Source organism: Mustela erminea, chromosome 18 (assembly GCF_009829155.1).
Source record: "Mustela erminea isolate mMusErm1 chromosome 18, mMusErm1.Pri, whole genome shotgun sequence".
Lineage (NCBI taxonomy): Eukaryota > Metazoa > Chordata > Mammalia > Carnivora > Mustelidae > Mustela > Mustela erminea.
In genome coordinates, this window is record NC_045631.1 from 20,348,415 (window position 1) to 20,632,575 (window position 284,161).

At 51.9% G+C, this 284,161-nt stretch overlaps 3 protein-coding genes across 15 annotated transcripts; 1 reads left to right on the plus strand and 2 right to left on the minus strand.

Annotated features, from left to right (window-relative positions):
• Positions 1-11,664: 11,664 nt before the first annotated feature.
• On the plus strand, positions 11,665-45,477 carry NOS2 (nitric oxide synthase 2). Of its 2 annotated transcripts, XM_032322279.1 has the most exons (26): positions 11,665-11,848; positions 15,260-15,344; positions 16,122-16,244; positions 17,719-17,867; positions 21,351-21,513; positions 22,232-22,323; positions 23,249-23,390; positions 23,489-23,628; positions 24,969-25,143; positions 25,237-25,338; positions 28,507-28,701; positions 29,944-30,026; positions 30,602-30,746; positions 31,615-31,719; positions 32,659-32,708; positions 33,085-33,259; positions 35,035-35,167; positions 36,039-36,117; positions 36,907-37,088; positions 39,250-39,413; positions 40,335-40,542; positions 42,130-42,217; positions 42,647-42,768; positions 43,044-43,192; positions 44,121-44,315; positions 44,876-45,477. In XM_032322279.1, the coding sequence occupies exons 1-26, from the start codon at positions 11,742-11,744 to the stop codon at positions 44,993-44,995; spliced, it is 3,471 nt and encodes a 1,156-aa protein (XP_032178170.1). In that variant the 5' UTR covers positions 11,665-11,741; the 3' UTR covers positions 44,996-45,477. The 2 variants fall into 2 exon arrangements, with proteins under 2 accessions (XP_032178170.1, XP_032178172.1); XM_032322281.1 differs by lacking the exons at positions 11,665-11,848; positions 15,260-15,344 and adding an exon at positions 15,356-15,461.
• A 4,724-nt stretch (positions 45,478-50,201) lies between these two features.
• LGALS9 (galectin 9) lies at positions 50,202-64,876 on the minus strand. Of its 3 annotated transcripts, XM_032322292.1 has the most exons (11): positions 64,716-64,871; positions 60,817-60,908; positions 58,374-58,575; positions 56,867-56,977; positions 55,577-55,672; positions 53,889-53,924; positions 53,250-53,300; positions 52,643-52,684; positions 51,935-52,023; positions 51,630-51,792; positions 50,202-50,549 (listed from the first exon to the last, which is right to left on the minus strand). In XM_032322292.1, exons 1-11 carry the CDS (start codon positions 64,752-64,754, stop codon positions 50,403-50,405), a joined length of 1,068 nt encoding a protein of 355 aa, XP_032178183.1. In that variant the 5' UTR covers positions 64,755-64,871; the 3' UTR covers positions 50,202-50,402. The 3 variants fall into 3 exon arrangements, with proteins under 3 accessions (XP_032178183.1, XP_032178184.1, XP_032178185.1); XM_032322293.1 differs by lacking the exon at positions 55,577-55,672 and having other exon boundaries at positions 64,716-64,869; XM_032322294.1 differs by lacking the exons at positions 51,630-51,792; positions 55,577-55,672 and having other exon boundaries at positions 50,471-50,549; positions 64,716-64,876.
• Positions 64,877-77,357: 12,481 nt separating this feature from the next.
• On the minus strand, positions 77,358-225,658 carry KSR1 (kinase suppressor of ras 1). 10 transcript variants are annotated; one of them, XM_032322286.1, is made up of 21 exons: positions 225,014-225,658; positions 146,452-146,592; positions 122,644-122,791; positions 118,347-118,806; positions 115,686-115,690; positions 112,916-112,976; positions 109,344-109,427; positions 107,479-107,540; positions 107,273-107,379; positions 104,082-104,250; positions 102,110-102,151; positions 99,810-99,864; positions 98,936-98,984; positions 97,783-98,162; positions 95,723-95,819; positions 92,783-92,916; positions 92,020-92,151; positions 90,833-90,968; positions 84,956-85,089; positions 82,172-82,252; positions 77,358-80,331 (listed from the first exon to the last, which is right to left on the minus strand). In XM_032322286.1, exons 1-21 carry the CDS (start codon positions 225,242-225,244, stop codon positions 80,253-80,255), a joined length of 2,787 nt encoding a protein of 928 aa, XP_032178177.1. In that variant the 5' UTR covers positions 225,245-225,658; the 3' UTR covers positions 77,358-80,252. The 10 variants fall into 10 exon arrangements, 9 of the variants coding, with proteins under 9 accessions (XP_032178177.1, XP_032178173.1, XP_032178180.1 ...); XM_032322282.1 differs by lacking the exon at positions 225,014-225,658 and adding an exon at positions 171,860-172,330; XR_004280776.1 differs by lacking the exons at positions 82,172-82,252; positions 225,014-225,658 and adding exons at positions 81,462-81,552; positions 171,860-172,243 and having other exon boundaries at positions 80,242-80,331.
• Between the last annotated feature and the right edge of the window lie 58,503 nt (positions 225,659-284,161).

The following is a 284,161-nucleotide window of genomic DNA, read 5'->3' on the forward strand; positions in this document are numbered from 1 at the left end:
CTCCAAGTCATTCAAGGTGGTACACAGCCACGGAGCCCTCGTCAGAGGCTGGAATTGGTGTGACTGACGCCCTCCAGTGGTCAGTCGACAAATAGCATGGGGCTCTGGGGCTGGGGGCCTATTTGAGACTTGATGCCGTAGGGTATCAAGGTTAGGAGCAGGGAGCTATGCTAGGACACATGACTTGCAGTGAGTCGCGCACGCGCGCGCGCGCGTGTGCGCACACACACACACACACACACACACACAATTGCTGAGAAGTCGAACTTGCAATGCCTTCTGGTATATTTTCCTTGTAGTTGTGTTCTACCTTCATCGTTCTTGTCACACCTGCATACCATCTATACTATTCTTTGCTTAAATATTTTTTCTTAAAATGACTCATTTTTTAACTTTAAAAAAATGTATTTCTAAAATAACTTTTTATTATATTCCACAAGTAGAAAACCAGTAAATGGTCGCAGACAGTAATCACATCAATAAAAACTATTAACAGAAAAAAGCATTATTCCAGGTACCACCCCGAATTGCCTTAGGTACCTTGACCACAGCTGGGGAGACCTGTCATTGGACTCAAGTTTACCCAGATGTGGACCTTGCCTTTAACATAATCAGCAAGGACATCTACTGAGCACCTACTGTGTACAGAGTGCTGAGGTTATAAGACACTCAAGGGAGCTACGTCACCATCTGAAAGGGGGCTGGTACCAGCAAACCTGGTGAGGAGGAGGACGAGGAGAAGGGCCTAGAGGAGAGCAAAGGAGGTCGGGAGGCTTCTGGACTGGAAGAAGGTGTGAGTCAGGACTAACTTCTGTGAGACTCGGGAATGAGATATTCTTGGCCTCAGCTTCCCCATCTGCTAGGAAGGGAACTATGTGTCTCTTGGGTGCCTGGCATTTTGAAGACAGGATCTCATTATACCCTCAGGAAAAACCGTACAAAGAAGCTCTCACTGCAGCCAAAGAACCTGAGGCTGGGAGCTTGGCCAAGTTCACCTTGCTGAGCCAGGAGCGGAAAAAGAGTCCAGTCTGGCCTCACAGCCACATGTGCACAGCACAGGGACAGGAAGCCCGACTGCCGCAGGGCTGCAGAAACATCATCCCCCACACTTGCCCGAGGCAGCCTGGTCCCTCTGAAGCTGGGGGTGCTGCTTACAAATCGTCCTGGCCACCTGGACAGCAGGTGACATGACCTCCCTTTCAAGCACTCTTCCTCACCATGACAATCACGCGCTGACAGTCAGCTACTTGCTTTATTCCTGCTGGTGTCCCAGGGAGCTGGAGCTTCCTGGACATGGTAGGCATTGCCTGGGTCTGGAGAGGTACAGCATCTCCACTGAGGGAACAGACGTCATCGCTCTTGCTTAGAAGCAATGGAGGTTGAGGCTTTTCCTCTGGCCTGGGATGCCCTCCTCTGTCCCCTCACCCCATCTCAGGCCTTCGTCCTTCCAACACCTTCCTGCCTGAAGGATGACAGCCCTGTTGAACCCCCACTGCCCCTGGAGGCCCCGTACCCTCAGCATCTGAGCAGCACAGCCCAGTGCTCTGTGCATTACTGGGGTTAGCAGAGCGTCCCCCAAGGGATGGCTCCCTGGCTCCAGCGCAGGGAGGATGCAGGACTGCATTTCTGGCTCTCCAGTTTGGCTGGAGTGGGGGGCCTGGAGGGGAGGGGCAATAGGAAAGGAAGAGAGGGAGAATCTTAAGCAGGTTCTACGCCCAATGTGGAGTCTGGCTACCCAGTTTTGATCCATGGTCCCTGAGACAGTGGGCCACCTCTTTGAGCCTCAGTGCCCCACCTGTAAAATGGGAACAATGACATTTTCATTGCCGGGTTGCCACAAGGCTGGGTCGGACACTGTGCACACAGACCACAAATTCTCCATGCAAGTCAATGTTGGGCCACCTACTATACACCACAGATATTCAGAGATAAGCGAGACAGAGTCCTCCAGTCCCAGTAGTGCTTAGGGCAAGAGAAGGAAGAGAGAGCCCTCCATCTCTTATTATTACACATATTCTAGGAGAGAGAAGGACAAGGGCCATGTCTTTGGGATCACAGCTTTGCTCACTATCATGCTGAGTCCTACCCAAAGGCACCCCGTAAGTATATAGCATAGGAAGAACGTGCCTTGTGACAGTTCCGGGTTCAAATCCCAGCTCTGCCCCTTCCTCCCCGGGTAACTCAGGCCAGTCACTTTCCCTCGTTAAACTGCAGATTCTTCCTTTGTAAATCGGAGATACAAGTAACTCCCTCAAAGATCTGTTGGGAGGATTCCCTGGGGCTTCTGTGAAGCAGGGACATGTGGCAGGGACTCCTCCACCCCTTCCTGGGGGCCCCGGCACCTGCCTTGTAATGCACAGAGCTGGAAGCAGATGCCACTATGTGGGGAGAGCACTCAACGCCCGGTAATCCTCAGTTCTTACCTTGGCCTCAGTTTCCCTTACCAAAACTGAGTTTCCTCAGTTTCTCCTTGCCCCTGGGGTGGGCCCACAGGCAGCCACGAGGGCAGGTAGAGAGGGGCACACACAAGGTGGGGAGTCATCTGGACTCAGCAAGACCTTGGTGTCAGGCCTAGGCCCAGCCTGAACTCTGCCTTTTACAAGCTGAGTGACACTGGGCTGGTGGCTCAACCTTTCTGTGCTTCTGTTTCCTTCCTTGTCAGGGAGGCTTGGGGAAGGTACCTGCTTTGCAGAGGGCTGTTGGAGCTGTTGACTGAGATGATGATGAGTGGAACGCTTGGGGCCTGGCTAGAGTTGCATAGTCTGTGGTAGCCAGATGCTTATCCTGGGAGCGCTTATGGGTGTGTGTGTCGGGGGGAGGAGATGTCAACAGAGGCAGTGGGGTGTGATGCACGAGCCTTGCTCCCTCCGAGCTCTGTTTTTCCTGGTTCTGCCCTTTGCAGGGACTCACATCTGGAGAAGGTACAGAGGGGGACCCCGGCCTGCGAGCTGGAACTCCAGGGTTTTAGCCTCACCACTCGCCTACCTGTGCAACCACTCAACTTCGCTGGGCCTCAATTTCCCCATCTACAAAATGGGGCTAGTCATAACAGTCACCTCTGTGGGCTGTGGTCTGGATTAAACGGTTGACGCATGGAAGCACCTTGCTTAGGAAGTGTGCTCTCTGAATATTATTTTTGTAGAAAGAGCTTCAAGGTGGCTGCCTCCCAAGGCCCAGCTGAAGCTGACCCAGCTCCACAACCTGGCCCGGGACCAGACTTCCGTGGATGGGAACTCGGTCCTGGGATGATGAGGCCAAGAAATTCCAGGGCTGGTTGCTGTAGGCCTGGTGCCTGAGACAATGTGCTGGTAATGAGGGGACGGGGGTGTTGCTCAGCAGGGGCCTCAGGACCTCCACCCCCACCCTCCTCGGGGCCCACCTGGCCTCACCTGCCCTTCAGGTGCTCTTTGATTTCCCCTCAGCAGCCTTCACCTGCATCGTCCATCATCAGAAGAGGACCAGGAATGTGGCCTGATGGGTGAACAGGGCCAAGGGCAGGCCCCGAAAGCCATCGGATATGCAGAGAGGGAAATCCATGACACCTTCAGTCCCGGGGCCAGCCCTGGACCCCACGTGCAGACGGGAGCTCTGGGGTGGGCATCAGGGCCCACCGTGTGGTCCAGCTCAGAGGCTCCTCGCTGTGTGACCCTGCTGAATCTCTTAACCTCTCTGTGCGTCACCAACCTGACTGCTATTTTTTTAAAAGATATTTATTTATTTATTCGACAGACAGAGATCACAAGTAGGCAGAGAGGCGGGCAGAGAGAGAGGAGGAAGCAGGCTCCCTGCTGAGCAGAGAGCCTGATGCGGGGCTCTATCCCAGGACCCTGGGATCACGACCTGAGCCAAAGGCAGAGGCTTTAACCGACTGAGCCACCCAGGTGCCCCCACCTGACTGCTACTTTTGATTCCCTTCCTTGCTGTTGAACTAAGAGAGTATTGGGATAATGGTGATGGTGCATATATGAAGCATTAGGAATATACTACAAACCACTGACATGTATGCTTGAAAATAGTGGAAAGGGTGATTCCCCCAACCCCCAGGGTGAGTTTTATCCCAATAAAAATTAAATGAATTCAATGTTACAGAGAGAAAGAGAACTGGGAATTTATGATGGGGGCGGGTGCTGACCCTCTGAGGAAGGGCACTCTGGAAGAGAGATCAGGTCACCTGCTTGCTCTTTGTCAAAAGGCAAATTGTTACTCTCTGACCCACAGATTTTTGTTTGGCTGCCTTTTTGTTCCCTAGCGCAGAGCGTTTTCTTGGTTCTCATCCCCTCACGTTACTCTTGGCCGCCGTTGGTGGTGTGAGAAATCAGGCCTGAATAGGCGAGGTGGCTTTTCTGAGGTCACATACCTGCTCAATCATGGGGCTGTCACTGGAACCCAGGACCTTTCAGACCCATCACAGCCACCTCCTCAAAGCCCCTGCTTGGGTCGAACAGTGAGTGATTGCTGGCCCAAGCCCTGCCATGGGCCAAGGACATCATGGGCTTGCACCTGCTGGATGAGAGCAGGCCCCAAGGTGACATGGTAGCCTCGACACTCAGGCTGGTAACAGGAGCAGGATGCAAAGGGACGGGGGACAAATGGCTCCTGTTCTCACCCTGCACCAGGACCTCCAGAGGCCACTCATAGCCTCAGTTAGAGGGAATAGAGCTTAGAGTGAGGCAAACTCCTAATCATCCCTCAAAACCCTGTCCTGGTGTCCTCTCCCCTGCAAACCTTCTCTCAGCAATGTAGACTCAGCTACTTCAACCATGCCATCCCTCTATCACTGCAGGCATCACACTCTACCAGAATTATCCATCATTCTCTCTAAGCTTTGCATTCCTTGAGACCAAGGACTTAGGGTCTTTCCTCAAGCAGATTGGTTTCCCTGAACAGAACCAGCTAAAGCGTGAAAGAAAGATGGCTTTGATATGCTGAAACTCACGGCAGTCTAGTCCTATTTTCCATTCACTCACTCACTCCTGCATTCATTCATTCAACAACGATCTTTGAGCTTCTCTTCATGTCTTTTTTGTGACTCAGTTTATCTTACACAAATTTGATCCATTATAATGCTGCATTTAAGTTGGCATGGGCGGGAAAGAGATGGACAGCTGGCCACAGTGACATGTTAGGATGGTGAGATCGTGGTGAGTGATTCATACCATGCGGGAATACTGTCTTTGAAGTACTTTAATAAGTGGAATTATAAGAAAGGATAATTTTCCATAGAATAAATTATAAAAGAATTGATTCTACCTGCCGTCCTCCTGTAGCTGAAGGGTGAGACCTCAGCAACACCAACATCTGAGCGGTGTCCCTTTGCCAGCAGCTTTCCCTCCCCTCCCCAAACCACAAGCTGAATATTTCAGTGACCTGACTGGAACACTGGCATCACCCAGCCCCACCGGACTTCTGTAACCTGGGCATTTTCCAGCATGTTCCATGCTGTCAGTACTCCCCAGCTTCCTGGACTCCTGCCACCAACTGGAAAACTGAGAGGCTGGACAGGAATTAACCAGAGAATTCCCTGCTGAGGGATAAGAGGACCCAGATGCTGAAAGCCAGGCGAATGTGGCTTAGCTAAATGAAACCTGATTCCATGATGACTCCTGTATCAGACCCCCCGCTCCCCCCGCCCCCCCCGCCCCCCACCCCGGACAAGCTGCTGCCATGAACCTGAAACCAGGAAGCAGTGGGTTTACCAAGGATGCCCTGCACGGAGTGTTGTAACCGTGGGGTCAGGTCACCCACAGGCCAGGAGCCCCAACCATAAATTAGCTAACTGTACACTCAGCCGGGGACACTCCCTTTGGAAACAACAAAAAGGGACCTTTATGCAAAAACGGCTCCCTGGATGACACGGGGTGGGTATAAATACATCTGAGCTGCCAGTGTGCTCATAACTTTGCTGTCAGTTGAGTCTGGGACTCTCAGGCCTCAGAGGACTCAGCATCGCTGGTCTGAGACCTCTCAGCCACCGTTGGTGAGAGGACCGGCTTGGAGGTGGTTCCAAAGGCATCAAGGTCCAAGTCTCTCCTGTGGGCTTGTCCACCCTCTGGTAGAGACAGAGCAGTCAACTGCAGGGTAAGTTGTCTTCATTCTGGGGAATCTTCTGCTTCGAGAGGGTTTTGCTTCTTCCTGTTTGGGAAGGCCCTGAAAACCATGGGAATTTTCTGCCTGCAGAGATAAACGGGCGGAAAGTCTAAGAAATGCCCATGGGAGGTTGGGCCGTTTGAAAAGAGCATCTGGGTCAGATATCTTTCCTGCAAACTTTGCTACATTGCAAGGAAAACCTTTTTGGAAAATTCAGACTGGAGAATGGGGAGGAATCCACTAAGAATTTTTATCCGGATTATCCTTATAAGGGGCACCTCTCCCCTGGCAAACAAATTGTGTGAAGGTGAATATTAATAAGTCCATTTTACAGATGAAGGAATGAGTCTCAGATAAATAAGTTGATCCAGGTCATGTAACTAGTAGAGCCAGGACTTGAACCCAGGTTTGGGGGGCCTCTAAGATTCTTCTATGGGCCACATCACACACTGCCTCCCAGGGCAGAGGGTTTTGCCATTGGGAAGACATGCTGGAGGCAAGCCCAGACCAGCCTGGGCCTCTACTTTGATGTCCCTTTATCGCCTTGTTTAAAGAAGATGGTCTCAAATGTTGAGAGTTGAGTGCATTTTTTTCACAAACAATTCCACAAACAATCTCACAAACAAATACCCTTCTCCCCACCCACCCACCGGATTAAAAAGGCAGCAGACCGTATGGTGGACAACAGTTGTAAAATCTTAAAAGAAAGGCAGCTACAACTTGAGTGTGCTCTCCAATGACAGGTGTAACATGACAGTTGCTAATTAGACTGCTGGGAATGACCTTGCAGGACCAGGCAAAGACATCCACATTTCAACGCAAGTGGGATCCTCTCCAGTCGCCCAGGGTCTCATTAAGGAGGCTCAAAGTGTACATGCTTTGTCCTCATTCAGCTATGGGGTTCTTTCCTTTAGATTGTTACGTGGCTTTGTATTAAAAACTATGTCCATGGACCCCCAAATCCAACCTCCAGATAGGAGCAGAGGTTGTCAGCAGGGATGAAGTGGGTGTGTAAGACTGTGTATGTCAGCTTTTGTACTGATTCTGTAGTAAACTACGCATATGGAGGAGGCTGGCTTCCGCAAACTCTTCTCAACCTTCTGATCCATCTCCTTCCCCTTGGTCAGCCCCACCGGGAAGAACCTCAGAGTTTAAATCCAGACAAGTGGCCAGCTTTGCAAAGCCATAGAGATGGCCTGTCCCTGGCAGTTTCTGTTCAAGGCCAAATCCTTCCGGTTCAACTTGACGGAGGAAACAGACATCAACAACAATGTGGGGAAAGCCAGCCGGGGCCCCTCCAGGTAAGCTTTGGCCTCCTGCCACCTGCTGCTTGTCCACCACGTGCCCCCTCACCCACCTACAGGTTCCCATTCCCTGCTCTGCGCCGCCCACTCAGAATTCCTCTCCCTGCCCTGGCTTCTCACTGGAGATCCGTTCTCACAAGTGACTTCTTGGATGTCCCTTGGAATTTAGTGCAGCCACTCTTTCATGGACACCTCATTGTGCCTCACACTATGTGGAGAAGGAAGGGACATGGTAGAGTCTTGCCCCTCAAGGATTCTGGAGTCTCGTTGTTGGGGGAATTGGGGAGATAGGAAGGGAATACGGACTATCTGACTTGAGAATGGGAGGCAGTGGCGCTCAGTGATTAGAACCAGGGCGGCCTGGCTGACGTTCCTTCTGATTCACTGGTGTGTATGCCTCACAAAGGGTTTGATAATTTGAATATCCATCTGGTGTAGAGTACCAGGGTGTTAGGCGAGGCTTGTGCCGGCTGCAGGAGCTGGCCCTGGGCTTTCACTAGTTGTGTGACCTAAGGCCAGTTAACCCCTCTGATGCTCAGACACATGAGGAGAGCCACGGGACCCTCCTCATAACATGTTGAGGATGAACCGATAATGTGTGTAGAGTGTCCTTAGCAGGGTTGCCCATACATAGCATAACTCAATTAATATGGTCTCTTGTTGTTGACCGGCTGCCCTGAGTTACTGAGTAACTCTGTGCCAAGGTTGTACGGGGCACTTGACCTACATTGCTTCTAACCTGATGCCCACAGCAGCTCTGTGAAGTGCGAGTTATTGTCTCATTTTACACATGTGGAAATAGAACCTCTAGGAGGGGAGTGACTTCCCTCGGGTCACATGATTGGTCATTGATTTCTCACCCACGCCTGCACCCCACCCCCAATCAACCGGCAATAACATGATCCTATGAATCAGAACAAAGCCCCAGTACGCACAGGGCTGCCCCCCAGCCCCACAGCCCCAGAGAAGCTTTTCCTTGGACTCCCGTGGGTAGTAGGGCCACCCTGAGCACACCTGCCAGAAAAGCAGCAAGGTTAAGAGCTCAGGCTTGGAGATAAGTAGGTGGCTTTGCCACTTATTAGCCCTGCGACCTTTGGCAATTCCCCTAGCCGCCGAGCCTCTATTTCCTCATCTGCAAGAAGGGGGTAGGAATGCCTCTTTCCCGGGGTCATAGCAAGAGTTAAATGGGTTTTCACATGTAAGCAACTTTGCCCCGTGCCTGGCAGAGAGGAAATGCTTGATAAATGGCATTGGTTGCAGCTGTTGCTGATCTTGGTGAGCACAGCTTGGGCAAGGATGAGCAATGTGAAAGAGGGTCCCCTCTAAGGGCTTCTCAGAAGTAAGATGGGCTCCGTGGACTTGAAGAGAGGGTAGAATGTTGGGGGTAGGGGGCGTGAAGACAAGTAGCAAAGACATTCCAGGAAGAGGGCTGGGCAAAGACTCAGAGACAGAAGCAAGCGTGACTGCTTGGGGGCCCTCCATAGGAGAGACGAGGCAGGGAGCCACTGCAGATTCTTGAGCAAGGCAGTCCCCGTTTCGGGTATGGCTGGAACTACCAGGCATTCTGCGCTGTGGTGGCCAAGAGACCAAGAAGCGAGAGGGCAGGGTTGGAGAGCCTCTAGGTGTCCCTCTGGCACTTCAGACAACTGCTACACACTCACAGCAGCTTCTTCACTCCTCCCAGGGTCTCAGGAGGTCACCAAATCATGAGTCCTTTCCTTTTCTTCACCTCCCGGCTGCAGCCCTTCACACTGGCTCTGACCTCTCTTACTCCGACTTGACTTCTAGCAAGCCAAGCTCCTGCTCTAGAGTCCACAGTGGCTCCCCATGGCCTGTCACCACACTAAGGCTTGACCGCGGCATTCTGTAGGATCACCCCTCCCAGACGGGGAACCCATCCCACCTGCCCAATTCCCCAGTGCCCGTACACACAGCACATTCTTACCTCCACTCATCCAGACCCACTCAACCCACCTCCCCAACTTTTGAGATCACCCTGAATCCCCCCCACCCCTTTTCTAGCCCCTGCAGTGTGGTTTACAGCCTTTGGCCCTGAATTCCACACTCCTGATAGCGCTGACATTGATTCCTGTCTTGTGGTTTTGGACCATTCAGGAAATCTGAGCTGTAGGTTGACTTGAGGCAAACAGCTGACTTATCTTCTTAAGCTGGGGGGAGCTAGTGGGAGGACTCACACAGGTATTAGAGGTGATAGAGAGAAAATAGCGCACCTTAATTCATTTATCCCTCCAAACAGATCATGAGGAATGAGTTTTTGTTATCCTCTTATGATAGCCAGGAGGACACTGGAGTCTAGAAGATTTAAGTAATTTTCAGGATCTCACAGTTGGCAAATGACAGAGCCAGGAGCCAAACCCAGCATGCTGGCTCATAACAACTATACCAAGCTGCCACTTCGTGGTCCTGGGCATGTCCCAATCCATGAACAATCACTCGCCAAGGGCTACTTACCTGGCAGGGTGCAGGGGCTTTTGGAGATGGCTGTGAGCCCTTCTGCTTAGCAATTAAACAAACAATAAGTTAAGTCATTTACTAACAGTATACACAGCAGCTAAAAATAACAGGGCTTATAAAGTCCTTATTATGGTATCGGTGTTGAGGCAGGAACTATTATTATCCTTACTTTACAAGTTTGAGTGACTTACTTACTCAAGGTGGGCATTCGGGGAGTGGTAGAGCTAAGTAAGGTTTGAACCAAGCCCCAAATCGTAACCTCTATGCTCAGCAGGCTCTCCCTGAGGGCCTACTAAGGGCTGAGGAAGGGAACCAAGAAAAGAGATAGAGTTCCTGCAGTCAAGGAGGGGATGGATGTGGGAAAGGCTTCCTTCCTCTGCTTCCGGCAGGAGTATAGGCAGAACGGGATGTTAAAAGAACTTTCTATATTGGCGCAGAGGAGGGGCAGGCAGAGAGAGAGACACGAGGTTAGAGGACAATGTGGGCGCCCCAGAATCTCTTCTGCAGAGACCGCGGGGGGCCTGGCCTGGCCATAGTGTGGGGAGGAGTCAGGTGGGAGAAGGCCTTGGGGACCAGAGAGGCCCAGCTGGACTGCGATCACACAGTGAGGGGGTGGGGTGGGCTGGGAAGGATGTTCCTGGAAGAGGAAGTAGCAGTACAAAGGGGATTTTATCCTGAAGGCAATGAAGCCAATTAATATATTTTTTTTTTTAAAAAAAGAATTTTCAAATCTGTTCAGATGTCATAAGACCAAGAACCTATTATATGGGACTCATGATTCTCTCTTTTATGTAAACAAATGATTAGGAAGTGAGCATGGTGGGTGTGTGTTTTAGAGACGAAGGCAACTGTGGGAACATCCAGGTGGAGATACATAGCATTCGCAGCAAAGTTGAGCTGAGTGTTGCTAGCTGGGCTGCAACTGCCTCTCTCATTCCATTTTAATTTGGGTTTGGGATTAAATATTTTGGAGTCCTTGCAGAAGACCCCCCCCCCCCCGTACTTTGAGGTTGAGGGCTGCTGCTCTGTCCCTGCCTGGACCCTAGAAGTTATCCTAGACCTAACTAGGTCTAGTTATCCTAGACCTAGAAGTTATCCTGGACCCTAGAAGTGTTGGGAACACCTCACAGGTGGAGTAAGGTCAGGAGGAACGGCTCCTTTAGGTAGCAAAGACCAGGACCCCAGAGGGGTCCACCACCACCAGCAGCCCACAATGCCTCCCACTAAACGTCAGCCCCAGCCGTGCTTCCTTTGGCTACCTTCCTGGAATTACATTGAACACTAAGAAGAGAAATAGCACGCTCTTGGGGGCAGCCCTGTGAGATAAGAGAGCTTGAGCTGTGGCCTGGGGGGGCTGCTGTGTGGTCTCAGGCAAGATCCTTAACCTCTCTGGGACCCCAGCTGGCTTCTCAATCAGGAGGAAATAATACAGAACTGCCTTTTGGACTGGAATTCATAAAGGGTGGATGAGATAACAAGAAAGTTTGCTTTCTAAACTCGAAGCGCCGTAGAGTGGGAATCATTATGATAAACCCTGCTGTTGTTTCACGAGGAATAAAGAAAGCGGAGGCTGGCCGCGCAGGCCCGTGATCTTGGCCCAGAGAGGCCAGGGGCGTCCTGAACGCCGACCTCCTTGAGGACGCCGGCGGGTGTAGTGGGCCGGGGACACAGCCGGGAAAGTGGAGGCGCGGGCCAACTATCCGGCCCTGGACCAAGCGCCGGGTAAAGCCGGGAGTCGCCACACCCGCCCCCCGCCCCCGCCCCCCCCCCCAGTCCGCTCCGCCCCCGGGCTGGGGCTGCGGGGTTCCCGCCGTGATAAAGGAGCCCCGGCGGCGCTGGGCAAGGCGGTTTGCGAGCTGCGCCCGTGCTGGGGCCATGCGCGAGGGGCTGGGCGCTGCGTGCGAGGCCGTCCGGCCCGGGCTCTGCCGGCTTCTCCGCCGGATCCTGCGGCCGCAGCCCGCCTGCGGGACCCGCCGAGCCAGGTACTCCCGCCGGGCCGGGTTCGCCCAGGGAGGGTGGCGGGCGGCTCCGCGCCGGGACCTGTCTCGAACCCGGGCGCTCGGCCCAGACCCGCTGCGTGCCTCGGGTTTCCGTCCAAGTATGAGGGTTGGAATGTTCGCCCCCGTAAGATTCCGATGCGGATTTACTTAAATCAAGTGTTTTCCTCGTTTAGAACGCTTTGGAGGTTGCAGTTCAGTAGCCACAAACGACCCAGGGAAGCTCCGCGTGCTCCCCAGAGAGGCGTCTACGCGGGCAGGAGTAGGAATTGGGGATGTTTCAGCGTTTGGGAACTTTCTGGATGTTTCAGCACTAGGGACTGCTGCATGCTTTAGGACAGATAGGATGAAGAGAGCAAAGAGGTTCTTGTTTTACGAATTAGACCCATTTCACAGAGTGGCCCACCCCCCACCCCGTGTATGCAGTGGCGGTCGCCAGGAGTGGAAACTGCAAGGGAAGTCAGGACCCCCGTTACCCCAAACGACCCACAGAAGGCAGCGTCGACCTTAACCATTCTCAGTCACTCGGAGGATTCCTGCTGATGGCAGATTCTTAACGGTCCGTGGCTCCCTCGAAGGATCTAACAGGGCTGAGCATAGCTGTGGGTTTAACCAAATTGCAGGAGCACGTGGATAGACTGCGCAGTAATTCGGCTACAAGTACTCAGATCTTTAGTACGCTCACCTGGCTTCCAGCTACCCGGTCTCCCAACAGCAAGCCCAAAGAAATTAGCTACCTTTAGTGGGGAGGGGGAGGACGGTGACTTGGCATAGTTTTGTTTATTAGTTTTGCAAATTAAAAAAAAAAAAAAAAGATTCCTAGTTATGAAGGAATGCATGGTTATAGTTAAAGTTGGAAAATGCAGAAAACTATAAAGGAAAATTCAGATCGATGCTGTCATTTAATGCTAGTCACTGTTAATTAATATTTACTGGCATCTTCCCCAGGTGTTTTTCTATGCTTGGGCGCGCACAGACACACACACCGAGCATCAGACCATATACACAGTTTGAGGCATTATTTATAATAGTGGAGAAGCTGGGCACAACCTAAATTATGCAGCCATAGGCAATGTGAACAGGTGGACTATGGACCCCTCCGTAGAGTGGATTTTTTAAAATTTTTATTTATTTATTTGAGAGCGAGAGATCACAAGTAGGCAGGGAGGCAGGCTTCCTGCTGAGCAGAGAGTCCGATGCAGGTCTCGATCCCAGGACCCTGAGATCATGACCTGGGCCAAAGGCAGAGGCTTAGCCCACTGAGCCACCCAGGCGCCCCTAGAGTGGATTTTCAGGTAGTTTTTCGATATTTGGGAGCAGCAGTTAGGTGAAGTATAGAAAGAGAGCGTTTCCCCGTCTAAACGTTACTGTGGACCAGTACGCTTCTCAAATTCTCCAGTCCTGTGGCCACAAGTAAGTAGAAGGAAGCAAGAACGAGCAGGGGAGAGAAGGGGGTGAGCAGTGATGGCAAAAGATCGAGAAGAGCAGGGAGGCATTGCCTCATTGAGGACCCCAGGCTCAAAGTGTCTTCTGATTTAAGGAGCCTGGTGACGATCGCTCAGCCGTGGCTTACCTGTTCTGACTGTACAGACTACCCTATTTTGGATTTTTTTTCTGGTGGGGCCCCCAGTTTGGATCAGTAGCTTGATGGTAGTGGGTCGCATGGAAGGCTCTTTATAAGGCTGTTGAATCAATCACTCCATTCAGGTAGAAGTTGTGTTCTGATACATACTTACGTTCTCTTAAAGAGACACTCTCTCTTTATAGCTATAAATCACGTGGTGCTACTATCTAATGTATGTATATTATAACATTATATAATGTTAATTGAAATATACAGTCATTACTTTTCCCAATAATTAAAGTAATACATACTCATTCTTCATATTCCAACACATTACAAATAGGTATAAAGTGGAAAAATGAGAGGGTGCCTGGGTGGCTCAATGGGTTAAGCTCAGTCGGTTAAGCTGTCTTTAGCTCAGGTCATGATCCCGGGGTCCTGGAATTGAGCCCCGCATCCGGCTCCTTGCTCGACAGGGAGCCTGCTTCTCCCTCTGCCTGCTTCTCCCCCATGCTTGTGCGAACTCTCTCTCACTTTCTGACATAATAATTTTTAAAAGTGGAAAATGAGAGATCCTTATAATACTTTCTGACTTCCTTTCCCCTTGGACATGTGCACACACATATGCCCACCCCGGAAAATAGCCAAAAGGACACAGAACACAGTAAGATTTCATCCTGTGCCCCCAGAGTGTGATTCACCCCAGGAGGAGGCGTGTGTGGGGTGCGACTCTTGGGTGCTCACATGTAAGGGGCCCAGAGAGGTCACATGCCTTCTGTTCCCTGCAGCATTTGCCAGGAGAGCAAACCTGGAATTCCAAACCAGAGACAGTGGTTTCTGAGTGATTTCAGACTCCTAGGGCCTTTTCATCTTCCAAGAACAGCCAAAGTTCTTTGTATCTGTCATTTTAAGGGGCGCCTGGGTGGCTCAGTTGGTTAAGTGTCTGCCTTTGGCTCAGGTCATGATCCCAGAGATCAAACCCCACGTTGGGCTTCTCAGTGGGAAGCCTGCTTCTCCCTCTCCCTCTGCTGCTCCCCCTGCTTGTGTTCTCTCTTCTCTGTCAAATAAATAAAATCTTTAAAAAAGAAAAGAAAAGAAAAACAAGCAACATATTTTTTAAAAGAGTCCTTGACGTCCAGATACCCTTACTGAGACATCTTTGGATGACATGATGTCTCAGGTTGGCTTTGAAATGATAGCAGACACCGGGAGAGTAGAGTTCAAACAAGATTGGCAACTGGGTGGGGTTGAATCTGGGTGAAGGGCTCCTGGGGATTTATTGCATTTTTTTCTTCTTATGTATGCTTAACATTTACCATAAATGCTTAACATTTACCATAAAATAAAATTATGTTACCATAATAACAACTTAGGATAAATAAATAAACCCAGATAAATCAGGGGCTTTACATTAAAAAAGCCCAATTCCCACCCCCCCCCCCCGACAAGTGGGTCGTGGCAGTGCTGCTGGCCTGGGAGGACAGGGTGGAAAGGAGCCATTCCCTGGACACTCCGTGTCATCCCACATTGGTACTCAGAGCTTCTGTGGGTCACCATTCGGGCAGGCAGCTTTGGCTTAGCTCCCTGCTTTATAGCGGGAAGGCAAGAGAAGAGGAGGGGCAGGGAGGTTGATGATGACGGGGAGACTGGGTCTGACCAGCTGCCTCCCCCACCACGTGCTCTCCTCTTCCTGACCAGCAGCTGAGAAATTCACTCCCACCCTCTGAGCCTCGGTTCCCCCATCCGTCAAATGAGGGCTTAGCAGTGGGGGCCTCCAAGATCCCTCTCTGCCCTTAGTATCCCTATCTCATGCTGGCTGTTTCCTTTTACAGTCTAGTGACACAGGATGACCCCAAGTGTCACAGCCTCGGCAAGCACCGGAATGAGTCCCCCCAGTCCCTCACAGGGACAGTAAAGGTCAGTGAGTCACACGGGTGTGGGAAGCCTCTTCCTCCCTCGCCCAGACGGATGCAGGTTGAGCAGCCTGGTGGATGCTGGGATCTGGGCAGTGAGGAGGGACCCGCAGGGGCACAGGTAGGGGTGAGGAAGGGCCTTGGGAGAGTGGGATGATCCCTGGTGGGCAGGAATAGTGGCCCCCATGGTGCTCTGGCCCCGGATCACTTGCCAGTGTGGGCCGACAGGCATGGATGGAAGGCGACCATTCATGGAGCCAGCAGTGGGACACCCCAGTGTGATTCCAGACTCAGCGGCTGAGCCCCAGTCCCAGCCTCTAGCCCACAGGGTCCATCTTTCCGAAGAGCTTTGGACCTTAGCCTAACAGACAGGTGGGCAGAGAAATGGGTGAAGATATTTTCCATATTCTTAAATAACTCCAGGGAAGGCAGTGGTATATTCTTCCTTGCCTCCATTTCTGTTCTCTGCAGTACTGGCTGGGACAGTCGTCTCCCTTGCATCTAACCTCAGTCCCTCCTGTTGCAATTCCACCGAGGGAGCATTTGGCAGGGTCTTGGGTGAGGAGAGAAGCCTGGCCCGCAGCCCAGGCACCTGGAACTCTTAGCAGGCACTGGCCCAGATGGCCAGGCTGCCGGGAAAGGAGGAGGGACACAGACCCACATCCTGACCCGGGTCCTCACCCATAGGCCCCCACCCCAAGCCAAAGTAGGGCCCAGGGGAGACCTGTGGGGCCCCGGGGTAAAGGCATTTGTAAATTGTTGGTGTTTTCCCCCACCTTAGACGTCTCCAGAAACCCTGGTCAAGCCGGATAGGCCCCCGTCGGCCTGCCCTCCGCATGTGAGGATCAAAAACTGGGGCAGCGGAATGACTTTCCAAGACACACTCCACCACAAGGCCAAAGGGGTGAGAAGTCCGGGGCTCAGAGAGAACCACCCTTGTCCCAAGGTGGGGAACCCATTTGGGCCTTTGGTAGATCAAGTGGATGTTCCCCTGGGCAAACCAGACAATTATCTGGTTGATCACAGGGTGCTGGGAACAGAGGCCAGTGGTATGTACAAATCACAGGACATAGATGATGCCAGCCACCTGGTAGTCCCCTGATAGATGCTGGATTGTCCAGGAGATGGGATAAAGGGTCACAGGAAGAAATTCAGTCTTTTGTAGAGGTACCGCATAGTAACAGGGAGGGTTTTTCCTTCCTTCCTTCCTTCCTTCCTCCCTCTTGTTTTTTTCTTTCTTAAGATTTTATATATTCATTTGACAGAGAGAGCAAGCACACAAACGGGTGCAACAGAGGGAGAGGTAGAAGCAGACTCCCCACTGAGCAGGGAGCCCCATGCTGGGCTCCATCCCAGGACCCTGGGATCATGACCTGTGCTGAAGGCAGATGCCTAACCGACTGAGCCACCTGGGCACCCCCCGGGGAGAATTTTCTAACAGAACTGCCCAGGGGTTCCTGGGTGTCTCAATGGGTTAAAGCCTCTGCCTTCAGCTCAGGTCATGACCTCGGGGTCCTGGGATCGAGCCCCGCATCGGGCTCTCTGCTCAGCAGGGAGCCTGCTTCCTCCTCTTTCTCTGCCTGCCTCTCTGCCTACTTGTGATCTCTCTCTGTCAAATAAATAAATAAAATTTAAAAAAAAAAAAAAGAACTGCCCAAAGCTGGACTGAGCTACATCAGAAGATAGTGAGTTCCCTGTCATTAGAAGGATTCAAGTGCTTTTTGATAGGGAGATTGGAGAAGAATTCAAGCAGTTAGTGAGTACTTGGAGTAAGTGTTCAAGGCTCCTTCTCCTAAGTTTCTTATTCTAACTATAGAATGCATTCTGATTGTAAAAAAGAAAGTCATTGTAAATTTCAAGACCTTGAAAGTGGAAAGATTTCCCATACCTTCCAGAAATTACTACAGTTAACCTTAGGGTGTACCTCCTTCCAGCATTTTTTCTGTGCCCTCCTCGGACTTCAGGATTTGTATCCTCTCCTTTTGGTTCATTTTGGCTGAATACCAAGTGTGTTCCCAGGAGCCACATCAGCCTCTCTAAATGAGAAGATAGTTGAGATATTCCCAGGGATCAAGCCGTTGACTTGGCCCTGGGTCTGCGTCTGGCCGGGGGAGCAGGGTCAGAGACTGAGCCCAAGGTGGTAGGAATCACCCCAGCTTACACCTACTTGGTCAGCCAGTAGAGGAAAGGAGATGTGTGTGGCAAGAAAGCTTGGTGGACCCCAAGGAGGAGGTGCCACAGGGGTGGAGAAGGGCAGCAGGAAGCTGGAGAAGCTGGAGTGGGAGGTGGCCAGGAGAGTGGGTCTGGAAGGAGGACCCTTGTCAACACCTTCCTGAGGGGCCAAGCAACCCCCTCACCATCTACCTCTCTCTTTCCAGGAGCTTGCTTGCAAGTCCAAGTCTTGTCTGGGAGCCATCATGAACCCCAAAAGCTTAACCAGAGGACCCAGGGACAAGCCTACCCCCCCAGATGAGCTTCTACCTCAAGCTATTGAATTTGTCAACCAGTATTACAATTCCTTCAAAGAGTAAGTCTCACCTGGGCTGGATCGCTACAGACCTCTTTCCCCAAGCTCTCCCGTGTTCAGTCATTTCCCTCTGACTCCAGGTCCTTTCCCTTTCCAGAGTCATAGGGGAGCCAGGGCTCAAGCACAGTTTTCCAAGGGGAAAGACCCCAGAGTCGGTTCTTGTAATCGTAAGCAAGAGAGGCATAGCAATGGTGGTTAAAGTGTGGGCCAGGAGAGTAACTGTTTGACCTTGAATCCTGGCTGTGCCGGTAACCAGCCCTGGATCCTTGAGGAAGCCAGTTCACCCTCTCTACACATCAACTTCCTCATCTGTAAAAATGGGGTGAGAGTAGAGCCCAGCTTTGAACAGGGTAACTTTGACGATGAGCTGATACACGCTCTTCTAATAGGAAATGTTGGAGAGAGAAAGGACTTTTGGGATCACTTGGTCAGACCTTCGCCAGGGGTGAACAGGGAAGCCCAGTCCCAGCTAGAAGCCATATGCCATCTGACCTGGAGAGGGCAAGTCCTACTCTTTGCACTGAACTCTGTGGGGGTCTATATTTCTAGGTTTCATAGAATACATGATTATTAATGTAAAGCCCACTAATAACTTTAGTATAAAAATATATAAAGGGATTGTAAGACAGAATGGCTGAGGGAATGCATTTGCTGTTTTATGGGCCAGGAGGGGAGTATGGTTTTTACGGTGTAGGCCACACAGCTCTTTACTGCATGAAATGAATCACAGAAATGCACCTGGGCCCACTCGCACCCTATGGTGGAAAGAGTGGGTCCTGGTAATACCATGTCTCCTCTTCTATGATCCTGCAATGTCTGAGCAGGTAAGGGGCCTTGAGCTTCTGAAAAGTGCCCTAATCTTCCAGGGCCGCCGATTTCAACCCTGGCTGTGCCTAGAGTCACCTGAGGACTTTGCAAAATGCTCATGCAGGGTACCCTGGTCCAAGGACATCAGGATCTCAAGAATCGGGGACAAAGCAGAGCTCTGTGTTTTCTAAAAGCTCGTTCGGCGATTCACCTACAGAGCTGGGTTGAGTAACCCATTGAGGGTTGTCTACCATGTGTGCTGAGAAGCCACAAACTTTATAGGAGTGCTTTGTGCCTTGGAGGTTCAAGATCCTCGGGCTGTCGGCTCTGCCAATAACCAGTGAGCCTCTCAGGGTCTAGGAGGTCTCCTGATGGGCCTCACTGGGCCAGCGTATCAGCACTGACATTCACTGGGCACTAAGTGTGTTCTGTTCCCTGCGTAAGTGTTTTATAAGCAATGCTCACCACAACTCTGAAAGGAGTACCCCCCCTCCCATTTTATAGACACCAGTAGGAATTTCCATTTTATAGGAACGAAAGCCCACGGAGGAAATAATTTGCTTGAAGTCAGATGTTTCAGAGTCCCACAGCTGGGATGTAAACCCAGGCCAATTGGCACCAGAGCCCCTGCTTTTAACATGTGTTCTGGCATCCAGCTCTTTGACCTTAAAGGTTCCAACTTCATGCTGGACCTGGGAGGTCCTGCTGGCGTTTAGAAGGCACTGGGTAGGTGCTAGCCCTGGGAAGCCACCGGGTTGCTCCTGGAGGTTTCAAAGAAACCCACTTGTTTCTCACAGACTGAAGGTCTGTTTCTCAGTCTCAAGTCCATACCTCGAACCTGTTAAGAGGTCCTGGGGGGTGTGACAGACCAATGGCAGTCCATTCCCACGATCACACAAGCAGCCAGGGTCACAGACAGCTGGCAGGTTCGGTCTTTAGCAAATGAAGGATTGTATAGTTAGAAACTGTAACTTGCTCAATGTTCTGTTCAGATCTATTCACTGATGTCAAAAGCTACACTCTTTTTTTTTTCAGAACTCATAGGCATCATAGCATCTGAAATGCAACTCTATATGAAAACAGTAGTAAAATGCAAAACTCTAAAGGAATAGGGGGGAAATGTAAAAAAGAACCCTTTCTTACCTAGTCACATACTAACACCAGGGAGTGGGCTCAAGGTGTCCGTGATTTGGTGATTGCTACACTCTCCGTGCCCAGACGCCGAGCAGGGAGTCTTGCTAGAAGCTTTGTGTGGGGAGGGGGGCTCCCAGTGTGACCACCTCAACCTCACCCAGCACGTCCTGATGCCAGGGGTGTTCTTGCCGATAAGGAACCCCAAATGTTTTGTGTCTGAGCTTTCTTCTTTGGTCAAGGAAGAGCTGTCAAGACACTCTTCATCCATAGAAAAGGCCATTCTGTTCTGAGTTATCCTCTCTCTAAATCAGGAGTTCATTCCTTAAATCGTTCTGTTTGTTGCCATTTCAAATTGTCTTTGGTGTTGATTGGAAAGTTCAAGGTTGCTGTGTGTGTGTGGTTTTTTTTTTTTTTTAAAGATTTTATTTATTTGACAGAGAGAAATCACAAGTAGACGGAGAGGCAGGCAGAGAGAGAGAGAGAGGGAAGCAGGCTCCCTGCTGAGCAGAGAGCCCGATGCGGGACTCGATCCCAAGACCCTGAGATCATGACCTGAGCGGAGGGCAGCGGCTTAACCCAATGAGCCACCCAGGCGCCCATAGAAATCGCCCCCGGGAGTGCTGGCTGAGGAGGCCGGAGGTTGAGAAACAGTACATTCAAGGGTTGCCTGCGAGGTTGGACCATTCCGTGGAGGGTTCCTGCCTGAGTCGGCCCTGGGGCCCTGCAGGCTGGGTCCTGAGCCCCCGTCCCTGTTCAGAGAAGCGTAGGCAGGCCCTCAACCTCTCCTCAATTGCAATCCCCCCAGGGGCAGAAGGTGGAAGGTTAAGAGCCAGGGCTTGGCATCAGGGCAATGGGAACCTGAGCCCTACCTGCTCTTTATCACACTTACGTTCTGGGGCCTGTCCTTCACCTGCCCTGCAGGGCCTTCCTACACCGGACTATAAAGTGGACAAAAAAACCACCTCCCTCACAGACTCAGTGAGACCCCAACTGTGAGCTGCATCGCCCAGTACCTGGCTCAGAATGAGTTCTCGGTACACAGGAGCCGACATGGGAGGGACAGCTCATCTCTGGACCACGGGAGGTGGCCAGGAGGAGGGAGGTGGCTGTGACTTGACTTGATGGGTCCTTCTCCAGTCTTGCAAGTGTCTGAGGCTTGTACTCCTTGCTGATGCTTGCCAAGCTGAGATGAATGGGATTGGAGGAAAAGCGCCCGACAACAAGGGTGTCCGTGGGATCAAGAGCATCGGGTAACCAGCAGGAGCCAGTGGAGAAATGAAAATAATGTTCCCTGTTCCAAAATGAGGACGAATCTCAAGACAGGGACAGCAGAGCTTTAAGCCAAGCCTGGGGCCCTTCTGAGGCCAGGTTCCGGGGTCCCACACCTGTGAAGCTGGCCCCAGAGGGGGATGGTCTCCCTGAGGGACATCTTGCCCTCCTGGTCCCCAAGCTCAGTTCCTGCTTCTGTGGATTGAATGAACCCCCCACCCCCATCTAAGGCCATCTCATTGTTGATCTTCCTGCTGTCTTCCTGTCCCCCAGGGCAAAAATAGAGGAACATCTGGCCAGGGTGGAAGCAGTAACAAAGGAGATAGAAACAACAGGAACCTATCAGCTGACGGGGGATGAGCTCATCTTCGCTGCCAAGCAGGCCTGGCGCAACGCTCCCCGCTGCATCGGGAGGATCCAGTGGTCCAACCTGCAGGTGGGCTTCCCCAGGCCCGGGCAGGGGCGGAAACTGGGAGGCGTTGTGCACAGCAGCCGGGCGAGGCTCCCCCGTTCTCTCTTCACGTTGGTGAACATGAAATGGGGACTCATAGGGCTCCCCCTGGAAGTCTAGGATCTGATGGCAGGACAGGATTTCTAGCGGGTCTTTGGTTTCCTGTTAAACCCAGACGTAAAACCGAATGAGCTGTTGAGACCCTGGTGCTGCGAGAGAGGGCTGTTTGAGTCCTCGGCTCCCAGGAGACGCTGTCTTTATCCTGGCCTCCTTCATTGCTGGATAATATGGAAATTGCTTGGACAGGGAAATGGATGAGAAATGCCAGTGAAACCAACACGGGTTGAAAGAAAATGCTGGGAGCCCAGTGTGCTGATGTTCTAAAGGGAGTAGGCTCAGGCTGTGGCAGTCCCCATTCACATGCCCAAAAGTCTGGTTTTCTTGGGATTTGGGTTTTGATAGGGTCTTCCGAGAGGAGTTGCCTGGGCTCCCCCAGGAAAGCAGGAGAAAGGCGGGATGGGGCAGCCCTGAGATGGAAGGTGTTGATGCAGAGAAAGAAGAGAATGTTCGTCTTTGTTTGGTGCTTGGGTGGTGGTGGGGTGTGCGGGCCACTCCCCCGTTCCCTCATAACTTCGCTTCTGATCAACCCCGGACCTCTGTCCTCATGGTCCTTGATGGTGTGTGCTGGGTGGGCCAAACGCAGGTCTTTGACGCCCGGAGCTGTTCCACTGCCAAGGAAATGTTCGAGCACATCTGCAGACACCTGCGTTATGCCACCAACAATGGCAACATCAGGTGAGTTCCCTTTCCTGGGGCTGCAGCTGGGGCCCACCCTGCCCCAGAGTCTGAGCCAAAGGATGCGGACAGGTTTAGGGAAGGCTTCTCCAGGAGAAGCCAGGGAGAAAGAGAAAGGAGCAAGATGCAGGCTTCTTGGGCAAGCCTCCGTGAACTTAACCCCTCTTCCTAGCCCATGCCCTTGACTTCTTTCTGACTTGGAACCATTTGGAGGGGGCGGGGGACCTTTGAGAAGCAACATTATCACTGCTCAAGGTCAGGCTCCCCACTTTTTAGAAGGGATGAGAGGTTGGTTTTGCAGCTCAAGGCTCCAATGTGTCATTTTTCCCAAGACTGGGAGTCACCCTTCATCAGTACGCGTTCCCCTCTCCTAACCTTACCTTCTCCTACCCTCAGCCAAAGAGGTCCAGGGCTGATGGACTGAACAGCCTGTTCGGCCATTCATTCATTTTTCTGTTTGGCAAACAGCGCCCTTATAATGGGGACCTAACCCGTGACTAGGCATGGCAGTGGGGTGGGGACAGTGCAGAGGTGACTAAGGCCAAGGACCCTGCCCCAGCCCACTGTGCACCTGTTCCCGGTGCTAGACAAGCGTCCCACTCATCGGACTGCGCCAGAGAAAGGTGCAGCGAGGGCAAAGGCTGGGATGGCTGACCCCACCCGAGGGATGGCGAATATCCTGGAGGGGGTGGCCCCTGTATTGGTCTTAAAGGAAGAGGAGGCGCCGGAAGCAGAAGAAGGAGAGGGAAGGCATGTCAGGAAGAGGGCTGTCAGACCAGTGAGTGGCATGTTGTGTTGCTGCAAGAGTTTAGGTGCAGAAGGATGGGGAGCTGGAAGACAGGAGGTAGAGGGGGACCTGGGGAGGCTGGCTGGGAGCCCCCACCAAAGCCGAGGAGTCACTGGCACTGTCCTTGTCTTGGGGAAGGTCGGCCATCACCGTGTTCCCGCAGCGGAGCGACGGGAAGCATGACTTCCGGGTCTGGAACGCTCAGCTCATCCGGTATGCGGGCTACCAGATGCCTGACGGCACCATCCTGGGGGACCCCGCCAGCGTGGAGTTCACCCAGGTATGGGGTCTGGCCTTGGTGGCTGACAGAGGGGAGCCAGAGGGGTCAAGGGGCCTCATTTGGGCCAGTGGACTCATTTGGGCCCGTCTTGCCCCCAGCTGTGCATCGACCTTGGCTGGGAGCCCAAGTACGGCCGCTTCGACGTGGTGCCTCTGGTGCTGCAGGCGGATGGCCGTGACCCTGAGTTCTTTGAAATCCCGCCCGACCTTGTGCTCGAGGTGCCAATGGAACATCCCAGGTAAGCAGGCGGGACTGCTGGGGTATGCCTGTTCCATCCCTTCCTTGGGGAGATCTCTGGCCTCAGGCCTCTCTTTGCCCCAAAGCCCAGCCAGCATCAGGCAGTGGCCTGAGGGCTGGCTCTCGAGTCTTGCTTTGTCAGCACTTGCACAGCAACCCCATACCTGGGACGTAGGCCTTAGACTTGGAAGGATATGTTGATGATGAGGGGGAGGCAGGGACTTTGACAGATGGGGCCCTAGGAACTTAGACACAGTGACCTTGGGGGAGAAACCCTCAAATGGCTCTATCATTCTCACACTGAGCATCCTAGCCCTCTTGTCTTCCTGCCAACTCTCTCAGCTGCCCCCTTCTGATTGTGGTGAAAGTATAAGGCCATAGTGACTTCTGGAGCTCACCTGGTTCAGCCCCTGCTCTGGGCAGCAATCATCTTCACAAAATACTTCCATATATAGAGACTCACTGTGTAGCAGGTATTGAGCTGGACTCTTCTTTTTGTCCCTTGCATACACTGAACTCACTCCCACCACAGGGCCTTTGCACTTACTGTTCCCTCTACCTGCCATGCCTTTTCCTCAGAAATTTAAAGGATTCATTTCTTCTCTACAATGAGGTATTTCCTGAATGTCACCCCCTCTGAGAAACCTATCCTGATCACTTAGTCTAGAGCAAATACTCTTATCTATTACTACATCACCTTATTTTTCAATTCATCTGTTTACTTGTTTAGAGTCTAAACTCTAGTCCATAAGCTCCTTCAGTATAGGGATCTTGGCTTTCTTGTTCAGCTATATATAGCTAACACCTGAAGAGTACCTGGCACATAGTAGGTGCTCAATTATAAGCTCAATTATAAGCATATAAATTATATGAATTTACAAACGAGTGACACCATCAACTTTATTAGTAAACCTATGAGTTTGATTCTAGTATCTCTATTTTACTGGTGGGGTTACTAAGGCTCAGTGAGGCTAACTCACATGCCAAGGTCACACAGCTGGTAAGTGGTAAGGCAGAACTTGAACCTGGGCTTTCTGACACTAGAGTCCTTAACTACTATGTTGTGTTGGGTTCTCTGCATGTGCCTGTCACATGCTTGTTGCTTAACGTACGTTTGCATCAACGAGCAGGTAAATGAATGCGTAATTAATGAATGATACCTACTGTGCCCAGTTTACCTCTCCAGGCTGGATGAATTTAGAGAATAACACTTGGAAAGAAGTCTTCTTGGCTGATTCTTTTTCTGAAGACTTTTTTGTCTTTTTGTCGGTGGGGATGGGGGATGAGGGTGGGCAATAATAGTACAGGTCCTGTTGAGCGCTGGCTCTGCCTCCCTGCCAGGTATGAGTGGTTCCGTGAGCTGCAGCTGAAGTGGTATGCCCTGCCTGCAGTGGCCAACATGCTCCTTGAAGTGGGTGGCCTTGAGTTCCCAGGGTGCCCCTTCAGTGGCTGGTACATGGGCACGGAGATCGGGGTCCGGGACTTCTGTGATGTTCAGCGCTACAACATTCTAGAGGTAATAGGGCCCATCTGATGGGGCCGGCTTCAGGTGTGGGTCTGTCTGGGGGGGGCTCTCAAGGACCAACTCACCCTATCACTGCCTCTGCAGGAAGTGGGGAGAAGGATGGGCCTAGAAACACACAAGCTGGCCTCACTCTGGAAAGACCGGGCTGTCATTGAGATCAATGTTGCTGTGCTCCACAGTTTCCAGGTATGTTGTGTTCTGTGGATCCAGAGACTTTCTGGTCAGAAGGTTCTCTCGTCTAGTCACTCATATCATGCTTGGTTCTCCCCTGACAACATTGTCCATTTTTTCATGTATCACACCAGTACTGAGCATCTTGTTTGTGCTAGGCGCTAGGGATGCAGACAGATAAGCTCTCCTTCCCACACTGGGTCTTCTAGTGTAAACTTGAATGCTTCTAGCAACAGGCTACTCCTTACCTTTCAAGACTTGTCCGTCCCCGAGCTTCAGCACAGAATCCTCTTCCCTCTCCATTTCTCAAGGACTTTATTCCTAAAAATGCCTCCCTGCTTCTTCTGTGTCATCAGTGTCTTCCTCTCTGCTGGATCACTTTCAGCAGTGACTAATAGGCTGTAACATTTCCTATTTCCAAGAAATAAACAACCAGCTACCCAAATAAGAACCACAGCGACTACCTTGTTTTCCTGTTTCCCTTTGCAACTAACCCACTGCAAGATCTCATACACCTCCTTGTCCTCCAGCCACTCCAGTCAGATTTCTGTCCTCTACCACTCTTCCGGTCACTTTGGGAATTCTTGCTGTTTTCTAGACTCACCTAGATGGTCCCACCTCAGGGCCTTTGCACTTGCTTTCCCTCCTCTGCCTAGAACACCCTTCTCACAAATCATCCCGTGACCCCCTCCTTCCCTTCATCCAGGTCTCTATTGTCTCCTCGTTAGAGTCATCTTCCTGACCACACCTTGGAAGCCGGCACCCTTACCCTGACTCTATCCCAGGCCTCTCTCTTCTTCCTTTAACTCTGTCTTTATTTCTCTTTGTAATTCTTACTAGTTCCTACATCACATAGTACATCTACTTCTTGCCTTTCCGTTAGGGCTGGACCTTGTCTCTCTTGTTCATTACTCCAGAGGGTAGGAGAATGTCTGGCCATACCGAATGAGTGAATGAGAGCCCATGTCCCCACGAGCAGGGGCTGCTCATTCCTTCCCTCAGCTGAGCGAATGTGCCCACCCTATGGTCCCAAACACGGTTTAGTTGCTTGTGTGGGACTGAGCCTTCTCCTCTGTGTGCTTCTCTTACTCATATGAACGCCCCCTCCCTTCCTTTTGGGAAGGAGGGAGCGGATGTATGAAGATATTACTTTAGAGGCTGAAACCATCTCCCCAAAGCCATCAGAGGCCCTGGAGGCCAGACTGCTAGGAAGACAGTCCTTTATACTTTCAGCAAAATACACTGAGTGTTTTGCATGCACTGAGCACGAGGCTTGGCCAAGGATGTGAGTGGTGAACAAAGTAGACAAAAACCCTTTCCTTGCGGAGTGGAATGGGGAGTTGACATGAAACAAACATCCAGTAAATATTTACAATCGCACAGTTTCCCAAGGCTGCTCACCCCATAGGCAGCTCAAGCCTGTCCTTGATTGTTGGGGTGGGGGGGTTGGTCTGAGGCGGAACAGGAAGAGCCCCCTGGGGCTGGCCCGGCTCAGAAGGACCCCACTGCCCGTGGACCACACATCCTGACTTCCGTGGGCTCTGTGCACCAGCCCTGTCACTGCAGGAGGCAGATATGTCCCAGAAAATCTGCTGATCTTCAACTGTCTCCTGATCGCTGAGGACTGCATCCCCTCATGGCTAGAGTGTCTCCAGGACTTCCTCGTCACTCTCCTTCAGGATAAACTTCCTCATCTCTAAAACGGGAATAAATTGTAGGACCTCCCTCGCCAGGTTATTGTAGGAATTAAATGAAAATGTATGCAAAACACTCAACTGTGCTGTCTGGCCCCTAGCAAACCCTCAGTAGGCCTTAGTTTCACGGTTCTTATTTATTACCACCATCATCATCTTCTGAGCTTACAGCTGGCCCTGCACCCAGGACCTGCTCGTACAGGTGTAAGATGGCAGAAGACCCCTGAGCCCTCCCTCAGCGGGCTGCTTTGGTACTTCTGCCCTTGACTCGGGCAGTGTCCTCCTCTAGGAAGGCCCCTTCCCTGCCTAACTTGTGCCCATCCCTTAGGACTTGCCTCTGCTTAGGGGACCCCTGGGTGGATCATTCATCTAAGCATCTGCCTTTAGTTCAGGTCATATTTCAGGATCCTGAGATTGAGCCCCATGTTGGGCTCTCAGCTCAGGGAGGAGCCCATTTCTCTCTCTCCCTCTGCATGCCCCCGACCCAGCCCCCACCTGCTTGTGCTTTCTCTCTGTCAAATAAATAAATAAAATAAAAAATATATATACTTGCTTCCTCTTAGAAGCAGCTTCTGGAATCCCTTCCTCCTCCAGGTCTGTGTCTGCACTCAGCCCCCCACGTCCCCCAGCAGCCCCTGCACTTTCCTCTATTATATCTCATAGCAGACCACTTGCGTGGCCAACTTCCTCTGTGTCCTCGCCTTAGAATATAACCTAATGCAGAAAAGGGGCCTTGTGTTCACCTCTGTAATGCCTGTGCCTGATGTGCTGCCCAGCAGATGCAAGTAAGGATGGCAATGAATGCTTACTGAGCATGTTCTGTGCTTCAAAGGCTTAGTGAGTTTCAGCAGCTAATAGCTCAAGGTCACGTGGCCAGTAAGAGGCCACGGTTTGAATCATGACATTAAACAAATGTCTTGACTCAGTGAGTTGCCCCAGACAGGGGTGTGGCTGCCTCTGTTGGATCATTCCAGGAAGGCTCAGACCCCTTGGCTTCTAATTTTAGGATGTGGGACATTGTGGTGACTTGTCTTCCAAAGGCTACGGTTCCCCCCAACACTCAGTCCTCTCCGGAGATGTCTAGTTCCTTCTTGCCTGAAGGAACTCCTAGAACTCTCTACTAACCAGTGGCAAGAAGGCTCCGTGGTTGGATTTATCAGCATCCAGAGGGAGCCATTTGTTGGGAGTTGTAGGTGTGGCCTGAGAACGGGATACTGCCTCTAGAGGGCCGAGGTGGGGGGCCACCACATGACCTGTAGGCCCACCATGACTATGGTGACTTCTGGGGGTCCTTAATGCTCCAAAAGTGTCTTCGACTTGAGTATTTATTTTTAGCTGCAACAAAGTGGCCACGGGCAATGGCTGTCCCATTTTGCTGATTACCTGGCCTTTCCACAGTCCATCTTGGGAGCCCCGCAGCCGACTGACCACACTTGTGACTCCCTCATCCCTCTCCTCAATGCCCCCTCTTTGCCTCCTTCTCATTCAGAAGCAGAATGTGACCATCATGGACCACCACTCAGCTGCAGAGTCCTTCATGAAGTACATGCAGAGCGAGTACCGCTCCCGAGGGGGTTGCCCGGCTGACTGGATTTGGCTGGTCCCCCCAATTTCTGGGAGCATCACTCCTGTGTTCCACCAGGAGATGTTAAACTATGTCCTGTCCCCTTTCTACTACTACCAGGTAAGGGGGGGCTTTCCTCTCCTCTGTATCTTGGGAGCTCAAGGGTGGAGAAAGAAAGAGAGAGAGAGAGAGAGAGAGAGAGTGTGTGTGTGTGTGTGTGTGTGTGTGCGCGCGCGCACATGCGCTCACCTGTGGGGGACCCATGGGGGAGGGTCGGGGACCCAGAGACCTGTGCTTTTCAGGCTGCACTCCTGGGAGGCTGAGCAGCGTTTGTCCATTTCCACAGAGATTGGGACTTCAGGAAATAACTTATTCTACCTTCAGGGGCCCATTGCTCCACCGGGGCTTACGCTTCTGAGGCTGACCGCCATTACCCTTCTACCCCCACCCCCCATAGACAGTTGTAGCCCCTGATGCCGAAGAGCTTGGCTCCTGGGTCAGACGCGCCTGCAGGCAACTCTGCTGCCTCCTGACTGTAGGATCTTGGGTGGGTCTTTGCACCCACGTGAGCCCTGCTGTTCTCATCTCTAAAAGTGATGGACGTTAGCTCCCCAAATGAACTGGTGGATGCCCAGCCCAGAACGCATTCTATCACCGCTACCTGTTGAAACCAGTTCGTATTTTAAAAAGTCCAAAAGTGGGGCACCTGGGTGGCTCAGTGGGTTAAAGCCTCTGCTCTGCTCGGCTTGGGTCATGATTCTAGGGTCCTGGGATCAAGCCCCGCATTGGACTCTCTGCTCAGCAGGAAGCCTGCTTCCCTTCCTCTCTCTCTGGCTGCCTCTCTATCTACTTGTGATATCTGTCTGTCAAATAAATAAATAAAATCTTTAATATATATATATATATATATATATATATTTTTTTTAATAATAAAAAGTCCAGAAGCACTTTGGTTAGATTTGGGGAAGAGCTTCCTTACATTCAGATGCTAACTAGCAAATCAGGGTGACTGATGGCTGGGGTAGTTTGTACCTGCTGTCCTAACACCTTCCTTTACTCTCAGAAGAGGTACCTGGTTTGAACTCGACATTGTAGGACCTGCCTAGTGATTAGACACTAAAGATGAAAGCGAAGTGGGGCATCTTCCTTCTGGGGAGAAACTAATGGAGAATAAGCCAGAGGACCCCACAGTGTGGGCAGGAGCTGCAGCTCTGAGGGAGACAGAACCCCCGTCCTCCCCAGTGTGGGCTTCAGGGACCCCCAGCTCACAAAGGGCACGACGCGTCCTCTGTCTCCCTCGTGCCCCGACGCCAGAGCCGAGTCAGGGCCCACCCACCCTCACATGTGCTTTCTTTTCTGAAGGTGGAGGCCTGGAAAACCCACGCCTGGCAAGATGAGAAGAAGAGACCCCAGAGAAGAAAGATTCCATTCAAAGTCTTGGTTAAGTAAGCGCAAGCAGCCAGTGCTGAGATCTGAGCCATAGCCGTTCCTCCCAGGCGGCTGCCCTTCTTGGCCTCAACAGGCAGGGAGCAGAGAGACATGATGATCTTTATGGAGCGGTCCAGACGCCAAGGGGGAATCACTTGCCACCATTGGCCTCACCCTCCCTGTCCTCCATTTTCCCCAGGGGCTGAGTAGTGGGTTGAGCGGGTGAAGGGAAGAAAAGGGCCATGGGTCAGGGTCAGTAGCTGGTAAGAAACATGCATTCCGGGGCGCCTGGGTGGCTCAGTGGATTAAGCTTCCGCCTTCGGCTCAGGTCATGATCCCAGGGTCCTGGGATCGAGCCCCGCATCAGGGTCTCTGCTCAGCAGGAAGCCTGCTTCCCCCTCTCTCTGCCTGCCTCTCTGCCGACTGTGATCTCTCTCTCTCTCTGTCTAATAAATAAATAAAATCTTAGAAAAAAGAAACGTGCATTCCTTTCCCTCATCCTGCCTCACTTTAAACACCACCCCTCCCCCGTTCTCCTGGGCCCCCCGTGTTCCTCTGGAAGGCTGAGTCAGCACAGTGTCTGTCCACGCAGGGCTGTGCTCTTCTCCTCCATGCTAATGCGCAAGACCATGGCATCCCGAGTCAGAGCCACCATCCTCTTTGCGACAGAGACAGGAAAGTCGGAAACACTGGCCCAGGACCTGGGGGCCTTGTTCAGCTGTGCCTTCAACCCCAAGGTAACCAGTTCAGCAGGACACAGGCCTTTTTCTCTGCCTGTGTACAGACAAATTGGTGTAAGTTCAAACGGTTGCCCTGCTCCTGAATGTTCCAGGGCCTTGGATATGCTGAACGTATGTTGTAAATCTGTGACAGAAGGATAGGTGTGTGTCCAGGGATTCCCAAAGTTACACAGAATGTAAGTTCTCCATGGTGTGCCGGGGAACACAGTTTGAGAAAATCTTTCCTAATCCAAGTCTCAATATCTGTGAGTTCCTGCAGATAAATTTTATTTCTATTTACTCAACACCTTCACTATAGGGTGCCATGCTAAAAGTGAAGGGGACAAAGGATTGAATAGGAAAATGAAACCCCAGAGGGGGACCCATTCATGCCATCAGTGTTGAATTTCCTCCTGTGTTGGGAGACGTCCCATTTCACGTGGGTGTGGGTCAAACAGGGAGGCGGTGACAGGTGTCACCTGTCACCTGAGATTTGCTTCAGGCAAAGCGTTCGGGTTCCTGGGGGGTGAAAGAATGGTTGTTTTTGTAACCTCACCTCATTTTTGTGGAAAATACATCTGCACACTAAGAATTCAAAATGGCAGCAGGAGTGTTTTGATTTGGGGCCTGCAGTGTTTGGGAGGTGATTCCTCCCTGGCTTGTGGAAGGATCGCAATGGGGCTTGCTTGGGGCAGGATGGGGAGCAAAGTGTTCATGTGGGTCTGTTCGACAGAGATTCAGGAAGCACCTGCCTCTGTGCCCAGTTTGGGCTCGGTGTGGGTGGGGCCTGGTGGAAAAAGATGATTGGGAGGGAGGTGTCTGGCCTGGGTGGGGGAAGGGAAGCACAGGGTGTCTGGGATTGATGTCCACCCTCGGGGCTCTGCAGGTTCTGTGCATGGACAAGTACAGGCTGAGCCATCTGGAGGAGGAGAAGCTGCTGGTGGTGGTGACCAGCACGTTTGGGAATGGAGACTCCCCCAGCAACGGAGAGGTGTGTGGCCTGGGTCCCAGTGTTCTGGGGGTGGTGGTGCCAGGGCCCGAGGGGGCCAAAGAAAGGATCTGGGTGATTCAGCATGTCCTATGGAAGACATTTGGAAGTGAGTGCTCCGATCGCTCTGGGCTGCCTTAGCTTCAGCATTTGACTGCCTTCTTTGTAATTATCACCTTATGTAGGCGACCCCTTTCCTAGGACATACTATATATTTTCAAGTAAATTGACTTACCTTTTTTAACTAAAAAATTCACGTGTAAAGGAAACTTCGTATCATTCCCACAAATGGAAAGCCGACAAAAAACCCAATGAGAGCCCTAAGTTCTTGAATTTTCACTAGATACCGTTGCCTGACGTGGCTTGCTTTGTTTTTTTAAAATGAGCAATGGGCAAGTATTAGAGGTCTTTGGGCTCCAGTAGCTCCAGCTGAGACTCTCCCTAGTTTCCATAAAGATGATAATAATAATAGAAACAGGAATAACTAAAAAAAAAAAAAATTACAGAAAAGAGAATACTCTTACCAGATGATTTGACAATATTTTGCATTGCACCTAAAATTATCTTGAGATCCTTGGAAATGAGGGTTATCTTAGAGAGTATGGGACCAGCTGTCATTCTTACCAGGTTCCAAACAGGAAAAGAGGCTCACGCCCCATGAGGAGACCGTCTGGAGATGCCAGGCCCTCTCTCTACCAGACGTGGATGGGGCTGGGCTATTCAGGGCTACACCAGGGGTCAGGCCCACATGAGGTACTAAAGCTGACCTTGTCCTCAAGCCCTGGCCAGTTAGCCCCATACATAAACTGACTTCCATTTATGAATTTTGAACCTTCTTCTGCCAGATATGGCCAGTTTTGAAGTGGGCCACCAGAAGAAAAGTAAAAAGCAGTGCTTTTATGAATCTTGTCCTGAGAACTCAGTGGTTCTCTCTCTTTCTAGAAACTGAAAAAATCTCTCTTCATGCTGAAAGAGCTTACCAACAAGTTCAGGTAAGACTTTTCCTCACTCCCACTTGTCTAAGCCCTGCCTTGTGGACCTAAGTGTTCTGGGACCCAGGTATCAGGGAGGGTACTGGTTGTGTATAAGGGGGTCTCATCCAAGATGTCCAGGCAGAGAGAGTGTGTCAAGGGTCAAGCCAGGAAAACCAAGTCCTTCCCACAGGTCTGCAGGCTGAGCGTGCATTGGTCACAGGAGTTGGTGACAAGGCTTGGGAGCTGGAGAGGACCCAAAGATGGCATCCACTGGCTGGTTCTGTGCCCAGCTGGAGTAGGAGTGCCTGAGGCTGGCTTATAGGCAGGTTGTGCTATGTGATGCTTGCATGAGTAGGGTCACTCCAGTTTCTGTGTGTGTGTCTTCCTCGGGCAGGTATGCTGTGTTCGGCCTTGGCTCTAGCATGTACCCGCAGTTCTGTGCCTTTGCTCATGACATCGACCAGAAGTTGTCCCATCTGGGGGCCTCCCAGCTCGTCCTGACAGGGGAAGGGGATGAGCTCAGTGGACAGGAGGAAGCCTTCCGCAGCTGGGCTGTGCAAACCTTCAAGGTCAGTTCTTAGCCAGAGTTGCCCCCACAGCAGGGACTGGGAGGCCACAGCCCCCTCCTGCCCAGGACATCTGTGTCAGGTTGCCTGGGTGGCATGACCCCCGCCTGGTCCTACAGGTGTGGCCTGAGGGCTCAGGTCCCTGCTGCCTTCCCTCAGCCCCCCAAGGACTCCACTTGAAGCATGTGTCTCTGGGTGGGAGAAGAAGGCTGAGACACTTCCTGTCCTCTGGGAGCTTCGGTTTAAGATCTTTCCCCCTCTAATTATCCAGACCACCTGTGGGAGGCCACAGTAAGGCTTAAGACAAGGACCAAACCAGGCCCTGACTTGTGCCTCCTTTAAAGTCCGAATAACCTATCAAAAGGTTTAGGATGGGAAAAGTTGAGTAGCACTGAGAAAGGGTCTGTGCTGTGTTGTGTGCTCGCCTACGTGACTTCCCACACACTTGCTAAACAAATGAGAACAATTCGGTTGGGGTCATAAGTTCATGGTTGGTCCTTGCTGCCCTAGTACAGCCCATAAATTACTTTCAGGTTTGTTGTATCAATACAGAACATTTGTACTGGCATCAGTCATTTGGCATCACGAGGTCTGCTTATAGTTAATTGTGAAACTTATTATGGGAACTCGTGGTTGTTTAACTAGACACAGATGTATTGCTTCTCCTATTGTAATATCACTACATATATGGCCTTAATGCTTTGAATAAACTTAGCGCTGTTGGACATCCTCCTCAGTGCTCCTCCTGCCCCCATCTCTCTGCTTCTCGAGTTCTTTTCTTCATCCTCTTACCCTCACATTCCTGGTCTATTTGTCGCGCCAGCCACGACAACCACCTCTTGATGAATTAGCCTTATTTTAGTCTCCCAGCCACAGAAAGCCTGGGGACAGAGTCCATGCAGTGGAGTCTTTTGGACCTGTGTCAGAATCTTAGCAAGGTTTTGCTGCCTGTGGCCCGACACCCCTGATTTAAAGAACTCTTCATTGGGTGACTCTGTTGGTTAGGTGTCCAACTCTTGGTGTCAGCTAAGGTCATGATCTCAGGGTCATGAGATCAAGCCGTGTGTTGTTCTCTGTGCTCAGTAGGGAATCTTTTTTTTTTTTTAATATTTTATTTACTTATTTGACAGAGATCACAAGTAGGCAGAGAGGCAGGGAGAGAGAGAGAGGAGGAAGCAGGCTCCCTGCTGAGCAGAGAGCCCAGTGCGGGGCTTGATCCCAGGACCTGGGATCATGACCTGATCCGAAGGCGGAGGCTTTAACGCCATCCAGGCACCCTATGTGCTCAGTAGGGAATCTTCTTGGGATTCTCTCCATCCCTCCCTCTCCCCCTCCCTGCACTTTCTCTCTCTCAAATAAGTAAATAAATCTTAAAAACACAGCTCCTCTTGTAAGCAGAGCATTTTAGTCAGCCGTGGTATTTAGAGCACCAGCTTGAGTCAGGGCAGACCTTGTTCCTAGGCCCTCACTGCCTCCACGTGACTCCATACCAGGAGCACGGGAGTCACCCTCTCTCAGGGGGTGGGCATGTGGGTAAAGTGAGATATTAACTAGTGCAGTGTTAGCATCCACTCGGAGAGCAGTAGCAACTGTGTGCCAAGCCCGGTCACCTCTCTGAGTCCTCCCAGTGGCCCGATCCAATCCACGTGCTGAGTAATGATCAGAAGCACTTAACCGATCTGTAAGCACCTACAAAGTGGTGGCCCCGTTGTTGGCGATGATGTCATTGAGGATGACGGTGACCATGGTTAACACCAGTCTGCTCCACCTTCTTGCAGGCAGCCTGCGAGGCATTCGATGTGCGAGGCAAACACGGGATTCAGATCCCTAAGCGCTACACCTGCAGTATGACCTGGGACCCACAGCACTACCGGCTCGTGCAGGACTCGCAGCCTCTGGACCTCAACAAAGGTACCTGCTTCATTGCCCAGCTGGGGATCATTGCCCTGCCTGCTGGGGTGGAGGGCTCTGCACCTAGAGTCGGTGATCAAGGAGATCACGGGACCCTCTGAAAAGAGGCAGCTGGCCTCGGGCTGCCAGGCCTTGGTCTCTTGTTGGACCTGAGAGACTGCTGGGGGGTGAGGCTGGAGAGCTTGCTTCATTTCCAAAGGAGGCTCCTCACCTGCCATGCTAAGTGAGTCCTGACATTCATCTTGCAAGAAGGGCCCAAGGACCAGGGTGCCTGGCTGGCTCAGCTGATAAGGGCATCCAACTCTTGATCTCTGGGTCGTGAGTTCGAGCCCCATGTTGGGTGCCGAGATTACATTAAAAAAAAGCAGGGGTGGGGGCGGCATAAAGAAGCTAAAGTTCAGGGAGGTGAAGCAGGTTGCTAGCATGTGGCCTGGCTGGGATTTGAGCAGGCTGACGCCGTGACCTCTCGATGGTAGCTTCTGGATGCTGGGCCCCCTTGATTCCTCTTTTCTTGTACCTTGAATGCAGTAGTCCTGTTGGTTTCTGCATGTTGAGGATAGCCCCAAGATCAACTATGCTCTCCTGCAGGTGCCAGGCCATGGGGATGGCCTAGAAATTCACCCATTTGGGCACCTCATGCATCCCCTCCCCCACACCTAGCAACAGCACAAACACCCATGTCTGACCAAGCATCTTTATTTGTGATTCAGAAACATGGCAGGGAAAGAGAAAAAGAAAACCCCACCCCTGTCACAGTGGGATACCCCATGGGTAGTGTCCAGGCATAGCTGATTTAGACCCGGAAGCCTCCCTACCCCCCAGCCAATGCTTAAGAGCCACTCTGCCACATCATCCTCTCTGTCCCCCACAGCCCTCAGCAGTATGCACGCCAAGAACGTGTTCACCCTACGGCTCAAATCACAGCGGAATCTACAGAGTCCCCAGTCCAGGTAGGGGAGACTACGGTGCTGCTTAGATGACATTCCACAGGTTTAATATAATGGAAGAAAGACCAGAGTGAGTCCATCTTTGAAAGGAGAGAAGTGTGCCCTGGCATTAGCCACAACATCATGGGTAGGATCAGTAGGACAAGCTTGGCCAGTAACCCCTGTGACCTCTGGTGCCTTTAGCTCTGGTCTCCATTAACCATGGGCCGGTTTTCCAGCTTGAGAACTATGTACCTGTTTTACCACGGGTCCTTTGTCACTAAACCCTTTCACCAGAGGTGGAGGGCAAGAGGAACTCAAACCATTTGACTCTGTCTTAAGAACTTTCAGGAAAATTTTTGGCAGGGAAGGACATTTCCCTTTCAGGAAAAACGGGTGTTACGGATTCACTGAAGCTTTTGTTCATCTGCGCTATCTTCCACCATTTGTTAGGAAAACTGGGCTTTGTTCTAATAAGAACCAGATTTGTTCTGGGGACAAGGAAGGGTTTGTCCTAATGCCCACAGATATCCTGGGTGGGGGGGTGCTTTCTTAGGCAGAGGGTATAGTCAAGCCCAGTCAAGAATGGGCTGCCCACCCTCTCCCCACAGAGAAGCCCCAGGCCTGGTGAACCCCAGGCCCTCTTGAGCACCCAGCTCCAGGGGATGCCAGCAACCCAACCCCGCCCGTGCTCCCTGAACTGAGCAGGAAAATGAAAGAGGGCCCATTTCCTGGGGAAGTTGGCCCACCCGTCAGGGAGCACTGGAGGAAATCCTGGTGGCGTCACCAGAGGCTTCTTTTTCCCTTCTCCAGCCGTACCACCCTCCTGGTGGAGCTCTCCTGTGAGGACAGCCTTGGGCTGAGCTACCTGCCTGGAGAGCACCTCGGGATTTGCCCGGGCAACCAGCCGGCCCTGGTGCAAGGCATCTTGGAGCGAGTGGTAGACAGCCCTGCGCCCCACCAGCCTGTGCACCTGGAGACCCTCAGCGAGAGCGGTAAGACTTTTACACAGTGGCCCCAGCATCCCCCACCCCCAGCAGCCCCTCAGCTCTGCTTATGGGTTGGTCCTGCACCTGGGCTGTGGGCACCTAACCCTTCCCTTCCTGCTGAGTGGATGGGCCCTCCAAGCCCACACTAATGCCGCTTTGGAACAGAAGGGATGTTTCTTTGGAGCTCTCTGCCCAATCCCAGAGGCTGGGGAGTCTCTCTCCATTCTTTTGCTCACCCAGACACTTGTTTGTTAATGGATGGATTCACTTGTTTTTGCATCAAAATTTTAACCAGTTGGTCACATCTATATACTAGGTAGGTCCTGGGCTACTAAAATGAATGAGACTCAGTATCCACACTCAGAAAGCTCACTACCTCATACAAGAGGCAGATAGGCGAGAATCTTCTTCTTCTTCTTCTTCATCCTCCTCCTCATCATCACCATCGCAGTAGCAACGGGCACTATTTGAGTAATTACCAGCATTTTCTATGCCCTGACTCTTCAGGCCCCACAATAAACATGTGTGTGAAGTTTGCCTGATGACATGATGGAGAAATGTGGGAACATTGCAAAAAGGCTGAGCCTTGGAAGTTCGAATCCTTGAGCCATCACTTACTAGCTACATGACCTTGGGCCTGCGCGTCAACCTCTCAAGGTTTTCTTTCTTTGTCTCTATGGAGACAAAGAGATAAATGGAGATAAGAAACATCTATTTCTGTCTCTCTATGGAGATAATAAATGGAGATAAGAGATCCTTCCTTATGAGATTGTAGTAAAGACCAAAAGAGCAGTCTTGACCACAGTTCCTGGCACCAGATAGACACAGGAATGGAGGAATGTCCATTTCCTACAGGCTTGGAAACATTTGTTCAGAAACTCAGAGAGGGGGTTTAATATGCCCCGAGAGTCTCCTTGGATCCCAAAGTGTGTAAACCACTTGCATGCTCATGGCATTCTAAACTCCTACTGCTCACCCACCGAGGTCTCATTTGTTCCCACATCACTTGGCTTGTGGGCAGGGGCAGACTGTGGGTGACCAGGAGAGTGAGACTCCTCTCTCCATTTTCACCTGGGAGAAGACACTGTCCTAGGGAGGACCTGGAGCACCTGCTTCCCATGCTATGGTGAGGCCTCATCTATGTGGGGAGCACAGCATGGGGGCGACAGGTACTAGGAGAGATAAGCGCAAGAAATCAACCATCACGAGCCTCCCAGCCCATAGGAAGAGCTCTCTGGCTAATGATAGTCTTGCCTTTAAAGAATGTGTACCCCTAAAGAGAGTGGCCACAATAGGAAAGTGGGGGTCAGAGAAGCAAAGGGTGGTGTAGTCTCCCACTGTCCAGGAGAAATATGAGCAAGGGGACAGAGATGTTCTTGTGATTGTAGGAAAACTGATGTGGCACATTCAGGCCTTGGGTCTGAATGAAATAACATAATACTGATATTTTTACCTAATATTTGTTGAGCAGGTGTGTGCCAGACACTGTACTATTATACATACACCATTCCGTTCAGTGCTCATACAAACCCAGTGAGACAAGTTTTGTTATCACATCCATTTTAGAGCTAGAACCCAAGGCTCAGAGGGTTTAATCACTTAGCTAATGGTGAGGAGCCAGAGTTCAAACCTGTCTGCTGGCTCCAGGGTCCGCACTGTGACTACCCAGCCTAAAGCCTCTTGTGACTCCTTGGGACTTGACACTTTGGGCTGACTTGCTGCTTACTCAGTACTTCTTGGTATAGCCCCAGGGGACGGTAGTCCAGGGCTTTTCTCTAAACGAACATAACTGGCCTCTGGGGTGTACATCGGTCTTTGGAAAATTTAGTCATTGTGAGTCTATAGTTCACCTATGGATGTTTTGCTGAAGTTCAGGTCTGAACCAGAGAGACACTGAACTCTGGTGCAGACTTGACTTTTCAGGATCATGTCATCTTGGGTGCCCTTTGCAGGGCTGTTGGTCAGCCTTCCCTGGCAGCCGTGACTCTGGGCTCCACTTTCCTGCATGTGAATTGGGCACATGAACACTTTTGCAGTTCCTGGGACCAGAAATTCAGTGTCTCCCCTGCAGCTGTAGGATGGAGGGTGTCTCCAGAGGTCTCATCACCCTTCAGGAAACCTAACTGGGGCCCTTTTGCCATTCTGACTCCTCCTTTACCCTGCCCAGGAAGCTACTGGGTCAGAGACAAGCGGCTGCCCCCATGCTCACTCAGCCAGGCCCTCACCTACTTCCTGGACATCACCACCCCCCCAACCCAGCTGCTGCTCCGAAAGCTGGCACATCTGGCCACAGAAGAAGCTGAGAGGCAGAGGCTGGAGATCCTGTGCCAGGTAAAGGTTGGGCCAGTGGGTGAGGGAAGGGCAGGGTCCCAGAATCATGGGGAGCCAGAACCCAGAGCTGGCCTTTAACTGCCAAGGGGGAATCCGACCCAGCTTCCCAAAGTGAGACTTGTCAAAACCTGGTGGGAAGTCAGCATCTTCTCCCATCCTATCTCCAGGACGTAGTTGTGTCGAGTGAACTGAACTTTTCTGAGCATCTTCAGGAAGCTACCAAAGGATACTTTGTTAGAAATTAGTTAGAAAAGGAGAACCACTGTGTCTTTCTTTGTATGTTACCCAAACCTGGCATCAGCCTGGAACTTGGGAAGTGTTGGAGGATGGTTGGTGAGGATGAATGGAGAAGTGGACATGAGAGGTTGCATTAACCCACTTGCAACTTTCTAGGCCCATGCCTTTGTAAAAGGCACAAGATGGCACTATCGCCATCGTTTTTCTCACTAATTATCTTGATTCCAGCCATTATCCTGTGGCTGCAGTGTACTAACTCAGCACACATGTTCTTATTTCATTCTCACAATGTTCCCATGAGAGAGGTGATGCTATCCTCATGTCACAAAGGTTAAGTGGTTGGGACAAGATCCCACAACAAGCGGGGGCACCCAGTCAAGAGGGAACCCAGGTCTTTATGATTGCAAAGCCCTGTCCAAAATTAGATTATAATAAAGATTTGACTCCTGCTCACCAGTGGCTGATGGTGGAGTTCTAAGCACACGAATCGGAGAAACGCTTTCACTGACCTGAGTGCTTCCAGGAAAGGCACCATTTTCTCTCCAGCACCATGGACAGCGCCCAGTGCTTGGAGGTGTCCACCCAGGGAACGAAGGAGGGAATAAACCAACGCTGGATTGTGACAGCCTCCTGCCTCCGTGTGAGCAGGGGCCCTGAGTCACTCACCTTGCCCTTGGCTTTCAGGCCTCAGAATACAACAAGTGGAAGTTCACCAACAGCCCCACATTCCTGGAGGTGCTGCAGGAGTTCCCGTCCCTGCGGGTGTCTGCTGGCTTCCTGCTCTCCCAGCTCCCGATTCTGAAACCCCGGTACTACTCCATCAGCTCCTCCAGGGACTGCACACCCACGGAGGTCCACCTCACTGTGGCTGTGCTCACGTACCGTACCCGAGGTAAGGCTGGGCAGAGGCTTTGGTCCAGAGTCCAGCTCTGCTCCTGACTGGGCGGCGGTTCAGCAGCTCTGAGCTGTGTGGTCTGCTCGTCAGTTAAATACCCACTTTCCAGAGTGTTAATAGCCATAACAGGTATGCGGCAGAGATTGCTAGACACCAGGCACCAAGCGAACCCTCTCTATATATTTATTAGCGGTAAGCACATGAGATGGGTACAGTTTGCATTTTATAGGTGAGGAGACTGAGGCACAAAGAGGTTAAGCCCCAGAGTTGCACTGTGAGCAAGTAGAGAACAGGGATTCAAACCCACACAGTCTGACTTCTGGGTCCACCCTGCTTCTCTCTGCAGTCTCACTACTGCTGGGACAATGTAATGAGACCCTGTGGAAGAAGCACCCAGTACTTAGTGGGAGCCCAGCAATTCTTAGTATTCCTGATCGTCTGTCCTGGCTGCGGGGGTGATGATGTTTTGATTGCTCACTCGCTCCCTCACTCAATAATGGTTTGTTTCATATCTCTCTATTGCCACAGTGGTGGGTGTGGAAACACGGTACATGTAGCTTCTGCCCTCATGGAGCTTCCCGTCTAGAGGGGGCAGTGAAGAGAGACTCATCAAAATAGATGGTTGTCATGATATGGGTGCCAAGAAGCATAGGGTGCTCTGAGGGCAGAGGATAGGGGATGGGCTAACAGACTGGGAGATACAAAACCTTGTCTCCTTGGACTTGGCTCCTGCAGTGGTTGAACCGTGCCCTTGCCCTGCCCTGCCCTCTGTAACTGAGCATTGCATGGGTTGGCAAAGCTGGGTGAACAGCACACTCTTGCAGTTTCTAAACACTGGGCAGAGACTCTGTCTGCTCTGCTGGAGAACATCTGCCAGGTCAAGTCTCAGTGCTCAGACAGAGGGGCGGTGGGCACATCTTGTGAGAGCCAGATCCCATTCAGAGAGACAAAGGGACTTCTTCTCAGGTTGGTTGGGATAGATTTAAATGCTGGGCCCTTGGGAAAGGGAGGTAACCCGGAGAAAATGGGGGTTCCCACAGGCCCGGGAAGGGCCATTAGGGAGGCAGAGGTGTCAGAGCAGACCAGCATGCTTAGGAGGCTGTCCGTCACTCAGAGTTCCTGCCAGCAAGGGCTTTATCTCGTGAAGATGATGGCACGGTGACCGTGACCACCCTACAGGCCACTTTGGGTTGCTGCTGTTGGAGCAGAGTGGTGGGCTGGAAAGGTCCCCGGGGGGAGTCTTGGAAGGAGCATGGGAGTAGGGGTCGGGGAAATCGAGCTGTCATCTGATTTTACTGCTACCTGAGTGATCGTGTACGTGTTCCTTCTCTAAGACTGTTCCTGGAGGGGCAGAAGGAGAGGCTAGCATGCTCTCGACGTGCCTTTCAGCTTTCCCCAGCTTGGGCTGCACAGAGGGTGGACTGCAGAACCGGGAGAATTGCCCCCTCCCTAAAGCCCATAGAGCGCCTGAGCGGACACTCCCAGGAGGCTCATTGGTCCTGGGGGAGCCTCTGGGACAATTTACCCCTGGGGGTGTGGGGGGAGTGGAGGGTGATGTTGGTCAAGTCTGTGTTGTCCTTGCAGATGGCCAAGGTCCCTTGCACCATGGTGTCTGTAGCACGTGGCTCAGCAGCCTGAAGCCCCAAGACCCAGTACCCTGCTTCGTGAGAAGGCAAGCACCCCTTCTACTCTGTCCATTGTGGCACCACTGGCCCCGGGAGCTCTGGTTTGAAAGGGAGGGATCTAGGCCCTTGATGAAGGCATTGGAGTCACACTGGGCCTCTCCATTCTATCCTGTGGCAATAGAGCATGGCCAGGTCTCCAATAGGGACAGAGAGGACACAGTGGAGGGGGGCCCAGAGTACAGTGAGTTTCAGCCTTTTTTCAGAAGGCCAGGACGAGGTGAGGGTGTGCCTGGACAGGGAAATGAAGCGGCCTCCAGGACTTGGAAAATCAAATTTGAGCTCGTTGTCTTCTCCACTCCTACCACACTACCACCCCCCATCAGCTCTGCTGCACCCTCAGCTCCCCAGCCCCTGTCCAGCCTGTGCATCCATCCCTGGATGTCTGAGGACTGAGCTTCTTCATCTGTTCCCTTTAGTGCTGGCAACTTCCAGCTCCCCGAGGACCCCTCCCATCCTTGCATCCTCATCGGACCTGGCACAGGCATCGCCCCCTTCCGTGGTTTCTGGCAGCAGCGGCTACATGACACCAAGGGCAAAGGTACAGCTAGGGGCTTCCCGACAGGGAGGGAGGGGACACCAGGTGTTCTGGCGTCTCCCTGGGACCTCCCTGGCCCACTCTCCCATTTGCCTCAGCCTGTGTGGACAAGTGATCTGAGTGCCCTGGGCCTCAGTTTCCTCATCTGTAAAGTGGGGACAGGAGATTTGTGGGCATGAAATGATAATTCAAGTTGACTGTCCAGCTGAACGGGTCTTGAGCCATGGCCCGCCCCCTGGTGGCCACCCTGGTAACTGCATCCTGCTGGGTCTTAACAGGGTTCCAGGCCGGCCGCATGACCCTGGTGTTCGGGTGCCGCCGCCCAGATGAGGACCACCTGTATCGAGAGGAGATGTTGGAGATGGCCCAGAATGGGGTGCTGCACGAGGTGCACACAGCCTATTCTCGTCTGCCTGGCCAGCCCAAGGTAAATGAGGTGGCTGCCCAGGCCGTGGTTGGGGCACTTCAGCGCAGACTCGGGGGGTGGCCTGGTTCCCCACAAGCCGCTTGCTCTCTGAGCCTTCATCTGAGCTCTGAACTGGAAGCAGTTACACACCCGTCAGAGCAATGCACTCACTCTGCTGGGAGGAGGGACGGGCCCGACACACTGAGGACTAACCAGGATCACATGGTGGGTTAGTCCCCGTGCCCAAATGGCTAAAAGCCCTCCCCTGGGATACACACCTGCCCGGGATGACGGGATGACGTGGGCCAGGCTAGCTTTATGCTTAAACACCACGCTCCCCGCTGATGGTCCCTGCTGCCCTGGGGAGCTGGGACAGACCCTCGCCTCAGGCCTTGTGAATTCGTTCCATCTGGGCTCCTCCCAGGCCCAGTGTTTTGTGTCAGTGCTGGGGTTGTGGGGCATCTCGTGGGGAACAAGAGCGGAGGCTCCTAGACTTCTGTGTAACCGTGGACTCTCATGCTCTGTGTCCTTCTCTGAATTACACTAGAGGTTCCGTGGACAGTCTACACAGAGGGGCTCCAGTTCTGGGGTGTCTACAGGCGGGGCTTCAGAGCCCCGGGCAGGGGAAGCGGCTTGACTGATGCCTCTTTGAAGCATAGTGAATTCGATGTCCGAGGCAGGAGTCTCACTGAATGGTCAGCTCCTTGAGGGCAGGGCACGGCCAACGTTCCTCTCTGGAGCACCAACCCTAGGCCTGAGCTGGGCGGGGTGCCAGTGCCCCTCCTTATCCTGAGCCTGATCCTGGGGCAAGGTCCTGACTGGGAGGGTCCTCCCCCTCCAGCCGGTCGTGCCCCTCACTGCCTCCTCCTGGCCAGCAGGCCTGACTTCAGGCTTCACCCCTGACAGCAGGGACCTGGACGCACCATCTCCCCATCTCCTCTGGTTTCAGGTCTATGTTCAAGACCTCTTGCGGCAGCAGCTGGCCAGCGAGGTGCTCCGTGTGCTCCATGAGGAGCATGGCCACCTTTATGTCTGTGGGGATGTGCGTATGGCCCGGGATGTGGCCCGTACGCTGAAGGGCTTGGTGGCTGCTGAGCTGAGCCTGAGTGAGGAGCAGGTGGAGGACTACTTCTTCCAGCTGAAGGTAGGGCAGCTGGTGGGTCGGCTAGGGATACATCTCAAGGGCACAGGCAGGGGGGCACAAGGACCAGGAGAGTCCTGAAACCCAAAGGAACCCTGGAAGTGGCTGGAGGTCTGAGCTCAGTGGGCTCTTAGAAGGCCTGCCTGTCCCTTCTGGTCTGATTGCTCGGTTACACAAAGGCAACACGTTGCTTGATAACAAGACTCCTCAGAGCCTCTAACACACTACCATCCAACGTGACTCCTCAAGACAAGGAGAAAGTATGTGGCATTTGCCAAACGTATTTCTCTCAGAGCTCCCTGTCTTAGAGTGTTTTGGGGGACACATACGATGCAGGCGTGGGAGCTGTTCAGGCAGTTCACGGCAGGCTGGGTGCTGATGGGAGTTAGTCTAGTGGCATTCAGGTACACTCTCAGCGTGACAGTTGTGAAGGCAGATGGCTCATGAGTGTACATGGGACAGGGAAGCTGGGGGAGGCCCAGGGGCTCGTCCTGCCTGGACCTGATGAATGAGAGGTGGCTGGACCAGCAGAGCTGACACCCTGGTTCTGCTTTCCCTTAAAGAGCCAGAAGCGCTATCATGAAGATATCTTTGGTGCTGTGTTTACTTACGAGATGAAAAAAGATGGGGCAGCAAGGCAACCCAGCGATCCCAGAGTTCCAGCAGCCCACGGGAGAAGTTGAAGTTGCTGCCACAGAACTTACTGGTGGAGCCAACTCTCAATTATCTGCGGTCACAGGGCCTGGGGAGATGGAAGGAAATTATATCGCCAAGCCTTACAGCTCTTTCTCCACCAAGCCTGATACTTGACCTGCTACTGAGTAGCAGCCTGGACCGAGTAGAACCTCTTATCTCCCTTGAGTCCACCCTTCCTTGATAATGCAGAGTTGTGCTTTCCCAGGTCCCTTGAAGACTAAATCCGCAGTGCCAGACCCCTCAGCTGGTGGGCGAGAAGGATGGAACCTTCCTCTGACTACACCACTTGGAGTGACCAGCAGGGGGCGCTGTCATGCTACACTGTATTTAGCCGCCCTGTGTACAGTTATTTATAACTCTGTATTTAAAGAAAAGGAACCCCAAGTCTTCTCTCAAGGGCCACTTGGGATTTCCCCATATGACTCCTTGATGGAGATATTTATATGAAATGCATTTTATTTTAACCACATTGTATGTGTGTGGGAGTGTTCTGTAGGGAAAGCAGCTCCGTTCTACAGAGAGTTGGGGACTGGTGGGTGGTACAAACTGGACCCAAATCCCTCACAGAGGGACATACTAGTTTGGCCACACGGCTTCTCTAAAATAGCCACCAGGAGTGGGGCAGCCTGCGGAGTTTTGTGCAGACCTGCAGACCTGTAGTGGAGGTTAAGGAAACCAGGCTTGCCTATGGGGCCTGGGCTGTGCCTCACACAGGTTTGCCTCAAACGAGTTTACCTCACATGAGGCTCACCACACACGGGCCTCACCACACGTGGACTCTGGACACAAGGGGTGCACCTACAAGGTCTAAACTCACAGGGAAGACCTCATACAGGGCTCACCACACACGGGGCGCCCCTCATACAGGCTCACCACACACGGGCCTCATCTCACATGGGGTGCACCTCACACGGGGCTCACCACACATGGGGCGCCCCTCACATGTGGCTCACCTCACATGTGGCTCACCTCACAAGGGGCTAACCTCACAGGCGCTCACCTCACACAGGCACGGGAGACCTCACTTGGGGCTCACCTCACATGGGGCTCACCTTACATGGGAGCACCTCACTGTGGGGGTCTCCTCACAAGGGGGCTTACCTCACAGGGGTCACCACACACAGGGCTCAAATCACAGGGGGCTCAAATCACATGGGGCTTACCTCACAGGGAGCTTATCTCAAGGGGACGGCACTCATACGGGTCTCACCTCACACGGGCTCAACACATATGGGGCGAACCTCACAGGGGCTCTCGACACATGGGGTGCACCTATTAGGTCTCACCTCACATGGGAGACCTCACATGGGGTGCACCTCCCACGGGGCTCACCTCACAGGGGGCTCACCTCATGGGGTGCCCCTCACACAGAGCTCACCTCACACATGGGGCGCACCTCACATGCGGCGCACATCATGGGGACACACCTCATTCGGGGCTCACCTGACACGGGGCTCATCTCATAGGGGGTGCTTCTCACACGGGACTCACCTCACAGGACACTAACCTCACAGGGGATGCCTCTCACACGGGGCTCACCACAAACGGGGCTTACCTCACAACATCGGGCTCACCTCACACATGGTGCTCACCTCACTTTGGGCTCTCCACATGGGGTGACCCTCACATGGGGCTAAACTCATATGGGGCTCACCTCATGGGGGCACCCCTCACATGGGGCTCACCTCACACAGGTACACAACACATGGGGCACACCTACAGGGTCTCACTGCTCACAGGAGACCTCACTCAGGGCTCATCTCACACGGGGCTCATCTCACAAGGAACTAACTTCACAAGGGACTAACTTCACATGGTAGCACCTCACAGGTGCACCCTTCACACGGGCTTACCACGCACAGGGGTCACCACACAAGGGGCTCATCTCACACAGGCGAACCACACATGGGACACACCTACAAGGTCTCACCTCTCATGGGAGACCTCACTTGGGGCTCACCTCACCTGGGGCTCACCTGACATGGGGCTCATCTCACACGGGTGCCCCCGCACGGGGCTCACCTCACACGGGGTGCACCTCACACAGGGGGATCACCTCACACAGGGGCTTACCCCTCACACCAGGCGCCCCTGAGGGGTGCCCCTCACACGGATCTCACCCCACACAGGCTCACCACACACGGGGTGCCCCCACATGGGACTTACCTCACATAGGCCTCACCCCACACAGGACTCACCACACACGAGGCACTCCTCACAAGGGGCTCATCTCACAGGGGGTACACCTCATGGGTACACTTCACACAGAGCTCACCCCACATGGGCTCACCACACATGGGGCTCACCTCATACGGGAGCACCTCACAGGGGGTTCACCTCACGGGGGGTTACCTCACTTCACACAGAGCTCACCCCACATGGGCTCACCACACATGGGGCTCACCTCATACGGGAGCACCTCACGGGGGGTTCACCTCACGGGGGCTCAAATTACAGGGGGCTCACATCACGGGGGGGGTCACCTCACATGGGGTACACTTCACATGGGGCTCACCACACATGGGGCCCACCTCACGGAGCTTACCTCACACAGGGCTCAAATCACAGGGGACTCACCTCAAATGTGGCTCACCTCATGTGGGATCCCCTCACATGGACTCACCACACATTAGGCACACCTCACACGGGCTCTAGACACATGGCGCACACCTACAAGGTCTCACTTCACACAGGAGACCTCACACGGGTTCACCTCACATAGAGCTAACCTCACTTGGGGCTAACGTCACAGGGAGTGCCCCTCACACAGGGCTCACCTCACACACGGGGCACATCTCACAGGGGGCTCACTACAAACAGGACACCCCCACACAGGGCTCACCTCACAGGGGGCTTACCTCACACAGGACTCCCCTCACAGGGGGCTCACCCCAGCCAGCGCTAACCTCACATGGGGCTCATCTCACAGGGAGCGCCCCTCACACGGGGCTCACCTCACAGGGTGCTAACCTCGCAGGGGGCACCCCTCACACAGGGCTCACCACACACGGGGCTCTGCTCACACATGGGGCTCACCTCACATGGGGCACCCCTCACTGTGGGCTCACCTCACAAGGGTTTATCTCACACAGGGCTCAAATTACAGGGGGCTCACATCACACAGGGCTCACCCCACCTGGGCTCACCTCACAGGGCGCTAACCTCACAGGCCTCATCTCACAGGGGGCACCCCTCACATGTGCTCACCACACATGGGGCGCACCTACAAGGTCTCACCTCACACAGGGCTCACCTCATTCAGGGCTCACCTCACACAGGGCTCACCTCACACTCAGGGCTAACCTCACAGAGAGCTCACCTCACAGGGGCTCCAGTCACACGGGCTCACCTCACATTGGGCTCACCACATACGGGGCACACCTCCCACGCGGCACACCAACCACGCGGTGCACCTCATACTGCCTGTGATGCCAGCTCCTCAGGAAAGCCTTGACCAACAATCCCCTCGTAGAAAGTTGCCATGTTTGGCTCTGGGGCTTCCTGTTTCCTGAGAGTTGGGCCAATAATAATTTGGCACCTGGGTTTCAAAGCAGGTGAGGTCAGACCTTGTGTCGAAGACTTGGCAGTGAGTGAAGGACATGTATCTTCCATGGGGAAGACTTCTTAAGGGGCTGAGCCATGTTTCCTTTTCTTAGAATAAGGAAGGAACTCAGCCAGAAGCTAAGTGAGGGGTTTGGGAAAATTGGGCTCCCAGCTTGGGTTTGGCCTCTAATTCACTGGCTATCTGGCCCACTTCTTCCCTATGTAGACGGGGTGACAGGGGAGAAAGAAGCATCCCGGCCACCAGTGCCCCAGCTCTGCATCCAAACAATGTGGTCAAGATCATGGTCACCTAGGCCAGCGCCTCTCTCCTCTGAGATGCACACAAGCCCCCTTCTTGCCAGAAGGCAGATTGATTCGGGAGGCCTGCAGCAAGGCCTGGGATTCTGCCTTCCTGACAGGCTCCCAGGGGCTGCTGGTCTGAGGACGATGCTCAGAGCCCCAGCCTGGTTCCCAAGGTACTGGATTCTTGGTGGAGGTAGCAGGATGGGTTGGCATCATGTGGACACAGGACCGGCCCCCCAGCACTGGCCCAGGGGCTGGTAGAAGCCCACATGCTGAGTCACTCTCCCCATCACACCCGGGCCCAAACACCAGGACCCGCAGTGGGACAACACAAACGGGTCAGCTTGAGTCACTTCTCCTGACACCACACCTGCCACCTCCTCCCACTGGGACACAGGGTTCTGATAAGCCAGCCTTGCCATCTGGCCCGGACCCTGGCCCGTCTCAGAAGCGTGAGGCTATTTGCTGGGCTCACCTGTTAGCAATCTTTGTGCATCACAGATGCCTGCCCCGGAGGCCCGAGCCTGGCGTGCTTTCTCCCACCCATGTGGGGTTTGTGGGGAACACCGGGGAGCGGGTGTGATGTCAGGACTCGCCCCATCAAAGTGAGCCCATGCTCCCTGCCCCTCTGCCCTCACCCAGAACCTCCCCAATTCCAGAGACTCCAAAATGTTCCAAACACATTCAGTGACCACAATGACCCTGAATTTATGTGCCAACAAACGCCTGTCTTCTTTCTCTGAAAGACCCTAGGAAAGAGCAGAGCCCCCTGTCGAGACACGTCCAGTTAGTTGGTGGAGACCCGTGGAGTATCAGGCTGACTTCTGTGGAGCAGGGAGGGTAGGACCCAGTGTAAGGAAAGGTGGAAAGTAGGACGCAGGGGGAGGGCCCCGGAGATCGCCTCCCACGTGGAACGAACAGCTGGTGGCGTGGGGCTGAGATGGAGTTGATTGGCGGGGTGGACATGTGGCTGGGAGGCAGACGGGGTGTAGGCCTGGTCTGGGAGCTTGGGAAGGCCCAGGACCCTCCCTTTCTGCCAAGGGGACTGAACACAGGGCTTAGCCTGCAGGGACCACCCGCCGCTCCTCAGATGGGAGGATGTAGGCAGCCTGAGCCCTGGACGCCGCCCTGTCCGAGGAAGGCAGCTGCTGGCCAGCTGCTTCTCCCACGCCAGGCTGGCCGCCGCCGGAAGCAGAACCAGACCAACATGCCTTATTTTTTGTTTTTTTTTTCTTTTTTTAAAGATTTTGTTTATTTATTTGACAGAGACAGCAAGAGAGGGAATACAAGTAGGGGGAGTGGGACAGGGAGGAGAAGAAGGCCTCCTGCCGAGCAGAGAGCCCGATGCGGGGCTCCATCCCAGGACCCTCGGATCAGGGCCTGAGCCAAAGTCAGATACCTAATGACTGAGCCACCCAGGCACGACACACCTTCTTTCCAGAAAAGCCCCAGCTCCCCAGCAGGCTGGGAAAGCCTGAGGGTAGGGACGGGGAGCCCATGCGGTCAGCAGCACAGCCCCGCCCTCGGCCCCAGGGCCAGGGAGCCCAGCTATGCCTGCACGTGGGTCAGCTGGACATCGCCTCCCACTTCCAGGCTGTTGATGGCGGGCAGGTTCTTCAGGCGGTGGCTGTATTCCAGCAGGTGCTGACCGTCCACAGCCACCTTGAGGCCGTAGCCTTCGCATGTGATCCACACCTGGACAGAGGCCGCACCGTTTGCACTCCCCTCAGGAAGTCCTCCAACCCAAACGCAGGCTTCCTCAAGCATGATTCAAACAAGCCTCACGCCTCAGGCCCCCTCAGGCACCCTGGGAGAGTCACTCTCCCCTCCACATGACACCTGTGCCCTTATTGACTCTGTTCCCCCTTCCTCTGTGCCCCCATTCTGCACCCCTTGCCCACATGGGTAACTCTGATCGCCCTTCAGCCTCTCCCCAGCCAGCAAGCCTCCCCTGCCTCCCCCTGCCCTCCCGAGCCCTCCTTGTCAGGGACCCCCCGCACCCAGTCCTCACTCTCCCACCGACCCTGAGCCTCTAGGAGCAGGAACACAGGCCTGGGCCAACCATGTCCCCAGCGGCCCAGCCACGCCTGCATTCCTGCTGTGCAGCCTCTTAACTTGTCCTTCCCGCCCACCACATTCTCCGGGAGGTGGGGGTGCCCATGTCTGTTAAAACATCACCACGACAGTGGACACTCGCAGCACACTTACTGTGCCCCGGGCCCTGTCCTCAGCCTGTCACAGACATCATTTCATTTCATCCTTATACCTTGATGAGATGGAGATTCTTACTAGCCCCATTTTTTAGATAAGAAAACTGAGACACAGAGCAGTTAAGTCACTTGCTTAAAGTCCCACAGCTCTTTCTGAATCAAAGTCTACTCCTCTCTGGTTTGAAACACACCAACACAGCACACTGAAACCCAAACTTTTTTCCATGGCTCTCAGGGCCCCCCATCAGGAGCTGTCAGTGCTGGCTGAGGAGTATTAAGGTGTATGGAAAAATATGGACATTTGGGGTGGGGCCAGATTTCACTTTTTCTTTTTGCGGCTCCTCAGGTGATTTGCATGTGGAGTCGGAGTTGAGAACACCTGTTCTGTTATGTCAGACAGCATGAGGACAAGGACAGCTGCAATCTGGGGGCACTTTCTCTTCTGAGCCCAGCCCTCGCCCCAGAGGCATCAGTTCCTCTATGGCTCAAGGGGCTCCCTGACACCCTCCACCACCCCCCCACCTGCTCTGTTTGCCCCTCTGAGGTCCAGGCCGCAGCCTCTTACCGAGAAGCTCCGGCCTCGGGCAAAAGGCATTTGTCGGGACAGGCTTCGCTCCTCAGATCCCCAAGAGCTGTTGATCTGCGTGTTGCGGACCACGACGTTCTCATCAAAACGGGGGTTCAGGTGGAAGGCGATGTCACTCCCAGAGCGCAGGTTGATGTGGAACCTGGGGGGTGGTGGGCAGCTCACGTGGACCCTCCTGGCCCCCTACGAGCTCTGAGTCCCTACCCCTTCCAGTCTTCCCAGAGCCAGAGGGAATGACCAGAAGGAACTTGGGTTGTCTCTCCTCCTTGAGTGTCCTGGCTTACCTCTGGGCAGTGGGCAGGACGGTGCCTGACACGAAGATGCTCTTGGAGGGGTACAGCCCACCCGGGATGGAGGTGAAGAAAGGCACTGGCTGTCGGGGGTGGGGGGAAGAGGGGCAGGTCAGTTGTGGAGGGGAGCTTTGTGCCAATTGCCATGAATTTGGACTAATATATTTTCAAGAAAGCCCTCTTTTGTCTGGGTGACCCAGTGGGTTGAGCGCTCAGGTCAACCTCAGCGTCCTGCGATCAAGCCCCATGTCAGGCTCTCTGCTCAGCGGGGAGCCTGCTTCTCCCTCTCCCTCTGCCTGCCACTCTGCCTACTTGTGTGCTCACCCGCTCTCTATCTAATAAATAAATAAAATCTTAAAAAAAAAAGAAAAGAAAGAACTCCATGATACCATTACTTGGTCCAGTAAACACCAAAGGGAAACTTTCCAGCATTCCTCAAAGTAACGGGCTTCCACTGTCATGAAAAGAGCTTGGGCCAGACACATAAGGATACCTGGGCTGAGAGGGGAGGGCCCTCCAATAGGTTCATGGTAAAGGGACAGTTTTAAAGGTGACAGCTTCCTTCAACAGTCTTTTGATTCACTTGGATGTTTCTAGAACTTCAGCTTACTAAAGGATTGCTCTGATGTTGTCAGACCCCCACCACCTCCCACCCTGCCTGAAACAGACCAGGCCTCCACCCCTCCCAGAGAAATGACTTACATAGGTCAGGGTGGGGTACACCACAGGTGGGATGACAGGATTCTGTTGAAAGAGACCAGGAGTTTAGTCTGGGAGAGTGCACACCCACACAGGCCTCCCACATCCTTGAGGGGATGCCCTATCACAAGGCCCTTTTGCCTTCCTTCCCAAGCTAGCCTCGGTGGAACTTCTGTCCATGCCCCCTGAGCTCATCATGCCTGCCCCTCAACCCTTCCACAGGCAGCCCCACTAGATCTTGGCCTCCGACTGATTCACAGTGGAAGCCTGCAACCAGCAGGGCCTGTCCTCAGAATGCATGGCCTCAGACCTAGACACTGGAACCACTGCACTCCCCTTTCAGGATCAGAAGGACCCATTTTCTTGCTGGTCCCTAGGTGCACCTGGTTCTTAGGCCACTGGGCAAATCCACTCTGATCCAAAATCTCTGTTGGACCAAGGGGGATTTTACTCACATGTGTCTTGAGCAGAGGGCCTAACCCCAAACACCCCCATCCTCCTTGCCATACTGCTTTCTGCCTGCCTCTGGGACTACTGAGTTCAGTCCTTGTGAAGGGGGACGTTGGGGGAGCAGGGCGGGCTGTGATCTGACCAGAGCTTTCAGACTTACAGGGAACGGCTGTCCAGGGGTGCTGTGCACGGTGTGGATGACGGTTTGAGTCTGGAAGAAACAAACCCTGGTTTGAACCGGCTCTCACCAGTGCAAAGACCACCTCCTGCCACCAGAGGGCACCCTTGTGAGGTGCGGCCATCCTGAGCATGTAACCAGCCCAACCCCCTCCCACCCCACCAGCACCACCACATTCCCCCCCACCCTCCCACCCCCGCCCCAAAGCTTGTGGGCAGAGGCATTTCTTCTCCGCAGGGGATGAGGTAGGGGCAAAAGTTTCTTCTGCTTGGAGAAGAAACAGGCTGCCTTTGTGGCCTGTGGCCCATTTTTCTTCTCAGGGGACTTTTTCTAGCATAGCCTTGCTTTCCAGGAGGGAGTGAGAGAGTGTGGGGCCTCTGTCTCCTGTCGCTGCTCCCAGAAGGGCAGAAAGCCGCAATTCAAGCTGTTTCCCAATCCATGAGGGCCAGACAGTCCCCCCCACCCCAGCCCCACTTCCTCCCACCACCATGCAGATGGCCAGGGTTGGCCTTGGCTGCTGCCCTGCTCTGGGAGAGGCCCGGTGCCCAACCCTGCCTCCTCCTCCCAGCCCACAGGAAGAAGCAAAATGAAGACAATCCCGGGAGGACTCAAGAGACTTACAATGGGAGCCGAGTTGACGGGCCAAACGCCTGTAGACTGAGGGGGATAAGAAGATCAAAACAGTAGTTAACATTAGTGTTATATGCAGGGGAGACACTGGAAGAAACTGTCATAAGAAAGGCCTCCCCAGACTCATGCTCCCCTCCTTCCTGCTCCCAGGCAAACCTTCCAGAACCTCGGCCCCCCAACCCCATCCCAGGTATACACTGCACTGGGGCCGGTATGGGGGTGGGAACAGAGGCAGGAACATCTTCTATTGGCTCCTCCACAGGGAGAGGCCATAGAGCTCCCTCAGCTCCCAGGGGCAAAACCATTACTTCAGGTACCATATTTCATTCCTAAGGTGGAGCATTTATTGAAGGCCTACTGTGTGCCAGGCTCTGGCTTCAGGACATTCACAAGGGATGCATCTTCAGCTCCTGTTTTGCTAGCGAGGCAACGAGGCTCATAAAGGCTCATCAGCTTGCCCAAGCCCCTCGAGGTACCAAGGGATAAAATCCAAAACCCTACCCAGTTCCGGCTGATTCTATCTACGACATGATACCCTGTCCTCCCCCAGCACAGAGTCAAAGTCGGTCTGCCCTACAAAGACTCCCCAGAGCTTTCCCTGTCCTGAAGTCAGCACAGCAGGAGGCATAGGCCTTGTCAGGACCTCGAGAGGCCACAGAAAGGCTGGGCAGAGAGGCACCCGGTTTTTTAGCCAACCCCCTGCTCCAGTGGCCAAAGGAAGGGCCAGCCCCTGCCTTCCTTGTCCTAGACCCTGTTCCCAAGCAGCAAACTCTTCTTGCCCTGACTGGTCTCCCATTCCATGGTCTGTGCAAGCCACACTCCACATTCCTGGAGCCCCTAGGGCTCAATTAGGTGCCATGCGAAGTGCTGGGGGTCCGCAAATTAATAAGCCACAAGCCCTGCCCATAAGGGGCTTGCGAGTCAGAGGGTGGACACAGTGTCAGGGACAGACATGGAAGTACAGTTATAATAGGACATGGTGACTGGGATAGCACAAATACGTACGAAGTCCACGGGGACACAGGGGGCATCCTGTGATGTTCCAAGCAGTGAAGATGCCCCCTCAAAGTGACATTTAAGCAGAGCATTGAAGGACTGGTAAAAGGTCAGCTTCAAGGGTGGGGGGGGGTGCGGGGTGCTGTCAGCATGGGGTTGGCAGATGCCAAAAGCCTGGTGGCCCAAGAAAGCCTCAAGTGAGCAGTGGAGGCCGCCTGAGCATCCTGGGTAAGGGGGTATGGCCAGGAGGTGGGCTGGGGTAAGACTTCGGGGGTGAAGCTGGCTTCTGCACCCCCTGCTGGGGAATCCAGGCTTTATTTATAAGGACATGGAACCTTTGGGATGTTGAAGTAGGGAGAGGATGCAGATGCGATCAGATTTGGGTAGAGGAGGGCTCAAGGCCAAGGTGGGCAGGGTGAGCTGGGAACTAGACCTCGGTCCTTGTCGTCAGGGGTCAGATGGCCTGGCCCAAGGAAGGCTGTGGCTTTGGGAGGGAGAGGTGTGGGAGCTCTGCGGGGAGACTAAGGGGGGAAAGGAAGAGCCAAGGCCAACTCCAAGGTCCCCAGCTTGGGCCAGGGAAGCTTTGGGTGGGCATGATGGGGCCTGGCTGCTGGAACCAGCCTCTAGGACCCTCTGTCCTTCCTGCTAGTGCTCAGCTTCCAAGGCCTCCACATTGAACTCACTTTTGGGTTTCGGCCCTTGGGCTTGGGTGGGCCACGGGCAGTCTGGGAGAATTGCACCGTGGAGAAGGCAGGCTGGGTAAGGCTTACTCGGGTATTCTGTTAAAACAAAAGGCACCAGGATGTGAAGAGAAGCATTAATGGAGTTAAGGAAGCACAGAAAGGTAGTGGGGGGAGGGGATGGGCCAGAGGGAGGAAGCCAGGCAGGGAGGGAAGGGGAGGGGTGTTCAGGATCCTGTGCAAGGACAGAGGGGAAGACCAGGCTCCAGTGACAGACAGCAGCCAGAGAGCTCTCTCCTCACTCACCCCCAACTCCCCTCTATATCACCCCCCTTCCCCACCTGCTCTTCCCCCCTGCCCCGCTCTCTCCCCCAGGTCCGCAAGGGAGAAAGTTGGGTTGGAAGAAAATATGAGAGATTAGAACAAAAAAGATAAGAGCTTGTATCTGTTGTGGGCCTACTGTGTGCTTGTCTCATCTCCGGGAGTACGAAGACTGGAAGTGGTAACAGCAGCTCCAACCCAGCATCCTGGGGCTCTGGGGGACCGTGGGCCCAGCATACCCCATTCTCCCACTTCTCAAAAAAGCCAGAAATCCAGATTACCATATGATACCACCTCATCTTTTTTTTTTTTTAATTGCAGTCATAATAACATTAATATCATTTATTTGTAATAATATTTACTATCTCAACCCATTTTCAGCGGATGGCTCAGTGGCCTGAAGTACATTCACACTGTCACACAGCCAGCACCACCGTCCATCTCTAGGCTGCAAAACTTCTTTTATTTTCAATGTGGGCAACACATTCAAAAATGTCAAAACACAGAGAGGGTCCAATAAAGCCCAGCATGGGCCCATGCAGGCCATGTCATGACCTCTGACATGTGTTACCTCCTTGAATTCACATCGTAACTCATGGGGCAGCAGTGACTATGCCCCTTCCACAGATGGGGATACTGAGGACAGGGGAGGCCAAGTGGCTTATCTAAGATCCCACAGCTGATGACAATGTGCAGAGCTGAGCTAGATTCCGTTTGAGTCCCAAGTTCTTTCTGGAGCCACATGGTCTCCTAAGCATGACAGAAGTAGAGAATGACAGAGAGGAGTGGCCCGGGAGACTGAAGGAAGCGTTCTGGACAAAGACAGGAACACAGAAGGACAGGACAAGGGAGCTCGAGGGGTGTCCCCAGAATCACCTGGGGAGGAGATTGGCTGCTACCACTGGAGCCACTCAACAGGGCCCAGTGCAGCTAGGCGGGGTCCCGCACTCAGCCCCCGGGGGCCAGTCTGACCTGGAAGCCGATGAAGGAGAGCTGCACAGCCCCGGTGACGGACAGGGTGTCCACGCGGTGGAAAGGCACGCGGTGTGAGTACTGCACAAAATGGCTCCCGTTCACCGTCACCTGCCAAGATGAGGGGAAAGAGCTCTCAGGCCAAGGCGGGGGACCTGAGCCCCTGTTCCCGGGAATTGAGTTCCAAGTCTGGTATTCATGTCTGTCCCCTGGGGAGCAGGCGCACCACACTTCAGAGCTGTGCCAGCTCTAAGATCCAAACTACATCCGAACCCTGGCTCCACTTGGCTCTTTGGTTCTCACTGTTCTTTATTATAGTCAGTTGGTCTGTCTAACCTTAGCTCCCCTGAGGTGTTCTTTAAATATGCATAAACATGTTTGTTGGGGGGAGAGGAGAGGTGACCCTGGGTTGTACACGGAAGGGCTGGGCACATTCAGGCTCACACAAAGAAGGACAGACATGGGGATACTCACCCCTACCCCATCTCCCAGGCCCACAGACACTACTCTGCTTACTAATGCAATTTGCAACACCATATAACATTAAGCCATTAATAGAACCTGCGACAGAAGTACCAGAAAACCAATGTTATCGGGGACCTAGGCTGGAGGAAGGGCTACAGCAAAGGAATGGAATTAACTAGAACTTTAAAGACCCGCAGGGCCAAAAAGCACCATGGTGATGTATCTAGTTCTTATTTCCCAAGTAAAAGATGTACCAGGTGAGCCTGCAGACACAGGGGAAGGAGTGTGAGGACACTGTAGCCACTGTAGTGCGCCTACTGTAAGGTTTTGTAGGCGAGATAAACACGACACCAGGCGAGGTAGGCACAAGGCAAGATTTATTAAAGGCACTCTCCAACGAAGTTTCAGGGCTCAGGAGAAGGGGAGCCAGGAAAGTTGTGCCTGGAGGAGGTGGGCACCCTCAGGGCGAGGTTCCGGGACTCTGGAAAGCAGAGTGGGGGAAGTCGCACTGGGAGGGAGTTGGGGGGGGGGCGGTCTTTTATCTGTTTCCTGGAGAGTCAAGGGTGAAGGAAGAGGGGAGGAGGGGGCTGGAAGACCGCAGGACCTGCCGTCATTTCTATTGTTCCTCCTGCACTGCACTCCCGGAGCCCACCGACCTAACACCTACAAGGGAAAGGTCCCGCTCTCTGCCTAATGGCGTTGCACATGTGATAATGTAAACATTCATGTGCTTTACAGGGGTACCTGGGTGGCTCAGTCGGGTAAGCATCCAACTCTTGATTTCAGCTCAGGTCATGCTCTCAAGGGCCTGGGATCGAGCCCTGAGTCAGGTCCCGTGCTCAGTGCAGAGTGGGCTCAGGGTTCTTCTCTCCCTCTGCCCCTCCTCCTGCTTACTCTCTCAATACAGACACATACACATACATACAATCTTAAAAAAAAAACAAATGGCTCATGTGATTTATAAAGGCCATTTACGTACGTCTCACCTGGTGGGGCTGGGAGGTAGGCCACGGGAAGGGGGCCACAGAGAGTTGCTGCTCACCTTGAAATCCCCGCTGTCCACCAGGAAGCAGAGCTCAAAGGGATGCCCCATCTGGAAGGGCATGTGCATCTTCCTTTCCTCTGGCCCCCAGGTCCCATTCTGCTTCGTGTTGCAGACCACATAGCCACCCTCCTCGAACCGAGGGTTGAAGTGAAAGGCAATGTCTTTGTCACTGTAGCCACTGTGAAAGTTCACAGCAAACCTAGGCAGAGGGAAATCAGATGGCAATCTGTAGTCTGGCTGACTGCCGGCGGAGGGGGAGAGGGAGGCTCGTGTCTTTGACTGGCGGCTGTGAACTTGCTCACAGCTTGCACGGCAGGTCTGGACCCATCCTTAGCTGGTGGCTATCCTTTCTGTTCACGGCATCTGTACTTCGTGTGTTTTTGCGCAATGATGGCATTTTGCTCTTACCATGTGGTTTTCTAAAAACATGTAGGAAACGGATAAAGAAAAATTTTGACTTGAGGGACGCCTGGGTGGCTCAGTTGGTTGGACGACTGCTTTCGGCTCAGGTCATGATCCCGGAGTCCCGGGATCAAGTCCTGCATCGGGCTCCCAGCTCCATGGGGAGTCTGCTTCTCCCTCTGACCTTCTCCTCGCTCATGCTCTCTCTCACTGCCTCTCTCCAAATAAATAAATAAATAATATTTAAAAAAAAATTTTTTTTTTGACTTGAGCAACAAGAAGCACAGGGCTTGAAAATGGATTTGGATTTGTGTCCGAGAGGGAAGCCAAGAAATGTGCCTGGAAGCAAGAGCCAGTCCCCATCAGCTCGACTGGGAAATAAGGAAACAAATTTAAAGAATGTCTGACATAGATGGACCAAACTTACCTAACTAGCACTGGCCAAGAGCTAGTTACTATTAGAAAAAGCATCGAATAAATAACAGTAGCTCCCCAGGCATGAGAGCTTTCTATACGTACGTCTCTCACTGGAGGTTGGCGTGTGTCCCCCGTGTGACGTGCGGAGTGGTGGCCCTGAAGTCAGCAGGCCCGGACCCGGACTCCAGCTCTGTCCTACTGGTCATTTGCGATGATCCTGGACAACACGCTGTCCTCGGGTCACCATACCCCTAAGAGCTGAGTGACTTCCTTCCTCTGCGGATGCTTAGTGAGGGGGTGCTCAGGAAACCCCCACCTGAGTTTTCATTCCTGTCTCTGTCCTCGGAGGAAACCCCTCACCCCTTAAACTGCCTTTGGGTACAGCTATGGCTCTAAGGTGAGGAATTAAAACCAAGAACCTTCCAAAGGGCCTGGCTCACAAAAGGGCACAATAAATGTTTGTTCTGCCTTTTCCCAGACAGAGCAACCTCAGGTCCTAAAACCAAGGTCTGGTCTGAGGTTCTCCTCCGAGGTTCCTCTGTCTATCCTAGCCTTCCCTGAACTCAATGCGAGCCTGGCTCACTGCCTGCTTCTTGGGGTCATTCTGGTCTCCCCAGCTACACACAGTGCTCTCGGGTCATCCACAGACCTCAGAGGGTCATGCCCTGCACCCAGCCCAGAGGCGACCCTTGAGAGATATTCTAGTCAATTCCTTCAGAGCCTGCTTGACTTCTTACTGATGGAGCATGAGTTCTGGATGTTGTCCTCAACCCCAGGTCATTTCCAGAACCCTCAGTCAGCAAGGCCCATTGGAAACTGTCACGGCCCTGAGCCCAGCCAGCCCTCTCCCTGGGAAAGGAGGTTCCCAGGGACTCTGGAAGCAGCAAATCTAAGTCTGTATTCCTCTTAAAATGTAGAATATGTTTCTGAAATGTCTCTGGGTCTATTTTTCCCTTTGTGCCTCATCCAGCTTCATTCCTAGAGTCTTAGAAAATCCTGCCCTGGGGAAGGATGAGTGCACAAGCTTTGCAGGAAGGCGGGGGTGGGGGTGGGGTGGGGTGGGGAGGACAGGATGGGAGTAGAAAGCCATTGACGTGCCAGAGTAGAGTTCCGATGGGAGATCCCAGGGCCCCCTGCTGGCAGGGTTGAGGGGGATCCTGGTGCCTGGCTTCCCTCAGAGTCTCCTGTGGGCACTTGGGGCTCTTAGAGTTTCCCAGAAAAGACCTCAAAACTGAAAATGATCAAAATGCGTTCGATGACAAGTTTAGAATATTTCTAGATCAATGAAATGAGGGCTCCCGGCAGTGATAAGAAATAAAGCAATTGAGACTTTTGTAGCTGTGGGTTAGAGAGCGGAAAGCTCAATCCCAAAACATTATTATCTGCCTCAGGGCTGGCCCACTTCCCCCCTTAGACAGTGAGCTCCTATAAGCCCTAATTCGGGGGGTGGGGCGTCTATGTTCATGGCACCCGGACGCTCCTGGCAGACGGCAGTGGGGTCGCGCGGACCACCCGGGATCCCCCAGGCCAGGAGTGGGTGGCTCAGGGGGCGTTGGGTGAGTGGACGGGTGCCATTGTTGGCTGGGGGCTGAGTCTGGAGAGAAGAAACAGTTGCAGGTACCTGGTTCCATTGCAGTAAAGAACGGTCCCATTGATTGTGATCTTCAGTCCATCCTGGAGACCCCCCTGGATTTTCCCCGAGAAGGGGATGCCCTGCGGGGAGAAAATGCTGGTGGGTCAGGGGGCCCGCCTCCTTCTGCATGGGCCCCTCAGCACTGGCCAGCGGCGAACTGGGGGTGGGGGCCCGGTGTCTCAGCCTCACGAATCCTCCAGACCAGAGTCCAGCTAGTTCCACAGACATTCTGTGACTGCGCCCGGGGACACTTGTGGGCTGAGAGTGTCTAAGAGGAAGGGCCAGCTTCTAAGAGGAGGAAGTCATGTGTGCACGGCCACTCGGAACCCAAGGAAGCCCATCCTCGCCCAGGGGAGCGACGGGCACAGGGACAGCGCCGCTGCTGCCTGCCAGGACCTCATTCAGACTGACCGCGACAGGGCCTCTGGGAGAAGGGTCTTCTGTCGCTGCTCAGGTAAGTCCTGTGCTCGGCCATTAAATACCTTGGTGAACTTGAGCAAAGCACAGTGTCTCTGCCTCTCTAGGTTCCCTCTGTTGTGTCCGCCATGCCAGTCGTTTGAAGAAGTAGCTTAAGGCCCCGTGTGGCCTACTTCTCTGAAAACATAACTTCCCCTCATTTATCTGTTGAGGCCTAAAAATCTCTTAAGGGCCTTTCCCCCTGTCGCAAGACAGAATGCTTCAAAGGCGGGTACTCCCGGCAAGCACGGCAAGCACGCCGCCCTCCCCGAAGCCTATTCACGCTGAGGTGTTACCATCTATACAGTCAGAGTGTGAATGGGGGTGGGGTCCGTAAGCGCCTGGTGGGAAGGCAGGGATGGTGGCGGGAATTGTGCGGATCATGGGCACGGGTCGTACAGGTTACTTTCAAGCAACGATTTCCCCAGAAAGGTTTTGAGATTTCAGTATGTCTTAAACGGTGGGTGTCCTCAAACTGTGAAAAACAACATTATTTTAAATGGGTTTTTAAATTATTTTAAATGGATTATTATAATCTGGACAGCCTGGGTGGCTCAGTCGTTAAGCATCTGCCTTCAGCTCAGGTCATGATCCCAGGGTCTTGGGATCAAGCCCCACATCAGGCTCCCTGCTCGGCGGGAGGCCTGCTTCTCCCTCTGCCACTTCCCCTGCTTGGGTTCCCTCTCTTGCTGTCTCTCTCTCTCTCTCTGTCAAATAAATAAAATCTTTAAAAAGAAAGGAAGAAAGAAAGAAAGACGGAGGGTGGGACTTCTGGCTGAGGGAGGCCAGTGTCCTCTGGAAGCTGGAACAGGCAAGGAAAGATTCCCCCCCTGAAACCTTATTGATACTTTTAGATTTCCGACCTCTGGAACTGTAAGAAAACACATTTGTGTTGTTTTAAGCCTGGCAGGCAAGGCTGCTGTGGAATTTGGACCTCTGTGCACTCGCGCTCGTGTGTGTGTGTGTGTGTGTGTGTGTGTGTGTGTGTGTGTGTGCATGCGCGCGCGTGTGTGCAGGAGCATGTATGTTTGAGAGAGAGAGAACTTTTGCATTTATGGTCTCCTGGAGTGGGGTCATCTCCCAGCTCCTTGTACTAACAGCTCTCCCACTGGGCAAGTCACTTGACCTGTCAGCACCCCAGGGCCCTTCTCACAGCAGTGGGCCAACAGCAGCAGCCTGACAGTGTTCCTGAGAGGGTTCGATGAGAGGCCCCATAGCTGCATCAGGATGAATTAATGAGAACTTGCTCTCAGCTCCCGCCTGTTTCCGGAGGCTGAGGGCATTTCCCTCCTCTTCCTGTCCGGAAAAGCCAGGCTTTACAGGCGGGAGGCTGAGCAGCCTCCTCCTGAAGGCCCAGCGTGGGGTGTGGGTGGGGGACCACGGGGCAGCTGGCTGGAGGGGGCTCACCAGCAGGAGGCAGCAGCAGACTTTCAGCCGAAGGGTATGGCTGCCTCAGAGGTTCCAAGGCCCTTCTGGTGGCTAACCTGCCCTGTCTGTGACCTCATCACCCAACATGAGCGCCATTTTTACAGAGGAAACGGAGGCACACAAGATATGGTAGTTTGCCCACAGCCACTTAGCTGGTGCGTGATAGAACGGGGCTTGAACCCCAGCACCCATGCTTTTAATTAACACATAGGTGGCTTCTCACATCAAAGTACAGAAATCCTCGTCCCTGGCTCTTCCCCAGACCCTACATGGAGTCTTGTTCAGACTGTGGTTCCAGATTCCGTCCTGGACCTCTGAAAGGGCTGCCCGGTTGAGACGGGAGGCGCGTGGGCAAGGAAGGGGGCCCAGACTCCCAAGGCAGCCCGGCTGTGTGACCTTCCCACCGCACTTGGAGGAAGCAAGATTCCCATGGCTGGATGTCAGTGGGCCGCCAGGGAAAGGGCACCCACGGTGTTCCCGAAGCCTGGGGCGGGGGCTGCACCCTTCCGCCCTCTTGCCTGGACTCCAAGGCCCTGTTTTAACTCCCTGTAGCCCATAGAAGGATTTTTCTTGTGATTTGAACATTCTGAAGGCAAGGACTGGAAAGTAAAAACTAGGGAGCAGAATAATGAAGTGTCAAAGCCTAGAAGAATCTCCGGGATCCCCCATCTGATGGAGAATGAACGTAAGGTGACATGTTTTGACCCTGAGAGTCCCATGGAGGCCCAACAAACAGGGTCTGGTCCAGCTTCCTCCAGTGACCTGTCCCCCCCCCCCCCCCCCGCCCCCATCCCCAACCTTGCTGGCAATGGGGAGGAAACAGGCCAAGCCAGGCCCCCTGCTGAGTGTGGAATGTCCCCATACCCCACCAAAGGACTCTGTTGGCCTTTTGTCCTAGGCCCCTTGGGAAGCTCTTTGCCAAGACCCAGAGGGGCTCCTGCTAGAGGGCAGGGCCCAGGACACAAGCCTACTGGGGCACCTCACTCTCCTAGGGGTAAGGCAAGGCACCTCTCTTATCTGGCAACTACCATCTGGGCACATCAGGTAAGTAACTTCAGCCTCACTGAGACTCATGAAACATGAAACATGAAATCATAAAACATGAATTTCCCATGGATGAAGTGGGGATAGTAAGGCTCACAGGGTTTAGACAAGGCCACCAGTGGACAGAGCCTACACGGATGTGGCCAAAGGTACAACAGGCAGCCTTTGAGCTCCGCGCTGCAGGGACAGCCCACTTCCTTCTCCTTCCTGAGATGGCCCCTCTGTAGACACCCTTGGCCTGCCTCTGCCTGTCTACTCACCCCTCAGAGAGCAAACACTGCCTCAGGAGGGCTTCCTTGCTGCCTCCAGACTCTTAATAATCCAAAACACTTCAAAAGCACCCTCCCCACCCCGCAGCATGCCAGGCACTGTTCAGACACTCAAGATATGCCGCCTCGCACATCCTTACCACCCCTGGGAGGTGTGCTCATGGATGATCCCCATGTTACAGATGTGGAAACTGAGGCCCAGAAAGATAAAAGTAACTTGCCTGAGGCCACCCGGCTCGTAAATGGCTGGACCCCAGGGAGGCCGTCTCCAAAGTAAGTCCCCTCAAGTGCCATGCTAGCCTCCCCCGAAACCCTGTTTACTTCTCCATGCATACAAACAAGCCATCACTCACCTAGTTATCTCCCCTTCACCCTCGGCTGCCCTACCCCTTCCCCACTTCCCACACCTAGAACAGGCTCCTGGCTGGGAGCTCAGTGAACAGCAGGCAAAGGCACAATGATAGTGATGATCAGCCCGCCAGCCCTGAGAAGCAGGGGAGAGAGTTGAGTCAGGAGTCCCCCACTTGGCTTTCTGTCCCCCCTCCTGTGTCCTCTTTGGGACCCTTGCCCTCTTCCCCTGCTGCCACCCAGGGGTCATCTCCCCAGAGACCCAGAGCTGCCTCCTCCTGGCCAAGGCTGCCAGCACAGCCCCGGACCAGCACCACCGCTGCCCGCCGCCCCGGAACTCACTGGGTTCAGGTAGGGAGACTGGGAGCTGCAGAAGGCCATCTCTCCACCACCTCTGGGGCCTCCGTGGCTTGTCACCGCAGCCAGGCAGTCCTCTGCACAGGGAGGAGCTAGCCAGGAAACAGAAACCAAAGTGAACTGGCAATTACTCGATGGAGAGGAGGCTGGGGAGGAGCCAGGAGCAAGAGGAAGTAGTTCTAGAGAAAAAGAGAGAGTAGGGTGTTGAGGGAGGGCTGGGGGTATGACCCAGGGATAAGGAAGTAGACACTTTGCAGCCCAGTGACCTTTTCCCCTCTTTTCTCCTTCTGGGCTCCACCCCTGAGACAGAATCGTGTTTGGTTCATATAGATTCAAAGAGCCTGACCCCACGGGCTCAACATCAGGTTTCTGGATGACACCATGTGTCAGCGTATAGCTGCGTCCCTGGAGTGGGCTTGCTCCCAGGGCCCCGAAAACAGTGGGGCGGTGTGATGGGCATCGCCTGTGTGCGGGGTGGTGGTGGGAAGGCCCACTCTTACCTGTTTATACACAGAGAAACGGAGGCTCAGCATCTAAAGGACATGCCCACGGTCACCCAGGTCACTTAGGTTCTCAAAAAAAAAGCATTTCTCCCTTTCAACATTCTGTTCCTCACGTGAAGACCCCATCATGTGGAAACAAACGTTTTCCAACTAGAAAACACGGTAATGGGACTTGTTCTCCAAGAGGAGAGTGCCGCCCTGGGCCTTCCAGACCCCTCTCTAAGCATGGATCTTCTTCTCTTCTCCCCTGCCCCTTTTTTCCCAGGCCTTTAGAATGAGGAGAGGGGAAGTCTCAGACGGGATAGAACATGTCAAGTGACCTGGGGTCGGGAGGGACATATGAAATAAACAGCGTCGAAGTGACTTCAGCGTCTAGTTAAGGGAAGTGACAGGATGGGCTGTGTCAAGGGAGCGGCGACAAGCAACCTACCTGAAGTCAAGGAGTTGGAGAGGGGGGCCAGAGAGCCTACGGCCAGGCCAAGTGAGAGTGATGAAGTTCCCCAGAACCTAAGTCAGGTTCGGTGGGGTGAGGTTCGGAGCTGACGACTAAAGAAAGAATTCTTAAGACATCTTTGGTGCAAAGTGGTGGTTTATTAAAGCACGGGGACAGGACCCGTGGGCAGGAAGAGCTGCTCCCCAGGGCTTGTGGTTATATACACAGGAGTTGGGTAGGTGAGGACAAAGGGTTGTTCAGAAGGGCTATTGGGGTAAAGAAGACTGTCAGGATATTGAAGGCCTGGTTACTATCAAGCCAAGGCCACTTTCCCTCTAATGAGGCACTAACATAAAGACAATTGGGAGTCTCCTGGTGGAGTGTTACATTCCTGCTATCAAACGTCCTTGTTAGTGAGATTTAGGTTTTAAAAGAAATTTAACTTTATTTACTTTTCCTTCTACCTCCATCTCCTTTGGTTTTTTATGGAGGGGAGGGTGACGTTAGGGCTTGAGGAACTGAGTTATGTATCTTTGGAAATTGGGCTATTGATAAGGTAACTTCTTTGTTGTAAATCTCAAGGACATTTGTAAACCAAGAGAGACTCCTGCCTTGCATGACTGTGATCTCTGCAAGATAACCATTTGTTCTTCTTTTAGGGCAGTCAGGGGTGCCTGTGGAATGTCACACATATTACCAAGGGGAGTGGGTGGAGAGGGGGTGCAAGGTGCCAGCCCCTGCTCCGTTCTCAGCCAGCCTCCTGCTCCCTCATCAAGAGGAGAAGGGAAAGGTCTTCCAGGTATGGAGTGGGGAGAAGTCGCCCCGGAGCCATTCACGGCTCTGCATCTGCCTTCCACCTTGCGCCTTGCCTAGATGCCCCTGAATTTGCAAAGACTGATGTCTCTGAGAGGCCCCCCTAGACCGAGACCACGGGTCCCCTCTGCCCACCCTCTACCCCCACTATATCTGGATCAATCAGAATTTGACCAAATTTAAGGGGCAGACAGTAGTTGGAACAGAAAGGAGGGAAAAGAAAGGAAGGGAAGGTGTTTGGAGTCCTTGCAGAGGCGCCATGGACCCTGGGACAGTTTCACTGGGGATCATCACACAGGGAACAACTGTAACTCTCGTCCGTGCAGACTGGAATGTAAACTTTGGACAAGTGTTTGCTGGATGATCATAAAGTCAAATATCTACCTCTCCTCTGTCCTGGTTAGTCTCCTCCTGATATTTATGGCAAAGAAGTGAAAACACACGACAGCTTTCCTTACCCTTGCCCCAAACCAGAAACAACATAAATGTACACTGACTCGGAAGAGAAAAAACACATTGTGGACCAGCTCTCAGCAACAAAAGGGAGCCACGGATCCAGGAAACAATCTCACTGAACCCCCGGGGGCTGAGTGGAAGAAACCAGGTGCACTGGGACCGTTCCATTTACATCAAGTTCAGAGGCAGGTCAGAAAAGCAATGACCCCGGGGATAGCACTGACTGGGAGGGACATGGAGGAATCTTCTGGGCGCTGGAAGCCTTCTGGAACTTGGTATGGATGATTTACAGATGTAAAAAGCTCCCGATGCAGGGCTCGATCCCAGGACCCCGGGATCACAACCGGAGCCAAAGGCAGACACTTAACTGACTGATCCAGGTGCTCCCTGCCCAGGCATTTCAAGGGGGAAGCATAGACATGGTGTGTGGAGAACAACATCGCCAGCAGGCCTCCTGCCGCCACAGGGAAGTGCCTCCTCCAGCTTGGGCTTTCTCCTTGGGCTCTTCTCAGTGAAGTCTCAATGGCTCAAATGGGCTCTCCTGGCAGGGTTCCACAGGAGGCAAATGAAAGGCCACCAGACTTCCTTGGAGTGACTCTGGGACATCCTGGTGGTGACCTCCACCTGGACCCTGGGCCTGACCTTTCTCCACAGGGGGTGCTGAGTCACTCCTCCCCAGAGCAGGAATCAAAACTGAACACTGATTTAGAAGGAATGGGGAACAGGGGGGAAGGCTTATCTTGGAAGCATAAAGGGAAGGGGACAGGGACCCGTTCGTGAGGCAGGGCCGCGATGGTGGCAGGGCAGGATTGCAAGCTTCCCCCTGGCTTGGCCCCCTTCCCACTTCTGCCCCCGGGTTAACGCTCAGGGACAGATCCCAGGTCTTGGGCTGATAAAACGGAATCGAAACTTCTCAGAACTCAGGAAACTCCTCCTACTGGAATCCACCGCTTTCCAGCAAGAGGAGGGGAGAATACACCACGACAGGGACTCTCCTGGGAGCTCTGAATCCAATCCCCCAGCACCGCGGTAGGGTGGGAACCGAGAGCATAGCCATACTCAAATTTTGGTGAGCCGGGAATGTCTCCCAGGGCCTGGGATTGGGTAGTTTGGAGGTGAGTCTGTATATCTGCATTTCCAATAGGCACCTCATGCAGATCTGGGTTTTGCGGGACCCACATTACAAACCTGGGGGGGCACGTTAAAGGAAAAGAATACCAGGGCACCTGGGTGGCTCAGTCAGTTAAGCGTCTGCCTTTGGCTCTGGTCTTGATCCCAGAGTTCCAGGATCGAGCCCCATGTCTGGCTCCCCAGTGTCTGGGTGGAAAGCCTGCTTCTCCCTCTGCTCTGCTCGTTGCTCTCTCTCTCTCTCTCAAATAAATAAGTTAAAAAATCTAAAAAAAAAAAAAAAAAGAAAAAGAATACTTACTAAAACAGATGACCAAATAAACACACTGTAGGGCCCCGTCCACAAGCCTGCATGAGCGAGGGGCCCTGTGTCAGAGCCTCTTATGCTAATAATGGTGGGTCCACCACTGAGCCTAGAGGATGTCAGGGGAAGGTGGAACTCCGTTGAAGAAGCACAGACGGGCACTTCCTTTACAAGCATTTACTGAGCTCCCGTGGCACGCCCAGCAGCGCGCTTGGCTCTGGGGGCCATAGACCAAGAGGACATCGTGCCTTCCCTCCAGTGGCTCGCAAGTCATCAGGGTTGGTGGGGATGCAAGTTATGAAATGCACTAACGGGCTACAAAGGAAGTGAGTTCAGCCTTCAGTGGGGGCCCAGCAGCTGAGCGAGTCTGGGCAGGTTATTGGAACTCCGTGAGCCTCGGTTTCCTCGTCTGTAAGATGGAGCTCATCACGGGCCTTATTTCAGTAGTTTGTTGTAAGGGCTAAGGGAGCTAGAGCTGGGAAGGCACTGAGGTCCACGCCTGGCACAGAGCAGCCACGCCCCAGATTAGATCTGTTTGTTTGCAATTCCTACCTGCGGGTGGGGAGGCCATGTGGCTCCTGGGCTGAGTCTTGAAGGAGTGGTGATGTCCCTTCCCTGGACGGCGGGGATAAGGAGTGAAGAAAAGCCTGCCGCAACCCTGGCCTGCCACAACCTTGGAGTCAAGCACATTCAGTCACTCAGTGGGGAACCCATGTGAGCAGCCATGTAGCCCCAGATGTACAAAAGGTAGTGTCCTATCCGTTAATTAGCCAGACACACTGTTGTCTCTGCCTTTAGTCCTTGGGTGACTAGCCTGGGACTAGTCTTCCCAATTTCCTCTAAATGAACTTATATGCATTTATTTTAAAAGCAGGCTTTGAGGCACCTGGGTGGCTCAGTGGGTTAAGCCTCTGCTTTCAGCTCAAGTTGTGATCCAAGGGTCCAGGGATTGAACCCTGCGGCGGGCTCTCTGCTCAGCCGGGAGCCTGCTTCCTCCTCTCTCTCTGCCTGCTTCTCTGCCTACTTGTGATCTCTCTCTCCCTCTGTCAAATAATTTAAAAAATTTAAAAAAAAAAAAAGCAAACTTCAGGGGCGCCTGGGTGGCTCAGACGGTTAAGCGTCTGCCTTCAGCTCAGGTCATCATCCTGGGGTCCTGGGATTGAGCCCCACATTGGGCTCCCTGCTCAACAGGGAGTCTGCTTCCCCCTCTCTCTCTGCCCCTCACCCCCGCTATGCTTTCTCTCTCCCAAATAAATAAAATATTTTTAAAAAATTAATTTAAAAAATAAATAAAAGCAAATTTCATGTCATCACCATAAATGAAAACCACCACCATCTCTATAATAAAAACTCTTGGTGGGCAAAATGGGTGAAGGTGGTCATGCAATTTTGGGGGTGGGGGGACGGACACGTTTAAACCACTGCCGTTAACAAATACCCCAAACATCATAAGTTCTATAAAAATAACTTTTTTTCATTAATTCCTGGCACTATAATACTTTCCTACTTTTTTGGCTATACACTCTCTGCTTCTTTGTGTGAAGATTTGACGCATTTTCCATAAAAGAAGCAGAAAGGTCATTCTCTCTTTCCAATAACCTGCTTCTTGAACTCAACTGTGTACCCTGGGGACCAGGCAACATGGGACACATTCCTTTGGGATGCACTTCTGGCCCTGAATCTTTGTATCTGGACCAGGTGAGTTGGTACAATGGGTGGGAAGAGTGTTCCAGAAGCCATTCCTAAACTGGGACGGCTGGGAATAACCGAATTATCCATGGAAATGGCTGTGAACCACATGAATATATCCCACTAAACCTAGAAGAAACATATGCCCAGCTCAACAACTCTCTTAGTCTGATCCCCAAAGCACATACAGCCTCAATACTACCTAACTCAAGAAGCCATATGACAGAGAGGAGGTCTGGGAGAAGGAGACAGTAGTGTTCATCAGTTCATTCATGGGGCACTTGGCTGGCCCAGTCGGTTGGGCCGAAGGTGTCTGCCTTCAGCCGAGGTCATGATCTCAGGGGTCCTGGGATCGAACCCCCTGTCAGGTTCTCTGCTCAGTGGGAAGCCTGCTTCTCCCTTTGCCTTTCCCTCTGCCCCTTTCCTCCTCCCCCTCCCCTTGCTTGTATTCTTTTACTCTCTCAAATAAATAAAATCCTAAGAAATACCAAAACCAGTTCATTTAATACATCTTAGCTCTTCCAGATATTATGAACACCTGTGGAAACTCATTGCCTTATGCAGTGAAGCATCCTGAAGTTCAAGCTTCTTGGTGACCCCTGGGTTCTGTTCCTAAACCTGCGGGGAAGACAGATGATAGCCAGGCTGGTAGCCTTGCCACAGGGAGATGAAACCAGCTTTGGCTGTAGCTCCTGGCCCCAGCCCAGCCCTTTCCCTTCCCGGCTCCCTCTGCCTCCTTCCTTCCCTGCTCTGCTTTTAGGAGCTAAGCCCCTCTTCACAGACCAGGAACACTCCCCAGGAAAGGAAGCAGTGTCTACGGGCACCAGCATGCTGTCTGCCTGGCAGGGGGCCGAGGAGTTTACATGGTCGCTTCTGCTCCAGCTGGCAGGCCTGGCCCTGCTGAATCATCGAGGAATCTACAAATCGAAGAAGTGCCTCACTCCACACATGTCACAAGCAGCCAAACCCGGATAGAAACCAGGTCAGCCTGGCTCATAGGTCTGGGTGCCGCCCACAGCCGCCCCCGCAACCCCTCCCTCCATTTTGGGGCCGGGTGAGAAGATGGCCTGAGCAGCCAGCCCCCAGCTGCTGACCGGCTGAGCCTTGATGTCCCTCCCCCCTCGGGGCTGCTTCATCTAGTGGGTGACCTACGGCTGCAGGACATGACACAGAAACTTAGTAGCTACAGACAATGACAACATTTATCTGGCCCATAAAGCTGAACTCCAGCAGGGCTGGGTGGGCAGAGCTCAGCTATGCCCGAGAGTGGGAGTGAAGTTGTGTCTGTCAATAACCTAGCCCCAGAGCGCCACTTCCACCACATTCTACAGGTCGAGGCAACAACCCTCGAGTCCCACCCCGGTTCAGGGATTGGGGAGATGGCAAGCAGCAAGATTCTGGAAAAGCTTGGGGGCCAGAAATGTTTAGAAGATATAATAACGGCCACAGTCCATAAACGAGGGCTGGGCCCCTCCTGGGCCCTGGGGTGCAGGGAGGACTAGAGAGGCACAGAGGAGGGAGCACTCAGATGATTTTTAAGGAAACACTTGTATAGTGTTGATTATGTGCTAAGCATTATGCTGGGTACCTCACATTTAATCCTCCATCTGCTTTATGAAGTAGGCGCAATTAGTGAGGTCTGTTCTATGTGGGAAGAAATGAAGGCACAGAGAGGTGAAGCAACTTGCCCAAGGTCACACAGCTAGAAAGTATCACAGCTGGGATTCAGCCTGGGCAGTGCTGCAATGAAGCCTGGACCGCTAACCGCTGTTCCACCCTGCCTCACTTTTCAGATGCCTTTTCCTAGGATGGGCTTTCCTTCGTGGGACCCAGTGTCTGTTGTGGGGACACGGGCCCATGTGGCTCTGCATTTTATGCCCCCAAGGGTGAGGGAGCTCTAGAACCTATCTACTGGTTTCATTTTTTAAGATTTATTTGAGAGAGAGAGAGAGCAAGCAAGTGTGGGAGCAGGGAGAGGGAGAGAATCTCAAACAGACTCCCTGCTGAGCACGGAGCCCAACACGGGGCTAAACCCAGGACCCCGAGATCATGACCCAAGCCAAAATTGAGTTGTCCCACCCAACCGACTGAGCCACTCGGGTGCCTCTCCTGGTTTCATTTTTGATCAGGATTTTTTGCACCTGGGCAGTAAGAAGCCCAGAGCCATGAGCCGCCACCGCTTTGGGTCCTGTTGGCACCCTCTCGCCCCGGGCTTATTCCAGAGGGGCGGCAGGGAATGGGGGTGTGGAGACTGCTCTGCTGAACAGGAAGGAACAATGGATCCATTCTCTTTTGTATCTGGGGACACAGAACGTAATGTGGAATGAAGTGGTATTTCCCACACAGTGGAACATCATTTATAGGGGGACCCCAGGTGTCGAAGCAAGAGCCAGATGAATCAGTCAGACTTGCCTTCAAATCCGAGCTTCCTCCTTTGCTGGTTGGGTGACCCTGAGCAGGAGTGTGTCTCCTCAGTGGCCCTCAGTTACTCCTGTGGATGGGGGTAATTCGTAAACTTTGCCTGCTATGGAAGGAGAGGACACGTGCCACATGACAGGAACCCAGTGATGTTCTCCGGCTTTGCCTCAGCCTCCTGATGTGTGTCTAGACCTGCACCCCGCACCGCAAATCTCTGACCCCAAATCTTCACCTTTCTTGTTCCTAGACACTCTATTTCTAATAATATGGCCTCACATGATTTTTTTTTGGCAGCCCCATCACTCAAGGGTTCTCACCAACTAAAATCCTACAGTTCTTTCCAGATGTAACAGCTGCCTCTCAGCCTCTCCCAGCAACCATTGTATTGCACCGAGGTGCAGACAGTGATGGTGGTTCCAGAAATAGGGCAAACTCCAGGCTCCTTCCTCCATGACTCGGGCCTCTCTTCTACAGTCATGGAAGGCTCGTCCAATCCACCCAACAAAGGAGGGACGGGGTAAGATTCAGAAGCCAGGCCCCCTACACTGACCAACCTCCTTCCTGTGCCCAGGGGTGTTGGCCCAGCCACATTCTCGAGGGGGAAGGATAGCAGACATTCAGTTCTGACTTGGTGAGAAGGGGAACGAGTTTATGTGGGTATACTCCTCCAACGCGGCTCTGCCTCCCAGCCTTGAAATTTAGTGAAATGACTGACAATCTTTTTATTTTTTATTTAAAGGTGGGATGGGGGTGGGAAAAGGAAACCTGAGAGCGCCCTGGGCCAGCCCCATACACAAACATCGAAGCCATCTGACCTGCTGCTGGTGTCCACTTGGACTGGAGAGGAGTCCTGGCTGGGGTGGATGTGGGAGGCTCCCCTGCCGAGGGACAGGCCTGGTGTTCTGGGAAGTAGGGGTGCAGAACCAACAGATGAGGGGCAGCCACTGCACTGAGCATTCACTGGGAGCCAAGAACCTCAAGGGCTTCATTTACTGGGTCTTCCCAGTAAGTACGACAGGTGGCAAGATCCTATGTTCTCTACCCTCAAGGGTACCGATGTTTCAGGAGGTGCGGATACTCGTGCTGGGTCCCACAGCCAACAGTGGGGTGGGGGGAGTGGAGTCCTGCGCAGCGTCCCCAGATGTCCAGTCTCCCTTTCCCAGAGCGCTAGAAGCCCGAGTTCTAGCTGGGCATGGGGCCCCAATGCAAGACTGCACCTGCCACCTAAATGCCCTTTGCCCCACAAATTACCCTTCCGTATCTGTCTCTGGCCTCATCTGTAAGCCTGCGATGCTACTAGTTACCTTCCAGGTAGAGCAGGAGGAAGATTAAAGGAGTTAGTCATGTGCGCGGTGGTCAGAACAGGGCCTGGTGCCTAACACCTGCTGAGGGACAGCTGTGGACAGGCACCATGGACTTTTGGACCAGAGGGACAATAGAGGCTTTGTGTGTGGTCACGGGACTACCCTCACCAATCCCCTCCCATTCCAGGCAGCTCTGGGGAGAAACAGAGAGGGCCTGGCTTTTCCTTCCCAGAATTAATCCACACAGGAGACCTTGTTCCCACTAAAAGCTTCCATTCTAAGGGCCGGAGCACAAAGGATCTTGCAGGATTACTCCTCTTCTGATGGCCTGTGATAATGGCCCCCCAAAACTCACGCTTCCTGGTGTCCATGTGGCTCCCAATGTGACTCTGCTCTTCCTTCCATCAAGAGATGGGAGTCACGGGGCGCCTGGATGGCTCCGTCAGTGGGGCGTCTGCCTTCAACCCAGGTCATGGTCCCAGAGTCCTGGGATCGAGTCCCGCATCGGGCACCCTGCTCAGTGGGGAGTCTGCTTCTCCCTCTGCCCCTACCCCTTGCTGTGCTCTCACTCTCTCTCTCAAAATAAGTAAGTAAAATCTTAAAAAAAAAAAAAAAAAGGCGATGGAGTCTCCCTTCCTGCTCCTTGCTGTAGCTAGAAGAAGGAAGAAATGACATTGGGCAATTTTTAGGGTTGGGCCTTAAGGTACCATACAGTTAAATAGCTAAAATGATAATGTCAGACTCCCACCAACAACCCTGGGGTCTTGGGGAGGGGGGCTGTGGTTTACGGTGAGTCAGAGCACGTCCCCAGAGCCCACTGTGTGTAGCAGCAGGGAAAAGGCTGAGCGTGTGGCATTTCCCCCCGCTGGGCATTGTGGCGTTCCCGGTCCTCTGCTCCACCTGCCTCCTGCCAGCAGCCCGAGCTGGGCCAGAACGTGCAAATGTGTGTCTGCAAACTGGTCTCATCTGCCCTACACACAGAATTTAAAAAAAAAAAAAAAAAAAAAAAAAAAAAAAAGCGAGCCAACTTTTGGAAATTGGGCAAGTTCACATAAAAAGCCTGACTTCTAGCTCCTCTTAAAGATAAACACATGAGAAAAATGACAAGCACAAAGGAAGGTCTGGCAACACCGGGCTCTCTCGTTCCCAGGAGGCAACAAGTCTGCAGAGCTGGGAAGCCACCGTCGCAGAAGGCACACTCTCTGGTTCCCCACAGCCCTCACCACCCTCCCGAGAGCAAGCATGAACAAGCATGAATTCCAGGTGAGCCTCAGCCCCAGGCCACATTCTCCTCCTCAGGCAAGCTGCTCTCCTCTGTCATAGGCTGCCTGCCGTGCCCGCTTTTCTCCTGTAAACCCCTTGGTACTTGGCCCTTAGAGCACATTTTAGCTACTCTCCTCAACCACTGCTTTCAACTGGCCCCGTGGGGCTTCTGGCACAGGACAGGATTCCCTTTTGGGGTCACACACGCTTTCTGAGGGTCTCGCTGAAGACACAAAGCTCCTGTCCAAATTTTGAGATAGGCACTCGGAAAGACTGGATTATACTTGCATTCTTTTCCGGGTGGCAGTAGGGAGTGGGAAAGAGAGCTCATTCTTCCAATTACAAAGTCTCCTCCAAGGATACAACTTAAAACTCAATTCCCAAGGACCCGGAGGCACTGCCACCTTCTGTCATTCTGGCAGCTGGCGGTACCCTTCTGCCCTCCTCCATACACGAGCCTCTAGCGCCAGCCAGTGCTGCCCCTAACCCTCACTATGTCCCAGGGAAGTCCTCGCTCTCCTGTGCCCAAACCCAGAACCCTTCGAGGCCTGCTTGACTGGAATAGCATCCAAAAATCCACTTTCAGGGTACAAAGGTAAATAATGTTAAATACTGAATGATGTGCCAAAGAGCCATTGTGTGCAAATGCTCCCTCCCCCTTTCTCAGTCAACCAGGGCTCTTAAAGGGACTCCCACCAGAGCCTCACTGCCCTGGCTAACCTCTACCCTCACCCCTCCGAGGCCCTGGGGAAACAGATTTCCATTGCTTTTATTTTGCACTTCCTCAAAAAATAAAAACAGCCTATCAAGAAAGAAAAAGAAACCTAGCAGCTGGATGTCTTCTCAAAAATCACTAGGGAAAGCATGCTGGGTATGGCAGTTATAAAAAAGCACCCTCCCCAAGTCTCCGTAACTGGGGACCCTCCCTCAGTTTTACCACTAAGTCCTCAAGAATGAGGTCACGTTTTTAATGTTCCTAGTCTGCACCCTTACATTCATTTCCTCAGCAAGGTGTGTTGCTGGGCAACGTCCCTCTGCCTATGCGAAGCTCACTCCGGACGCTCCTGAGCTTGACCCTCCCCTGATCTTCAGCCACAGACTCACCTTTTTGGTGACTGACTCTACCAGCAGGAAAGCAGACATTTGGGGAGTTAAGCGAGACGCTCACCTCTCCCCCACATCCAATCAAAGCTCAGGTCACCAACCCTTTGCTTCTAGTTCAGCCCCGCTCCAGTCCCTCCTAGGTATCTAAGACATAAATGTAATTAGGACCCTCTCCTGCTCAAGAATCTTCCATGGCTCCCCAGGGCTGTTGTGTTTAAGCCTTAACTCCTTGGCTTAGCACCTACAGGATCCTCTCCGGCCCCAACCTAACCACCCCCTCCCCCACCAGTTCCATTGTACAACAGCTTGAATACTCATGATTTCCCCAAGCACACCATGTGTTCCCAGACCTCTGAGCCTTTGCATAAGCTGTTCCTCCAGGGGACAATGCCTTGCTCTTGTTTCTTTGCACCAGGCGTATTACTCACTGTCCAAGTCAGCTCCAAGGCCACCTCCTCCACGAAGCCTGCCAGGCAGACGGCGGGACCCCTTTGTTGGGCCACTCAGGGGCTCATAGCTGAAGGCAAGGGCACCACCACCTTTTTACATGTTCCAGTGCTTAGTGCCACCTTCAGAGCACAGATGCTCAGTAAATGTCCAACTGGTCAGTTCCTCGACTTTTGCTGAGGAAGTTCTGGAGTCAAAGCCTTGGGCTGCGTCCTGGACTAAACACCTTCTTGGGTATTTTAACCTCGCATGCCCCAGTTTCCTTGGTGGAAACACCACAATTCCTGCCTCATGGTGTGCTTGTGACGGATACACTGAGGTGGGGGATGGTGGATAGAAAGCCCTCCCTGGCTGAGGAGGGCCTTGCGAGTGTCAGCCCCCCTTCTCCTCCATCTGTACCGCCTACTTCAACCTTCAAAGCCTCTCTACAGGACTGGCAAGGAGAAACTCCGAGAAGTAAGAATCAGATAAATGAGCACTCCACTCCCCACCCCGACAGCTTCCACGAGGCGAAGACCACCCTAGCCCAGGTCTGGGTCTGCTCATGAGCTGTTGGTGCTGGAGCTGGATGACCGTTCTCTTGTCCAGCTGATGCCATTCTGTCTCCACTCCTCCATCTGACTTTCAGGTCCACGGACGCCTTCTCTGGAAGGAGCTCCTAGAGGGGGTCCGATTCTCCAGCCCCATTCCTGTTCCCTCAGGCCATCCATCCGAGCAGCTCCCCAGGCACATCTGGAACTGACCCAAGGAGACACAAGCCCCAGACACCTTGGTACAATTTTATTCACCAACTCCAGACACCCAGGCTAGGCCTGGCACAAAGGATGTGTTCTTGCCAGTGGCAAAAAAACGGATACAGCGCGTTCATTAATACTAACCATTTTAATTTAAATTAATAGCATTTCTGGAAGACAAATGCAGTTGATAGAAAATATAAAAACTTTTACTGTACAAATTTTACATCACATTCAAAAAAGCAAGTGTGTGCCTGTGGCCACGGAAGACGCTGGTTTTACACACACACACACACGAATGAAATCCGGGCTAACACTGTAGCATCACACAAGCTCCCGAAACAGCTTCACATTTATGTCTCCACCCGGCCCCCTCATCAACACGGAACAATAGCAATGCAGGCTTACAGGGCACATGGCTGCTCCCTGTGATGGATGACAAGGAAAATGCCACGAGAGGACAGGATTCCAGCGCTCTGCACTGATCTGGTGACACAGAGAGGTCAACGTTGCTACACTGCCCACAACCAACGGGGAACTTGCTAGGATTGAAGACCTCGAGTTGGATGGAGAGCCAGCGGCTGTGGCTCTGGGGGTTAAAGGCTGCAGGGACACCAAAACCTAGGAGGGTTTTGGAGGGCGTGCCTGGGACTGGAGGTGTGCTGCAAAGGACCAAAGCTTGGGCCCCATTCTCAGACCCCAGTGGGGACCTCTACAGCCCCCAGAGCTCTCGCTGGGGAGGCTGTCCCAGCTTCTGCCATCCCCTTCACAGTCGGCTGTGAGCACTGAATTCACAGTATCTGGCCGTCCTTCATGTGTTTCCATGGCAGACGGGAGAGCACACAGAAGGGCAAGCATGTCTTCCCAACCTCAATTCACAGTCACTTTGAGAGGGAGTAGGGGACCAAGTTTCTCTTAAATGGCAGGCAGCAGAGGCTAAGCCAAGAGCTGGCCAGCTGTCCAGGGTCCTGAAGATGAAGGGGCTGTCCTCCACACCTTCAGCTCCCCTTCAGGGTTCTTGGCAGTGTTAGTTCCTTAAGGGCAGGGACTGTCACTACTCCCATCACAGCATCCCCTGCACTTGGGCAAGACACCGTCGGTGTTCGATGAAAGCTTCTTTAACTGACCTGCAGATGTGACACTCATCGTGGAGGCCAAGGGATAAGCCCCAAAGAGGACGGAAGACCCACCAGGAGCTGAATCCACTTGGCTTACAGCTCTCGTCTTGCCCATACCCGCAACTGGGAAGAGTTAAGGAGCTCAGGTCTGGGGTGCTGATGGGCAGTGGGATCCTGGATACCTCACCCTGCTGCACAGCTGTGCTCTCCAGGCGTGGGTCAGCCGAGGGGCGTCGGACCTGGAGTCAGGAAGGCAGCCCCACCACTTCTTGTCAGAGGCCTGCTTCGTATGACCTTCTGGCCAGACTCCAGGGAAGGCTTTGAAGATTGGGAGCTCTGCTAGGTGGGTCTAAATGAAAGGGATGGGAGGGCCACATGCCCCCCACCCCCATCTTGGCTCAGAGCATGGACACAGGGTCTGGGTCTGAATCCAACTACATCGCCACCCTCATCACCCTTGGTCAGTTCTGGTTTGAGGCCTACCATGGCGTAACACCCACTGAAGGCTTCTTTGTCATCTGGAACTGTTCTCTTTAGGTGACAGCTTCTAATGAAGATAGGCAGAGTATGTTCATTTCACGGATTTCCCCAGTCAAGCCCCTCCTTCTGGTGCAAAATACACAGGCAGATGTCCTGACTCAGTTCAGGGGAGGCCCTGAGGACTGGTGGACTGGGTGGGTCTGCATGAACAGTGTGGAGGGGCACAGGCCTCCGTCTTAGCTAAGGGCTCAGAATAAGGACAGTGGAAGAGTCAAGAGTGGCTCCGGGCCTTCAACAGGACTGGAGGAGGGGTGGGCAATTCTAGAACCTTGGCATGACTAATGGGGCTTCTGAAGAGCCAGGTCCCCCTGTGGCTGGGAGGGTGAGCTCAGGAACCCGCTGCCTGCCACTTCTCCCACCTGCTCCCCTTTTTGTTCTCCTGGGTGCAAGCCCTCATGGTACACGCAGCTGTGGGGCTGGGCCTTAGCTCTGGGGTCAAATCTCAGCCAGGACTGGGATGTGTCTAAAAATCTGAAGCCCTGAGTACCATCTCCTTGGGCTTCCTAGAAGCTGTGTGAGATAAAGTTGTCTACAGGTGCTAGAAATCCTGGCCAGCAACCCCTGGATCAATCCAGACATTATTTGGGTTTAATCTGTCTTGACTTTTCCAGCAGGGACAGGCTGGATAATTGGGGTCAAAAGGGAACCCAAGCCCTCTGGGAACTCCTGACCCTCAAAATCCCACTTGGCTCCTAGCCAGAGTTTCCTCTGCCAGAAGAAAAAGGGACAGTGTCCCTTTGTTAGGATAGGGGGAGAACCCTACAGAGGGGCATTCTGGGGTTTGGGGCCAAAGCAGAGTCCAGGTCAAACCTTGCGGTCCCCATCCGACCCCAAGAACAGCCGCAAGGATGGTGCTTTTCTTCCTTTTCCTCACCGCCGCCATGGTCCTCCAGAGGGGAAGGCCACTTCCACCATCCCGGCCAGTGGTGCCAGTGTGCCTCTGCGGCCACCGTTTATTATTACCTATTGTGAAGCATCGAGTTCACACCCCAGAAACATCCATGTAAACTTTCGCTGCCTGTCGGGGCAAGTCTGGTTGGCGGTGATATATCACTTGAAGAAGAAACAGCAGGTGTGGCTCTAACGCTGGCCAGATGTTTCCCTGGATGGACAGGTCAGAGTCAAGGACTCACACTCCTGGTCTGCACCACTCAGGAGGGTAGACTGATGTTTCGAAGAGTGTTTTCATTTGTGGCATGGTGGTTGTTTGGACGCTTTAGAAACACATTTAAGAAGAAAAGAAATCGGCAGAAAAACCGCACGGCTGGCTACATCTTTGGATTACTGGACTCCAGGACACCCAAGCCAAACCTTTCAAACCGGGGTACAACTTTGCTGCTGTTAATGCTGCAAAGAGGAACAAAAACATGGGTTACGGCCCCACTGGCCTTGATCCGAAGTAGGATAATGTTAGCCAAGGAGCGGGCCTGTTTCACAAGCTCCACAGAGGAACTGCCCCCAGCGAGAAGCAAGGCTTAGCAGAGCTGCTCCTGGTCAGGCGCGGTCTCGGGGCTAAGACTTGGTCACATACCCTCCGGCGGGGCAGGAGCTTCTCAGTCTCGGAGTGCCTGGCACCTCGCCTGCTGTCACTGCCATGGCCTCGACTGAGCTACTGTCTCACATGCGGCCCAGGAGAGCTCTGCTCCAAGAGCAACTAGGGGAAAAAAGAAACCGGACCCCAAGTACCAAGAGAGCGGCCTCACACCATCTTTTCAGAAATGGTCCCCAAACATTGGGGGGCAATGCAGAAATGCAGACTCCTAGAGCCTGCCTCCAGGGACCTGGACTCAGTTTGGGCGAACCCCAGGAACCTGCATCTGGGAAGCAGCCCAGTGCTGCGTGTAGACTCTTAGCCACCCTCTGGATGAACGCTCACTTGGGGTCTGGTACTTTCTGTCTGTGGGGATTGGCAGCAGAAACTTTGCTCTCATCAGTGCAACTGTTTGGCGACAGGCCCCCTTTGTTTTTAGGACCACTTTCCGGAGGGCACTGCCGGGGACAAAGCCCTTCCCAGCCAGTGACTTTCACAGCAATGGGACCCAATGCCGCCAGATGGGACTGGCCTTGGGCAGCTCTGAAATCATCCCACTCCTTGCTGGACAAGACCTTGCAGGTTAACAGCCAAGCAAAAGGCCTCCCCTGCATTGTGGACCCAGTCAGGCCCCAGGGTCGGGGGCAGCGGTCAGGGGCAGTCAACCTCACGGAGGTGTTAGTGGGGAGACAGGACCGCCCAAACACACCGGCGCCACCCCACAGAGGCAGAGTTAGAGGATGAAGTCCCAGACAGGGGAGGCAGCTCTGCTGGGCGGGGTGCGGGGGCTGTTAGGGGGTCTTCGTGGATGGCAGTTATTCTGGGACACACGGGCCATGGAGAGGGGGAGGAGGCTGGTTTTAAAAAACAAACAAAGCAAAAGAAGAAGTCTCGGGAGAGAGGCCTGGAGCGGCAGAGATCGCATCCCCTGGGTTAGTGCGCGCACGTCAGTTGGCGCTTGAGCGGAAGTCACGGTGCCGAGTGTCGATTAGGAGAAGGAAAGCCCCAGGTGCATGCAAGGCAGCCAGGCCTACAACCTACGGGGAGAGAGAGAAGAGAGGAGAACAGAGTCAGAACCCGAGCCCACGGAGCGGCAGAGGCCTGGCCAGGGCAGAGGGGAGGGAGCCCACTTTCCCTGCAGAGAGGGAGAAAGGCGTCCCCACTCCATCCCAGGCTTGGCAGCGCAGAGGGCTCGGAAGGGACCCGGCGCAGAGTGCCTGTCCCATGCTCCCCAGGACAGTCAGAGGATGTTTAGACAGAGGTTGGCCAATGGACCCACGGCCCCTCAGCCTTTGACTATCAAACCAGACTTCCTGAAAGTTCACTCCTTCTGCTTACTGTGTTCCCTTCTTTAAGCTCTGGCTGAAGGGTGCCCTGGCCTTGGACCAAGTCTCCCGAGTTCTCTTCCACCCTGGGATAAGCCGACATCCGCCACAGTGGGTGGACAGAGGTCCTGCCACGTGCTGTGGGCCTCCTCTCAGCCCTGCGAGACACACACAAACCTGTAGGACCCTTATGGGGGGCCATTTTGCCTACAGGAACATCACTTTGGCTTAGGGGAACAGAACAGAGGAAACTGGGGAAGCCGGATGCAGACAGAGAACAGGAAGCGGGGTGCAAACAGGCAGAGAATGAGCGGAATAACGGAAGACACACTATTCCTCCAGAGCAGGACAGGAGTTCTGAAAGTCCAGCCGACCGTCACGCCCTTTCCCGTAGTAGCGGCTCCGCCAGCGACTGGGGGTGCCCGGCGACCGTGTGGCCAAGTGCGGGAAGAGCGCCGTCCCGCGGGTGACGGAGTCGGGCGCCGGGAGCAGACAGGTGGAGGGAGACGATGGAGTGGGGAGAGGACAGCACAGGCCAGCATGTCCACCACCCCCCCAAAATAAAAAAGCAACAAGACAGATGGGAAAGAAAAGAGAAAATGAGAATTAGAGGCGGGACGTGTTGAAATAGAAATCATGAACAGGAAGGAAGCGGTGAGAGGCTCATTCAGGAAGGCTGGCATTTTCCCCTTTAGCAGCTAACACAGATGGCTTTGGGCAGGGGACACCACCCAGCTGTGGCTTTGTCTCCCACCTGTGAAATGAGAAGCTGGGGCTCTACAGTCTTTAGGGAATCTGGAATCATCTCCTGAATGCTAGACCCGCCCAGTGCAGCCTTCTCTTCTGTGGATGACCAGACTCGGGCCCAGGATGTTTAACAAGCTGCCCAGAGTCCAGGGGAACCCCACTCTCCTCGTTTCTACCAGGATAGCTCCTGCTGGAAAGCCAGTTCCAATGCCCCTCCTTCTGGAGAACCCTTCCTCAAGCTCCCTAGGTGGGCAGAGAGGGCACTGAGTGTGGCTGAGCATCCCACCAAGGCTGTTCTTTGGCACAACACTTAGCATGTTGGCATCATTCCCTCATCCATTCACTGATTATACTGCAAGCTCCCGGATGGCCGAGGCCTGGCCTGGGCCTTCTGTCTCCCCAGGGGTGTGGCAGGTACTCAGCAATGGCTGGGTAGTACCCACACCTCCAGTGGCAACATTTTGTTGCCCCCATTTGCACTAGACTCTGACCCATCTTCAGAGCAAAATATGGACACTAACGTGGCATTCTAAGAGAAAGCGTTCCCAACCTCAAACTGTCATTCCTCTAGGCCGTCCCTGCACATGGCCTAAATCAGCGGTTTACCACATTTCCTCAGTGAGTTCTCTTACCGGCATCCCCTGGTCGGATGACTCATGCTGGGCTACCCCCCTTGCCTATAGCTTCAAACCCAGTTTGGTTTGTTTTCAAGATGGGCCAGCCAACCATACCTAAGCCAAATCCAGCCACAAAAAGATGGATCGTTTTAAAGATTAAAAACAAAACAAAACAGAAAAAAACAAGAACATATGATAGAGATCATATGAGCCACAAGCCTAAAATATTTACTAACTGGCCCTTTCTAGACTAGGATGGATGCTGTTGCCACCACACACCTGGGCAGCAGGTAGGAAATCCAGGAGCAGCTTCTCCAGGGGTAAGTGATGGGATGGCAGATGCTCCAGCAGCCATCTTGGGGGTGTGGACAGGCTCCTGCCCCTGCAACTAGCAAGAGCAGCTCCACTTTTTCTGGTTTATATACTGGGAGTCTGGGGTAGATCGCACTTTTATAAAGTGCCCTTTGTCTTAAAAAAGCTTAAAACCATTCCTATCGTTCAGGGGTCTTTTCACATATGGACTGCTCAACACTTTTCTGCACAATACATAAACTAAGAATGGTTTTTGCCTTTCTAAATGGGTTGGGGGGATCAAAAGAAGATTTCATAATATGTGTAAGTTGCATGAGAGACCCCTGGGTGGCTCAGTTGGTTAAGCGCCTGCCTTCAGCTCAGGTCATGACCACAGGGTTCCGGAATTGAGTGCCAGTGGGGAGTCTGCTCAGTGGGGTATCTGCGTCTCCTGCTCCCTCTGCTGCTCCTCCTGCTTGTGTGCGCCCTCTCTCATGCAAATGAAATAAAAATCTTAAAAAAAGAAAGTTGCATGAAATTCCAGTTGCCGCATCCATAAATAAAGCTTTCTTAGCACCCAGCCAGCCCCCTGGTTTAAGCACGGTCCCTGGTTACTCCTGCATTAAATGGCAGAGCTGAGTCCTTACCATAGAGACCGTGCTCAGGACTGTGGCGGTGCTGCTGGGCACACTACAAATCCTAGGGATGGGAGCTGTGGCTCCAATTTCCCTTCATGCCTGCAAAGTTTACACTCCCCACGCTATGAGGCCACCCCCCGATCTGGCCCCAGACTACTTTTTAAAGCTGTGAAAACTGAGGCCTAGAACGACGGACTTCCTCGGATTCCCACAAAGGGTTTGCGGCAGGGCAGAGGCCCACTTCTGAGGGTCAGGCAGAGCCAGAGCCAGAGGGACAGAGAGAAAGGGGAATGAGGCAGAATGGTCAGGAGGAGCACAGGCCACCTGGTACCAAGGGGTACCAAGGACTGTGTGATTAAACAGAAGGGGGGTGGCCTTCCCTCCTCAAAGCGGCACAGAAACGTGGACCACGTGGTCCTCAACCCAGGTGGCTGGTCTGGGGGGTTCCAAAGCCCTCTCGAGTCTATACCCTTTTAAGTAAGAGCAGCACTGCTGATGTTGGTGTTGCTCTAATACCCACACTGCTCTGGCCTCCAACAGGGGCCGTGTCTGGCCCCTTCTGAGGCAGATTCCTCTCGTCCAGGCCTGTCTGGGCCCAGCATCAGCACTGCTCTGGTAACAGGGATATGCAGGTTTTCACAGAAAAGGACTAGAGATGCTCGTGTCTCAAAAGGAGTCTCTGAAATAAACAAGATCCTAGTATCACTTGGGTAAGGGGGCAATCTGGTTTGTGTATTCCCCAGATCTAAGTCTTAGACAGAGTGGACAGTGCCCTTTAAGATACCAGGAGAGGCTGCGAAGGCCCACCGAGGGGCTACTTACTCAGCAGACTTCCAGAAGTGGCCGGGGTGGGAGAGCCGCCGGTTCAACTTGGGCAGCTTCTCCAGCATGTCCATGAGCAGGGGGAAGCTGGGCCTCTCCTGTAGGTCGAAAGCCCAGCAGGCAGACAGGATCTCCTGTGAACACAGCCGGCAGGGGTGGGGGGTGAGAGCTGGCGGGGAGGGAGGGAGGAGGGCGCAACTCGGGTACTCTGCACAGGGTCCCTTCGATGCTCTTAAGCCCCCTGCCTCCATCTGGTGGTCCCCCAACATCCTGCCCATGTTAAGAAGATTGGCCATGAATCTCAGAAGAGCTCTCAAGCTTTCCAGTGGAAAACAAAGTGCACGAGCTTGTCTCCCCTCTTTCCTTCTTACACCGCCCTGGAATAACAGGAGCAAAGCTGAACAAACAGCTAATAGGAAAAGAGATCAGAAATGGGGTTATGGGGCGCCTAGGTGGCTCAGTTGGTCAAGCGTCTGACTTCAGCTTAGGTCATGATCCTGGGATCGAGCCCTGCATTGGGCTCCCTGCTCAGGAGGAGCCTGTTTCTCCTTCTCCCTCTGCCTCTCTCCCTCTCTCTCTCTCAAATAAATAAAATCTTAAAAAAAAAAAAAAAAGAAAGAAAAGAAAGAAATGGGGTTGTAGAATTTTCAAACAGAAAGCAGAAGAGGGCGCCTGGGTGGCTCAGTGAGTTAAGCCCCTGCCTTCAGCTCAGGTCATGATCTCAGGGTCCTGGGATCGAGTCCTGCATCGGGCTCTCTGCTCAGCGGGGAGCCTTCGTCCCTCTCTCTCTCTCTGCCTGCCTCTCTGCCTACTTGTGATCTCTGTCTGTCAAATAAACAAATAAAATCTTAAAAGAAAAAAAAAAGGGCAGAAGAAATGCAAGATGCTCAGAATATATGTGGGGTAGAGCTGCGACAGGGGTGGGAGCCTCAGCGATACAGCAATGGAGGCTGGGAGTGGCCAGAAGGATGAAACGGAGGGGAGCGCTTGAGAGCCCGCAGAACACCTGTCCTGACTGCCCCTCAAGGGGCACCAGGGTGGCTCAGGTGGTTAAGTGTCCAATTCTTGATCTCAGCTCAGGTCCAATTCTTGATCTCAGCTCAGGTCTTGATCTCAGGGTCATGAGTTCAAGCTCTATGCTTGGTGTGGAGCCCACTTGGGGAAAAAAGAGAGAGAGTAAAGCTCCTCTCACTTGGGCAGTCTGCTGCCTGCTTTCCGGATCTGAGTGTTTACTGCACACTTTTCAGCCTTTCGGTTCAGGAGAGCCCCGGCAAGAAGACAGGCCTGCCTACACAGCCAGGCAGAAAGTGCTCACCCACATATGCTCAGGTTTTTGTTCTTGAGGGCAACTACACCTCGTGGGGTTGCCCACCAGGTTAGGAAAACAAGAAAGACCAAAGATACACTGACCAAAACACCAACTCTGGAGTAAAGTAAGTGTGTGTGTGTGTGTGTGTGTGTGTGTGTGTGTGCAGAAGCATAAAACAAGATCAATAAAAACATACCAACAAACAAGGAAGAGCTTGAGATTAATTACGGAACTTCTGCAATCCAATGCTCTACCCCTGAACTACACCCCCTAATCACAGAGCCTCTGAAACAAAACATTAGGTAGGAATACTGGCAGATAAAATCCAGGAAGCTCCCCAGATTGTGCCCCCGATTTTAGGTAGGAAGAAAAAACATCAAAGAAGGTAAAAGACACAGAAGCTCACTAAGGACCAAATTCTATCCAATGGGAGTTTCCACAAGAGAAAACAAAGGAACTATAGGGCAGGAAACTATGTAATACAGACATAATGAAAGAAAATATCCCAGGAACTTTTAAGGGAAGCTGAAATCTTGACCTGAAAAGGCCCAGTGAAGAGACTTCACTGAAAAAAAGAGTACCAAACCAAGAAAAATAAACTTATTCTAAGGCATATTTTAATGACATTTCAATGCAACAAGAATAAAGAGAAGATGTTCCCAGAGAGAATAAAATAGGGCATCTACAAAAGATTGAGACTTTTAAGATTAATATCTGACTTTTCAGCAATGCCCTGGACATGTGCTGTCTACTGACAGCACAGCTAAAATTTCATGTTCTTAGGGAAGATTATTGTGAACCTCTTGGTGTGAGAACAAAATCAAGACTTGCTCAGGCGCATATAAGGATTCCAAGATTATCTCCTATGCAACCACTGGGAGGAAGTTCTTTTAGGGTTCTCTTGCATTTTACTGGAAAGCAAATAACGATATGGGGAGACCTGCGATACATGAAGTTCTAGTACTGAGCCAAGGATGAACAAAGAGAAATGGAGTATGACAGCACTACAGCAGGCCTAAAATTCCATTATCCAGATCATGAGAAACCAATGGGCCCTAAGAAGAATGGAACAAATTCCATTCCATAAGCAGTACGTAGGAGCCGCAAAACCTCAGGAATACGGCAAAGGTGGTGCTTGTGACCATTCTCAGCAAGAAAAAAAGAAGACAATCAGAAACTACAGGAAAAACCTAAAACTGCACAAGAAAACCATGGTCCACGTGTGAAGCTAACAAAATTGTGGTGAGCCTTTGAGTAACTGAGAGAGAGAGAGAGAGAGAAAAAGAGAGAGAGAGACGCCCAAAGAGGAAAATGTCGTGAGCTGCTTAATCGGCAGCTCATGGCAACTAGAATCTATTACAATGGTGCACCCGTATTTCTTTTCTTTTTACTTTTGGCCTCCATCTGCAGACATAGCATAGACGATTCAATGATACTGACACAGAATCAGTCTTAATAAAAGGATAGAGGGAAAGCTGACGGGAGGCTGAGCAGAGAAGGGGCAGAGGAACAGGGAATGGAAAGCTGCTAGAACAAGCATTGGTCTTTTGGAGCTTGACCTGAGGTGGGGGACTGCCGGTTTTCATTAAGAAGCGTTCTGGGCACCTGGGTGGCTCAGTGGGTTGAGCCTCTGCCTTTAGCTCGGGTCATGATCCCAGGGTCCTGGGATCGAGCCCCGCATCGGGCTCTCTGCTCTGCGGAGGGTCTGCTTCCTCCTCTCTCTCTCTGCCTGCCTCTCTGCCTACTTGTGATCTCTGTCAAATGAATAAATAAAATCTTAAAAAAAAAAAAAAGAAGTGTTCTGGCCTTTTGACGTCAGCCTAGGTGCACTACTCACTGTGGCTGCCATGGCCAGAAACTTAGTGGTGAACTTACAGCACTGGCTGGAGGGGCAGAGAAAGGTGCTCCGCAGAGGGCACTCCCTGCTTCTGATTATGATTCAAAAATCACTTTTTATTGCCCCTGACTTATGCCCCCCTCTACCCACCAATGGTAATGTGTTTAAAAAAACAAAGAACAAAAAAACCCAGAAAACAAACAAACAAACAAACAAAAAAACCCAAAAAACCAAACAGGAAAGTCAACTTTCATGAACCAGGAGCTGACTGCTGGACCATTTTCTCTTTTCCCCACTCTCCTGCTCCCTAATCTATTCTTAAGGGGCTTCAAAAGACCCGCAACCCCACACTATAAGAAATCCTTCCAGAACGGAATATGAAAGATAAAATTAATTATGATCTTAGCCCCAACCCAGGCCAATTAAATCCTTCTCTCTGGTCGAGGCCCTGGGGTCCTGATATTTTCAAAAGCTCCCAGGTGATGCTGACTTGTGGTCAGTGTTGCACTCTGACTCACTTGCCTCTGATGGGCTCTACGCCTTCCCCATTCTGAAGACCGCACCCACCACTCTGTGCGCCGAGACTGCAAGTGCGCAGAGAGAGAACGGAGATTGCTACCAGGAAAGCAACTCGCTATTTTTTTCTTTCACATAAAACAAACATATAGGCACATTCTGGTTTATACAAAGGTGTCCTTCATGACTTTATTTTAACAGGTAAAAACTGGAAATAACCTAAATGTCCAACAACAGAGAAGTAGCCATATTAGGGTGTACGCCAGGGCAGACAGGTGTAAAAACAAGACTCTGTTTGTGATTTGAGTTAATAAGCACATCAAAACACCACGAGGAAAAAAGGTCATGATTTTAAAAACTGAGCTACATGTTATGATCCTGATTTTGTCAGATACTTAATTAAAAAAATTAAGGCGCTCCTGGGCGGCTCAGCCAGTTAAGCATCTGGCTCTTGATTTCGGCTCTGGTTGTGATCTAGGGGTCCTGGGATTGAGCCCCGTGTTGGTCTCTGCACTGAGTGGGGAATCTGTTTGGGATTCTCTCTCCCTCTGAATCCCCACCCCCCACCTCCAACCCCTTGCCCCATTCACAGTCTCTTCTCTCAAATAAAAATCTTAAAAAAAAAAAAAAAAAAAAAAGGACGGGGTACACCCAGGTGGCTCAGTGAGTCAAGCCTCTGCCTTCGGGGATTAAGCCCCGCATTGGGCTCTCTGCTCAGCAGGGAACCTGCTTCCCCCCCTCTCTGCCTACTTGTAATCTCTCTCTCTTTGTCAAATACATAAACAAAATTCTTTGAAAAAAAGAAAAAGAAGAAGATTAGAAGGTACCAGCTGCTTAAGTTGCAGTCTGAATGACTCAGTAGCCAGGAGCCTGAACCTCTCCTACCTCTAGTCCCCAGGGGTCCGGGGCTATGCCAGGGAAAGGCGGGTCTGCCCGGGAAGGAGTCCAAGAGCGTCGGGGACGCTCTCGTGATGCACCTGCCCTGCTCAACAGCCCAGAAGAGGTGCTATCAAGTGGCCAAAGAGCCTGGTGTTGGTGCTACAGATTAGCCTTTTGGTGTCCCTCTTGGAGGAGCACACATGTACAGAGAGTCTGCTCTTCAACCAGACGGCAGGTCCCCCCTTGGAATAAAGCACCCTGGGCACCATGTCCTAAACGAGCGTTCCAAAGATGCCCTAACAGCTAGCCACCAGTCAAAGGAGGAAAATATGAAGATCTGGTCAGGTCCTGAAGGAAAATCAGGAGGCTTTCTCCCTGGGCCTGTCTCCACTTGCAGACGGTGACTCTGCCAGCACCGTCCCTGGCGTCAGCCCAGTTAGAGCTCAATTGGACCCGCACTGGGGATCCCTCCAGGCAGGAACCCCCAGTGCTAGGCCCCCCAGATACCTCTTGGAGCGTGTTCACATCCGGGCTAGCACCCACTTCCGCCTGATTACCATGGGGATGCTGCCCGTACCGGAAACATCCAGCCCTGGCTTCCTTACACCACTGTGCCGGGGCGGGACACTTAAAAACCGCCATGCAGAGAAACCACCGGCCGTGTCCAGAAGCAGGAGGTCCGCACCTGTGTTATGATCTGGCTTTTTGACAAATACGCTGCGGAAACTTCGACTGGTTCTTGGGTGTTTGAGAAGAACATTCGGGGCGAGATTCATGTGATGCCACAGGAAACCCCTGTCTGTGTTCCGTGCAGGGAGATTTGATCATCTTCCTCCATATAAGGAACATACAGGGCTCTACTATCTTTTCCAACTCAAGAGTCAATTAAAACCAGGACCCGTGGGACGCCTGGGTGGCTCAGTTGGTTAAGCGGCTGCCTTCGGCTCAGGTCATGATCCCAGCATCCTGGGATCGAGTCCCACATCGGGCTCCTTGCTTGGCAGGGAGCCTGCTTCTCCCTCTGCCTCTGTCTGCCTGTGCTCGCTCTCACTTCTCTCTCTATGACAAATAAATAAATAAAATCTTTAAAAAAAAAAAAAAAAACCAGGACCAGTCTTTTTTCCTTTTTTTAAGACAATGGTTTTTCTAAAGAAACATAGTTGGGTAATAAAGGGCACAGGTGTTTTGGCGGGCAAGCAAAGAGGCCCGCTTAGGACACTTCTGCCTCCATGCCCCATTTCTCAGGTGAGTGAATGCAGAAGGGTGCACCTGTCGTGTGCCCCCCCCCCCCCAGCCCCAGCCCTTCCTCCCTTTCTGAGAACAGGTGGCTACTCACAGTGACTTCCTTCCCCAGGCTGACGGAGGCCAGGACACGCTTCATACCCTCTCCACTTCCAATCTGCCAGATCAAGGCCTCTGCCGCTTGGTTCTTAAAGGGCCAGTCTCTTGCTTGCAGTTCATACCAAACAGTCCTGCGGGGACCACCCGGGCAGCGTGAGCGGCTGAACCGCCCAGCCCAGCTCCCGCGCCCGTGCCCAGGACCTCCTGCTGCCACAGTGCCAGGAACCCAGCCAGCGCACCCAGGATCCTCCTCCCGCTTTCCCCACCCACCACGCTTCCAGAAATACTGCGACGGCAGCCTGGTGGCCTTCCCGTGGCCCAAAGGCCTTGCGGTGGGAAGTGTGAGGCTGGATAGGCTTGGAACAGAGTTCCTGATACAGAGATCTTCAGCAGGCTCATGCCTACATCCCAGGTCAGGACAGGAAGAGACTACCTCCCACGGGAAGGTACCCTGAAATTCCAGAGTGAGGCTCTCACCCAGCCTCTCCGAGCTGCCTTGCCTTTCTTGACTCATCTTGGCCTTCTCCCTCAACCACCCACGATCCAAGGCAGGGGCCACTAGCCACGTGGGACTACTGAGCAACGGACACGTGGAGAGTGAACCTGAGGGGTGCTTCAGGGGTAACATACTCATTAAATTCCTAGAAAACTGTGTGGGAGTAAAATAACTGCTTAATCTTTTGTTTTGATGACATGTTGCAATGACATTTTGGATCTAGAGTTAGATGCATGATTACAACGGTTTTCATCCGTTTTTCTTTTTTTAGAGTAGCTGGGAGCAACTTTAAATTCTGTATCTGGCTCACATTGTATACCTATTCTGTTTTTCTTTTGGTCACCTTTGTGGGGCACTAGAGATGGGCTGGCAGGACCCCCTGGTTCTCCCAGAGGGACAGTGTTGAGCTCTGGTCAGCATCCTCACAGGGCACTGGGTGAGACTGACGCCCAGAAATCACCTTAGTCTTCCCGAAGCAACCTCATAGGAGGCACCGTAATTCTCTGCATTTTACAGCAGAGGAAGAGGTCAAGGATGTGGTCCCTTAGCCAACAAGCGGCAGAACCAGGACTCAGCACATCACCGCCCCTGCCTCCTTACCGCTCCCTTGCAAGCCAGCAGGGCCCCTTCTTTTGGCCACACTTGGCCTCAGAGCCCCAGGATGGGGAAATCAGGGGCCTCCTCACCCAAAGGCATAGACGTCAGCAGCTTTGGAGAACGGCAGTTGGTCCTCATCCTTCCCGGGGGTCATCTCGCGCACAATCTCCGGGGCCAGGTAGCATAGCCAGTCATGGGACAGCTTCAGCTGGTTCTCACGCCTGGAGGCCAAGAAGCCAGGGCAAGGGCATGGGGCCTTTCAGCCAGCAGCGAAGAGGCTGCACCACCCAATGCACATCCCAGAAAACAGTTCACTGATCTGCATCTGCAGAGGCACCTAGAGAAGGGTGATAACCAGCTTCTTCCAGGAAAGCCGGCCAGTAACCAGTATCAGCAGGGAGCAGATTCTCCGTCCAGGAGACAATCAGTCTGCCTGTGTATCTTACAACCTGGCCCAGGGCTCAGTCTCCAGCCAGACTGCCACCCTCCTTCCCGGAGGTCCCCCAGATTCTTGGAGAGAGCCTTTCTCCCCAAACACCACCCTTCAAGATTTGGGGGACATAAAACCTGATGCTCTTCCTCATGGTGTCTCCCTCCCCGGGGTTGTGAACCCTGGGGACACAGCCTCCTATGGGCGTCAGCCTGAGAATGAAGTACTAAGTACAAGGGACCCAAACGTCACCCAAGCCTGATTCTGGACCAGAACTACAGAACAGGACCGCAGTAGAAGTTAGCCTTTCCTGCAGGGAGGGCTGCCCCTCTCACCAACAGACAGCAAAAACTGCATGTCGAGGCCTGGCTGGTACAGCCCAGGTCCTCCCTGTCCTGTACAGACACCCGAAGTCAACTCACCGGCCCTCTCGGACCACGCCCGAGATCCCAAACAGCCCAAAGTCTGTGATGACCACTTTGCCGTTGTCATAGAAGACGTTCTTGGATTTGAGATCTTTGTGCACGATGCCCTTGGCGTGGAGATAGCCCATACCCTGGGAGACAGAGAGCTTCAGGTCAGCGGGGCAGGACCCAGGCTGGGCCGGCAGCTGGAGGCCCTTCCCAAGTCAGCTCAAGCCATCTTCAGAACCCTACACGGCAGAATGGTCTCCATGGTACCGATGAGGAAACCAAGTCTCAGAGAGGGGAAGTCACTGGCCCCAGGCCACACAGCAGTTAAGGAGCATGGATGAGGTTTGGACCCAGGCCGGCCCACGTCACCATGGTGTCAAACAGATACTGTATACTTGGCTCAGGTGTGAAGTGTAGAGAGGGTGATGGGTGGGGAGCTGGGGGGATGGCCAGGAAGTGTATAAAGAGTGATGATAACCGCCCCCCTCACCCCGTGTTAGGTCATATGGGAATCGAGTGATCTACAGAGTCTCTTATCAGGCTTTGTACAACATGCCTCCCCTCAGACTAGGCAAGGGCTCAGGGTGGGGAGCAGAGAGGAACTCCCACAAAGGGAGCCCCTGAATACAGGTGGTCCCAGTAACTGTGCTGGGGTAGAGGGAGACCTTGACTACCACCCGTGTCCCCATGTTCCGTCTCGGCTCAGGTTCTAGGTCACCATGTAGACTTGGACGCTGCACTTCTGAACCTGTTTCCTCATCTACCTAGGGAAAGGACAGGGCTGGGGGACTTGTAACCACCGCTCGATCTGGAGGTGAACACCAGCCAGGTGTATGGGATACAGGTGACCTAACACAGGCACCATCTCACCCAAAGTCCAGCTGTCGTCTGACATGAAACCCAAGACTCTCATGTACCTTGATGCCCTTGGGATTGGGGGTGAGAGGCTACTGCGGGAACGGCCATCCCCACCCGCTCAGGAAGAGGCCCATTTAAGGCCACCTCCCAGCCTCCTGACCTCCCACACTGAGGTTACTTCCCACATTACGAAGAGTCCTTTGGTGGCTTTCAAACTCTCTCGGGGTGAGAAGTAAAACAGTAAACAAGAAACCACATTTAAGAAATAGAAAGAATGAACCGTGAGGCAGAATCAGACAGAAATCAGCTGAGGCCAGAGCTCGGTTCGAGGGAGTCTGAAGAGTGTTGGAGATAAATTAACACAAGGCACACGATGGTGATGGAGTGGGGTCCGCTGTCCCCATGCAGTGGAAGCCGAGAGTTCTAGGAGAGAGTGACTTACTCCTTGCCAATATTCCATCCTGAACGTAAGAAGGTCGTTCCTAGAATATCTACCATTTCCCAAACCAAACCAAGGCACAAGCCTTCCTCAGTGGCCTAAGACCAGCCTCGCCCCCCAAACATGGGCTGAACAGGAACCAGCTGTATGATGGAGGACAAGTTGCTGTCCCCCTCTGAGCTGCCTTGGAAGGGAGCTGCCTCAAAAAGCCAGCTTCAACAGACAAGACGTCAAATGCCCAAGTGTGGAGCATGGACTCCCTGCCCTTCCCACAATTTCCCAGTGTTCCCAGAGTGGCCCCCAAATCACAGGCCCAGCTCAAGTTCAGGACCCTGCTATTGTATTTTGAACCTCAAAACCACAGATGAGTACAAAAGGAAGTGGCTTAGAAGGTTCCAGCGGAAGGGGACAGGCAACCACTTTTCAGCAAGAGGAAAACCAAACAAGCCAACCAGCCAGCTTCAGGCTCTGCATCTCTAAAGTCTCTGAGCAGCTTTTCTTATCTGCCCCTAGAATCTTCCAGAGCTCATCCATCTGACCTCAGCAAAAGATACAGACTCCCCAGTGTTCTGACCATAAAGATAGAAGACAGTTTAGGGGAGGAGGACAGAGCAGGGGAGACGGAGGGGAGCAGGGCCTAGCAAGTTTGAGGGAACAAGTGTGACACCCAGCAGTTCCCTCCAACTCCTCTGAAATGTGACTTACTGCACATGAAGGCGTAAATGTGCTATTTTAATTTTGAGGCTTTAAAAGTTTAATTTTTTAATTCAGCCACATGGTTACGTGTCATGTGGAAATCTTGGTTTGCTCATGAAGGTCACTATGACTTTGGGATTTCTTTGGTAAAGACACACACAAGCGCATGCGTGCACCAGGAAGAGGGAGGGAGAAAAAGGAAAGGACACACACACACACACACACACACACACACACACACGCCAGGAAGAGAGAGGGAGAAAAAGGCAAGGCAGGGGTGGAGGCAGGGGACAGGGAGTTGGGGGGAGCTGGTCAGAGCAAGCTTTTCAACAGAAAGCAAGCAAGGAGGAACTCTGACCCAGCAGTAGTCTGGCTTTTATCTAGGCCGGCTTGGTGCTAAAGCCAGCAACTTACAGAAGCTTTTCTTTCATTTGTGTTTTATTACTTTTAAAAAACGATCAAAGAAAGAAAAAAGGCTGCCTGAGGGCCAGTCCTCACGCAGCTTGGATCTGGACACTTGAAGGCAGAAAGCCGGGGCCCACCCTTAATCCAGTTCTGGCAGATTCTCCCTGTGTGCCAGGGCCTGGGCCCAATGTGCTCTCAGCAGATGACCCTATTCTCCTCTTGTGCCAGTCCAATGGGGGAGGTTACACTGGAATTCCCATCTTACGGGGGGTCGGAAGCCAAGGCTCAGGGAGGCTAAATGACCTGACCAAAGTCACATAACTGGAGGGACCAGGATTTGAACTTAGGCCACGTGTCTTTAAACCCTACTGTGTTCCTCCCTGACCAATCCACCCATCATCACAGACTGGGCGTCCAGCTCCTGGCTTTAAGTGGGTGAGACATGGACCGAGGGAAGGCGCTGGGGTCCCACCCTTGAGGCAGCCCAGCTCAGAATAGAGACAGAGCAGGGGGTGGCCAGGAACCCTGGAGCCAGCTGGATAGTCCTTTACCTTGATGATCTCCTGAGCAATCTGTCTGGTCTTGTTGATGTCCAGAGACGTCTTGGGGTCCCTCACAAATGAGTGCAACGTCCGCCCTTTGCAGAAGCTGTCAAGAGTGGTGGGGTCAGGCTGAGGGGTGGGGCCAGTGCAGCTGAACCCCAGCCTTCAGGGAGCCTGAGAGTAGCCGTGGAGAGATCTGTGTCCCCAGCCACCGGAGGGCTTTCTCTGTCCCCTTGCCCGTGGGCACTGGAATCCTCGTTCTCCACCAAGCCCCTGACACCCATTCTTCTTGGGCGTGGCCTGAGTGTGCAAAATCACACACACACACACACACACACACGTGTACCCCGTTCCCTGTGGCTGTGGGCCTGTGCACCCCAGAACGGGAAACCCAGCTCAGCAAGGCTCCTGGCAACCTAGAGCAACCCAGCCTTGGAGGATTTGAGGCAGAAACATGTCCCTCAAACTCGGGGAAGAACCTGGTCTTTTAGGACTATAAGCAGACAACATTGGGGGCTCTCCATAATGATTCTCATGATCATTTTTACTGTTCTCTGATCACAGAGATTTCATTACAGTAAAGCCCTTGTAGGAGGGGGTTGGGTGGCATCACGGGGGTCAGAGTGATTCCTGGACAATGGGTTCAAGTTTTCGGGTCACTCCTTGCACGGACTCCTAAAGCCCGGGGTGGGCAAGGACCCACAGAGAACGCATGGCTCACTCCCCTGCTCCCAGAAGAAGTTCATGAAGGCATCTCATGAAGGGGCTAGTTTTAGGCAACCTCTCCTAAGAGACAGGATCCTTGGGGCCTCAGCAACTTTGAGAACCGGCTGAGGGGTTCTGGGATATTGGCTGATGGCTCCTTGTCTGCACTCGAATCCCCTCAGCATATCCTAAAATGTGAATTTTGGGGGCAATGAACGTTTTGCTATTTATTCCCTTTAAGTAGACTCAGGTTCTCACAGCCCCAGGTGGGTGAAGAGAGAAAAGACGGATGCATGGACGGACAGAGCTGGGGGCTGGGACCCTGGGTGCTGCCGAGATGATGTAAGCTAAAGCATCACGTTGATGTGCTTTGGGCTGGCATTCTGTCCCCTGGGTTACGTGGGCGGTACCACCCTGCTCAGGAATCCTAGTGGGTCTGCTTTATGTCTCTGATAAACAGGCAAATGGGAAATTAATTTTTACTTAGTAAATATAATCTGTTTGAGAGAAGAAAAAAGGTTCTTACAAACCATAGGGTCCAGCCACTGCAAATGTCGTCAGAATATTAATGAGGGGGCTCTTGGCAGATAGATTCAAGTGATTTCTACTGTCTTCTTGAAACCTCCATGTATATTCCAAAATACCTTCACTAGCCTCTTACTTCTGTTCCTGACTGTAAAAGTAAACACTCAGCAACAATTTTTGAAGGCCACAGGCCAAAATGTTTCAGCCTCACACTCTGGGTGCTGCGGGGGATGAAGAGTCACGCACCCAAGTTGCAGGGTCGGGGAGGGAGGACGGGTGGGCACTTTCTGCAGTAAAACAGACAGCTTAGGTCAGAACATCACATATGTATACTCTCGCCTAGCATGTGCCTCCTGGAGGGTCACGGACACGGGGAACCAAATACATTCATTACGGCAAAGCGCCCAGCCCAAGGAGACGGGCTAAATAAACTAGGGGTGACCAGGGATCAGCCAGAGAGAGAACCCAGACCCAGGCCACTCTCAGTGATTCGTGCTAGTAGCCTGAAATCAGCCACAGGGAGGGTATTTACACCACAGGAATGGAGAGATACCAAAACTAGGGCTGAAACCATGCTGGTTCCACAGTTACAAGAACACTGCTGGGGTCGCCGACGTGCCAGGAACGCTGGGTGAGCGGTAAAGACCGAGACTGGCCTCAGACCCGCACTCAGCCTGGGAAAAGCAGCTGCGAGCCCAGGAGACCCCTGCCGTTCTTAGAAAGGAATGGTTTAAAAAATGGGAGTATACACAAACCCTTTTAGTTTAACAACAGGCATGATAATGGGGCTGACAATGCCTCTGGTGCGGGGAGGGGGGCGGGGGGGGGGCCTCGGTTACCTGGTGATGATGGCCAGGTGGGGCGGGTTCATGCAGGCTCCCATGAAGAGCACGACGTTCTCGTGCCGCGTCTGCCGGTAGTTCATCACCTCCTTCTTGAACAGCTTCAGGTGGTCCTGGTTGTGGCCGTCCATCTCCAGCAGGCGGATGGCCACCTCGCCGTGCCAGCGGCCGCGGTGTACCCGGCCCCAGCGGCCCTGCCCGATGGGCTCGCCCAGCTCCACCTGCTCAAAGGGGATGTCCCACTCCTGCAGGTACACGCTGGTCTGGCTGGCCTTGCGAGAGATCGGGCCCCGCCAGGGCCGGCGGGAGCTGGGCAAGTCGTCCACCTCATCCTCGTCATCCTCTGCCTCTGACTTGCCGGCCTCTGGCTCCTCAGCCTAGAAGGAGGGGGAAGGCTTAGAGATGGGTGGCGGACCTGGGCTCGGACGACTCCACCCTACCCAGGGGCCCGGGAGAGACTCATGGCGGCTGGAGGCCTGGGGTCTCGTCACAGTTCTGCACTGGCCTGCTGTGGACAGTGGCCCGGTCACTTGGCACCACAGGGTGTTGATGTCGTCACTCACAAAATATGGTGTCTGGCTCAGGTGGGCCCTGAGGCCCTTCTTTCTGAGAGGGCTCCAAGGCCTACGGAGGACACCATCTAATTGCTAGGAAGGAACATTAACAACCTCCAGCACAGACGAATTTAACCCATTTATCCTTTCTGGGCATTCCTTTGTTTAAACCGAGTGTCTGACTGTCCCCCAGGCAGGAGTCAGTCAGTCAGTACAAGCCACGCTGCGTGGCTGGGTTAAGACAGCGGTTCTTGGGCCCGGCTAAGCTTTGGGGGCTCTGACATCATACAGATGCCTGGCCGCACCCCAGACAGATGGAACCAGAGCCTCCCACGCTAGGCCCCGGGCCTCAGGCTAGGGTTAGGAACCCTGAGACCTGAGAGCTTACTTTAGCTTCAAAGATTTAAAAAAAAAAAAAAAAAAAGAAGAAGAAGAAGCCTGTTTCGTTGTTCCTCATCATTCTTCCCACTATGCACATGCCTCAGTGGGTTCCTGAGGTAGTGGCACCCACGGACTCCCTACACCCCTGGGAGTGCTGAGACAAGGCGGAGAGGAGAGAAGGCAGGGTCTCCGGGCTGCATGTCACCCTCACTCACCTCCGCTTCGTGATCCTCCAACACGTCTGCTTTGGGCTGGTTGTCAAGCCTAAGAGTCAAACAGTTCGTCAGGGAGAACCCTGAGGGCAGGCCACTCTGCTCTCCGCCGGGCAGGGGACTCCCGTGGGAGGTCTGACAGAGGGCTCCTGGGCCCGCGTCCTTACTGTGACCCACCTGCCTGTGGGAAAGGCAGTCTGGATGCCGCAGAAACAGGAGGCCAAAGACCAAACCCCATTTCCCTTCTTTGGCCTCGGCCTTCTTCAGACTAACCTGAGGGTGGTGGGGACTGAGGGGAGGGCAGGAATCACCAAGGCCCTTTCAAATCTGATGCCTGGTGCACGGGGTTCTAAATACACACACACGGGATCTGAACTTCACCTTGAGAACCGGCTGTCACCTCCTATCTGTGTGACTTCATATAATTTCTTAACTTCTCTGTGGGGGCTTTCGCCTTTAGGGACGCCACCTACTTCGATACCTGCCTTCACCAGACAGGACTCGGTGAGGAGATGGGAGTCAAGGGCTCAGCAGAGCAGGACATTGGGATTGGGGCTCCCTAAACAGGAGCTATTTGTGGTAGGCATCTTTAACTCTGAGTGGCCTTCGCCCACCTCTCCTGGGTTATGAGACTGCCCCAGATTCGAAAATAGCCCTCCCCACACGGACTGCATACGCTGGAGGCTAATAAAACCCTGTGGCCGAGTTCACTGGTCCAGGGAGTGAATAAGCCCACGGAGAACCCCGGCCAGCCGGCTCAGCATCCAGAGCAGGCAGTCAGACACGCAAAGGCAGGGTGGGAGGCGGCCAGGGGTGCGGGTCTAGCTTTAACAAATCCCCACGGAAGAGAAAGAGGACACAACATTGCAAGGCCTACCGGGTGCTGTCCGCCGCATCAGGGGATGGCACTGCCTGTGGAAACGCCGAAATGTCTGGAGGAAACAAAAAGCCAATGCAAGGCCTGAGACCCCATTCCCCCGCCCCTTCCCCAGAAGGACACAGTGCAGGCGAAGCTGGCCCACCCAGAGGAATGGCTCCTCCCCGAGTGGCCAGCCCCTCGTGAGGCCACATCCGTGCTCTCCAGGCCATTGCCACTCCTCAAACGGGACACGGAGGCCACCTTCAGAGCACTTGGTTTTGCCCACAGAACTCGGTGCTGGGAAGGGACTCCAAGTAAGTGAAGAGACTGAGATTCTCCAGTGAACCCCATCCCCCTGTGGCCAAACTGACCCCTAGGAGCCAGTGGTAAGACCAAACTCGGTATTATAAACCGGACGTGGGGGGTCTGCTTAGAGGGGGCAGCTGGTTGCAAGGGCCCTTGAGAGCAGCATAGCCCAGGGCCTGGCTCGCAGGGGAGCTCAGTAGCGACACCTGGTGCCTGGCTCAGAGACTGGCACTGCTGGTGGGAGCCAGAAGCCACGCCCCCTTGGCTTCTGGGTTTGGGTGGCTGGTGGAGCAGCTCTCAGGGCAGAGGAAGAAATGCACGGTCCACACCTCCCGGGGCCTAAAAATTGGGCAGGTGGGTCTGACCCCAAGCCGCAGGCTTTCCTAGTTTTAGCACTGAAAGGCCCACATCCGGGGAACACCAAACAGAAGGGGAACCAAACCCCTCCCTCCCTCCTCTTTTGTAGGTGCTAGGGGCTCAAGCTATCAGCGGCCTCTCCCTGCCTTCTAGGGCAAAGACACCCCTAACTCAGCCACCAACCCCCCACCTCAAGCTCTAAGGCTTTATCTAAGGGCACCCCTGAAGATCATTGGATCTCAACATCCTGGGACCTCACAAGACTTGGAGAATCTGATAGAGGCTGTGGGCTTTTTATCTAGGAAATGTACACACACACTTTTCCTGTGGAGATCCTGGGCCCTGCAGCCTCTGCCAAGACCCCGGCCCCATCCCCAGATACCACTTCATTGTGTCCACAGACCCTGGGGGGCATCCTGACCTTTCTACCTATCCAATACAGCTCAAATATTTCTGCAGAAGAGAAGCACATGCACGGGGGTGGCAGTGGGGAGAACCAACAAGTCTCTGAGGCCTCGTGTGCTTTTCCTTAAACATTAGGAGCATATTTTGCGTTCTGCTCCAAAATATGTCCGTGTTTAACGAAGTTAAATTCCCTCTCCTCCCCCCTGACATATCTTCAGAGGAAAATGGACCCTCCTGGAAGGAAAGCCATGTTTTTAGAGGACTCCCCTGTATGCTGTCCTAGAGCTAGTAACCAGAGAGGCTCTTAGAGGGGCACCAAAACAAAAATGGGTATGACACCAAAGAGGCAGCTCAGAGAGCCTCCTTGGAGCCCCAGGCCCCTGACCCTGCCAGCCTGGCCACATGCGTGGCCAAAGCCATTCAGATAGTCCTATAAGAGCTCCAGATCACTCCCCTAACAGAGCTGCGTTGGGGAACGAAAATCCTGAACTGACCTAAATACTGTGACTTCAAGACAGGTCTGTTTAACCCAGGAGAAAAACAATTAGCTACAGTCTTTGTCTAAACACACCAAGACTTCATTTGGCTAAATTAAGAATTAATGTTGCTGATTAAGTACACAAACGCTTGTCATCCTCGGCTGGAGAAATAAGTACTAACCACATAAACTCCTTGGGGGCAGGAATACAGCCAAATGCAAAGGCAGTGCACATAGTGGATGTGCAAAACAATTTTTGTGGAAGAGAATCAATGAGATTGAAAGTTAAAGCTGCATTTCATCTCATTGCCAGCAGATGGCGCCAAGCAGCAACGCTCAGGAAAGTGAGACCTGCAGACTATTCTAAACTGGCTTCCCCTTCTATGATAGCTTCCTTGTCAGGATGTAAGGGGAAACACCCTAACAGATGCTCGTAAGGCATCGGCAGAAAGGTCTCTCTCTTCACGCTGCAAACTGGATTTCTGCCACCTCCCCAGCTGTGTGACCCTGGGTAAGTTGCCTGTAGTCTCTGGGCAAGAGGTTGAACAGAACGGATGTCATGGTCCCTCCCAGTAGATCACTACCCCTGTGAAGGGCCCACTCTCAAGGTGACCCATCCTGCTCCCTTTCCCAGCTGTCATATACAGTCAGCTCTCAAATAGGTGTATGTGAGACTCAGGCACTTAGAGGTGCCCTGGGAGAGGGTACCCAGGTGGGCAGGACAGAGGGCTCACGGCATGGGGCAGTTAGTGGGACCATGCAGAGGACTCACCTGGAAAGATAAACTGCTGTCTATGATGAATGAAGTAGGCAGCTTTAAACAGAAGAGGAGGTGAGTCACACACACAGAACAGCAAATGCAGGGGCTTGGCGAGGGGGGCTGGTTATAGGGTAGGGCTGAGCAGGGTGATCCATGCAGGAAGGAATGGAGCTGGAAGGAAGCAGGTGCTGGCGGAGCCCCCAGGAGGGAAGGGGCTGGCCCTGGAGGACTTGCCCATTCCCTTCGCCTCCCAGGCTCATTTCTCTGTGAAGTGTGCGTGAGCCCAGGAGGGCGAGACACAAAGGTGAGGAAATAGTGCTTGTGAAAGCTGGCCAGGCCGTGTGCAGAGAAGCGGCCCCCCTTTGGCCCCACATTCACCTCCAGAGGCTCTGAGCCTTCAGCGACCCGACCTCACCATCCAAAACAGAACAAAAAACCACCTCTCTTCAGGGGGACCAAAGGGGACGTGCTGGGGAGTCTGGATTCGGACACAGTTGTCATAGGGTAAAACCAGGGTTACAGACAGCCTTTCCCCAGGTTTATTCTTCATGATAAACAGAAACGCTCCCCCATGGTACAGGGTAGGTGCACAGTAGGCATCATTCCTTCCCCAGGTTCACCAGGCTGGGCCCCAGGCACAGTCATGACCAGCGAGATCACAGATCCTGGCCAGAGTGAGGGCTCTGGGCACAGGACAATGAGGGCCCAGCCCACGGATGTCAGAGAAAGCGGAGAGGCTCTGGCTGACATCACAAAATGGACCATTTCTGGGGCTGCTGTTTTTCAAACAAGGCCTTCCTTTTAGAAAAACCCAAACGAGAAGTTCGGCAAAAGACCCAGTTTCAGAAATTAGTGACAGAGCAGAATGCCAAGAGGGAGGTTACACCAATGGGCTCCATCTCTGCTGTGGGAAGGGGATGGGTGTGCAGGAGAGCCCCAGCCAGGTGCACGTGAAGGCGAAGGAACAGGTGCAAGAAAAGATTCCTACAAAATCTCAGTCTCCCAGCATCCCCGAAAGAAATCCCTGGAACCCTGGTAAAACGGGTCCAGAGAGGCTGCCTGGCCTCCGGCTAGCCACATGTGGCCCCAGCTGAGGGTTGCCCGGCACAGGAAAAGCTGTGGCTCTGTCCTCTGAGGCCTGGAGCCCCAAGGCTTGACCTGTTCGGGCCCAGAGTAAACCGGAGGGTCCCAGTGGCTGTGCCTGTCTCCTGGCCACCAACCGAAATACCTGGAGGGCTGAGACCAGCTACAAGGAGCTTCCAGGGAAGTCAAGGCCTGGTCTCATCCTGAAATAGGCAAGGGGGCCTTGTTCTGCACTTTGGAGAGGTGGGACACCCCCCGCCTGGCTGAGAGACAGGGGACCCTGGTCCTACAGAGCATACTGAGACTCTGTGTCCTCATCTGCCCAGTGGGAATAACCTAACCCCAACTTCACGGGGTCTCCTGTTTTATGGGAACAAAAGCTCCCCCTTAAGCAGCTTATTCAGATCAACTGAGCAGGTAAGCAACTGAGCAGGTAAGCAGCCGAGCCCCAGAGTCCCTCTCCCAGGCCTTGAGGGCCTGCCCCAGCTCCCTGTGCTACTGGCCATGCCTCCCAAGTGCTCAGAAGCTCTGAGTGAATGATGCCCTGACAAGCCACCCCATACACAGGATGGCAACACGGGGATTGTGTCAAGAATCAAGGCTTTATGTCAGACAGAGTTGGCTTTGATCCTGGCTCTATCCATTCCATGTTATACAGCTCAGGACAAGGCACTCCCCTTGAACCTCAGTGCTCCCATCTGTAAAATGGATGTGATAATGTCGTCTACCGCAGAGCTCTCATCAGGTATAAACAAGGTACTGTATTTGGGCTTGGCACAGCACTTGGCCACCAGCAAAGGCTCTTACTGGCCGCAGGGTTTCACCTTGAGCCTGCTGGAGTGTGCTGAGAAGGGGCATCCCACCCTATCCTGAAGGCACACAGAAGACCTGGGGGTGGTACCTGGGAAGTTGAACCTGCTGTCCCGTTGGCCCGGAGAGGGGTTGGGGGGCGTGGTGGCACTGGATGGATTGGATGATGTTGGGAACGGCGCCGGCGAGGAGGGCGTGGAGGACGTGGTGGAGGACGGGTTGCTGCTGGAGTCCAGATGGTTCATGGCTGGGGGGTGCTCCTGTGGGACCAGAGATGCCAGAAGTGGGCAGGGACCGTCACAGCCCCGCCCAGTGCTTAGACCCCTCCCCTCCCTGCTTGAAAACGGGGAAGTCTGCCCCGGGGCATGCTGACCATTTTATCCTCTAATATTCAAGGGGAGGATGGACAGAAAGGCCCTCACCTCAGTGCCCATCCCCTAGGGACTCCTGCTCAGCTTTCTTTAGCTCAAACATACTTTCCTCCCAGAAGCCCTTCTCAAGCCCAGCAGCGACCATGCTCTTCCTCCTTTTCCCCCTATAGCTAGCACTTTTCCTCAGGGTACTTGAACCTCAACTGGTCAAGTGCAGTTAGCTTGGGCAGTTTTCTGAAGAACGTCCCCCACCTCCAACTGTGTGTCCTGCAAGGGCAGAGACCACACGTGCTCATCACACCCATGCCTGGCTCTCGGCTGAGCACACAGCAGGGTTTTTTTTTTTAACAAATTCAGGCTCCGACAAGTGTTTAGTGTGTGGTATACAGTGGTATCTAATAAATGCTCCCTCCACTCTTTTGCAGACCTACTGGCTAGGACTGCCCAGGGGTTAGAGCCCTGAGAGAGGGCTATGGGAGGGGGGGACTCTGTGTTAGGTGAGCCTCCCGCCCTGACCCATTTCCCAGACCCAAACTCCCATCCCTCAGGGCAGGGCTGGACTTCCTTGGTCAAGAAGTTGGGGCCAGGGGCACCTGGCTGGCTCAGCAGAGCATGTGACTCCTGAGTTCAAGCCCCACACTGGGTATAGAGATTACTTAAAAATAAAATCTTTAAAACAAAAAGTTGGGCCCAAATTAGGTTAAATGCTGAGTTCTATGGGCTTCTTTTCTGCAGGCCCTAAAGGCTCTGAGCCTTTAGGAGGGGACCCTGGAACCCACCAAAGCCTCAGGGTCCAGGGATAGCCCCTGCCACTTGGGGCCACAGGCCGGTGAGGAGGGAGCTGGGTCCCCTGAGCCCTTCCTCTCCCTGCTCACCCTGCAGTGACCCCACATCCCACCCCTGCTCCTGGGGCTCAGGCCAGCCTAGGCAGGGGGAGTAGCTACGAGGCAGGTTGAATCCTCCCTCCTCCACTCAGCAGCCATGTGAATTGGTTCAAATCAGCCCACCTTTCTGAGCCACAGTGGTTCTGGATAAAATGGGGAGTATTGGCAGCTGCCTCACGCTCTATGCTCAATACCATGTCTAAGACCAACACGTCCTCGCTGCCCCACTGTGTGCTGGACTCCCAACACAGACACCAGGGACCAGGCAGGACCAGGCAGGAGCAAGAGAGTGAGGCCGCACCCTCCAGAGCCACCCCCCACTGGGGAGACAGGCCCTCAGCATCATGCAGCCGGGCTTCCAGAAACACCGGGAACGGCGTGGTGCAGCCAGAGACCCTGGTCCTCAACCTACCTCCTGGCAAGGCCCCCCGGAGGAGTGAGCATGTGAATGCTGAGAAGGGTATTTTAGGCAGAGGGAATGGTAGGCACCAAGGCCCTGAGGTAGGAGTGGGCAGAGGCGCTATGAGCAAGGGCAGCTGGAGAAGAGGCTGGAGAGACAGGCCAGCCCTTGAGATGACTGGGCCAAACGCGTAGCCCTCGGCGCGGCGCCTGGAACCTGGTGAGAACTCCATGACCGTTCGCTCGTGCTGTGAGCATGACCGTAAATCAGGGTGAAGGAAGGACGACCGCTAGTCAGTGCCCTCGGGGAGGTAAGAGAAGGCACCATCCAGAACTATGTCTGGTCAGGGCTGGCCACGTGCATGTAGGACGGGCCTCCTGGAGGAGGAGGAGGGGCCCCGAGTAGGTTCTGAAGAACTGATGGGGGCTGAGCAAGAGGGTGCGTGGGGGGGGGGGGGCGGATGGTGAAAATGGGGGTACATCTGTGGTTGCCAGATAGAACACAACGCTGGCTGGGTGGGAGTGGGGGATGGGGGTGCCCTAGCATCCCTGCCGAGGAAGTGTGTCTCTATCTGTGACAAGCTGGACAACACTGCTGGTCCTGACAAGCAAGTTCAAGAACGTCCCTTCGTTAGCCCTCCGACACCCTGTCAACAAAGCCTGATTATCCCCACTTTACACACCAGGGAGCCGAGGCTCAGAGAGGTGAAGGAACTCACCCAAGGTCCCAGAGGCAAGAAAGGGGACTAGTTGGGATGGGAGCTCAGCTGCGGTCCTACACCTCTCCACCCCACCTTTCTTCCTGGTGGGAATGCCACCATCAGGGGCAATGCAATGACAAGTGGAGAGAGGCTGAGAGAGGACATGGGCAGGCCCATAAGCGCAGACAGCTCTGGAAGGCCTCCCCTGTCGGGCAGTAAGACGTGCAGCAGCCCTCCAGGTTGCACTTTCTGGGTCCCTGGTGTAAATGAGCTGGGCCACTTGCCTCTCTCTTCTCCCTGCCCCAACCTCTACCCAGCCTGGCCCACACCACAGAGAAGCCAGCAGCGTGCCCCTCCGTAGTGAGGCAAGGGCGTGCTAAGCCCTGGTCTGGGCCTGGGGGGAGGCCACTGGCTGCGCGGTCACCAGAGGCTGTGATTCGAGGCCACCACAAGCACAGGCACCCTGCACACCTGTGCCTGGGGGCTGCAACAGGCCTCTTAGACTCTCCTTTCAAAAATCTGTGCGGTGGCAGAGGACCCCTACTCTGGGCCTGCCTTTCACTCACGGGGGACCCCTGTGAGTTCTTGCTTAGGTCCTCACCTAAAACGAAGCTAACAGCAATATGTGATTTTTAGAACTATAGTGAGGATCAAAAGGATCAATGGGAAAAGTTCCCGACTCAGAGTAAGTGCTCAGGAAACATCCGGCTGCACTGGGGAAGGAGGCCACAGGCACGTTAACTATGATTTGGACAAAATGTAACATCTACAAAAATGACAGGACCCCCAAAGGGCCACCCTCTCTGGCCTTGGGCTGCACGTCCCACTTCTCGGCTGACTGCCGCATTGCAAGAGGAGCCCCAGGGCAGGGGTGGCGGGGGCTTCTCCCGGCACAAGCAGCAGACGGGCAGGCGGCCGCCTGTGTACCTTCTTTGTCAGTGCTTTGGGGAGGGTTCCGAAGTGGGGCTCAGCTGCTCTGTCCACCGGGTTGTTGATGTCCGAGGGGACAGATTCCGTCCTCCGAAGCCTAGGTTCTGTTTCCAAAGGAAAAGGGGGACCCCATCAGCAGGGAGCAGATCAAGCTACAGAGAGGTCCACCCGGCCCCAGAGGGCAGAGAAGAGCGAACACTCACGTGGGAGGAAGGATATTCTACAGGCAGGGGCTTCCTTTGTACACTTGTTATGACACTTCAATCTGGAAAAGAAGGCGGCAGGGTCAGTGCACGGAGGGCCACTGGGGTCTCCCGAGGCATGCGGGGGAGGCTCCAGGCACCACCTGCAGCTCCAGGCAGCACTCACGCGCGACTGCCTCCATCTCCACGCATTCGTCAACAAACATTAGCCCCTAAGTCTGGAATATTCCACACCGATCGTCCTAGCAGCTGCCGTCTGTGGAGCGGGACATGTTTCCGTGGTTGTCTGCCTAACTTCACAGTAAAGCAGTTTTATTTATTTATTTATTTATTTATTTAAAGATTTTATTTATTTATTTGACAGAGAGAGAGATCACAAGTAGGCAGAGAGGCAGGCAGAGAGAGAGGAGGAAGCAGCTCCCTGCTAAGCAGAGAGCCCAATGCGGGACTCGATCCCAGGACCCTGAGATCATGACCTGAGCCGAAGGCAGCGGCCTAACCCACTGAGCCACCCAGGCGCCCCAGCAAAGCAGTTTTAATTGTATCCGTTTTATCTCGCCGGGGGGGGGGGTCACACGTCTATTTCTCTTCTCTAAAGAAAAGGACACCCTCCACTCACATTCAGAAAACTGGAGACAAAACCCTGAACTTACAAGAAAGATGAATCAGGAGAGTGTCTACGACCAAGGGATCCCAGGGGTACAAGGAGCGGCCCTGCCCGCTGTATTCCAACACGGGACACATGGTCTGAGGGTCAGCACGAGCCCAAATGGAAAGACCTAGGCCCTCCGTTTGGTCCTATCTTCTGCACCCTGTCTTGGGGTCCTTGACAATCAAATGGGTTGACACGGGGGCCTTACAACTCTCATACCACGATCGTCGGAGAGCATGGGGCTCAGGGGTCATGCTATGCTCTCCATGTGAAATGCGTTGCTTGAAAGGGAGCAGGAGGTTCCCCAATTTAAATACCAGGAGCCACAACAGATCTAGACTGGTGGAAAGCTCTGGCATCTCCCTGGTGGTCAGGGGAACTGTCAGGAAAACGCAATTTATCCAAAAACACGCAGAAGACTGTCACCTCTGGTCTGGTGGGAGCCTAAATGCTTTTCCTACACACACTAGCTCAGAATCTGGCAGCCTCATAGAGAAAGGACCTGGAATCACCCCCTCCCCCAATTGTGAAAATGAGGCCCAGGAAAGAGCAAGCAGCTTGCCCCAGGTCACAAAACAATGGAGGGGCAGTGATCTGGGAGCAGAAACTCCAGGTCCACCCTCTGTGAGCAACCGAGGATGCTCTGCCCCCACACTGTTCCCTTCCTCGTCCTTCTGCCCCACCAGAAAGCACCATGGCACAAAACAAGAAAGCTGCATTTGTAGAGAAGCAACATTCTCCCTGAACTTTCCTCTTCTGTGAACACCAAGAGCCATCTCTGTCTTCACCTCCGCCTGGCCCTTCTCCCCATCTCTGTGCTAACATATGAGGCTAAACTTCAGAATTCTGTATAGTTTCCAGAACGGTCCTCCCATTCCTCTTGGACTCTGTACAAGGCACAACACCTAGAACGCTCTTTCTTCCTTGGTCTCCCTGGTAAACTTCTACTCATCCCTCAAAGCCCACCTCTAATTTCCTCTTCTTCAGGGAGTGCCTGACTCGATGATGCTTCCTTCATCTCCCTAGAGAGGGCTGTGCATACCATGGCATGCCAAATGGGATTGTAAATAGTAGCCTCAAGAACTCTCAAAGGGGTTCCCATGAACTCTGACTTAACCTAAGGCCAAGGTGAATCACCGAGTAGGACTCCTACTAAACTACACATTTGCTATTCACTCGCCCCTCCCGTCCCTTCCACCCCTCCATGCGTCACCTGCAGTGCTTGCATTTCACTCCAAACATCATGCTCTTCTGGCACACGTGGCAGACCTGGGACAGCCAAGATTTGGTGGAGAACCTGTGGGAGGTGGACACAGGAAAACGCTCGTGTGGCCGGGAGACCAGAGCCTGGACAGGGGAGGGCCCCTGGGAAACCGGGCAACTAGGTCTCATCCCAGAGCCACTGGTGCCCTCTCCCAGGGCAGGGGAGGGACCCCCAGGCCCAGTGCATACCCCCGGGGATTCCGAGTTCCCAGCCACAATGTCATCCTTGCCAAAATCCCCAAGTCAGTGTGGTCACGGATGCCAGCCCTCCAGCAGCCGCCATAGAGATTACAAGTGCGCATACCGAGCAATTCCCGTTGTAGGAATCCATCCAACGGACACTCGGGGCACGCGGGGGAGGCACACGGGGGAGGCTCCAGGCACCACCCGCAGCTCCGGGCAGCACTCACTCACGACTGCCTCTATCTCCATGCATTCCTCAACAAACATTAGCCCCAAAGTCTGGAATATTCCACACCGATCGTCCTAGCAGCTACCGTCTGTGGAGCGGGACATGTTTCCGTGGCTGTCTGCCTAACTTCACAGCAAAGCAGTTTTAATTGTACCCGCGGGTGGCAAAGGAGGTACAGACACGGTTACCCCCTGCCGCGTGTCTGCAGCGGCAAAAGACTGCGAGCAGCCCGTGGTATTGAGATGTGCCGGCGGCGGACGATGCCAAGTACCGTTCAACTACACCCCTGGACACCGTGCGGCCAGAGAATAAAATAAGCAAGCTCATTCTGTGCAAATACGGGACAATCTCCACGTTACATTATCAGCGGGAAAAGTACGACGAGACTCCTTTTATATGAAGTTCAAATACAGGAAAAATTAACCAATGAGGACAGAAGTGAACAGGATCCCCTGGGAAGTAGTGCTATGCTCCCAGGGGGCCCGAAGATCAACTTTTTGGAGGGCTGGAATGTTCTGGAGCTTCCTCTGGGTGGAACACATGGGTGTATCCACATGTGAAAACGCACTTGTGCCCTCAGCTCTAAGTAATGATGCCTCCATCTTTACAAGAAAAGCAGCAGAGGACAGAACAGTGTGTATAATACATCCCCGTATTTGCTTGGATAGAAATAACTCAAGAAACGGCCAAGACCTGCCTACAGGGGGACCCAGAGGGCTGGGGCAGCAGCCGGAAGGGACCACACAGACACCCTCTATACCTCCTGAATTCTGAACATCTTTCAATCCAAACTAAATCAAAATTTTTTAAAAATTAAAAAAAAAAAAAACCCACAAAAGATAGATTGGAAGGAAGGACAAGGGTTGAGTGGGTGGTGTCCAGCAGAGAGAGTCTAAGGCAGTCCACAGGGTGGGGAGGCCAAAGGGCAGAAAGAACTCCCATTTTTTGGAAGGAACAGATCTTTGAAAGCAGAATCTATCATAGTAACAACAGAACAAATAGCAACAGTGTTTGGGGGAGGGTTTGTAATGTGTCCATCAGCATGAGCTCACTCGATGCTTACAAGCCCCAGAGAGTTAGGCAGGTCTGAGATTCCTAGTCCACAGGCAAGGGAACCAGAAAGGTTAGGTGACTTTCCTGAGGTCACACAGCTAGGATGCTGCATAGGGGGTCCGGACCCCGGATCCCTGAACTCAGAGCCGCACAGCTTCTTGCGGAGACCACTGGGGCAAAGCACAGGGAAAGAGCATGGGCTTTGGGGTCAGACCGCTCCGCTGTGAACCTGACCAGCTCCTCCTGGCTGTGGGATGCCTCAGAGCCTCTACAAACAAGGCCCACACGCTCCCCTCGCAGAGACCTGGGGAGCTCATGTATGCGAATGTGTAGTGCACACGAGCACTGTCTCTACCCACCCGACACCTATGTCTCCAGCGTGCCTTGCAAGGAGCCCTAATCCTGTCTCTCTGGGATCCACAGCACTCTCTGGGCTTTCATCTCCTCGTGCAAAGGGTGGGGATAAGGGGAGCAGTGCTGAGGTGTCTGACACAAGCCCCCCTTGGAAATCTTGAAAACAGGGCAAAACAGAAGTCAGATCTGGGCCTGAGAAGGGCCAGCCAGGGGTGTGGGGTGTGGAATAAAAGCATTCCCAGACCAGGGAAGGACCATGATTAGACGAAAACGCTAGGCCTTCCTGTTGAGAGAGAGAGAGAGAAGCCTGGAACCTGGGTTTAAAAAACCCAGCAGGTGTAGCCTAGGACCTGGGTGGGGAAAGGCAGGGCAGCCTGACAACACTGGACAAGAGGGGTGCTGCTACCCTGCTTGGGGGCAGCCTCTGGACCTTGCTGCTGCAGGGGAAGGGAGCAGTGGTCTGGGGAGCGCACGGGGGCGAGCGGCCACGGCCCCCCAGCCTCTGTGAAACCAGATGCACCCGAGACCGAACAAACAGTGGCCGGCCCATCCTGGTGTCCCTCACACACTGGATCTGGGGCTGGAGTCTGTGCTCACACACCAACACGCCCCAGGGCCCGAGCAGCACCTGAAGCTCGGCTGCGCCGCACTCCTTTTCATCCTCAGCACTGGACTGTGAGGAAGTCTCATTTGCAGAGGGGAAAATGGAGTCTCCGAGACTAGGATTCCTGTCTGCAGCCGGGCAAACCCAGGCTTCCCGTCCTGTGCCTAGCAGCCCTCTTGTGCCCTAGGACGATCCCACTGGGGGTGCTGCATACGGAGGGAGGCCCCTGGACCTTCCTGTGAAGGGCCAGTCTCCACAGTGGTGTCACAGCCTCTTTCAGGAGACTCCAGGGGATGGGGATCAGCCCTGACCAGGCTGCCGAAGGGCCTGGGTGCTGGCCAGAGGACTCAACCACGGTCTTCCCAGCAGCATGACCTCAGGCAAATTCCTCAAGTCCTCAGAGCCCCAGCTGGGTGTCCACCTCTGGGCGAGAATTCCAGGCCAGCCTCCCAGGCTCCCTGCAGCTGCAGCTCACCGCTCAGGGGGAGACCAAAGGTCCCGGCAAGTCAAGTCGCAAAGCTCCAGACCATGGTGCCCTGTTGTGTTCCCTATGGCCTCTAGCAGGGGCGGTAGGGACACAGGCGTCCCGAGGCGCCGTTCTGTGGGCTGTCTAGCGTGACAGACCTGCTGTTTGTGGTTCATACCAGTCTCACAGGTATGGGCCCAGCCTTGGGGTTGGTCCATGTCATGGGCCCACGTCAGCCTATGTCAACATGCACCAGCCACCAGAGTCCCCAGAAGCTGCTGGAAATACAGACTGCCAAGCTGAGAACTTTAGGGATGGGCCATGAGAGTCATGGGCCCAGGTGGTCTCCCGCGGGACCTGCAGGAAGCTCCTAGCTCCTTTTCCCTTAGACTTCCATGGTGTTTCTCCAAGGGAGGGGCAGGGAGGGTCCAGCAAGCCCACACAGCCACTGGTGATGGGCAGCGGCTCCAGGTGGCTGCAGGGCTGTGTTCACAGAGGTGATGGACAGACCGGAGACAAAGAGCTCTGAGAACAGGGATCAGGACAGACGCTCCCCCCGCAATGAAGATCGACCCCTCAGTGGACCCCCGGCCCATGCAGGCCCCCTTCCCATCCCAGCCTCGCTGGACCTACCTGTGAGTCACCGACAGCCCGATATCCCTTCGTACCATCTGTGGGGATCCGTGGGGGAGATCTGCAGGGAAAGAGGCCAGGTCGGGCAGGCTGAGGAGGCCTGTGTCTGTGGCCTTCTAGGTCCCAGATCACAGGTTATGTGGGGGACAGGACCTACTGATCAGTAGATAAAGGTGTCCCTGAACAAGGACAGGCCAGGTGGACCAACGGGGCGGGCCAGTTACCCTCATGCCTCGCCCTGCTTCTCCTGGTAACGGCACTGTCTGGTCTCTGCACATGGTATGGAGACCATCCCCGTGTGGCTTCCAGCTGCCGGGGGAGGCAGCCTTGAGAGGCAGGAGGCAAAGCAATGGTGAAGACAGAAGTCCCCACCAATGTCCACCTCCTGTACTCCCACACGGATGCATGCACAGGTCACAGGTTTGCGAGGGGTTAATGTGGGTCTCTTGTTTAGTGGTTCAGAAATCTCTGGCCCTTGGCAGCAGAGGGTTTGAGGCTGGTTAGCCCATCCCATACCTTTACAGCTGCAAGCACCTTGAGAACTTTGCTCTGAGCACCTCCAGTGCCAGGTCTCACCAGGCAGAGAACAAGGTCAAGGTAAAGCTTTCCCACACCCCTACCTGGGCCTGTCCCACTGGCTTCTGGAGGGGTCGCACTCACGCCATGAGCTTTGGGGTAAGCATCCTGTCTGTCTTCCTGGAGGGCACCCTAGGCTCTCCCTGCCCTAATCCTGGGTCCCCATAAAAACAGCACCCTCCGGGGTACCTGGATGGCTCAGTGGGTTAAGCCTCTGCCTTCAGCTTGGGTTGTGATCTCGGGGTCCTGGGATCAAGCCCCGCATCGGCTCTCTGCTCGGCAGTGAGCCTGCTTCCCCCTCTCTCTCTGCCTGCTGCTCTGCCTACTTGTTATCTTTCTCCCGAAGAAGTAAATAAAATCTTTTTAAAAAAGACAAAACAGCACCCTCAGTGCTCGGGCCTTACAGGTCAGGAAGGGGAAGAGTGGTTGGGGGCAACCCCTCCACCTACCAGCAGCCCCCATGTCCCACTGCGTCCTGCCCTGGCCTCCCCACCCTCCTCCATCCTGCTTCTGCCCTGACTCAGCACTGCCTAGCTCCCCCTGGAGGAGGAGGGGTTCTCAACTGAGTCTGATGGGCTTCAGGGATTCTGAGAAATCCTCTGGATTGCTAAGTTTCGTGGGCTTTTCCCTGGAAGGAAGGTTTAAACTTTTATCTAGTTATCAAAAGGAACCATAACCCAGAAAAATCAGGAACTTGGTGCCTGAGGGATCTGTGGCTGTCTTGGCTCCTTGGAGTCAGCAACAACCCCGTCCCCCACTCTGCACCTGTCCCCATATGCTGGCAGGGCATACACTCGGAGCTCATTAAGTGCTGGGTCCCTTAATGCCAAGGACCCTATACCTGAGCACATAGAGAAGGGCCAGCTGGAGGTGCTGACTCCTTCTCCCCCACCAAGGGAGTCTGAGCAGGACCAAAGCGCCCCCTGCTACCCGGTGAGGATTCAGAAACCCACCAGCACACCACCCTAGCTCTCTCTGGCACATCTGACCTGGGGCTGACCTGTCCCAGTTCCCTCCTGGGACTCACGTCACTGTGAGCAGCCAAGGTCAGCAAAGCACATGGTCCAGAAGGGCACAGGCCGCCGGTCTAAGAGAATTGGACTATGGAAGAATGAGATTTCAACCATATATACCACGTGCAGTTGACCTGTAATGTCTGCAGTGGCCGTAGGATTGGGGGAGGGAAATAACACATGGGCCAGACACCAAGTATCCTGGATCTAGAGGAAATCCTCACCCTGAAGACCTCATCTTGCCACTAAGCAAGCAGTCCCACTGCTGTGGTCCCCGCTATTACAGGGAGGTGGCTGGGACGGGCTGTCCTAGGAATGCGGGCGCTGGATTCTCCCCCGAGGCTCTAAGGAGGGCCCTGAGGTTTGTGCCTATGTCCCAGGGAAGGGGCCGTGCAGCCTCCCTCCTTGCTCACCCTATGCCCCCGTGGGAGGCCGGCAGCCAGCTTCATTTCGGCAGAGCTCTGGACTCCTATCCTGTCCCCACCGCCCCCCACCCGCCACCAACAGCTCCGTCACTGCGCTTAGCCAGCTCAGGATAGGGCAAAAATAAATGGCTCTTTCACTCAGGCCCAAACCAGACGTCTCTGTATTTGCAGAGACGATCCAAAGCAGACCCCAGAGCCATGGTCTTTGCCCTCTGGTCTGACTCAAGAGAGAGAAGGCCCACAGTGCAGCCCAGTGCAAGACCTGCGTCCAGCCTGGAGGTGGACGGGTGGAGAAAGGCACCCCCCCATCTCTTGGGGCCTTGTGTAGAGTCAAGCCACATTCCTGTCTCCAGGTTGCCTCTCCCCTGAGACGAAGGGTCCCAAGACATCAGCTAATATACACCTACACCAGACCGATGGCCGCGTACCTCTGTGTGACCACAAAAGCCCAGCACACAAGGTTCCCTGCCAGAGGTCACCTGTGGGGACGGCCAGGGACAGAGAGGGCCTGAGTGGGAACTGTCCACGGCCAATGACACTCTCCAGGCCCCTGGTTCACAGACAGAGGCTCCTGGCTGGGCGGAGGCCACCTGTCCTAGAGCTATTTCCTGAGGCGATCCCAGCACCTCCGCTTCTAGACGGTGGAAAGGCTGGAGTGGGCTGAGGGTCAAGGAAATCCACCCATGACGGGGACGGCAACGGCGACATAAACACGATTTCCGGGTGGCAGAAGGGATGAAAATGAATCACTCTTACCAAACCTGCAGGAGACAGAAAAGAGAGAAAGTGGCATGACATCACTGTGCTGTCTCAGCGTGTTCCTCAGAACCTTCCCCACTGGGAGGGAGCAGGCAACATGCTCAGGTAAGGGCTTCAAGCCCCTGGTGCATGGGGCCAGGCCGGATGAGTGACTGTAAGAACGGTTCCTCAATGGAAATGGCTAGAAGTTCCCGCGAGGGGCACTGGAACTACCCCTGTGCTGCGTGCATCCTGTGTCAGCTTGTCCAAGCCTCACCAGCCATGCCGAATGGTAGGGTTCACTCTGCTTCGCCACTGAGCAAACAGCCTCACAGTCTCCCGAGGTCACATGCCCACAAGCGGGGACACCCTGCCCAGAGACCTGCGGGGAGGGGGTGGGGTGCTCGGGGTCCAGGCAGGAGAAGGGGATGTGGCTGGAGGAGGAGGATGAGGAGAACAGTTCTGAGAACAGTGAGGGGTTCCTCAAGAAGGGCCAGGTGGGGACATGCCCCAAGCAAGCCTCCCCAGGGGGTGCTGCTATCCCAGCGACAAAGAAAACGAGGGGAGCCCCAGACCACCTGGTCTGCCCTCTGGGCTCACAGAGAACAGCAAGATAGCCCAAGTCCGTGTCAGTGCTAGCCTAAGTGGCTGTGTGTGGACCCGACTCAGAATCCCAGGGTGAGGCCCAGCTCCCAGATGCGGGGTCACTTGCCTGAGTCTCTGTTCTCCACCCAGAGCCCAGAATGAGACCACAGCCCTTCTGACGCTCTTCTCAGGGGAAAACGAGAAACAGACACACTGGCTTTACTCACTGAGATGCCCTCTGATGACCTATGTCCATGTGTCCTCATAGTAGTTACACTGTGCTCTCTGGGACAGGAGGACCCAGAAGGGGAGGAAGCCTGCAGCCCCTTCTGGAGGGTCGGCGGAGACGACCAGGCCCCAGCAGGACAGGCTGATGAGGAGGGGCACGGCACGGCACAGCACAGATTTCTCTCCTTGGGTGACGTATACTTAAAACCACAGAGATGTCCAGCGCCCGTCCCATAGGGGACCCAGGACAGCCTGTACTGGGACATGGGGAGCAAGCCTACTCAAGACCAGAAAAGGAGAGCCCATGTCAGGAGAAAAGCCAAGTCCCCGACCCTCAGAGGTACAAGAAGGTAGGAGGCACCCAGAGAGGACTCCCTGCTTCCCCTCTGCCCTGCCCACGAGAGTACACTGGTGAGGGCAATTCTTAAAAAAGCAGAACCAACAGTGACCTGAAGGTCTGTCAGGAGGGGAGGAGATAGTTAAACTACAGATGCAATGAGATGAAGAAGTTAAAAAAAATGAGGTAGTTTGAATAATTATAGGTATATATATAAAATTGATAATCCGGTTGGCTCTGCAAGGGGAATGGGGTGACTGAGGAAACGTGGTGGGGAAACTGCACACTGTCGGCCCCTCCAAGCTACAAGAGCTGTGAAGCTTCTGCCATCTTGGACCATGTCACCACTAGTACCTGTCTAAGTACCTAGGTTAAGAATGTTTTTTATGGGGGAGCCTGGGTGGCTCAGTGGGTTAAAGCCTCTGCTTTCAGCTCGGGTCATGATTCCAGGGTCCTGGGATCCAGCCCCGCATTGGGCTGTCTACTTAGTGGGGAGCCTGCTTCCCAACCCCCCTCTCTCTGCCTGCCTCTCTGCCTACTTGTGATCTTTGTCTGTCAAATAAATAAAATCTTTTTAAAAAAAATTTTTTTTATGTAAAAGAGTAAGGTATTTTAAGATGTAAAGACATGAAGTTCTTAGGTATCAAGGTAAGTGGAAAAAAAACAGGTTGGGGCACCTGGGTGGTTCAGTCAGTTGGGCATCCAACTCTTGGTTTCAGCTCAGGTTGTGATTTCAGGGTCGTGAGATCAAGCCCCACATCAGACTGTGCTCAGTGGGGAGTCTGCTGGGGATTTCTCTCTCCCGCTCCCTTTGGCCGCACCCTAGCTTGTGTCTGTGTGCCATCTCTCTCTCTCAAATAAATGAATAAATCTTCAGAGGAAAAGAGACAGGTTCTAGAACAGAGTACACGATATCTGATAATCATCAGATATTCTAGTTCTCCCCATCTGGGTACACGGGAGAATGACATTTCTTGGTTCCTTTGTTTGGGTGGAGCCGTGCATGGTGAATGGAACTTGCAGGAAAGAGCATGTGATTACCAGAGTGTAACATCTGAAATTCTTTTTTCCTCTGCGGAATGTTCCAGACAATGTTCCATAAAGTGGCTGTTCTGTCAACCTGGGACCTGGAGTGAGGCCCACCCACAGTGGACAAGTTGCATGAGCAAGAAATCAATCTTTTGTTGTTTTAAGACCCAGAGAGCTAGGGGTTGTTGCTGCAGCCTAACCCAGTCTATCCTGACTGAGGCATGGTACCATTCTGTGTGTGTGTGTGTGTGTGTGTGTGTGTGAGCGCATGCACAGAAAGAACCTAGCTGGCAGGATTCAGCCCAAACTGCTAAAGCAGCCTGGAGTGTGGTCTGAGACACCGAGGCACTATTCACTTCGCACCCTTCTAGGTTGACTGATTTTTTTTGTTTGTTTTTGTCCTTTGAAAATAAAGCCCGCACTCCCTTTATGATGAGAAAACCGTGGACAGAACTTCCGTGGGGCAGTACACTGAGCGCCAGCCTGGCGGGAACACTCACCTCATCGGGGAGACCTCGTCGATGCGGTTCCCCAGCTGAGACTCATGGGACTTGCTCCGGGTGAGCGTGGGGAAGCTGGGCAGCAGCTGAAAGACCTTGCGGCTGGGCGGCGGCGGCGTCCGCGGCGGCTTCAGTTTGGTGTGCCTTCGCAGCTGGGGTGTGGTCGGGGGCGTGATGAAGCTGTGCAGGGCCCGGGGGGTCAGCCGGCCGCTAGTGTGCAGGAGGACACTGGTGTCCGAGAGGCCCTCGCAGGCGCCCGGGACTGGGGAGTCCGAGGTGGGCAAAGCGGACACAGACACGGAGCGTGGGCCCTGGGCGCTGCCGCCCATTCTGCCCGGCGGGGCACCCCCTGGCAGCCAGGGCAGGCCGGCTGGCAAGACGGTGTCCGCAGAAGGCCCTGAGCCACTTTCCCGCCGGGCATCCAATGAACTCCAGCCTGAGTCCTCTTTGTGCTCCCCTCCTGTGGGCCAAGAAGTCGAGTCACAGAGGGTCAGAGCTAGAGGGACTTACTAGCTAGCGGTGAGGTGGCCAGGGCCCCAAGATGGTAACACCTTGACCAGGGCTGCCATGGCCTGTTCACGGCAGGCTTCCACTCCCAGCCTTTATACGGGCTTCTGGTGCACACACAGCACCTCCCATGTCATCTGTGGCTCTGAGGCCACAGGCTCAGATACTACTGTCTCCATTTTATAGGAGACAGAATGGCTCATCCAGAGTTCTCACTGGCAGGTCTGCGGGGAGCAAGCCAGGGAACCCAACCCCAAAACGGGTGACCTCAGAGAGGGAAGTAGTAACTGATCTTGAAGAGGCAGGAAGGGGAAGCTGGGGTGCTCAAAGGGATAACTCCGTATCAAAAAAATTCAAACACCGGGAAAGGGGGCGTAGTAACCTTTCTTGTAGCCCCAGGAATTTGCTAGGAAAGAGATCCAGTTCGAAAACGATCAACGGGAAATTCCTTCAGAGAGGAGCCCGGAACTTTCGGCTGCCCACACAGTGGACCCCTTGAGGCTCTGGGCAGTTCCAACTCAACAGCTCAGTCTGTCCATTCATTCGAGCTTATGCTGGAGGCCAGGTGTCAGGCCATGAAAAAAGGTATCCAGTGTGCTCAAAAGCCCAAAGAAGGGGACAGCAGTGTGCTGAGACAGAGATGCCCAGGTCCTGAGGGAGCACGGAGGAGGGGGACCCTAACTAGCCTGGAGGTCGCGGGCTTCCTAGAGGAGGCAGCACCCGGCCTGCACTGCCTGGAGAAGGTGAAGCAGGGACACGAGGCAGAGGGAATAGCATGTGCAAAGGCATGGAGCACACAGTGGCTTCTGGTGACTACGATGAGTTCCTCGTGCCTGGAGAGGTCAGGACGAGCCAGAGAGATGCAAGAGGCCTCCTCAGGAGGTCTTGGAGGCCTCACAAAAGACTTTAGGTTGAAGCTTATAAAGGATGGGGAGATACCAAAGGTCAGGGGGCAGGGAGAAAGCAGCCCATCTATAGGGACCCCTTGGTGCGAAAGGAAAAGACACCTTCTTCCTTATTTCACCAGTGAGGGGAAAGTACGCGAAGGTAGGTGTTGACTCAAGACAAAATGGACTTCTGCAGTGGAGTTATTCCACGTCGTGCTTTCTCCCCCGTCTCACTCAGTCTTCCCAGCACATCAGGGAGGCCAGGAACGCTGACGAGGTCAAGCGGCTAAGCACGAGTGGGACAGTGGGACGGGAACAGCGTCCTTGGTCCCGACTGCGGCGCTAGGCCTCCTTCCTCAAGGCTGTCCATCCTGAACAGTCCACAAATACAGCCCAGCCTGCCGACCTACAGAGCTCTCTGTCATCAGGGGTGCTCCAGCCCAGCCCAGACAGCCATTTATGAGGGACGGTGGAGAGACAATGGCCTTCGCAATGCTCAGGGGCTCTGCACATGTCCTCCCTCCTCCAGGACCCTTTTCCCTATCTCACTGCCTCGGACTTTCTCCTCAGGAATCAGCTCCACGGAGGGAGTGACTCAGTCCATGTGTTCCTTGTGTTTGCTCTTGTAGAACCTGCAGCTACAACTGTGACTTAGAGACTGGCCTCCCGGAGGCTCTGGCCTGGCTCTCGCTGAGGGCACGGAAGAGCGAGTTTCACCCTCCCCGTGCAAGTGTGCCCCCCAAGGAAACGAGTCCCGGGCTCTTCCTATTGCCCATTGGATCTCTGCTGCTCTGAGCTGCCCAGGGACGGCACATGGGTCTTGACGCACATGCCAACACCAGTTAACCGGCAGTGGCTCTCGAGAAAGACGGGAGTCCCTCAGTAGGAAGGGCTGGGTAGTGACGAGAGACGTGTGCTATGGACGAAGGACAGGAAACATCAGCAGAGATCATCGTCTTTGTTCACCAGCCATCGCTGAGCCATTCCTCACTTGCCTTTCTGAAGACCAGGGGCCACAAAAGGCAAATGCGTTCAACATTTTCCATGACCCCGCAAGCCTAATTCTGAAAAGAGCTCTAATGTATGTCAGGCTCTGGTCGAAGCACCTGACCTTCGCTCCTTTCATCCTCACAACACCACGATGAGAGAATGCTGTTATGACCTCCACTGTACAGATGAGGAAACTGAGGCACAGTGGGGGTTAAGTCACAGACCAAGGTCCCGTAAGAGTGTTGGGCCCAGGCACATGGATTGCGTGGTCCATCTTTAACCACCACTAGACTGCCCTCACCACGGCCTGTTAGTTGCAATAAAGACTTTGACCACGTGATCTAAGAGCCAAGGCGATGGCAGTACCCAGCTGGTCCCCAGAAGACCCCCCGCTGGGCAGACTCATTTGGATGGAGTGTGGCCAGGACCCTCCTGTGGACGCAGGGTCCACAAGCTAAGACCAGATGAGAGGGATGTGGAAAAGACCCTGTCTTCCCCCCAGAGGCCTCCTCCAGGGCAGAGCAGAAAAGCTCCCTCTGAGGAAGAAACCCAGCTCTGGGGACACGCCTCGTGTGGGACCCCACGCCTCTGATGTTTTAGCCACAAGAGGCGCTCCCCAACACCACTGAGAACGGGGTTGCCATACACAGGCCAAGTGCCTGGCTTCATAAATTAGCGCTTAGTGAGTTGGTGATCCCCCTAGCGTGGCACCCAGAGCGGGCCGTCACCTTCCCAACACAAACAGGTCACCGCCCTTCCGAGTGCTGGCTCCTTCACCGTTCTTTTACGGCTCAGGCTTAAGGAGGGAAGGCCGACAAGTTGCCCACCCTGGTCCCAGCTTGGGTGGCAAGTACTTCTGAATTTCCCCAATGTGGAAACAAGCTAGTCGCCCACAGAGACTGGGGCTGGAACCCCAGCTCTGTCACCCAGTGCTGTGTGTCCTCGGCGAAGCCCTTTCCCGAATCTGGGCTCAGTCCCCTCTGTAAAATGTGGGCATGAGATTGCAGACTAGGTCCCTCAAATGTTTATTCTTGGGCCCCTGCTGGGAGGCCTGACCTGTCAAGGTCTTCCGAACCACACTGGGTTCTGCATTCAGAGGAGAACTTGGGACAATGGGGTCCAGGAAAAAAAAGAAAAATCAAGCCCAATCCTCTCTGGGGGGAAAAAAATCAAACAGAATATAAAGTTTAGTAGCTTCCTTAAGCCTCAGGCAGCCAGAAATAAGACAGGTGGCTCAGATCATTTAAAAATGGGACTAATTCCTTTCATCAGGCTCACTGTAAAGTCTTCTCAGTGTGGTGGGAACCTGAAATCATGACATTTAAAGTTTCCAAGGTGAGATTTAAAAAGCCTGGAAATAATTCCCAAGGAACTCCTTGTAAAGCCAGGATGACACCCTTTGCCTGGGGCAGCCATGTACACACTCACAGCTGAAACATCACACAATTTCTCTCATCGTACTCTGCCTTCTGAGCACACAACCAGCAGCCAGTGGAGACAGGAGAAGGCAGAGAGCAGGCTGGGGGTGAGGTGAGCCCAAGTGGGGAGGGGGCTAGAATGCAGGGAGCCGAGGGAGGGTTCAGAGCCCCACATATGTGCTCAGAAGAGGGGAAATCACACAGGGCCCACCCAGTGGACCGGTTTAAAGTCTCTGATGATAGTAAACTTCCCTGGGTCCTTCCTAGCCTAGAGCAGTCGAGAGGCAAAGCCTCTATCTCAGATCAGACCAATCACACACACTCTGGCCTTTCCAAGCTGCCCCAGAAACCCGGGGTCACACTCGCCCCACCCCCGTCAGTGGCCCCAGGGAATCAGGACAGGCCTGGAGAGGGCAGGCTGGTGTTCCAAACCGGGTGGAGGGACAGGGAGCTGACGGGGCTGGTCTCCACACTGGGGAGGCCGGTCCTACCTACCCAGACCTGTCACTTTCCGCAGGCAGGCAAGGGCGTACTGCAGACGGCCACACTCCTCGGCACTGGCCCCATAGCGCCGAAGCGTCTCCTTCACCTTGACCTCGTTCATGTCCAGCAGGGCATCCAGCGTGAGCTCGCTGAGGATCTCCTGAGGGAGCACAGAAGGGACAGACGGAGAGCTAGTGAGCACTCAGGCCGGCCCTGGCGCCCTCCTCAGCCTCTCTGTGGCCTGGGCTGGGCTCCCCCGCTGAGTGGCAGGGACCAGGTGCTGGCAGGCCAGCCTGCGGACCAGAAGCCACCACTTGCGAGAGGACATAGCCAGCCAGCTCTCGCCCCCACCCCTAGCACTCCAAGAGACAGCAGCTGAGCTTGGACGCTAGAGCTCCAGGGCTGGGGTGGGGGAAGGACAGAAAAAACAACCAAGTTACAACGAGGAACGAGGGCACGTTGCCTGCTTGTTTCTTTTTATGCCTCTGCACAGAAAAATGACGAATCACAACAACTTTTGAGAATGACAAACTTCAGATAAAGACGGCCCTTTGAAATTCTGCTGTATCTGAATTAGACAAGATAGATTCCAAATAAAACTGGCTTAAGGAGAGAAGGATTAAAAAGAATGAACCTGGGATGCCTGGGTGGCTCAGTTGGTTAAGCAGCTGCCTTCGTTCGGCTCAGGTCATGATCCCAGCGTCCTGGGATCGAGTCCCACATCCGGCTCCTTGCTCGGCAGGGAGCAAGGAGCTTCTCCCTCTGCCTCTGCCTCTGCCTGTGCTCACTCTCTCCCTCTCTCTCTCTGATAAATAAATAAAAATCTCTAAAAAAAAAAAAAAAAAAAAAAAAAAGAATGAACCCTCACCAAGCACCATCCAAGACCTTGCAACCTCGCCTTATTTAATACCCGGTCAAAACCTTTCCAGGGTTCAAAGCAGCAGAGAGGAAGGGAGAGACGGACGTGTGACAAGGACTCTATGTGACTCCAAGGATGGAGGCCCCACATGAGAAAGGACGCAGGGGGCCTCCAGGACAGAGTGGCCCCTGGCTGACCTGTAAGGGAAAGGGAACCTCAGACCTACAGGCAGAAGGGACTGGCTTCTGCCAACAACCTGAACGCACCTAGATGCGGCTTCTTTCCAAAGCTTCCAGATAAAAGGCCAGCCTTGCTGACACCTTAAATTCTTGGGCCTGATGAGATCCTATGCTGGGAAGCTAGCTGAGCCAGCCTGAGCCCCTCTATCCCCTTCTCCTCCGAAAGAACCGTGAGCTAAGAGATGGGGATGTTTTAAGCTGCTGTGTTTGTGGTTATTTGTTGTACAGCAACAGAAAACTAATACAGAGAGAGAATATTTGAATCAAGGCCTGACTTCAAAGCTTGTGCTCTTTCTTCTCTCATCAAGGGGGAAGGAAAGCCTTCCAGCTCTGACCACTCTGAGGCATGTGGGATCCCCAGGCTGGAGCAGACACACGGGAAGATGGCATGCGTCTCTGTCCTCCAGTGACTGACATTAAAAAAAAACAAAAACAAAAACAAAAAAAAACAAGTCATTGCAAAGCAATATAATATGGCTTAGCGCCATAAAGAAAGTTCCAAGAGCTACCTGATGGTTGGCAGGGAAGGGAGGGTGGGACTGGGGATCAGGATTTTTCTACTTTTTCAGCCCCTTTCTAGATATTCTATGTCAGGGAAGGCCACACATCCCACCTCAAATGATTCACATAAAGCTTATAGTTCTTCAGAATCTAAGCTCATTTTCATTGATGTCAGCAAGCAGTGTGATTTTCTTCTACAAGAGGTATTGTCCATTCATGCTGCTATAAATCATAGACTCAGGCATCGACACTGAAGCTGACGGGAGATACTGGCTGTGAGTCCTTAGAGCAATAGTCTGGGGGGGGGGGGTTTGCAATGCTGGTGGTGGGCCCCCCCGCCCCGGGGCCTGGGGTCTGGCCGTATTTCACACCCCATGCCCCGTGTCTTGTCTGTATCTTCTTCAATCTCCAGGACCGTGGACAAGAATCTCCTAGCTGTTTAGAGCATTCACATATAAATTTGGAAAAACAGATATGAAATATGCACCAGCTTATCATTGACTGGACAAGCCCTTGGTCATCAGAAATTCTTCCAGATGATAAAACAAGAACATTACAGGAAACCGCTGGTAACAGCACAGACAGGAGGCTGGTCAGATAAACGTCCCCAGCAAGCAGCTTTGTTTAATCCATGTGGTTCCCTTTGTTGGCCTCTGAGGCACTCTTCATCAAAATGCAGTTTTCACATCTTTTCCCTTGCCTCTGCTGTGAAAACCAATTTGGCGATATTGTCCCGAACCAATGGCAGTGACGTTGACCTTTACACACCTGCACAAAACGACCCACCATCCCACCCTGGGGCGTCCTCTATGCTCACCAAATGTGTATCCCCCACCCCCACCCCCGTGATGACTCAGCAGTTCTCCAGAACAAAGATTCAGAAACAAGCCTTAGAAACCCAATCCCCAATCTAATTATCATGCAAATAGGGCTTTTCTTCCTTCCAGTCGGTCTTTCTATTCCTCTGTTCCCCACCCACACCAAGTTTCCATTTCTTAAACATAGTCAGTTCGTTTATTATGACAAACCACCTGCCAAGACTACGTGCCCACTGCCCCGCATACTCTCTCAGGTCAACACAATTCAGCCAAGGATGGGTGGTGAGGCGCACCTGCCGGGGTCCCAGGGACCTCAGGAAGGACAATCTAAGGAACTCCAATCCCACCTGTGTGGGATCCCAAGCTCCTTCGATTATCCACCACCCCCCTCCCACCCCCATCCCCCCACCGCCACCACTGCCATTCCTCAACCTGTCAAAAGCTTGGGAAGGCAAGAGCTACCCTGAGGGGAAACAACTTTTTTCAAAGTAAGTTAAAGGAATTAATTTCTATCTGCTTTCTGGAAAAAACGTAAAACCCCAACTACACTATGAAATGGAAATTCTTTGTTCTTTATTGAAGTAAAGTAACCCCCTAGGAAAGAGAAAGAATACGTTCAAATCCATTCCCTTAAAAAAAAAAAAAAAGGAAGAAAAAAGGTACTCCCTTCAAGCTTCGAATTAGTGGAAAGTTTCTCCCACTGCCAGGAGGCTTCACGGATCAGCCCACGGCACAGGAAGGAGGCAGCAGAGGCCACCTTCCTTTTCCTCTGCTCTCCTTATGCTCCATTTTCAAACCAGGGGTCAGCGAAGACAAACCTGGGGGGCAGCTGGGGGGACTGGGACAGAAGAAGAGCCGATCCAGGGTCCCACTTACAGCTGAAGCTGCTCCTCCCTCTCCCGGGACAGGCCTAGCTTCTCGAGGTGTGAACAGCACATGTCATCATCTATGAAATGAGAGTGCTCGGGGCGCCTGGGTGGCTCAATGGGTTAAGCCGCTGCCTTCGGCTCAGGTCATGATCTCAGGGTCCTGGGATCGAGTCCCACATCGGGCTCTCTGCTCAGCAGGGAGCCTGTTTCCTCCTCTCTCTCTCTCTCTGCCTGCCTCTCTGCCTACTTGTGATCTCTGTCAAATAAATAAATAAAATCTTTAAAAAAAAAAAAAAAGAAATGAGAGTGCTAGCACACAGTCATGGTCGTCATTTCTGACTGCTCCTTCCACCCCCTAACCCCTCCCCCCTGCTACAAGGTTGGATCACTGCAGTGGGGAGAGGGACCACTCCACTCTACCTAAAAGCTATCTACAGGTCTTACCCAGAGGAGTAGGGTTTCAAATACACAAGCCTCAGGGTGGGGCCCTGGGAAGACGTGAGACCAGTGAGGATGGGGCCCTCCCAGCTGTCTTTTATTCGAGACAAAAGTAGTAAAGACACTTCTTTACTGGACAAAGAAAGCCAACAGCAGCCAGGACAATGCTAATCAGAAAACCACCCTCTGCCTTCACTCAGTGTTGGGATCTGAGGGGAGGCAATGGGAGGGTTGCCGGATCTCACTATAAGGAAGTCTGGGGGCACCTGGGTGGCTCAGTGGATTAGGTGTCTGGCTCTTGGTTTTGGCTCAGGTCTTGATCTCAGGGGTTGTGAGTCCAAGCCCTGCGTTGGGCTCAGTGCTGGGTGTGGAGCTGGTTTAAGACTCTCCCTCCCTCGCCCCTCCCTGTCACTGCTCTCTCCCCATCTTTAGAGAAAAGAAATTGAAAATAATGGGGAAAAAAAATCTGGATCTTTATCTTAAAATAGCTAATTTGGGGCACCCGGGCGGCTCAGTCAGTTAAACATCAGACTTTAGCTCAGGTCATGATCTTGGGGTCCTAGGATCGAGCCCCACATTGGGCCCTCTGCTCAGCGGTGAGTCTCCCTCTCCCTCTCCTTCTCCCCTTGCTCATGTTCAATCTCTCTCTCTCTCAAATAAATAAGTAAATCAAATCTTAAAATAAATAAATAAACAAAATAGCTGATTTTCAAATGGTAGCAACCAATGCAAAGCTGTGCAGACGAACAACCACACCCCTGAGTCCCACGGAGCCCTGAGCCAGGAGACCCTATGAGAAGAATGGGACACCTTCCCAGGTTCTGTCTGATTAGCAACTTCTAAAGCTTCATTTCTGTAGGCAAATGGAGAAGGAAGGCAGCCCTGTGGCAGATGCCCTGGGCACCACTGCTGGGGTGGCCTGGCCTTCTCAGTGAGGTGTCGCATGCTGGCCCTGGGACCCCACCATGAAAACAAACTGTCTGGGCTTTTCAATGCCTACAAGTGCTCTCGGACCTGAAGCTAGTTCAGTCAAGGTGGGGAAGTGCCTGCGGGGTAGGGTTTGCAAGCATGCTGGAACCAGGGGAACCCATATACAAAGAAAAGGCCGTCCCCACCCCCTCCCCCCAGCTCTCAGCAGGACCTCCAGCTAGATGACAGTCCGGCTAGGTGAGTGGCTGGGCAGGCCTGCTATTTCCTCCAGCCTTGGCCCTACGCAGCTCAGCACCCCCGACCTCACACACGGATGTCATCTGCCACCCACAGTGACAGGCCCGGCTGAGGTCAAGTTAGAAAGTTCTTTCAGACCATGTGCAACTTCTCCGGAGCATCTTCCACATGGAAAGCACATTAGGGAATGAGCCCCACCAGCTGCTGTGGGTAACCTCACATGCCCGCCGACGAGCAGGCAGGCGAAGCTGCTCTGAAGCCCCCCTCAAGCCCAAGAAGCCCCATAGTCCCAGGAGGGCCTCCTGAGAGGGGGTGAAGACTGAGAGTCCATATTGCTTCGAGGAGAATTCCTACCCCGCCCATCCCAGCTTCTGTCAAAAAAGAAACCGTGAACTAGAAACCAAGAAGGGAAGACAGGGCTGCCCAGGCAGTGCAGGGGACCCCAAGCACCGGTTCCAGCAAGGTTCTGGCTCACACCTGAACACAGCAGTGGGGTGGCAAGAACTGGGGACAGAGCCAAGAACACTGGCTCCCGGCCAGTTCCTTCAGGTCCTAGTTTATGTCCTCCAGCAGGTGACAGGCGGCTATTCTTCTGGATGACCTTTAGACAGGAGGGTTGGTGGAGGGCTGAGGTCACTCCCGGTCTATGATGATTCACCTGCCGGTTCTGTTCTCTAGAGCAGGAGTCCAGGATGGGCCCGGCCAAACACAGCTATACCCTCCCCTCAGCAACTGGCTGCAGGTCACGTCAGGGGCCAGGCTAAGGATCAGATGGCATCCTGGGACTTACCAGCAGCCACGGGGCTGCCTGGCATCTATACTTAGAAACCTGTGCTGGTGGACACGGAGAGCCATCCACACTCGCCATGGTCAGTCAGGAAGGGGGATGCCAGGGGCTCCAACACCTGTGCGTGGGCCATGTACAAAAACCCGGGCAGCTCCGGGCAGAATTCCAGTGAAGGCTGGGGTTAAAGGAAGGCCAAGAGGCAAACCCACACCTTGTGTTTCTAGTTAGCCTTCTGGTCCCAGAGCGTGGGATGGATCCGTGCTTCCAGCTCTCCAGGTCCGTTTGCAGAATCCAGATTTCTTGGGTGCAGGCTGTCCCCTGACCCCCCACTTCCGTGGCTGCGGGTTAATGAGAGGGCCAGAATCATTTACCACAGATGCTCCCCTGGGACTAGTCACACCAGAGAGGCCAGAGGTGGACCCCCAGAGCCCTGTGGATGGGGACACAGACCGCTACACTCCTCTGAGGCCAGGGGGGCAGCTGGGGAGAGGGGAAGAACAAGGTTGCTGTTCTGGTGGCCCAGGTGCGGAGCCTACATGCCTACAGCTGGGAAGGCAACACCTGCCAGATGTTCCTCCCTGCCCTCTGTCCATGGCTGGGGCTGAGGGGGAGGAACAGTGAGACTTGGGAGACAACAGCTGGAAATTCTGGGAAGCACAGGTGGGGCTGAGGCAGTGAGGGCCTGGATTGGGCAGCCTTCCAGGGTTTCCATGGCAATCAACAGACAACTTTGTCCACAGGGTACTGGCTCGGTCTAGGACCAGTCCTGGGCCCAGTCTCCTCCTATATCTCGGTGCTGGGAAATGAGAAATACCCACTCCCCGGAGAAGCCAGCCACATTGTGGAAGGCTTCTCTCCACTACCTCCAGCCGGACAACATAGTAAAGGAAGGGCCAGACCTGCTCACTGGAACCCCCATGACCTTGGGCAGTCCCTATCCCTCTCTTGGGGTCTGGTCTCATCATTTGTAAAATGAGTGGGTTTGGCTGAATTAGACTGGTGGCTGTCAACCCTGGCTACACTCTGGTATCACTGGCGGGGTTGGGGGAGGGCGTCGGGGAAGGGATGCTTTTCAAAAGGGTCCTGATGCTCACATTTCACCTCAGACCAATCAAATCAGGATTGCTCAGGTGGGGACCATGAGAAGAGACAGGCTGCAGGGCCTTAAGTCTGACTAAAGTAGCCCACGACAGAAGGTGTCTGAGAATGCCCAGAAGGCAGGTCTGGCCAGGGGGAGGGGAGGCTGGGCCCTGGGGTGGACAGCTGCCTGTCTCCTCATGAGACCCACACTCCTTCAACTCAACCCCAGCCTAGCCCAAGCTTCCAGATGTCCCAGGAGAGGTCTGTGCCTGCCTGCCTGCCTCCCCCCTGTAAGACCGGGTGGGGGCTTGGAGAATGGGGAGCCGGGCTGGAATCCTCAGCGAGTGGCTGTCTCTGGCCTATGCATTTGTACGTCTGGGCTTAAAAGCCTCAGAAAGCTGGGGCAGCGGTGGGGTAAGGTGTGGAAGAGGAGGGATGCAAGTCAAAGGAGAGGAGCCAAGGAGGACGTGGAAAAGGGCAAGTGATGAGCATTTACTATGCATCTCCTAGGGGCCACGTGCTCTGCTAGATGAGTTACAGAAGGCAACACTCACAGTCCTCCTAACATCCTGAGGTGCGTGATAAGGTTCAGAGGGCGGGTAACTTGCCCGAGACCACACAGCCTGACTGGGAAGACTGAGGCCTGGCCACCTCTTCCTATTCCCAGCCAACTGGCGCTGTCTGCGCTGATGCCCTCTGATCCACTCTATCAAGTGAGCTCTTTTGCCCAGGGCAGAGTGCACTCGGCATCATAGGTCACAGCCAGTTTGCCCGGCTCCATACCCACCCTTACCCCTGTGCAGAGCTTAGTCGACCTCTGGTTGTGGGGTTAAAAGGACCTGCTGGCGACCTCCCAGGGTCTTCTCCCCCACACTCCCTTCCAAGGCCCTACGTTCTCCTCGTGCCCTCTGGAGGACACCCGTGCTTCCTAACGCCACCTGGGACAGGATTTCCAGTTTCTGGTGGCGTGGGCTGTCACCCCAGGGGCCAGCCCTATCTTCCCGGAGAGCCTGTCTTGTGTCTCCCGTGAGCCCCAACGTACCTAGAACGGGGATTGGCAAGCTTTTCCTGAACAGAGAGGGAATGATCTTCAGCCCTGCAGGCCATATGGTCTCTGTCAGAACCATCCAACCTTGCCGTTAGATCCCAAAACAGCCAGGGACAAGATGTCAACAAATGGGTGAGGCCACATTCCAGTAAAACTATGGACGCTGAAACTTGAATGTCTTATCATCCTCAGGTGTCACCCAACAGTCCTCTTTGCTTTTTACCTAGCACTTTAAAATATGAAAACTACAAAAACCAGTGGTGGGCCGGACTTGGCCCATGGGGCACAGTGTGGCAACCCCAGATCCCAGGGGGTCATCCAGCCACTCAACACACACACATCAACTCTGCGGGGTCCCATCAACTCGTGGCCCTGTGCCTCAATGCTCCTTCCTTCCTGCCGCGCTCTGTGCCAACAGGTCTTCTCCCTGTCTGTCCCCCCAACACACAGTGTGCAGAAGGGGACACAGAGGAGAGGCCCCCAGGGAGGTCCCCACCTGCCATTCAGGCCACCTGCATTTTGTCACCTTCCTCTGTGTCACTGACACACATTCCCAAAACGGCTCCTCCTGGTTGTGGTTTGAAAACAGCCAGACGCGTCCCACATTAAAAAAAAACCATCCCTTCCCCAACACACACACACACACACACACACGCACACGCACACACACGCTTCGGGGCTGCATGCTTACCCCTCCACACGCACTACTCCCAAAACAGAGACAGGAGACACGTGAGCTTCTCCAAGGCCAGGTCTCTACCCCCAGGATGTTTGCTGATTATGAGGGGAAAAAAGCCCTATTGTCCACTAGACTCCAGAGTAAACCTCAAGTCAGAAATGGAATACTCTAAAACAAATAAACAAAAATGAGCACATTCAAAGATAAGATTGGGGTCAGAGTGAGGCAGGGGGACAGCTTGCCAGCAGCCAGATGGCTCCACGAACGCTGGGGTGACGCTTGACTTCTGGGGAACTGGCAAACAGGAAAGTCCCTTCCTGCACAAGTAGGGCAGGAGGCGGGGTGGGGGGTACAACTTCCCCAGAGCAGTAGGCCCTCCCTGCCATCCCCAGTTGACACAGCTGGTGAGAGCTGGACGAGCAGGGGGCAAGGAGGATGCGAGCCAGGCCAGCAGCTGTGTGACGAGAGGCTACTGAGTAAGGAGGGGTATATGAGGGACCCTTCCCACAGGGACCTCAGAGCGGGAGGGGGAGCTCTAACTGCCCAGGGACAACGGCCCTAAACTGGGACTGTACCTGGCAAACTGGGATGCCTGCTAATCCCACATAGAGGGTGCAAGGGAGCAGGGTCTGGTTTAAGATGGATCTCCCATGGGAAACCTCAGCTCTCCTAGGGCAAAGGCACAGACAGGGGCTCCTGGGCACTGCCATACCTGTGGCCACCTTTACTCTTGGCTGGTAGGAGCCCCCTGCGGCTCTCCAGATCCAAACACACCATTAAAAAGAGGGTTCCCAGACAGGTCTACAGTTTCTTACTTCCTCCTCCATACCCACAGGCGGGAGCTGAGTTCAGCCACCGAGGACCCCCGCACCAGAGAGTGCCCAGGCCTGGTATGTGCCTGGCCCCACCTTGGGGCCAAGAGCGAAATCACAGACCCCTCCACCAGAATGGCACGCGCTAGTGTCCAGTTATGCTGTCTGTCCTTTGGGGTTGGTTGTCTGTCTATCTGGGTAGGGGATATGCAGAGCCACACAAAGGGCGCCCAGGCCAGAGACCTGAGAACCAGGCCATTCCACCTGAAAACAGGGGCCGCATTGTTTTCACGCCACTCCCAAGGGCATCCACTCAGGAGACCAAGATCTTTCAGGAGATCTCTGTAGTTTTCCAGAAACCCTGTAAACAACTCCTGCCCCACAGCAAGAATGGGCCTCAAAGTAGGGGAACCCAGTGGAGCCCAAGAGGATGGCCAAGACTTGAGCCAAGGAGGGCCTCCCTGGTGCCGTCAAGGTGTGAGGGCATGAAAGGGGCTAATGGATACTCATGAGGTTGGATACTCAGATGCAATGGAAGGATAAATCCTTCCTCTGCCATGGTCAAAGGGCAGGGTTTAAAAGGGACCTTAGAAACAGGTTAGTCCAACACTCACTTTATAGAGGAGAAAACAGAGGACCACAGAGGTGAGGAGACCGTGCTGAGTCACCTTGAACAATAGCACCAAGACCAGGGCCCAGATTTCCCAACACCCCTGCCAGTGTCTGACACCAGGCTATCCCGGGCCTCTGAGAGAGCTCACTGTTGTTCATTATGGGCATTCCTGACCCAGATGTAAAGGTTTCATTCCTGCCAGAGTCTCCAAGCTGCTCTAAGAGGTAAGCCAAGGGTATGGACTACCCTGAAATCTGCCCTGAGAATCACCTCCAAAGGTGCTAGCCTGAGGGACACCAAGCCAGGTGCCTGCCTTGTGGACCCAGAGCCCTAAGGAACCCAGAAGCAACAGGCTTCCAGGGCTCATGGCCTCACCCAGAGCCCAGCAAGTCTCTTATGTCTTGGTGGCTTAAAAGATAGCAAGTGGGCAGAAACTCTCCATTCCGTCTTCTTGTCCACCCCAACCCATGCCCACCGATGACAGTTCAGCCTTTCCTTCTTTTTGTTAAGCAGCAGCAAACCCTACACCAGCTACACCCAAACACCCAAGTCCTGCAACGCGGCCTAAGACCTGCCCTGGGTCGAGGCACGCTGATTCTTACTCAGCTTCTCTACGTGCTTCCTCTTTCCACAAACAGTCTAGTCATAAAAATAACCACTACTGCTCCTGTCGCTGCTCGTGTAGTGGGCCTGCGCACAGCTGCTCGGTAGCTAAGGAAAGGGAGACTCAGAGAGATTAAGTGACTCACTGAAGACATGGCCAGGGAGTGCCGGAGGCCGGAGGGGACCCTGACCCACGTAACTCCACGCTAGCACTCACAGCCTCTACACGCTTTGGCCTCCTTGGCCTGGGTGACCAGAGCCCTGACAGGCAGGGCTGGGGCTACCTAAACAAGTCTCATTTCTTAAGCTCCCTACAGAAGGAGCAGGCTCAGAACAAGGATGTATCCTGTTCAAACCCAAAGCATGAACAAGCCAAAAGTCATTCATTCACTGGAAGAATGGGGAAGATCTGTTCCAGTAAGATCCTGATGGTTCTCCAGCCTGTACCACAAAAGACTCAGGGAATGAAACAATGAAATGGAAATCATAATCTAGATCTCTCCAGACACGTTCTACAGACAATGAGCAAAGCAAGAACTCGGGGCCCAGCCTGAACGTACTGGTTCTGGGGACCTGCAGAAGGGCCACCGGATCCCGGACCCCAGCACCTACCTTGCAACCCTCCAGCCTGCGCTGGTCCAGGCTTCCTGTTTCTTGCAGGACCACAGGTGGTGGGGTCCCCGTGCCCCTTGCAGCCTTGGCCATCACCCAGCTCCATAGGCAATGCATGGTGAGGGGCCCAAGCCCAGGGCCCCCGGTAGCCGCAGCCCCGGGTGTGGTGTCTCAGAGAAGGACAAGGCAGGGAGAGGAGTTTCTGTTTTCATGACTGTACTGAACAGTCACTGTAGCCAAAAATAGTTTGTGCCTGGGAGCTGGGGAGTCAGCACATACCTCCCGGAGCAGGTGCTGGTTGTGAGACACTCAGGCTCTGGTGGGCCTCACTGCAGGGTCCTAGAGCCAGGGACCCGGACAACCAGGATACCCGGAATATCAGGCCATGGACAGAGAAGTGTTCTCTGCCTCGCTGCTCACCTCCAGAAAGTTTGACCTCAGTCAACAAGGAACATGACCATAGCCCCCCTTCCAGTGAATCATCATCTGGGGAAACCCCACTCCCCACATGAACTCCAATTACCCCCAACCCCCCTGGAGCTCTCAGACATTTGGGGCTGGCTGGTTTGGATGCCCTAGATGGCACCCAAGACAGCCATGAAAAATGAGGCTCGGCTGTCAAAGCTCTTAGAAGGATACGCTGGCAACAGTGAACTTTACTCGATGCACATGAAAAAGAAAAATGTAAAAGAAGTTAAGGGGCTGCCTATCAGTGGCTGGTGGAGTCATGTACGGGGGGGAATTTTGTTCTTTCCTGAGCTATTTTTTTAATTTTCAAATTTTCTTGCAATGAACATTTGTAATTACTAGATTTAGTAATTTCTTTAAATTAGAATTTCTAATTTCTAGAATTTCTAGTAATTTCTAGATTTAGAAAATGTTGCTTCAAAATGAAGCAACATTTCAAAATGAAGCAACATTTCAAAATGAAGAAATGTTCAGGGATCACAGAAGGAATGTATCACGTGGTTCCATCTACGAGAATTTAAAATGTGTGTGTGTGTATTTTGTGACCCCTGCTTTGGAGCTGGGTATGAATCCTGGCCACGACATGTACCATCTAGGTGACCTTAGGTAAGTGACATCATCAGTTTCTCTAGTTCAGTCGCATATTGGGCATACAAGCATTGCCTCCTGCTATAGGACTAAATATTCGTACCCCCACCTCAAAACCTAATCCCCAGGGTGATGGTATGAGGGGGCAGGGCCTTTGGGAAGTGATCAGGTTATCAGGCTGGAGCCCTCAGGAAAGGATCAGTGCCCTTCTATAAAGGAGACCCCAGAGAGTTGTCTGGCCTCTCCCACCATGTGAAGACAAAGCAGAAAGACCACAGTCTCTGAATCAGGAAGTGGGTTCTCACCGGACACTGAACCTGCCGGCACCCTGGTCTTAGACTTCTCAGCCTCCAGAACTATGAGAAATAAACTTCTGTTGCCTATAAGCTCCCAGTAAGCCCCCAGCCTATGGTATTTTGTTAAGAGTGGCCCAGGTGGACTAAGATGAGACACTCCAGGTAAAGCTCATAGCTCAGCCCCAGGCAGGATGGGAACACTCACTAAAGAATTAACAGCCCAGGGGCGCCTGGCTGGCTCAGTCAATGGAGTGTGTGACCCTGTGTCTCAGGGTTGTGGGTTCAAGCTCCATACTGGGTATAGGGATTACTTAAAAATAAAACAATCTTAAAAAAAAAAAAAAATTTAGAGCATAAATTCATGAATAAACTTCATTTTAAAAAAGGAAGAAAAAAAAGCCAACAACAAAGGCTGACTCGAAGGAAATGCACTTAAATGTTTATAGCATTTCCTCAGAGTAGTAAGATGATGGTGTAAACCATCAACAAATGGTGGAATTATCATTTTAATTTCTATACTTTATACATTTTGAAAGTGAACATCCAGGTAAATTACTGGATATTAGGAAAATAAGAAAAGTAAAAAGCCAAGAAGCAATGATTGGCTCTGTGAAGGATTACAGGTAACTCATTTCTTTTGCTTCTCTACATTTTCTAATCTAAAATAAATCTTAGTTTAAGAGTGAAGAAAATGAGAAATGTCATTAAAAACAAAAAACGAGGGGCTAGGCTCACCGATTACATTATAGAAATGAGATCTCTGCTGCTCCCCTCACAGCCTGAGGTGTAGGCCTCACGCACCATCTCGAGCCTGAGGCCCTGGGTCTCCTGTGTCTGCCCTGGGTCTCCTGCAGACACAGGAGTCCTGCTCACTGACGGAAACAGGGCACAGCGGCCACCCCTGTGACTCTCACGGGAAAGCCAGGTGACCCGGCCCCACAGAGAGCCCCTGGTGATGGCAGGCACCCCAACAGCTGCGGTAGAACCAACCACTCTTGTCATCTGGGTATGTGAGTGTTAATACACGTCTTTTGCCGTCCACAGAGCTGTCCTTCCTCCAGGAATCCATTTCCAGAGCGCAGGTCTACCCTTCAGGTCCCCGCCTTCTCTGCCATGCTGCTCAAGGGCTGAGCTGTGACCCAGTGTGGGCCAACAGGTGTGTTCCATCTTCCTAGCCTTGTGCTTGGTTCTGGTAACATGGGACCAAAGGTAGGCCATGCAGAGCCTTTCCAGCTCCAGTCCTGGGGCAGAAGCTCTCCACCGACAAGCACCGCCATGATGCAGGAAGAAGTGAGGCTTCGCTTCTGGTGGCCTTGGTGCCTGCCACGTGGTGTGGGTCTGGCCGAGAAGTACACTCTAACAGCATCATGTGGGCTTCCGCATCCAGACCTCGCTGAACCTCTATTACTTAAGCTGACAAAGTCTTTGGTGTAAGCCAGTCAGCACTGGAACTTGCTACAGAAACATTCTAACTAAGAGGAGAATATAATAGCTTGTACTAAGTAAGTAATTACTACGTACCCTTGGACCATCTATTTAACCACCCCCCACCCCCGGCCAATCCATCTCATCGACAGACAGCCACTATGAATACTAACTCTGTGCCAGGCACTTTATTCCAGGCTAGGAATAAAATAGCAAATGAAATAGGTAATTCTGTTCTTTAGGGAGCTTACATCCTAATAGGAAACACAGAATAGAAAACATAAACTAAAATATGTAACTGAAATTTATGAATGAATGCTAAAAGGAGAGAGCATGTTGAGACATGGCGGGGGGGGGGGCATCTAATTTTAGACAGGGTGGCCTCTCTGAAGATCCCACTTCTACAGATCCTAGCCATGAGAATATAGAAATTTCCAGGCAAAGGAAACAGAACATACCAAGGCCCTGAACTATGACAGGAAACCTGACGTGTTCGAACGCAAGGCCAAGAGTAAGGAGGGGCAGGAGACGGTGTGGAAGAAGGAGGCAGATGCCAAATACTTCAGGGCCTTACAGGTAATAGCGAAGGGGGTTTGGATTTTATGTTGAGGGCAAGACACTGAATGAAGGACCGTACTCAGAAAAGCGAGATGATCAGATTTGGGTTTTAAGAAAAATCACTCCTGGCTTATAAAAAGGAGAAGAAATGCAAGAGAGAGCAAGAGTAGATATAGAGAGAGTGATGTAGGTGCCACGGCAAAGTCCGTGTAGTAGCTAGGCCTAGGGTGGCAGGGAGCATTGTAAAAAAAAGAGACATAAGTGGGTTTGGGATATGTATTTGGAAATAGAGCCAGCAAGCTTTGCTATCCAACGTGGAAGTAAGGAAGCAGAAGGAATGAGAAATGACTGCTTAGTTTCTAGCTAGACAACCGACGGACAAGTAAACAAGCTGAGAGGTAAGAGGCTTGTCCATGAACAAGTAGCAAAATCAAGTTTCTGTCTGCCTCCCAACACCAGGTTCGGGGCTGCCTATTTCGAATCTTGCTACCTCCCCAAAAGCATATGGATGAGAACCAAGCCACCAAAATGCCTATGTTGATTTTCTTTTAAAAGAACGGTAGTGAGAGAAGGGGCTTTTGCTTACAATAATTAAAACAGGGTGGTGTTGACGCAAGAATTTCCCAGTGATCTATCTAGGCTGGTTAGGTGTGTTCTAGAGCAATCTTGCCTTTAAGGCCAGTCCCGGAGGAAGGGACACTCGATAGAAACTGACAGCCCAGGAGCTGGGTGGCCCCAGAGGTAGCTCAGGCAACTCTAAGTCATCCCACAGCAGGGCTACAGGCACACAGCTAGACCAAGTCCAGCCCCTCACCGAACACAGCGGAGCCAGCTCAGGAACCCTGATCTCAGCCACCTTCAGCAGCCCCCAGACACCATTCCCCAGAAACTCCCAAAACTCAACCTTCACGAGCCCAGACAAGAACACTCCTGAGATCCCTCAGCCCAAGGGACCAAAACTCTTTGGATGATCTGATCTGAAGTCATTCATTCAACAAGACACCTTCAATGTGCCAGGCGGCAGAGACAGAGCAGCAAAGGAAACAGCCAGATTCCTGCCCGAATGGCACAGGATCCCTGGTCTAGTCCATTTTCACTGGGCTTGGCAGCCCAGAAATCCAGAGGATGGAGGAGATGGGCTCACCATTCATAAATGCCAACCAGTATGGGGGGCTAACCAGAACAGTCATGCTCTGGTTTTTACAGGTTTCTAAAAACCAGGGGCGACCTCACACTTAAAGCTTAAAACAGAGGATTTTGGCTCAGATTCAGAAAATAAACCACTTCATCAACTGGAGAGAGGGATGGATGGATGCCAGCTCAGTAAGGACGGGAACGCGGGCCCAACACCTAGAACAGGGCCTGGCACCTAACAGGAGCTAAGTATAAACCGAATGAGTGCATGGCTGGGTGGACAGGAGACAACACAGTAAGGCCCTCAGCTCTGTATCAGGCCCCATCTCAGCCCTTCCTCCCTTGGGGCCCGTCAGCCTGCTTCTATGGTGGCTATTTGTAGCTGTGTACATCCCACCACCTGATAAGCCCCCAGGGAAGACTGTATTTTGTGCATCAATTAATCTCCAGTGGTAACTAATCAGAGTAAGTAATCAATGGATATAGGATGAGTGGGTATTACAGAAAAGGTGGAGGAAGAGGAAGAAAAAAGGTCAGAGGGAGGGAGGGAGGAAGGAAGGGGGAGGGGAGAAGGAGGGAGACAGAAAGAGAGCAAGTTATTTTCTTGTTGAAGATTTTATTTATTTATTTTTTTGCCAGAGAGAAAGAGAGAAAGCACAACCAGGGGGAGAGGCAGACAGAGGCAGAGGGAGAAGCAGGCTCCCCGCGGAGCAGGGAGCCTGATGTGGGGGCTCGGTCCCAGGACCCTGGGATCACGACCTGAGCTAAAGGCAGACGCTTACCCAACGGAGCCACCCGGGCGTCCTCAAAGAGTTCAATTCAATCATACAGTGGCATACAGGAACCCCGGGCTGGGCTAATCTAAGTAAGAAGCTGAGTCAAGGAAGGGAGACTGGCTTGAGAATCCTGACCCAGCTATCATCACTGTATGACCCTGACAGGTGACTCTGAACGTCAGTTTGCTCGGACACAGTATGGGGACCGGGGGTCTCTCCCACCCCCTCCCCCGGGTATAAGGATTAACACAAAATGGCCACCTTCCTTCCATATCCCACCTCCATCTCTTGTTCTGACTGGTTGGGTGACACGGGCACAGCAGCCCTGCCCACCACCAGGCCTCCATTTCCCCATCCCGCTGGGCTGGTCCTGATGCCTCAAATCCCTAGTGGCAAGCAGCCCCAGGCCGCCGAGGCCGACACGCTGGCCTGGGTCTCCCCACACAGCCCAGAGAGAGTGTATGCTGCATTCAGAGGCAGCTCCCAGCTGCCAAGAGCAACGCCGTTGCCTAGTGCGGCCTCTGGCTCCCCGGGGAGAGGGTGGGGATGACCGGCAGACTGACAGCAGGATTCACGTGCATTAAAGCTGAACCCAGGAGCCAAACACCAGCTCACTTTCCTGGTTTATTCTTCCACAGCCTTTGGCTTCACACAGCCCACCCATCGGGGCCCACACGGGGCCATGGTCACTCCCAGCCAGTGGGAAACCAAGATGGCGGCAGACCCCAGGGAGCTCGCTTCCCATCCCCAAGAGAAGGCCTGATTTCAAACATGGGAACGTGAGAGTAGTAGAGGAGAAGGGATCGAGAACTTGCTGTGTCAGGGCTTTAACAAAAGCCCCTTACCGGACTCGCCTGCATCTTCAGTTCAGAAAATGCCACCAGTAAGAGCTTCCTCAGGGGAGTCCATGGCCTCTGGCTTGGGCCCTGGGGTCCTGGCCTCTGCAGCGCTCACCTCTCACGGCTAGGATGGATCCCAGCCAGTGCTCACCACTTCCTCTAGCAACTTCCAACAGGGAAATTGCTGAACCAAAAAAAAAAAAAGGCTTCATGCCAGCAGGCTCTGAAATCATTTCCCCCCTGAGCTACAGCCAGAACACGAAGCTGTGATGTTTAGCCTGTGGAAGGTCTGGCAGGGAGGGTGGAAAGAGTCACAGTGTGTGACTCTAGGTGTCTGGGGAGGGTGGAGGCACCTTGCTCCGAATCACTCTCGTGCTCTCGGTGCTAGGCCTGAGAGCCCCTCCTCCATGCTGTGCCCCAGGTTTCCACACCAGCAATGGCTCACCTTTCACTGTCCTCATGATTAACCCAGCCTTCTCACCAGCATGGGTTTTAGTGTCCCTAAAACAATTCTAGTGTTCTCTTGCACCCTCTCGCACACACAAACAAGCATGGCGCTGGTCTCCAGATAAATGCCCCTACACGAAGGTTTCCACAAAGTGACCATCTGCTCGCCGGTCTCTTCCCAGGGCAAGCCCTTTGCAAACACTTCCTGGGAGGCCCAAAGAGCGCTCTCAGTCCTCAGGGGCTCTGCTGCTACAGTTCCTGCCCTCTTGCCCTTCCTAGTTCAGCCTAGTTCCCAGCTCTGAGGGGAACCCTCCCCTGGTGTTGGTCCTTCTCCAGCCTCCCAGAGTGGGTTTGCCAGCCTCCTCTCCCGGACCCCAGACTGCCTTCCATCATGGCGCTTGATATCAGCTCTCGGCAAGTCTCACGGTAGCCTGTGAGCTCCTGCGGTGGGGGGAGTGTCTCTAGCACCTTGGCTGTGAGCATGGGGTCCCTCCAGGGCAGGCTCCAGATCAGCGCTGTCCGACACAGCGAGGGTCATATGTCTCTTTAAGTGAAAATTCATTACAATAAAACAAAATCTAAATTTTGGCTTCCCCGTTGCACTCATCATATTCAAGTTCTCCGTGGTCACACGCGGTTGGTGGCTACCACATTGGGTAGGGCAGTAAAGAATCCTGCTACTGTCTCAAAAGTTCTACTGGACAGTGTCGCTCTAGAGGAAGATCTAGTGTACATGGGGTCCACGTAGGAAGGTGTCTCCTGAGCTTCTGGTCGCCAAAGGAGTTAGAATCAAAGATCACATATGTCAGAAGCACCCACTATGGGCTCTGGAGCAGCAGGGGGCTGAGATCTAACTCAGAAAGGAAAGGAGGGGAGGAGAGGCCCTGCCTCCACACCAGAAACTAGGGAAGGGCCACTACCAGCTTGGGGCCACATCTGCATCCAGCCCCCTCTTCATGCAGCAGAAAGGCACTGTTTTCCAGGGGGAGGGCAAGACACGCAGAGAACACAGAGACTGAAGGGACAGCTCCCACCATTAGGGGCCCTTTAGCATGGATGGCTCAGCAAAGGAAACTGCCAGACTTCATGATTCGGACTCTTCTTCTAAAATCCAACCAACCAACCAACCAAAAAAAAAAAAGAAAGGAAAGGCCACATAACAGGACGCTGTTTTAAAGTCCCCGTCTCCATCTCCAGCTGGAGATAGACGCTTGTGGACGCAGGCTGAAGCTTTCTGCGTGCGCGTCTACATGCGCCCATGGGCACCTCTTACCCAGTCACTGCTAGGCTGGCTCGAGGAAATCTTCCCTCTTAATGATTCTACTATCAAAGAGGAATGAGATGGATTTGTATGACTCACGCAGAGATGAGATTCAGACTGAGAAAATACTGTATGAGCCCATTTTAGCAACTATCAAAAATAAAAAGGAAACAAATTTGTATGTAAATAAGAACAATGTGCTATCCTGGATTGGCTCCTAGAACTGAAGGAAGCTTCTAACGGAAAAACTGGTGAAATCCAAAGAGAGTCTGGAATTTAGTCAACGGTGATGTACCAACACTGTGTTCTTAGTTTTGACAAATACGCGCTGCAGGAACGTATAATGATAATGATGGCGGGAATCTGGGTGAAGGCCATATATGAGGCCTGTGCCGGGATGCTGCTCTAACTCCGGGCCCCCATCGCTGTGCACCACCTACCCCCCACAGGTACAAGGAGAGACTCCAGCAGCAGAGCCAAGGCGAGGCAGCCCCTGCCCCAGTGAGCAGAGGCTAGGATTACTAATGAGAACAGCCTTCCTTCCCAACCTTCAGCATACTCTGGCCTGGGCCTAAGAACCAACCTGAGATCTGAGGGGAAGAAATACAATGAGATAGAGAAAAGGAGTCTGGAGGGCTTAGGGAAGATATACAGATACCTGGCCAATGGTTCCTTGTGATTCTTAAAACCCAAGAAGAAAGCTACTGGCCCATGCCCTACTACTCTCAGGCAGCCTGGCCCACTCTCTTCCTGCTCCCACCCCCTTGGCCTCAGTTCCTCCAATCTCTGGGTAAGGATGCCCATGAGTGAGCTCTGGAGCCGGCAAGGGCGCGGGAGGCAGACCGGGGCCCAGCATTTGTCCTCCTCCTGCCCTTCTTAGGCCTTGAACGGACTCCCGCCGCCTCCTGACTCAGAACACCGCCTCCAGCCAGCCCCTGCTCTCCCCGCCTTCCTTGACTGCCCCCTGCTTTTCGCTCCCCCGATGGCTGTCTCGAGCTACCCGTGCACAAGCCTCCAGCATCCTCTGTGGGGCTGACTCTCACTCAGGAATTAACAGCAGCTGAGGATGAAAGGTGAGGGAAGTGCCAGAATTTTCTCTCCTCCAACCCGCTGAACACCACTGTGCCTCTAAGCACTTGACCCCACAAGCCCTTCAGAGTGCAAGAGGCATGTAGGTCCCGGTGCAGCCTGTAACCAGACTAAAGAGGCCTCACAGAGGGAGGCCAGTTGGGCTCCCAGAACCACAACCCCTTAATGAGTGAAGCATGTGGATATGGTCAGAAGAGGAGTGCCAAAGAGACCCAAGGATTCCCAAGGGCACCAACTTCCCCAGGGTTCTTCCCGGAGGCTGAGTTGTGGGTAGCCGGGCAGAGCTGGGAAGGTGGGTCTTTGGGGCTATGATTCTAGAGTGGCTTCTCTTGCAGGGTATGAAAAGCCACACCTAGGAGTAACCTGTGTCACCACCCACTCAGGACCAAACCCTCAACTCCTGGGATACCCACCTTGTAACCGTGAGATTCACCCTTTCTGCCTCTTGACGGTCACATTGAGCCCAACACTCGCTAGGTTGTTACAGAGCTTGTATTCCAGTGGGAGACAGGAGACAGACCACAAACAACAAATAAGTCAGATATACTCCAATGGCTGGTGTCATTGAGAAAAATCAGCCAAGATGCACTGGTAGAAAACAAAGGGTAGGAGTGACCTTTAGATCAGGTTATCAGGGAAGACTGCTCGGAGGAGGGGACAATGGACCTGCCAAGGAGAAAGCACTCCAAGGAGAGGAAGAGGGAGTGCAAAGATCAGACCAAAGGGATCAAAGAGGAGGATGAGAAAGATAAGGTCAGAGAGGCCAGCAGAGGCCCAAGTGGGTGAGGAATCTGGCATTTATTCAGAAAGATATGGGAAGCACTGGAAAATGACATGATCTATATTATGTTTCTTAGTTATATTATGTTTCAAACTATATTATGTTTCTTATTATGTTTCTCTGGCAGCTGTGTGGAAGTGGAACGGAGTGAATGAAAGTAGGGAGACAGTTAAGAGGCTGCTGCAGGAGTCCAGGCAAGAGAAGTGCCTGCAACTGAAGAAGTCTGCAGTTGGGACAACTGCAGAAGTCCCACTGAACTGTCTGCTCAGACACTACCCCAGTCCCCGAGGCTGGGTAGCAGCCTGGTTCCCAAACCACATGAGGCACCTGGGCTCTCCCGCCTGCCTGACGCCTCCCTACAGACAAGCCTGCCCCTCATTCAGTGCCAGCTCTGACGCACTCATGACCTCATGACTCAAACACCATCTCACTCAGTGTCTGCTATGCCTCTAGGCCTGCCTGGAAGACCCCTGTGCCAGCTGCCCCCCACAGGGATCTCCAAAGGCTAAAACGCCCCTGCAGCCAGCTTCCCTGGGATCAGCCTCTGCATTGGGCACACCTGGCTCCTCTCTCACAGAAGGACGTGGCTGCAACGGGGTGTCTGGCACACTCCAGATCTAGGCAGACCCAAGAAAAATAGCATGAGCAGCTAAGCCATCTGCCAGAGGTGGCTCGGGCTCTAGAAAGGAAGTGAGAATGCAGTGTGGAGTCCACCAGTCCCCTGTCTGAACCTCGAGAGTATCCCTGTTACCAGCTCCGGACCATCCCAGAGCCTTTCAGCTTCTCCAAACCTGCGGTCTCTGCCTGTCAAGTTAGGGACGACGCTAGTGAGATGCCAGGCAAGTCACTACCTCTGCGGAGCCCTGGCACCCTCCACGGTGTTATAGATGCGGTGTGAGGAGAAGTTGCTTCCCATCTCTGTGACTGGGGGCGGGGAGGGGTCAAGGCTGGGCTTGGCTGGGGGGCAGGGGCGACCATTCAACGCTCTCCAGCTCCCAAGTCCATAACTTTCAACACGTCACCACAGACAACCATTCCATGTTGTTGAGATTTCCTTCCTGGGCAGCAGGAAGCTGTAAGACCGGAGGGCCTCAATGTGTGCGTTTGAATGTTAAAAAAAAGTCCTAGGACACTCCATGTCACAGAGGAGCTGCCCTAAGCCTTCACAAAAACCAGCTCCTTCCTGCCAACTTTGGGGTTTTTTGTTTTTTGTTTAAACATTTTATTTATTTGACAGAGAGAGAAAGAGGGAACACAAGCAGGGGTAGTGGGAGAGGGAGAAGCAGGCCTCCCACTGAGCAGGGAACCCGACACAGGGCCCGATCCCAGGACCCTGGGATCTTTTTTTTTTTTTAAAGGACCCTGGGATCTTGACCTAAGCTCAAAGCAGTAACCCCTGAGCCACCCAGCCCCTTCCTGCCAGTTTTGTAACTGTGGGCGTGCACCAGGTCAGGTCAGACACGTGTGACATGTTAAGAGCCCTCCTGGGTCCCCTCATTCACCCCCATGCACTCCCACCCCTCCTCCCCATGACAGGACCTTTCACAATCACGCCACTTCCTGTCCAGGAAATCTCTCCCAGGGAAAATTCCTAAATATACAAAGAACGGCAGAAATCATATTAACCCTGTGTTAGAGATAATAGCCAAGGATGGGATGAACCTCCCCGTCTGACACACCACACCCCCTACATGCAATCAAACATTACGCATCAAAAGGGGGGGCGTTATTAAGTGTGAAGCTACAAAGAAAACATGCTGGCTAGCAATAGCGTATGATAAGAGCAAAACAAAACTGTTTATTCAGGATCGTCTGAACCAGTGTTGCCCAAGAGAAATACAATGCAAGCCACACACTTCCATTTTTGAGTCGCCACACTTTAAAAAGTGAGTGTATTTCACGAAATTAATTTTAACATTTTATTTAGCTTAATAGACCCCAATTATATTTATTCAATGTATACAAAACATGAAAAGTTATTCGTGTTAATTTTTTTTTTATATGAAGTCTTCTTTGGACTCCTAGCCTTGAAATGACGGCACATCTCAACGTGGATTTGCCACGTTCCAAGGACAGAGTTAGCCACATTGGCTCGTAACTACCTTACAGCACGGGTCTGACCCATTAGAAATTTTTAGAAGACTTAACTATTAGCTGGGGGGAAGAAAACCAGAAGGAAATACCGAAATCTTAATGATTGTGGACTTTTGCTGAGTCGTGGAAATATATGTGTGACTTTTTTTTCCTCCTCCGTTTTCCAAGGTGTGTCTAAATAATAAATCCCTATTGCTTTTAAAATAATAGCAAGAGCCAGCAACTTTTTAATTTTATAATCAAAGGCGTTTGAAAGATCTGGCTGGGTGAACTGCACCTGCTAGGCACTAATCTACTGATGCCTCATGGGGGGTGGGGGTGGGGGGTGAGGGCCCTGTGCCCCTGACACTTGGCATAGGATATGCTCTCCAGGCTCACTGGCTGATCAGTTACTTGGCTGAGGTGGGGAGGGGTGGGTAGGCCGGCTGGATGGGAAGAGGGAACTGAGTGGTGAAAATAGTACATTAGCAGATACAAGAGAAAACTAAACTCGGGCTCTTGTTTCCAAATCCCAAAGTGGCTCACTTGCTATCTGCATGACTTCAAACAAGTCACGTACCCATTCTGTGCTTTAATTTCCTCAAGTATAAAGCAGCAACAAGAGAGTAATTCTTTCAGGGGTTTTGTGAGAATTAAGTGAGATTATCTAGACAAAGTGTTGATAGCACGGTGCCTGTCACACAGCCAACGTTTCCACGGGGTGTTCTTAGGGGGAAATCAATGAACCATCAGTGTGGTCAGGCTGTCCAGCTCGTTCGGCAGTGGCCCTGGGACACAGGCTAAGAGCCACACTTGCCTTGGGTCCCTCCCCCGGCCGCTGTCCTCCCAGTCACACTCCCACAGGAGCCAGTCCGTGGATTTGTGTGTGGTCCCCCATGCCCGACAACCCCCCACCCAACCATTCCCCTTCTCCAGACCCCAGCTCCACAACCCGCTTACCTGTACTACCTCTGGCCTCACATTGAAGGTGCACAGCCAGTCACTGAACCGAGGGTAGCTGTTGAGCTCCGAGGTCCTCTCACTGGGAGCCACGCTGAGCTTACACTGCTGCTGCTTGCAAATGTAGCGGACCAGCTTCGCCTGTGGAGCCCAGGAAAGAGGAGGCCATTTTGTATGGGGTTCATACATGCACTCTATACCCCAAGCATTATGCAAAAGAGCCTGCAGGGTGCCCCCCACCACCATCATTCAAACACCAGTGAAGTAGGAAATGGAGGAAGGAGGAGAGAAGAAGGATCCAAGAAAGCCAGCAGAAGACCTGGAGAGCCCCCCAAGACCCTCTCCTCACCCCAGAGCTGGCTGACACAGCCTCACGCCCAGGACCATGATCCTTAAGGACAATGGCCAACACTGGTCAGGAGAGAGAATGGGGTAGAGACCAAAGAAGGGCTTCCTGAGGGCGCCTGGGTGGCTCAGTAGATTAAGTGTCTGCCTTCAACTCAGGTCATGATCCCAGGGTCCTGGGATCAAGCCCCACATCAAGCTTCCTGCTCAATGGAGAGCACTAAGCTTCTCTCTCTCCTTCTCCTTCTGCCTGATGCTCCCCTGCTTACACTCTCTCTCTCTCTCTCTCTCTCTCTCTCGCTATCTCTCTCTCTCGGTCTGATAAATCTCTACTGAAAAAAAGAAGGGCTTCCTGCCCTGGGAGGGTTGGAGGATGGGTAAGAATGTGAGGCTATGGAAGATGTGGGGGTTTGGGGAGAATGAGTCACCTCCCACTTAGAAGCCTTCCAGCTAGAATCAGGCTGCCTGGGCTGGGATCTGGGGGCTCAGGCACCCCCTAGCCCTATGACCCTGGGCGAGTTACTAAACCCCCATGCCCAGAAAAGCCTCAGTTTCCTCGTCCAGAAAATGGGATAACAACAGAAAATGGGAAATGAAGCACTCGGAGCACACGCCAGCACCTGCTGGCATGCGGCATGACTGGCCGCAGTCCTCCACTTGGGCTCACCAGTAGGCTCTGAGGAAGCACACCCTGATATGTATGCAAATTTCAGATGTATGAGTCTATGCATTTTCCAAGGGAAAAGGGTCCACAGTTTTCAAAAGCCTCTCAAAAGGCTAAAACCTCAAGAAGGTAAGTTTTTTTTTTTTTAAAGATTTTATTCATTTGACAGAGAGAGCAAAAGCAGAGGGAGCAGCAGGCAGAGGGAGAGGGAGAAGCAGGCTCCCCGCTGAGCAGGGACTCCCAGGACCCTGGGATCATGACCTGAGCCCAAGGCAGACACTTAACCAACTGAGCCACCCAGGTGTCCCAAGAGGTTAAGTTTAAGTAAGGACAGCCTGGTTTTGGTCAGCCTGGTGCTCTCTCTGACAAACCCTGGGCTCCAACCAGGTGCCCATGCACAATACTGATGAATGCAGAAGTGGGTGGGATGTGTTGGGGAGCCCCTCTCCAACCTCGGTCATGGCCCAGGACTGATTAAAAGGAGGATGAGCAGAACAGACAGCAATGAACTCACAGCCCCAAGAGGAGAACCAGGGAGCTGCCAGGCTCGGCTGAGACCAGGGACCCAGGGACCCCATGAGGGCTCTTGTCACACTGACAAGACTCTAGTGACCTCTTCCTGGTGACTTTAAAGCTTCCCTGAAGGTGTGTACAACCTTCCAAAGTCCTGTTGGACCCTGCCGAGAGGAGCCACTTCCCAGTCTCCTAAAGGGTTTTCATTTTTAATGCATTCCTTTCTTCCTCATCTGCAAATATCTCAGTATATTTCTCTAGAGGATTCTTTTTGTTCCTCACAATACTAAAAAGTAGTAATAATTAGGGATATAATATTTCAAATATCTAGAAAGGCTCCCAAATTCCTAGCAGGAGCACTTGACCATGTGGGGACCACAGACCCCTCCAGCAGTCCAGAGAGGTCCTTAGTCCCTTTCTAAGAATAATGCTTCAAATGAAACACTTAGCATTACAAAGGAAATCAATTTTATTTAAATACAGTTCTCAAAATAATATTTAGAATGGTGACAGAGTACTAAGAGCCCATCTTTATTTCTTGCTTTGAAGATTTACTTATTTACTTGAGGGAGGGAGAGAAAGAGAGAGCACGCCACACGTGTGCATGCACCAGTGGGGGAGGGGCAAAGGGAGAGGGTCCCGGGTAAACTCCTCACTGAGCGCAGAGCCTGATGTGGGGCTTGAACCCAGGACCCTGAGATCACGACCTGAACCAAAATCAAGAGCTGGATGCCTAACCAACTGAGCCACCCAGGGGCCCCTCGAAGCCCTTCTTTATTACCCCATAAAACAACAGCTGACCATGGGTTTCATAACTGACAGCTTTGAAGCTGTGACAAGCGCAAACTACTTTTTTAGATATCATCACAACTGTAAGGTAATATGCAAACAGCTGTGCTTTTTGCTGGAGACCAAGTGACACATATGTCCTTGTGGCCTACATCCAAACTGAGTAACATTAAATTCCAGTTAAGGCAAGTGACATTAAAGATTCCTTTTGTTCCACTCCAAATTCATGGACCACCTGATTTCCATCCATAGACCCCAGGCAAAGAATCCCTGTGGGGCGCCTGGATGGCTCAGTCAGTTAAGTGTCTGCCTTTGGCTCAGGTCATGATCCTAGGGTCCTGGAACCCAGGCCCATGTGGGCCTCCCTTGTTATCTGGGAATCTGCTTTTCCCTCTGCTCTTTCTCTTAAATAAATAAAATCTAAAAAAAAAAAAATCCTTGTGAGGAGTGAAAAGAGACCCACAATGACAACAAAACCATTGCTTCTCCACCAGCCTTTCTGAAATTTCCCTAGAAACTTTGGTCCTGGGCTCACAGGCTGATAGCCTGAAGGGCGCCAGGCCCTCGTGTGGTCCTGAGCCCCGTTAAATCCTGCCACCTTCTAAGGGCTCAGTGGAAAGCAGGCACAATTTTCCAGAGAGGGAACACCGAGTCAGAACAAAGATAATTCCACCCAATTCCCAGTTTTGATAATTAGAGAAACTTCCACGGAGGCAAAGCCCAGCCTTCTTGGACCACATGCCTCGCAGATACCCCAAGATGACATTGCTAATCAAACATTCTTTGCACCTCTCAGTGTCGCTGCTAATGGAACAGTCTTGGCAGAGGCTGGCAACCCTGGGTTGCCACAGAAGGGCATCCGCTGTGCCATCGTGGAACTAAGTCCCCAGGAACATCTTTAGAGCGCAGGTGAAAAAACAAGATGTGAGTGCCGCGTTTATGCTCTAGGATAAAGCAAAGGCACTTGTGTCCCTTGTCCAGACTCCCCCATCCAATGATCCATCCCTCCCAGGGTGACCACAGGCCAGTTCCAAAATCAATGGCCCCAACCTTCCTTCCCAGGCTCTTTACCACTCCACTCTACCCCTGACCCACCGTGCCCTGGAGGTGTACACTCACCTGCAAGTGACTTCTCAAAGACTTCTAGTACCTTCCTACCCCCGGAGCCTCTGCTCCAACTGCCTGCAGTAGCTTCGAGTCCCCTCCTCCTCTGGCCACAGACCAGGTCTCTGGCAAGACCCCCAGCCCCAGACCTACTCACAACCCCTGCCTCCCATTGCATACGCGGGGTCTACACCATGCCAACAGCCCGTACCACAGTGGCCTCATTATTCACTCTTCTGACCCAGTCACCCCCGACAGATTCAAGTTCCCAGGGCAGCAGACATAGTACCAGGCTTCGGAGTTGAACCACACTGGGGTTCAAGTGTAGGTTCTGCCACTTAACAGTTATGTGACCTCGGGGAAGTCGGCTCATTTTTCTGAGTCGAGGTTCTCTCCTCTGTCCAACAGGTGTGGTGACATGGAGCCCGTGGTCTGTTGGGGGGATTGAACTATGGTACAGAAAACCCCATAGCTACATTAAGTCGCCAGATGAGTACCCATCGGGGCAGGGACTGTGTCCACCTCATTCAGGACTGTCCCCACATGCCTATTACGGCACACAACACGTGCTCACAACAGCCTGAGGAAGGAAGGAGGCAAGGACACAGCTGAGTTGAAGAGCTTCTCATAGCCTGATCTTTCCCTCTCCAACCTCAGCTTCAAAGAGACAGGGCCAAGCATCAAATAACCGGATGGAGTCATAGAGGTCAGGATGCAGGCAGGGGCAGGGAAGGCTGCCCACCACTGGCGTGAGAACGGAGGACCAGACCCCCAGGAGCCAATTAAGAACGCATCCACTCTATAGATGACTTTGACTGTCACAGGTCAACATCAAGACTGGCCAGCCCGGGGGCGCCTGGGTGGCTCAGATCATGATCTCAGGGTCCTGGGATCAAGCCCCGCATCGGGCTCTCTGCTCGGCAGGGAGCCTGCTTCCCCCTCTCTATCTGCCTGCCTCTCCACCTACTTGTGATCTCTGCCTGTCAAATAAATAAATAAATAAATATTTTAAAAAAAAAAAAAAAGACTGGCCAGCCCAGCCTCAGCAATGAGCCAGGGTTGGGCTTTCTTGAATTCAGTCCCCTCCCACACATCCGACCCCTTTTGTCTTCAAAGCCCTCTGCCCAGAAGGCTCTTCCCCAAGACCTCTTAAGCTCAATTTAGAACTCCACTCCTGCAGGGAGCCCTGCTCCTCAGCAACCCCCCTCCTCCCCCACTAGAGCACTCGTCCGTCCAAGTTCTAATATTTAATTTGTCTGTTTCAGGGACACCTGGGTGGCTCAGTTGGTTGGACGACTGCCTTCGGCTCGGGTCATGATCTCGGAGTCCCGGGATCGAGTCCCGCATCGGGCTCCCAGCTCCACGGGGAGTCTGCTTCTCTCTCTGCCCTTCTCCTCACTCATGCTCTCTCTCCCTGTCTCTCTCTCAAATAAATAAATAAATAAATTAAATCTTAAAAAATAATAATAATAATAATAATTTGTCTGTTTCCCTCCTTAGACTGCCCTCTCCACGAGATCAGGTGCCTGATCTGTGTTCTGGGCCCCACTAGAAACCAGCAGAGCTCCTGGGGCACAAGGTTTGCCCCGTAAAACCTCTCGCTGGATGAACGGACACACGAACACAATGGATACATCTCGCAGATCTGATGGGCACGCAAATCGACCAGAACGATCGCAGAAACCAAGGCCAACAGCACAAACAGCCACTCAGGAGTCTGAGAGTCTCAAAAAGTAAGGCAAGTTCCCCAGAAGAGGGACGAGTGGCTTCTTTTCTTGAAGGCTGCTAGAGATCCCCGCCAGATAGCACACAGCAGCCCCCCAGGAAGGATGATGCTGAACTTGAAGGGACTCCTTCCTACACCCAGTTAGCCATCCATTCGCCTGGCCATGCTGACACAAGGCAAGAAGACACCCAGGGACGCATGGTGACCCACTTGCCAGCAGGTCTGATGTCCCGGCAGCTGGTCCCCCGCCCCCCCTCCCCCGGAGCTCGTAAAGAAAACCACACCTACACGTTTGGTTTCTGCAAAGTCGCCAAGCTATTCTCATTCACAAAGGATTCACCCCAGGTGCAGCAGCTTCCAGCTGCGCGAGACAAGCCTGCCTCACTTTTTTGGAAAGCTGGTCAGAGTCCCCAGGGGCTTCTTTGCCAGACAAACCACAGTGGGGGGCCTGTCAGCCCAGGGGCCAACAAGGGGACTGTTCAGGGATAGTGTCATTTTTTTCTTAACCATGAAACCACAAGATATAAACTTTCCAGAATAGAAAAGCACCTGGGGTTTCAGCAAAGGGACCAGCAGCAAGAGGAAAGAGTCATTGGCTCTCTGGCCACCACGGAGGACAGTGGGCTGGAGGTCACGTCTCACACCCTGCCCCCAATATGTTTTTGCTACACTGAATGTGTGTCCCACTCCTATCCCGACATTCAGCCTGGCTTCGCAGCTGGTAGGTAGTACCAGCCGCAAGGGTACACAGGAGGTGCTCACTAAGTGTCCCCCTGACCCCGATCAAAGACCTTGGGAAATCCCCCTTCGTTCAGCTTCAACTTCACCACCTATGAAAAGGGTATCATTTCATACAAATGGGGGCCAAGAGAGTCACCATATATAATACTACTTGGAATAAGAAAAAAAAAAAAAGACAGGTCCTACAACATCACCATTGGTTACTCCAACCATATCTAAGAACGGCACTCCGCCTCAGGACAGACGGTCCTGGCCTCTCAGCCCCTTGTCACCACACTCCCTCTGCGGGTGGACACAAATCTAGCCAGTCGGTCTTCATTTCACCACCTGTAAAATGGGACTGATCTACCTCAAGAGGCTATTGTGGAGATTTATAGGAGAAAACAGGGAGGTAAATGTTCAGCAAAGCGCCTAGAAGAAGGAGATCCTGCACTCAGTGGGACGCCCTCACCAAGCCACGCCTTCTGGTTCTCCTAAAACCTCTCTGGGCAACAGGGCAGTGTGGGTGGGACTGTACCCATTTCAGAGACTGGGGGGTTAAAGAAGACCCTGATGGCTGGCACTGGTCCTCAGGACAATGCTGGTGGAACCCAGAGATTGGGCACATTCATTTAAAGGCATGAGGGCCAGGACCTGGCTCCCATGTTGACTCCAGCTCACACGCGCCCTGCCTCTCCTCGGAGGGCTCACAGGTTCACATGACAGCACCAGAGAGCATGGCTGGAGTGCAGCGGCATCAACTCGGGGGCCCCTTGCCTCACCTGGCATACCGATCAAAGGCAAATATAACAGAATCTGCCCCCTGTAGCTGCTCTAGCGTGACTCTCACAGAGATCTCCCAAACGGAGGTTGCCATAAGCATGGCTTCTCGGTGGGGTTGGGGAGGGGGGAGGCTGTCAGATATCCCCGGAGAGCAGACACCTGTCAGAGCTCCCAAAGCACAGGAGAGAGAAACTTCCACAGAACAGGAAGCCGCTCCCAGAACTCAAGGGGAATCTGAGACGCCTTCCATGTGGGCTCTGCTCAAAGTTCGTCCAACGTGCCTCTGTGTAGGCATCCACAGCTCCCAAATCCACCCTCCAGAGAGAGCATCCCGGCTGTCGCAGGCAGCCCTGAGACATGCACTCTGCTACAGCCAGAGTCCTGACATCCTTTGGAAGCAGCCACAGCGGGGTGGGCTACTAGCGCCTTCACCACTGGTGAAATGGGCATCCCAGCAGAAAACTCTTGCAGGTTCCCACCGGGCAGTGGGATGAGGGCCGGCCATTGGGTCTGACTGGCTGGGTGCGGTGGTCATGTCCGGGCAGACACCCTACCCAGGTTCACACAGACGCCCATGCCCCCTGTGTACCACCGGCACCTGCTCCAGCCAATTGAGGGCCATGCCTCCTGTTGTTAACGGTTCCATCACCTGGAGAGGGAGGCACAGACTGAGCAGCCAGGCAGATGGAAGGTCCAGCCGTGGTATTCTCACTCACCAGTGGGGTGGCCATGACTAGTTACCCCATCTTAGTCTCCTCACCTATAGACTGGAGGGAACAGCGCATGCTCCACAGCTCTGCTGAAAACTCAACGGTGGGATTCACCTGTGCAAGGTGCTCAGGCCGACAGCTAGAACATAGGAAGGGCTCACTACCTAGGGTGCTCTTAGCATCCGTGGCTTTGCAGACAACTGGCTCTGCGAAATAAAAGTCAGCCACCCCCAACCCTACAGCACCTGGGGTGGGGAGGTCCCCATTTGGTTGACCCCCAATCTGTGATCCAGGCTATGGAAGCAGCCAGATGCAAGACATCTGTAACCCTAACTTGACCACAGGCATTGACCACTGGAGCAGATGTCTGCCCTTCTCAGTGTCGCCGGTTTTCAGGGGTCAAGCAGGGCAGAAGGTTCAGTCTATGGGGACAGATGTGAAAGTCTGAAAGGTAAATGGACACATGAATCCCGGGCACAGACAGGGATGGTCGCCAGATTCCGCCGTACGGCAACGGGCTCTCTCAATTATGAATGTCCTGTCACTATTCAGTTATCAGCCTTTGAGTTAGAAGGACCTCTTCTATTTATGTAGTAACTTATCACCTTCTCTCCCTGGATCCTCAACGAAAATCCCAGGAGGTGGGAATTGCAGTAGACCCGTGAACACACGGGACTCATGTCCCAACCTTCACGTAACCCCAAAGCTGGCAACGTCCCTCTCAGCTTCTATCATTCTCCCCACAAAACACAGTCCGGCAAAAATGAAGACACCACAGACCCTTCTGGACCGTTGGTGGAAGCACTGTGCGCTCGACATCAAGTCGAAAACAACAGAGCCGTGTCGCGATGAGGATGCTGGGCAGCCTGCTTGGCTCACTCACTAAGGGACGCCCGCCCTCCCTGCAAGCAGCAGTGTGCGGTTCTAAGCCCAGCCTCCTCTCACCGGCAAGTACAGTCCATTGCTTAGGGTCACTCACAAAGAGTCAAACCACAAATGCTAAACCCAGAAGCCTCGCAGGTGTATTTCACTATTCCCATCTTACAGATGAGGAACTGGGGTACCGAGAGCTTTGTAACCCTCTCCTGTGGTCAGAAGCCCCAAATCCAGCATTGCCCAGCCCGCTGTAGGCACCAAATCTTCTGAATAAAAGGCCCAGACTTCCCCACTCTCCAAATGTGTCCACTCACCCCAGTGAGCCACCACCTCCAATCCTAATTTGCAAAACCTATCTTCTGAGCTACACCCCATCCCCAGCTCCAAACCAGCTCTGAATTCATCAAAACTAGCCACCACCCTACCCAGTATCTAGAGCCACCCCTTTCAAGGCTATCCCAGCATCTTTGCAGAGTAAGGTAAGAGGCACCTGGATGGCCACTTTGGACCAGCCTCTAGCTCACCAACACCTATAGGGCCCTGACTCCCTCCTCCAGGTGGGCAACACCATACTCTTTAAGAAGATGCTGACAGCAGGTTTTGCTAGTGCCCAGCCCCCGTCCACCCTGTCCCAAACTCCAGGGAGTTGCTAAAGTTCTTGAGACTTACTCCAATCTTCCCTAGATAGTTCCTGAAACAGCTGCTCCTTCTCAGGCATCTCTGGCCCTGCCCGGGCCTTAGGGCTGTTCCTCTCACTTTTCCCACCCCCTCCCCAAAGCCGGAGTGCACTTCTGGGGACTTCCTGCCAGCCCAGCCAGCGAAGCTGTCTGCTCTGGCTGCCACGGCTAACGTGTTGCAAAATGATTTCTGAGAACGTAAGGAAGCCTCTGGAGGTCGTGACGCAGCTGCCAGCTCCACACGTGGGCACAGGCCGACCACAGCCCACAGTTCCAAGAGCACCAGAGGCAGCCCTGGGTCCCCTACACTGCTGAGCCCCCCAGAGCCCTCAAAGGGGACCCAGAAGGGCTGTTTTTGGCAAGCAAAGGGCCCAGGAAACAAGACTGCCAAGCCAGCAGGGCCAGGAGAAGAGCAAGTGACCTCAATCCCCAGGCTGGGCATTCTGCAACCAGTCGTCCTCTACCCAGCTCTGTCCTGCGCCCATGCTCTCCCGGGGACGCTGACAGCCATGTGCGTTCGTGCGGAGACAATCTCCCCGCCAAGCCTTCCACTAGCAACCCTGCCCTGACGTCAAACTCGGAGTCGGGGAACTTCAAATACAAACAAACAAGTCTGCCCCAGACCACAAGTGGAGCCGTTCCCAAGGAGGCCAGAGAGGATGTGGCCACAACTGGGAACTTAGGGCTCCCTGCCCTCCCTTGACTCCCCTGGAGCCGCGGACTCCGAGGCCTGACAAAAGGCTGCAGATGGGAGCCTCGGGCCCAGGCTGAGACCAAATGGGCTCCATCTCCGGCATCGGTGACAGATGTGAGTGCCTGCCTGGGGCTGGTGACCCCATCCAGAAGCACATGCGATCAGCAGCCCCCCTTAGATAACAGCACCGGCTGTTATTGCCCCTGCACTAGGTATGAGTATGCAGGGAAGGGAGAGCCAGCTGTGACCAGGAGGCATACACAAAGCTTCCTGGGAAAGAGAGAGCTGGAGCCGGGCCATGGATGGCTCCAGATGGGGCTTTGCTAGGCAACACCCCCTCTTCCGTCGCAGGCTCCGCAGCGGTCATGACACTTGACAGGGAAGATCTGGAAGAGGAAGGTAGTTCCCTGACCTCAATATCCTCAGACAGTCTCCACCTGAGAAGCCATGGGTGAGTCAAAAGCATGTGCTCTTCGGAAAGCAACTTTTCACTTGGCAAGCTGCTGGAGCAAGCGTCTCGGGGTTACCTTTCCCGTTTTGCTTCGTGCCCCAGTTTAATCCTAGAAGCTCCCAGGTCTCTGTGTTTCTGAACCAGTCCTAGGCGGGGACTGTGGGACAAACTGGACTAAATCATGAGAAGGCAAGACACCTGCTTCATCCCTTAACTGCCCTGGGCCTCCCGTGATTGCAAGAGGGAAAGGAAGGAGAACTTCTCCAGCTATAATCCTATAATCCTACCTATAATATAATATAATCTATCTATCTATATCTATAATCTATCTATAATCTATCTCTATCTATAATCACGCGACAACCGGTCAGGAGATGTGTTCCCAAGGCCAGCCCCACAACACAGTCCTAAGCCACCGAGGGCAAGGCGACAGACGACTTACCCGTGAACAGGCCTCACGGGAGAGTTGTGGGAGGCAAAGCAGGCCATCGCCAACACAGTCTCAATGCTTGGTGGGAAATCCAGGGGAGGGCAGACACAGGTGCTATCCACAAACCAGATTCCAAAATGACACCACCTTTGTCTCCGTTCACTCGCTCAACTCCATCTGCCTGCCTGAAGCTCACCAGGCCCAGAGCATGGCTTGGTCTGTAACCCGTCAAGTGCAAAAGGTAATCCCAGAGATGTCCTGACATTTGTAATACTGGAGAGGACACAGGTGCGAATTACTAAATGGAGGCCTAGAAAAAAAAAAAAGCAGAGGGCGCAACCTAACGCAAAGGCGAAATCCAGCCGACGGGACCACCCCCTTAACTATCCTAAAAACCTTGTCTCCCGGAAGCTTCTAGAAGGATGGGATGGGAGAGGAGGAGGCACTTCAAATTCTGATCTGAGAGCACCGTGTGTAGGATACTGTGCTGTATGCCAGGGATACAAAAGGCTTTCTTTTCCAGGAGCAGGATTGTTTGCCTAGCAACCACAGACAAGGAGAAAGGGCTACGGAGGGAGCAGGGGTCAAGAGCAAGTGAATGCCACAACTGTCGATCAGTTGATAGAGGTCAACTGATGTGATAGCAAACGCCCCCAAATGATGACGGCCTCTGCCTCGGCGTTGCCCATGACCTATCTAATGTCCATTCCTGACTTGCTCCTCACTCCCAGGCTGATTTTGTTTTGTCACCGTGCCCAGTGATAAACTGGTCTGAGTCAGTGTTTGTCTACGCCGACTTCACACCACACTAACACGAGGCCCAGCCTAGACTCCCATGGGATAGGTGGGGGGGTTCCCAGCATGGCTGTGGTGTAGCTCTGTGTGTGACAGTTCCGGTCAGTGGGACGCAAGGCCCCATCCACTGGACTGCTGGGAAGGGTCTGCTTTCCTCATAAGGGGGGCAAGCTCTGGGGCTGTCCACCACCTCCTTCCTGCTTTAAAGATCTGACTGCCCAGAATGATCCAGAGAATCAGAGACAGCAGCACTGTTCAGCTGCTGTCAACACGTAAGCCATTTAACCCCCAACTTCTCACTATAGAAGAAACCTAATGGCCTATTTGTTGAAGTCACATTTTCTGTTACTTGCAAAGGAGAGTGGTCCTTTCTGCTAATGCTAATTATGCCCACGCTATCTCAAACCTCTTTCTAAAGCTTTTATTTAATTTCATGTTTCTAAGCCGAAGCCTTCCTGTTGGCTTTCAGAAAACCTGCAAAAGGAAAAAGTATCCCTTCAGTCTTCTTGGGACCACATGCTATCCAGAGGCATCCCTCCAAAAGTCCTTCCAAATTTCAAAGAGCAGCTATGTTTTCATGAAGTCCAATTTGCCTGTTTCTTTTTTTTTTCTTTTTCTTTTTCGGTTTGTGCTTTTCATTTCCTAAGCAATTTTTGCCAAGCCTACATTCACAAAGATGCTCCCCCCCCATGCTCTGTTAAGTTTTATAGTTTAATCTTTGTTTAGGTTGGTCTATGGTCTATAAAATTGGAAGTCATTTTTGTATTCCAAGACTGTTTTTACCATAAGCCTGGACTGATTTTTAAATTGGATATTCCTACACGCCAGGCACAGTGCTCTGCACTTTAAGTGTATTGTCTCATCCACAGTCATGTGAGGCCTCTGACTGGGACTATGATAGGGGCTTCTTGGACCCACCAGCCAGGGACAGCTGATGTCACGTGGAGCATGTCACCTCTGCCGCAACAGAGGTTTAAGTACTTGCTGTGGGATCCCAAGGAGACTGGGTCTAATTGTGGGGTGTGCTGCTACAGTCCTGGGAAGGCAGTGACAGGCTGGGGTGAGCTGTGAGGTATGGCACATAGGGTAAGGGACAGAGAAGGCACTTCGGGTGGGGGCACACTGTGAACAAAACCAGAGTAATGACAAGTTTGTTTTGTTTTGTTTTGTTTGAGAGAGAGAGAGAGAGTGGGGGCGGGAGAGAGAATTCTAAGCGGGCTCCACGTCCAGTGCCAAGCCTGATGGCAGGGCTCAATCTCATGACCCTGAGACCATGATCTGAACCCAAATCAAGAGTCGGATGCTTAACCAAATGAACCACCCAGGCGCCGTGGCAGAAACTTAAATATATGTATATGGCCAATAGCTGAAGAGTAGAGAGGATGGGAAAGGGCAGGAGAGCAAAGTCACCCAGGGGTCAGGGCCCACACATGCAGATCCAGGAAGGTTCTGGAAGGTCCCGGAAGGTCACACTGAAGGATCTACACTCAGTCTCACAGCATGGAGAGGAAAACACCTGATCAGATTTGCATTTTTGAACCATCAACATTCTGGAAACCATGTGGAGGATAGATTGAAATGCGTGTGGAGAAACCAGAGAGGCAGGAAAATCAATTAAAAAGCCACCGCCATTCAGCAAGTGATGAGAACAAAAGGTAATTTCATTAGTGACAACGTGGGTGTAGAGGAAGGAGCAAATTCTAGAGATGTTTTATTAGCAGTTTGACTATAAAGACAAGACTTCCCTGATTGCTTGTCCAGGGAACGTTTGGCATGCCAACCCCGTGGAATGCAGGAAACTGAAGAGCTGACCGGCTCGGCGAAGCCACCTCAGGCCGCACGCAGCTCCCACCCCAGCTATCTCCCCACTCCGGAGCTCTGTCCCTTCGCCTTCTCCCAGGCAGAGGGAAACCCTGGACCTGCTGAGAACAAGAGCCCACCCCTCTGACAGCTCATCTCCAGCATCCCTGCAGCCCCCCGGGGTGGATCAGACAGGGGCTAGGGAGGGGCGGCACTTGCCAGGGCAGCCAGACCCCGGAGGAGTCTTCACCAGCCAGCTTAGGGCTGCTGGCGCTGTCTGGCCCCCTCCAACCTGTCTGTGCAGGAAACATGCCACCCTATTAAGGAGAGAGGGCCCAGCAGATCATGGGGATTAGCGTCAGACAGATCCAAGTTCAAATCTCACCCCCACGCTAAGCTAAGGGACCTACCAGTTCAGGGACCATGAGCAACTGACACAATGTCTCTGAGCCTTTATTTCCTGTTGTAAATGAGGCGGTGGGATTGGAGGTGCCAGGGGGTGGGGGGGGGGGAGGAGGCTCAAAACATGGCTGTAAAGACAAAAACGATATAGTATCTGCCAGCAGCTGACGTGCTGTAAGTGACCGGCAAATATTTGTCTCCATCTCCTTCTCCACAACCTCGATTGTGGGAAAGGCTGGGCTCTGACAGCTGACAGGCAGACAGGGGCAGGGCGTGGGGAGAACCTGGAAAGGCCAATGTCCCACTGCAGGTGTCAATTCCCGAACTACTGACGCAGCTGCGGTCTCCCCGTTGAGCAAGGAGAACGAGCAGCTACAGAACCAAATAGTTCTGACCGTGAGCTAGTCTCCTCCTACCCCCACCCCTACCCCCGGAGGGTGATGTTAAGTCAATAGATTAAAACCGAGCACTCCTCAAACAGTTTTGCCAAAGTCACTCCTCAAATGCCTCAGAAGGAGTGGGGGGGGGGGGGGGGGGAGGCGGAGCTGGACCACGCCACCCATACCTTTTATCATAAGGGATCTGTGATGGTCATTCAACTACCTACGGCATTCCTTATTATCTGAGCAGAGGAAGTTAAAACAAAGTTTGGGATGGAACTGCCATGGGGCTGAGGTGACGTCAGCTCTGGGAGATGGGAGCCGCTGAAGACGACCCTTTCCAACAAACAACAGCCAAAGACGACCGGATTTCTCCCCTGAGCCCCGCACACCGCAGCAGACACAGCGCTGACTGGGCTCATGTCATCCACAAGCTCACTAGCAGAGAGTGAGAAAAGGCTCAGATAACAGAAAGTCACTATGGAGTCATCTCAGGAACATGAGCCAGAGACAGTATGAGGGATGGTCAAGGGCTTGAGGCTTAGAGCCTGGCAGACCTGAGTTCAAATTCCACCTCTACCTGCTGTCCAGTTGCCTCAACAAGGGCAATTTAAGTGGACTTTGCTATGTCTCAGTTCTCGTATCTGTAAAATGTGGGGAGTCATAGTACTACCTTCCTGGGAGGGAAATGTAAAGCAGTTAGCCCTAGGCCTGGTGGATGGTAACACTCACCTCCTATCATCTTTATCATAAAAATTCCAGTACTTGGGGGCACCTGGGTGGCTCAGTCGGTTAAGCGTCTGCCTCCTGGGTCTTGGGATCGAGCTGGGCGTCTCAGAGAGACACCAGCTTCACCCTCTCTTTCTGCCTCTCCCCCTGCTCATGCGCACGCTCACTCTCTCTCTCCCAAATAAATAAATAAAATCTTTTTTTAAAAATTCCAGTATCTTACTATCTTTGAAGGCTGTTAAATTCTGACATATTTATTGCTTTAAGAATCTTAAACATGTTCCTGAATGAGTCCATTTACATGGCAAATCCCAAGCTACTCCCATGTGTGCCCTGAAAGGGGCAGACGAAGACAAGGCCAGGTGAGGCTAGAACACAATTAGGACAGAGGACGGCCTTCTGACTCTCACTTGATTTCCAGGAGGTCAAGAGCAGGTCAACACACAAGCCAGAATGTGCTGTGTAAACCCCTGCAAGTGGACTGAGCAGAAGAGCAAAGTAAACCAGAACGCTATTAAGACATATATAACCCTGGGGTGCCTGGGTGGCTCAGTGGGTTAAGCGTCTGCTTTTGGCTCAAATCATGACCCTGAGGTCCCATTGGCGGTTCAGTGGTAAAATTCTCGCCTGCCATGACCCTGAGGTCCTGGGATCGAGTCACACAATGGGTTCCCTGCCCAGAATGGAGTCTGCTTCTCCCTCTGCTGCATGCTCTGTCAGATAAATCAATAAAATCTTAAAAAAAAAAAAAAAAAAAGCACATAACCAGGGGCACCTGGCTGGCTTAGTTGGTGGAGCATGCAACTTCTGATTGTGGGGTCATGGGTTCAAGCCCCACACTGGGTGCAGAGATTACTCTTAAAAATTCCATAATTAAGTATCAAAAAAAAAAAAAAAAAAGAGATGCATACAAGCTGAGGAAGCAAGCTGAGGAGAGCATGAGAGGGGTGGGCAGAGCAGCCACCGGGCCTGGCACACAGGCTGTTATCAGGAGATGTCCTCTGACACCGTTCAGAGACAACGACAAGCAAGAATGCACACACGCCTACCCACCACCCTGGACAAGCTCCAGTTGAACAGAGAGAGGACCTACTTCCAAATAACAGAGCAGGCTTGCTGCCGAACTCCTCAAAATCAACTGACCACGACGTAGTAAAAAAAAAATCAGATGGTAACACTGACAAAGTGCTTACTGGGACCCGGGTACCACCTTAAGGACTTCATATATATTAAGTCACTGATGCCTTGTAACAAACCTGAGAGAGGCCCTAATGCTTTCCCCATTTCACAGAGGGGTAAACTGAGGCCAAGGAGCAGTCCCAAGTCACAAGGCTACTGAGCGGCAGAATGAAAATCTGAGCCCAGGCAGTTTACTTGCTTGCTGAGTCTGTGCTCTAAGCACAGACTAGATCACCTCCTTGATCGACAGGTGTCTGGGGCACCTACTGTGAGCCAGGCCAGGGCTGGGCATCTCGGTGGGAGGATCCTCATTTATCAGTAAGGACTCAGAGGTTCAAGAACCAACCACTTAAACCCAGGTGGACCTTAAGCCCCAGGCCACTCCTTCTGACTCCATGGACTATTTCATCTTACTGTAGGCCAACCCCACACCAAACCCTACCCACTGTGCCCCACCAGCATCAGGCAGACGTATTACATAGAGCACCAACCCAGGCGAGGCTCTGCCACCTGGCCAGTAGGAGGCCAGAAACTTCTAGAAGGCCTGGAGGACCAGCAGAGCCTGGAAGAGCACACAGTCCTTCCCTCCTCAGGGGTGTGCAATCCACATCCTCCTCCTTCCTACCTGTCCAGAGAAGGAGACAGATCAAGAACCTCCTGCTGGCTCCCCGACTAGAAGAGCTCCGCTAAGACCTCTGCAGATGAGCCATCTGACAGCACAGCTCAAAGCACAGAGATACACACCAGCTCTTGCACAAGACCCGATTTCGCTCACATGCAGACCTGAGATCAAGTGGTGAGCTCTGCAGGCACGGGCACAGTGCAGCCCCACAGAGCAGAGGCTCGGCAGTCCACATCTTGGCCCCACTCCCCATGGGGGACAGCACCTGCCTCACATCCCAAAGGAGGTCGGCTCTCCCACGACGCCTGCCCCAAATACTTGAATTCACCCTCCAGATGGGGGCGAGCTGGCCTATGCAGAGAAAACTCCAGGCAAACCCCAAAGGGTTCTGGATCTCCTCCTGGTCACTGGTCTTTGCAGTTGGGCTTGACTTGAGGACACCACGACAACCAAGAGGGGCTGTTGGCAGGACTGGCCCCTTCTTGAGATAGCTGAAATACCTTTCAAGCACAAAATCCTAGAGTGTTCTAAGATGAGAAAGGCCTTGAAGGTCATCTCCTACATGTAATGCACAACCAGCAAGGAAACGAAGGCCCAGGGCAAGGCAGTGACATAGTCACGTAGAAAGGCAAAAGGCAGGTGCAGGACAGAGGCTCTCTGGTCTCCTGGCTCCTGTCCAGTGCTCTTCCCTTGCTACTGGAAGGCAGAGGGCACAGGTTCTACCTGCTGCTGGAGCAAGAAGCTTAGCTGGGCCTCTGGTGCCCTATTTTTACGTGGCAAATGACGGACTATTTAAAGAAGTTTCTAAGTGCTAACTGATTTCATTGGAGGAGGTGTTATTATTCCCACGTGGGGATGAAAGTATGCCACAGAGATACAGTAACTGTCAGGTGGGGTGTGAACCCAGGCCATGGTCCTCCGCGGCCCCAACCCTGGACTTCGGAGACACGTCACCTTTGTAACTGCATCAGGGGCCCCGAGGCACGCCCTGAGCAGCTCTTCAGAGAAGCGGGGCTCAAGATCATTCCAGAACTGCTCCTATCCCAGAAGCTCCCTAGGACTCACCCAGGACAGATATGCCACACAAGATCCAAGTCTAGGACCAGCTGGAAAATGGACCCAGGTGTTCACTATAAACTCCCATGGGGACCTGGGAGAGTAACCAGAGCTTACTATGGGGGAGAGAAGCTATGCCAGGCCTGAGGCCTACGGCCCCTCCAAAAGCTAGGCCTTCCCTTTCCTGCATCCCTATGCACCCCCAGGCCTCGGTGGGCAGGAGGGGGCTGGCTGGCTAGGCGACACCAAGCCTTGACATCCACAGGCCATGATTCTGCTTTCCTGTGTGGCCTCCTTGAGGCTCAAGTACTCGAGTTTTCCTCCTGAAAAGGAAGCCATTTCTCAATACGTTGCTACACACGGATACTGAGAAACACAAACCGAGAGGCACACGGGGCACTGGCCACAAAGGGAGGAGAGTGAGGGGAAGGGCTGGTACAGGTCTGTCCCCGCTGCCAGGTGGCTAAAGCAGCAACGCGGCACCCTGTTCACGAGGGGATACAGTGGGAACAACTCACTGACCCACCAACAGAAGCAGGGCCTGAGAAGGCGATGGGAAAACCAGTTACAATAGTATAAAACTGCTGAACAATTTTACAGAAACACGGGGATGTTTCCTTGGGTGATTCTCCTGCCTGACAGGCAGTTAACAACCCGCGCGTCCGGAAACTGCAGCTCCCAGAAAACATGGCGGAGATGTCAGCCACGGGCCTGCCGAGTCTGGGCGGGAAGGCCGCAGGTAATCACTTCCTTACTTCCACTCTTCCGTCCTCCAAATGTTCTAGAAGTACTACGCACGGATGGTGTAAGATGATTTGTGAGAATATTACCTTGCAAATTGTCAAAAGAGGAAAACGGAAGCTGATGGGGAGAAAAGTCTGGGTGGGCAGCCGACCGCCGGCGTTCCACTTGACGCAGGGCCCTCCGGGGGCCTCCATGCCCGTCCTCCCCTGGAAAGCCCTGACAATTTATCAGATGACAGGTTATCAGTTTCAGAAAGCAAAGAGGAAGAAAGGAAGAAACCAATGTGACAAGACGGCATTAGATTGATTTTGCTGATTTTTTTTTTTTAAGATTTTTTTTAAGTCCTCTCTACACCCAACATGGCACTCAAACTCACAACCCCGAGATCAAGAGTCACATGCTCTGGGGTGCCTCGGTGCTTCAGTCGGTTGAGCGTCTGCCTTTGGCTCAGGTCATGATTCCACGATCCTGGGATCGAGTCCTGCATCAGGCTCCCTGCTCGGTGGGATGTCTGTTCTCCCTCTGCCGTCACTCTACTCTTGTGCTCTCTCTCAATCTCACTCTCAAATAAATAAATACTTTTTAAAAAAAAGAAAAAGAGTCACATGCTCTACTGACAGAGCCAGCACCCCCCTTTTTTAGTTTTTAAGAACTCTGTGTATCCATCCACCTAACCATTTAAGAATATCGAGCACGTGCTAGTTACCTAGCACTGCGCCAGGCCCCCCAAGTAGTACAGAAATGAGTAAGACCCATTTCCCCATCCTCAAGTAGGGACCAAAGGTATCTAGACGGGGCCAAAGATATCAAGTTACAATACAAAGGGGTATTTGACAAGTTGTTTTAAGATACAAGCTGCTGTGAGAATTCCAAGTTGAAAATAAAAATAACTTCCAAGGGTGCCTGGGTGGCCCAGCCGGCTGAGCGTCTGACTCTTGGTTTCCACTCAGGTCATGATCTCAGGGTCGGGGGATGGGAGTCCTGCATCAGGCTCTGCACTCAGCTTGGGATGCTCTCTTCCTCTGCCCCTCCAGGTTGTGCTCTCTCTCTCTCATAAATAAATAAATAATCTTAAAAAAAAAAAAAAAAGAAAGAAAAAGAAGTTCCAGTTTCAGAGCAATAGCAGGGAGCAGGAAAGGGGTCGTGAAAAAGTGGGCTTTGAACTGGGTCTCAAAACGTGGAGCAGCCTGTGACAGGGTCAGTAAAACAGGCTAAGCGAACATACACGCGCATCTCAAAGGAAAGTTACAGGCCCGCGCCACTGTAACAAACCCTTCCACCTTAATCATAAGCCGGCAAATTGCAAAAGGAAAGCAAATACCGCAGAGCCACTCCAAAGGGTCCCGGGGGTGTGGGCTGCGGTGGGAGCGCTGAGCAGCCCTGCCAGCCTTCCTGGGGGGTCTCTGAGAACCAGGCAGCAGCCTTACTCAGAGACACACCCGCTTTGTGCCGCGTTTCCACTTCTAGGAATATATCCCACAGAAACAATTAAGCATGCGCCTAGGGCTATTCACAGAAGTGTAACTTAAAATAGCCAACCATGGGGAAGTGGGTAACTACACTTCGGTGTGTTTAGATAGCAGAAAGCGGCAGCAGCTAAAATACAAATTCCATTTTCAAAGAATATTTAATGACACAGGCGACGTGCAGAATATGACAGCAAGGTAATGACTCAAGAAACTACATTTACAATATAATCCCAATTGATCCTTAAGCAATTTTTAAGGCATGATTTTTCTTTTTTTAGCTTCACTGAGGTCAAGGTACGGTTTATAGCAAAATAAGCACATCAACATGTAAACGCTGGAACTAAAGAATCTTATTTTGAGGCTTTTTGTGTCTTCTCTAAGAACATGTGTTCTCCTTATAAACACATAATGTGATTCAAAATGAAAGAGTGATAGGCGGGATTTCAGTGGGAGAAGGGGACACTGCAGACAGAAAGCAGCAGAAGGCAGAAGAACAGGTATGTCCAGAGAGGAGACAGGGCCACACATTAGGATCCAACAGAGGGGGACTCAAATCCTGGACCCATTCTTATCTAGCTGTGTGACCTTTATTTAACAAATAACTGAAACACTCTGGAGCTTCAGGTCCCTTCCAAGACAAACTGTGTTCACTTACACGGAGGACCTACTTGACACACTGGTGGGGGTGGGTGGCCCCCATCAGCTCCCTCTCACAAGTCAACAAAGTCAGATCCCTCTTTAGGGACCAAACAAAATTCATTCTGGATGCACACGGGTGAGGTAGGAATTATAAAACACACCGCTGATATAATAAGAGAATTTGCAGAGAACAAGCAGTTTCCCATTAGACCGGTGTATAATGGATCTCAATTCCAGAAAGATGACACTCTGAAAAGGTATCTGGCCTAAAAATCTAGAAAAGATGAAAATTTCTTCTGAAGATGGTGATGACCAGGATTAGGCTGTTGGTCACAGTCCAAGACATTAATGTTGTTCTCATGCATCTTGTGTGGTCTGACTTGTGTCCAAAATGAGGAAATGGACCAGAAATGAGCTTCCAGTTCCAAAGCAGTCCTGGATGGGATAGGGGTGAGGACCCACCCTCCACAGATAGGGGTGAGGACCCACCCTCCACAGTTCTGCATCAGACAGCACTGCTCTCATTCTCCCTAGAACCTGTCTCTAGCTCTCCAGTCTTATCTTTCTGAAGAGAATTTAGGCAATTTTTTAGGTGCACCTGGGTGGCTCAGTGGGCTAAAGCCTCTGCCTTCAGCTCAGGTCATGATCCTAGGATCCTGGGATGGAGCCCCGCGCAGGATAGGGCTCTCTGCTCAGCAGGGAGCCTGCTTCCCCCCCTCTCTCTGCCTGCCTCTCTGCCTACTTGTGATCTCTGTCTGTCGAATGAATAAATAAAACCTTAAAAAAAAAAAAAAAAGAATTTAGTTAAAATTCAGAACAGCAAGTTCCACCAGCCTCCCTGGGGTATATCCTTGGCCACAACTGCGCTATCACCTTTCAGATGGAGAAGGTGCCAGCAACGCTGGTCAGTTGCCTTAAGAGTAAGCAGATGCACTCTGGGAAAGTTTAAGGTTTGGAAAGAATCCTTGGAGGGAAATGGAAGCTCAGTGACCAAACTGTAAGCCATCAAGAGCCCCAAACCCTTTCCAAATACCAACCCCAACAAGATAAGCCTTCAGAAAAGGAGACCGAGGAGGCTCAAATCACTCCCCAATTAAATATAATCACAGCAGCCAATCCTTACATGGTGCCTAACAAGTGCCAGGCACAGTTCTGAGCACTTACCCTGTGGTAACTCAGTTATCCTTGCCAAAGAAGAAGAAACATGCATGGAGAGGTTAGGTAACCCAAAGTCAGGGCCAGAACTAGCCCCTGATCCACGTCAAAAGAGGGTGCCCCTGCCTTAATGGAGACACAGCACAGTCATGCACAGCACACATGCCTGGCAAACGGAAATAGTCTGGATTTCAGCATCTCTCAGCCCCTTGTGCAGTCCACAGCCTGCTTGACAATACACTGCCCCATCCAAAGTAACAAGTGGATACAGTCTGCTATTAAATAAATGGCCTACAAATTAACGCAAGCCAAGATTACTGAAGCACTGATTTGGGTGACTAAGAGAACTCAATTCTGTGTATCAAGGATGACCAGATTTTCAGGAATGATGGAAAATGCCCTGACATTTACAACTTCACAGGTCAAGACTTTTTTAAACACCTCCCATCCTTCTCTGCCACTTAGAAAAGCAAGCACCAAATACAACTAAACATTGCCTGAACTCCACCATCACGCCCCCTCCAGGACCTCCTGCCTTTTGCTGACACCCCACCTGTGCCTCCTAATCCTGACGGAATGGGTCTTCTCTTCTTTAATTGCTACTGGAGAAAACTAAATATGCAGGTGGGTTGAATTTCCTCAGAGTGTGGAGTTGAACCTCCTTCCTGTGGCTTAGCAGTTCTTTCATTTGCTTCTACCTAACTGCTCATTCTCTCCCAGCTCCGGGTCTCCCCGCCAGAGGAGCCCCCATGCAGAGACGGTCTGGCCTTAAGCTCCCTCAGCGTGCCTCTCCTTGCCCCTTGGAACTCATCACCTCCCTTGGTCACCTCCTTCCTTCTGAAGGCAGTGAGGTTTACAGAAGTCGGACCAAGCTGTCCCGCAGCCTCTAAACCCTCACTCAAGTCTTTTCAGATCTTAAGAAAACACCTTCCCTCCAGGATCCACCTTCCCTCCTCTTCCTTCAGGCCCAAAGGCCTCAGTCTCTCCACTTCACTGGGACTGCTCCTGTAGAAGCCTGTAGACTTAGTCTTCTTATTTCCACGTTCATCTGCTTGACCTCACTAGGGCAGGTGGCACAGAGATCCTCTCCTCCTGGCTTCCCGTTGTTCTTCTATTTCTGATGGCACAAAACCTTCCTCCCCAGGAACCCCACCACCACCTGTATATTGATGCCTCCTTAATCAGAAACTCTGGGCCCCACCTCTCCCTCAAACTCCAGACCCATCCATTCAACTCCCAAAGGGATGGCTTGCTGCATGGCCCAGAGGCACCTCAAACTCAGCAGGTCCGAGCCAACCTCATTCTCTCTTGCCTTTTCATGACCTAGTTGTCTCCCACTCTAACAGAATGCTTTTATTTATTTTTTTTTAAGATTTTATTTATTTATTTGACAGAGAGAAATCACAAGTAGGCAGAGAGGCTGGCAAAGAGAGAGAGGAGGAAGCAGGCTCCCTGCTGAGCAGAGAGCCCGATGCGGGACTCGATCCCAGGACCCTGAGATCATGACCTGAGCCAAAGGCAGCGGCTTAACCCACTGAGCCACCCAGGCGCCCTAACAGAATGCTTTTAGTTGGCCCATTTCCATCCTCTCTCGTAGGTAGGTACTGTGTGACTAACATCAGGTCAATGACATGTCAATGTAAGAATCCTGTGGCAATCTGAAAAAGAATATTTAAAGAACATCCTTGCCCCAGTCCCTCATTCATTCCACTGCCTGGAAAGATTATGTGATAGCTGGAGCTCTAGCAGCTATCTTGGAACATGAGGACGAGTGATAGCTGGAGCTCTAGAAGCTACCTTGGAACATGAGGATGAGGAATGACAGAGCAGGTGAACCGGAAGGAATATACTTCCCTATGTCTTTGTAGATCCGCTACAGCAACCCAGGGCTCCCTACCTCCAGACCTCTTTTATGTGTAAGAAAAATTAACTTGTTTGAACCACTGTTATTTTACTTTGCTGATGTCACTGGCCTCCATGTCCATCCCTCCACCAGCATGCACATGCCCCTGAATACTCTGAATTAGCTAGAGCAGACACAGAGGAATAGCCTCAGCCTAAGCTCCTCTCCCCAGAAGGCTGCCTAGCTGCCATGTGGGGGATGGGCCGCCCTGCAAAAGGGAGGCAGGCAGGGGGAGTCCTCTGCATCCACATCCCCTCAAGCCTCCCCAGAAACCAACATGAACACAGAAGAGCTCAGTTTGCGAGCTACTGGACCCATCACGAGCCCTCCTTGTTTTCCCCAGAGTCCTCCCTCCCAGCTGCTGGAAAGAAACCTTGCATCTCGGGTGACTTGTATCTCCTGATAAAGGAAAGTCCCAGACAGAGAGAGGGGCCAACTTGTTTATTTCCAAATAACCAGCCAGGGATTCCAGCTGCGACACTTACACTGGATCTGCCCGCTGCAAAAGGGCACTGGGCAGGAGGGCCCGGGGAGGGAGGGCCAGAGAGGAGCCACAGTTGTTATTTTAGGTAAGCCAGTCTTCCCAAGATTGAGTACACAGCCCCTTCCCAGGCTTGTTTTTCCCGACTCTGCCTGGCCGTGCGTTTTTCATCTGGACTTGATTCAGATACAGAAGGGTAAATGCCTTGACCCACTTAACCCCAGGGCTCAGAAGAACGATGGAACGCTCCTGGATAGGTACTCACCCTCCTACCCCACCAACGCTTCCTTGGATGCCTGTCCTGTCCAGGCACAGGTTTATAATCCATTATGTCCGGGCTAGACCCCCAGGAGGCTCACAGCCCACAAAGTAAGTAAGAGCAATGCTACGTGGAAAGATACAATGTCAACAATATACCAGATAAAGGGAGCAGGGAGGACAAGAAGACTAAACACAAGCTGGGAGCTGCTGGCGAGCTTTCCCGGACAATGTGACGCTGAGCCCCGTCTCTCTACCAGCATGGGTGACAAGCGGACAATTTATTGTCAACATGATGCCAAACAACTGCTCTCCGTTCCCATAACCAGGAGCACGAGGTGTTATGAGGTAGCAGTCAGCGCTGGGGGGGAAGCCGGAGTCCCAAAGTGGAGACCTGGTTCTACCCCAGTCTGCCCCTACCAATGTAGCCTTGGCCAGCTCATCGTCCTTCTTGTGGGTAAACCCCAGGGAGGGACAAGAGGCTGGAATGGTCTTTTCAGCTCTAGCACACTCACAGACGTTCCGGCCCCTGTGTTTAGGCTAACGAGGAGAGAGGATAGGGATAGGGGTGCCCGGGACCCACCCCAGAGGTATGACGTCAACTAGGCAAGTATCATTGTGTTTTAAAACATCCCAGGCGGGACACCTGGGTGGCTCTGTGGGTGAAGCATCTGACTCTTGATTTTGATTCTGGTCATGATCTCTGGGTTGTGAGATCAAGCCCCGTGTCAGACTCCACACTGAGCGCAGTCTGCCTGGGTTTCCCTCTCTCTTTCCCGCTGCCCTCCTCCCCGCCTAAAATAAATGGAAATCTCGGGGCACCTGGGTGGCTCAGTGGGTTAAGCCGCTGCCTTCAGCTCAGGTCATGATCTCAGGGTCCTGGGATCGAGTCCCACATCAGGCTCTCTGCTCAGCAGGGAGCCTGCTTCCCTCTCTCTCTCTCTGCCTGCCTCTCTGCCTATTTGTGATCTATCTCTGTCAAATGAATAAATAAAATCTTTTAAATAAATAAAATGGAAATCTTTAAAAAATAATGAATAAATAAAATAAAATAAAAACTGCCCAGGTGATGTGCAGACATGGTTAAGAACCACTGTTCCGGGCGGTGGCAGCCACTGGGTCCGAAACACTGGGAATCCCATTTCACAAGACTGACTTGTCCGTGAACTTACCAAGTCACACGGCCAACAGGCCAACAGCACCTCCGCACCAGCTCCCTTCTCACGGGGATGTAATGATTGAAGGCCCAGTTCTCAAAGAGCCCAGTTAGGCAGACAGGCAAACGGAAAACATCCCACCGTCTCCAAAGCTCACCTTCTCTCTACCTGCTCTCAGCCAGCTGGACGTCCCCTCGTGGGGGTGGGTCTCACGCTCTCCTTCTGTCTGCTGGGCAAACAGGCAACCACAGGCTGAAGGTGGCATCTCCTGCCGTCCACGGCTCGGAGGGTCACCTCCCTGTCCCGGAGCCCCTGGAGGAAAACAGCAGGAGCTGGAGGCGGCCGGGCCGGGGGCCTGGGAAACTCGGGCAAGCACAGCCTGGCCTCCTGCCTGTGAGTCAGCCACGCAGAGGCCTCCTGCAGACAAAAGGGGCAGAAGAACAAAGCTCCACTGTGCCCGCTCTGCATGGAGGAGCCTGCTGGCCGAGACAAGGCTGAGACAAGGAGACTTCGGGGCCAACGGGGGTGTTATTAGCATTTTATTTACTTATTTATTTACCTTCATTTTATTTAACAAACACTTGGTAGGCACAGCCCTCAGCATGTGCCAGGCTCAGTCTGAACAAAGCCCTTCCAAATATTAATTCGTTCCGTTTCCGGGCAGCAAACTTGCCAAAGTTCCTGCTCTGGGAGGGGAGAAACATAACCCTCCCTCCTGCGGAGGCGCCTGAACCTCTGCCCAGCTGGTGGAAAGCTCCAGAAACCACCCGGATCTAGGACTACAACCCAAATAGGATGGGCATCTTGTCTTGATAAGGTAGGAAGAACCTGGGAGTCAAACTCCATGAGCTACATGAGACTGGGCAAGGTCCGGAACTTCCCAGAACCTTGTCTCCACGTATCCAACACGAGGACAGTACTGCCCACCTCAGATTAGCACCGGGGTGACATGGAATAATTAGGTACAGGGAGCTCCACAGAGCACCTGACATCGCCTATGGGTTCATCCCCTTCCCCATCGCCCCACTCCTGAGACCTCCCTCTACGCAGTATCTGGTGGCAGCCCCGAGAGATTGCACCATCTCTGGGGCCCAGGTTCAAAGCCTGTGCCATGGGCTTCCCTGCAGTGCTGGCTCAGGTTCCCCTCTCTGCGGCACCCACCCCCAACCCATGTCCAGGGTTTTCACATAAAGCTCAGGAGGCTTCTGCTCTTTCATTTGGTCTAACCGTCCCCCAAATCCCCACACAACAACCTGGCCGCACAAGGTGCTCACACTGCCAACTCCGCAGAGCAGGGTCCTCCATTCTGGAGGAGTAGGCCGTACACTGAGGGGACATCTCACTCCAGGACAGCCAGAGTCCCGTGGCTTTCAGCGTGGCACAGAATATAGCCAGCACCATCTGGCTCCTTGTACCTGGCATCAAACCTTCCTTGGCCAGTAAAGTCAGAGCGAGAACCGTGCCGACGCCCCAGAAGCACCAAAGGCTGAGGGTGAAGCAGCTGTAAAATGGGTACAGTGAAGAGCGTTGCTGAACTAAACAAACTTGAGGGGATTTCCCGGCCTCCTGCCTCTGGAAGCCAACCCCAACAGGGCCCCACATTTGAGCCACGGACAGGCCGGGACCTGTGTCTGGAGAGTGGGCAACCAAAGCCCAGAGACAGGCAGAGGCTGCTGTGGAGTCCCTGGGGGCTTGTTAAGGGTGGGGGCCATCCAGACAATTTACTATTTTGCTTAGTCCAAAGCCTCATTTCCCATCAGCAGGACCTCCCCCTGCACAGGAACCCGCAGCCAAGCTTTCCATCTCCTGACCACAAGCCACTGTTTGTGTAGGCCTCTGGTCGGCTGTTACCCTGCCCACCAGCAGCAGCAGCAGCAGCAGCAGCAGCAGCCTGCAAGGCCCCACAGGGAGTTCCGCAGCCTGAGGCTTCAGGGTCAAGCCAGCCGGGGGCTAAGGCCAGCCTTGCCACCTCGGGGCAGCATGACCTCGATGGGATCACCCAACATCTGAGCCATAATATCTAAAGCTCTGAAACAGGATTCAGGGTTACCAATACATGTGTCCTAGCACAGTGGCCAGCCAGGGCAGGCACCGGCAAATGTCTGCTCCCTTAACGGGTCTCTGTGGTCTCTGGCCACTGAAGCCACAACTGAGGGGTGTGGAACCTTCCCGGCAATAATGAGACCGTGTCCTTGGTCCGGGGCCGGGGGCCTGATACACCTTCTCTCCCGCCTGAACATCACACCCTCAAGCCCTCCCCACTCTTGCCAACAGATGCCCGTGCCCACTTCGCTTTCCACAGGACTTGTCGGCACAGAATGTCAGTGATTGACCCAGATGTCCACCTCCCTCGACACACCATGAGGGCCCCGCGTACAGCTCCCAGCACAGGGCCTGGTAGACAGTGGGTTCTCGGAAGGCAGATGGACAGGTGGATGGATTGCAAACACCAGGATGACTAGAAACTACTCCAGGTAACATCTACACTGCCCAGAGAAAGTAATTTCAAAGCAAACACTTTCAGCCTTTTCTTCTCACTTTAAGAATATTAAAGTCCATGCCAAATTTCACAAGGACAGCCTCTCCGCCCAGCATGAAATGCTTTAGAAACAAAAAGGTGAGGGCCATTGCCTCACCTTGCTTCTAAGCTAATCCATTCAAGCTGTCCACACCTGGAGAACCTTGCTGGGCAGGCCCCTCCCTGCAAGGCCCTTCCCTGTGCAAAGCCTTTGTTGTGGCACACAGCAGGTCCTCAGTCAGGACTGAAGGATACACAGCTTGAATCATCTGACTCCTTTAGCCTACAAGGGTCCCTCCGCCTGCCTGCACCTGGCTGCATCTGAAGTCATTCCAGACCCCCAATCTTCTATTCACAACCCCAGCTTACAACATCCCCAGTAACAGAACCCAGGGACAACCGCAATCCACTCAGTGCCATAGCTGGAGAAAAGCAGCTTCTACAATATGGACGGGGGCCAAGAGAAAGGTTCCCGACAACCACCCAGGAAAGCAAGTCAGTCTGAATCCTCCCTGTTCCCTCCCTGCTCTGGGTAAAGACCCAACCAGGAGAACGCTGTGCGGAACAGCACACAGAAAGCTGTACTTAACACAACGGGCACTGTTCACCGTGCCATGAAAACGGAGGGAACAGAGCAGAAAGCACAGGGTGGCCCTACCTTTTTAAAGTTCTGTCCCAGGCACCTGAATAGCTCAGATGGTTAAGCGACTGCCTTCGGCTCAGGTCATGACCCTGGAGGCCCAGGATCAAGCTCAGCATCAGGCTCCCTGTCCAGGGGAGAGTCTGCTTCTCCTTTCCCTCTGCCCCTCCCACTGCTTGTGCTCCCTCTGTCAAATAAACAAATAAAATCTTTTAAAAAATATAAATAAATAAAATTTTTTTTCTCTCTCCACACACACAGGTACATGTATGTTTTTTTGTTTGTTTGTTTGTTTTATAAGGTACATGTGTTTTATGAGTGATTTTAAAATTCTCTTTATGTTTTTACACTTCTCCAATTCTCCACGAGGAACACATACCTGGTTTTATAATCAGATATAAAATTACTGGAGGGAAGGAAGAAAAAGAAACTTCACTCTGCACTGTCACAGGAAGGGAGCAAGGACAAAGACACACTAATATATCTCTTCTTGGTTCCCTAGTGTTGTCCAAACAATGGATTTATCACTCTCATCAGGTAAATAGAGCTCAGACTGCTGTCTGTCCAAACACTTTCCCAGGTGGCCTGATCCCACACTGCACATGCTCCTTCTTTAATAACCACAATATCAATAATAGTTTTTATTGTGCACTTACTATGTGCTAGGCTACCATCCCATTTTTTAACTCGTTCTAATTTACTTCTTTAAATGACGTCCAAGCCATTAATACTTATCCTCCTTTTACAGATAAGGAAATAGACCCAGAGGGACTGGGTCACTTGTCCAAAGTCACGCAGCCACATCTTCTTGATTTTCTCCTTTGTTTATTGCCTGAATGTGATAGGTCTCTCAATCAAAGGGGGAGAAAATAGGTTTTACAGTTGTTGCGCTTATAAGATGGGGTTTTACATTCTGACAGCTGAGGCAAGGAGGAAGTTATCTGAGTGGTGATGGGAAAATCTGCCTGAAGTGAGCCACAAAAAAATTATTATCTAGTCTCACCCTGCTGGGAGCACAGGATTGCAATTGCCCTTGGTTTGTTTTTGTTTTTGTTTTGAAATATAATCATTCATTCTCTTATCTGGGAGGCCAGAAGAAAGCAAAGGCCTCAGAGAGGATAAAACAGTCTCCAAAGGAAGATTCAAGCTAACCTGCCCTCCTGGCTCTCCCCAGAGCCAAGGCCTCCATGCCCATGTGCTTACTGTTACACTTGACACCCGGGGTCTCCCATCCACAGAATGTAGAAAGCAGACAGTCTGACAGTGAGAAGAACTATGGCATCTAGAGGCGAGTGCACGGAGACCACAAGATGTGACAGCAATGACGGAACAAGCAGGAGAAGCCACAAAGCAGCCCCAAAAGTCAAAAAAGCAGACTTGTCTCAGGCCAAGCAGCCCCACAGACCATACCCCATCGGGACTGGGGCTCCCCAGCCACAGTGCAAAATCCGATGCCATTAGATTGTTTCAAAAAACCAAGTCTGCGCCTACTGGCGCCATGTAAAATGACTGACATACATTTTGGTGCTCACAAGAGTAAGTGTGTTACCAAGGAAATGGACTTTCTGTAATGTGCATTCGTTCCCTATGCTATCCAGCATGTAGTGGCCCCTGCTGTTAGCGGCCTTCCCTCATCCATTCTCCCCTCTTCTGGAACCTCGGGGACCCTTGATTTTGTAGAGAGAATGTCGCTCCCGGGCTCCCTTGCTGCCGGTGGTTGCCCCGTGACCCAGTTCTAGCCACTGAAACGTTAAGGGAAGCCTACTGCTGAGAAGTTTCTGAGAAGTTCCTTTTCCTCATTCAAATGGGTAAGAGTCAGTTGGCAAAAAGCAGCTTCCAGCCTCTCTCTCACCTTCTTCCTGCCAGGAATGCAGCTGTGAAGTCCAGAGCTGCAGCAGGCATCTTGAGCCTGAGGGAAAAGTTTATGCGCCAAGGATGGTACAGCAAAGAGACACAAGGAGTCAACAAGAAGCCCTAGGACTGCCTGCCTTTGGGCTTCTTGTTTCATGAGAAAACCAACCCCCTTATTTATTTAACCCAATGTCATCTGGATTTTCCAATCACGGATCCAAGAGAACCCTGACACATTCATACAGACTGTAACTCCAGGATGATCAAAACGACTCCTAACTATCTTACTGTTTTCCTCCAGGTGGCCTGCAAAGAATCTTGGCATCTTTGGGGTATCTCAATAAACCAGAGGCTGGCCCCCGGTGATTTACCAGGAGATTTGCCTAGCTGCTGCAAGTGGCAAGTGGCCATTCATTAGTATTGTGTCTATGCTAAGCTGACTCGCTTTTGCAACTTGGAATTTTGCTAGGAAACAAAAAGCGCTTTATGGCAAAGGCGTCAGTGCCACAATGGGACCTTTCTGCTTTGATTATGAAAACACATTAAGCGCTTAGCTGCACCGCAAGCAGTGGCTGGGAGACTCGGTTGAGGCCTGGGCCTTCCTGACCATTCTGCACTGGGGATGCTGGAGGAGAGCCAACACCACTCAGGAGGAAACGCGGTGGGCAGACACCGAAGCTTCGAGGGGCTGGGCATTCAGGCCCACCTGGAGGACTGTGACGGACAGGCTGCACCCAACACTATTCATCTGCCCTCCTGAGCAATCTGTCACATGATACGCGGTCCACCTGCAGAGCTACCCAGGCACCAAACACAGGCCTTACCTTGTGGGAACTCCCCCAAGGCCTGGAAAGGTGATGTGGCCCCGCTAGGTGCTTGGAGGCAACCCAAGGAGTACAGAGGCAGGCCAGTAGCCAAGATTCCCACCTGCTGAGCCAAGCCAACCCTCCCCTGCTGACCGGGGCTGACGTAAAGAAGAAATAAGAGGACACGGTTACACCACCAGGTACATCCCACAGAAAGTAGGAGGACAGGCGTGTGCATGTGTGCACACACACAGGTGTGTCGCAAAGGTCTGTCCTACAGTGATCACAGCAGGAGTCTGGGTAACATTCCCAAACTGTAAACAAACCAAATGTCCATCAACAGGAGAACAGAAACTGTGCCGATCGCTTGCTGGAATAGTACGCTGCAGGGAAAATGAGTAACAGCCACATGCGCCAAAAATGCCTACATTTCACAAACACAACACCAAGCCTAAAAAGCAAAATACTATAGAACACCTACAGTCTGATTCTCCCTATAGAAAATTTAAAAAAACAGGGGCACCTGGGTGGCTCCGTGGGTTAAAGCCTCTGCCCTCGGCTCAGGTCATGTTCTCAGGGTCCTGGGATCGAGCCCTGAATCCGCCTCTCTACTCAGCAGGGAGCGTGCTTCCCCCCTCTCTCTCTGCCTGCCTCTCTGCCCACTTGTGACCTCTGTCTGTCAAATAAATAAACAAAATCTTAAAAAAATATTATTAAAAAAAGAAAGAAAATCCAAAAAACAGGACAACCTAAAGGACGGTGCTTAGTATGGTACTTCGGATGGTAAAATAATCGTTTTTCAGATGTAGGGCAGTGACGACTGTAAAAGGCACCCCTGCCCTGGGTGGCTCAGTCATTAGGCATCTACCTCCAGCTCAGGTCATGATTCAAGGGTCCTGGGATTGAGCCCCACATCCGGCTCCCTGCTCAGAGGGAAGTCTGCTTCTCCCTCTCCCACTCCCCCTGCTCGTGTTCCCTCTCTCTATGTCTCTCCTTCTCTCTCTGTCAAATAAATAAATAAAATCTTTTTTTTTTAAGTCAGGCCAATGTTACTTTGGGGAGTAAGGGGAAGGGATTGTGATCGGGGAGACCTCTGGGGTGCTGAGAAGGTTCCAGTTCTCAATCTGAAAGCAGTTCTAAGGGTGCTCACTCTGTGGTCATTCACTGAGCTGCACTGTTACGTTTTGGGGACTTCTTTGAATCTATTTTATAATAGAAACAGTTAAAAATAAAAAACGAAGGGGGCGCCTGGGTGGCTCAGTGGATTAAAGCCTCTGCCTTCGGCTCAGGTCACGATCTCAGGGTCCTGAGATCAAGCCCCACATCGGGCTCTCTGCTCAGCAGGAAGCCTGCTTCCTCTTCTCTCTGTCTGCCTCTCTCTTCCTACTTGTGATCTCTGTCAAATAAATAAATAAAATCTTTAAAAAAAAATAAAAATAAAAAATAAAAAATGAAGAATGATGTCCGGATAACAAACCCAGCCCACTGTGGGTACTCAACACATCTGAACTGAACGTGAATCTCCTGTGACCTTATTACCATCCCCACCCCAGCCAGGTGCCCCCCACCCTTCTCTTCAGAGGGGTGGGGGGGGTGCTCACATTTGTGTTCAGCCAGAAACTGGCCGAGGTAACGCATTACATTCTTCTTTAGATGCTTCTAGTACATTCGTCTCTATCTCCACAACCAGAGCAACTGTAAGCTCCCGGGAGGAAGGAAATAGTTTGGGACATACACATTTACTCCACAGATTAGTGACGAAGACCTGAAATAGGAGAAGCTCAGAAAGTACTAGAAAGGACGCCGAAAAGAGGTGGATGTTTTGCTGAGCCATCTGAGCAAAAGCTAAGGGCCCAGTGCATGGCCAGGACTTCAGTGTGGAGACAGTTGGGTCTGGAGTCTAGCCCGCTCCCAGCCCTGAGGGTGGGCCCAAGCTAACCGAACACACACAAGACGGCAAGAGGCTACGCAGAGCCACTTTATTTTTTTATGCCGAAAAACTGATGTCTCAGGTTCTGCTCTCCTACAAAGGCTGTATGACTCTGTATATCCCCCCTGGTGAGTGGGTTTACACTTAAGCAGGTGTCTGCTCGGTGAGCTTGTCCTTACCTGACACCTAGCTTGAAAAACTGCCATGTTCGGGGGCACTGAAGGGGAAAAACACACACACGCACACACACAAAAAAAACCTGGAAGCTTGCAGCTAGCCACAGTGATGGAAGGCACAGGTTAATGGCTGGAGTGCCCTGTCCCCTGCAACCTTGCTTGGCTACTGCCAAAGCTCACTTGGGACCTGTCCCCTTTCCTAAGCTTTCATGGTTGACCAAAGCTGCCCTTAAAGCACACAATCTTTCTATTGCCTCAACCAAGCCACAGTCAATTCTTCCCAGCCCAGCACTTCCCCAGGGTCCTGCAGGAAACCGCCCAACCGTCCACAGGTCCCACATGAGTAGAACCTGACAGATTGGGACAGCAGGTTGCTGTCCTTCCATTCTGAGCTCTAGTCCCCAAGTGCCCACCGATGCCCCCACCCATTCATGGGTGTTAAAAAACCTCTTCGCAGCGGACTAAAGGCAGTCCGCACACACGCACACACTCTCACACTCTCACCCCCAGGTGAGCAAAATTACTCCCAAGGGCTCACTTCACCAGCTTGGAATCCCCAGACTGGGAGGGAAGCAAAAGCAGAGACGTTTCCTGGCTCTAAGCCATCATGATGGTGTCTACACCCAACAGTCAGCTCCCTACAGGTGGCTGGTGATTTAGCAATGGCAACTGTCCAGCCAGCCAGCTGCCCCCACAACATGCTTTTCGTCCACCTCTTCCCAGACAACCATTCTGCAAGAGCTACACATCCTGTAAAATCTCTATCCCACTCTCCTAACTTCTTCCCCAAGAACGTGAACACCAAAGAATCTGATAGCAAGGGTTTCTTTGGGAGTTTCCAGATTGTTCTTCCAAGGGCTGTGTGCACAGGTATGCTCACCCCACCTTCTGAGAACCTGTCTTCTACGATGGGACAATGGCCGTCCAACCCACTGCCAGCAGAGCTGTGAGGACAGGGGTCAGGAAGGCACTCCAGGATCTGCTAAGATGCCACGGGGTTTCTGGAGAGGAGCAGCGGCCAGTACGGAGATAATGCCGGGGCCCCGAAGCGGGCCTGGGAGGCTGCAGGATGCTCAAAGGATGAAAACTCCTCCACTGCTGAGAACTGAGCCAGGAAGTGGTATTTGTACACTTTAAAAAGGAGCTAGACAAGCAGTCCCCTGACAACCTTCAGCTCAGACCATAGCCCAGCCTGAATGTTCGGGAAAAGAGAAGCGACTAAGCATTGCTAAGCACAAGCCAGGCATGCACAGTCTCCTTTAAACCCTTCTGAGCAACATACTTCGCAGACCAGGCCACCAAGACTTGAGGGGCACGTTTTTACCTGGCTTACCCCAATCTCAGTCCACTCAGCTCTTCAGTGTTAGGGCTGCGATTTCTCCAGCTCTGGTGTTCTTTTTTTTTTTTTTTTTTAAAGATTTTATTAATTTATTTGTCAGAGAAAGTGAGTGAGCACAAGCAGGGGGAGCAGCAGGCAGAGGGAGAGGGAGAAGCAGGCTCCCCTCTGAGCAGGGAGCCCGACGCAGGACTCGATCCCAGGACCCTGGGATCATGACCTGAGCCAAAGGCAGACACTTAACCAACTTGAGCCACCCGGGCACCCCTCTAGCTTTGGTATTCTTTCCAATTCCTTTGTGTCTGCAAAACGGCCATCGAACGATACGAATGACCCCTCATGGTAGTACCACATGCTTCATCAAGCCCTCCTACAGGCTCTCAAGCCTTACCTCTCTTCAGGGTGTGTTTTCTCATGACAACATTCCCCTTCTACGGATGAGGAAATGGAGGCTCAGGGAGGCAAAGGTGAATGAGGTCACTGAGACCCAGGTGAGCACAGGTAGAGGACAAGCCCTGCCACCTCCACTGTCTAGTCAGGGACGGCAGCTCCCGGGTCAGTTCCCGGCTTGGCTGCCATGACTCACCGCCCTCAGAAGGACACATGGAAGCCCTTCGGTGGAAAAAAAGAAAACCACGGTGTTATCTCAGGTCAGGCAGAGCAAGCAGTGAGGAAGTGGCCCAGGTGAATCTGGGTGGAGACAGGGATCAGCCAGTGCCCTGGACACTTGGGGTGGGGGTGGGAAGGGGGGCGGGGTGCTGTACCTCAAGCTCGGAAGGATTATACAGTGACATCCCCACCCACAACTACCTGTAAACTAAATCCCCCCGCCCTGACCCTGGTCCCTGGACAAGGGCCTGGAGCCCAAGGCCTTCCCAACACATACCTAATAAAGGGCTCTGGCCTCTTCACCCAATATTAATCCAATGATTGGGGGGGGGGGGATGCCCAGGTGGGTTTCATTTCTCCCCTCTCCCAGCCAAGTCAGCCCCTCATGGGGCAGGACAGCAGCTGCAGCCTACACTCTAGGACAGAGCTGCCCAGAAAAAGTATCATATTAGCGCCCACAGATCTTTATTATTCTCTAGTGGCCACATTATAAGAAGAAACAGAAGATATCAATTGCAATGATATCTGTTTCACCAATCATATCCCCCAAATCACTTCAAAGTGTAATAAAAAAAACATACAAAATATTAAAAAGGAAGGAGATCTTTTACATTCTTGGGTTCCCAATGTCTTCTAAATCTGCATGCATTTCTACCCAGGATGGACCACCCACATTTTTAGGGGCTCAGGAGCCACGTGTGGTGAATGGCAGCCATTCAGGAAAAAGCAGAATGAACATTTCCACCATTACATAAAGTTCCATTGGGCAGTGCCGCTGTCCCGTTCAGTGAATCCTGGGAGTTTCTGACCCTGGCGGGTGGGGAGTGGCATGGGTGGGGCTCCCCTTTCTGAATTACCAAGGGGGCTGATTTCTCTGACAGTTCGGGCTGACAAGAAATACCTGTTTGTGGGCCCTGAAAAAGTTTTCCCCTCCTTCCTCCTCGGGCTTGGGCCCAGCTGGGGGGTTTCCATGACACCTGCAGAACCCAAAGCCTGCAGCACCACCATCCCCCAGGGAGCTGAACCTACACCCAGACCACATCGGAGAAAAACCCAGCTTCGGGGAACCCCTTACCCTCCCCTCCCCCCACCAAGAGATAAAAGCTGACCCCCATAGCAAGGCTCTGGTCAGCCTTTCAGCTAAGCAAAACCCTGAAGAACACCAAGTTACCAATGTAAAGGGTAAAGTTCAACTTCAGGGGCTGGCAGCTGCTTCCAGAAAAATACAATCAAAAGAGAAATTATGTCCAACCCCACACACAGGTTGGAAAAATCTGGCTAGATGCATACAACCAAGTATCAGGCAGCCAGTAAAAGCTCTACAGTAAACGTGCACAGCCTTTCTAATAAAGAGTATGATTTGAGGGCACCTGGGTGGCTTTAACAATTAAGTGTCCAACTCCTGATCTCAGCTCAGATCTTGATCACAGGGTCGTGAGTTCAAATCCCAGGCTGGGCTCCACGCTGCTAATGGAGCCTACTTAAAAAAAAAGAAAAAAAGAGTATGCTTTGTTCAACAACCACACTATGCTAGAACATTTACCTATACTACGTCTTTTTTTATTATTATAAAGTCAGAAGTCATGATAGTCTTTTTCCCATGCTTCACAAGGGACAGAGCAAGGCTCCCCAGAGACCAATGAACTTCCCCAAGATGGCCTGGCCAGCAAGGGTCAAGGCCAACCCAAGCCAAAACCCACCAGACCTCACACTTCAAATCTACTACTCCTCTACCAACTTCCGGTGTGTTATATTTGGGGTGGCGGAGAAAGGGGGATAGCATTGTCCACATATGTGTCTGCGCCTTCCTTACTGGAATGTGTATCTGCTTGCAGATGAGGGCAGAGAGGAGGCATGGAGATAATCGAAGCTTAAGTTAGGTACGGGGCAGTCAGCCAATTTTTTTAAACATCATCAGACTGTTTAAGCAATGCATCATTTTTTAAAGGCAGCTATCTTCCGGGAAGAGAAAAAAATGAGAGGAAATACCAAGAAAACCAAGCATACAAAATGCTGTCCCCAAGGTCTGGAGTCCCACACCCCCTGCAGCCTCGGGGCTAAGACTTAAACTATGTTTTGCTTAGTGCTTCCAGTGACAGCGGGGACACTATGGTTACAGCGAGAAGAACCAGGGAAAAGCCCGGCTGACGGCAACCTGTTGGTCACGCCACAACCTGGCCCAAAACGAGGAAAAAAAGCAATAAAGAAATACGCACAGCTGCCATGTTTATGGTCTACTGGCGCGGCTGAAAGCACTCTGTCCATACCAAACACACCGGCTCATTCGAACAGCACTGTATCGCTACAGAGGCAGGTACTGGGATCACTCCCATTCTGCTGATGAGGCAACTGAGTCACGGGCAGATCAGTCACTCACTCAAGATCACACAGCTAGGGCATGGCAAGGCTGGGATTCATGCCCAGGCTGTCTGGCTTCACAGCACGGCTCTTGGCCTCTATGCCAGGCTACCTGTCATAACAATACCAAACTCCTGTGGCCCGAATCTGAATGAATCACCCAGCAGAGGTGGACACCGCTGGCACCTTCTGGAATGAAGACCCAATCCCTCCTTCATTAGTGAAGGCAGCTCTAGGGGAAAGGAGCAGACTTACAGGAAGCACTCCAAGCACCCTGAGGATTTAAACAGCCCCAGAACCACTGACCAGTATTCCCAGCTCAGACCTGTTCCCAGCCAGCAGGTGCCCGTTCGGTGGCACAGTCAAAGCCGTTCTAAGGCTCCCACCCTGTCCCCTTTGGTAAGAGTTCCTGTGAAGCCGTGAACAGAGCGGCAAGAGAGCCCGTACATCGTTCCTCCCTTTCTGACTTGGGCGGGCATCCGTCCCTGGCTTTACAGGACCACTCCAGAGGAAGGCAGATGGGGCAGGCCCTCCTGATTAGGCCCCTTCTCTTGGTGGAAACACTGAGGCACCTGGGAGCGTGAGTCAAGCTGACTTTGTTCTGCGAGGCTGGGAGGGGTGCTGGCTCTGCGCCAGGAGAAGCCTGCTCCTGACACCACGCGATCAGTGCCCAAGCCTCCGAGGGAGAGGAGCACCTGCAGTGAGCCTCTGGAGCAGTTCCCATGCACTGACACCCACTCCAAGGCCACGGGTGCCGTTCAGGTAAGGCAGCACCAGCTTGGGCAACGCCAGGGGGCCAGAGGTCCTCTCCGGAGCCCGCTACTGCGGAACACCCCACCCTGCAGTAGCCTATTTCAAGGAGACCCTGGGGTTGAGGTGCTTTGTGCACTTCTGAACCCCAGAGAAAGTGAGAAACACCCAGCCCATGCCCCACCCCTGAAAGCAGGCCCTGTGGGGCCTCGGGACACCTCCTCCCCCAGAGCCCTCCGGGCCCTCCAGCTGCACACCATCTGGCACTTTCTACCCTGTCCCCCCACCCAGCTTACTAGACAAACAATACCCTTCCAGACGCTGCAAGAAGCCCTAGGCAGGTAAAGACGGACTTTGCCCTGGGGTCATTCCCAGGCTAGGAACAGAGAGATCCTTCCCTAGGTTGGGTGAGCATCCCGGCCAGGGACTCACAGATGGTTGGCAATGACACCTGACCTCTTTAGATCTCAGAGACGTCTGGATGAGCCTGACGGATCTTCTAAGCTCCCATTTCTTCTTCGAAGCAACTTACCAGCATCCTTAACTCTCCCACGGGCTGCACACATCTTCGGACTGTGCAGTCTTCCAATACTGGGTACTTGGGCCTTTGTCCACAGTATCCAGATAGACAGAAAACACACGCCACCAGTCTAAGCCAAATCCTAGCTTCTTCTTGTTCTATCGAGAATACACCAGTCAGCATTGGAGAGACCGTGTCATAACAAACCACCCTGAAATCTCAGCAGTGTAAATGACAAAGGTTGGCCCTCATTCACACTGTATGGGTACAAGGAGTTGACCCAGAGCTCTGCCGTGGTCCTCCTTATTCCAGGACGCGGGTTGCTGTTGCCTCTACTCTCCAGGAGCTCTGACGGTTGCCCCAGTAAGGAGGAAACAATGCAGTAAATTGTACCTGAGCTCTTAAAAGTTTCCACTTTGCAACGTCAGGTTACTTTCTGCTCACGTGTTACTGGCCGACACAAGTCCCATCTCCACCTAGCTCTGCGAAGGCAGCAGGTGCCATCCTACCTCGTGGTCAGTGGGAGGACCAGAAGTAGATGGTGAACTGTAGCAATGGCCGCAAGCAGGGTTCAAGCAGAAATTAATGCTGTCGGGGACACTGGGGGTGGCTCAGTCTGCTGAGTGGCTGCCTTTGGCTCAGGTCATAATCCTAGGGTCCCTGGGATTGAGCCCTGCCTTGGGCTCCCTGCTCAGCGGGAGCCTGCTTTTCCCTCTCCCCCTTGGGCTCCCTGCTCAGCGGGAGCCTGCTTTTCCCTCTCCCCCTGCCTGCGGCTCCCCCTGCTCCCCACTCCCTCTCCTTCTCTCTGCCAAATCAATTAGTTAATTTTAAAAAAAAAAGAAGTTAATGATATAATGAAAGGCTGAATACTGCTGTTTCTAACTCTCTTGAGATCCGTTTCCCAAACTCCCACTATTGATGTTTGGTCTGGACCCTTCTGTGTTTACGGGGCTGGCCTGGGCACTGCAGGTGTTCAGCGGCATTCCTGGCCTCTCGGCACAAGAGGACAGTGGCAAACCCGAACTGTGGCAACCAATGAACTTCCCCGGAAGATGAGATGGTCCCAGGTGAGAACCTCTGCTTTAGATTTAGAAGCAAGCATAATTTCTTCTAAACAAAGTAACAGCATCCTCCTCCCTCCAGATATCCTACTCAGAACCACCTCAAGAGACAGTTTCTCTCATTTGCCATATAGGAATAACCATCGATACCCACCTCCAAGGGTCGGTGTGAGGATGCAACCAGTGAATGCTTGTGAAGTGATCCGCACGGGGCCTGGCACCCAGGGAGGGTGACGCTGGTCCATGTAATATGGACTCATTGTTAAGGTCCCCACCAGAGCTGTGCTGGCAGTGCAGGCCCAGAGAAGACACGGGAAGGGCTAGGCACAGATCTCTCCCTGAGACACCAGCACAGCCCCTCACTCAGTCCAAGGTCACCGCTGCCCCTGCCCTTCACCTCCATTTCAAGGCTGGGCGACAGGGCATTCTTGCTATTGGCTCTCCAGCCCCCAAGGCCTAGAGCCAGACATCTCTGTCACCATCATGCCGACTGACAGTCGGGTAGAATGTGCAGGTGCTCCAGTGAGGGCAAGCAATGGATGACAAATGAGCCCAGAAGGCGGCCCTGACCTGTGACGTTGGCAGGCTGCCAGCTACTATGATCATCTGTGAGATGGTCCTCCTCCCAAGGCTGGGGGCCAGCCAGCCCCTCCTAGCATCTGCACCCCAGCCCCCATGAGTCAAGCAGCCCTTTTCCCCAGGGCTGGAGGGCAGGGGAGGGGGAGCAGAGGGTGCAGCTGACTTTAAATCAGCAAAAGGAAAAGTGAAGGAACGTCAAGGCAAAATGTCAGAGCCTAAGACGTTAAGTTTCCACTGATGCCTTACTTGGGTCACAGGCTCTCAGAATCGGCAGAGAGGCCTTTCAACGACCGCCACCTTGTCTCACAGGACCTCTTCCAAGGGCCAGCCCTGGGACAGTCCAGGCCACACTGGAAGGCTCTGATGGGCACACGGTTCCCCCATGTTGGAACTGGTTAGGAGCAACAGCCCCAAATCAGCAGAACCAGGCTTGGAATTCCAACTCTGCCATTTACTTGCTGTCAGCTTTGACAAGCTCCTGAGCCTTGCTCATCTTTAGGGCCCTCACCTACCGTGGTGGGGTCTGCGCCCTGCACTAGGGCGCCAACCAGGCCAGGAGGCAGGCATGGTGGTGGGAATCTAGCCCACAACCCGGACCCCTGGACTACTCCAACTCCAAGGATACCCTTTAGGAATCTGCATGAAATTTGTATGCATAATCACATACACCTGTCAGAACAGCTCAAATCAGCAACCAAGAAATAATAGGTGTTGACGAGGATGTGGAGAGAAAAGAGTCCTAGGGCACTGTTGGTGGGAATGCAAGCTGCTGCAGCCACTCTGGAAAAGAGCATGGAGGTTCCTCAAAAAGTTAAAAATAGAGCTGCCCTATGACCCAGCAATCACACTACCGGGTATTTACCCAATAAATACAAAAACACCAATTCGAAGGGACACATGCTCCCCTATGTTTATAGCAGTATTATCTACAATAGTCAAGAGAGGGAAGAAGCCCAAGTGTCCACCAACTGATGAATGGATAAAGAACGCAGATATATACACTGGTAGATATATACACTGGAATATTATTCAGCCATTAAAAAGGATGAAATCTTGCCATTTGCACTGACATGGCTGAAGCTAGAGTAGAATGCCAAGTGAAATAAGTCAGTCAAGACACACACCGTACAATTTCATTCATTTGTGAAATTAAAGAAACAAATGAGCAAAGGGGGAAAAAAAAGAGCGGGGGACAAACCAAGAAACACACAGTTACTAGAGGAGAATGGGGGAATGGGGAAAATAGGCGATGGGGACTAAGGAGCACACCTGTTGTGATGAGCACGGGGTGACGTATGGAAGCATCAAATCACTATACTGTATACCTGAAACTAGTATGATGCTGTATGTTAACTAACTGAAATTAAAATAAAAACTTAAAAAAAAAAAAAAAAGAGAGAGAGATCTGCAGGCCCGGGCCACAGCAGCCCAGCCAATCCTCAGTGCCTCCACCTCCAAATAAGGAGAATCATCCCAGATCTCTGTAAGGTCATTATGAGGACTGACGGCAATGCATGCAAGTGTTCAGTGGTGGCTGGCACGCGGGACGAGCTCGGTGATCGCTGCGATGGTAATTATGATAAATCCCAATGACGATGATGACTTAATTTATAGCCTTGGCCAATGTCCCGCCGCCAAAGCAACTAGAACAAACTAAATGCTGCCTTGTGGGGTTGCCACGAGGACTGAAGGAGATAATGTAGGAGAGCAGCACAGAATAGGAAGGGGCTACTAAGTCCCAACAGTTATTATTACAAGACTTGCACAGCCTTTAGTCTAAATTCTGCATCCCAGGGGTGTGGGATTCCTAAATTCTGCATCCCTCGGTGGCTCAGTCGTTAGGCATCTGCCATCAGCTCAGGTCATGCTCCCCGGGTCCTGGGATTGAGCCCCACATTGTGCTCCCTGCTCAGCGGGAAGACTGCTTCTCCCTCTCCCACTCCCCCTGCTTGTGTTCCCTCTCAGTCTTTCTCTGTCAAATATATAAATTAAAAAATAAAATAAATTTAAAAAATCTGCATCCTGGAGTCTCACCCAAAAATGATCTCCTGGTAAGGCTGTGTCCAGGATACAGAGGTGACACTCATGAAGGGGCTGGTGCCAGGCCTGGCAGGGTCAGAGGGCTGAGGCGGCACACACAGAGCAAAGGACTTCAGCCCCTCTGAGCTCCCCTCTCCCGTTCCAGGCTCCCCAGGCTGTGTGGACTTCTGCCAAACCATCAAATCCCCTTTGCCCCTCCTTCCAAGCAGAAAGCCTTGCCAGATGCCTTCAACATCACGTTTCAGGGGACTCCTCTGCTTCGGGAGAGCTGATGAATTTACCCCAAAGCCACACAGCAGTCAGTATCCCATCCAGTCCCTACTTCTGAATCTTGGCCCCAGGATTTTCAGATGTACTGTTAAGCGCCTACCTGAGCCAGACCAGTCTTCACTCCGGGGGTTCCTGAAAGAAGGCTTCACAGGTGCTTTGCCAAATACTTTGCTGAGAGGCCTGGGTCCCACCTCCCTCCCCTTAGCATTCCTGGAAACTTAACCCTCCTGACCTTGGTACCACTATCCCTCTCCCCCAGGTTGCTCCCAGAAGTCCTCCAGAAACTGAATGAACTCGGACCAGACATTTCTTCTGCAGCCACACTATTTTTTTTAAACGCCGCATGGGTCCCTCTGCTCCGTCGTGAACGGGGTGTTCAGTTTCCCCAGGACCCAATAGCGGATTTTAAGTTCCTGTGCCAGGCCCCACACCACAGTTTCTGGATGGGTTTCAGGCCTCAAAGTCCTCCACAGCTGATTCTAATGGTGAGCTAGAGAGGGGACCCGCAACCTAGCCCAGGACCCGCGCGCTGGTGTGGATGGAGATCACCTTGGGGCACACAGAGGCCCAGCGGGGCAGAGGCCAAGCAGGCCTCTGTCCCCATCGAAGGTCCCCAGGCAATTCTGGGAATGACTCAAGTTTGGGAGCCCTGGAAAACAGGACCTCAGACACAGTTTTTTAAAAAAAGGGATATGGCCAAGGGGCACCTGGGTGGCTCAGTGGGTTAAAGCCTCTGCCTTCGGCTCAGGTCATGATCCCAGGGTCCTGGGATCGAGCCCCACACCGGGCTCTCTGCTCAGCAGGGAGCCCGCTTCCTCCTCTCTCTCTGCCTGCCTCTCTGCCTACTTGTGATCTCTGTCTGTCAAACAAATAAATAAAATCTTTAAAAAATAATAATAATTAAAAAAAAAAAAAAGGGATATGGCCAATGGTGCTTTTTCCTTGGAAACTCCTGGGCTGCTTCCCTCAGATTAAAATGACCCAAACAGGATTGTCCCACAAGGCTGGGCGTAAGTAGAGTCGGTCAAGAGGCACCTGTAAGGGCCTAGTATTACGGCTGCGGAGAAAACAACATGCAAACGCTTGCACGCAAACACACATGCATGCACACGTTCCTAGGACACCTGTACATACATGTACCCACACGTACGCGTACCCACATGTACACACTCTCCCCAGCTTTGTGACAACACCTGTTCAAACCTGCCTGCCCATCCCAGAAAGAAAGTGTGGTGCGTGCCGGCACTAGCGGGCCGACGCTTCCCAGAAGGAAGTCCTTCCCTCTCGGGCACCTGCTGAGCCTCCCGCAGCCGAGCAGCCGAGCAGTTTCACTAACAGTGGTTTTCTCGTGGGAAGATGCCACCGCTGCTAAGATTTATTGTTGTTTCTTAAATCTACTCACTTCTAAAAAAATGAACATAACTGCTACAAAGGGGACACTCATATGTGCCACACAGAGATTTCCAGAAAAACAAGATTAACTAAAACAAAACAATATTAAACCTGGCGGACCCTGTTCTCGGCGGAACTCGGGGACCCTGAGGCCCATTTCTTCCTGGTCCTGTGCTCCTTGCTTCTTCAAAAGGGAGATGGCTTCAGAACCTCTTCTCAAGGCCACTGAAGGGCTTCTCATGGGACTTATGGTAACTAATGCCACATCTGGGCATCCCCTAAAATGGTCTGGGGTGCCCACCCTCCTGTCCCTAGCTGAGTCTTCCAGAAAGGACGGCAATATGGAGAAGTGAAAGATACCGGGATTGCTCGCCCCGTGTTGCAAAGAGGTCAGATCCCACCGAAGGCCACAGCAGCCCACGGCCCAACCCCCTGTACTGACTACTCAACTGACCCCAGCTTCAGAGTCGGCCCAGAGGCTCACCAGCCCCTCACTTTCATGCAGATGGGTAGGGGTGGAGAAGGATTATGAGACCGGCTCAGAGGTATGGCTGCTGTCCCCCACGTCGAAATGAAGGGGCAACTGAGAGTACCATGAGCCCACCAGCCCTCCACGGTGAACAGCTCCTCGTCCCCCTCTCCCAGCATCCCCTTCTCCCGCACCAGAGGGAGGAAAAGACCACTTACTGCTGGCCACAGAGAAAACACCAGAAGGATCTGGCACTTCCTGTTTACAAAGCAATGAAAACAAATATGGGCTTTTAAAACTATCAGGAGAGAAGCAGAACTTACAGGGTAGGTCTGGGGTGCTCAAGCATCCTCACCCCAAGAGGACAGGGCAGGGCTGTTCCTTCCAGCAGATTCACCAGCACCCCCCCCGCCCCCCAGACAGCTGCTTCCCCCACCTCTACACCGCTAGCTCCTCCAACACATTTTTCATCCACCCTCAGCTGGAAAGACTAAGAGGAGGAAAACACCCCTACTTTTGGCTGGGGGCTGGGAATACCGATGGCTGAGGGCCGTGACCTCATCGCAAAAGGCATGAAGGACTTAAATCATTAACCTGAGGTCCCCAGGCCTCGCTTGCTGGTTACCATGGCATCCAGGAAGTCCCAATCTGCATTCCTGCTTTCAGGCCGGGTCCACCTCAGTCCCAGCACAGGCCCAGCAGGACAGGCCCTGCTGGACAGGCCCTTGCAGTGCCAGGGCCTCCCTTGGGCCCAGGGGCGTGAGGAGAAGGGACCAGGAAGTCTGGCTGGGACAAATTTCAAAAACTTAGAATCAGCTGCAAGGCTGGACAAAACAGAGAAAAGAGGGCAGCAAATTATTTGGGTTTTTCTACTCAACTCATGGGTTTTAAAGTTTCTAATTCCAAGGGAAACTGGGGTTTCATTATACTAGCTCGTCTTTTGTGTACGCCCTCCTCCCCCTGCCTATCTTATTAAACATAACTAGAGAGAAACAGAAGATGTGTCATGGCTGTCTCTTTCTGGTCACATTTGGATGGTTGGAGATAAGACAGTCCCTCCGGCAAACATTAACCACCACCCGCGGGCCTCAATCTCTTACCAGAATAAGGCCGCAGTTACTGAAGGAGAGACAGGCCTACCAGCCTGGGAGCTTGGCCAATGTGGATTCAAACTGCCAAGAATGACCACTGCTCTGAGAGGTCCCAACAAGCCAAAGCCTGGGGGGCCTCATGAGGCAGCAGCAGGGCCTAGAAGGTTCCAGAAACATTTACTATCTGTTCACACAGGACCCAGCCATTAAATTAGGCTTCCAGGCAATGGCATACCATCCCAAAAATGATGCATTTTTCAAACTGTTTCCTCCGAGCTCCCAGGGGCAACACTGGGCAGCAAAGTTTATAACCATAACGGGAAAATAGAATCTCACAAAACATAACCCAAAAAAAGCCCCAAAACGTGATTTTAAGCTTTGAAGAGAATGTCTGTGCCTGATCGGAGACAGATAGCTCCAAGAAAACTGAACCCACTACAGACCCGCCATCGACTCAGGTTCCGTCCAAGGTACTGCAGGACTGATGAACCAAGGAACTCTCGGTGAGAAATGGCTCCGGTATTCTGAAATTGCACTGATTAAAACACCCACACTTGGTAGTCATGTGTCACCTGGTAGACACAGTCTCACCGGTCACCGTTCAGAGAATGTCAGGGCTGGAGGGGGCATTAGAAATGATCACTGAGGGGCACCTGGGTGGCTCAGTGGGTTAAAGCCTCTGCTTTCAGCTCGGTCGTGATCCCAGGGTCCTGGGATAGAGCCCTGTGTCAGGCTATCTGCTCAGCGGGGAGCCTGCTTCCCCCTCTCTCTCTCTGCCTCTCTGCCTACTTGTGATCTCTGTCAAATAAATGCATTAAATCTTAAAAAAAAAAAAATGATCACTGAGCCTGTCTCATTACCCCCCTCCACCCCTGTGGCCGGAGGAGGGGGACCGTGTCCCAGGGAGACGCAGGAAATAGGTCGAAGTCATCATCCAAGCAGACGTGAGCACCCACGTCCTGGAACCCAGGGTCCAGGCTGTTGGCTGCACCTCACCTCGTCTGTGTTGAAGGGGCCGCTGTGGTCTCCTCTTGAATTAACACACAGCCACACCAGGGCAAATGCACAGATAAACTGCTTTTCTGCCCAGACACCAGATCAGGCCAAGGGAGTGAGAGATCAAGAATAAAGACCTGAGCGGGGTGGGGGGGTGGGGAGCGGAGGTCGGGGGGAGGTAAGGAAGGGGGAGTTGCCCCTGAAACACCCCTGATCCCCCAAAGGCACTCCTTCTCACAAACCTTTAAGCTCCTTCCCTGCGAAGACCAAGCTTCTCCAAAACCAGGCTCAGTTTTTCCAACTGCTTTCTCCACCCAACGGATACAGGAGACAGCCAGAAAACAACCCGGGCCTCAGGCTCTGGGCAGACCTCACAGCTGCTCCACACACCTGAGGCCTCCAGCCAGAGGAAGCCCGCCCTCCCTTCACTCGGGTTCCACACACCCCCCAACCGCCCTGATGGACTGCACCCACCTTGAACCTGTGCTGCCCGGGAGCCCCTTCCCCGTGTCTCTCCGGCCGCAGACTCAAGAGTCAGAGCAGGATCACCTGGGGCACCTGCTCCTGGGCTGGGCCAAGGGACACTGCCAGGGCCGCCTCCCAGGCTCAGGGAGCCACCCAGCAGGCCACACTGAGTCAGAGGCCAGGGTCCAAAATCGGCTTCCTGGAGGACTCGGAAGGGACGCGCCCAAGAGCGCTTTCGGAGGAAATCCCTTTACCAGGACATCTACACGGAGGGGGCTGCCCACCGAGATGGATCTCCATCGGGGAAGATCGGGGGAAACAGCTCCTTAAGAGCCGTTTTACGTTGTTGGGTTTTAAAAAATGCAAATGCCAGAAATCTCCTTCCTGTTCTTTATTGCTTTTCAATGTAAATTAAAAGACCTGTTCCTTCACGTCTCTGGAATCCAAAATATCAGTCCCCCGACTGGTCTCCACGGAAACATTAACCCTGTGGAGTCACGGCAGGCTGGCGTGGCAACAAACCGGGGTCTGATTAAAGCCCTGACCAGGCCCAGGACCCCCAGGCAGGTGAAATCCAACCTTTTCACTTGCTTTCCATACCTGGGATGGCTGCATTCTCACTCAGAGGTGGGGCTTCCGAAGTACTGCCACCTGCCGACGCCTTCCCGCCTTCCCTTCCTCGCTTACGACAGATCCCCGTGCTCAATGAACCTCCTAAAACACACCCCGGCACATACCACCTCCCCGGGAAGAATCCTGTATGCTCCCTGCCCAAAACCCCATGGCAATTTCACTCTTGGATTTCCAGTCTTTGTTTGAAGAGCCTTAAAAGACAAACAAACAAACAAAACACAACTCCACTTGTTCCTGGAAGCTTGTTGTACTTCTTTCCCAGGCTGTCCAACAGGAGAAGTGGAAGAGGAGCCCAGTTTCTAGTTCACAGCGACCGGTGAGCATTTCCAGGCCTCTGCTCTGTCTCTTTCTGGCCAGCGAGCCATCCAGCCAGCCACTCACACCACAGAATGGGAACCTCGGGGACCCCAAATTAAAGGCAGTAAACAGCCAAACCTCCTGGCTGAAGCAGGGGCTGTTTTGCTTTGTGATTTTTCCAGCAGCAGGCACAAGCCTTTGACCCTGCCACCAAATATAACCAGCACAACTTAGAATGCTTGGCAGATCGCATTATTCCCCCATTCAGTGGCCCTCCCTCTCCACCCTACCCCGTAATTACAGTGAGTCTGGGGTTGGGGTTTTTTATGATGCTGCTTTTTACGCGTGTGACAACCCAGAAGGGTTATTTAAATCTGAGCTGGAGGGGGGAGATCAGCATTGTTAAAAGGGCAAAATGAAGAACACATTTCCCTGGGTCTTGGGTAATTCAAGGTCATTTGCAATAAACAAGACTGAAAACTGAATCATCTCAATCAAAAGTACCATGGGGCTCCACCACCTTGCTGGGTCTAACAAACCCTAGGCACGGAACAAAGCTGACTATTAATGTCTCTTAGAAAATCTACCACACTAAGAAATTCAAGTGCATGACTTCCTGTCTGACTCAGGTATTTTACCACTTTTCTTGGGTCCCCGAATGCACCCCACCCCCCAGTTCTGAAAAGTGCACATTGATGGTCACGGACAAGGACTCTAAAGAAAGACGTGCTCCAGTTCTGCCCTCACCAACCATTACTGGCTATGTGATCTTGGGCACAGCGCTTAATTCCCCAGAGCCTCGTTCCTGCTTTATAAAACAGGGATGATACCGCTATTCCTTCATAGGGTTTCTTGAGGAGGAAAGGAGATCAGAGCTCTCACGCACACCACGCGGTAAATGTTTAGCGAATGCCAAGCTTAATCAGAGTGATGATGAAGGAAACACGTTGCTTTGGGAAAGGTCAGTGAGGCCCCCCCAGTCAGTGCTTTCTATGAAGCAGCATCTCCAAAGCAGGATAATCCCACTTCCCTCCCTACATGGTGTACATTTTCTAGCTAAGACAAAAAGCAGGGCTGGGAATGCCAGCTACCAAGTTGATTTGATCAGCACCCAGCATGGGCCAGGAATTTAATCATATATTCACAAGTCTTTGTCATCCTGCAAGGCCAGTCGTGTTAGTTCCATTTCGCAGGTGGGGAGCTCAGTCTGGAAACACGGCCCACCCCCTTGAGTCTCCATGACCATGCGGCAGGTCAGGATCGGGGTCCAGTGCTTGAAGGGGGCAAGCACTGAAGTACAGTGCCTCCAGTTCTGGGCCTCTGTCTAGCTCCTACCCTCACCCTGCAACAGCATGTTGTGTGAGTATATTACTCACAGAATGTTCCAGAGCTAAGATACCGCGGGGCTTGCCTCTTCCAATCCCTTGATTTAGGAGTGTTAGAAATTCAGCCCAAGATGGGGGGAAGGGGCCTGTCCAAGGTCACAGGATGGTCCAGAGGGTGTGCTGGTATTTGGCCACAGGTCTATGGACTCTGGAGAAGGATCTTGCTCTTGGAGGCCCCTGCAGCTCCCAGAGGAGAGGGGTCAGCACTAGGAAGAAGCAGGTGTACCTCTGAACAGATCTCAAAGCCATGCAAAGGGGGCCTAAGGAGACCCCTCTCTCTCCCCAGACTGCCGGGAAAGCAAACCAGGTCCATGTGCGCTAGGCTGGCTGTGTTGAGCTTGGTTCACCCCTAAACCACGAGCTTGAGATCATCAGTATGTAAAACTACCTTCCTAGATGCTTCAAGAATTTCTGTTGTGAGGTCACCTGCTCTTAGCTGTGGCCCGCACCCTCCTGCTCCCACCTCTCCCAATGGGCAACTCATCTGCCTGTCGGTACAGTCTGCCTGCCATCAGGTGGCTGACCCCTGTAAATAATTAAAGGGTGATCCCATCACCTCAGGGAGGCCTACTGAGAGGGAGGCATGGCTAACAGCCTCACACCTGCTAAGTCAACAGATGGTGAGCAGAGCGTATCAGGAACAGAGCCCACAGAGCCAGCCTGCCCAGGGGCCAAACGAGGCAGGAGCCGGGAACCTCCATTCTCGCAGGCTAGCTTTAAGAGCATCACAGCCTGCACCCAGAGCCCAGCTTTCCTGCAAAAAGACCTGTGCAACCCTGGGCAAATCCATCCTTAGCTCTAGGATGGCCTCTTTCTTCTTAATTTGCAGGAAAATGCCCATTAGAAAGCAAAATGACCCAAAGGACTCATCTTTCACGGGCAGGGAAGAACTCCTTAGTGTAAAAAATGCCCACTTCCCCTCCATCCCCCACAAGTTGAGCCCTGAGAGCAGTGTGGGAGGCACTGGTGAGAGATGGAGTGCTCTCTGGGTCTGTGCCCATCTGTATGCAGAGGTATGGACACACACACATAAGCAATACACAAATGAACCATCTATCTATCATTCTGCCTCTGATTTTTTTTACACTTAACAGATCATGAAAATAATTCCAAGACAGTCCATAGATCTCTCTTGTCTGTTTCACAGTCACAGAGTACTTTAGAGTGACCCAATCTTTCTCTTCCTGCTGGACACTTAGGCATCTCTAACCTTTTGCTTCTATGGACAAAGCTACAATAAACATATGCCCGTGTGTATGCAGGCACGGTTTGTGTCACATGTCAGATTCCCAGGCAGTGGCTTGCTGAATCCTAAGCAATATACAGTTTCAGTTTTAATAAGAACTGTCCAAGTACCAGGCACAAAGGTAGAACCAACTGGTACAACTCGATTTCGCCTAAGAGTTGTGCAGTGCGTCCTAGAGCACTTCCACACGGTTCACTAGCAGGGGAAAAACAAGGACTGCTCTGCCAGAAATGTTCGGAAACCGCCTAAAAGACAGTAGTAACTGCTAACATTTATATAGCATTATAGCATAAACTACGTGCTTAACACTAGAAGGATGATCTCATTTCGTGCTTCAACAGCCCCATTTCACGGAGCCGGAAACTGAGGTGCAGTAGTTTTTATAAGGTCCCTCCAGTGCGCCGACAAAGGGTAAAGAAAGCCTGGATAGACCCAGGCGGCCTGATTCAGGAGCCCACACACTCACTGAGCGCTTTCTGGCCTTCTGCGCACACAGGTTCAAGCACACTCCCAAATCCAAAAATGCTGGCCTCTCCAAAACAACCCTGACAAGCTTCTCGGTCATCACCTTTCTGCCCAGACTGGTGAACCCAAGGACCAAGGTCACTTTGAAAAGGTGCCTGCGCCTCCCCTTCCCCCTGAGAACTCCACCACTTCCCAGCCCCTCGCCCTTCCAGATCCGGACGCTGTCATCTCCATTGTTGCCTGCTGGTGACCTCCTGGACAGGTCTCTCCTCCCCGTGTCACAGCCACAAACCCTGAAGGAGGAAGTAAAGAGACCAGCGGCAGAAGATCCGCTCAAAAGGAGAAAGAAGAAGCAAGAAGAACCGCCAAGACCCAGATGTCGCCCATTCACTGGCCTCAGTCCTCAGCGCACACCACCCCACAATTTCTATGCCAAGGGCTGTTCTAATTCATCTCTCTCTCTCTCTCTTTTTATTTTTTTAAAAAGAGGGAGGGGTGAGAAGAGGGGGAGAGAGAGAGAGAGAGAGAACCTTAAGCAGATTCCACGCCCAGTACAGAGCCTGACGCCGGGCTCCATCTCATGACCTGAGATCATGTCCTGAGCAGAAATCAAGAGTTGGATGCTCAACCGACTGAGTCCCCCAGGTGCCCCGGGACTGTGCACATTAAGAACCAGATAGAAAGGAGAGAACAGCCAGAACTTTTGCACACAGGAATGCAAGAATCAGCCAGCTTCCTGTGGATTTGAGTTCAAAGGGTGAGTCAGTATGGGGATGAAGAAAGACAAAAGGAAGGACAAAAAGGAAAAGAGGACATGAGGAAGAGGCAGATAAAGCAGGAAAGGAAACATGAGGAGGAGCAGTTCAAAAACACACTGGCCTGGGCTGGAGCACCCGATGCAGCCCCCCTGCCTCATTCCTGTCTGCAGAACGATGAAGAAAAGCAGAAGAGCAGACCCAGGCCCCTCGCTGGAACATTGCATAATCGAAAGAAAAGGAACTTTTCTGCCTGGAGGGAAGCCTGCAGCTGTGTTCCCATCCATGCTTCTCCCCAGCAACTGCAGCACACACCCAACTGGAGATTCCACTCCCCAAGACCTGGCCCTGAGGGGCGCTGGGGGAAAGGGCAGCATAGGACAGGCAGCGCTGGTTCTAGGTGAGTGGCCCAGAACATCCATGCACGAGGACCCCAGAGCCATGCAGGGCTTCCTGCCAGAGCGATTCCATGTTTGTTCTAGAAATGACTGGCAGGTCAGGGAGGCTGATGCAATAAGGCCTCTTACAGCATATTTTAACTAATGGCGGTTCCTGGAAGCCAGAAAAATGACTGCAGCATTGTTGGCAATGACAAAAGAGTGGAAACACCCTTTTATGCAGCAAGATGGGATTGTTAACATATATGTGTGTGTGTGTGTGTGTGTGTGTGTGTGTGTGTGTGTGTGTGTGTGTGTGTGTGTATGTGTGTAATGGCACATCGTAGAGAGGAAATGTTACGCGGCTATTAATTAGACAAGACCGGGGTGCCTGGGTGGTTCAGTGGGTTAAAGCCTCTGCCTTCAGCTCAGGTCATGATCCCAGGGTCCTGGGATCGATCCCGCATCAGGCTCTCTGCTCAGCGGGGAGCCTGCTTCCCTTCCTCTCTCTCTACCTGCCTCTCTACCTACTTGTGATCTCTCTCTCTGTCAAATAAATAAATAAAAATCTTTAAAAAAAAAAAAAGAAGAAGAAGAAGAAGACCACTAGCTCTGCGTGTCCTGATGTAAGCGGATCTCCAGGTCGAACAGGAGCAGAAGGAAGTACAGAAGAGCACAAACGGCACGGGCTCGCGAGTAAACAGTATGAGGAACACAGTGAAGGGGATGATTCCTGCCTAAGGTGCTGGGAATCCTCTTACTTCTCAATGTGACTTGTAAGTACACAGGTGTTCAGTTTATCAAACTGCACATACGTTTTATACATGCTTTTGAGTACACGATATTCCACAAATAAAAAATTTTAAGGATGGGTGCATATGCACAGAAAATCTCTAAAACTTCAAAGTAAATGCCTCCAATAAATGAAACTGGGGGGCGGGGGGGCCGAGGGGTACAGTATGAGTGAGGTCTGCTTTGACCCTATATCCTTTTATAATTCTCAGTATCTTTTACCACATGCACGAATTGCCGATCTTAAAAAAAAAAAAAAAAAAAAAAGAACAGTCCCTGGCAATCCTCCAGGGTGTTTTGGCATCATAGATCGGGAAAGTACCCAGGGGGCCAGTTTCCCCATTTTGCAGCTGAAGAAGCTGCAGCCCAGAGGATCTGAGTGGCCCATCTGTGGTCACACAGCAAGTGAGTAGCGGACAGGAAGAGAAGCCAAGCCTCCAGGTGCAGGCCAGCGTTCTCCACCTTTAACTCTCTCAACCAGGGGAGCCCCGGCTGCTCAAAGCCAAGGACCACCTGCCCGGCCTGGTCAAACCCTCCTGCAGCCCTTCCCCGACCCTGGTCACAGCTTAGACAGGGAGAATGGAGTGGGGGTCTCCTTAAGTCCCCGTGGTGGGAGTCAAACACACAGTCAAGGTTGGAGCCCCCATGTCTGGAGCCTCCCTGCCCCCACATCCCCTGGGCTGCTGCCTCCAGCCTGTGGGCACCAGGAGTGTACCTCAGAGAAGGACAGATAAGACAGGGAGGCGGGCTCCAGGGCTCCCATTCTGACCCTCCAGGCACCGTCTGCTGCGTGGCCGGCCACTCCTGCGTCCTCGGTAGGCATCCTCCCGGCTAACCGCTGCCTGGCAAACCACCGCCCAGCAAACCCACGGGACGAGTTCCACATTCTGGCCGCTCTGCAGTCATAACCACATCTGGGGGAAGAAAGCACTTACCCTAGTGTCTCCATGCCAGCGGCCAGGCTCCACACCTACCTGCTCGACAGCCTTAGATCCCAGACCCAGGCCAGTGGCTAGGCACCAGGAGCCAAACCAGACTCGGGTTGGAAACCACCACCCTCGTCGGTGTGTTTATGCGGAAGAAAATCCTCAAGGGCTGTGCAGGAGCATCATAAAACCTCAGAGCCACAGGGAGTCTAAGAAAACTGGACGCTTTCTTAAACTGCGCCGGTTTCATTTCTTGGAAGCCAGAAACAACAATCCAGATTTTAATACTTCCTTATTTAATAGATGCTAACGAACCCAAGTTCATGTGTTCTTTTCAACACACAGCATCCCAGCGTGAGCCGGGCACACGGGGAGCATGGAAGGTAAAGACGAAGCTAGTACATGGAGAACATTTACCAGATGGCTGAATTTAACCCACGAGGCACCTCGAAGCCTCACGGCGGTCCTACGGAGAAAGTCGGCTGGTATCCCATTTTACAGAGGAGGAAGTCAAGGCTTTGGGGGCAACCTATCCAAAGTTATAGGGCTAGCAAGTGGCAAACAGAGCGTTCTGGCCCATTGAGCAAGACATAGCCCCATCCACAGGAACTTGCCCTCTAGCAGGGGTCTAGACTTCCTCTAAATCTACTCTGCCCGCAAGGGGCCAATCCGGCCTGTGACTTCCCACTCCTTCCCACACCCTGAAGGGCGGAGCACTTCCCCAGGAGTCTCAAATCAAGAGCCCAGGATTCCCCCAGGATCTTGTCCTCTCTGCCGCGGCTCCAGACCAAGGGCCCTGGTGACCTCCATGCTGACGCCAAGCCAGGATGACAGCCTAGGTGAAAAGGCCTTGTGTCCCAGGGGACCTGGCACCCTTACCCCCCTGATAGAGAGCCATCTCTGCAATGGCCCAAGGGAGCAGCAGACCCTCTCTCACTTCCCTTCCTGTGAAAGCCAAGCCAGTCCCTCCAGCAGACAGGGACGAGGCCGCAGGGCTAGGGAGGTGGGCTGGGCATGGGGAGGGGTTCTGATCGAGGCCCGGCCACTAGCCCTCCTGAACCTCTGTGGGATGTCTCCACATCTGTAAAAGTGGGGATAAATCCTTAAGTCGCACAGGGAGGGGAGTGCTGGTACAGGGCCTTAGTCACATAAACTCCTCCAAAGATCTTGAGAATGAGAGACTTTTTTTTTTTTTTTTTTAAAGATGTGAGGTACGTTCCTGGTGCCCTACCACAGCCATCCACCACACACAGCTCCCAAGATACCCACCCTCTGCCTGGGCTTGGAATATTCTCAGTGCCCTTCTGACTGGGAAGGTTCAAGGCTCAGTCAAGAACCACCTCCTCAGGAAAAAAAAAAAAAAACACCTCCTCAGAAGAAGTCACTTTTCACCTCCAACCCCCTCACACTCACAGCTACCCCACATACCTTCGGGTGCCTCCCCATCTCGCTGGACAGGAACTGGGAACCTCCTGGTTGAGGTGATATCTTTCTCTATACCACTAATTCATGCTACTGCCGTCTGGCATACATTAGGTACTCAGTAAATGTTTGCCAAATAAATGAAAGTGTTAGTGGCGTTATTACCACCCTCTGAAAGTTGTGAACAGGATATAAACCTCCGGGGGGGACGGCTCCCCACAGCCCCCCCCACATTAAGACTGACCCAGACCATCAGAACACCCACACTTCCCTGAGCCATCTGCTTCCTCGCAAATGTTTCTCATACCCAAACACGAACTTCCCTCCAAGAAGCTAAGTCCACCTGATCTGTACCAGGCACTGAGAGGGCAAAGGGAAATAGGATCCCTGACACTCCCCCAGCTAGTGCTCAATTCAGGAATTCTAGTTCAGAGGGCACCCCCCCAACCCCGCAAAAGGAAAAGAGAACTTCCCTTATCTCCTCCTCTCAGAAGCCTATTTGTAGGGACGTAGGTATTATTTTATGTACATGATACAGTAGGCACAACAGTATGTGTGCATAATTTATAGGTGAAAATACCCACGCTGGGAACACATGCTCAAAATGCCTTTCCTGATAGGTTTGCAAGAGCAAGTCTGGAGGTCAGAGGGGCGGCTAGGAAATGTGCCACGCCAACACATTGAGGAAAGGGCAGGAGAGAAGTTTCCAGCATTCACAGGGCAGGGGGCCACAAAGGAACAAAGACAAGGGAAGTCTCCAAAAAAAAAAAAAAACCAAGATGCTCAGGGCCCAGGGCCCAGCACATTCCCCACTGGGGAGATAGGTCAGGAAAGAGAAAGGAAACAGATGAGAGAGGCCATCCACTGAGACCAGGGGGAATTCCAGGCATTCCAGGGAGAGGAAGCTTGAAGGCCTGAAACAGCAGCGGGGCCCAGGGGAGATCACAGTTCCATGTGGCTACTCGCTGAGATTCAAAGGATGAGGAGGAGCCGCCAGAGAAGAGCTTGGCTTCACTAGACTCACTGGACTGGCAGGCAAGGTGTGATACTGGAGAACTGCAGCTCTGTCTGTCCTGCAGGCACGAGGAGAGACTCCCAACCAAACGCTAAGGAGCTACGACCGCCCTCCGCTTGTCCAACCACTTATTAACAAAAGGTCACCCGGTCTGGTACTATTTTGAGTTTGTTAGAGTTGCGGTAAAACCTGGAGCTCAGAGAGCAGCAAGCAAAGGGCCACCAAAGCTTCTGGCCTCAGGAGAATGATAGATCTGCCTGGGCACAGGCGAAGACCTTTCAGGTCCAGCCCCACAAACCCTTGTGGCAGGTAGCCTGTCCCCAACGGTCAGGGCCAGCGCCAGCGCAAGTTGTGGGGAGATGGGGGCAGACACAGCTGGAGGGAGGCAGGCAGGCCAGCATCTGCAGCCTTTGGGTTTACTGAGGACCTCAAGAATCAGAGCCACTTAGAGGCACCTGGGCGGCTCTGTCCCAGGATCAGGCCCTGCACTGGGCTCTGCGCTCAGCGTGGAGTCTGCTTGTCCCTCTCCCTCTGCTCCTCCTCCGTCTTGTGCTGGCTCTCTGCCTGTCTCTCTCTCTCTCTCTCACTCTCTCTCTCTCCATCCCTAAAATAAAATCTTATGAAAAAAAAAAAAAGAATCAAAGCCACTCTTTCTGAATGGAGTAAGAGGACAAGGAGACACCAGACTGCAACTCTGACAGCCAAGCTCCCTTCTTTCTCATGTCAGTCAGGAGAGCCAGACTTGGAAAGGCGGTCCCACTTTCTTCTCCACAACCTCCTCCCTGGAAAATCAGGGTCTGAGGGAGGGTTTCCCTAGAAGTAGACTCTGATGTGGAGGTGGGCCTGAAGAAAGCAGTCCACACCAGTGAGGTAAGCAGGCCTGGGCAGAGGGGCAGCTGGGCTAGAACTCTACCACACAGAACTCTGAGCTGGGACAGCCCCTTGAGGTGTCCCAAACGGAGGCAAGGGGTCAGCCTCGGTACCCCATCGAAAGAGAGGAACCTTCCTTTAGCTGAGGGCCAATCCCGGGAGGGACGCAGCTGTTAGCTGTCCACAGCCATCACTGCTAGCAGCTGGGATGGGGGCGTAAACTCTGAAAGGGGTTTGGGCCGCACACCACAGCCTTTCCAAAGCGCCTCAGGCTTTTAAATGGTTCCTCAACCAGAGTTTCCATCTAGAAGCTCGGTCGAATAATCTCAGAATGAAACGGCACAGAGAGTCACAGAGGAAAAGCACTTGCCTGTTATTTCTATGTCACTCGTAAGTGAGCTGATAGGATCTAACGTTCTCTTTCCTGGGCTTAGATAATTTTTAAGAACACATAATTTCACGTCAAAGAACCCATAACGGGTTGCTCTGTGAATTTTCCATTTTATCCCTCCTCATTCTCAAGCTTCTAATTCACACATTTGAAAAAAAAAAATCTATTTTTTGATCTGTCGACTCAAGCCACATCATATGAGCGAGCAGATATTCACATTCAGGTGGGGACAAGGTCTGGGTAATCATATGGTTAAAACATTACAATAGGCAGGGGTGCCTGGGTGGCTCAGTGGGTTAAACCTCTGCCTTCAGCTCAGATCATGGTCTCGGGGTCCTCGAATCAAGCCCTGCATTGGGCTCTCTGCTCAGCAGGGAGGCTGCTTCCCCCCCCCAACCCCCGCCTGCCTCTCTGCCTACTTGTGATTGCTCTCTGTCAAATAGAAACAAATCTTTTAAATAAATAAATAAATAAAACACTACAATAGGCATAAAAAATAAAACACGAGAAATGTCTGTCACGTTTTAAAGTACATGAAAACCCAACCAAAATATTTTTACATTTATAACATGACCTTTTTTCCTAATTCATGAGAAATGCATACTTATGGAAGAAAAACTGGGAAAGAAAAGCACCAAGAAGGAAGTAAGTTAACTATTATTCTCCAGCTTAGGGACAAGCCACCCACCACTAACAAGCACTATGCATGACCTCCACGTATTTCATTTTTAATAATTAACTGATGTCATCCCATTTAGTAACCCATTTTTTTCTATTAACGGTATATTAAGAACACTTTAGTAAGTAGTAACATTTTTGGCAAGTTTCTGGCATTTTTTTTTTTTTAAGATTTATTTGACAGAGAGACATGGTGAAAGAGGGAACACAAGCAGGGGGAATGGGAGCCCGAAGCCAGGCTCGATCCCAGGATCCCAGGATCATGACTTGAGCCAAAGGCAGACGCCCATGACTGAGCCACCCAGGCACCCCAGTTTCTGGCATTTTTAAAGGCCAACAGATCTATATGCACTACGGGGTAAGCTATGTAACATCCCAAGGTTGTATGTTTAGGATACCGGATATTTAGGTTACTCACAATCTTTGTCAGTATAAACACCACTGCAATTAACATCTTTGGGGCCAATTTCTTTTTAAATCCTCATTGGTCAACCCAAATTCCCAGTGCCTACACACAGAACTATATTGAACTTACATGCTGAGAACCTAAGTAAAGGAGCGCCTTATATCTGTAGCACAGAGTCACAGACTTAGTCTCCAAAGCCTGGGACGTGCCCAGAACCATCCCGGGAGACACAGAAGAGCACGCGCACACACATACATACACACACACATCTAAGATAAGGTTCTCACCCAGACCCACTGGAGGCTTGACTGGGGTCATAATGACTCCAATTTTCCAAAACCAGAAGATTACTCAGTGGGTCCCCTGGGACTCCGACAGTCAAACCGCACCAGGCATTGGCTATTTGACCACTGACTTTCTTCTTTCTTCTATTCATTTGAATTCTACTGAAGAGTCCGCTCTGTTGAGGTACCAAGGATCAATGAAGACTAAAACAGATATAAATCCCTCCCCTTCTAGAGCTCTCATTCTAGTGAGGAAAGAGACAGTACACACAAGTAACACCACAGGGCACATATGGGTGGCAGAATGTTTGGGGGGGGGTGTCCAAAGCCCAAGGGGGTGAGACAACAGGGAGGGTGGGCTTTCATCCAGAGAAAGTCAGAGAAGACCTCACTCATTCAGGAGGGGCAGCAGGCCTTGTTGGGTACCTGAGGGAAGAACATTCCAAGAGGGGCTAAGGCTCCAAGGTGGGATGCCTGGTATCTTCAAGAAACAGGAAGGAGGCCAATGGGGTTGGGGCAGAATGGAAAGGAGGAGAAACCCTCGCCTTAACTTTGGCTTTTACGCCAAGTGGACTGGGAGTCACTGAACAGATCTTGGCTGCGAGCTGACGTGAGCTGACTTACATTTTTAAAGGAACTCTTCCACATTAGCTATCTCTCTCAGCTTCATCAAGATCCTTCTTTTTTTTTTTTTTTTTTTTTGAAAATTTTATTTAATTATTTGACAGAGGGAGACACGGTGAGAGGGAACATGAACAAACGTGGGGGGTGGGAGAGGGAGAAGCAAGCCTCCTGGCAAGCAGAGAGCCTGATGTGGGACTTGATCCTAGGATGCCGGGATCATGACCTGAGCCAAAGGCAGACACTTAACGACTGGGCCACCCAGGCGCCCCCTGAGATCCTCTTTACATTCAGACTTACCCACACACAGGCACGCGTGTGCACACACACACCAAAGAATTCTCCAGATTCCTCTCCACGATGCCCACCACCCTCGCTGGCAGGGGCAGCTGTCCTGCAGAGAAAAGCCTTGAGAGTGGGGGGGAACCACCTCTGAAGGGAAGCCTGGACCTCGATCAAAGTGTCTGCCACCCCCAAGAAGCCAATGGTGCTTGATGGGGTAGGAAGGGCCTGGGGTCTGAGCAGGGAGAGGGCCAGGGAGGCTCCCAGTGGCCTTTCTGTCACCTCACTGGGGGGACACCTTCCTTACCTTGCTGCACCTGCCTCAGAAGGAACAAAAAGAAGAGCAGAGACAAAGCAGCAGGGTGAAGGGGAAAGGTGGGCTCAGATTCAGTGCTGTACCTACAGCCCACACACCTGTCCATTCTAATTTCATTTGCTGGCACAGAGCCTGGGGGATGCACGCATGGTCTCCTCATTGCTACAGGACTCGGGGGACTCATCCAGGTTTGAGGGTGGCCCTCCAGGATGAGAGAAGGACACGGGCTGAGAGCCTGCAATGCCCCGAGTCTTATAGCACAGGTCCTATTCTCAACATCCCAATGATGATCCCATAAAGTAGTGATGACTGTCCTCACCTCCCAGGTTAGGAACTGGGCTCCCTGAAGCTGAGCGGGCCTATCCAGGCTCAGAGTGACACAGCTAGGACTAAGGCCTGGCTGCCCCCCCCTCACCCCCACCTGTGGTGAATAAGCTTCACACCCACTCCACCAGCAGAGCCCTGGGACTGGGGCGGAGAACCATGGGGGCGGTCCTCAGCCTTCACTCTGCAGCCACAGGTGGGGTAAGAATCCATACCTGGGATGTGGGGAGTCTCCCTAGAAGTCCAGCTCTCCTTAACCTTGCGTGGGACAGTAATAACAGGAAGGGCAAAGAATGATAATTCGTGTTCATCATGTGCTTACTGTGGCAAAGCTCTGCTCTACATGCTTCCCACATTTCGCATTTAAGCCTCACAGCAGCCCAAACCGTACCATGACTGGCCCCGTTGTACAGACAGGGAAACTGACACCCAGAGAAATAACAGCTTCACCAAGATTAGGAGCAGGCAGCGGCACAGGCACAATTCAAACCCAGGCTGTCTGGGTCTGATTCAAGAGGCCGTTTTCCCAACTTCTACACTGGAGGGCATTCTGCATTGATGCACATTATTATTATTATTATTATTATTATTATTTTGAGGCACATTATTTCTTTGGGAATGTGGTGGAAGTTAATCTAGCACAGATTATAATACATCCTCATTTAATTACTCAGCACTTAAACGGTGTGCCAAGTGCTGTACTAGGCCCTCAGACTTCTGGATGAAGAGGTCACACACAGTCTTTGTCCTTAAAGACAAAGGAAATCCTTCCTGTATCGCAGAAGGGCTCTCATCACACTTCTTACCGAAGGCTGTCCTGGAAGCATGCGGTATGCCGAGTGGAAGGGCCGCCAAGGGGAAAGACGAAGGCATTCTGGGAGGGGCGGACAGAGACCGGAAGCGGGAGGCAGAGTGGGCTCCACGGGTGACACCTGTCTCTGTGGAGCCAAAGTATGCAGTGACATAGAAAATGCAAAGGTGGGGCTCTGCTGTCAGCCAGATCCTAACGCAGTTCTCCCCTTTTTCCCCATCCGTCTGGCATCAGGAGGCTAACCCACCTCTCTGGGCCTCAGTTCCCTCCCGTGCAATGGTGGTGAGAACTCACCAGGCTCCCAGGGTGGTTGGAAAGACGGGTGGGGTGTGGCATTCTGGGTCCCAGGCAAGAACCCAGAATCAAGAGCATTCAATCAGTGTTTGCTTTTGTCATAAACGTCATCCTCACCCCCTCCCCATCCACCATCCAAACACACAGAACACTTTACTCAGACTGTGGGCAGTAAGCACTGTTAAGTGGTTGTCCAACATTTCCAAATACAAGAGTCTCTCTGAGCCAACCACCAGCTTCCCGGCACCACGTCCCACAGGCAAGGTCTACCAACCGCATGAGTGTCTGGCTCCTAGAGACAGAGCCCACAACAGTTCTCCTTTCTGGAACAGCCCCTCACACCGGTGGCCTCACAGTCACAAGAACAGGGGCGCTGCCTGGGGACCCCCAGCATGGCTCAGGCCGGGCAGCCAAAACCCAGGAAGCCTTCTCAGTGCCAGGCAGGCTCTGCAACCACAGGACGGGTGGCGGCTCTGGAAACTTCTCTGCTTCTCAGCCGAATCCAGGACTGGCTCAACAAAGGCTTGAACAGCCTGGGGAAAAGCTTGAGGACCAAGCCTCATTTTATTCCTGCAGGTTTGAGCTCTGCTCTGCTTTGCTCATATTGCTAGCCTCGCATCCCAGGGCACTGAGAAGGGAAGGTGTATGAGCCAAGTGGGACCAGGGGGCTCAGGTCAGGTCTGCCACCGTGGCTGAGCCCAAGCTCACACCTCAAGGGTGCCAGGACCCAGAACATTCACTACCCTAATAAATGAGTGAACGAAAACAGCAACGATAATAAAGGAGTTCTTCCAAGAGCAGTTCCCCCCAACACACAATGCATTTCTCTTCTAGATTTTTCCACAGGCAGATATATTTTTAGGTATTTATATAACTACAAATGCTGCACACATGCAATTCTGCATTCTGTATATTTCCACTTAATGTGATATCATAAATACAGTCGTGTCGCCGCCCCGTCTTCCTAAGAACAGCTGTACATGTAATAACCCATTGCGTGCCCTACTGAGGTATGTCTAACTATCACCTCGGCGCAACACATCGGTTTTGCTGTTTGTTTTTTTTTTGTATTACAGATAATGCACATAACCTCATAAATGTTTCATTTGTTTTCCACAGAGTAACTGCCTTAGAATAAACTCCCTTGGAGGGATGTCTATTGTCCTGGTGTTACCGAAAAGCAGCACGATCCACTCTCCTGGGGGCTCTGTGGAGGCTGGTGGGATGAACACAGGCGGCCGCCACTTGACCACCCTCATGGTCAGAAACTTGACCCGCTTCCCAGTACCCTTCCAGAAGGTCAGCAACAGAGCTCTGGGGAACAGGCTTAGTGCGTATACTATACCCAAATTCCATTTTGTAGTAAAAAATAAGGGCTAGTTTCAAAATCCCTAGAGGATTCTACAGGGCAGACGTCAGGCCGCTAAAGGGCCATCTGTGGTTCTGGCACCCCTCACGGCCTTCAGTTCTCATCCCTCCTTCCTCCGCGCTGCCGGGGCCCCGGGCTCCCCCCGAGCACGGCACCTCACTGAGAGTCGCCCAACTCACTCTCCTGGGCCTCTGCCCTGGCACTCAGCTTCCAGAGCTCTTTCCCAGCTGTAGTATCTCTCTCTACCCTTCTGAGGTCTTTATTCAAATAAAACCTTCTCTACAAAGCCATCCTGACCTGTCGCTGAAATGATACCACCCCCTGGGGCACCTGGATGGTCCCACTGGTTAAGCGTCGGACTCATGGTTTCAGGTCAGGTCATGATCTTGGGGTCGTGGGCTCAAGCCCCTGAGTCAGGCTTGATCGGACTCTGGCTGGCTTGATCGACTCTGCACGGAGTTGGCTTATCCCTCTGACCTCAGCTCCTCCCCTCCATGCTCGCTCTAAGTAGATAAAATCTCAAAAAGGGAAAAAAAATTACACCACCCCTTGCCCCTGGTGTTCTTCCCTGCCCTGTTTCCACAGCACAATCACAATTTCCCAATCTATTTTACTTACTACCTTACCATCTTCCAACACCAAAACCAAAGTTCTACAAAGCTGATGCTTGGTCCATTTTGTTAACTGTTATTCCAAATTTAGAACAGTGCCACAGTGGGAGAACCACCCACTAATTAAATGCTTGTTGAAAAAACAAATATAAAAAGATTCTTACTCTGCGCCCAGCATCCTACCTTCTACCACTCTTCTCACTTTCTAGGAGGAACAATCCTATTACAATCCCCATTTTACAGATGAGGAAACTCTTGCTCAGACAGGTTATGCAACTTGCCCAAAGATGCACAGCTAGCCAGGCAGGGAGTGGAGCTTGAACTTGGACCATCAAGTGCCCAGAATCTGGGCTTGGACCTACAAGAAGCTGCTCACACTCTTGGCCTTTTAACTAAATACAGGAGCAGCTCCATATGGGCCAGCAGAGCTTTCTAGAACAAGACAAAGAATCCCCCTGTGGGGGCACCTGGCTGGCTCAGTCAGTAGAGCATGTGAGTCTTGATCTTGGGGTCATGAGCTCGAACACCATGTCAGGGACAGAATTTGCTTTAAAAAAAAAAAAGGAGAGAGAGCCAATCCACCCTGTTATCAAAATGGGGAAGAGGGGGCAGGAGTGCCCAGCCCAGACAGTGGACCCCAGGAGCCCACTCCCTCTCCACTTCCTCAGGAGAACAGCAAGTGTGACTCTCAGAACGCAAGCCCAGCCTAGTCTGGCAGCCACAGGGTGATGAAGGCCAGTTAGCTGTGACAAGTGGGAGTGGGGCTTTTGACGAGCAGGGTGCTAAGAAAACAGATCGATCCTTCCAGACCAGGAAACTGCTTAAACCCAAACAGGGCCTGAGAGGAAGTTTAGTTTAAGCTGGAAGATGCCCGAGACAAGGTCTGTCATCTGAGGCCACCTAAGTCTCTTTCTAAGAATGGTCAGAAGCCCCCTCTGGTTTAGGGACCAAAGGTGGGGACGGATACGAACGAACCCGGTTCCACTAGTCACGTGGCAAATCGCAGCCCACGTGGCTGGACGCTTGCAGGTATGGGGACGAGATGACATCTTTGGTCTTTGGTTTCTTTTTACTTTTTTTTTTTTTTTTTTTTTTTTTAACTACTTCCTAAACCTCTCAAAATTGTCAAAGATGCCGTTGCAAGACCGGCCCAGGGCTTTGTCTCTGCTGCTCACCTCTCTTTGTAAACCACCAGACCAACCACACAGAAAAAGTTTCCTGTCCCCTGAAGAGACAAGTTTCCATTCGCTGATGGATTCTTCCTCGCCCTGTTCTGTCCCCTGGGCCAGGTTGCGTCAGGGCCGCCAAAGGGAATCTCCCTAGATACTTACCTTCTTTCTCCTAAAATTCACCACCAGCATGAGATACAACTGTGCCTGCTCCAGGCCCAAGTGAAACCACTATGTCACCTTTCTAACACGAACGCTTGGAAACAAAAGTCAAGTTCTTTGAGATGGAGTCAGATAAGAGCCTTAGCTCTGCACCAGCTCTCTCCCCAGCCTCCCCCACACAAGGATGCTCCCCCCACCCCCCAGGAGCCATCCACCTCCCACTGGGCCTTCTTTCTGTGGCAAATGGTCACCTGCTAATCTGGACTCCCAACACTTGGGTCATCTTGACTTCTTTTCAAACAGGTGTGGGAAAGGAGAGATTTTTCAAACCTTTTTCCACCTAGCATTAGTTCTTCCAAAACACCTAGCATTACCAAAGCCTTCTGTCCTTTCCGTTCAGACACTACCCAAGGCCAAGCAGATTTCTGAGGGGTGTGGAGAAATGAATAGGAATGTGAACTCAGACAATTCTAGATTTCAACCCCAGCTCCACCAATTACGGTGTGACTTTGGGCCTTATTTCCTCATCACAAAGTGGGCTAGTAAGGTTATCATCACTGCAGAATTAACCAAGAGAACGTCTGTAAAAAGCCTGATCTGTTAAAGTCATGCCAGTCTACCTCTGGTTAGCTATCACGGAGGGAGGGAGACACAGGGAGCCCAAGATACCATATTCCTAAGATCTGGCCTTCCTTTCCCATTTGACAATAAACTCATAGACTAGAAACCCAAAGGGCTGGTTAACGCTGACCCCCAACTCAATGCTATCAGAACACCCTATAGCTTTCGAGTCATCCAAAACAAAATGGCAGCCAACAGCTTCCACAGGCCCAGTTCCTAGAACTGCCACGGGGTCAAAGCCTGGGCTGCCCTGAGGCATCTGACCTCGAACCATCTGTTCAGACCACACTGCCCCCTCCACCTGGATCTCTTTGCTCTACGCTAAGGGAAGAAAACCTTAAAAAGCAGTGTCCTCTAGTCTATATTCCCAAAAAGTCTCACAAGTCAGAGTCCCTGATCTGGGCAGGACAGGGCCAGGCAGAGCTGTTCAGCAAGAAGGGGGTTTCCCATATCTATTTCTCAGCCTCGTTTCCCATAAGTGGCACCTAGATACTCATACCTGGTATCAGCAGCCCCACTTCTTCCACAACTGAGTTGGCAACCTCAGTTCTCAGGGCCCCTCCCCTGCAAGAGGCCCAGGCTCCTCCCCACCCCCCAACAACTCAGCAGGCTGTGGCTGCCAGGCCTTACAGGAGAGAACAGAGTTTCAGTGAGCATGGTGAAGGCTGATGGCACAGAGCACAGCTTGGTTCAAATCAAGAAACACTTCCCAAGTCCCTGCACACCTCAGGATGTACAGATGAGTCACTGTGCAGCCCAACCGGCTTTCATTCACACCCTCACCAGCACCTTCTAGCGGTTTACTCATCTACAAACTCATCTGTGAAGCCGACTTACTTACTTACTCTGATATCCCAGAACCGGCCCTGGCGCTAAATGGGGGCAACACCCACCCGCTGAGTTAGTACAGGACTTCTTTACCATGGCCCAACTCTAGAGAAATGGTCCCAAACTCTTGCTTACATCCCTGACTGCATGACGCATCACTCATAGCCAACCAGGGTCCTCATGGGCCACCACATCCCATGGACCTCTCTAGGCACACGGGCCCCCTTTCCCATCTTTGAAAACACTAGGCTCATTTCTGCCTCAGGGCTCTTGCACAAGTTGGTCCCTCCCCATGGAATACTTCACCCAGGTTTTCACAAGGCTGCTGCTTTCTCATCTGCCAAGCCTCGGCTCAAAACGTCACCTCTGGGAAGGTAGCCTTTTCTGGCCACCCAAGTTAAAGCAGTAACCTTCTCTCTACCCCTATCACTCTCACCGACTTCCAGGCTCCTTTCTCCCTGGCCCCCTCCCCTCTCTGCTGGCTTTGATCTTTTTCTTTGCCCTGAAGGAAACCGCTCCATTCTGGCTGCTTCTTTTTAGGGCCTAAAACAGTGCCTGGCACATAGGAGATGCTCAACAGTCACTGAATGAATCAGCAGAAGAGAGCAATAAACAGCAAATTCAGGATGGAGAAATAGTTCCACAACTTAAATACCTTACAATTTTACTTGTCAACTATACCTGGGTTGTTTTGTTTTGTTTTAAATAAAAGAGGGGGATGATTTAACAAGGCCAAAAATTAAAAATAAGGAAAAAGTGGGGGAGAAGAACAGAAGCCAAGAAGATTGAAAAAAAGAAAAAGAAAAAACAATATATTTACCCAGGAGCACGATTTTTAAGAGAGCTATCATTCAAAAAGCATAAAATGGAGAAGAGTTTAGCAACTCCCATCATGAAAAAGACCCATGCTCTTTGACCCAATAATTCCATTCCTGGGAATTATCCCAAGGAAATGAATTCAGAACTGGAACAAAAATAAAGAGGCGCCTGTACAAAGACGATTACAGTCACATTGTTTATAATAGCAGAAATCTGGAAACAACCGAAATGTCCAATAATAGGGGAAATGCTTTGGCAAATTACGGCATGTCCGCTGGATGGAATATCATGCAGCAATTAAAACGACGGAAAGGAGAAGAGAGAATCATGGAAAAGTGTTTTAGAACAGTGCTGAGAGGAGTTTAAAAAGTATTGAGTCCAGGGGCCCCTGGATGGCTCAGTCAGTTGAGCGTCTGCCTTTGGCTCAGGTCATGATCCCGAGGTCCTGGGATCGAGTCCCACTCGATCGAGTCGGGATCCCTGCTCTGCGGGGAGTCTGCTTCTCCCTCTCCCTCTGCCCCTCGCTCCCTCTGTCAAATAAATTAAAAGGAAAGTACTGAACCCCTTCTAAGTACCAGGCACTATCCAACACACCTTCCGTACGTATCCCAGCAACACTTCACACAAGTCCGAAAGAAACCTATTCCTATTTCCCTTTAACCAACAAGGAAACGGAGGTTCAGCAAGCTAAAGAACTTGCCCCAATCATAGAGGAAGCGAGGAGGAGAGTCCCGACATGTATGTGACTTTCTGCCCCCAGAGCTCATGCCTACCCTGAGGTCCTCAGTGTACCACTCAAGGTCCTCCTTAGTGCTCAAGACCATTCTTTTTCTGATGATGATTGTGTTTGGGAGGCCAATCCAGATCAGAAGCAGCTAGCAAAAAGTGTCAGGGTACCTGAGAAAGGCCTGTGAGTATACAGCAAGAGGCAAAGAAAACAAAATGTCAAAGGAAACTACCTTTGTTGGGGGCAAGAAAACACAGAGGAAAGAAGTCAGAGGGTGATCAGGAAGACCAGACATCAGGAAGGACTGAGCAGAACCAGGAGATAGGGAGCCTGAAGGGCAAGAAAGCTGGGGGCTCCTGGAAACTGGGTCTGCCCATCCTTACCCACTGCCCCTCCCGGGCCTGCACTCAGTGGTGCTCAATAAATGTGGGCTGAAATACACACATCTCATGGTATGTGAATAAAGCAAGAGAAAAGACAGAAGAGAAGAGCCAGGAAGATGGGTGGACTGGAAATGGGGACTGCCCCAGTGAGACTGTGGGCTCCGGTGGCCCACAGCAGGGCGGTGCGGCTAAGGAAGCCAATATACCAGTCCTGGACTTCACTGTCTGAGAACAGGTGTCAAGGGCAGGTGGGAGATTTGGCTTAGCTGGTTGCATGGCCTCCCAGCACCGTGTGGGCTGCCAGAAGCCAGGGAAAGCTTCCGGAGGAAATGGAGATGGTCATGTCATAGGAAAAAATTTATATAGACTCTGCCCACCTGCTGGGATACATACCACTCTGCTCGGAGGCAGAGGGCTGGACTAGAAGACTTCACCAGGTCACTCTGCTTCTTTAAGGCTAACCACCCAGCACCACCACTCCCCAAAACCAGGCTTACTCAGACGGCAAACACCACAGATGACCCAAGACTGGCTAGAGCTGGTTATTACCGAAAAAGGGGGAATCGCTATGTGGGGGTTCATCCTATCATTCTCTCTACTTTTGTACATGTTGAACACTTCCATATTAGAGTTTTCAAAACACATGAACTCAAACCCAGGCATTTTATCTAAAACTCACCAGGACCCAGCCCAGGCTTTGGGGCTGCCCTCTGGATCCCAGACAAAGGCCACCGAAGTCTTAAAAAATTATTATTCAGATTTTTCAGGGGGAAGAGAAAGTTATTTGCAACTGCAAGGCAGACAGGATAAGCAGGTCAGTAAGACTGTCCGGGTTGGAGTCACAGCTTGGTCACTCCTCAGCTGTGTGCCTCCAGGCAAAACACTTCACCTCACTGCACCTCACTTTCTTCCTCTGCAAAATGGGGATAACAATACGATCTTCCTCACAAGGTTGCTGGGGGGCGTAAACGGCACCCCAAACTCCCAAGAGTGGCGCCAGGCATGGAGTAAGCTCGCAGTAAAAGTCAGCTGTTGTGATATCCCCATTCTGTAACACGGATAGTCATTTCAGAAACCATGCATTCATGTGATCAGTAATCTGGAGAAAAGGAACAAGGGTGAAACTAGCCCTCTAGTTCTAGACCTCAGGCAGTGGCATGAGAGCAGCATGGCCAGGGGCCCCGAAGTGGGCCCCAGCAGACCCAAGCCTCCATCAGCCAAGGGGCTAGAAAGAGCTCCTCCTTTCAAAAAGCCAGCACAAGAAACAGGAAGCTGCTTCCTTTCCTTTCCATTCTGAGCCAGCATTTCCTTTTTTGTTTTAAAAAGCATTCCTTGTCTGCAGCCCAGCCCTTCCCCTGCCCTCAGCAGCCCCAGGCTCAAACACACCCACAGTTATCTGCATTTCTCTTGGATAGTTTTCTGCCCACCAGCAAGGTCATGAGGTTCCTGGTAGACCCTGAGTGAGCAGTGCCCTTGACACCAGGCTATCTGGCATGTGGGGGCAAGAGCAGGAGCAAGGACTCCAGACACCCAAATCTCTCTGGACCTGCTTTGCTCACCTAGTTGAGAGGATTAAGAGAAATGGGTCTTTAAGTGCTAGTATGGCGCCCACAACACACTCTGTCTCCCTTTGGAAAGCACCTCCCTTGACAAAGGCAACCCCACACAGGAGTCACCAACCTCTCCTTAACCAGTATGATAAAAACTGGAATCTCAAAGGGGACCCCAGCAACATAAAAACATAAACCTAAGCTGACACTTTCTTGCCTCTTTCCCTGTTCATGGCTTAAGGAAGTTATTTCCCCAATGATGTTCAGTGGAATAAAGAGCCCTGGATAAATAAGTTTGGGAATACTTGCTGCAGAACTTCTCAGAGCCTTTAAAACACAAAATCATCTTCAGGAATCTCCAGGAGGGAGGGGGCTGATGTGGCGCATTCTCAACCACAAGAAGGCCTCTTTCACAGATACAGTATGGGAAAAACTGCACTAAGCCCTTTCAGGGGCCCCAAATGGGGGTTGGGGGGGTGGCTCTCAAGATAATGCCCAATGACGGAGAACACTCAAGTAACTTTATAAACATGCCTGTAACTTTTTTCCCCAGCCAACAAAAACTCTGAATGCCCCATGAATAAGCTGGTCCTGCTCATCCATGCCCAAACCAAACCCAAACTAACTGGCTAACCGGGGACTCAAAACCTCCAGGTGTCATGCTGAAGAAAGCCCTGCCATTCTATATGCAGTTTATCTCACCAGGAAAGCAGAACCCTCATCAATGTTACAGACTGGAGTCTGTAGTGCATTCTGTGCAAAAAGCTACTCTTCCTAACAATAGCTGGTCTTTCCATGGGCTGCAGTGTGCTTTCTTTCCCAATCTTTTTTTTTTTTTTTTAATTTTAAACACAAGACTTAATTCACTCTTGCAATTATTCTGTGGGTGGAAAAATGAAAAGGGGGAGAAAAATGGCAAGCAAACAGGATACTTTAGCTCCATTATTTTGAAAGGCAATCTGCCCAGTTCAAACACACGGCTGCCCACCAAGGCCAGAATGGCGGAGAACGAGAGAAGCATATAAATATATAGGTTTTATAAGCAGCCACAGCTCGAACTGAAGCCTTTTCAATGCAGATGAGAAACAGTCATGCCGAGGAACAAATGACATAGCATTTCTGATCCCAGCAACTGTCCCCAGTGTACCTCTCTGTAGCTCTACCGGCAGTCTGGGATAGGGCAGAAGGCCAAGATGGACACAAAGGCATTGGATCAAAAGGTTGTATCTTCCAGAAGTGTTAGCAAGTAACTTACAATGTCACCTTGACATTAAAACCAACAACAATGTATCATGGCAGATAATGCAGCATATGCACCTATTTAATACGGCACAGGCCCTACAGGAGTAAAAGTTCATGCACCCAAGTCCCAGGGGACCTTTCAATGGAAGGATGAGAAGCCCCTGAAAGTAAAGTCAGGTCAAAGAGAGCCCCTTCTGACTGTGCCAGCGCATTGGCTAGACTGGTTTTCAAAAGAGGGCACACCCACAGGATACCCAAAGCTGCTCCCCAAGGATCTCTCCACTGCCCAGGGTCCCCAAGATACTGAGATCGGGGCTGGGAAGACAAACCCAATTGCTTGCTTTTTGCAGGAAACCCCTGGAGGCGGAGGACCCCGGCAGCATAGGAGGATGAGAAAGCAGCTGCTGCCCTCTGTCTAGATGGCCCCTGCGGTCTGAATCCCACCCCCAGCTCAGTCCCTCCTCTACCCTTTAACAAGGTTAATTCTCTCACAGAGATTCCTGCGGAGTCACTTCCCCCCTCAGGCCTTCAGTCACCTGCCTCGCCTGCTGACGGCAGGGGCCGGACTAGACAGAAAGCCCAAGATCCTTTGAAACCCTCTTGCCAAGATACCCCAAAGAGCTAGCTGATCAATATCTGTGGTTGGTGAGGAAAATGAAGCTCCAGTTCAATGAGGTGCCTTTTGTGAGTTCCCGAGGATAAAGACCTCACCACACGGAAGCGGTCCCAGTCCCTGGACACTGAAAGACTTGACACCCAGCACCCACTCTTGCTGTCCTGGGTCAAGGAACATTCCCTCTTCTAATTGGCCAGCCCAAGTCCCCGCCCAACTTTGCTGCAGGCAACCACAAAACCAGAATCCACAGTCCATGACAAGTACCCCATAGCCTCAGCCATGGAGCAAAACTAGAAGCCATAATTCCTGCGACAGAACCCAGTACCTCAGTGTCAGGGACCCAGTCCTTCCTGTCTCCTGGTTATGGTCCTTGCTCTCAAAGTGGATGCTGATGCAAGGAGAAAAGAGGTAAATGCATAAAGGCCGATATTTTATAAATCCTGTTATTCATGTTGGGGGAAGGGGCAAAATATTGTGCCCCAGAGATTTTATTTTATTTATTTTTATTTGAGGGAGGGAGAGCATGAGAGAGAGAGACAGAGAGAAAGAGGGAGAGAATGCATGTATGCACAAGCAGGGGGCAGGAGCAGAGGGAGACACAGACTCTCTGCTGGGCAGGGAGCTCCATGCAGGCCTCAATCGCAGGACCCCCGGGATCATGACCTGAGCCGAAGGCAGACACTTAACCAACAGAGCCACCCAGGCATCCCCTATGCCCTAAAGATTTTAAAGACCAGGATCAGGATTACATGTGTTCCTGTACTTTGAGCAGCAAATTCTACTTCTGGGAAGAGACTCTCTGCAGCACGATTTACACTACCAAGACTTCAAAACAGCCTGAACGGCCAACACCAGGAGGACTGGTTGGATGAATATATAACCACACCATGTAGCCACCAAGAGAAATGATGTGTATCTGCATGTACTGATGCAGAGAAAGGATACTGCATTATAAAGCAATGCACATGGGGCACCTGGATGGCTCAGTTGGTTAAGTCGGCCCTCGGCTCAGGTCATGATCCCAGAGTCCTAGGATCGAGCCCCGAGTCAGGCTCCCTGCTAGGCAGGAGGCCTGCTTCTCCTTCACCCACTCCCCACTGCCTGTGTTCCCTCTCTCGCTGTGTCTCTCTCTGTCATATAAATAAATAAAATCTTAAAAACAAAAATAAAGCAATGCACATGGTATACTCCACAAATACATACGTGTATGTTTTTATGCAAATGAAGACAGAAACACTGGAAGAATATACAGCAAAATGTTAATAAGAATTAACCAAATTGGGGCACCTGGGTGGCTCAGTGGGTTAAAGCCTCTGCCTTCCTCAGGTCATGGTCCAGGGAGCCTGCTTCCCCCCCCCCGCCCCACGCTCTCTCTGCCTGCCTCTCTGCCTACTTTGTGATCTCTGTGTCAAATAAATAAAATCTTTAAAAAAAAAAAAAAGAATTAACCAGATCTGAGAGGCGGCATTCTGGGTGTTTTTATTTTTCTTTTGTTCATCCGTATTTTCTTTTTTTTTACACCAAACACAGACCATTATGTGTATTTCTAAAATATTTCTGTAAAAAGGAGAAAGCTAAAGAATATGCTGTGCATCCGAGGGATCACTCAGAAAGTATAACGCAGGTATCCATTAAAAAAATTATGAGCAAGCCGATCTCCAGGCAGCTTCTCGTTTCTCAGTGACACCAGCAGCACAGGGCTCGTTGCATCACAGACCTGTCTTTGAACTAGAGGGAAGCAGCCACAAGCCCAGCTCAGAGGCTGCACAGCCTGCGGCAGCCACCAATAAACCCAGTCACTGGGAACGGAGCCACCCAGCAAACGCCCCTGGAAATGCCCGTGTTACTGGCCAAGTCCTGGGGCTCAGGAGCCATGATTCTGAACAGAATGGCCAACATGACCGCTCGAGGCAGTTGCAAGGTTCAGAATGTGGGTTCTGAAGACAAGGTAACCCAGGTCTGATCCAGGTCTGGTCCATCTACTCACTCAGGCCTCTGAGCCCCCGATGTCTTCATTTGCAAATGAAACGAAACCCTCCTACGGCATATTGCCGAGGGCCTGGAAGAGTGCTCGACCCCAGAACAGGTGATCAAGACTGTTTCTGTTCCATGTCCACCCTCAATGAGCAGGCAGACGCATTCCCATATCCCCAAAGGTACCCGCATGGCTTTCTTTTCCCTGAATATGAGGGGAGATTCTGATCCATCTCTTCTGAAAAGACACAGACCTTCTAAAAAGCACAACTTAGAGAGACATGGTCGCAGGTGTTCCTACATCTCCCCATGACTGCGGGCATTGCCACCAAGGACCAGGCCCTCTGCAGTCCCTCTTCAGACCGCAGCCAGCAGGCAGGGCCAGAATCTTTGTGGTGGGGAATGCAGCTCCCCAGAATGTGGGGCCGGCCCAAAGGGGAAGGAGGCCTTCCCATTATCGTCCCCAGGCAGCAAGCCAGCAGCCTCCTGGCGCTCACTCCTGGCCTCCTGAACTTGGGCTACAGACGTGGTGAGGCCTTCCTCCAGCACCACCCAGCCCTCCCTAGCCTTGGCAAACGGTAGCACCCTCTCCAGACCACTGCTGCAGAACGCTGGGGGCGAGTTCCACCAGGGGAAAAGCTACCAAGACGAAAGGAGACACCAAAGGTGACAGCGTCTCATCTCTGCACCCCTCCAGCAGGAGGCTGCTACTCTGGCAATGGAGCAGGAGAGAAATGGCCCACTCCAGAGCAACAGCTGGTAGGGGAAAGGGAAACCTGCTTTTGCTCGAAGTACTGCAGGGGACGTGACCTAGGACACTAGGACTCTGCGAATACGTCCCATGACAACAGAAGGCTAGCCTGGCCAACTATTTGGTCATATTCCCGATTCCTAAGCAGTCAGCAAGCCATGTTACTTGGAGGCACTATGGTTCACCTGCCTGGCTCCCCACTGGATTCCAAGTGTCCCCCAAAGACCAGGAGAGCAACCTCCCTACCACTGAATTCTTCCCAGGGTGGCTGCCCCTAGCTCAGCAGGCAAACCAGTAATAACTGAAGGTGTGTCAAGTTTATGCAAGGCCCAAGGGCCTGATCTGTGAGGACGAACGGCATCCCCTCTCCTTTCCGGAAGTTTGGGGTGGGGTGGGGGGACCATGGGGAGAGCTCGGGTACTTCACACAGCAGGGTTCTGACCTCTGGGTCACCCATAATCAAGCTGGGTGAGAGGCAAGCCCCACTGACCTTCTGAGTAGCAGCCCCCCTTCCCTGGGGGGCCTCCTGGCTCCTGGGCAATTCCTCAGGGAAGGGCCCCAAGGCAGACTATATCCACCATACCTCCCCACTGTTGCCTTCCCAGCAGGCCCATGGGCAAGATCCTTCCGGAACTCCTTTCTCCAAGTCACTTGCATTAGAGGGGTTTCTCTAAAAGAGCGTAAGGTAGGGGGACTTGGTATGCCATGGCCTCTTCTGGAAAGTGCTAGCAGGGAGGCAGAAAAGGGCAAAGTTACCATGCCCCTAAATGTGAATCTTCATGAGGCACTGTTAGCTCCGTAGAGCCCGGCAGAGACTTAGCCCACGAAGGATGAATACATGAGGGAATGAACTGGCATGGGGCTTCCAGGCCCAGATGGGAGGCCAGCCAGGTGTCCCGCTGTGAGCACATCTGGGAACAAGAACATTCTACCCCTCCTCCATGGAGTTCTCAGACCCCCTGGGAAGGTCTGATGGAGACAGGGCCCCACCTTCTGCTATGATGAAGAGGCCTCATGGCACTGTTTACAGGTTCTGACTCTGAGTGCAGATTTTGTCTCCCCTTCCTCCCCACCTAGAGAAAAACAACTGTGTGGTGAGGATTAGTGGATTTCTAGGAAATATCAGGAGGCTGAGAAGGACCCAGCAGCACCACCGGCTGGCAGGTAGGAGGCAAACATTAAAAACAAGCCCCGGCTCCTTCCACTCTTTTGAATCCCAAACAGGACCGCTACGCCAAATCTCGGACACCAGCAGGTGCGCCCAAGTCCACGACTTCCAGCGGCCTCCCACGTGCTGTTTCTGCCAGCGAATGCTTCCTCAACGAAGGCCAGAGTGGGCTGGGGTTCCTTTCTCCATTCTGGGAAAAGTCGGATAAGCCAAGCCCTCTGGTCAGCCCCTTTCTTTAAAAGCCAGGAATCCAACGTTGCAAGCACGGTCTCTGGGGGCCCTGGCCTGGCATATGATAAGAGGAGCCCAAAGAACAGAAAAGAAAGCCAGAGCAGACACTGCCACTGCCCTGCCTATCTCACTACACACCGGTGGGACTGTCTCCCAGGCTGGGTCAGCCATCTCCAGGAAACAAGAGCCAGCTCTGTTGAAGTACCTTCCCCTGAAGGAGGCGTGGGTTATGAATGTCACTGGACTCCTCCCAGGGTAAGGTGATAGGCACAATCTTTTGTTAGTAAGACACGGACTTACAGGCTCGCAACACTGCAGGTTTCTGCCGTCTCATCCCCATTTTACAGATGGGAAGCTTGAGGTTCAGAAGTCATGGGACTTGCCCGAGGTCACACAGTGAGTCCCCAGACCTGAAACCAAAGCTGTCCACCACACTGTCCCTATCAGCAGAACTCTATGACTAATACACTTCTCCCCTATTTTATCACTTTGGTAGATCTATTAGAACTATTCGAACTATTTTTAAATGGGGACATGTTAACAAATGTTTGATTCAACCCAACTGAGCCCCTTCATGAAACCACCAAATTTAGAGCCACGAGAGCCTGAAAAGATCCACTCCAGCCTGACTGTTCAGGTTAGGAGGCTAAGGCCTCCAGGGTGAAGAGATTCATTCAAACTAGCTGGAGGCAGCCCCAGGGAACCAGTTTCTGAGATCTAAATTCCCATCCCGAAAAACAAAGCAGATCCTCCCTTTTGAGGGAATGGGACTGACCCAAACCCACATCACAATGGAAAGAACAGGGACCTGGGTATTCCCCTTTGGGACTTTGGATGGGTTTCTGGCTACCAGAGCCCATCCTCCAATAAACCCTTGGGAGGGAAACCACTGAATAAACATAGCCCAGAGACCTAAAGAGTGGGATGCTTTGGGGTGTCCTGATGCCATACCTTTGCCAAAACAAATGACTCTGGAAGTCAGGGTACCCAGAGGGTAAGGCGCTGTTTCCAGAGAATGAACAGGAACTGGTTCTCCTGTATCCACTCTGTGAACCAGGAGCTTCTCTGAGTGACATGGGGACAATCCCAGAGAGGCCCACACAGAGAACTTTCTCTCTTCTCAGTAACACAGCAGTCCAACCAGACACATGCTGCCGGACAACGATCCCTCCTCCCACAACTAAGCCACACAGGCCCCCTATTGTGTCAGTTTAAAAACTGAACTTTGCTGGGCAAACACATTCGGCTGTGTTCAAGAAACCAGTTTCTCTCGCCACTTGGGAAACAGCAGCATGCATGCAAGAAGGGACAGCTGGGGGGGTGGGGGGTGTTGTTGGTTGGTTTGTTTTTTAAGCAAAGCCCTGGTCATCACTGCTATAGCAACTAGAACAAAAAGGAGACTAGCCAGCGCCGATTAGATAGATGCTTCCAGTGTTCCTGGTTTTGTAGCTCTTAAGAAAACAGAACTGCAGGAGAGAAGTCATTTTGGATCAAACAGGGATTCCAGCTTCTAGTGTGCTCAAATCATGGGCTGGCCCTCTGACAGCTGGCGAAGGCAATCAGCAATTGGGGGGGGGGGTGAGAAACTAAGGTTCTAATAAAACAAAACATCCCCAGATCTGCAGAAGGCCAGATGTGCCAGTGCAAGGTGGAAAGAAGATGGGGTAGCAATTAAGTGGTGCCTGGCATTTCGCAGCCTTTCCAGTCTCTGGACAAAAGCTAGTTGGGAATGCACTAGTTTCCCTCTATTGTGTATGGGGGAGGGTGAGACTCGCCCACCCCACCCCTTCTGAGAACCCAACCACCCTTCTGACTGGTTCTTCCAAACCCTTTTAATACTGCACTTCCCGGCTATAATTTGAGGGAGGAGGGCCCGCAGATCTGATTTCTTCTTTACACCAGAGACCGGCTCCTCCAAAACCCCTTAAATAGTGTCATCTTCCCACCAAAGGCGTCGTGCCCCAGCACAGTCCTCCCTAAAGCAAAATCCAGTGTGTGAGGAGGAGTGGGGGAGTCGCTGGGTAATTATATTTCGAGCAGTGAAATGCTGTGGCTATGCGAAAGGAAAGCACCAACTGAACGGTAAAAATGCAGTTTCAGCAAACACGTTGCTGAAAAGCGGCAGACAAAAATCCTGGGAGGAGAGGAAAGGAAGGAACAAGCCGGAGTCTGGGGCGTGAGGGGAAGACACACACACAGAGAGAGGTGGGGGGGGGGGGAGAATGGCGGGCGTATGGTCACACTTTAGGGGGACCCCCCACGCCTCGTCACCCCGGCCCACGGGCGCTCGTCACAGTCACACAGAGAAAAGTCCAGGGTGTGACTCAGTGGGAGAATGAGTCCTGCAGCCCCGCAAAATGGAAATGGGGTGGGGGCAGAGATGGGGAAGCACGGGATGCCCGCGGGCAGCCCACCCCGCCCACGGGCGCCTCCAGCCTCCACCCCAGTTCCCACTCCGCCCCTCCCCCTCCAAATCCCGCCCAAGGTGAGGAGCTAGTCCTGGGTCCCCAAGCCGCCGCATCAGCGAGTGGAGGAAAGAGAGGAAGCCTCAAAGGGGCGACTCCAGGATGCATCTGGGAACGAGTGCACATGGGCAGCGAGGGAGGTGCTGGGGGCCACTTCCCGGGCGCGCGGCCCCCTTACCTCCAGAGTCCGGATCTCCTGCTGGGTGAGGTCGTTGGACACCGCGCACTTGGTACGCAGCCCGCGCAGGCTGCCGATGGAGATGTCGATGAGCTTCTGGAGCTGCCCGCACTGCTGCAGCGCCCGGCTGGCTGCGGCTCCGGGGCCCCCGTCCGCTGCCGCCGCGTCCCCCCCGCCGCGGCCCTCCTTCTTCTCCCCCATCGCCGCCGCGCGCAGCGCTGCTCTATCCATGCCTCGGCATCGGGGCCGCGGGGTGGCCGAGGCGGAGAGCCCGGGGGGCGCGGGCGCCTCGGGAGGGAATCCGCGAGCGGGGAGAGCTGGACCTGGAGCGCCGCTCGGCGCAGCCGGATCCCGGACGCTGGGACGACCGGCCGCAGAACACGCCGCTCACGCCGACCGAGCCGCGGCGGCAAAGCGAAAGCCGCGGCGACCCGACGGCTGCGGCTCCCGAAGCTTTTAAGTGGCCGCGGGGGCCGGGTCAGGGGAGCTGAGCATGCTGGGACTTGTAGTCCGCGCCGCGCACCTGCCGCCCGGCCCGCGCCCTCGGGGCCCGGATCCGCTTCCCGAGCCCTGAGCCCCGCACCCTGTGGTCCAGGCTTTCTCCCTCCGCTGCGGGCTCCGGCTGTGCGAGACCGCCCCGCCTCTGCGCCCCGGGAGTGGCTGCAGCAGCCAGCTCCTCCCCCCGGGCTCCCAGAGCCGGGGGAAGCCTAGTGTCCCCGCCCTCCCCGCCCCTCCCCACCGCACTCCCGCCTCCAGCCTGGGGGCTTCCCACGACCCCCGGATGGGGCGGGGCAGGGGCCGGAGGGTCCGCTTCCTGCAATTCTGCAGCCGCTGCTGAACCCTTGGAAGATGGGGACAGTGGAGGTTCCAGGGTTTCTATGTGGGCTTTAGGAGCCGCCATCTAGTGGGAAGGGGCCTAAAGTACTCATCCTCCAGCTGGTTCACAGAGCAGTGGACTCTCAATTGTCTACACCAACCGGAATGCTCAGACCTGGAGAAGAACAGCAAGGACTTTCTTCAGGAGCCTATTTTCCCACCAAAACAAGTATCCCATCCCTCTGCCACCCCAACCCAGCAGTCGAGTCCAGAGGCCTGGGGTGGCACATTGATTTGTCATGGGCTTGGTGCGCTCTAGAGCAGACGCCCTGGGTTCAAATTCATACTCTACCTAGCTGTGTGACTTGGGCAAATTGAACTCACCTCTGAGTGTCTGACTTTCCCCATCAGTAAAAATGGGTTGATTATAGTACCTATCTCATAGGGTTCCTATAAAGAATGAGTTAATGTATGGACCTGAACTGATTACTGACACATATATCACTGGATAAATGATGGTATTTGCTACGAGTGAACCTCAGATCTCCTAAACTGAACTTAAAAACCTCTTAAAAACAGGGCCCCAGACCTGGTCTGTGGACACAGGCACAGTGTCTGTCTATGCCTTCTAACTCAGCATTCAAGCTGCAACCTATCTCCCCACTCTCCCTCCAACCCCCACCCCCGACCTCCTGCCGGGTTCACATGTGCCCTTGGCTAAACTGAAAAGCCAAGACTCTAATCAAAAGCACACAATTCCATACTTCCAACATCTGCTATCCAGAAGGAATATCTCTAAATTTTCTCCTGTAAATGCCTTGGCTGCAGAAGTGGCTGGCTAATTTATCTTCATATCCTCTTTCCCAGAGCCAAATACAGCGCCTGGCCCACAGCAGGAGCTCCATGAAATTGTGCAACCCATTTCACGAATTCTTCAGGCAGATCCTATACTGAGTTTCTCCTATCTTTCAGGCCAGCCCTGGCCTGGGCACTTTCTCTCTGTGTCTGTCTTGTCTGTATCCCCCTCTTTTTTGAAGAATGAGAATTGAACAGGAGGTAGGGGCACAGCATTGTATTCCTGCTTGAACTCCACACATAGGACCAGGGGGCATTTTATATTAAACCTTCCTTTAATGTCATTTGAAATTTCAAAACTAAAATACAAAACTATGATAACTTTAAAATGTGCTTTTGCAAACTCACCCATCCGCTGAGAATTTTCTGAAACATAAGAGGCTTCCTTCCTAACCCTTGACCCTTTCCACTCCTCACTTAATTTAAAACAGGATTCCCTGTTCTGTATCTATGAAGCCCCCGACCCTGACTGTCACCTTAGCCCGGTCCACGGTCGTTGCAGAAGAGTCTTAACTTTCCTGAAAGGGAACTGTGTCCCTGTTGTTCTCTACCTGAGTGTGAATCAGAATCTCCTGGAAGGCTGGGTAACATGCAGTGATGGACCCCACCCTTATGGTTTCTCATTCAGTGCTTGAGGATGGGGCTGGAGAATGTGTGTATTTTGTTTTAAAGATTTTATTTATTTGTTATAAAGATTTTATTTATTATTTGTTATAAAGATTTTATTTATTCATTTATTTGCCAGAGAGAGAGAGAACAAGGGAGCACAAGCAGGGGGAGTAACAGGCAGAGGGAGTGATAAAAGCAGACTGCCTGCTGAGCAGGGAACCCGATGCCAGACTTGATCCCAGGACCCTGGAATCATGACCTGAGGCAAAGGCAGACGCTAAACCCCTTAACCGCTTAACCAACTGAGCCGCCCAGGCACCCCCAGAATTTGCACTTCCAACAAGTCCTCAGGTGCTGCTGCTGCTGCTGCTGCTGCTGCTGCCTCCACAGGTCAGGGAGCCTGAACTTTGAGAAGCGTTGGTGTGTAGGAAGGTCAGTGGACCCAAAGAACTATCTCCGGGGACCGTCCATAGCGTATCCCAGCTGATGAAGAATCTGTTTGCTCAGCAGCGAGAGCTGCCAGGCTTGAGTGACAGGCTCACTCTAACTCAGTTCGCAAGCAATTTCCTGGTAAGTGCCTATTTATGCTATAATGGCCACGGGCGCCTGGTTGGCACATTCCCCGCCAGGGCCACTTCAGGTAGGCAGCCAGATCCTGAGGAGAGTAACAGCCGGGCAATGGTGTTGGGACTGGAGACTGGACAAGCCCCAGCTCTGGTTGCTGTCCCACCAGGCTCCAAGCGCCTGGGCCCCCTTCTGTGGACACGGCCTTCCTTCTGTTCTGCTGAAACCAGTCAGTCAGCCACTGGCTTCCTACCCCCTCCATCTCAGAGGCATGGAGGCCCCTCTCAAGCGGGTTTTGGGATCCCCCCAGCCACATGCTTACAGAACAACCTCTTAGAGATGCAGAAAGCATGGCTTTAAAAATAATCCTTCCATTCATCCCTTTAACATTCAGAAAGTACTCCTCAAGTGTTTACTGATGTGGCCGGCCCTCTTCTAGGCTCAGGGAAGCGGTAGCGAACAAAACAAAAACCCTTACCCTCCGGGAATTTGTATTCAGGCCAGAGAAGACAGACAAGAAGGAAAGAAGTGTAATGAATGCCCAGGGTGGCAGATGGTAACAGGTTCTGGGACACAGCAGAAAGCAGGGAGAGGGATCGGGAGTGTGGCCTTCACCACCTTCCCTGGAGCTGTTTCAGGGAGTGCGGTTCTCAGTCCTGGCTCAGAATGGCTCTCTGACCCCGGGCAAGCCCTCTGGAATCTCAGAGTCTTTCTCCTCATTTGCAAGATGGAGGTCACGTGTTGTGAGGGTGAACAGAGAGAATTCTGCAAAGCCATGGTCACCAATAAGGGTCTGACATATTTATTTTTGTTTATTGGTTAAATGATTACTATGGGCAGCACGGTTCCAAGCACCTTAGTTAACTCACTTAACTAATGTTAGTTACTTTCCTTTCCCTTCCTCCCGAGTGAGAATCTCCTGGTTCAAGGAATTCATTCATTATGCGGTGATTCTTAGGTTCAACTTCATCTCCAGGTTCTTGAGACTTTTTCTGTGGCATCCTCAGTACAGAGAGTTCTCGCCTTCCTCTCCCCCTCCCCTCTGCCTCAGGCACCTGCTTTACCTGCACACTAGGTCTTGGAAGCTTGAAAAACCCTGTGTGTGTCCTAACACCATGGCAGTCATGTGGGCAAGTTCACGCTTAGACCCAGCAGGCATGAGAGGAGCACCTGCCATGTTCCGGGCTCTGGGATAGGCCAAGCAAAGGAAACCAAGTCCTTATTCCTATGCAACAAACCTGAGAGTGGAGACTGGAAGTTCACAAGTCAAAAAATATATTACCAGAATAAATTCGAAGGATAAGTGGTGTGAAGTGGGGGGAGCTAAGATCTAAATAAGGAGAAGGAGCAAGCCATGCGGAGCTCCGGGAAGGGGGCATTCTAGGCAATGGGAACATCATGTGCAAATGGCCTGAGGCAGGAACAACTTGGCACACTCTGGGAACAGAATGAAGGCCAGTGTGGCTACAGCACAAGCAGAGAAGAATAGGGGATGGAGAGGATGGGGGGTAGGGACTGTTGGGAAGAGGCCGATCAAGTAGGACTTGGGCAGGAAATTTGGATTCTTCTCTTTGTTACTCCTAATGTGGTCCAAGATTCCTGCATCACCTGGGAACTTGTTAGAAATGCAAGGTCTCCAGCCTCATCCCAGAGCAGCTGAATCACAGCCTGGATTTTAGCATTTGACCTGAGTGAGTGTATGTTCAAGTTTTAGAAGCATAGCTCTCTAAGTATGTGTAAAGAAAGCCACATTCCTAGCAATTTTAAGGGTTTTAAAACATCTCTCCGACCCCATGAAGGGTGGATGTGAGAGAAGCAGGGGTCCACAGCAGCGGCACTGGTTTTGAGACTGTTGCAGTGGTTCAGGTGAGGTCCCAGGAGCAGAATGAAGCCTAGGAGTGCGAGGAAGATACGGAAGAAATAGACAGGATGCCCGACAAGCCCAAGGGTTGGATGTGGAAGGAGGAAAGAAACACTTTGGGCCATCTTGGCCACTGACCGCCCCCCCAAGACACTGGGGGGGCACTGTCAGAGGAGCCTTACCCTGCCGTCAGGGGTGGCCACACCCACTCGCGCCATTCTCACCTCTAAGCCCAGTGGTCTCAGGACTGACAGGTAGGTGTCAGATTTCTCTTAGAACCTAGGGGTTGGGTGAGCCTGGTGATGGGTATTAAGGAGGGCACATATTGCATGAAGCACTGGGTGTGATGCATAAATAATAAATCTTGGAACACTGAAAAAATAAAGTTTAAATATCTAAAAAAAGAAGAAATAAAAAAGAACCTAGTACAGGAGAAGCTTTGTTTTCATGGGTTTTACCCTCAGTCAAACTATCCAGGAAATGCACAGAGTAACCCTGGAGAGATGGACTCTGTTATCTGTTCCCGGTGCTCATTCATTCATTCTTTCATGCATTCGCCAAAGATTCACTGAGCCAATATGCAATGTGCTACACCTTGTGCTAGCCTCTGGGTGCAGAACAATAAGTGATACATCCCTTTATAGCTTATAAATAGACTCTTTTTTGAAAGGAAAGCTCACAGTCACCTGTGCTGTGCTTCCTAAGGCCCGTGCCGTCTTGCTCGCCATCTAAAAAACCCCACGGGGGTCCCCGTTGACCTCAAGGTGAAGTATGAATTCCTGAAACAAGCCCACAAGCTCCTTCATTCCCAGGGCCCACTGCCCTGTCCAAGTTCATGGGCCCCTCAAAGCTTTTTTTGCGTCAATGTCCCAATTTTAAGAATCTGATGACAATAAAAAGTGTCTCTCTAGGAGAGAAGAATACACGCACGCTCGCAATTGTGAAACAACGTCCTGGGGTTTGTGGGGCCCCCTTAAGGGTATCTGTGAACTTGAGGGCCGTAGATAAGCTTAGAAGCCCTGCTTAGTGGTTGCCTTTACTCAACAATCGTGGGTCACAGGAGGGAATGTCATGTCACTGTGACCTTGCTCAGCTCTCGCTTCTGCCTGCAGTCCTTCCTCTCCACCTCCCCATGTGCATTTCCACTGATCCTGGAGAGGGAGCTCACATGCCCCCTACCCCTCTCCCACAACAGAATCGATCTTTCTAACTTCCAAATGCCCACAGAACTTTGCACACACCACGTATTTTTTGGTTCTTCCCCTGCCCGTTTCCCTGGACTGGATAATGAGCCTTTTCGGACTCAGACAGATTCTGTATGACCTGGAGAGAAGTTGTGCTCCCTGAGCGACCTCCCTGAGCTTGTGCTCCCTTGTCTGTAAAAATGAGTCTAATTATCTCTCCCTCCAGCACAGGATGTAGCAAGCACTGGGTGTTTTAGACAACCCACAAATCACTGAACTCTACCTCTGAAACTAGTAATACACTATATGTTAAGTAACGGAATTTAAATTAAAAAATAATAATAATCTCTCCCTGCAGGGTGGCGCAGAGAGATAAAGGAGAGAGAGATAGGCCCGCCACGCCACAGTGCTTACATGTGATTGAATAAACGAACGATGGATTGCATTTTATTTTCTTTAAAGGTTTTATTTATTTATTTGAGAGGAAGAAGGAGCACAAGCAGGAGCAGAGGGAGAGAGGGAGGGAAGGAGAAGCAGGCTCCCTATTGAGCCTGGAACCCTACCCAGGGTTCAATCCCAGGACCCCAGGAGCATGAGCCACCCAAGAGCCCCTCCACTTTCCAATCCTTGCCCTTTGGAGCCACCAGAGCTTGCTCCAAATCCTGGGGTTTCTCGTACCAGTCTTCCACAGGCTCCAGCTACGTCACCGTGGTCTCCAGCTTCCCCCCACCGCCATGCTTCATCCAGCTTTCCACCGGCTCCCATTGTCACCGTCACCCACTATCTCCTGCACTTGGCCTTCCTGCCCTCCTTAACCCACAGAGAGTCTTAGTTCCACCATGACGGTTGGTCCCCAGCAAGCCCCCGTCAGTGAACTCTGCCCCCTCTTCCCGCCAGAGGAACCTGGCTAACGAAGGCCCAGCCTGTGGAGAGCCAGTAGTAGTAGTAGTAGAGACGCTAATAGAAACCCTAATAAAGAAGTTTGCTCCTCATCACGTTTGCGGGTCGTTCTTGCTGGCGAGAGCGACACCAGCCCTCATAAAACCCAGCCCTCCACAGGCCTCCAGGCCCATGCCAGAGCAGCGGAACTATGTTGGAGAAAAACATAGCTCTGCTGACGGGCTGCTCTTTAAATTCGTGACCGCAAACCTCAAATTGGCACTTCTCAGGCCTGGCAAGCCTACCAACCTTTCCTAGAAAGTTCATTTTTCCATTCTCAGAGATGGCTATATCTTTTTTTTTTTTCCTTAAAGATTTTATTTATTTATTTATTTGTCAGAGAGAGAGAGAGAAAGAGCACAATCAGGGGGAGGGCCAGGCAGAGGGAGAAGCAGGCTCCCTGCTGAGCAAGGAGCCAGATGCAGGGCTCCATCCAGGACCCTGAGGTCATGACCTGAGTCGAAGGCAGATGCTTAACCCACTGAACCACCCAGGAGTCCCGGAGATGGCTATTTCATGCTTTCTTCTACCAATTACCTTGTACTCATCAGTGTTCTTGACTCATCCTTCAGTGAGAAACTAGAGGCCATCAGACCAAATCTACAGCCCTCCTGCCCTGTGCTTGTGTGTGCTCCCCACCCATTCTCCTGAGACCACAGAAGAGGTGCCCTGGGATCCATCCCCTCCAGCAGGCTCGAGGCTTCCACTCCAGCAAGGATCCTGCTTTTCCCTGCATCACCATTTTCTCCTTTTCTGTCCTGATATTCTCATTTGCAAACAAACATGTACTGTTATCCCCCTTCAGGAAAGAAAGAATGAAATAAAGAAAGTGGAAGGAAGGAAGGAAGGAAGACAAACAGAGGGGCCCCTGGGTGGCTCAGTGGGTTAAAGCCTCTGCCTTCGGCTCAGGTTGCGATCCCAGGGTCGTGGGACGGAGCCCCGCATCGCATGGGGCTCTCTGCTCAGCGGGAAGCTTGTTTCCTCCTCCTCCTCTTTCTCTCTCTGCCTACCTCTCTGCCTGCTTGTGATCTCTGTTTATCAAATAAATAAAATAAATTTTAAAAAATCTTTGAAAGAAAGAAAAGAGAAGAGAAGAAGAAAGAAAGAGAAGGAAGGAAGGAGAGAGAGCGGGCGGGCGGGAGACAGGCAAGCAGAACTCTGTTGTAGCTAGAGCCCTGGTAAGAAGCAAAATTTCACTCAGATAGTTCAATTAACCTCAAAGAAGGGGCCACTTACAATGGGAATGGACCAAACAAGGATGCTGGAGAGCGCTGGCAACACCTAGCATAGAAAGGCCAGGGGAAGAAATAGTGCTCTCTACACCATGCGGGAGGGACAGCTGGGAAGGACTTGCAACCACAGGGGACAGGGATCCTTCTGGAGACAAGGCCCCCAGACAGTGAGGGAGAAGAGAGGAACACCTTCCTTCCAGACTTTTCAGCTCTTCTGCCTTTGCCTCCTCTTGGCTGAACCCTCTTGGGAACATTCTAGCAGGACCATCTAGGTGATACAGTACAAAAGGGTCCCCTTCCCAGAGCCCAGAGTAGGACTCGGATGGGCAGAGAACAGATCTTGGATGGGAGACCGGACAGCACCCTTTGCTTTTACCCCAAATGCCCTTCCAGCTTCTGCCGTTTCTCTGCTAACTTTCATAGCAGAACTTCTTAAAAGAGCTGTCTACACTCAATTTCTTTACTTCTCATGCTTTCTCCAACCCATTGGTGTAGTTTGGTCTCATCATACAGCCTGCCAACCTTTCCACCGAAGTTCCTCGTTTCATGGTCGCCAGGGGTGGCCATGATCCCAGATGAGAGACAGCCGCTCGAGCGGTGGTCGCATCACCATCCTGAGACAGTTTTCGTGGCTTCTGTGCCCCTCAGACCTCTGCTTTACTTCCTGCCTCTCTGGGAGCTGATGCTTGGTCTTCCTTGCCAGCCCCGCCTCCTCTTCATCAGCTTGCTCTGGAGCTCCATCCAGGCACCTGTGAGGACCGTCACCTTCATGCTTGTTCTCCGGTTGAGTAGGTGCATGGAGGCTTCTTACCCTTCAGCTCTCAGCTCACATGCCACCTCTCCACAGAGGCTCCCCGTGGCCACACTCCCCAGAGCAGCCACTCCCGCCCTTGGAGCTGGGTCATGTTGCCCTGTTTGTTTCCTTCCTCGGCCTTGTAGCTATTTGCCAACCTGCTTGTCTTATAGATTTGTTTCCTTCTTTATATAGGGACTTGGTAGCCGTCAGTGGCGCCCATTCCTACATCCCTAGTACTTAACACCAGTGCAAAGTACAGAGCAGGTGCTAAAATAACAGTTGTTGCATGAATGATCAGGAACTTTGCCAATGTCACATAACAAGATAAAGCCAATAATTTAAGAACGCTGTTTTGCTTTTGCAAGGCTGAATTTCCTGAGAGGCACTTAAATATCTTATTGGATCCTTTGAAAGCAATTCCCTTTCCTGTTCAATTTATACTCACATCTATTATATGTATATGTGGAAATAACCTGAGCAGAGAATCTGACAATACAGATTAGGAAGTAGATGGGGCTCTGTGTTAGTGTCACATAGCTCCATAAAGTAAAGACTCAGAAAGATATCATCTCTTGGCCCCATCTGGTTAATGGTCAAGGCCCAAGTCAAGGGCCAGCACTGTGGAATGAGGCCAGACCTAGATTTAAATTCCATCTGCAGGGCGCCTGCATGGCTCAGTTGGTCAAGCATCTGCCTTCAGCTCGGGTCATGATCCCAGGGTCCTGGGATCGAGTCCCATATTGTCAGACTCCCTGCTCAGCAGGAGAGCTGGCTTCTCCCTCTCCCTCTGGCCCTCCCCTCCCCCGTGTTCTCTCTCTCTCTCTCTCTCTCAATAAATTAAATCTTTTTAAAAATTTCATGTTAACCTTCATTCATAAACTTACCCAAGTCACTTTACCTCTCTGAGCCTCTAGGTTCTCCTGTATAACTGCCTGGTTAGGACTGTCACAAGGATTAAGTGAACAGCGCTCCAAAAGCCCTCAGCCCCTGAGCCTGGCAGTGGAAGCATACTGTATTAGTTCCAATCATTTCCACAGCTCTGATACAATTTTCCAATTTCAGAAGCCTCCCACTGATCACAGCCTGCAAAAGGGAGCGACGAACGGGAATCGGGGTGGTGAGGGCTGGCACCTGTTTCTGGCACGTTGTTTGAAAGGTGGCAGGAAATGGCTAGAAATGAAAGATAATGTAATATCCCCACCAGGGTCAAAGAACTGAAAGGTTATGGTGTCCCCCTTCCCATGAATAGGAATCAAAAATAAGACCACAAAAAAAAAAAAAAATCAAAATAAGACCGCAAAACACAAAATCTGCCTGTATGCTAAAGTGCAAATGACTTTTTTTTCTCCTTAGATTTTCTAATTGCAAAATTCTAGATAAATTTATGGAAGCTGAGCTTCCAGTGGCCTTACTGTGTTGCCTGCCCTCAGGTAATCCAGCACATATCCGACAGCAGGGTTCAACATTTCCTAGGGTCTGGCTGCCCAGAAATGCTTCTATACCTGTAATGTAACAGCTGTAATGTAACTAATGATAATGATAGTGTGTTGCCTTTTTTATTGTCCCACTGTTTTTTTTTTCTCCTAAGATTTTATTTATTTATTTGACAGAGAGAGAGATCACAAGTAGGCAGAGAGGCAGGCAGAGAGAGAGTGGGAAGCAGGCTTCCTGCTGAGCAGAGAGCACAATGCAGGGCTCAATTCCAGGACCCTGAGATCATGACCTGAGCCAAAGGCAGAGGCTTAACCCACTGAGCCACCCAGGCGCTCCAGTCCCTTTGTTTTTGAAATTCATCAGAGTCTTTTCACCTAGATTACTTTGCTTGAACTCCACATCTTCGGGAAGTGGTTGGTACTGCTTGGGTTTAAACCCAGAGAAATTGATTGTTGGGGGGTTGGCCCCACATTCACAGGATAACCAAAATGTAGCCGAGGCCCCTGGACCTACCAGATCACAAGCCAAATTATTCGAATTACTCTTCGCCTAGCGATCACCCACTCATCTTTTACTCATGTTTTACTTTGCTTGGTATTACAAGCAAACTCACAATGCAAGACTCCAGACCTAGGTTCCGCCTCTTCCTAGAAGGCCTCCCTCCCCTCCCAGCTGGCCTGGCTCCCTCTTCCAAATGTCCAACGTACCATGCTGGGTCCCAGCATCACAGGACACCCCACCTCAAAACACTGTGTGTCCTTTCCTGCCTCCTGCCCTGGACCATGAGTAATCCGAGGGAAGGGATCTTTGCTGGTTGCAAGAGCTTCCAAAAAGTTTGTGGCTCGTCACTGAACCGAATGAACCTATTTAATGAGTATAAAGATGTTTCTCAAGCTGGATTTCATCTGCTGGGAAGACTTGTTTTACAAGAAATTAAGGCGGCACTAACCTAGTCCTAGGCAGAAGACAGACTTGGAAAGGTTCCCTCCTGCCACCTCCAGCTCCTCATAAACACAACGTGTCCCTGAAATACCATCACTGGAGAAGAGTCTGTTGTCTTGGACTGATATTCTTATTCCCCCGATGGGACTACAGAGAGCTTGGTGGGTGGATAAGTGCCTGAAGGGAAGGGGGCTGCTGAAAGATACTAGTTCCTACAATTATTTACATACCTGCCAATCATCCCCACTCTATGCAGGCTGAAATGCATCAGACCTGTGTCCATTTCCTGTGGCCTGGGGATCCGAGGGGACTCTCAAGTTCAGGGGCATAAAACGAGGTCACGTTTCTGGTTAATATCACACTTGTAAGGACTTGAAACACTCATCCTCCTTATTCACAGTCTTCACCCAGGCCCTGTCCCTGAGGGTGTCTAGGCCTCCCCTTCGGGAGCTAAACCTATCCACACAAAGCTCCCACATCTGTGATGGGCCTCAGCCAGCCCCAGGTGCCAGGTGCCAGGTGCCAGGGCAACCTTGTTGAGACAGGCTCCAATCCTCCTTGACTTTAAGTCCTCTCTTGCAAAATAGGGCCCCCTCCTAGCCCTAGAGTTGACTTCCCCCTCGAGATTTCTGCATTCTTAGGAGAGATGCAGCCAAAGCCATAGCCTGATGCCCTGTGTGTCCCTCGGAGTAGAACGAGAGAACACGGACTACATCTCCAGGACTGTCTGCCTTTTCTCCATTCGTCCGTTCAACTCATTCATTCCCTCCTCACCAGGTCTATCTTAAGGATTTAGCAGCCTCCACTCTCAGCATGGGGTAGGGGCCGCTGTCGGGAAAGAACAGATGTGGTCCCTTCCTTCATGGAGATAACGTTCCTGTGGGGGAAGACAGGCAATAAGCCAGTATGCAACAGAGCAACCAAGACACACTCAGACAGCTACTGAGAAGGGCTTTGGACAAAAGAATGCACGATGATTTGGTAGATTTACGTGGGAGTAAATTCAGACAGTGTCATATAGTAGGTGACGTTTTATCTGAGCAGTGCAAGTCACGGGGGCCACCATGTGCAGATTCGTGGGGCAGAGGGCAGCTCATGCAAAGCCCCCGGGATAGGAACCGGCTGGGTACCTGGGGATTTCTCCGAGTCCAGAAGCTAGGGCGTTGCTGGAGACTGGATTTTCCTCGAGTGAGGGGGGACAGGATTGCAGGAGGGCTGTGGGCAAGTATGAGAAGCTCTCCCATAACTTGCTCCCCACAGAGGCCAGGGTTCTTGAAACAAGAAAGCAGAGTTCTTAGGGCAAGAACAGAAGGCAGGGATCGGTGGGAAACTTAAGGTGAGAAAGGAGATGGTCACTTTGAGAGACTGGATATTCTAATGGACCCTGGCCAGGCCACCATGAGAACAGAACTCTGCCCCACAACCTCCAGCCACCAGCCCAGGAAGCCGAGCCACAGCCCCTGGAGGCATCAGGCCCAAACAGCCAGGAATTGATCAATAACGGCCAGTATGGCCGCCTGGGTGGCTCGGTTGGTTAAGCATCTGCCTTCGGCTCAGGTCATGATGCCAGAGTCCCAGGATCAAGCCCCACATCGGGCTACTTGCTCAGAAGGGAGTCTGCTTCTCCCTCTGCCCCTTCCCCTGCTTGGACTTACACTCTCTATCTCTCTTGCAAAAATAAATAAATAAAATCTTTAAAAAAAAAAAAAAAAAAAAAAAACAACCCTGCCAGCTTCCCTAATTTTCACCCCGTTGGTCTCCATTTAGGACCAACCAGCAAAAACCAAATAGACATCCCTAACCAATCATGCGGGATACCCTGCATCTATCAGCTCCCTCCAGCTTCCCCACCAAAAGCCTCCCATCGGGGCGCACCTGACGCCTCCCTCTTTCCCCTGTAAAGCATTGCCATGTCTGGCCACCCTTGGGGCTCTGCCAAACATGTGGGCTGACTCCCTATGGAAAGCTCTGACTATGTTTGTCTGTTCTTCGCTCATTCCTGAATTTTGGACAAGGAACGGCAGGAGTCATGAAGAGAAAGGGACAATCTGAGGTTGACTTTGGAGATGAAGCAGGCGGACCTTGCTGAGGGATTAGAAGCGGCTGAGGGCTCCTGGGAAGGAAAGAGGGGACTCAAGGATACTTACTGAGTGGATGGGGCATCGTTTACTGAGCTGAAAGCTGAAGGGGGAGCCGGAGAGTGAGGCTGCCTACAAGTCAGAAGTCGGGTTTTGATGAGTTTGAGACGCCTATTAGATGTTGGGGTCTAGGAGGCACTTACAGCTAAGCCTGTGGTCAGAAGGGATCAAGCAAGAGAGAAAATGTAAGAAGGGCTCCTGGGAACATAGCGTTCATAGCCAGGAGCATGGATGAAATCAAGGGGAGAGAGGAAGAGACTGGAAAGCAGGACTGAGCCTCAGAGACTCCCAGTCAGAGGTGGGTGGAGGACGGGAGTCCACGGAGACTGCAGGGTGCGGTCCCTTCCGCACCAAAGGGAACCCCGCACTCTTCGGCAGGTCACTGGGGCTCGGGGCTACCTGCCACCGCCTTCCTCTGTGGCCTCATCTCATCCCGCCATCCTCCTTTGGACCAGCATATTCCCCCAGATGCGTCTCACTGCACATCCTATGTCCTCTCCAGGACTTCAAAAGTGATGTAGACTCATGACCAATATCTCAAATACAAGGGCGACACATGACCCAGAAAGTAAGAGCTGTCTGGAGTCCATCCCGCATCAATACACTTCTGGGCTACATCCTTCCAGGTGTGTTTTCTGTGCATGCATTAGTGCCCGCTCTCTCACACTCACATGCCCCCAAATTCTCCCCTGCCACCAAAACTGGGAAATGCCTGCTTTAAAACTTGCTTTTTGGGGGCACCTGGGTGGCTCAGTGGATTGAGCCGCTGCCTTCAGCTCGGGTCATGATCTCAGGGTCCTGGGATCGAGTCCCACATCGGGCTCTTTGCTCAGCGGGGAGCCTGCTTCCTCCTCTCTCTCTCTCTGCCTGCCTCTCTGTCTACTTGTGATCTCTCTCTGTCAAATAAATAAATAAAATCTTAAAAAAAAACCTTGCTTTTTCTTCTTATTAAAAAAAAAAAGATTTATTTATTTTTTTATTTTAGGCGTGGGGGGAATCCTCAAGCAGACCCCCCGCTGAGCAGGGAGCCCGATGCAGTGCTCCACCTCATGACCCTGAGATTATGAGATCATGACCTGTGCCAAAATCAAGAGTCAGATACCTAACTGACTGAGTCACTCAGGCACCCCTAAAACTTGTTTTTTCTTTTTAATACATCATGGACTCTTCCCATGTCAGTAGGTAGGTGCTTCCTTCTTCAAAACAGATGTTCAGACTTCATTGAATAGATTGATCACAATGTAACCATTCCCCATTGACGAAGCCTCCCGTCCTATCTTTTTTACATTTACAAAGTGGCATGGCTCTAATCTGTACATTCTGTGCAAACTCATGCCCTTGGACAATTAAATTCCCGAAGGTAGGATTGTGAGGTCAAAAGAGGTGAATGCTGTTAATTTAATAGATACTACCGAACTGCTCTCCAAAGACCTCACAGCAATTTTTGTTAATAAACAGGAATTCCACATTCTTGCCAAGACTGGGTATTACTGATCATTTTAACTTGTTCAATTCTGATAGAAAGATTATATTGTATTACTGTTAATGTGCATTTCTTAGGATATAAAGAAGGTTTCTCATAGTTTTTCCTATTCTTTGCCCATTTTTCTGTGGGTGCTTTTTTCTTTTTGATTTGTAAGCCTTCTTGGTGTACTCAAAGAATCAGCCTCCTGTCATATGTAGGTGTTACAAATAATCTGTATTGAGTTTTTTGTTTTGTTTTTCTTTATTTTTGCTTTATACAGGTTTAGAATTTTATGCGATGGTGTGCAGTTAACTTTTTTTCTCAGATTTTGTGTGTCGTGCTTTGGAGGCCCTCAATATTCTGAAGCTATTTTCTATAACCTGCCTTTTTTCTAGAACTTCATAGGTTTTATTTTCTTACATGTAAACATCTTTGAACCATCTGGAATTATTTGGGTGCTGAGAGACAGAGACCTAGTTTCTCTTCGTAAATATCTATCAAATGAATGAATCAATGGGACAGACATTCTGCAGCCCTGAGTAAAGTTGATGGCCTCCTAAGTGTTTCGATTAGATGCTTAATAAGGTTATTCATTCAACCAATGTTTCTAACCATGCGCCCATGTGGAGGAATGCGCGTGACTCTTCCCGTCAGCGGAGGAAACAGACAGTAGCCTGATAGCACAATGGATATAAAACTTACAAAGGAGACATGCGCTCTAGAAGAGCATGTGATGAAGGGAGCTGCCCTAGCCTGGGAGGTCAAGGAAGGTATCTCTGGTTAGAGAAGCTTCTCGGACAGGACACTCTCGGGATCGGCACCCATGGGAGAGTGAAGGCAGCAGGACTGGGCAGAGGGAGAAAACCATGTTGCAGGCTCAACAAAGTCTCAGAGGATCCCGGGGAGCTCTGGGGGTAGAGACGGCACTTCAGGGGCGCTCTGAATGAAGACAAGGGGTCCGGTCTTCCTTACGTGTCCCTCCTCTCCTCCAATGCACTAGGCAGTGGACGAAGGCTGCCCCCACACAGCTCATGGAGAGACCCCTCTATGAGAGTCAGCCTCCAGCCCTCCCAGCAGCTGGGGGAATGAGGGCACCCACCCTGAAGAGGACTTCTGGGTGACACACCACAGCACTCACCCCAGAAGTCCTCCCTGAGAAGTGGGGGTGACCCTTAGTTACTGATGGATGAGTAGGAATTCACCAGGCACAGAGAATGGGGGTTTTCTCCAGCACAGTGCCATGCCACGGAAGCGGGGAGACCGATTAGGGAAGCTAGTGGGTGAATAGGTTCATGTAACACATTCAAATCTGGATGTGCACATACAAAAAAATGTAAAGAAGACAGAAAGGCCCCCCGCCCTCAGAGCCCGCTACTATTAACATATTTTAACATATTTCCTTTCTTTCTTCTCTGCATATTTTATTAAAACGCGAGGATTTTTACGGCGGATATGATTTGCTTTTCGGCTTTTTTTCCTACGAAGTTTCTCCTCTGTTTTTACTCTTTCTAATCACAAAACCAGTACCTGCCAATTACACACAAGTCAGAAAGCACAGATTTTGAAAAGAAAACTAAGAATATCCACATTCTCTCCTCCCCATTGTTGCTATCATCCAGACCCTTTGTTATGCGTATCTGTAGCCTGCGCTGTCTTAAAGAATGAGTCTCTAACCCACCACTCATCTGTCTCCTTTGAGATCCCAGGGCTGGAGTCAGGAGCTGTGGGCTCAGTCCTTGGTCAGACATTAAGAGTTATATGGTCCACTCCACTTCCCCTCCACTCCCCTTCCCTTCCCCAGTGCTGAAGTGTGCCTAAGGGCTAAAATTTCCAGCATAGACTTAACTATAATCAGGAAGGGTGGTGGCCAGCAAGCCCCAGGACTGAAGGGCCAGGTTGGGGTGGGGTGGGGGAGAAGGACCAGAAAAGAGGCCTGCCACGATCAAAGGAAGGTTTTGCCAAGCATCCTCTAGCATGGGAAGGGGCAAGGCTCCAGGGCTATTTTCGCTACCTAGAGTTTCCCACAGCTCCTAGCAGTTCCCTCAGTGTCCCAGACCCTCTCGGCCCAGCCCAGTCCTCAGCCTGCATCTATTCCCTTCTCCTGACCCAGCTTGGTTCATGCTTACAGATCCTTCAGAACTCAGCTCTGGGGACACCTCTTCCTGGGAGCCCTCCTGCTTCCCCACGAGGAATCAGACTCTTCCTCTGGCCTCAGAACCTCACACACCTCACAGCACATACCACAGGACACTTTGGGCACCTGTTTTGTGGTCTCCCGACCTAGGCTTCCCCCTAAAGTCTGAGCTCCTTGAGGGCTGGGTTGGAGGGGGAACTGCGGGGACTCCCAAGGGGGAGTCCAGGAGAGACAGAAAAAGCAGAGTGCGTGCGGCACTGTCGCGCTCTCTGCTTGCTGACTGCAAAGAAATGGACAATTCTTTACCAGGCTGGAAATGACAAGCAAAACCGCCAAGTGCCACTTCCTGGAAAGAGCCCCCACCTCCCAGCACAGTGCAGTCCTTGAACCACTGTAGTCTAGAATTAGGATCAAAAGCCTTAGGGTGGTTTTTAGGCTCTGCGTGCTCTGGCCCCTGTCCACTCCCTGGTCTTAAGCTTCTCTGCTGAGTGCCCTGCTTCCTTCAGGCCCTCTGGCCCTCTGTCTTATCCTAGAAGGCACGACACTGCTTCCCTTCTGGCTGTCTCCTGACACTGTTTCCGCGGCAGGAGCTCCCACCTCCTTCAACTCCACAACCAGTTCCTTCACTGAAGAACCCCACCTATTCTGAGGAGCTCAGCACAAATGGCACCTCTTACAGGAAACCCTTTTGGATACGCCAAGCAAGGTCAAAGTCCTTTCTCCAAGCCCTAGCACCCACTTTCTCCTTCTAGCACCCACTACAGATGCTTTTAAATGACTCTGTCACTTAATATCTAAGTCCCCTGCTGGACTGTAAGCTCTGTGGAGGTAAGGGTGTATCTGTCTTGTTCAGCACCAGCCCCCCAGCATCTAGTCCAGAGCCTGGCACAGAAGGAAGGGAGGGAGAAAGGAAGAAAGAAGGAAAGTCCCCAAGAAACGTAACATTCTTACTAATAGAAAGATGATGGAACATGAAACATGATTAATTAAGTCAGGCACATAAATAGGGGCCCATATGTCAAGGTTCTCTTTGTTCTGTGACAGCGTAAAACTTGCACATTTTCATCAAGATGGAAACAACAAACAAACACAAAACCACATGCACCATCTCCTGGTGAGACCTTCAGCTATTTCAATGGCCTGAGCCCCTCTCTGAATTCAGTCTAGGTGGGAGGAGCAGATGGTCCCCTAATTATGGACCAACTTGGTCTGGGTCCAGGAAGTTGAGACCCAGAAGCCAAGCTAAAGGTCTGCAACCAAAGGCAAGATCAGATGTAGATTGGTTATCTCCTCCTACTGGACTTGGTGGCTGACTTGTTGCATCCTCAGAGCCTGGGAGGTAGCAACTGTCATCCTCGTTTTACAGATGAGAAAACTGAGCTTCTAATGGTCTGAGGAATCTGGTTAATATCACACAGTTCTGGAGATGCCTGGCTGGCTCAGTCCATGGAGCGAGTGACTTGATCTTGGGGTTGTGAGTTCGAGCCCCACGTTGGGCATGCAGCCTACTCAAATAATAATAATAATAATAATAAATAATGTAAAAAAAAAAGGTCACACAGTTCTGTGCCCAGATCCACATGATCCCAGCAACCACGCTCTTTTGTCCCTGAAGCTTCTCTGACCAAGAGGCAGAGGCACTGGCAGCAGCTGTGGGCATAGTAACTATTGGGTTTTGAAGCCTAGGCTTCCATGGACAACATCTGCTAGTTTGTACTGCAGCCCTCCTCCTGACCCTCTTTCCAGCCGGAAGCTCATTCTGTGAGGGGACAGTGAGCTGGCCCTGCCCTTTCTTCACCCAGCTCCCAAAGGGAGGCAGACCCATCCCGCATTCAGAGTTACTGGCTCAGCCAGGGGCACAGGATCAGGCAGGGGCAATCAGAGGTGTTCCCGGGACTTGGGATCTGGACCTATTGGGAAGGAGAGTCTTTTCCATGGAGGTGCTAAGTAAGTAGGAAACAGAATTGGGGCTGCCCTGGGACATATTTCTTGTCCCATGAAGGTCGGCCGAGGACTCAAACCAACAGAGGGAGGGAAGCAGAAAAGAGACATGAGGCAGAGAATGCCCTCAAGACCTTGTTGGAGCTCTGGATCCAGCCGTGCCCACACGTGCCCTTGGACTTGCCACCTTACGTTCTTTTTGTTCTGAGCAGGTGCAAGCTGGAGCAAAGTTAGGCACACCAGGAGGGAGAAGATAAGAGAGTGAACCAGGAGCACAGCAAGGCCTGGAACTATCCACGCAGGACAGAAGAGTCTTCCAACCCAATTTGGTGTCATCCTTGTCACCCACCCACCAGCCTGCCACCAGCCTGACTTTGTACCCATCGTGTACTGCTCTGATCTCGGGCCTGCCATCTGCAGAGGGATGTATTAATTTGCAAAACCGCACCAGAGACTGCTTGTTCCCGGGAAACTTGAGAGAAATGGGAAATTTTCCAGTGAAATCAATACAAAGAGAGCTTTTGCCGTCTGGAGAGGGAGGAGGGACTCCGCCTTTACTGAGTACGGTGTGTGTGTGTGTGTGTGTGTGTGTGTGTGTGTGTGTATGTCCTCACCTGTTTCAATGCAGGCTCCAGAACTGAAAGTTTGGTGATTCTATGTTTGATACTCAATGTCACTCACTCAAGTAGGAAATATTTTGGGGATGAATGAAACATTTATTCCAGTTAACCCTCGCAAGAGTCCAATCAGAAGAAAGTTCAAAACAAGGAAACTGATTCTCAGAGAGGCTCAGCATATGCCCCAGAGCCCCAGGGCTGGGAAGAGGCCAGGACAGAATTCAAGACACCTCTTTTTTTTTTTTTTTTAAGATTTTATTTATTTATTCGACAGAGAGAGATCACAAGTAGGCAGAGAGGAAGGCAGAGAGAGAGGAGGAAGCAGGCTCCCTGCCGAGCAGAGAGCCCGACGCGGGACTCGATCCCAGGACCCTGAGATCACAACCCGAGCCGAAGGCAGAGGCCCAACCCACTGAGCCACCCAGGCGCCCTCAAGACACCTCTTATTTGCATCCTTTCCCTGCCCTAGAAGCCATCCTGTCTGTAGGATATGACCACTTGGGGTCACCAGGAACCCCAGAAAGTTTGCGTTACGTGACTTTTGCAAATAAGATTGCACAAATGAGATGATGAAGGGCGTGTGATGACTAACATGAAGGAGAAAGCCACACTGCTGGGAGGGGGTGCGGTGGAGGAGGGAGAAGGGTGTCTTTCCGAAGGAGAAGGAAACCCTCCAGTTTGTGTCCTGGGGTTTGTCCCAAGAGGGCTGAGCTTGGGACAACTTCCTACATGCAAAGATCCTGAGAGCAGAAGGAAGGGAAAGAGAAGCCCAGGTACTTTACACTCGAGCCTTGTCTCAAACATTTATCTGAAACTTTTGAAATATATTTTTTAAAGATTTTATTTATTTATTGGACAGAGAGATCACAAGTAGGCAGAGAGGCAGGCAGAGAGAGAGGAAGGGAAGCAGGCTCCCCGCTGAGCAGAGAGCCCGATGCGAGGCTTGATCCCAGCACCCTGGGACCATGACCTGAGCTGAAGGCAGAGGCTTAACCCACTGAGCCACCCAGGCGCCCCTGAAATATTTTCTTAATGAGAAAAAAAATACTAACTTCAAAGCTTTCTTGTCCTCTGTGTTGGGGGAGGAATAGTTTTAAAATAGCCTTTGGGGCACAGGCCCCTCTTGGTTTGGGAGAAACACTTCCATGGCCCTTGGCTGACCACGGGTTAGACCCAATCTTATTTTGGAATAGACCATAAAAGGCTGCCTAGAATGTGCACAGATGGGAATTTGTATCACCGATGTTATCTTTAGGGACCAGATCCCCAACCCTGCTTGGCATACAGACATGGACTGTACTGCTTTGAAAATTGTCTGTCTACGGGGAGAAGAGGGCACAGTGTATATGTGCGTGTGAGTGTGTGAGCATGTGGGTGTGGCATGCACATGGTGCAAGCAGCGTGTGTGTGTGTGTGTGTGTGTGTGTGTGTTGTCTGAGTTTTGTGTCCAGGAGCATCCCCAGAGGATCAGGTCTCTATCTGCAGGCAGGGTGCTGCAGGCCTGTCTTTATTTCCTGTTGACGACGAAGCCTTCAGGACTGGGTGGAGAGTGCTGAGCACCCCTCGACGATTGTGCTGAGCCCCCTGGTGTCATTCCAGAAGGGGAAGGAAACCCTTGGGTTTGGTCATGTATGGTTGCAGATGCTGGCTTCTCCTAGCTTGTCACGGGCTAAAGTAGCCAGGCAGCCCCTCAACCTGTCGCCCTAGAAAAGGGTGTAGAGAACAGAGCTCCGGGCCAGAGAGGCCGCAGGTTCTACCGCTCTAACTGGGGAGGAGGAAAAAAAAAAGCCCAGGAGGGGGAAGGAGGCTACCAGTGTGGCTGGGGCTGGGACTCGGTCACGTCTTCTCCTGGATGTGGTCATTGTCAGCATCTGGGTTTCCGTGGTTTCTCCAGTCTTGCAGTTGCCTCCGGCTCTCGTCATGCCTCCAGGAACGCTGGGTTGACCGCTGCAGCCTAGTCGTTGCCTGGGACATGAAAGGGCAACCAGTGCCCAGGCTTGGCACGGACCCCCGAGGGAGCTGTTCGCCTTCCCCGCACTGCCTCCTTCTTGTGGCCTGTGCGGCAGCGCAGCGCCATTTCCCGGGGACACTAGAAGCCAAGTGAGAGAGGCCCCATGTGGAGGAGAAAGTGATGCTAGGAAGCTAGGTGGTGGTGTAGTCACAAGCCTCAGGCATTGATGGCCAGGGACCAGGCAGAAATAACTCCCCTTTCTCCCTCCGGGGCAGGCAAACAAACATTGAAAGCTGAAGCCTAGATCCCATCACATAAAGCCACAGAAGAGCCACTCATAGACTAGTTAGTATATTGATCAGGACTCCTTCGGCTGCGAGGGACCTGATGCGCATTACCCTTAGACAAAAAAGAAACATATTGGCTCAAGTAACCAATAAATTCAACCTTGAAAATTCAAAGGATTTAGGCATGGCGGGCTCTAATGGTGTCATGGGACCCTGTGTGCCTTTCTCTCTCACGTCCACTTGCTTCTGCTTGACTTCACTCCCCAACAGGGTCTTAGTAGTAGGAAGATGACTCCCAGTGGCTCCAGGCTTACATAGCCTGAGAAGCTGCAATTCCAGAGAGGACTCTGTTTTAGAGTCCGTGAGAAAATTTTCAAAAGGTAGGGACGCCTGGGTGGCTCAGTGTGTTAAGTGGCTGCCTGCGGCTCATGATCCCAGCATCATGGGATCCAGTCCCACATCGGACTCCTTGCTCAGCAGGGAGCCTGCTTCTCCCTCTGCCTCTGCCTGCCACTCTGCCTGCCTGTGCATGCGCACTCTATCTCTCTGACAAATAAATAAATAAATCTTAAAAAAATTTTTTTTTCAAAAGGTGTAACTCAGGGTGTTTAATAGCGGCGGGTGTGTGTGTGTGTGTGTGTGTGTGTCCCCAATGACAGTGAGCACAGCTAGGGTATAGAGCTTGGTTCCTGGATGCACTCTGAGCAAAATGGAATTAGAACTCCACAGAGAAATGGAAGATCTCAAGGCTGAGCCTGGGAAAGTACAAGAGGAACCTAAAATATCTTACTAAACCAGAAGGCAAGGAGGCACTGAAGAATGATGGGGACTTGTCAAAAGGCCAGAGACACTGGCTGGAAGGAGCTCTCACAATCCAAATCTGGGGAAAAACAGCATCAGAATAAATAATGAGAGCAAGAGATTATAACCCATTGGATAAAATAAGAAGAAATTAATCCATTTGGATATAAATAAGTAAGTACACTTGAGTGCTTAGGGAAAAATGGGATATTTACATTGTTAAAAAATACTTGTTAGTTAGGAAGAAGGAAAGTGTAATTCACAGCGGAGAAGACTGGCTGACACCACCTTAATCAAGTGAGGAAGTGAACATCCCCAGTAACGGGACAAATCAGAATCACGCCACCTGATAGGGTGCCACAGGAGAAGAACAGCTGCCCTTAAGTAACATTCCCTCTGGAGATGCGTCATCTAGTCCGACCCTAAAGACACATTCGGTAAACCTTCATTGAGATAACATTCTACAAAACAATTGGCCAGTAATCTCACAGGGATCAAGGTCGTGATAGTCGAGGGAAGACTGAGGAATTGCTCCAGGCTGAAGGAGACCAAAGAGACAGGATCAGAAATTTCCATGTGTGCTTCAGTGAAACGGCCAAACTACACAGTGGAAAGCAGAGGTGTTAGCACCGGGCTCATCTGCTGAGCACAGAGGGATACTAGCCAGGAAGACTCGCCCCCCTCTCTTTCACACCCTGGACACTAATGGCAGGATACCTATAACTCTCCCTAACCTGGAGGTCAGTGGAGAGAGGTATGGGGTGTAGATAAGCAGAGGGTCATAGGCATTTTTAACACCTGAACGCATCACTTGTTTTCTTTTTTTTTCATTTTTTTAAAGATTTTATTTATTTATTTGAGAGACGGGGAGAGAGAGCCAGAGAGAAAGCATGAGCGGAGCGGAGCGGAGCGGAGCGGAGTGGAGGGGCAAAAGGAGAGGGAGAAGCAGCCTCCTTGCTGAGCGGGAAGCTGGATGCAGGGCTCACTCCCAGGACGCTGGGATCATGACCTGAGCCGAAGGTCATGATCCGCTTAACCAACTGAGCCACCCAGGCGCCCCACTTGTTTTCTCTTGACAGCAGACTTACTTCCCAATTACATAGGAAATTGCATGCACCTGAATTGTCATGTCAAGGCCATGTACTCCCTGTTTGCATGAGTGGGACAGTGGGATTAAGTGACAGGAAGGAGCTTGTTTGATTTAAGGCAACCAACAGAAGGATAAATGTGGGCTTTGAGTCTCAAGCACACATTCTCCAGGATGGAAAATGGCAATCACTGAGCGGGGTAAATGAAGGTGAGTGGACAGACCAACCCTGCGTGGCCCTTTAAATGCTAAGACTGGACCCATCTCAGTGTCTGACTTAGCTGGGAACCCATCCCAGCTGGCCTCTTGTTGCTTCCTCTCATCCCCCTCTTAATCCTGAATGGCTCACCCCTGTGGCCTACTCGCCAGCTTCCACTGATGACGTCACCCCCTCCAGATGATGTCACTCGCCTCCACCAGACCCAGGCTTCTCCTCCCAGCAGTGCATGTCCAACCTGACTCAGGCTGCAGGGTTCCCCTCCCAGCACCCATCCCTGAGAAGACATCCCGATATCTAATCATGGAAACCCCAAAGCTGGGGAGGATTCTACAATGCAGGTGCCAGGGGCCATCTTTTTCCTAAATCTGATATTTGTGATTTTGAGCAGGAGTCACAAAGTCCTTTGGGAATCCGATAAAAGCTATGGACCCTTTGTCCAGGCAAAAGCACATTCACATCAGAATATAAGGGGTTCTCCCTGCATCTCCTGAAACCCATCCCCAGGAACTAGATTTGCATCTGCTTTCAGTAGAACAGCGTCTTATTTTTCAGAACCTTTGTTATATTCCTTGAAACATTCCAATGATCTGATGTTTTTCAACCCTAGGATGATCGGGGGTGTTTTTCCCCTTAATTACAGAGGAGTTTGTGTTGGGAGAAGACAGAGATAGTGGTAAATAAAGCTTAGGACTTGTCTGGGAGAATGAAGATGAAAAGAATAGCTCAAGTCTCGTGTTTTGCCAGAAGGAGAAGGAACACGGCGTCCTCACGCTCGAGGCTTGCTCTAAACTTAGCCGGCTCCCGTGGTTCCAAAGTTGGCAAAATGAGCTCCCACCAGCCTAATAAACACGCCGTGCTGCAGTGACTCACTGAGACAGCAGCTCTGCGGGACGGAGCTGCTTAGTGACACAAGGGATGGCGGTGGCCTGGGACTCCCAACCCAGCAGGACGTCCAGTGTAGGGTGAGGATGGCCTGGGCACCAGCTGCTCAGAAGAGCCAGAGAAGCTTGCCCGTGACAGATCCCAGCTTTCTATCATATGGAGGAGAAAAATGAAGGCCTGGGGGGCTGGGGAGCAAGAGAAGACCTGGTTGGGGTGCCCAGTAAGGAAGGGAGCCATCATCTTAGGGAGTTCATCTGATTGTATGTCACACCCATCAGGGCATGGAACAAGGCAAACTAGGAAGATGGCATTCTTAGATGCCAAGGGATTTCCTTGTGACCTCAGTCATCAAATTAATTAATAGAAGGTGGCTTCCAGAAGGAGAGATAGGCAGTGCTCCCCTGCCTGCCCAGTCCTGCTGTGGTCAAGCCAACCTGGTCAGGTCATGTTGGAGGCCTGAGGTCAGCTCAAGGTGCTGCACTCCCGGAGAGGATGGGCAGTTTCCAAGAGGTGGATGGACCAGGGTTCACCACTGGATGGGAACACCGAGACAGACGGACATAGTCACTATTTCCAAAGATGCAGTGAGCTGTCCAGTGTGTTGGGCTCCCTCCTCAGAAGTATAATAACACAGCCACAGGCTCAGTGCGGTGGGAAGGGGCCTCTTGGGGCCAGAGGACTGCGGAGGGGTCCTTGCAAAGGTCAGAAGAGCGTTCACCTGAGCAGCAAGTAGAAGGTGCATCTGGGAAGGGGAGCAGCCAAAGGGGTCATTTACCAGCAGGTCTGAGAGGCCACGGGAGGCTGTGATAGAGGGCCCAGACCAGGGAGGCGAGGGACAGTCTGGGGGGCTGGGGTTAGAATGGTGCGGGATATTGACCCTGCATAAGACAGGAAGATGTAAGCTTGCTCTGGGTGGGGAGTGGCCTCCTGGCATGTAGGGAGGTCAGACGATCCAATGAGATGGGCTCTGCTGGGCATCATAGCAGAGGTAGAAGTCACATTCCATGATACCCTCAGGAGAGAACAAAGGCTAGTGGAAGGAGCTGACAGAAATCATCCCAATATGACGAAGGGCTTCTCCCAGCCCCAGTCCCAGCTGCTGAGCAATGAAACGGGAGGTAGTGAGCTCCTTGGTATTGGAAGGCTTCAAGCAGCTCGCTTGGTGCAGAGAGTAGAAACCAGATTCAAGTATCGACATCCCTTCCAACCTTAACAGTCTTTGTGGCTTGGATTCCTCCAGAAGCCTTGTTGAGGAAGAAGAGCAGAAACTCATTTCTTCTTTCCCCAAGTGGGAAAGGGGAAGCTGAGACTGAACACTGCATCCAAGGTCACACAGAGAGGCAGCAGGACTGGGAATGAAACCCTGATCTGCTCCTTTCCAAGCCCCAGACTTTCCCATCTGGTTTCCCAACTGGTGTCCCAGCCTGCGCTATTTTGGGTTGGCTCCCCTGCCAGGACAGAGGGCGCCTATGGGACCAGCACAGCATGGATTGCGACTCCCCCAGAGAAGCTGGTAAACGAGCACCCGAGGGCATGTCCTCTCTGTCCAGGTCAGAATGGGGGATAAAAACGTGTTCGACACTTACCCAGCTGGCTCTGCCCCTGTGCCATCAGGAGGGAAATATAACTGTGCAGTGTGGGACTCTGACTCTGGCTCTCTTGGCAAAGAAAATCACATTGACTTCACTGGGGGGGTGGGGGGGTTATGTCAAGAATCACAGGTGAACCTTGTCCTCCAGGCCACCAGGGGGACCCAGTTTGCCTTGCTTGGGTCTTTGTTTCCCAAGTAAAATCTTTAGAACACCAGTTCTTCAAGAACCAACCCATTCTTTGTAATAGCTTTGTAGAGATATAACATATATACCATACATTCCATACATTTAAAGTGTACAATTCAGGACGTCTGGTTGGCGCAGTTGGTTAGGCGTCTGCCTTGGGCTTGGGTTATGGTCCTGGGATTGAGCCCCAAGTCTTGCTTCCTGCTGGGTGGGGAGCCTGCTTCTCCCTCTCCCACTGACCCTCCCCTCTGCTCATGCTCTCTCTCTCTCAAATAAATAAAATCTTTAAAAAACATAAAGTGTACGATTCAGTGGTTTTCAGTGTATTCAGAGAGCTGTGAAACCATCACCACAATTGATTCTAGAACATTTTCATCATTTCCAGAAGAAACTCAGCCCTTCGGCTATCACCCTCAAACTCCTCACTTCCCTCAGCCCTAGGCAACCACTGATCTACTTTCCGTCCCTATAGACTGGTCTATTCTGGGCATTTCATAAACACGGAAGCATACAATTTGTGCTATTTTTGTGTCTGGCTCCTTCATAGCATAGTGTTTGCGAAGTTCAGCCATGTAGGTAGCATGTCTCAGTGCTTCATTCCTTCTTCTGGCTGAAGAGTATTCCATTGTGTGGATGTGCCACATTTTGATTATGTATTCATTAGCTGATGGACATTATTCATTATCCGTAGTTGATGGACAGTTGATGGACATTTATTTCCACCTTTGGCTATCGTGACTGAGGAAAGATTTTATATTCAAATAAACCAGGGGAATGATGCCAGCTCTGTCTCCCTCTTGGAGATCCACTATGTCCCTTAGCAAATTAAAGGCTCTGAGAAGTCCTGCAATAAAGACCACTATTTACCTTTCCTTGATCTACTGCTTCCCAGTCTTCTCTCACTTCTCTACTCAGAGAAATCCCAGGGATTTTTGCATCAGGTGTATACTTGGGGAAATAGTGATCTGACCGAAGAGAAGCTGCCAGCGGAGGTGGGAGGGGCGTCTCAAATGAAAGGAAGTTGGCTATGAAAAGTTTTTCAGCCCCTTCCTGCAGCTGCAGCTGGAGGCACTGAAAATGACATGAATTTGAGAAATCCAGCAGATTGGGAGACTTTCCAAGCCTACGGCCAGTCCGTTCATTTGTTTCTTTGGTCATCAAACATACATAGTTTAAGCACCTATGGGGCTAGAGCAGAGGCTTTCAAGCACTGACAACCCTGGGAAGGAATACATTTTACTTCCTGACCCAGTTTTACACACACACATACAACCAGAAGTGTATGAAGCGACGCTTAGCCTTTACTGTGTGCAGTGTCTTCTTTGAGTGACTCTTCTATGCTACTTGATTCCAAAATTATATAATAGTCCTAGCCCACTCAAATGATTTCCTAACTCATTCATGGATCATAATCTACAGTATAAAAGCCACTAAGGTGACAAACCCAGAAGAAATATTTACAAAACGTATATGATAAAGAGCTGCAAATATAAAGCAAATGTATAGCTCTGTTGGGGGGTGGCGCCTGGGTGGCTCAGTCAGTTAAGCGTCTGATTCTTGATTTCAGCTCAGGTCATGATCTCAGGCTCTGTGCTCAGTGTGGAGTCTGCTTAAGATTCTCTCTCTCTCTCCCTCTGTCCCTCCTCTCACTTGTGCTCTCGGACTCCCTCTCCTCTCTCTCAAATATTTTTAAAGAATAAGATCTGCTAAGACTTAAAGAAAGGAAACCCCTCCCCCCAAAAAAGGGAAGAGGAAAAGAAAAAAGCGCAAGAGCAAGAACTCAATTAAAAAAAAAAAAAAAGGGCCCGGGGTGCCTGGCTGGCTCAGTTGGTAGACTACGCAACTCTTGATCTCGGGATTGTAGGTTCGAGCCCCAGGCTGGGTGTAGAGATTGCTTAAAAATAAAATCTTCAAAAAAAAAAAAAAAAACGGGCAGAAGATTTTAACAAGCACACCCAAAAGGAGACATAAGAACAGCCAGAGCACACTAGAGAAGCTCACACTAGTGAGCGCGAGCCGTCGTCAGGAGACAACGAAAATGATAATGCAAATGTCCACAGACGGATGAACGGATAAACCGGTCGTAGGACATTCATACGAAGGAATCCTGCTCAGCAATGAGAAGAATGACATGTTAACACATGCAGTAGGAGATGTAGATCCCACAAACATCAGGCTGAATGTAGTAAGTCAAACACTGAAGATTACAGACGGCATCATTTCGTTTAATATAAAATCCTGGAGAAGACAAAGCCATAGTGACAAGGTGCAAATTCATGGCAGCTCGGGGCTGGGAAAGGGACTGCAAAGGGACCCCAGGGGACCTTCCAGGTAACAGCAATGTGGGTATAACTGTACTCAATCCCCCACATTCATCAAGCTCTACCCCGAGAATGAGTGACTTTTATTAAATATAAATTACACTTCAATAAAACTACATGTCAAATCTTGAAGACAGGGGCACCTGAGTGGCTCATTCTGTTGAGTGTCTGATTCTTGAATTCAGCTCAGGTGGTGAGCTCAGGGTCGTGCAACGGAGCCCCTCATTTGGCTCCGTTCTGGGCGTGGAGGCTGAGGTAGGAGTCTCTCCCTCTGCTCTGCCCCCCTTCTCCCTCTCTATAAATAAGTAATTTTAAAAAAACACTGAAGATGGATTCTCTAGGGGAGATTTGGAAGGGGAGGGAGATGGAGAGGCAGACAAGGGCTCAGTGATGGATCTACAAGGCTGAGAGGTGTGCCCTGCTCCCTAGAGCTACGGGGAGCCACGTGGAGCCACGTGGCGTTTCAAGCAGATGTGTCATGATCGGATTTGTGTGTAAAGCAGTCTCTCTGGCCACGCTGTGGAGAAAGGCTCTGGTGAGAGGAAATGAGGGCCGGAACTGCTAAGTGTGCGGGCCGCAGCAGCAGGGAGTCGTTTAGGTGGTAGAGGAGGCTCTGGAGACAGATTAGAAGGATTTGGAGAGGGGCTGGGCAGCAACGGGGGACAGCTGAATGCATCAGGAATTTCTGCCTTAGCAATCAGGGGAATGGCAGTGCCTTGGGAAGGCGATCGGATTAGGGGAGGAAGAGGAGGAGAGGGGCTGTGAGTCCCCCCTGAGGAAATGGTGGGAAGTCAGGGCATTTAAGGACCCAGGGGCTCGGAAGGGTGGCATTTGCTGAAAATAGTCCTGGAGTCCTGGTGAAGCCTTGGGAGGGCAGGAGAGGCTGGGGGAGGGTGGAAGGATGGAGAGTAGAAGCCCCGCCCCGGAGAACACCTGTGTTGAAGAGGGAGTGGGAAGAACTGAAGAGAATGTGGCCTGAGATCAGAGGAAGACAGAGGGTGTGTTGGACAGTGGTCAGAAAGGTCAGAGGCCACAGAGCAGACAGTCGCGGTCACGGTCATGCGGGACGAAGGCGGAGATCACGGACGGGAGAGCGGGGGCAGGAACTCCCCTGCAAGAGCGAAATGGTAAATAAGATGACAGCAGGGTGTGTAGAGTTCTTTGGAAAAGTGTGTCTGAGAGAAGGGTGGACGGGGAAGTGGGAGCTACAGCGGGAGGCGGGCAGCAGGCAGGGCGAGGAGTCCTGGCTCTGGTCTCTCGATGCAGGCTTCCCTCCCAAACCTTCTTGCTGCTTGGAGCAGACACAGCCTCTTTTTGGCAACCGTCTTGCCCTTACTCGTGCTTGGATTAACAGCAGATTCTAGTTTCCTTGCCGACTCATTTCCCACCCTTCAGGGAGCCTGGCAGGCCGCCCAGGCTGCTTCCCCGCCCCCTCCTTCCAGGCAAGAGTGAGCTGCAGGAGGTACGCCCTGGTTCATCAAGGGAGAGCCCAGGAAGCAGGGGGAGACCTTGAAGGCAGCTCAGTCGGTCCCCCCATCTTGGGGGAGGAGTAAAACTGGACCCGGAGAAGGGCCTCTGTTTTGCCCAAGGCCGCAGAGCTGTCCCCACACCTCTGCACAGACCCCAGTGGCAGACATGGGAAAGTCTGGGTGGGGAGGTGGTGCCCAGCCAGTCTTGAGGCCCCAGGGATCACCCCTGCACCCAGCAGGAACTCTGCTCCCCGACCCCCCCCACCCCAGCCGGAAGAACCTGGAAGAAAAGGGGGAGATAAGAAAATGACTCTCCAGTGACTGGCTGGCCAGTTAGCCTGGATTGCTTGCGTGGGGAGGGGCGGTGCCCAGCCCTGGGCCTCTGCCAGGCTTCCTGAAGGGTGGGAAATGAGTTGGCCTGGAAATTGGAATCTACCGTTATCCCAGACGTGAGTAAGGGCAAGACGGTTGCCAAAAAGAGGCTGTGTCTACTCCAAGAAGCAAGAAGGTTCGGGAGGGAAGCCTGCATCGAGAGACCAGAGCCAGGACTCCTCACCCTGCCTGCTGCTGTCTGGTTCTGTGACCTTGAACAACCCGCTTCACCACTCAGGGCTTGGAAATTCCACCCATCGCCTCTGGCAGACACAGGTTCATTCATTCATTCATTCATTCATTCATTCATGCTCACTCATTCATTCATTCATTCATTCACCCAACAAGCATTTCTTCACATCTGCTCCCTTGGACGGAGAACTAAGCTTTGGAGTGAGAGAGCTGAATTCAAATCTCCGTGGCCACTGGCTAGTCAGGTGACTTTGAGCAAGTCATTTACTCTCTGTGTGCTTCAGTTTCCTCGTCTGCAAAATGGGGGTAACAATATCCACCTCAAGGAATCTCACTGTTTTCCCATCTCATGACCAGCCAAGTACGATCTTCACACTTATCTCTTCAAGTTCAAAATGAGGGAGTTAATACATGAAGTGGACATAAAGATAGGAAAAGAAAAAAAAAAAAGGAATGCCTACCTCACAAGGCAGATAAAAGGATTAGGTTACTCTAGACAAAAAACAATCTTTAATAGGGGCTCCTGGGTGGCTCAGTGGTTAAGCATCTGACTTTAGCTCAGGTCATGGTCTCAGAGTCCTGGGATGGAGCCCCATGTCAGGCTCCTGGCTCAGGGGAGAGCCTGCTTCTTCCTCACCCTCTGCCCCTCCCCCCGCTTGTGCTCTCTTGGTCTCTTTCTCTCTGAAATAAATAGATCTTTAAAAAATAAATAAATAAATTGTAGTTACTGGTATTCTAGTTCCTGTCATTGTGTTTTTGTGTTACTGTGATTGCATTACTGCTTTATTGACATGAACAACGATAACGCAACAACATCATTATATGTGAAGTGCTTAACGGGCTTGCTGAGGAGCAGCTACTCAAAAAGTGGTTGTTATTCATGCCTTTATCTCAGTGACGGCGTCATGACGTGTCCAGTCTGCGTCGCCTAGTAGGAGCTTGATGCATGTGAGTTTCACCCCATTGGCAGAGACCTCAGAGCATCCTGACCCTGGTAGAGGGTTCAAGGTCACCTAGAAAGGACTTAGTCACCCCAGAATACCCTGAGCAGGGTGGGTGTGTGGATCCCAGGGTCCCGTGTGAATCCCAGGGTCCCGTGGTTGTCTCCACTCCAGGACAGCTTGGGAGCCAGATCTCTCTCACAGCTAATGCTGGAGGAGACAGATATTTCCAGCAGACCTTACGTCTGGTCCTAGACCAGCTGCTGTCCCCCTCACCTCCAATCCATTATTTCTCAGCCCAGGAGCGAGCCAGACTGCGCTGTCCCTGCCCAACATTTACATTCCCAGCTATTTATAAGGCAGGCTTAGCGCAGCCGCGGTGGGGTGGAATGGGCACAGGGGAGTCTGGCCTCCCACCACGTGGGCAGCCCCAGAGGCCCTGGCCTCCATCAGAACATTTCGTTTCCCAAACCCTCTCTTTAGCTTTCTTTCTCCTCCTCTGGCTCTGGTCCAGCTTCTGTGGCTTGGATGACGTGGCTCAATGAGAGAACGCTTCACTTATCCCAGCAAGACTCTGTTTGAGAGTCACCTGGGCCTTGGGGTCCTGGTCTGTTCGTGGCCTCTAGGGGGGCTATGCTTTTTTTCAGAGCCTCCCCAGCACCATGGAGGAAGGTAGCCCTGACTGCTTGCTGTGAGGTGGAAGAGGAGATGAGAAGCCAAGTCCAGTAGCTGGGGGGAGGGAAGGGGGGTGGGGGCGTTGAGAGGTGGGACGGATGAGGGAGAGGTGGAGGACACCGTGCTGTCTGCAGCACCAAGAAGGCGGCCAGAGGACCAGAAGCCACTGCATTGTTGGGAAGGGGCAAGAGTCCCAGATCTGCTACTTCCTAGCTGTGTGTCCTTGGACAAGTTACTTAACCCCTCCAAGTCTACATTTCTTACCCTGTCCAATACAAAGGGAATGCCATGGCGGAGTCCATATCAGGGCTGAGAGATGGTTGAAGGAGCTGCCACAGCACAGTACCTGGCATGCAATCACTGTGTCTCTCTCCCTTTTACCTCTCTCCTAACCCGAACCCCGGATCACCCCCAGCCTGGAAAAATTGGAATCCACTGCTCTTCATACTTTTCCTAGGGTTTGCCCTTGAGAAGGGGATCAACCAGAGGAAGAGAGCCTTGGTTTCGGGTCTAGCTGACGGTGGGGGGGGCTCCCCACCTACATTGCCTGGTTTGGAGCTCGCCTGTTAGTCAAGGGTAGCATCGCTTCCAGCCTGAGCCTGAGTGACCACAGAAACTAAGGCCTGTGGGGATGAGGGCTGGACGGGGCAGAGCGTGGCTGCATGAAACCCTAGAGGCTCACAGAGGAACATGTGTTCTCAGCTGAGAGACTTTGTGTGTGGGGAGGGGGCCCGTGCGAATGCAGGTACGTGTGGTGGTGGTGGTAGAGGGGACAGGTGTGTGTTTATATGTATGTGTGGAAGTTAGGGAAGGGGTACTGGATTTAAAATTTACTCCAAATCACTCTGAGTCTCCTCAGGGACCCCACTAGGCTGTGAGCTTTGGGAGGAGGGGACCATACGTAGCCTGTTTGGTGTGGTCTCCGCAGAACCCATCACACCTCCTAGAACGCTCATGAATGAGTGGTTGGATGGATGAATGAATGATGTGAGCGGATGGCTTTCAGCAAGAGCCTGCCAGATCTGGGCACTGGAATAAGACTGAGAAGTCATTGGTCTGTTGCCCCCACTTCTCCCTACCATTGGCCAAGCCCCAGCGGGGGATGGTAGAGGCAGCTGGTATAGGGCAAGGAGCTTCCCAGCTCTGCTACCTACAAGCTGGGTGACCTTGACTCATTGACCTTTTCTGAGCTTCCTGATCCCTGAGACAGTGTGGGCAGGGAGGTTTTTTCCCAATTAAATAAGTTAGATGGGTCAAAGGGCGGTACTCACTGCATGGGCATTTCCTTATCGAGGCAGCGGTGGGTGGGCAGAGACACACCGCCCCACCCTAGCACCCTGCCCTGCTTTCTCTTCTGCCGCAATGTAGTGCCGGCTCCCCAAGAAGGGCCAAGGGAGCAGCTGCCTGCTGGCCAGCTTCCAGGCCCAGAGCAGAACCGAGTGCTGCCCCTGTCCCTGTCATCCCCGCAGCAGCCACTTGCTTCCTCGGAGCCTTCCCATTCCCACTCACCATCCCCCACTCTCACCCTCCGTCCCTTCCCTTCCTCCTTCCCTGCCTTCCCTGCCTGTCTTTGTGTTCCTTCCAGACACCGTTCCAGCCCACTGGAGAAGAATAGAACAGAAACCTCCTCTCTGTCGCCCTTCTACTGTCGCCATGCTCACAGCCCCCTCCTCTTACCCCCCCCCCAGCCCCACCCCGCCTAAGCCTGTCTCCACCCCCAGCTCCCAAGGCTCAGCTTGTGATGGGAACAGGGCTTTTCCCTGGAGTGAAAATACCAGTGTTGCAGAAAGCAGAGCTCTGGGAGCTGGCCTCGACCTCCGAGTTATGCCTCTCAGGTGGGAGCTCACTCTTTCTGGGATTTGGGTGCCTTTCCCCACAAACACGTCCCTGCTCCCCCAGATGGGGATAGGCTCAGATAGGCTCCGTGCCACTCAGGCTGAGATGTCAGGGAGGCCAGCAGTGTCTTCTCTGCAGGGTCCTGGGCTCAGGGACTTGCTACCTCCTCTCTCCAGAAAATACCTCACGGGGCAGCCCACTGGGGCCACCCCTACCTCCCGGTAGGAAGAAGCCGTAACCAACAGTCTCATCTAATAAGCGCTTACTACATGTCAGGCACGGTAGTTGGAACTTTATGGGAAGTATCTCATTTAATCTTGACCACAAGCTTTTGAGGTCAATCCCATTGTTTCCCCCATTTTACAGGTGAGGAAATTGGAGCGACCTGCCCAAGGTCACATAGTGTTAGGGGCAGGATGGGAACACAGATACCTCTAAATTCAAAGCTGATGTATTTGGCTCACCATCCTTTCTTTTCTTTCTTTCTTTTTTTTTTTTTTAATTTTTTCAATTTATTTATTTTCAGAAAAACAGTATTCATTATTTTTTCACCACACCCAGTGCTCCATGCAATCCGTGCCCTTTCTAATACCCACCACCTGGTACCCCAGCCTCCCACCCCCCGCCACTTCAAACCCCTCAGATTGTTTTTCAGAGTCCATAGTCTCTCATGATTCACCTCCCCTTCCAATTTCCCCCAACTCCCTTTTCCTCTCTAACACCCCTTGTCCTCCATGATATTTGTTATGCTCCACAAATAAGTGAAACCATATGATAATTGACTCTCTCTGCTTGACTTATTTCACTCAGCATTATCTCCTCCAGTCCCGTCCATCACCATCCTTTCTTAAGACAGAAAATGTGCAAACAAACAAACAAAAAGGCAATGAATAAAATCCTCTTCTTTTTTTGTTTTTTTTTTGTTGTTGTTGTTGTTGTTGTTTTTTGAATAAAATCCTCTTCTTAATTCCGATAGATTTTGCGCAAAGGGAAAGTCCGAGACTCTGGAAGTCCCCACCACTGTCACCTGAAGTTCTAGGATTCTCAGTTGGTGAGCGGAAGACAGATCCGAATCATCAAAAGTACATGTAGGGGCTGGAACGGGTTAGGTCTGGGTTTGAATCTTAGTTCTTCAGTTTGCTGCCTGGGCGGCGGTATTACCTCTCCGTGAGTTGGTTTGGAGAGTTTTTCTTCTGGGATAATCAAATTAAGATCTTACCGAACAGACTCTCCCACAGAAAACAACTCTTGACAACACACACACACCCCTCCAGGCCCCAGAAAGTGAATAAAATCAAGTAGACTCTGGAGCAGGAGGGAATGACAAGGAAGACGTCACCCATTTTTTTATCTCTGATCTTGAGAGCAGGCCACAGTTAGCATCCCACGGATAGTAAACCTGCAGTCATCCTGGCCTAAGGAACCAGAGGACAAATTCAGATCAAGCACAGCCCCTGGGAAGTAGAGGGAGCAACCCAGAGAGAAGAAACACAAAGAAGGGGAGCCCCAGCCCCAGATCCTGTGGATAAGCATGGTTTGATCTCTGGCTGACCCCTAAACCATGTACCCACGGAAGCAACTTCAGCTGAGGGAAAATGTAAACAACAACAAAAACCAAACCCAAAACCGAACTGAGATTTGGGCTGCCATCCAAGAGCAGAATTTGAGGCTAATTGCCCCATAAAACAAAAATTCAACATATTTGGAGAATATTACAGAACCCAGAGTCCTCACAACATAACAGGCACAATGTCCAGGATATATAGCTCTGTTCCTCTAGAGTTATATTCGCAGACCTCAATGGAATTAAAGTAGGAACCAGAGACATAGCTGGAAAATTCCAAAGTATTTGGAGACAACAGACTCCTAAATAACACATAAGTCAAAGAGGAAGCGTTGGGAGAAATTTTTAAATATTTTGAAAATGGCAATTATTGGGGTGCCTGGGTGGCTCAGTTGGTTAAACATTTGCCTTCGGCTCAGGTCATGATCCTGGGGTCCTGGGATCGAGCCCCACACAGGGCTCCCTGCCTAGCAAGGAGATCTGCTTCTCCTTCTCCCTCTCTGTGCCCTCTCTTTGTTTCTGTCCTTATACAATGTTGTCTATCTTGTGCATGGGATCCTGGACAAGGGACAGCAACCTAAGTTATCAGGATGGCTGCCAATGTTTTGTTTTGTTTTTTTAAAGATTCCATTCATTATTTGACAGACAGCAAGAGAGGGAACACAAGCAGGAGAGTGGGAGAGGGAGAAGAAGACTCCCTGCTGAGGAGGGAGCTGGACGTGGGACTCAATCTCTAGACCCCAGGATCATAACCTGAGCCTAAGGCAGACGCTTGACCCACCTGGCCACTGAGGTACCCCGATGGTGACTTTAATTTGAGAGACACCTCTGGTCACTTTTGACACCCAGAACCTCTGACATAACCTTTGTGGGATGCCACCCAGGAGTCAGAGAGGATTTTTGGTAATGGATCTTGTCTTCAGTTCCCAAGGACCATGGGAGATCCCAAGGATTCTCCCTCGGGATGCCTTTTACCTCTGGGAACAATTCCAATTGCAAAATTTAAGAAAGGCCCTCCGTAGGATCTATCAGTGAGATCTCTTCTGCTGGAAACAGGGCAAGCTGACAGAGGTACCCTAGGTCCACCCAGGCCTCCGGGGCTCTTAAATCAGGACCCGGATCTAAGGGCCTCTTGCAGAATGTGTTTGGTCTATAACCAGACCAGTTCCCCTCCTGACATACTAGATGATAATTATCTAAATAGGCCTCCTGCAAATAAAGCCAGATTGCTGGAGGATACAGAGGCCATCCCTGATGAAGGGGACAGGACTCTTTTCACTGCTCCTTCTAATATGTGTAGGGGTTTCTCTGTCGATTCCCAGCTTAATGGCTATCATTGGAGCCAACTGTGTGGTTAGTCTACCTCGGGACAGGGTCTTTAAGGAATATTCCTAAGGAGCTGCCCAAACTGCCTTTGTTTGGGGGGAAATTCCCTGTCTTCTCCAGCCTGACAATGGGGAACAAATAATCTATTTGCAGGTTATAATTTTATTTTATCTACATTTCCTTCTGCCTTTGTTTCCCACATCAGTTGAGAAAAAGGGCTTTGAAGTCCAGCAGCTCTGGGTTAGATCCTGGCCCTGTTGCAGCACAGGGTGACTCTGGCTGGTGGGGACTTTCTCACGGATGGTTTTTCAACCTTCTCAGCAGTCTTCTCTAGTCCCAGGGAGTTTGCTACTCCTTCCGGCAACCCTTTCCCCTAGTGTGTGTGTGTGGTTATCCCTTGATGGGATAATCTCTTCTTCGGTTTCTCTTCATTCCTGAGGTTTTCATCACACAGAATAGACTGAGTGCCTTACCCTCATGACGCCTTCCACTGCTTAAAGACAGTATTCATCTTTGGGGCTCCTGGGTGGCTCAGTCGGTTAAGTGTCTGCCTTCGGCTCAGGTCATGATCTTGGGGTCGTGGGATCAAATCCCACATCCAGTTCCCTGCTCCACACGGAGTCTGTTTCTCCCTCTTTCTCTGCCACTCCCCAGCTTGTGCTCTCTCAAAATAAATAAATAAATAAATAAAATCTTTTTAAGATCTTATTTAAATACAGTGTTTATCTTCACTCCGTCTTCGCCCCGCAGCCCCATCTTCTCTTCCGGCCAAGGACCCTAGCCAACTCCTAAAATTTGCTAACTGCTTCTATGTACAAATCCAGGCTCAGAGAGGGGAGGTAATCTGCCACGTTTGCACAGCTAAGAAGCCAACCTCTGCTTGTCTAGCTCTTTCTGTGGTTCCATGCTACCAGCACTCCTTTGTCAGCATTCTCTCTACCCCCACATTCATTCCCTAGGACTGCCATAACAAATTGCCACAAACCCTGTGTCTTAAAACAACAGAAAGCTATTCTCTCATGGGTTCAGAGGCTAGACATCCAAAATCAAGGTGTCAGCAGGGCCCCGTTCTCTCTGCAAGTCCTGGGGGAGGATCCTACCTTGACTCTTCCTACCTTCTGGGGATTGTTGGCAATCCTTGGCAATCCTTGGGTTGTGGCTACATCTCTCCAGTCTCTGCCCTCATTTTCACATGGCGCTCTCCCTGTGTGTCTTCCCTCTGTGCATGCCTCTGTGGCCAAATTTCCCTCTTCTTGTGAGGGGACCAGCTGCTGGATGGAGGGTCCATCCTAATCCAATAAATCAACCCAAATCTGATCTCCAAGTGAAGTCACACTCACAGATACCAGGGGTCACAACTCGGACATGTCTTTTGGGGAGACACAGTTCAACCTACAACACCCCCCAGATCTAATGACTTATAATAAATACATATTTCAGGGAGCCTAAGTGGCTCAGTCATTAAACACCTACCTTTAGCTCAGGTCATGATCCCGGAGTCTTGGGATTGAGCCCCGCATCGGGCTCCCTCCTCATTGGGGAACCTGCTTCTCCCTCTCCCACTCCCCCTGCTTGTGTTCTCTCTCTTGCTGTCTCTCTCTGTCAAATAAATAAATAAATAAATAAATCTTGAAAATAAATAAATAACTAAATATTTGGTCATTCAGCTGACTCAGATCTATTTCTTGGATACATTTGGTCTTGACGGGTCCTGAAAATGCTCCAGAACTGTGAAGGTGACATGGTTGACTTGTTATTAATGAAGGTGACTTTTGGACCCACTGAGGGTGGAGCTGGTGAGCATGAGGACTGACGCTGGGATTAAAGAAAGGGTTGGAACCTTCAGCCCTACCCCCACCTGACTTCTGGGGAGGTTCAATCAGCCAATGGCCAATGACTTAGTCAATATGACTACATCATGAAGCCTCCATAAAAACCCAAAAGGACAGCTTGTGGGTCCTTTTCCTTCTTTTCAGAAAGCTAGGGGAATCAGACCACTTTACTGTGCCATGGACCGGGGGCCCCAAGCTCCACGAGAACAGAAGCTCCTCTGATTAGGACTTCGCCCCAAGCATCTCTCTATCTAGTATCTTTTTATCATATCCTTTAGTGAACCCAAAAATGCAATTAGGTGTTTCCCTGAGTTCCGTGAGCCCCTCTGAGCAAATGAGTCTGCAGCACACGGAACAGCCTGGGGCTTGTGATTGGTGTCTAAAGAGGTGGGGGAAGAAGTCGTATTGGATTGAGTCCTCGATCTGTGGGATCTGATGTCATCTCTGGTACACAAAGTCTGGTACACAGTGTCCAAATTGCTTGGTGCTGTGTGGGGGGACCTCACTCCCAGACACACGTTAAAATCGGGGTCAAAGAACTCTAAAAGAGGGGTGCCTGGGTGGCTCAGTGGGTTAAGCCTCTGCCTTCAGCTCAGGTCATGATCTCAGGGTCCTGGGATAGAGCCCCGCATCGGGCTCTCTGCTCAGCAGGGAGCCTGCTTCCCCCGCCCCCCGCTTCTCTCTCCGCCTGCCTCCCTGCCTACTTGTAATCTCTGTCTATCAAATAAATAAATAAAATCTTAAAAAAAAAAAAAGAACTCTAGGGGTTCCTGGGTGGCTCAGTGGGCTAAAGCCTCTGCTTTCGGCTCAGGTCATGATCCCAGGGTCCTGGGATCGAGCCCTGCATCGGGCTCTCTGCTCAGCAGGGAGCCTGCTTCCTCCTCTCTCTCTCTCTCTGCCTGCCTCTCTGCCTACTTGTGATCTCTCTCTGTCAAATAAATAAATAAAATCTTAAAAAAAAAAAAAAGAACTCTAAAAGAAACCCCCATGCCGAATGTGGTAGACATTAATTCAGCAGGTGGAGACTGAGCAGTCACTGTGTGTGGGGAGGAGATGCCCATCCTCCGGGTGTGATGGGGAAATGCCAGGGCCCCATGGAGAAGGCCCGGCTGCCCGACACACAGGGACAGAGGCCCAGACAGGAGTTGGTGTGTGGCTCGGTCACCAGACTGTCCTGTGTTCTTCCTGTCTGCTCTGTCTGCCCTCCAGCCAGCAGGAGAGACGGCAGACAGGGGAGGGAACCCAGGAGAGAGGCCAGCAGCTTCCAGACCCCTCCTGGCCACCAGCCGTCAGCCCTGGGCTGGTCGCTGCATGGCTCTGCGAGACTCTGGGTCCCGGCTGCCGCCAAAGTGACCTCACCTATCAAGCAGTAACTCAGTCTAGGGCTGATGGGTCCTTGGCAAGGGCTGGACAGACTAGAAGGCAGAGGAATTTTTCTTTTTCTTTTTTCTTTTCTTTTCTTTTCTTTTTTTTGGCAGAGGAATTTTTCTTAAAAGAAAAGAGCTAGAGTAAGACTCCAGGGGCAAAGTGCAGCATTTGCATTTACAGAACCACCGACCAAAGCCCCGTTTGTGGCCAGAACAGTCTCAGTGCCTTATGATTGAAAAGAAAGGTCTCTGTGCAGGGACCCTGGGCTGCCTCCTGTGTCTACGGCGATCCCTGGGGGCGGGATGTCTTTGTAGAAAGAGCTACTGGCAACCAGGCAGGCCAGGATTAAGTGTGGCCTTGGGTGTTGCTTCACCTCTGGGTACCTTAGGCCTCCCTCTGGTGAAGACAGGATACCCAACATGTATCATCAGCCTCTGTGGCTCCCCCTCCCCCTTCTCATAGCAACCCCCTGTGATTGTCGCTTAGAAGGCTTAGCCCTACCCTGCTTGTGGTCTGTGAGGCCTAGGAAGGCCCCAAACCTTATTTAGATGGTACGTTAGGGTGAGGCCTGGAGCATCTGATGGGAGCCTCAACCCCTGAGACATGGCCTCCTCTGGTGGAGCGAGAAATTTGGGAACAGCCCCGTGACCTGAGTGCCTCATAGGGTGAATGGCTTGGCTTTTGCAAGAGCTCCTGGAAAAGGGGTTTTTGCTCTCCTGCTGGCCTTAAAGCTCTGGGGAGAAAACCTGCTGCCATACAGAGGCTGTGAGAAGGACCCAGGGCCACTGGGGCAGCAATTTGGTGCCACCCTCCAGGAGGGGAGAGCGGAGACACTGAGCGGTGTGGTTGGGGAGACATCAGTGCTTCTAGAATCCAGCCATACCCAAATCCGAATCTACCCACTCTGGCCTTTCCCTCACATATCCAGTACATTTCCTACATTGTTCAAGCCTATTTGAGTTGGGTCTTGTGTCACTTGGAACAAAAGTGCTCTAATCAACCCAGATAATATTACTCATTTCAGCAGGTTATTGTAGGACACAACAGAATTACAGCTGTAGGTTATGAGCTTTTCTGAGGCCCAGCATTTTTTTTTTTTTTTTAAGATTTATTTACTTATTTGAGAGAGAGAGGCAAGGGAATGGCAGAAGGAAAGAATCTCAAGCAGATGCCCCACAGAGCATGGAGCCCAACATCTCACAACCCTGACATCACGACCTAAACTGAAATCAAGAGTCGGTTGCTCAACTGACTGAGTCACCCCGGTGCCCCAGGACCAGCACTGTTTTATCCACATATGTGTTCTTAGTAGCTGACCCACAGTGGGTGCTCAAATGTTTGTGAAATGACTAAATGTGTTTAAGTACTCCTAAAACTTGTAAGTTTTTTTTTTTTAAGATTTATTTATTGACACAGAGAGATTGAGAATGGCAGGGAGAGGGAGAAGCAGGCTTCCTGTGCAAATAGGGAGCCCGATGCAGGGCTTGATCCCAGGACCCTGGGATCATGACCTGAGTTGAAGGCAGATGCTTAACCGAATGAGCCACCCAGGTGCCCCCAACTTATAAAATTCTTAATGAATGTTAGTTTACATTATGATCTCAGCAAAGTCAATCTTACCTTTTCTTGTTCCCTATTGCTCTTCTTCTAAATTTGGATAGTGAGTCAATCCCCTCCTGGGCTCCCCCAATTCCCTAAATAATGAAGTTAGCAGTATCTGTTGATACAAACTGCCTAGTATATTCCAGGGCTGGGCAGTAGAGGTCCAGTGATGAGCAAGAATGACCCAAAGAGCTACCCCCACGGAGTTCCAGCGGCTATAGGATATGAGAGCTGAGCATGGAGACGAATAGCAGGGCCTGACTTAGAGGATTAGACAGGCCTCCTCTGAGGAAGTGTTGGCTCAGGCCCAAACCTGAGGAGGAAGTAGCGTGGGGACTGGGGAGCGTGGGTGGCAGAGTCTTCAAGGAAGAGGAAACAGCCTGCGCAAGAGCAAAGAGACTGAGAGGAGTATGCTTGGTGGCGCTGAGGAGGCTGGAGGAGGAGGTGGCCCTCCCAAGCTGGGCTGAAGACTTCGGATACAGGCTTGGAGCAGAGGGAGACACTGAAGGGGGGGGGGGTGTCTAAGCTGGGGCACAGCATGCTCCGACTTGTGTTGCTAGAACACTCTCTGGGGCTGACATGGGAAGAGTGGGGCTACAGACCAAGCATTTGTGTCCCTTCCCCAAAATCCACATGATGGAATCCTAACCCCCAAGGTGATAGTATCAGGAGGTAGGACCTTAGCACAGTGATGAGGTCCTGAGGCCTCTGGGATTCGTGCCTTTGTCCCTTTCACCACCGAGAATGAGAGTAAATGCAGGAGAGGGCGGCCCTCCACGAACTAGGACCATAGTATTTTGTTAGAAAAACCTGTGTGGATTTGAGACAGATGGGTTGAGGGGGCAGGATCCCAGACATGCAGTCCTGGAGGAGATGCTGGTGGCCTGAACCCAAAGGAGCACTCTGAGGGCTCCAAGGGAGAAGATATGCCTCTCCCAGACTCTGGACTTTCCAGGGGTCCGTTGGCTGGTGGTAATATCACCCAACCACTGTGTCCACATGGCCTTACCTTCTCCCTATGGATCCCTGATCTGTGACTCTCTTATATGGACACCTGCTGTTAGATCTAGGGCCCCCCTGAATAATTCAGAATGATCCCCACTGTAGATGCTCAATTACATCTGCCAAGACCCTTTTTCCAAATCAGGTCCCATTCACAGGTTCTAGGGCTTAGGATGCAGACGTATCTTTGGTGGGGGGAAGGGGACACCACTTAACTCTTACCTTCCCTTTCAGCATTTTCCCAAGGAAAAACAGTGAAGATGTCAATGACTTTTAAATTATTTTTATAACAGCTTTATTGGGATCTAATTCACAATACCGTATATGTCAACATGCTAAAGTCCACAGTTCAATGGATTTTAGTCTATTTGCAGAGTTGTGCCGTCATCATCACAACTTTAGAACATTCTTCTCATCCCCCAAAATGGTTTTTAGTACCCATGAGCTGTCACTGTCACTCCCACCGTCTCCCACAGCCCTGGGGAACCACCGTTCTGTTTTACATCTCTATCCATTTGCTGACTCTGGACACTTCATATACATGGAAGCATATGTGTTCTTTTGTGACTGGTTTCTTCCACTGAAGCTTAATATTTGCAAGGTTCGCCCACGTGGTAGCATGTTTCAGTATTTCCTAAGAACAAATAATATTCCACTGTATGGATATACCCCGTCTTGCTTGTCCGTTCATCAGATGATGGACATTTGAGTTGTTTCTATCTTTTGGCTCTTACGAACAATGCTGCTATAAACAGTCATGTACAAGTTTCTGGACGGCCATATGTTTCCATTTCTCTTGGGGGGATACCGAGCATCAAATGGTAACCTTGTGTTTCACTTTTTGAGGAAGTGCCATATCTTTGGCCAATGTGGCTGCACCTTTTCTAGTCCCGCTGGAAGTATAGGAGGGCTCCGATTTCTTCATACCCTTAGCAACACCTCTTATTGTCCATCTTTTCCATTAAAGCCATCCTAGTGTGTGAAGTAGTATCTCATCATGGTTTTGATTTGCATTTCCCTGATGACTATGGTGTCCAGCATCTTTTCTGTGCTTCTTGGCCCTTCGTATAGCTTCCTTGGAGACATGGCAGTTCAGATCCATTTCCCATTTTTTAGTTGGGTTATTTGTATTTTGATTATTGAGTTCTGAATGGTTTTTTTTTTTTTTTTTAAGATTTCATCTGTTTATTAGAGAGAGAGAGAAACGCGTGCATAAGAGACCATGGTTGGGGGAAGGGGCAGAGGGAGAGGCAGATTCCCTGCTGAGCAGGGAGCCCACATAGGACTTGATCCCAGGACCCAGAGATTGTGACCTATGCAGAAGGCAAACACTTAACTGACTGAGCCACTCAGGCACCTCTAGAGTTCTTTATATATTCTAGATACAAATCATTCAGATAAATGATCTGCAAATATAAACCATAAGAGACTCTTAATCTCAGGAAGCAAACAGAGGGTTGAGTGGGGGATGGGGTGGCCAGGTGATGGACACTGGGGAGGGTATGTGTTGTGGTGAGTGCTGGGTGTTGTGTAAGACTGATGAATCACAGACCTGTACCCCTGAAACAAATAATGCATGTTAATTTAAAAAATAATTTGCAAATATTTTCTCCCGTTCTGTGTTGTCTTTGCTGTCTTGATAGTGTCCTTTGAAAAACAAGTTTTTGATTGTGATAATATCGAGTTTACCCACTGTTTCCTTTGTGCTTTTGTAGTCACATCTAACCAATGACAAACCCAAAGTCATACATATTTACCCTGTTTTCTTCTATGAAATTTACAATTTTACTTCTTACATTTCTTTCTTTTTAGAGTAAGCTTTATGCACAACCTGGGGCTTGAACTCATGACCCTGAGATAAAGAGTCACATGCCCTTACCCCTGAGACAGCCAGGGGCCCTTATTCCATTATTTGTTTTGCCTGCTCATTACTCTGAGTATGATACCTGAAAAGGGCCCACGGGGGACCAGCTACGTAAGCTGTGGTCTTGAGAAGGGCCTGCGTGGGCTTCAAAGAAGAGCTTCCACATGCCTTCCTTCCCCCTTCCCATCAGATGCGCATCCACTTTCCAAGCAAGACATCAAGCTCACTGGAAACACTGAGAAAATGCACAGCTTGTGATGGCGGCGGCCACGTCACCGATGTCTGAGTTACACAAAACAGAGGTTTTCCTGCCCCCACCCCCCCACCCCCCCCATCCCCACCCCACACCGCCCCGGGATTGCAGCACAGCGTCCCCTGCCGGTGCGCTCCTGATGACTAAGGCCATTCAAAGGGACCCCGCTGCTTGGGGTGAGACCCAGCTTTCGTGTGATGACGAGGAATGGGGAGGGCTGGAGTCTGCAGCTGCTGGACTCCGGGTGGTCCACACCTCAGGGTGCTGTCATCTGAGGGTGGAGTGCTCCTCATGCAAGGGAGTCCTCCGACACACCTGCAGGGCCTGTACAGATCTGCAGGGGTGGACATGAGCTAGAGATCCGAACTACAGGGAGAGAGCTGAGGAGCTGGTTCCCCAAGTTCCCAAACTCAGGGAGCTGGACCACACTGCCAGTGAGATGGAACGTGTGGTCAAAACAAAAGAATCTACCCACCAGAACATCGGGACACAGACAGACAGATAACACCAAGCATTCCGGAGAATGTGGAGCAACCAGAACTCTCTCACGCTGCTGATGGGCTGGAATGGTCACGGCTACTCTGGAAAGTGGCAAGTCTTGACGAAAATAGACTAAATGCCTCACCTACAACTCAGCGATTCCCACCTAGATAGATGTGGTGTGTACATGCTCCCTAAGGCATGTACAAGAATGCTCAGGAAAACTCTAATCTGGGGGCACCTGGGTGGCTCAGGTGGTCAAGTGGCCGACTCTTCATGCTTGGCTCAGGTCATGATCTTGGGGTTGTGAGGTCCATGCTGGGTGTGAGGCCTGTTTAAGATTCTCTCTCTCCTTCTGCCCCTCAAAGAAAGCACTAGTCTGAATAACTCAAACCTGAAACAACCCACATGTCCATCACCAGTGAAATGAATAAATCAATTGTGGCATATTAAATCATGAAACTTTATATAGCAATGAGGATGAATAAACTACAACTTGAATAAACTTCATAAACACAGCATTAAATAAAAGAAGTCAGAGTCAAAGAGCATATGTTATATTGTCATATTTGTATTAGTTAAAAGGTAGAAAATTCATGGTGACAAGAGCCAGAATAATGGCCAACCCTGGGGAGAGTAGTGACTAGAAGTGAGGTTATTTATGTTTTCTTTCTTGATCTGGGTGCTGCTTACGTGGGTGTGTTCACTTTGAAAATTCACCCAAATGATTGTCTTTTTTTGGCATATATGTTAGGTCATAAAATTTACAAAAACAATACCAGCAACAACAACAAAACCCAGAAGGAGCAGAAGCTGGGTGTGACATGGTGGCCAGGAATGGGGTGGGGTGACTGTCACGTACAGTCAGCCCGGCCGCAGGGTTCCTCTTTTTTAGATGTTGGCGGTTTTTCTAAAAAAAATTTTTTTAGTAAGTTTTTTCTTTTTTTCCAAAGTAAGCTCTATGTCCAACGTGGGGCTCAAACACGAGGCTGAAATCAAGAGTCACGTGCTCTTCTGAGTGAGCGAGCCAGATGCCCCAGAGTGCCTTCTATGTGTGATGGACACATCCCAGACAGGGCTGGGGGCTTACAGTGGCCAGAACCCTGCCGAGCAAATGTGTGGGAGGCGAAGAACAAATCCTACTTTCTCTCCCGCCTTTCCTCCTTCCCTCATTTATTCTTTCTTCTATTACAGTTTCAGGACCCATTTATCAAGTACCCACGTCAGCCGAGCTGAGCCCTAAGTACACAAAGCTAAGTAATTTACAATCCCTGTCCTCAAGGAGCTAGCTCATGGTCTGGTGGGGGAAGCAGATCCAAAAAGAAATCAGTGCAACCCAGAGGGAACTGATAGGTGTCCATCCAGAGAGCGTGTCCAGATTAGGCTGTTTGAGGATCAGAACAGGGAGCTCTAAGTGAGGTGATGCAGGATCTTTAGCAGGTGCCAATGGGGCAGATTACAGAGGCCGGATGTCCTGACCGAGAGCACAGCTGCCTGGCTCCCCTCCTCTTAGAATTAAGTAGAGAGGATTAGGAGGTCAATATGAAAAGTGGGGAGGGGGGCAGGTTAAGAATCAAAGGGCAGGGGCCTGGAGATGACTCCATGCTTTTGGATGATAGGGACTACTGTGCTCTTAACTGCTGGCTAGATAGGAATCCAAGAGGATCCTAGTAGCAAGGGCTCAGACGATTTTCCAAGGAGTCAGCATCTTGCAATCTAGCCTGTGAAATGCACAGGTGGCCTGCTCAGGGGTCCAGGCAAACAAAGCAAATATGCAAATCTGGCAGGGTGTGAGGCGATAGGGAGTGGTAGGGTCTGCAGACATTGACTCTTCTGGGCACATAGGTATTCAGATTTTGCTGTGCTCAAAACATGGTGTGGGCCCAACAGAACAATCTGGTCCCTGAGTCCCATCCAGCACTTGGCTGCCAGTCTGCAGCCTCTGGACAAACTTCCCTCCAAGGTGTCTCCAGATACAATGAGTGATTTCTGTAATTTAGTGTGTGGGTGATGAGGACCTTACTCAAGATCTGTGGTCACATGAGGTGAAGTGTCCTCTGAGTTCCTTCCTTTCTTGACAGGATCTCTCAGCAGACAGGGCTGCCCCGTGAGCTTTTTCACAGCTTTCTGTGACTCTCAGGGGTAGAACCTGGAGAGATTGGTTTTTCACAGTGGAAAAATACTGGCAATCCTAAGAGATCTTGATCTGGGTTCTGGAAAATCCCAGAGGCCAAGAGCCCTGGAGGCACAGATGTCCCATGACCAGAACAGGGAGACTTTTAGAGGGTGCAAGATGAGGAACTTTCTCCGGGAAGACCTACTATGTGCCAAGTATTGGGCTGGACCTTACGCTCGGGGCATTCACATAACAGCATCTTAGGATATTTATTTTTCTTTTTTTATCGAGGGGAAAACCAAGGGGCAGAGAAGCTAAGTGACTTGCCTAAGGTCTCACCAAGGGAAGTGTCAGAGCCACTGTAACTGGAACTCTGAGCAACTGGAGAATGCTCTAAGACAGCCATATCCTTGAGGATGAGCCCGGATCTGGTCCTAGATTCAGAGATGGGAGGTGACTCATTTAACGCCACACACTGAGTTACTGGTAAGCAGTCTATTAGCCATTATTCATGCTCCATTTATTCTTTCAAAAATTGTTGTTGGGGTACCCTGGTGGCTCAGTCAGCAACTGACTCTTGACTTCAGCTCAGCTTTTGATCTCAGGGTCATGAGTTCAAGCCCTGCATTGGGCTCCATGCTGGGCATGAAGCCTACTTTAAAAAAAAAAAAATGTTCTTGAGAATCTGCTATTTATTCAGGTACTTTCTGAGCACCTGCCAGACACTGCTCTAGGCTCTCTGGACACAACAGTGTACAAAACAGATGACAGTCTCAGTCCTCATCCAGCTGACATTCCAAAGGGGGATATAGACAGTGAAGAGATAAACAACTAAGTCAGGTAATAGATGGCGTAGAGTGGGAAGAACACAAATCAGGCAAGACAGCTGGGGCACATAGGCGGTGTGACGGTTGCTGGGTTAAATAGCGGAGGTGAGGCAAGACCCCACTGAGAAGGTGACACCTGAAGAAGTGAGACCTGGCTGCTTCTGAGGGAAGTGTCCAAGATGAAGGGGACAGCAGAGGTGCTAAGATAGAGGGGATCTGACATGTGGCAGAGACCAGTGTGGCTGGAGCAAGGGGGTGAGGGGCTGTGGGGACAGGTGAGGTCGGCAAGGGCCTGAAGGTGGGGAAGCTGGAGGTCAGATGGGTCTTGCAGGCCACTCTGGAGACTGGCTTTTACACTGAGTCAGTGGGAGCTATTGCAGGTGTCTGAGCAAAGGAGTGACATGAACTTACCTGCTTTTTATTTTTTTTGGAGAATCTTTTGAAGATTTTTAAATTTTTATTTATTTGTCAGAAAGAGAGAGTGCACAAACTGGGGGAGAGGCAGAGGGAAAAGTAGGTTCCCTGCTGAGCAGGACTTGATCCCTGGACCCCGAGATCATAACCTGTAACCTGAGTTGAAGGCAGATGCCTAACTGACCGAGCCACCCAGGCATCTCGACCTTACCTGCTTTTAACAAGGTCGCTCCGGCTGTGTAGGGAGACAGACTCTAGGGGGTGGGAACAGGGCAACTGGTCAGGAGGCAATCACAGTGATCCGGCAGGAGAGAATGGGGCACAGCCCAGGGACAGCAGAGGTGGTGAGAAGTAGGAGGACCCCACATCTGTTTGAAAGTAGAGCCAGCAGGATTTGCTGGTGGATGGGACATGGCAAATGAGACAAAGGGAAGAGGAATGATGATATCCGAGTTCTGGACTGAGTTACTGGAAGGATGGAGTTGCCTCTTCTGAGATGGGAAAAAACACTCATGGAGAAGTTCTGGGGAAATCCAGAAGTTGGGGGATGCCGCTTGGGTTTCCAAGTGGGGATGCTGAGGCAGCATATTGCTGGGACTCTGGAGAACAGTCAGGAGGTGGAAGGCTGTCCATGAACTTGAAGAGCTCTCCAACTAGTTGGGAAGGCAGGGTACCCTGGGCTCTCTTGATTCCAGTGGCACAGTGGCGCCCCTCGTGGTAGCCAGCTTCTCGGAGAACCCCAAGGCCCCCCACTTGATGGTGTTCACACTCTTTTTTTTTTTTTTAAGATTATTTATTTATTTATTTGACAGACAGAAATCACAAGTAGGCAAAGAGGCAGGCAGAGAGAGAGGAGGAAGCAGGCTCCATGCCGAGCAGAGAGCCCGATGTGGGGCTCGATCCCAGAACTCTGGGATCACGACCCGAGCCGAAGGCAGAGGCCCCAACCCACTGAGCCACCCAGGCGCCCGTGGTGTTCACACTCTTAAAATGGCCTCTCTCACACAGGATGGGGCTGAGTGACAATAAGTAAGAGTCTGCAGAAATGGTAGTTCATGATGATCATGGCTTCTGCCTTGATTTCTCTTGGGTCACCTTCCCTGGGAGCCATACACTGACACATCATGAGGTCACTCAAGCAGCCCAATGGAGAGGTCCACGTGGCAAGAAAACGAAGGCTCCAGGGGACCACCTGGAGAGCGACCCATCTCGGAAGTCAGTCCTCCAGCCCTGGCCAAGCCTCCAGCTGACTACAGGCCTGGCTGACACCTTGACTGTAACCTCCTGAGAGACCAAGCCAGCATCACCCAGCAGACTCACTGCCACATTCCCAACCCACAGAAACTGTATGACATACACATTTACACTGTTTTAACATGCTAGGTTTGGGAGTGATTTGTTACGTAGCAGTAGATGATTAATACACTTTTTTTTTTTTTTTAAATGCCCAGGAAGGCCAGGCAGGTCCTTCTATAGCTTATATATTATCTCTTATTTGTTGACTGACCCTGATGGGTGGGACAGAGGCCCAGCCTGCCACAGCTCTGACTTCTTGAAATCTTCCTGCAGCTTCTCAGACTCTGCTGAGGGGGAGGGGGGACGGGCAGCACCTCCACAAAGAATGGCAGCGTAACGTCAAGGTCAGAGTCAAGAACAAGTGTGAGTCGCAGGCCACTCTCATGGGTTCCAGCTTGCCCTCACTCTCCCCCACCTTATATCCATCTGCCCTTCCCAGAGGCCTGCCCTGCCTCGACATGAAGATGACGGTTTTATAGAGACTGTTTGCACAATTAACTGCATACTATCTGAGACCCCAACAAATCCCTTTAGAGGAAGTGGTTTTGCTCCTCTGATATGAGTCTGTGAGCCTCGGAGGGTGCAGACCTCAGGCATGATCAGGTTTGGGGAAGATGGGCACGGGGGTCCAGGCGGCACTTGTTCCCAGTCTGGTCATGATGTCTGGCCTGAACCCTCCCCAGGAGAAGCACCAGGTCTCGCTTCCCCAGTGCAGAATGTCAGACATCAGAGACTACTGCTAATGGCTTTCCAGACTTGGGTCTGCAACTCCCAGTCAGCAGTTTACAGGCTCCATGACCTTGAGGCACTTCAACCGCTGACTTCCATTCCCTCGGCTGTCACGTGGGGGTTTCACACTGATCTAAGGGGAACCACTGACATTGGATAAGCTGGGTGAGTCCTTGGCACTTAGGGGTCATTCATTAAGTAGTGGTGATGATTATGATGGGACCTCATGGTTCCAGGCTGGTTAACTGGGGCTTGGAAGGGGAAACCCCAACTCTTTTCCCTGTCCCTCTGATTCCTTTTCATGAAATTAAGTGACTAATATTTACTCTGACCACCCTTCCGGGCTGTTGGGAGAACACAAATAGGAGCTCTTGCAGGTAAATATCTTAAGTGATCCTACCACAAAGGAGGGGTCTCCAATGATGAAAGTTGGATGGGTGGTTTTCAGTACCTTCCACTTCTTTGTGAAGAACCATCCTTCATACTCCCCAAGCCTTGAATTCATTGGTGTGGTCAGAGGAAGTGAGGGCCAGAACTGGGAGGTGCAGAGTTTGGCAGAGAAATTTTCAGAAGAGTGGGAGGTTTAGGAAGGGAAGGCTTGATCTAGCTGCGATCTCGGTTTATGCATCTGCCTATTTACATAGGTCGGTTTTAATCCATCTACATTTCTAGTGACTTAGTAAACATTTATATTGTGCTCCAGTGTTCAGTTCTCCCTGAAGCCCTGCAAAGCCGCTGTCATTGTCCTCAATAGTTAGAAAACTATGACTCCGAGACTTCTAAATGTCACAAAACAAGCCAATGGGGGAAACAGGGGGCAGGGGTTCTAATGGGAAGAGGCCAGAGCCACCACCTCCCACCACTGCTGGCGTGCTAGCAATCAAGATGGGGCTCAGGGGTGGAAACACTTAACTGGTTTGGAGAGCAAGAGCTAAGATGTGACCTTCAGCATTCATGGTTTGCAATGTTCTTCCACATCTAGGAAAGGCTACAGGACTTGGCCAGCTGGAGTTGGAGAATCCCCTTCCCACTTTTCTCATTTTAAAAGGGAATCAACTGGGAAAGTAAAGGAAGTTGCCCAAGATCACACTTGACCCTTTCAACATTCAACATTCTTTTGAAGAATGATGTCATTTCTCTCCAAGAGGGCAAAGCCTGGCCCCTGGGCTGAAGCAAGAAGGAGAGAATGGATGCTCTTTAAGCTTTTAATATGTGCTAGGCATTGTGAACGAATTTGCAACAACTCTGAGTAGTAAATATTTTCATTCTCAGTTTATAGCTGGAGAAACTGAGTTTCAGAGAAGTAAGAGGACTTGTTGAGGAATTTGGTGGAGATGGGATTTGAACCCAGATCTGGGAACTCCAGACTCTTCAAGGCTGCCTCCACTACAGTTTACTGTCTCATCAAGGGCAGCCAGGCCACCAACGAAGTAGAAGGGCAAGGTTAAGTCAGAGCAATCCTGCCCCTCAGGAAGAAGTGTAGATCAGCCAGGAATAATTCATGGCAAACTCCATTCCCCACAAGCTTCTATTCCCAAGGCGTCATGGTGACAGAACCAGGATGGGTGGTCTCAGAGATACCCTCTGCTTCACTATTTCTTTTCCTTCCTTCCCTCCCTCTCTTGCTTCTTTCTTTCCGTTCTCTCCCCTTCCTTTCTTTCCCCTTCCTTCCTTCTTTTCCTTCCTCTTCCTTTTAAGTATGCTCCATGCCCAACATGGGGCTTGAACTCACACCCCTGAGATCAAGAGTTGCATGCTCTACCAACTAAGCCAGCCAGGCACCCAATCTGCTTCACTGTTTCTGCTTCAAAGCAGCAACCTTGAAGTCCATCCAGCCCAAGCTCTCATCGGACAGTGGATCCCATTATGTTATCCCCCAGAGAGGTAGTTCAACCCCTGTTGAACACTTCCAAAGACAGCAAGTCCACTTCCCACTAAGGCAGCCCTGACAGGGCTACCCTTCGGAGCTGTGGCCCAAGCCCTCCAAATCCCATCAATCTATTGACAGAAATATGGCTGCGTATAACAATAATCAGCTTTTTCTGGCTCTGCCCCCAACAGTTCCTGCAGACATTCCTGGGAATGGTGCTCTGCTCTGGGAGGTATGCTTCCCAGAACTAAACCACCCACATTAAAAATGTTGACTTTAAAAAAAAACAAATCCTCAGTGTCCACAGGAGGTATGAAGCCAAACTGTCAAGAAGCCACCATCGACAAACAGTGCTGATGTTCCTTCTGGCATGTTCATGAAATTGTCCACTCCTTTACACAGTGCTCCTGGGACTCAGGTGTGAGCACCAAGGATCGTCTCCCCTGAATCACCCTCTTCTCTCCTTGTCCTCGAATCTCTTTTATCCTCTTCAACTTTCTTTCCTTAGGATGACTTCTTCCCAAGGAGCCTTCTATCCCTTGTGCAAATAGACCCTCAAGAATCTTCCCTCAGGTCCTCCAGACCTGCCCTAATAGGTCTAAATCCTAAAGTAAAATCAGCCTCAGCAATAATAATAGCTAACAATCACTCATTCGACAATTGTTTACTGGGCTCCTACTTTGTACCAGATAATGCTCTAGGTGCTAAAGATACAGCAGTGCACAAAAAAAGACAATGGAGGAGTCCCTGCTTCCTGGAGCCCACGTTCTGGAAGGCTGTAGGTGCTTACAAGGCCCCAGGCACTGCTACAGGCACCTTCCATGTATGAACTCATTTAATTCTGCAAGAGCACTGGTGAGGAAACTGAGGCACAAGAGGTAATAGCAATAACCACCACTTAATGAGTCCTTTCACTATGTCACATACTGGGCCCGGCAGGTCACATTTGGCATGAAAGGAAGGGGACAGCTGTGAGGTAGGATGGGTGTGGTGTGAGCCCCAGCTCATGGTGTGGCCTTCGCAAGGATCCTTCTGTGTTTCCTAAAGGAAGGAGTACTTGGATGATTCTGGGTCTTGTGAAGTAACCTGAAATGCCTGGTTTGGAGTGAGGTTCCCTGCCTTTGTGGTACCTGGAGGGAAACCAGAAGGGAGTGGACAGGTCAGTGTGCAGAGGAGCTGGGGAACGGGTCGCGGTGGGCGGCACTTAGTGACAGGGTCACTCAGCGCAGGGAATGGGAGCTCCACCCAAAAGAGCAGACTCCACTTGCTTCCCAGGGGGAAGCCAAGCTGCCCTCAGCTTCTGCTGGTTCCAGGGGCGGCCATGTTTCAGGGCCCACAAATAATCAGGATCTGGAGCAGACTCCTAACTTTGTCCTGGAAACACCAGTACATGGCATGAGGACATCAAGGAAGATAAAAGTAACATCTGCGGGTCTGGGGGAAACCCAGGAGCCTGGCGGGGGTGGGGGGGAGGACATGGCCGGCTGCACCACTTTGCCCAAGGCACACCCCTGTCCCAGGTCTCAGTTTACCCACCCGTGACCGTTAGCGTCTGGCTCCTGATAGCCAGACGGGTGGTGAGGAAGAGCAGGGTCAGAGGCCTACCCCGACCCCTCCCTCCGCGCGAAGACTAAAGCAGCCAGGCTGTTGGCTACAGGGTCGCGGCGGCGGGGGCCCGGGAAACCCGGCTCACAGACGCCGGGGAAGGCGCTGCGGGCTCTGGCACCCCCTGCAGGCCGAAAAGGGCCGCGTGGCGCCCGCGCCCCGATCGGGCCGGAGAGGGCGGGCCACGCTGCGCGCAGGCTTATGTCACCGCGGAGAACGGATATGAGTCACCACTCTTCGGGGCCGAAGGAGCGGCCGGGGCGAGTGCGGAGTCGCGGCCACAGGAACCCGGGACAATGGCGGGAAGTGAGAGGAATGTGAACCCGGACACTGAGGGGTTGCCCCTCGGTAACCCTGGCCGCGCGGAGGGGCGTAGCCGGCGCAGGCGCAGGCGCAGAGGGGAGGGGTGGTCCTGGTGGGGGACGGGGCGGGGCATGGTGGGGGACGGGGCGGGGCCTGGTGGGAGGATATGGCTGGGCCCCCCAAAGCCCCGTGCTGCCCTTCTAGCGCCCCTAGCCCGACCCTTCGACGGCTCCGCATTGCCTTCTGCACAGTGCTCAGACTTGACAGAACGTCAGAAAAATCCCAGGGGTTTCTTAAAACTCATGGGTCGGGGCACCACTCCAGACATGTCAGAGCTGGGGCAACAGGAATGTGCATATTTAACAAACTCCCACTGGGTGCTGCTGAGGCAGAGGTCCTGGGAGCACTCCTTGAACCTAGCAGCATGGTAGACCAAAGTCCCAGCTACTTAGCTGGCCTACTGTGATGGGGTTGCTCCAACCTCATCTCTCCCTGCTTCCTACCCACTCCACGCAGGTTCTAGCAAGACTCTACTACTTAGGGGTGCCTGGGTGGCTCAGTGGGTTAAAGCCTCTGCCTTTGGCTCGGGTCATGATCCCAGGGTCCTGCATCTGGCTCTCTGCTTGGCAGGAAGCCTGCTTCCTCCTCTCTCTCCGCCTTCCTCTCTGCCTACTTGTGATCTCCGTCTGTCAAATAAATAGATAAAATCTTAAAAAAAAAAGACTCGACTACTTAGATTTTGCTTACATTTTCTTTCCCCTGTATGTTTGCACAGGCTGTTTCCTGTGCCTGGAGCACCTTCTCCTCACTCCACAGCTGCCCTAACAGGCTAACTTCCACCACCCTTTAAAATCTTTATGGTGAAAAAAAAAATCTTCATGGTGTGCATCAAAGGGTACAATCAACAGAAAAAGCAACACACATAATAGGAGTAGATATTTTGAAATCATATATCTGATAAGAGGTTAATATCCAGAATATGTGAAGAACTCCTACAACTCAGCAACAAAAACCACACACAGCATGATTTAAAAATGGGCAAAGAACTTGAATAGGCATTTCTCAAAAGAAGATCTATGGGGCGCCTGGGTGGCTCAGTGGGTTAAGCCGCTGCCTTCGGCTCAGGTCATGATCTCAGGGTCCTGGGATCGAGTCCTGCATCGGGCTCTCTGTTCAGCAGGGAGCCTGCTTCCCTTCCTCTCTCTCTGCCTGCCTCTCTGCTTACTTGTGATCTCTCTCTGTCAAATAAATAAATAAAATCTTAAAAAAAAAAGAAGATCTATGAATGGCCAATAAGCACAAAAATATGCTTATTGTCATGAATCATTAAGGAAATACAAATCAAAACCAAAATGAGATACCCCTTCACCCATTAGGATGGCTACTGTCTAAAAAGCAAAAACAAAAGCTGGGGCACCTGGCTGATTTGATTGGAGGAGTGGACAACTCTTGATCTCAGCTTCACATTGGGTGTAGAGATTGCTTAAATAAATAAATATTAAAAAGAACAAAATAACAAGTGTTGGTAAGGATGTGTAGAAATCAGAACTTCTGTGCACAATTGGTGGGAATGTAAAATGGGGTGGCTGCCTTCAAAAACAGTATGGCCATTCCCCAAAAAATTAAAAATAGAATTACCATATGATCTAACAATGTTGTAGAAAGAACTGAAAGCAGAAACTCAAAGAGATCCTTGCACACCCATGTTCATAGCACCATTTTTCACAATAGCCAAAATGTGGAAGCAAATGTCCCCAGTGTCCATCACAAGATGAATGGATAACAAAATGTGGGATATCTGTACACCAGAATATTACTCAGCCTTAAAAAGGAAGGAAATTCTGATCTGGGTTCCAACATGGATGAACCTTGAAAACACTGTGCGAAAAATCTGTCACCAAAGGACAAATATACATTTCCACTTACATGAGGTACCTAGAGTAGAAAATTACATACAGACCTATGTAAATAGACAGATGCATAAGCGGATATGGAGATCGCAGCTAGATCAAACAAAGAGACAGAAGCGTTGCCAGGGTTGGAGCAGGGAAGGGGGGCATGGGAGTTATTACTCCTACCTCCAGGAAAACATTGGCCTGTGGAGGTTTGGGCATTTGTTTCTTTTAGTTCACACATTTATTGTTCTAATGGACTGTGGGCTGCTTTTGGCTCAGGGGCGGCTGGGGATGATAGTCAAAGAACGGATGAGTGGATGTGTAAGTGGGTGGATGGATGAAGTCATAGATGTACGAGCAGATGGACGATGTCCGCAGAGCATAAATGAGCCCCAGCAGTAACCTGGGTCTTTTGCAGTCAAGTAGCAGGCGGTCCTGAGAGGCTCTGCCCACTGACCTGGTGCGGCCTGGTGAACAGCTCAGTGTGGTTTTCCAAGTCTGGATGTGAGTTTCAAGCATGAGCAGGAGGCCAAGGATACTGAACACATCCTTCAGCAAATGTCATGGTGAAACTGCACGAGTCTGGAGACCAGAATTCTTTTCCCAGCTCTGAACTCATTCTGGGACTGTGGACCGTGGCTTACTCTCCCTGGGCCTCTATTTCCCATCTATAAAGTAGGGAAGGGACAAGGGGGTAAGATTTGCCTGGCTCTAAATCTTCATCTCTTTGTTTTTCTTTAATCAATTTTAATTGAAGTTAAGGATGAAATATGTTCAATAAAAAGGTACCAAAAATACTATGACAGACACCCATGTACTTGTCTACACAGATTTAATGAATATTAATGTCACGCCATATTTGCTCCTTCTTTCTTTTTTTCTTTGCAGTTTCCATATTTCTTTAAAAAATACAAACAGAAAAAAAACTCTGATACATCTAAAGCTCTCTTCCCGTTTAGTTAACCACTACATTCAGGTTACCGCAGATCCTTCTTGTCTACCCATATATGCGTTTACTTCATGGTTATATGTCAAAATGTACAATGTTATATTAATAGTACATGTATACATAAATACACAAAAGTAATGTATATAATACATATAATACATATACTAGCAATATGTGTTTACAAATAATAAGATACTGTGTAAATGCCTGAAATTCAACCATGTTGATACATTCTGATATTCTGATCCCTTCTTTTAAAATACTATTATATAGTTTTAAATTTTATGAATAAACCTCAGTTTATTTACCCATTCTCTTACCGACAGACTGTTCGCTGTTTCCCCTTTTGTTATTATGCATAGCACTGTGAGGAAGATTCTTGAACAAGTCCCTCATGCAAACCTGTGAGGAGGTTTCTGGGCAAATAGTTGCTTATCGTCAGCTCTCAAAAGTTCCTCTGAAACACTTGCGACCATATTGTTTCCAATTTTAGAATGGTTCTGATCTTAAAAATGTAATATGCTAAATGATTCTATTTCTTCTTGAAAAGACTGAACTAGAGTGGATAGAAAACAGATCAATGGCTGCCAGGCGTAGGAGTGTTTGAAGGGAGGGTGTGATGATAAAGGGGAGAAATAAGGGTTATTGGGAATTGTTCTGTATCCTGATTCTGATGGTAGTTACACAAATCTATACACGTGTTAAAATTCTTAGAACTAGGGACACCTGGGTGGCTCAGTCAGTTAAGCGTCTGCCTTCGGCTTAGGTCGTGATCCCAAGACCCTGGATTAAGTCCCGCATCCGGCTCCTTGCTTAGCGGGAAGCCTGCTTCTTTCTCTGCCTGCCATTCCAGGCTTGCGCGCTCTCTCTCTGATAAATAAATAAATGAAATCTTCAAAAAATGAGAATAAAATAAAATTCTTAGAACTATACAAAAAGGAAAGAATAATCAAAATTTTAAAATGTCCAAAATAATTTAAATTCTAAAATGTCCAAAATATAAAAATATTTAGGGGTGCCTGGGTGGCCCAGTGGGTTAAGCCTCTGCCTTCGGCTCAGGTCATGATCTCAGGGTCCTGGGATAGAGTCCCGAATCAGGCTCTCTGCTCAGCAGGGAACCTGCTTCCCCCTCTCTCTCTGCCTGCCTCTCTGCTTACTTGTGATCACTGTCTCAAATGAATAAATAAAAATCTTTAAAATAAAAAAATATTTAAATGTAATGTGGTGGATATGCCACATAGTACCTAAAACTCCCAGTGGGGCACCCATAATCAAACAATAATATTTCTTCAGCAAAATATATGAAGAATCACATTAAATAGGGCTAAGACTATAGACAACTTGGGGTGCCCCAGGTGGCTCAGTCGGTTGAGCATCTGACTCTTGATTTCAGCTCAGGTCATGATCTCAGTGTCCTAGGGTCAAACCCCCCATTGGCTTTCGCTCTCAGTGTGGCATCTGCTTGGGATTCTCTCTGTCTCTTTCCCTCTGCCCCTCCCCGCCACTCACCCTCA

What these genes read in the sequence shown, in the direction of transcription:
- NOS2 (XM_032322279.1), top strand. Translation starts at nt 11,742, where the DNA reads ATGCGCGAGGGGCTGGGCGCTGCGTGCGAGGCCGTCCGGCCCGGGCTC. An exon ending in TGCGGGACCCGCCGAGCCAG is followed by an intron (nt 11,849 to 15,259) that starts GTACTCCCGCCG and finishes TTCCTTTTACAG; the next exon opens with TCTAGTGACACAGGATGACC. An exon ending in TCCACCACAAGGCCAAAGGG is followed by an intron (nt 16,245 to 17,718) that starts GTGAGAAGTCCG and finishes CTCTCTTTCCAG; the next exon opens with GAGCTTGCTTGCAAGTCCAA.
- LGALS9 (XM_032322292.1), bottom strand. Translation starts at nt 64,754, where the DNA reads ATGGCCTTCTGCAGCTCCCAGTCTCCCTACCTGAACCCA. An exon ending in TGGACAGCGGGGATTTCAAG is followed by an intron (nt 56,978 to 58,373) that starts GTGAGCAGCAAC and finishes TCATCTTGGCAG; the next exon opens with GTGACGGTGAACGGGAGCCA. An exon ending in TGTACCCCACCCTGACCTAT is followed by an intron (nt 52,024 to 52,642) that starts GTAAGTCATTTC and finishes CACCCCCGACAG; the next exon opens with CCAGTGCCTTTCTTCACCTC.
- KSR1 (XM_032322282.1), bottom strand. Translation starts at nt 172,240, where the DNA reads ATGCTAATAACACCCCCGTTGGCCCCGAAGTCTCCTTGTCTCAGCCTT. An exon ending in CACCTGGCCATCATCACCAG is followed by an intron (nt 95,820 to 97,782) that starts GTAACCGAGGCC and finishes CACTCTTGACAG; the next exon opens with CTTCTGCAAAGGGCGGACGT. An exon ending in TTGCTCAGGAGATCATCAAG is followed by an intron (nt 92,917 to 95,722) that starts GTAAAGGACTAT and finishes TCTGTCTCCCAG; the next exon opens with GGTATGGGCTATCTCCACGC.